Source organism: Pempheris klunzingeri, chromosome 1 (genome assembly GCF_042242105.1).
Source record: "Pempheris klunzingeri isolate RE-2024b chromosome 1, fPemKlu1.hap1, whole genome shotgun sequence".
NCBI classification, from domain to species: Eukaryota; Metazoa; Chordata; class Actinopteri; order Acropomatiformes; family Pempheridae; genus Pempheris; species Pempheris klunzingeri.
In genome coordinates, this window is record NC_092012.1 from 7,743,604 (window position 1) to 8,008,981 (window position 265,378).

General features: G+C 40.1%; 6 protein-coding genes across 6 annotated transcripts; all 6 read right to left on the reverse strand.

The window, feature by feature from the left end:
• Positions 1-53,328: 53,328 nt before the first annotated feature.
• Positions 53,329-92,547, reverse strand: uacab (uveal autoantigen with coiled-coil domains and ankyrin repeats b). The gene is made up of 19 exons (XM_070856037.1): positions 92,388-92,547; positions 72,297-72,427; positions 68,094-68,182; positions 65,571-65,635; positions 64,239-64,296; positions 63,736-63,806; positions 63,385-63,491; positions 62,705-62,886; positions 62,161-62,198; positions 61,600-61,656; positions 61,293-61,400; positions 60,752-60,784; positions 59,158-59,250; positions 58,634-58,664; positions 58,467-58,516; positions 55,460-58,168; positions 55,134-55,286; positions 54,499-54,564; positions 53,329-53,630 (listed from the first exon to the last, which is right to left on the reverse strand). Exons 1-19 carry the CDS (start codon positions 92,433-92,435, stop codon positions 53,559-53,561), a joined length of 4,161 nt encoding a protein of 1,386 aa, XP_070712138.1. The 5' UTR covers positions 92,436-92,547; the 3' UTR covers positions 53,329-53,558.
• Positions 92,548-97,102: 4,555 nt separating this feature from the next.
• LOC139223104 (mortality factor 4-like protein 1) lies at positions 97,103-105,346 on the reverse strand. Its single transcript, XM_070855091.1, has 12 exons — positions 105,189-105,346; positions 104,665-104,711; positions 104,497-104,564; positions 104,228-104,314; positions 104,009-104,089; positions 103,793-103,818; positions 103,486-103,574; positions 102,838-102,939; positions 101,762-101,850; positions 100,848-101,020; positions 98,834-98,918; positions 97,103-97,679 (listed from the first exon to the last, which is right to left on the reverse strand). Exons 1-12 carry the CDS (start codon positions 105,226-105,228, stop codon positions 97,595-97,597), a joined length of 972 nt encoding a protein of 323 aa, XP_070711192.1. The 5' UTR covers positions 105,229-105,346; the 3' UTR covers positions 97,103-97,594.
• Positions 105,347-112,599: 7,253 nt separating this feature from the next.
• Positions 112,600-113,586, reverse strand: rxfp3.3a1 (relaxin family peptide receptor 3.3a1). The gene has a single exon (XM_070834583.1). The coding sequence runs from the start codon at positions 113,584-113,586 to the stop codon at positions 112,600-112,602; it is 987 nt and encodes a 328-aa protein (XP_070690684.1).
• Positions 113,587-118,224: 4,638 nt separating this feature from the next.
• On the reverse strand, positions 118,225-171,375 carry LOC139219389 (E3 SUMO-protein ligase PIAS1-like). Its single transcript, XM_070851255.1, has 13 exons — positions 171,359-171,375; positions 143,574-144,069; positions 129,018-129,102; positions 128,315-128,453; positions 127,801-127,935; positions 126,542-126,647; positions 125,659-125,732; positions 125,219-125,379; positions 124,638-124,774; positions 124,009-124,240; positions 123,287-123,426; positions 122,717-122,757; positions 118,225-120,550 (listed from the first exon to the last, which is right to left on the reverse strand). The coding sequence occupies exons 2-13, from the start codon at positions 144,064-144,066 to the stop codon at positions 120,188-120,190; spliced, it is 2,106 nt and encodes a 701-aa protein (XP_070707356.1). The 5' UTR covers positions 144,067-144,069; positions 171,359-171,375; the 3' UTR covers positions 118,225-120,187.
• An 8,950-nt stretch (positions 171,376-180,325) lies between these two features.
• LOC139204692 (SKI family transcriptional corepressor 1 homolog-B-like) lies at positions 180,326-186,563 on the reverse strand. The gene is made up of 8 exons (XM_070834652.1): positions 184,794-186,563; positions 184,047-184,137; positions 183,877-183,948; positions 183,622-183,684; positions 182,562-182,651; positions 182,297-182,371; positions 181,607-181,672; positions 180,326-180,423 (listed from the first exon to the last, which is right to left on the reverse strand). The coding sequence occupies exons 1-8, from the start codon at positions 186,561-186,563 to the stop codon at positions 180,326-180,328; spliced, it is 2,325 nt and encodes a 774-aa protein (XP_070690753.1).
• A 10,458-nt stretch (positions 186,564-197,021) lies between these two features.
• map2k5 (mitogen-activated protein kinase kinase 5) lies at positions 197,022-254,657 on the reverse strand. The gene is made up of 22 exons (XM_070832819.1): positions 254,243-254,657; positions 253,856-253,904; positions 252,547-252,614; positions 248,473-248,542; positions 247,583-247,623; positions 245,276-245,343; positions 245,104-245,152; positions 242,807-242,871; positions 234,758-234,797; positions 234,594-234,662; positions 233,438-233,519; positions 232,436-232,497; positions 229,955-230,003; positions 229,758-229,831; positions 228,366-228,416; positions 228,145-228,216; positions 226,830-226,859; positions 221,953-221,979; positions 221,625-221,657; positions 212,579-212,640; positions 211,494-211,539; positions 197,022-200,497 (listed from the first exon to the last, which is right to left on the reverse strand). The coding sequence occupies exons 1-22, from the start codon at positions 254,372-254,374 to the stop codon at positions 200,387-200,389; spliced, it is 1,350 nt and encodes a 449-aa protein (XP_070688920.1). The 5' UTR covers positions 254,375-254,657; the 3' UTR covers positions 197,022-200,386.
• Between the last annotated feature and the right edge of the window lie 10,721 nt (positions 254,658-265,378).

Genomic DNA, 265,378 nt, shown 5'->3' on the forward strand with positions numbered 1-265,378 from the left:
GAAACATTATGAAAATGAGCTCTGCCACTATGTAAATGATCTATGCCGTTAATTGCGCTGCACTGTTTCAACTTGGATCGGCAAATGGCAGTGTGATGGGCTGGCACTGAGGTTATATGCCAGGCTGCCGGGGGAATGAAACTGGTAGGCATCACACTGCAGCATGCATGACAATTTATGGGGTGTTCAAATGCCTTCCGCCAGCCCTTCTGTCAAACAGATAATAAACCCTGGCTAGCAGAGGTGGGCCCTGAGGGACTGGCCATGTGTGAAAGAGAGGGGGAGTAAAAGCAATATATGGAAAAAAATACTGTGTGTGTGTGTGTGTGTGTTTCTAGTTTTCATACACACACAATGAGTCCACTCCACATACTCGCAACAACAGCATACATTACACCAAAGATAGTTATTGAGAAAATGCCAAACAGAGCTCGAAAATACCTAACCGTGGTAACTCATACAAATACACCCTATTTTCCATTAACAAATTAGTCTTCACTGCACACGTGCACATGTCCCATGCCATGGCTACACTAACAGGATATCAAGCCATGCTGAGAGGATTTTCTGGCAATCTACTGCTGAATTCACAGCACAACAGCACTAATGACACTCGGGCCCGACATCCATCATGCCAACGTTCATAAAGCCTGTGCCAACATGTAGCTTCCCTTCGGCCCTTGGTGCTAATCTATGCAGTGCAGGCGCGGAGAAGCCATTACAGCTCTGAATACATGATGAGGCTCACAGCTAATACTCCTCTCCACACTGGGGGGAGGTTGGAGGACGAGAGGCAATATAATTGAGGCCAGGAGGCAGATTGTGATCTATTGACATTAAACTAGGGCTCTTAATCTGACAGTTGTCCCCTCAGAGATGTTGACAGACAGCTGGGTGGGCAGCCACAGCCTTTTGTATGGATGTACAACATCTAGCCATGACTGTAATATTCACAACCCCCACCCTCACCCCTACCCCAACCCCCGGTGTTAGGAGTCTTTCTGTGTAACATGAATACATCAGGAGACTGTTGACTGTGCATCTAAGAACAAAAGACAAACTGATGAACAGAAGCTTTCACATATGTATTAACATTGGTACACAGATAAGTAATAAATGTACTGTTGAACTTAAAAATGCACAGAAAACTTCTGCATGGGGTTGTTCTTATTTTTCTGTTGGGATGAGATAAGTACAGGTTAACTGCTTGTCTTTTACATTATACCTAAACAAACCCATAGAAAAGCTGCCACTTTTTATTCAAAATTCAAAAAAAGTTCAATATTTGAGCTGTAAAGCTGTTTGAATTCAAAATGCAGTCTATAAGTGCTGCCCAGTTTTCTAAGTCTTCAATCCTCCTGGTTTTGGACTGCTGGCTGCACAAAAAAGAATAATTTACTAGTTGATCAAGAAAGAAACTATCTGATCTGATTAATCAGCATATTTTGTTAATTAATTAATTGTTGTAGTTATTTTTCAAGAAAAACATGGTGGTTCTAGCTTCTTAAGAATTAATATTTTGCAGCTTTTCTGTGATTTTCTTTTCATCTTTTTTAAATATTCTAGATTGTTTGGGTTTTGGACTGCTGGTCGGACAAAGCATCTGAGCACGTCACCTGGGGCTGTGTGATGGGCATTTTTCACTATTACTGACATTTCATGGAAAAAATTACTCATAAATGGATCAGGCAAATAATCAGCAGTTTAACTGATAATGATAATTACATCCCCAGTCCTCTTGAGCTTGGGGAAATTGCAATGAGCCTTTTTTTCCCCCGTATTTTCTGACATTTTTTGGACAGAGGGATTAATCAAGAAAATATATACTTTAAGTGATAATGAAATTAACTTTGGCTGCAGCCCTACATGTGTACAATACTGTAATGAAATGGCTGAAACATACTCTACATACACACCGGCTACTGATCAGCCACACTTTGCACACACAGATACTGTACTGTATGCACACAGTGTGAAATGCTTTCATTCCTAAATTTCACACACACTGCTCTGTGAAGGAAAAAACACACACACAGATAGACTCTCACACAAACCGCTCTCTTGTCCATGGTGTGCAGCCAATTAGATTACGTCAGTGAGTCACATGCTAAATGGCTTCACCACTTAAGTGTTCCCAAACGGCAGCCATTTTTTCCACTGTCATGGGTGCGCAGGGCAGTGATGTGTGGCCCAATCAGCAGCAACACGGAGCTCTTGTATATTTAAATATGCGTGACAACGGGGCATGTTATTCTCCCCACATGTTTCCTGGTCTGCCTGTAGAGCGTACTGATTTATTGACGCTCAGTGACATGGGGAGGAGATAGCAGATAGCGTAGCGGGAATCCAATGCACCACAACTGATGTGAAAAGCAGCCCGGCGTCTGAAATCATTTGTAGTTGCACTCCCAAGGCCCCTGTGATTTAAAGAGACATACTTCAGAGGGCCTCGTTGCCTGGCAGAGAAATGCAGTCACATCACATTAGAACCAAAGACATGCAAATAAATGCTGGGCCAGTGGAATCAATCCAGACACATCACTGTTTCAAGGTTTCATTTCGGGTCCAAGATACTTCATAGCGGGCTATTGAGTTTCATTTTACGCAGCCCTCGCGCCTACATCACAGCGTGTTTGAACATCATTTAATGGCACAAGTACCTTGAACTGTCAGGCCAAACCAGTTCACGGGAAAAATCCCCCATGTATCCAAAAACAGGCTCATTTGTGACAGCCACATTGACGGAAACTTCGACCTCTCCTTTTAAAATCCTCTACCGTGCAATCAATGTGGAGTTTGAGTAATGCCAGGCCCATTAGAGCCAACCGAATTGCTGCGGGAGGCAGGGAAAGAGTGTCATCTATTGTGGGAAACGATTGCTTAATATAGCAGCAGGAGCTTGAAGGAGTGCTTACCAGAGCACAATCCACTAAAATCAATAGCAACAGTCAGGCTATATTGTTTCAAACGAGGAAAAAGTGCGGCTACGATAAAAAGCACTCAATATTGGTGTCTGGGCTGGTGAGACGCTGAGTCAGGAGTCAGGAGTAAGTAATGCAGTGCTGTAGGGGAAGGTGGAGGGAGGGAGGATGAAGGGATAAAGGGATAAAGGGTGAGATACACGGTGAGCAAGCAACATCAACCCTGAAGGTCAGTAAACTTTTCAGTTACAGAAATTTTACCCATCCCACCCATGTTTTTATTATTAAACTATGTTTGCTTTTTAATTATATTTTTGGTTTAAAAGGGCAAGTTGACATGAAATACTGCGTCATTAAAGGAACAGCCTTTCTCTCAATGACAGGGATAGTATTCAGGCCAATTTTTTCCTAATGTCTTTCATATTGTCTTTCATAGACACTCCGTACAGTTTATTCCGGAAACAAATGCAGACCAGTCTCTCTGGGCTGTCTCTTAACCTTAAAGAGGTACCTCTCCTGTGTTGAACAGTTGTCTGAGATTTTGGAAGTACAATGTGAGACAGAAGCAGTTAACCTCTACTCCTCTCTACGGAAAACCATTCCCAATGTGAAAACATTTCCAAGAAAACCCAGAAAATATGATTAATGTTTCCCACCTATCTCCAGCACTGGTTTGGCCCATAATAGCTACTCTGTATTGAATTTCAGTTTTGGAGTCTCAAAGAATCTAAATAGTTTTAATAGTTAGTTGTAGTTTAATAGACAAGTATTCATATTCAAATGACAAAATAGGTTGCTTGTCAGTGCCTTTCACAACAACACGTGTGAGAATTTTCTAATATGCCAATATGGTCAAAAAATGGTAAAACCTGAATTAGATGTATTAGATTTTTTTTGCCCACTTGAAGGCAGCACAACAAGCTTAACACGACACTGAAATATTAGCACCTCACACAGTTGTTTTGGCACATTTACACACAAAGTAGAGACAGAAAAGCATTACTATTTGGAGACCCTTGGCACATGTGAGTCCAATATTCACTCTCCTTTTAGCTCTGGTTTGCTCTCCACCAACTCCTGAGGGAACTCGGTCGCTCTTTAGATGCCAAACACTCCATTATGCTCCAAGTCTGATTGGTGAGACTGAACTTCATCAGTAAAAACCAAAACAATAAGATGAAAGACATAAAAAGTTCTCATTGATTTTCAAACAAACCACTAATGCAGATGTTTTTTCTGTTGACGACAGCCTTGTTTCTCTAGCAGAAGTCCGTCCAGGATCTTCAGTTTTAAGTAGTAGTCTAATATGTACATGTTATTCCAATATTCCTAAGGTGTGTTTATATGTGACTTTATACGTATATATGTATATATACATGATATATAGGATATAAAGGACATATAGAAACAGCTAAGACACTGTGTGTGTGTGAGAGAGTGTGTGTGTGTGTGTGTGTGTGTGTGCGTGCGTGCCTGCGTTCATGTGTGTGTGTGTGTGTGTGTGTGTGTGCGCGTTCATGTGTGTGTGTGAGTGTGTGTGCGTGCGTGCGTGCGTGCGTGCCTGCGTTCGTGTGTGTGTGGGGGGGTGGGGAGGAGGAGAAGAGGATTTCTTTAAACATGCATACATATATAAACAGACATTTATATACACATATAGATATATAAATAAATAATTGCGTTGATATATGTTGCTTGGTAAAGCTTAGGTAAATTAAAAAAAAAATACTAGCATTCCGCCTTCAAACACAGTTTCATTATGATTCTCTCATCCTCAGCTCACTCAGCCTGGTTTGTGTGTTTTGAATGAAGGAGAGAGGAGAATGTCTCTTTGAGCTCCAGCCTCGAGTCCAGCTCACCTCATCAGTATGTATGTGCCCTCTTCATCCCCCCACAACAACAGAGGCTGCAGGATGAGAGAGAGAGCGAGCGAACAGGATCCCTCAATAAAACAGAGCTGGATGGGGCCTTGTGAAGCCACATTCCCTTCATTCTGGACCTGATATTTGTTGAGCACAGACAGCAGACGCTTCAAAGGCAGGGAACATTCCTGCAGGCCTCCTCAGATCTGAGACTGGGCTGCCCTCACTACACCCACCACACACACACGCACGCACGCACACATGCACACGCACGCACGCGCGCACACACACACACACACACACACACACACACACACACACACTCAGTGCAAGAAGCACACCTTCCTCAGTAACTCTAACCCATTAGGATGACACAATGTGCATTGTAGAAGATTGACTGCAAGAGTGAAGTCACTTTTGTTTTAGAGCTGAAATGATTAGATGATAAAGTGAGTGACATAAAATTAATCAGAAACAATTTTGATAATCCATAGATCGTTTTAATCATTTCTGATTACCAAGTGAATTACCAAATATTACCTTGTAAGACCAACTCATTTTTTTTGAATAAACTGAATGTTTGACTGTCAAACAGAACTGACAAAACTGTCAGAAGCTGTCAGCACATCAAAACCGGAAGTGGTGTCCAAGGGGGGTTAAAAGGTTAAAAATCTGATGTGTAAGCAAAAGTAAAAAATTTACCATGCCTTGGCATGGTAAATAAATGGATTTCATGTGGATCGTGAAAATGATCCATTGTTAGATATTAATAAACAACAATATAATCTGTAACTATATAAACTATACCTGTATCTTTCTCTACAATAAGAAATGCACACAAATTCTCATCAGAAGAAAGTTGTAAGACAGTACTGATTTCCTCACTAGAGGTGCTGGCAGCCTGCGGCCTGCAGCTTCACAATGACTAAATTCATCCCTGTAAAGTTAAGACAGCATTCTTGAATGTCACCTGAGTCATTTTCCACTTTTCATCCACGTTGCATCCACTTCAATCATCACTGAGTAATTAATATTTAACCAGATATTCTCACTGTACAATAACAGTGACAGATGTACATTAATTTTATGAGAGAAAAAAAATCAGTGAATAGCCTGAAGGTACGTGACTATGTGCTGCTCACTGTAAGCAGATTAGCAGTAGCTCTGCCGGGCCATGGAGACGGCACTAACAGCATATTAGCCCTGTTGCTTTGTTTACCTCAGGGCTCAGCTTTCCTGGAGGCTACTAAATTAGCATTAGCCACTGCAGCAATACGCAATTAAGCCCAGTCTGCTCCATGTCACACGCTGATCAACACCATGCAAAGTCATGCTAATTGGCTTAGCACTAAGCCTGTTTGAAGTGTGCTAGGTAGTGGCACTGGCTTATGACTGATACACAAATCTGGCCTCATCAAAGGGATGCCCAGGCAGCCTAACCTTCGCTTCAGGCGTACATCAGTGACTGTTTCATTCAGGAGCTACTCCACTGTTGATTATTGAGCTTTTTCAATGAGGCAGCACAAATGTGGCGGGGAGGGGGGGGGCTGCTGGTTCAAAATCACAGCTGAAGAAATCTGCATGAGGAAAGTGAACAAGAAACACGCTTCCCTCCCTGAACAACAACTGCCAAATTACCTTCAAGCAAGGCGCAAAACCTTCTGATCAACCCAGTGGAGCTACCAACGCTGAGCATCGACAGGGTATACTGAGGTGTGTACTGCACCAACATGAAGCAGTCACTGATTTTATTTTGTTGGCACACATTCCAGCTAACCCCAGGATACAGCATGAAATAAATTCACTACATTGTTCAATTTCAGGCAGCTTGTGGGGTATTTCTCACTTTTTTTTCCTCATCCTGTTATGATATTTCAAGAACACTTTCAAGGACATGAATTTGGATCTGCTTCTGTATGGCTGCCTCTTCGCAGTCTCTTCACCTGCCAAATTTTGGTATTACATTTAGCATTTTTTCAGGGACAGCAATAAATCTGGATTTATTTGAAAGGGATGATGTGTACAGGTGTGAATATGAAGAGAAGAAATGCTTGCTTGATCTCCTCTTGTCTGCCAATACACTGACAGCATCTCCCCTTTCCAGGAACATATTAGCATTCCTGCAGCACACACCGATCCCAATACTCCTTGTCGGGTCAGAGAAATCAAAGTGGTGCACATCTGAGGAATATCAGAGAGGGGACGCATAGATTAGTGCCCACGGGTTATATCGTTAATTAAAGAATAAGAGGGAAAATGATGCTTGGCTGCTCTCTAAGGATATGCTGCTGTCAAGTGATTGGCTTCAGGTAATCAATAAGCTCCCAGGGTGGGAGAGGCTGCTGGATGGGACCCTCATTTATGAATTTTGAATAAAAATAAATTCATTTCACTGTGAAGGAAATTAATTACTGATGTGTACTAAATATTTTGGATACATTTTAAACAAATAATGATTAGAGCCATGCGTTGATAATTCTTCTCTATGGCCAAAGTCATGCAGGATCCTTGACAGTCAGGGATGAGTAAAGTTTTGATTGTACAAAAATGTGACATCTACCACTAGGATGCGTAGATCTGTCCTTACAGCAAAATCTGATTTTAAATACTGTTTGCAAATACAAACTAGAGCCCATCTTCTTTGCAGCAATGCCAAATTGTGCACCATTGCACCTGGCCCACTGGGGCCACTGGGCCGGACTGGCTAATCTTCTTCCTGATTAGCCACTGTGTGCTGGAATATAATATAGGGAACCCCCCTTCTCTGTCTCTGTCTGCTGCTCTCTACTTAGACACAACTGACAAATACATGAAAAAAGTACATACATTACAAATCACAATCATAATCACAAATGGTATTGATACCCTTTCCAGTAATTATTGCAGATGGGCAGATTTGTGAGGGGCCATGTTGCTCTACACCACAGTGCATCCTGTTTAAACAGCCAAGTTGGTTAACATCGGCACTGAAAGGAGGAGGGCAATGCATCAGGGTGCGTCAGGGTGCTTCAGGGTGCTTCTGCCTCCTGTGTGTCCTCTGCGTATGATGTATCATGTTATGTTACAACTTCTTCAGTTACTTGATACAATAAAGGTTTAATGTTATCTAGATTGTGCCAGATCAGCTGGGATACAGTGATCTGTGACTTAAAACGGCTGTGGGGGCAGGGGCGTGCTGCTTATGAATGCAGATTTGGTGGACAGCTTAAACATAAATGTAAGATCACAGAAAAATTAATTCAACATTTAAAAAAAATGATGAGCAGCAGCCTTTTATGTCTTCTGATCTGTATTCTTATTAGAGAAATCACACAGAGAGTTTAATCCCACACAGCAAATACAGACCATTCCCACTTCAAGCAATTTGACAACCTCCCCTCCGGTCAGGGATACAAGTTTCTTAAAATCAGGTGCAACAGGTTCAAGATTTGATTTATCCCATGTGCAATAAACCAGCTTAATGCTATTACACCAAACTACCTCTTGGTTTCTTGCACTGTTGCAGTGTTTCTTGCTTTTATCACATTAAGCATTCATTGTATTCTCTATTGTGTGTATATTGAACACTACTTGTCTTACCGTGTTTTCATGAGGCTTCTGTTTTAAGTTTCAATGGTGACTTGACGCAAAAAGATTTTCTTCTTTGGGTGCAATAACGATTTGGACTAAACTCTGTGAACTGATGTTTTATATGAGCTGTAAATGTTTTTGTAAAGTACTTTGTAACCCTGTTAAGAAAGGTGCTTTATAAATAAAGGATATCATTATAATGGCTTTGTCACAATACCTATCCATCTACTTCCCAAATTAAAATAAACTTCTTGAGGTTTTGTTTTACATGATCTGAATAAATTAGCTAATTTCTTTCTTTGAGAGCATGAAGGCTAATACAAACCATCTATGAGCTTACCTTTCATGCCAGCAGCTGATATGTATAATACTTATAAAGCTGCACCAATCAATATTTTTTTTATTAACAATGGATCAAGTGACTTTGTGTCTTTTGTAGTGGCGAACCCATAAATAATCATCGTCTTTTCCTTCAACTATATGGAGCGTTTAGTATCTTTAAGCTCATTGTTTCCACTCGGATAAACCCAGCAATTAGCTGATGAACATAGAGGAGCGTTTAGCAGCTTAGGAGATATTTCCCTCAGGAGTTGGTGGAGACCAAAAGCAGCTAAAAGGAGAGTGAATGTTAGATTTACAGTGGGGCAAAAAAGTATTTAGTCAGCCACCAATTGTGCAAGTTCTCCCACTTAAAAAGATGAGAGAGGCCTGTAATTTTCATCATAGGTACACTTCAACTATGAGAGACAGAATGGGGGGAAAGAATCCAGGGAATCACATTGTCTGATTTTTAAAGAATTTATTTGCAAATTATGGTGGAAAATAAGTATTTGGTCAATAACAAAAGTTCATCTCAATACTTTGTTATATACCCTTTGTTGGCAATGACAGAGGTCAAATGTTTTCTGTAAGTCTTCACAAGGTTTTCACACACTGTTGCTGGTATTTTGGCCCATTCCTCCATGCAGATCTCCTCTAGAGCAGTGATGTTTTGGGGCTGTCGCTGGGCAACACGGACTTTCAACTCCCTCCAAAGATTTTCTATGGGGTTGAGATCTGGAGACTGGCTAGGCCACTCCAGGACCTTGAAATGCTTCTTACGAAGCCACTCCTTCGTTGCCCGGGCGGTGTGTTTGGGATCATTGTCATGCTGAAAGACCCAGCCACGTTTCATCTTCAATGCCCTTGCTGATGGAAGGAGGTTTTCACTCAAAATCTCACGATGCATGGCCCCATTCATTCTTTCCTTTACACGGATCAGTCGTCCTGGTCCCTTTGCAGATAAACAGCCCCAAAGCATGATGTTTCCACCCCCATGCTTCACAGTAGGTATGGTGTTCTTTGGATGCAACTCAGCATTCTTTCTCCTCCAAACACGACAAGTTGAGTTTTTACCAAAAAGTTCTATTTTGGTTTCATCTGACCGTATGACATTCTCCCAATCCTCTTCTGGATCATCCAAATGCTCTCTAGCAAACTTCAGATGGGCCTGGACATGTACTGGCTTAAGCAGGGGGACACGTCTGGCACTGCAGGATTTGAGTCCCTGGCGGCGTAGTGTGTTGCTGATGGTAGCCTTTGTTACTTTGGTCCCAGCTCTCTGCAGGTCATTCACTAGGTCCCCCCGTGTGGTTCTGGGATTTTTGCTCACCGTTCTTGTGATCATTTTGACCCCACGGGGTGAGATCTTGCGTGGAGCCCCAGATCGAGGGAGATTATCAGTGGTCTTGTATGACTTCCATTTTCTAATAATTGCTCCCACAGTTGACTTCTTCACACCAAGCTGCTTACCTATTGCAGATTCAGTCTTCCCAGCCTGGTGCAGGTCTACAATTTTGTTTCTGGTGTCCTTTGACAGCTCTTTGGTCTTGGCCATAGTGGAGTTTGGAGTGTGACTGTTTGAGGTTGTGGACAGGTGTCTCTTATACTGATAACGAGTTCAAACAGGTGCCATTAATACAGGTAACGAGTGGAGGACAGAGGAGCCTGTGTGAGAGCCAGAAATCTTGCTTGTTTGTAGGTGACCAAATACTTATTTTACCGAGGAATTTACCAATTAATTCATTAAAAATCCTACAATGTGATTTCCTGGATTCTTTCCCCCCATTCTGTCTCTCATAGTTGAAGTGTACCTATGATGAAAATTACAGGCCTCTCTCATCTTTTTAAGTGGGGGAACCTGCACAATTGGTGGCTGACTGAATACTTTTTTGCCCCACTGTATATTCATCAGGTGACCAGAAACACATGACTCCACATGAATGATGACGGAGGTTTTGTGTGCCCCCAACAGGCCGAAATAACTATGCTGTTTAAAGATTTGCATTTTAATAAAAAAATTCAAAGTATTTAATCTAAAAGTCAAGTGAAGTCACCTTTTAATTTGAGTATCTGACTGACGTCTCCAGCAGGCTGCGTAGTTCACCTAAACAAGCTAATTATAGTGATTATGTACTTCAAAATTAGAACAACTGTTCAAATTGTCCAAATGTCAAAACAACATTCATTCATTTTTTGACATTTTCCCACAGCTATTCATCAACCTAAAAATCCAATATGCAGACAATCTCATGGCTGTGAGATGGAAGTAGACCGCTGTGGCAGCCACACGTCTGTGGATGGTGGCAGGATTGTCACAGACCACCTACTGCAACCTTCTCATGTAAGAAATGTCTGAATCCTTTCTGCAGGCATAACAAAGCCCTTCAGACACACAAGCCACTGCAGAGGTAATACGATGGGAGCGGAAAAAGGACTCCTCATAACCTCTCCCCTCTCCTATTTATCCCACAAACCCCTGCTGTGATCAGTGAATGTGTCCTCAGGGACGCCAGCAACAACAGAGCAGGTAATTCTCCTTCACCCCCTCCTGAGTCCATCATGTCCACAGTGCAAAACAAGCCAGTGTCCCAACAGAATTGACCCTGATTTAAACCCAACACTTCAACCTTTTCTATTCTCTGTAGAAAGGCTCTGTTTATTACCTAACATGCTCTTAGGGCTCTGCATGAAGGAGGAAATGCTATGCTAGGCTAGACAGCAGGATTAGAGTGTGGCCAAGGATCGGATACAGCCTTATTTACAACTGACAATGTTTTTCTGTGGAGAAGCCAGCCTTAATTTGCTGCTTAATAACTGACTTACACCACCATGTTCAAATCCCCCCGAGAGGCTTTTGTGGTTTGTTCGCAAGATGTCTCCGCTGTCTGCACTGCAAATTAGCCTTTCAGAAAGGCACCTCACCTTCCGGCCACAGCTTGCAACACACAAGGTCTTTTTTTTTCTTCTTACCCTGTCCCTTTCTACTTCTATCTGCCAGTAATAACCTTCAACTAACCTTTAAAACACTGTGAATAATTTAAATCCTATTTTCATATCAATGGAGGAGTCAAGCCAGGCAATTATCTTTTATCTGTGTACTTTGCTGTCGGAGCAAAGCATAATAAAGTCTTCCCGAGAGAGAGAGAGAGAGAGAGAGAGAGAGAGAGAGAGAGAGAGAGAAGAAAATACAAGGCATAGATAGTGTAGACAAGCCATAGGCCTCATGGTCTTACTGGGGGAAGATAGGGGAGACTGTTGACAAGAACGCAAGAAGGAAAGATAGCAAGACACAAACATAAAGACTACAAACAGCGCGTGGATGCATGTGATGCTATCTGGAGGACTCTAATGAATAGAATGAATAATTCACTAATGAGCAGCAGATCTGTCATGGAAAGAAACATTGCTTACATCTGCACTGGTTTCCGGGAAGAGGATGTGGCGGGTGCCGCATGTGCGGTTTGGTGGCTGGTGGAAGACAGTAAAGATAAACATGACAAATTGGCAGTTCAATTAGGACTTTTGGGTCGCTGTTTTCTTGGTGCGTAGCCGATAGCTTAATTCTGTGACACGCTGCTGTCGAGGCCGGAGCCAGACTGTGTTAAAGCTCATTTGTGTGACAGTGATTTAGAGCCATGTAGTAGATGGGTGCATCCCAGGAAAAAAATGGAAAGGGAGCAAGGAGAAAAAAAATGTGAAGAAGAAATTCCCCCTGGTACTCATTAAAATTCAGCAGTACAGCAACACCACCCTCGCTTTGCTCTTCTTCCCCTCCCTCTCTCTTTTTCTCTCTCCTCCGTCTGTTCCAACAGCCATCGTCTCGCCTTGTTGCCTCCCTGCATGCCTCCCTGGACTGTCCATGATCATTCTGATGAATTCATAAAACTTGCTGCATTCTTGATTGAGATGGAGCAAAGGAGAAAACAGGAGTGATGTAGAGAAGAAAAGCAATATCCACAACCTGAGAGGGGGGGAGGCTGTGGGGGAGGTGAGGACTTAGATGTGTTTGGGAGTGATGGGATGCAGAGATAACAAGAGAAAGAGGAGAGAAGATGAGGGAAACAGCTATGCGCTTTGCAATATTAATCCATGGCGCAGAGATAAAAGACAGGTGAGCGCTGCCGGTGAAGGCAGGATTTCCTTTAGTCGAGAGTGAATGCAGGGCACGTTATTGAAAGAGCTGCCATTTTTGAACCAAGACCAAACTTTTCTCGACTTGCATCTGCCTGCTTCACCAAATCCCTCAAGAGTGGGCCAGAGGCAGAGCTCATAACACCCAGGATCAGATCACACAAGAGTCTTCATTGAAGCCACATGGTGGCGAGACGCAATATTAAACATAGTATCACTTGAAGTTATTCAATGTGTTTACATGCATATTAACAATCCAGTTATGACCAGATTAAGGCAATATTCCTGATATAACACAACTTGACTGGGTTGGTCAGTTTAATATTGATATGACTTCAAGCAAATTAATCAACCTAAATTCATATGGGGAAACAAAGACACTTAAACTGCTCTCAATGAGTTCTTCCATTTTCCCTCATTTAGGATAGAAACACACCAAAAACGGCAGCTCCACTGATTATTATAGAATTATTATAAAATAAAGAGAAAGCCTGCTAGCCATAGAAAAATAACATAACACTTTAATGAAATATAATATAAAGCCTCATAAAAAAATTAGCAGAATGCCACATATCTAATGAGTGGGTGATTTATTAAACCGTCATTGAGTAATTACATTGATAATGAGACGAGATGAGTCACAAGCGCTCTAATTCAGCCCCGGCGACAATGATTTATCAAGCACACCGTACAGTCGCTTCGCAGAAACTGTTGATTGCAGTACACCATAGTGCCAGAAAAAAAACTTTTACAAGTTGGGAACATTCAAGGTAAATGGCTCAATCAGTTCCAGTCGTGTGTGAAGAAAATCAGATGGAAAGTTATTTTCTGTGGCTGAAATCCACTACTCCATGCATGCAAAAACAGCTTTTCTTCCCAGATGCAGTTGGATTGACAACTTGATGGATCCACCCACAGGCAGCCAAGTCTGTGAGGTGTCGGTAGTTCCTGGCATCTTAGCCATGTTCTGTGTGTGTTTATACCCTCATTTTGTGGCACTTGTGAGATATTTCTACATCCCTCTAGATGTTAAACACTTATCAAACACATACATACTGAGAAAATCTGGTTCTTATGTGCCATGTAAACACTTAAATCGTACTATTGCCTTTAACTTATTTACAATAATCTATAGTGTTTATAGAAACATACTGAGTGACAGAAATGCTCTGGGGCACATCTGATTTGTCAATTTCCTCTCTGCTACATCAAGCAGCTGCCATGAGCCCAGAGCAATGGCAAGCAGTTGCTGTCAGGCTTATTTTGTCAGTGTGTGTGTGTGAGTACAGTGTATATGCTCCATCTGTTTGCATCTTTTCTAAGTGTAGGTGCATGAATCTGCTCATGCCATGCTGTGTGATATAGCTACATATGTATAATCATATTCACATGCCCACATATTCATGCTTTCACATGAATCTTTCACACGTCCACACGGAGACACAGGAAGTGTGCGGGTAATCATACAATAAGTCTGTGAGCTCTTTTCTCTATCCAGGTGTATTTCCAGATTTAGAGGGAGATGTATGTCTTCCAGGGCAGGAATTAGGCATAAAATGAACATGAATATAGAGTAGACAATTATATATAATTAATCACGTATTGTTATTGTACCAATGGTTTTGGCCTCAGTGCCTTACATTTTAGCCGTAATGCCCCAATGAATTTGTTTTTTATCAAAGGCCAAAGTGACTTTGCCCTAAAAATGACTTCCAGGCCTGGTCTTCTTCTCAGCTGACATCAGTTAACACCAAAGGTTTACAGTCAAGTAAATGACACCTGAGCCAGAGGTAGGCATTGATTAGGCGCTCAACCCCTGCCATTAAGCAAATGTATGCCAGCTTGATTTGATGGGAGAACAGACACTGACTAAGGGATAAAACTATACAGCTATGCACTATAAATCATAAATGTACAAGTATCAAAGAGAACACTGTTACAGCCAGTCTATGGCTCAATACATTCAGTAACATGATTGTGGAGGATGTTAGCTCCGTGCTTACATAGTTAAACATTAAATGCCTGTCAGACTTTAAAAAAATACTGATCCAAAGTCAATGTTGATGCTAAAAATTGCCATCAATGAGGAATATGAACTTGAATATAATAAAAAACACATAGAGTAATGTTCTTTATCGTATCATGTACAGGATAGTTTCTGGCAGATACACAGTGGATGATTCTGGTGACGGTGTTACTGTTGTCATTCTGTCATTTGGTACCCAGTTGAACTTCAATACAAACATGTTTATGTGTGACAAAAAGACAGCAGAACTTATGCATATTGTTGAGGCCAGATGTATTACCTCAAGGCCAAGCATCCGTTTAGCTCAGTCTTTTTTTTTTTTGCTTCACTTCACCATCACAGGCACCCTCACTCACACAAACACATACACAGAGCGAAAATACATACTTTCCATCTCCCTCTGGTCGTTTCTCAGCCTTTGAATAACACACACTGACTAATTGACCAACAGCCTGGTGTAGAATCTATCCCCAGAGAGACAGCAGCGAGAGAGAGAGAGAGGAGGCTGGTTAGGCACAATCACAATGGGAGCAGACTTAATGATGTGCTGAACATAAAAAAAAGTCCTTAATAAGCTGAGAAATCCTCTCCCTTGCAAACAACTTGTCTTCTAAAACATACTGTATATGTTTCTTTAGAAAAGCACAATTAGACAATTACACCAAAAAGTATAAATATCATTAAGACATATTCAGAGCTAATTAATTTAGGGAATGTAGCGTTCTCATGTGGGGAAAGAGATGGAAAATACAGAAATAATAGAGGCGAATGTTGCATTCCATTTTCTTTTTGTTAATTTGCAGACTTCCCGCTGGGAGAGGTAAAATAACCCCCAGCCAGACTTTTTTCTTTTGCTGTTAATAATAATAGAGTTGCTTTTTCAAGCTAGGCAAATACTGAGCCTGATTTGCATAGCTTAGGATGTGCATCACTGCAGAAAAAGGGCCAAAATGTCCTTAAAAGCCGCAGCAGTTTTTGTTTTTGTTTTGTTATCCCTTTTTTCACTTTAATGTGCTAATACGTTGTCAGAGGAAGTTCTCTGGATTTTGGCACAGGCACCTTCAGTGCACACAATTTCTTGTTATTCCTTTATCGGCACTCCCTTTTCAGTACTCCTCTCTCTCAGTGCCATTCTCACCTGCCTCTCACCCACCGCCCCTCTCGTCTCCCCCCCTCCGTCTCCCATGGGAAAGATGCCCAAGCTTCTCTCATGACAGATCTGTTCCCTGCAGATTTGAACAGCACATCTTGCCTCACTTAAAGGTGACAGACTGTTGTATGCCCAATTCTCCCCTATAGCACACTTAAATGTCTTTCTCACACTCTTCAGCACAAAGCACGCTTCCCACAGATCAAACACCATCTTATCCTATAAACTTTATCAAAGAATAGCTAGGAACAAGTACAAGGGAGACAACTCGAACGAGCTGCCACAGGGCACTGTATAAATTATCATGTAAATGATACAGCTTTGTTTTTTTCTTTTTTTTTGAGAAAAATGTGAACTTCACTTAAATGGGGGGATGTGTTAAAGGCGGGGTCTACGGACTTGGAGTAGTAAGTAAAGTAAACTAGATTTTGAAAGAACCCAACTAAAGAAATCCCACCTCCTCCCTTCGTGCCTCCCTCCAAAACTGCTCCCCCACAACACATGAATGCGCACTGGCTGACTACTGCTGGAGGATGAGTCTACGATGGTGATGACACTACCATCAACACCGCTGACTGACAGCTTTTCAGTCTAACAAATAAACGACTATTAAATGCACAATCACATTAACACAAAATAGCCATCATAAACGTAGCATTACCTTTAGCTCATAGTTACTGCTCACTTCTCAGAGGGTCTGCTTTGTGCTACTGGTTAGCTTACATGGACGTATGGTTAGCTCATTAAATAACAGTCTGTCACGGTACAGTGGGTGTGTGCTTCGTGCTCATAACAGTCTGACAGCAACCCAAGCCTTGGCAACACTTTCTCCGACCAAACTAGCTCTCTAGCTTTAATCGTGTGGAAGACTATGGTCATGTGCAATGAGTACAATAATTTCAGGAAAATACATGGGCACAGGGCTCCAGACTCACTTCACTTTCACTCATACCGCTGGCTACTGAAAATTCAGGAGCACCATTGAAATCAACATGCAACACTTCACTTCTGTTTTGTGAGGTGAGTCATTCAAGTATACAGGTTCCTGGGCTCACCTCTCAGAGTGAAATGTTTAGACAGGCCTGTGTTAGCCACACTTAATCTTATTTTTCAGACTATTTCATTTATTCATTGATGTCAGGCTGCTGTGAGAATTTCAACAAATATATCATATAAATATGTACATAAATGCCTCTAAAGTTGCAGAGCCTGCCGTTAAGGTTAACTTCAAAATTAGTTGGGGTTATGCATGAGTATTCAGAGATGGAAGAGGCTTGAACATACTGTGTTTAGTCTCCTCTACAGCCAATCTAGCAGTTCTATGAGGCTGTACTTGAGCACAGAAGTGCTTTGAGCTGAATGCTAACATGCTCACAATGACAAAGCTAACATGCTGATCATCATCTTAGTTTAGTGCATTTGCCAATTTTTAAACACAAAGTGCTGCTGAAGCTGATGGAAATGTAGATTAATTCCACTTTTAAGTATTTTGTCATAAACCAAAGTATTAAGCCAATATTTTGATCTGATCCTGGCATTGGATGAAAGGTCAGAAGAACAGCAAAGGTATTACTTAACTTCTGTTCACCTAAATGGCAATCCAACCAATGGATATTGAGACTTTTCATTGCAAACAAAAAACGTGAATTCCATGGCAGCGCTAAAAGAAAAGTCAGGGGATCAACAGTTTTATTAGGATTCTTCCCCTTCGGACAATAAATGACATCGATGTCGTGGCAATCCATCCAACAGTTGTTGAGATTATTCATTCTGGACCAAACTGCTGGACTGAATAACCGAGAGAGAGATACTGCCCTCAAACCACACCACTAGCATGACTAAAAATGAGTTTGAAAGAGAACAGTTTGTTACTGCTGTTTCTATCTTGAAAAATGAATTTTTACCTATTGATTGGTTACAATACAACAGTATATTTTGCAAAGACTATTTCAAAATGCTAACTGTTGCATATTTTGTATTCACTGCCATCTATATTTGCAAAATTTGTATTTAGTATACATTTTAAAAAAGATAGTTATGTTGTTTTGTATATTTAGCATCTACGGTGATTTAGTCACACAGCTGATCAACACATCGTATGAAAGAATACCAAAAACACCTCAGACAAGATAGTCGAATTGGTGCATACATCAACGTTGCAGCTAGAGAAGTTTTTTGTTGGAGTAAGTGTTTATAATTAATGATGACAAAGCAATAGAAGACGTTTGACACCAACAAAGACCAAAATAAGTGAATCATCTCAGAAAAATAGTAATGATGAAAGAGGAAGGGCCACAAAGAGAGAGGAAAGGAGACGCCTGATGTCCCATCATCTCCACTTGCATGCATGTACAAGTACACACTTCCAGGAGAATGTCAGACGAGAAAAAGTCCAATTCACCTGCAAATACGACACATTTATGCGCTAAATGAGGCATGGTGATAGAGCACGCTCCTCGGGCTGCACCTGAACGGCGGTACTTCAGGTTTCAGAGGGCTTAACAAGACACATGAAAGTATCCAGACGTCCACTTTTCCTCTCATCCATCGCATCCAATAAAGGCGAAGCAGCAGAAGCTCGAGATGAGACGTTATTTTTCTCTCTTTTCACCTCAAGCTAGTCAGAGTGAGTTAGCGTCTCACCGCGATGTGTTCATAATTCAAATGGCAATGCTGTCTATCACAGTGACATGTCATGCATTATTCAGCACAGTGCTTTCCTCCTGCAAACAGACAAACAGAGCACTATTATGGCAGCACTAAGGCAAAACGTAAACAATCAAAAATGGCAGACATGTATTGTTTAATAAGGAGGCAAAAACAAATGGAAACTCGATGAGGAGGCAGTCATTTTATACTGGCAGCTGCACCTAATTTGAAACTGGCTCAGGTTATTTTACAGGTGCAACAGGTATGTGTCAAGGTTAAACGACTAATGACGTTTCTGCTGTATATGGATGTGTATAATTCCTGACTGCTGAATGAGATTTTGCTTCAAAATGGCAAAGAAGTAAAAATAGTCATAGGGGAGCAACTACTGATTATTTTCGAGAGCTGGGACCGATCCGTGCCAATATCGTTATCAGGTGCCGACACTGATGTAATTCAATTATCGGATATCGTACTGCCGTCATAAATCCACGTAAAGATCCAGATTCCATAGTCAGATGTTTTTATGAATTATACATATGTAATAATGCACTTTTAAGCCCATAGCCAAAATAGTGTAGGACAAATTAATGAATTAACTAGTAATTTGACAAAATCATTCATGCAGGGAAATAAAGCGGCCGAGGACTGCAGCCATGAGAATGGCAACTGAGGGAGCGCCTTGCTTAGGTTGCATGTAGTGTCCGGTACGCCCTTGGGCTATGAATGAGAATGAGTAAATAATTTGCAATTTATTGATCTATCTGGTTAAATTAGGGAAAGATCCTTCACAAGACTGGTTTCTTTAGTGTAGACTCAACCCATTGATCAAATCTGATTTACTGCTTAGAGGTCCACCAAAGATCAAATAATGTAATGGCCTGGGTGTATGCATAGACCTTTGGTTTGATAGTCTGAGTCAATACCAGTAATACGTTCATGGGTAGAGGTATGAGGTGAGGCAGCAGGATGTGGCCTCTGCTCCAGGCTGATTAAAGGTTGACGATAATCCCAGACAGCCTCTGAGAGTCTCAGTGGACAAACTCTCATCACTACTTTTATCAGGTGCCCCGCTTTACTCCACGCTGATCAATCGAGTACTGATCTGAGAGAGTGGTAGGGGATATTATTCTGCTCCCATGAAGCTCCCATGTTTTTCAGCTGAAGTATTGCGTAATTTCCAAAGTGTTGATAAGTCACAACCGCTTAAAAGTCTCTCCTGCAGTTCAAAGCAGCCATCGAAATGACGTGCTCTTAAATTTCACAATGCAAAGTTGAGTAAGAGCTTCCTGTCTGATTAACTGATAAACATGTATCATGCCAGTTCATACCCAATGGTGTGTGTGTGTGTGTGTGTGAACCAAACGACGGGAGAAGATGTTCCACCTGTCACAGCTTTTCCACCCACCCAACAAAATGTTAATTTGGGGAGTTGTTGCTTTGTTTCTCTGAGGAACAGAGCCACCAGGTGGCCACTGAACCTTTCTACTGATGTCTCATCACACAAAACACAGCATTACAGCATCTGCACAAACACACACACACGCACACACACACCTACCAACACACTTAATGCTTTCTCCATCACAGATACATTGTTGTACATGCACATACAGACAAAAACATACACATGCACGCCACACACGGAGTAAAAAAAGCAAAAAGGAGGAGACACTTGTTCTAAAAAGACACTGATTTATATTCCAAAGTGCTCGTGTCAGATCCCGCCATGTAAAAGGGGCTCTATTACTAATAAATGAACATACGATAAAAAAGAAAAAATTCTCTTCAAATCTGCCTGTGTAACGTGAATCTTTTATGCAAATGGAATTTCAAATGAGGTGGAGCTATCTTCAGAGACCTTGACTGTTTTTCCACAGCCCTCTATTAAAATTTATGCCACCGCTGATTTATAAATTTTATTAATAGCTCGCTGCGGAGGAAAGCGAAGCAAAAGTGATGAAACAGCTTCGCTTCTGTCTTTCTTCTCCACGGTCCCTCTTTCCCTTCGCTGGTCCAGCATGTCCCTTGTCACTCTCTCACTCTTTTATGCTTCCTCCTTCTCACTCTCTTTCCTGCTCCTCTGTGGTGTCTCATAGTGATTTTATAATTGGGCTTCGCTCATTGTTATTCAAAACCCTGTAGAACCAATTAGTGGCAGACCTCCCGACCTTCAGTTGCTATGTAATGGTGGTAACTAAAGACTCTGAGTGAGGCAGCTGAGAGCAAAGGTCTGAATTTTCTTTAGTTCCTGATTAATAATTCTGTCAACCCTATCACATGCAGACATTAAACAGAATTGCCGGTTTAAGGCTCCCATCTTTTTTTAGGGCTTTCTCTTTTTTTACTGCCTTTTATTAATCTTTAAAGATGGCCTGGATGCTCCCTCCCTGCTCTCTTGTCAGATAAATGTTGAGATAAACGGATAATGAGACTTTGCAGGGAACCTGGTGCAGTCGGGGAAGGGTGGAAAGTGACCCCTGCCAACCAGTGAACAATCAGAATTTGAGTTGATTTTCAGGGAGAAAATTATTATGGCTGAGATGTCTGTCTTTCATCACTCATGGTGACTTTTATTTAAACCTTTAACAACACACAACTATTGGCAATGACAGATCGTTCTGCTGTTATTGTCAGACAGCTGCGTGGCCATGAAAATGTGACTGGATCCAGGGTCACAGATTGCTGACAGATCAGGGACTATGATGCAATGCAATGACAGATTCCAAAAAATGACAACTGGTCTATAATATGGAGTCCATCTGGTATCAAGATTAACATTTGAACATTTGTGTGTGCAAATTAGTAATCTGTACCATCAAATGAATAATTTCTGGAGGATTTAAAAGCACATGATTGCTTCATAATTCCTCAAATTAGGCTTGTAAATTTTTCTAGTTATAAGAACTGAACTAAGTAGTTATGGCTAGCTGGTTGGAGCAGTCGGAGTGTTAGCAACAGTGTGTGTGAGGCTTTAGAGGAAACGTGCCATTAAAATTACTGAATATATTAAAACCAAGATAATAACAATATCACAGTTATTCCATTTGTCCTTATTGAGCTTTTATACCACATTGGAAGTTTTTAAAGTGCTCATTGGTCACTGTGTTTACCAGATTTGGTTGCTTGGTGTGCATCTGTCACACTGTGTAATGAAGTTCAAAATAAAAGGTTATAGCAGTTATACTTCATATCATTAATTCAGGGTTACCAATAGGCGATCTGAATACCAGGGGGCATTTGAATATTTTTATTACCTTACTAACTCTTCGTGTCAGTAGTAGTGGTATATTTATTAATTTCTTCAATTATAGAATTTATTGCCTGTTCGGCATTTTTTAAATTTCTACTGACATTAGAAATTGATGTGAGTACTCATCAGGGGTGAGTATCTGACGGAACTCTGAAATAATTAAACCTTTGAGATTTCTGCAAGCAATACAGTTACTATTACAATTGTGGGTTTTTAAAGGTCCATACAATAACGACAGTTTGAAGCGGGAAAAATCTGATAGCCGATTAATCACCAACATCATCACACCAATACCAGGGAGCACCCTGCCAAACACATATTAGCACATACACATGCTAACATATACAAAAATGTATTTTAAAAAACACAGTATCTTTATGGGAGTAGTCCAAAGATACTCAGTTTGAGACAAAAAGAAGTGATGCTTCTTGCGGCTAATAAACAAAATTAGCAGTGGACGGTCTGTGTGTCAGGAAGTTTGCTGACATGACCACTGGGGGCTGCACAGCCATCAGCCACTGTGGAAGCCAGGTTCTCCCGATACCGAGGGTTGACAACGTTAGCAGTGTAGTTTTTTTCTCAGCAGTCAACGGCTATAATGATTCAGAATCCTTACTACTTTTTAGAAAGGTTTGTTGTACATGTTTATTTGCAGATCCAATTACAAATTGTCACTCAAAATGCATTCTCATGCCAGATGTGAACTGACGGTCTTAGGGCTATCCACTTGTGATCTGATCATGTCAGCGCCAAGTATGAACTGGGCCAATGAGGGAGGACATAAAAATTCATCTTCACCTTTAACCCTTCGGAGTCTAGGACCGCCACACGGCGTCAAAGTCACATGTCGCACGTTTGAAAACGTAAAGCTGTGACACAAGCACGCAGGTGCTCAATTCAAAGACTGTTGGAAAGCGGACACTTCAAACTTTTTACAAGTGTTTGAATTTTGTCGATCGGCCTATTAAGACTAAATTTATGAAGAGCCGAAGTTGCGCACTACAGCTCTTCTACGAGTTAGAAGATGCTGAATCTGGGGAAGAACGTTCTGATTCTGAGGAAGACTCCTCCACTGGAAGACTCTGACTCCAGTTTCAGAGGATGAAGTGGATGCTGCGCGTGAAGACGAACGAGAGGAGGTGTCCGCGCAGACCCCCGCTCCTCCAAAGATCCAACTAGTTCCTACTCGGATTTCTTTTGCACTTTTACATACAGTGTGTCCATATATTATGTCAAAATAAATAAATACTTGTAGAATCACATAGGTGAGGTTGTGCTGAAAAGAAAGACACAAAGAAAGGCAAGCTAAGCAGTTTTAATGGGAAACACAAGGGTAAAATGAAAAGTAGTAAAAAACGCCGTTTTACCCCAGACTCTGAAGGGTTAAACATCTGAGAAGTTGTCCTTTGACTTCCACAGGAAAATGTCTGTTATCAGCCCGGCTTACAAAGAGACAACCTGCCACAGTCCATTCATTTGTGGCTGAGCCCTGGTCGTACTCCCAACAAACAAACAGAGGATGAACTTCCTGTAACCTTGCCAACACTGAGTCACAGTTGGGAGGAGAAGAGAGGTCTTTGTTCACCTACAACAGTAAATACTGACAAATGTCATCAGACAGTCCACAGTCACAACAGATAACTCAGATGTAGCATTGGGCTCAGCCAGATGTCAACCAGTAACACTTAGGCACCACCTGACAGCACTCTGCATCGTAAGGAAACATTTAACATGCAGAAAGGAAGCCTCATGAAATCTCTATAAATATACCAACAGAGAGACCGACTCACAGATGTAATGTTGACTTATTGATGGACATCCAAACAGACAGAGGCTGACAGACTGAGAGGTATCACGCAGACAAACGGTGTACACAGGCCTTTTGACAGACAGTTTGTCAAACTTTAAAAGATTGTTGTAGGTATCCATCAGATCGAACTATAGTCTTAAATGCCACTTTTGAATATATCTTTGTCAGAAGAAATGACACAAATTGAAAAATATTTACAAACACAGGCAGTCTTGGAAATACTCTCTAACAATCAGGGGGTCGTCTTTGATATTAATTTATATGGGGCTCGTGGTTCATTGGTTCATGCATCTACAGATACATACGACATGATTACGATGTCTTTATTTCAATGCACCTTACCTACAAACACAGCACGCTCAGATCGTGTTCGGTAAGCACACCAGCAGAGCAGCTGCCCCACAGCAAACTCCTTCAGCAGACTACATATGACTGAAGTTGTAACCATCTTAATGTCTTTGTTCATCACCTATGATGTGAAAACACCAGATTTCCACAGTCGGAGAGAGTAAAAGTATTCGTTCTAGTCATAGTTCAGTTATAAAACCCCAGTGCACCACAGAGCGTCTCTCCTGGGGGGCTGCAGACATGTGCAGTCAGCTAAACAGTAAGTGAAAGTCAATTATATGCACATCTCGTAGGTGCATGCCTATCAGTAGGCAGCGGCAATGAAGAAGAGTTAACGCCTCCACACTAGCTCCATGGCAAAAGACTGAAAACGTTTTGATCCTACTTGGGTCTTCATCTGGACAACATGCTTAAAAGACAGAAACCACACCCGTATTTATACATCATGCACACCAATGGGCCAACAAGCTCTATGATGGCAGGTGTGGTTAACTATCTTAAACAACCAGAGAGATAAACATCTAAATAATCATTGGCAATTTAATAAAGTACATGGAAAGAAACAATACCAGAAAGCCATGCTTCAAAACATCAAAAATGCATCTTCAATATACAGAAATAGTATCAGGTACAAACATCCTCTCATGTTACAAAATACATACTACCTACGTTATGAGGAAATAGTACAAAGTTGGAAAAATACAGACAAACACATGAATTAATTTATGTGCAGGGATTGCATCTAAACATCCCACCATCAGAAAAAAGGTTTGGATCAAATAACAAGGGAAAACAAGAACACTTGTGTTTGCAGAAGAAAAACACGCCACTGGTTTTCTTCCTTAAAGTTATCTGTGTGTCGGGGCTCAGAAAAAACACAACACATCCCTACATCGGGAGGACCATCATGTCACTGCTACCATTTTTATTTTCTATTTTAGAGGAAAATGTTTGATCATATTCCTGATTTAGACCTCTAGGTGTAAGAGTCTGGAAAGTGAAAATATAAAAACTCTCTCTCTGGGATAGAGGGGTCTTTAAACCTTCTTTAAATCACCTTCTCTTCTCCGAGTTCTAACAGATTTGATGTATCTAAGATAGGCCACTGGGTGACGTGCCTCTCTGAAATGCACTGCCATCAGGTTACGCCATCCCTGGGTCGAGATGCTGCTCCTATGTTCTGCTCTCCCGGCTACATAAGCTAAACCATGTGGGTTTGGATCTGGACGTACGATTATATTTCTTGTAGGAAACAATAAAGTGCCCCTTACTTTCACTGTTGTTGGATGGGTAGAAGTAGTACACTTGTAAAATTACAAGAGTGCATGAACCACAAAAAGAATCAGAGAAGAATAATCAAGAAACGTGGCGTTCTTTACAGAGGTGAGGTCAAGTTTTACTGGCACTTGTGCCAAATTAGGGGACCTTTTGTACACTACTTAAAGTGAGTCCTTAAATTAATTTTTGAGTAGTGGATCAGAACTCAAAATGTGCCAATGTTTCCGTATGGCTTTTTCAAAATCTTTGATCTTTTGATGTACTGAAGGATGGTTTTCTAGTGTTGTTTCTCTCCATGTATTTGACCAAATGAAGATCCAAGTAGGATCAAAACGTTGTCGTAAAAATGATAAAATCATGTTTGTTACACTGGATGGCGGCAGAGGAGATTTACTGGTTGGTTCAAACGTAGTTTAGCCGAGTTCACATATGACGTTTTTCAAAGTCAAGTTTGAAAAGTTTTAGTCAATTACCTCTTATATACTACTTACCGGTTATAATGCTTGGAGATAAAACTGGCCAGAAGCCACACGGTGCAGCAGCAATAACATCAAAATTAGCACCATTTTCAGAGCTGCTCCTCAGTTTTTAACGTTTCCTCAAGCAAATACATAACACAACTGAAATTCATCCACATATTTTTTTAGAAACCCTGAAGATATTTACATTATATATTACATTTCCTGGGAGTCCTAGGTGTTAACTAGGGTGTCCACACAAACACAGACAGTAATAAGTGAGTGCATCTTTGGAGAAATGCATATCCTGTCAGGAGCAGAGGGTATCTGGGAGTAGTAGTCTTATCAGTGTGACATACCTAGCAAACTCTTGCCTGGTCTATTTGATCTCTCATATGAAATCCTGATCGACAGCCCAACATGGTGTTGACCAGATTGGTCCGAGAACCTGAATTTCAGCAGTGTGTGAGCAGTAAACTGCAGGAGTAATTGGACCACCTCGAGCCAGATGGAAAATAAATGCTTTTATCACCACTGGCATAATGTACAATGATTGACATCGAAAAGCAAGGACTGCCATTTCAATAATCTCACTTTAATAAGAATTCATGAGGGCGGTTTGCCTGATTTCCCCCTCTACGGCTGTGTATGTGTGCCTGTGTGTGTTTCTGAGAAAGACAGAGCGTGTGGGTGCACATTTGTATATGTGCATGATTGAGATACCAGAGTGTGAAAAAAGTGATGGAGGAGTGGGTGCAGGAAAGACAGACAGCAAAACAACATCAAATATCTTGTTCTCACTCGTGGGCTGCCAGACGAAAAAAATAAAAATAATGAAAAGCAGAAAGGGCCTACTTTCAGTACTCCTGCGTACAGACACCAAGGGCTTCTGTAAGAGGAACTAATGACACAGATGAGAAAACAGCCCTCTAGTTAGTCCCATTAGCTTTGCTAATAATGAACTTAGAGACCTTTCACACGGCAGTCTAAAATCCCTTTAGCTCAGGGTGCTAAGGGCCATTTTGCTGTGCATAATGCTAACCCATTAAGGGCCTACAGTTCCCCTTAATCAGCACTGGTTCCCTCTCTTGTGGGTACAAATACTGGATTACTTGAAACTGATGCTTCCAAATTGGCAGTTAGCAAACAAATCAAACCATGGATTAACTGACAATAACTGATTCAACCCATGAATGCATCTATGCACAGGCACAAACATTAACAAACACTCTTCCACACATGTGCACACAAAAAAACACTTCCCCTGCATCAAGACTGGAACTAATGAGTGCCAGACCAACGCTACAAGGCGAGACATGAGATAGACAGAACTCCTCTTAATAGCTCCAGCAGGAAAGCATGTATTGATAACTGGTGGAAGATATTATGTTAATGCACCATCTCTATTTAGAGAGAATTTTACCAAATATGTCGAGACATCCATACTTAAGATGCCAAAAATTCTCTCTCCAAAAGCAGTGTCTGGAGCAGCTCATGCTTGACGCATTCTCAAATAGTTTACTCATATCTTTGCTGATATCAGACCACCCCATCTTCTTTGGCCCTGCTTTTATTGTAACCCCATCTGTCACACAGAGATAGACATCAACAATTCTCCGATTATATATTTCAAAAATGCAGCTGGATTCTTCACATGACAGCCTTGTTTACTCTCTTGTAACATCAGCCTTGTTTCAGTGTCTTCTTAAATCTAAATCTGAGTCCTTGTGAAGATAGGGAGGACGGATGAGCAATTTGTTGGCAGGAAAGGAAATGAAGCTTCCTGCTTTTTATTGGGATGCTGGTGAGATCACATGACACTGCAAGAGATGTGTGGCTTGTGGGAAAAGGAAGTAAATCCTGGTGTTTTCTTCAGACCGCTCTCTCAGACATACATGTTCTCTCAAGGCTGAATGAATTAGAGCTCTCGCACTCGCTCAAATTACTTGGAACAGAGCCTGTGTAGCCTATCCTTAAAGGTTTTCTATGAGACTATGAACATTAATATAGCAGCAAACAACTATTTACCATGTGAAGATGCAGTGGAGTAATGAGTGTTGTAATCTGAGCTTCTCGGCTTTTTGTTTTGATACCGCAAACATATGTGAATACATGTTAGTCCTTCCCATTAGCGGCATTAGCAGGATAGATAGCAAGCTACTAATTACGTTGCATGGATTGAGGTTACTCATTAGATCACACAAATAACTCCTTACCAAGTTACTAATGTACTAAAGTAAATCTATACTGTAAAACTCAATATTCCAACTAACGACCTACTAGCATATATTTACATCCTCTTGTTTGTGTGGTGTACTTATTTCATCATTTGACATTGTTCACAAAAGGGTAACTTCTACCGTTAATATCAAGAAAACGTCTTATTTTATATCATCATAGATTAAATATACATTTTTGTTCCCACATTGGAACAGTACAGTTGTAGTAGTAGATTAAAATCCAAATATAAAAGAAACAGCCCTAGAGCACACACTGAAATACACACACCACCTACAGTTTTTTTGTATTTTGAGTATTTCACATATATGTATATAGAGCTGAAATGATTAGCACCGATTGGATTAGCCAATCAGCAGTCATGTAAGTAATCACCGGCTTTTTTGAAACACATTTGTTTATTTTTAAGTCTTTTCTTTGTTTTATGCAAAAGAAAACTGGATATTTAGGGGTTTTCAACTGTTAAACAGACAAAACAAGACATTTACAAAGGCAACAAACGGTTGTGGGGTGTTAAGATGAGCACTTTACAGTATTTTGTCTGAAAACATTTATGGATTAATCAATGTACACATGTAGACACATAATCAGTGAACATTAACACACACACACACAGTATGGTAGACAATTGCAGTAACTTCAACCACAGAGAAGATTTCAGATCGTTCTTTTCTGTCAAGAGGCGGGATGACAAGCCAGGTCATTAAAAGCTACATTCAGTGTCTTAAAGAAAGTTAAATTTAGATGTTACCAACCCTCCTATTGCACACTGTAACACCAAAATCTGGCAGCCCTCTGAATTCAGCCGCTGCAAAAAGGTTTCTTGAAAACTTCTTTCTTGAGCTATGATAATAGAGAAAATGTTGTTTTTAGGGAGTACGATGTCACTATGACACTATGTGACTTTTACTTTGAAATTACAACTATCTCAGTGTGACACAAGTTTTCTGAGGAAGTGGTGCTGTTGCAATAGGGCCTGGTTATGTTACCCAGAGTTGTACTGGAATGACGCTGGAGTCTGTGAGTCAAAAAAAAAGGAAAAGAGGGAAGCTGAGGTTGCACAGAGACCTCTGGAACTAACTAAAAGTTCAGTGTGAGAATAAGAAATGATGGAGTACGGAAAGAGAGTAGAGATGAGCTGAGGGAGGCAGATGAGAAGGAGAAGTTGATGGAGACAAAAAAGAGACATGAAAAAGGGGAAGCAGACAGACAAGGGGGAAAAAAGTAGGTGTGAAATGCAACATGAAGTAGTCATTATGTTGGGCATTGGTTTAAGCATCATGTGGTTGTGGTGAGTACAGACAGGCATCCGTCCAGCTGAATGGAAAGCAGGTTGTGAAAGACAAATATGCTGACCCAAACCCACGATGTTCCGCAAAAGTTAAGAGCGGTTTCATGTTCACACAAAAAAACATACAAAAGCAAGAGCTGCAAATTCAAGTTGACCAACTGCGACATGTAATGTTCCTCTTTCTTAAGCTCATACAAAAAATGTGTTGTAACCTGTTTATAATTGTTTTCCTACTTTTAGAGTATGTGCATTCCTTTTACGTTCAACTGAGCTGAAAGAATCAGCTCTCAAATTTTGGAGTCATTGTAATGTTCTTGGTGTTGCATAGTTTAAAGTGAGCACATGTTAAGTCACGAGGTCCAAATGCATCAATACATGTTGACTGGATAGACATGACAACCCATTATCCTGGGGTTTTCCTCCAAACCCCTTAAACCACTAAACAGATGGCAATCCACAACACTGTTTTCCTCACAAGAGAGAAAGCAATGTTGCATAGTGAAACTGGCCGACACCACGATGCAACAACTTGACAGGAATATTAAACCCTCCAAACGACACCAGACTTAATTACTTTCACAACAGTGGGGTGTGATGTTTGCATCACTGAATCTTAACAATAATTTCCTTTTCTCAACACCAGCATTGGCCCTTCCAGGAGTATGGAGTCCAACCCCTCCCTAAACTAGGGTTTGAAGAAAGGTTCATAAGCCCCCCTTCTCCATGACCACTTCTGCAGCCCACCATAAATCCTTAACGACAAACTCTATAAACTTCTCTGGGCTTGAATATTTATGGATGCCTGTGGCTCCCCAGAGTGCTGTTTTCTGTCTGGGGCTCAACACACGACAGAAACTTTTCTGGCCTCTAACAGCTCTCATGGTGAAAAGAGCGAATACAGACGTGGTGGTCTGCTTGGCTTGGGTCATAAACAAAATGGCCCCCTGCGGTAAAAGAGGAGCAACATATCAGAGTTTATACAAATCCATAGCACGAGCGTAAACCAACCTCTCCAGCTCAGACCCCCATAGTTTACACCACTTGGGCTTCCTGACTTTAATCAAGCTCAAGTCTTTTAATCAAACAAAGGGTTGACAGGTAGTAAAAATCCCCTCAGGCTGTATTATCTCATCTTCAGATCATATTCGGAAGTCCAACTTCCTGCATGGTTCACTGCCAAAACAGTCATTTAACTTAAATTACTAAGATGAATCTGTGCCAGTGTCTGTCTATACAACTGTTTAAAATGAAAACACTGATCAACATAACCTCCAATATGCTTCTAATCTTTTAAATACTCTCTGCAGTACATGACCTTAAAGTTTAACACTTATTAAAAAGGGCTGAATGGTGAAATCTCAAGTTGCAGATATTGTTACCCATACTGAATACTAACTTTGTTTGCTAAGTGTTGTTGCAACAATAGCCATGATGAAAGAAATAACCCTGTGAACTTGTCTTTGATATTCATATCATATTCACATGGTATTTTTTCTCCTTGAGAAACTTGTTGAGGATGAAGTATGCATAAAAAACCTATTTTCTTTGGATATTATTTTTATTTTTGTTTTAATAGGGAAAATATTTATATAAAGTTCCCCACAAAGCCAAAATTACAGGTGTATGATGATGTCAATGGGCAGAGTGCAAGTCCAAGTTTGCATTAAACTGATTAGGAAATGGGTAGCCATTGAGCATTGTTGTAATGTATCATGTGTAAGCAACAGCGTGTAAGCACTGACAATCAATAAAAAATAACGAATTAATCTCTCAATTTGCTTTAATTGATCATGATTAATTGCATCTTTTTAAAATCACAGAACTAATGTAAAAACAACACAAAGGAAGTACATTTGAATTCAGTTACTATAGTTTAACACAGATTCTCTCCTTTTGAACGACAGATTTCCAATGAAAGCATCAAAGCCATCAAAACTAAGCCACTAGCTTGAAAGGCAGATTCTTTATATGCACTAACCGAAATGATAACCAAACCCAAGTCTATATGTCAAATTGCCTGTTGAATTCCAAAACCATCGATGCCATTCAAATCAGATTTCAGCTTAAAAGGCAATAATTTCTCATATGCTCTAAAAACGCAGCCCTCCATAGCATATGGTATTAACTGTGCAAAGACAGACTGAGACAAACCACCGTAAGATTTACCTATAGGAGAGCAGCTCTATCTACTATCTTTATTCCACAGTTTTCTGAGTATGCAGGTTTCACACGTAGGTTGGATGAACGGAGCGCCACACACACTTCACACACATCAACAAAAACATGGACACACAGGAAACTCAAGAAACACAAGTAGAAACTGGAGTCCTGGCTGTCACTGAGACAGGAGGTTTCACATATTTAAGCAATAAAGCCAAAATGTTTATGTTTGAACAAGCTGCTGCTGCATCGTCTGGCTGTGCCATAGTGTGGTGGTCCGAAAACAGCCGTGCACCAGCTGATGCATTTGTCGTAAACAGTTATTTTTTCAACTTTATCACTGAAACACAAATTAAGTACAATAATAATAATAATACTTTTTATTTATTTACAATAGAATATGTAATGTCTCGTCTAGTTTGTTAAAGTTAGTTCATGTGTTTTATGCACTTCCTGTTTTATTGTGGCGTTCAACTTCTCGTTGTTTTCCCTCTCGTTTCAGGCCCTTTGACTTCCTGCCCTTGTGTGTTTCCCCGCTCCTGCGTTTGTCTGATTGTCTTGATTGTTTCCACCTGTGCTCCCTTCCCTGGCGTACATATTGTCTACGTCTTCCCCCGTCCTGTGCCAGATCGGCTGGTGCCCTTGTCTCGAGCGTTCCGGCAATCTAGTCAATATTAGTATTTTGTTGAGAGTTGTTGAGTCAAGTCAAGTAGTATTTGTAGTAGGTATTTTTTGATCGTGTCTGTTTGTTGGTGCCTTGTCTTTGTTGTTCTGGTACAACAATAAACTGCACCTTTTTACCATCTGTTTGCCTCGCCTCAAGCATTTGAGTCCGTCTTCTTGGGTGTGCTTCTTGGGTGTGCTTCTAATCGTAGACATTGGAAAGTGAAACGTTGGATTTGGATCAAGAGCAGCACACATTGAGATGATCGCTGCCACGAAACAGGAAGTAAACAGAAAACAGCTGCATATTCTTTTTTTTTTTTTTACGTGTTCAATTTTTTTAATTAATTACATAATTCATGTATTAAATTTTGACAGCAATGATCATTACCAGATTTTTCTCCAGCATCAGTTGGGTTTTCTATGTTTATAGGCGATTATTTACTTCTACATTACTACAGTAGTTTAAAAGGTAATTTAAAGGATGTAGTGAGAGAAAAAAGCTTTTCCATGTCTCATATTCTGTCCTTTTTTCTCATGTTATTTTTTTGCCAGAAATAGTTCTGCATCTGTGATTTACTTCTGGGTCACTACAGGGGTCAGGTAAAGTTTAGTCAGGGGCTTCCCCAGGCAATACTCTCTCTGTCTCTCTATACAAGCAGAGACAGGGAGAGAGAGATTAAGTATTACAGCAAATACTACATGTCATACAGAGAACAGCAGACACCCAATAGAGGCTGTTAGATCATACTGTTTATGGCATCTTAATGCTCATCTTTTTTTCCTGACATCTAGGGTTAAGAGTCCACACAGAGGTGATATGTTGTTACCACAGGCATCAGCAATATTGATAAAATCCTCCATCTACAGCCGACAAGTACAGTGAATGATAAAAATCCTGACCCATGACAGATACTACCAACTTAGCGAGACAACCAGAAGAATATAAATTCTGCTGGTGCACTCGTAGGCTGTATATAAGAAGTGGATATAGCAACCGTGACATCACCCATTGGTTTGAGGACTGCCTTTCTGAGACCTGAAGTTTGGCTTCATGGGCATCGCCATCTTGAATTTTTTGGAGCCAAAAGTGACATTCATTCCACAAAGACCGCTTCTGATTGGTTAGTCACAAGGTAGTCCCGCCCTGAAGCATACCCCCCTTTATCATCTATTTTACTCCAAATGGGACCAAAATTTGCTGTGTTGAAGAAGACTTGAGACTAGCACTTGAGACCATAAACTCAATAGGAAAGTAAGTGAGAAGTTGGGTCATCATTTCTCATAGACTTCTATACAATTGTTCCTTTGTTTGGAGCCAGTGAAGTTGCAGATTACTGGCAATTAGAAAGAATGCACTTGGCTTTACTTTTTACAATCGGAAGCTACTAGGGAAGTGCAATTCAAACAAAAATTCTATTCAATATCACTGCTAACTCTTGACGCTTATTCAAATAGTTTGAATATTCAAAAATCGTGGCCCATCCCTAGAAACTACGTCCACTTCTTTTATACAGTCGATGGTCGCACCCAGAAGACAGACTCCTTCTGGGAAAAAAAGCTGGAGTTGTGTGTTACATCCCCTGTGGCAGCTTTGAGGAAACTACTGTGGTGGAACACCCAGTGCCTTTCTGCAGAGACCAGATACAGCTATCTGTTATCACTTGACCGAAGTTTCATACTGTAGCCGACAACTAACCCATTTCCATAACAACTGAGCAACTCCATCCACTGACGAAGGCCTCGAAATGTGGTACAAGTGTGAAACAAGGGCTTCCCCCTAAAAGTCAGGCAAATATTAGTTAATGAGAAGAGTCTCAGTCAAGCATCTTTTCATTGGTTGGTCGCAGGACAAAATAAAAACTCAAACTCAATCAGGAGCTGCATCTTGTCCAAATCAGGTCCAAACCTATATGACAGTGTATGAAACACTAGAGGGCTTTTAATTTGAAAGGTCAGACATTAGTGTTTACCCAGGTGGTTCATGCAGTTAGTGGATACCTTTGAAAAAGAACTAGTAAGTTGTACTGTGTTGAGAGTTTTGTGAATTTGAGACATTACTAAAAGATAAAATGACCAGGCATGAATTTCTGTGTCAAATCAAAGTACTTTATCACACTGATGCAAAAATCATATACAAATCCAACCTAAAACAGGATTACATGAATTCTTTATCCACCCAAGAGAAATCACGGTTTGAACAGTTTACTCAAATCTCTCCCATTGGATGATATGTATGTATATATACATGTGTAAGGTTTATAATAACTGAAAAAGACTAGGGTGATGATGAGTTTCATAAGCAAAATTTTTCTTATAGCATTGTTTATGTACCTTTCAGGAATTACAACTTGTTTGAATCACTATGATACCCATTACTGGTAAAAATGTTGCCAGGAGCCTTGGGGGCTTTCTGTACCTTTTGGATCATTTTCAGCACAGGAAGCAGACACCTTGCCACACCTCATGAAACTCTGACAGAAGACAGAACCTGCACAGAAAAGTCATTGTTCTGTCATGTGTTTGCAGAGGTGTTAACATGTAGTATAGTGGAGGTGGCAAGGCCTGTGCTACTGTCCAAGTTCTGCTGTTAAAAACCTCTGACCTTAGTGAAACAGCTGAATAGTTTTTATAAGTCTCTTAGTGCCCCTTCACAGCGGTAATGTTTTGCTTTTACTTTTTCTAATAACTTTTGCTCTGTCTAATAACAGTAATTCCCCTCTTTTTTTCCCTCTGATTCATGAGTAATACGTCTTTAAGGGGGAAACACTATTCATGGAGGTCTGCCAATGCCCAGCTGAAAGGAAAATAACTTGCAAGTAATTTCCCCTTGGAGTTGGTGGGTGTGTTAAGCCAATCTGACCGAGCTGGAAATGAATGTTTGTTAGATTGTGACAGGAGGGTGGAGGGTGCAGGTGGTGGGAGAGCATGTGAGTGTGGAGGTTGGCGTTAATGTGTTGACATGATTACGATGATCAGCCAGATGCTGACAATACTTCCAAGGAGCATTCCCTCCCTATATGATGCTAATTTTTGTAACTGATTGAGCGTTGAGTGACTGAGCTAAACTGTAATCATTTCCATTTTTTTTTTCTATTCTCCATTGACATTCTTGTGGTAACCACACAGGGTTCATCAACAGGCTGTGTGTCAGCAGGCAATTAGAAAGACCTGCGTCACAAAGCATGTGGTTCCCACTGATGAATCCATCCACAGCCTGCAGTAACCTGCTACTATTTGAATTCAGGCCAGCAGAGACATTAACCTTGTAGCACTTACATCAAAATGTGAATGTTTTGATTGAGTCTGAGTGACAGCACTGACAAGCACTAGGTTTGGGTGCCATTCACATTTGAACTGATCCCACTACTACATGGTATTCAGTTCCAGCGCCCATTGGTACATTTTTTTAAGGGCTTTACTCTCCTTGTAATAACAAAAATGTAATTTCAGCTGTAAAAATAATTTGATTAGAACATTTTAAGCCCCAAAATGTAACCCCTCCCTGCAACGAGCACTGTCTGCATCAAGTTTTGCAAAGTAGAACCACACTTGTGAATGCTTTCAGCTCACCATTGCCCTCTCTGTGTTGGACCTGATCAAGCTGCAGGGGTGACCTGGTCTCGCTCTTCGTCTTTAACGTATACTCTACCCTGCTTTCTCATCCAGACGCTCGCTCAGATACCAAAATTTGGCACAGATTGATTTAACATGGCTTTTGTCTTTTAAAGGGTTAGTTTGAATCCAACAGAGTAGCACACGATAACATAAACTAATCAATCGAGGTAGCCCTAGACCAGCAGCTCCTCTGTTCTGCGAAATTTTTGTCAATGGAGTCTGGTCGCTTTGAAGAGAGTTATAACAGCTGTTTCTGGCATAACAAAGAGGATCTTATAGGTCAATCTCAGTATGGATCCTTACCATAATGTTATCAGACACTTCAAAAAACAATCTGAGCCCATCAGTGGCAAAAAACAAGAATTACCTTTGCTCTGTACTCCACAGCACATTACAAAATGTAATCATTCATTATACACAGCAGCTTGACAGCAAAACCAACAGAAACAAGACCAATTTGTGACTTCACTAAGAATGAATTGTAATGAAGTGTAACACAGAAGCCGACAGAGAGAATAAAGGTGTATTGTTTGACACCTACCTGTATTTGAGGATGAGGAGCGTCAGCGTCGTCTACAGCTGGTCGAGTCACTTCTGCTCAACTTCTTCTGAACAGTCAGAGGTCCAGTTTTAGAGAAGCTACGTCCCAGTCAACCATATGTAAAGTTATCCAGTTATCTGTAATTTTGTGAAGTTTTCATTCACCTCCATCGGCTAGCTAACACCGGGGAGACTAGCTAACGTTAGCTAACGTCAGCTAGCTAGCGTGACTTTCCCGGTTTATTTCTCTGAAGCCTCGGACGTCTTTTCTTCACGGTTTCTGGATATTAAAGTCCTGGATATTAAATGTTGGTGAATACAGTACATAAATACACTTTCCTTTCATTAAAAGGGTGCAAACTTACTTGCCTTCTCTATTCTAGACTTGACCGAAGTAGGTATGTTTTGCTGTGTCTTGGTGCAATACTCCTTTTCACCACACAAACTGGCTGGGAGCTACCGTTAAAATCCAAGGGGGCGCTGTTTCACCGTTTTAAAAGAACTCAACGAAAATAGGACAGAGATGCAGAATAAAAAAAAATAGTATTTGGTGTTAAATCTTTATTAAATAAAAAAAATTGCTTGATAGAGAAATACTTTATATATGAAGTGGGTAGTTATGTATAGTGCATGTATTTATATACGTACAGTATAAACAGGATGCAGTTTTTATAGATGGATGATACATATATGTTTAAGTACTTACAGTTTGTAGGTAAGTGAATGCTTTTGTGGTACAAGGCTATTGACACTCCTTTGCCAATAATGTATTTTTGTTTTATTTTATTTGCCCAAATGATAAATATACAATTACATATATAGATACAATCACAGTTACACAGACCAGCCTCCAGTGATTACTGCATGTGTTTGAGGCAAACCTTACTGACGTCTTTGAAACTTTTAGTGTGATTTTACTGTAAGTATTTGTCGATAGTACCTTTTAGTATTGTAACAAACTTGGCCTTTACAGAACTGATACAGGAAGTAGAAAGATGTAATAGATGTGTAGCATTGTCAGTCATGTAATACACACAAATCAGTAACCAGGATTACACACACATTGTCAAACCTATATATCTATAGTATCACAAAGCTTTATTCATCCATCGCTTATGTCTGAAGGTTTTATTAACACTCCAGCAAGCCAAACATGCACCAGTTGCCTACACATCAATAAATAGGCAGAAAATGAAGCAGCTCCTTTGAAATACAGCTCAGTCACAATCAACTATTTTCAGCACGAAGGTACCGCAGAGATCAAACATCGCAGGAGTTTATTAGCATCCAGTGTATCTCTGCTAACAACCAATGGATAAATAATTTATAGCTTTTACCCAACTGCTGCCTCGCCAAGAACAAGAATGCAAAACAACTTGGCTGGTCTCAGCGAGGCTCTGGAACAGAGAGCTGTTTACAGACTACAAGAGCAAGGAAATGAATTTGTAAGAGCACAGAGACAATTTTAAGCATCTAATAGTCTGCCACTGCGAGGGAAAGACTGTGCATTGTTAACACATTTTTTAAAATCCTGTGCTGGAAAGACTTCCCGATGGCCATTTCAGGAACTTCCAAGGGCAGCGTCATCTCACAGACAGTGTTTACTTCCATCTTGGTCGACATATGGATGCTCTAATCCACAAGGCACTGTGCTGCGTATTTTTCACAATAATCTGAGCAGATGTTGTGAGACATGAAGCTGAGGCATTGTGCACTGATTTTATGGTCATGACACCCTCCTTTGCCAAGACTGATGCAATGCTGTGCTGGTGAATCATCAGTCACCTAGAACCCAAAGCAGTGATTAGTATGTGATACTAAATATTTGATATTATGTTATTCTAAACAAACACAGGTACATGTCTGTCAAAAGAATAGCAAACTTGACTCATGTGATAGCAGGTACATCTCTCTGCTCAAAGATGATTTCTGGTGCGTCTGACTCCTGGTCGATGACCTTTGACCCCTGTCCTGTGACAATTGATGTTGTCTGTTTCTAGTGTTTATTCAGTCTCTTGTCCCGCATCCCTGCCTCCTCATGGATGGTCAAACTACTGTTTCCAAGATCAAGAATAAATAAACAAACAAATAAATATATTTAAAAATAAATAAATAAATAAACTCATATTCAACTCTTGCAGGATTTAACTTTTAATGCTAATTAGCATAAAGAAAGGTAGCTGACGTCAATTTCTGGACAGCAAATATATCAGGCTGTTATGCATGAAGCAGGTGCAACTTAACTTTTTACTGACTTTATATGAAACAAACTATATAAGTAACTTACTTCATTCTTACTTACTTAATAACTAATGTTTTGCCGTTTAGGGACAGCAGAAATTAGCTGTAGACACTGATTTATCACCTTTGAAGCTGATTTGGCAAACTTGCTTGCAAACAGGTGCCTGTGCCATCAGATACGGAGCATCATCAGTTTGTGTCCAGCTGATTAATGTAGGTCCAATATTTACTCTCCTTTTAGTTCGGTTTTGGATTCCACCAACTTTTGAGTCATTGTCTAAACACTGTGTTCCCAGCTAATTGCTAACTTTGCCTGCATGCCAGTTGGTGCTGGGAAGGTACTGTACAGAGTTTATCATAGCCTTTTTTGCAGCTGGGAAAAGGTTTAGAGCTCTGAAAGTGAACCGAAACAGTAAAGTCAAAGCCGGAAAACCAAAGCGATGAGGTGAGCGACGGCGAGATGCTCTATAGTGCTGAGGGGAACTCCGTGTCTGGTGATAATTCTCTGTGGGTTTGACAAAGCGAGTGATCCCTTACACTTACATTTCGCAAATATTGATTATAGCTGCTTTAATAAAAGTTGAAAAGGTAAAAAGTGCAGGTGGTTTAAACAGTAAATAGTAAAGAGTTGATACAGATACAAAAAATACAGAAAAATCCATCGTCTCTCCTAAAATTTTGTTCAGTGAGTGGTTCTGCAGTAATTAGCTGCTTTCCAGCTCTGCACAGAAATCTTTAAACACGGAGGTGTAACTTCAACAGTTAAGAGTTAAAATACAAATGAGGGATTAAAGAGGCTGAGAAACAATGGAGGTGAAAAACGAGAACCAATCTAATTAAGATTTCAATCACTCAATTAGACTTGAGCAGGAGAAACAAATGGCAAATAAATTCTTTCATCATAACAACCGGTTTAATTGCTCCAAGACGGAGCACTGACATCTGGCATGGCCCCTCCAGACTGCTGAGTGTGTGTGTGTCTGTGAAACACACACACACACACACACACACACAGAGCAAGCGAGAGAATTTGATACAACAACATGAAGGGATTGGGAGGGCGGGAGTTCAACGATGAGTGTGCTTTTACTGAGCCCTGACTGCGTTTATGAGCGTGAAACTGCCCGAGTGCAATGGAGCAGCAGCCTGGTTTATCCATCCGCACTTCACCCACATGGCCAGTGGAGAGTGGTTGAATTAATGGGATTGGGGGCCGCTTTTCTCATGAGAGCACAGTTTTCAGGCAGAGAATGAGGCCACTCGCTCTTTGAGACAAAAAAAAAAGACATGTGGTTTAGGTCGACACACAAACATGCGGCCCGCTTGTCGATAGTCAATCTGAGAGAGTTTTGCGAGGCACAGGAACCGTGGTGGTGGCCAAGGGTGCCGTGCCAGAAACAAAGACAAACTCAAAGGGAACATGCACTCCTCTCCCCTCAGCCTTGGTTTCTCAGTACTCAGCTGCACCACGTCTTGTTATGAGTCTGTCTAACCACTTCCTCATGCTGCTGGCAGAGAGGTCAGGGTTCAGTCAGGTCCTCTGACAGCCAGAACAGGCTGCAATAACAAGAGCGCTGGAAACGAGAACACTCTTTTCATTTTCTCTCTTCACCTACTACCTTTTTTTCTTTTACCCACAACCCCTCTCCTCTACTTCCTGTGTCCAGAAATCCTATTTTTCAGTGAATTTGTCTCAGAGGTGGCCTCGTCATGTACACCCTCTGTGCACATCAGTGTCACCCTGATGCTTTCTGATCTTTGTCTAAAGCAAATAAAGGTCAAAAACAGTCCATATCTGACTTTTAGAAATTTGGAAATTAACCAAGCATTGCAGGTTTTGAAACAGAGTTGTTGCAAGAAGCCGGATATGTTGCACAAAAATGACGAAATCTATGAAAAATGCAATAAAAAAATGGTTTCGTGGGTAGGGTTTGGCGCCTACAGCACCACTGATGGTCGGTAGTTCCTTGATCTCGACTCACTCACATCAAAACACAGTCTCTTCTGAGGGTAGTGGCACTCTTAGTAAAGCGAGTCCACACATTTTGTTGCTTTTAAAAGGGCTCTTACCAACAACGAGCACTGAACAGGTGGGGATATGCTGTCCTCTGCTGGTTAAGACTGATACTGCAGCTGTATCACAACATGGCAGAAAAATTTCAAAATCGTATGCATGTTAACTCACTTAAACACTAAAAACACACACATGCAGAGTAAAACTATTTAGATGTTGCTGGATTTTTAGCTTAAGATGTTCAGGGATGCTTACATCTACCTTGGTTGTAGTACTTGCAGCCCTTTTTACCCCGGGGAGGTATAATATACAATTAACAGTCCACATTTCCTACAAGGTTCTTCTAATGTGGCCAAAGACACCCTTAGACTGAGGCTGAAAGTCATCACCCTCTCATAGAAATACAAAACAAAACTGTCCTCACACTATGAGGCTGCACTGTACTGTTTATGCACATAAAAAGTGCAGTAAAAAAAAATCTGACACATTTCTAGTACATTTCACAGTTGAAGAGTTTCCACTGTGCTGTTCTGACAAATAAATACTCTCCTTACAACAGCGCTCAACCATAAACATTACTGAGGGTATTAGATGTGTCATATATATGTGGCCCATAAATTGTTATTGCACATGGAATATTGGGCACCAAACCTCATGTAAAAAAGTCATGTTACACTCAACCCTATTAAAAATAGGTTTCCCCTGTAATGTTTTGACATTGTCCCAAGTAGCTATATTTTGGATCTGCCAGGTTCATGCTTCATGTGGTATTTATGCTGTTTTTATGGCTGGGCTATAACATTAAATGGTTACATCTTTACACTTCTCCTCACAATTCATCCTTCAATCCAAGTATCTTTCAAAACATTTTGATAAGGGATGGAATTTGAAACAAACTAATAATGATGTTAACATTTGCCTTAAAAACTCTAAGACATATTTATGAGTCCTATAAGTTTTCTTTTGCACCAGATGGTTTGAACTGACAATAGTCCTCGAGCTAGCTATGAAAATGTGTTGAGAAGACACACTGCAGAGAACATAGTTTGCCATATTTCACACCATGTGGGCCGATCATCCTTTTCTCTAAACCCGTGCTGGTTGTAGGGTTGAACTACTTTCCCTTTGTTGACCCACATATTGTATTCATGAGTGTAATCACAACAGATTTACATTACTATTCTGATATTGGTGCACTGAGTGCATAGAATTACCACGCAAACAGGTCAAAGTCCACATAGACAGCCACACACCCACGAGCACATAACAATACCTCCCACACATGTCCCACGGCCGAGTCAAGCTGCAGATGTACCATCAGAGAGCCTATTTCTATAAATCAGCAGCATACTATACGTGAAGCACATATGTTTTATTGACTTGCTCAACAACTTCTCTCCAGTACGGCATGTTTCATTCACCTCACCGAATGTTTTCAGGTGGCGTCCGAGGTTGTTTCCAGCTTCTGTATGTGCAGTCTATCGATATTTCATCTGTAGTTCACCGCTGATACCAAGCGTCCAAAACAGCATCATCATTTACAAAATATTTACCGCTCGTGGATACAGAAATTCAAGAGAATATGAAACATAGAATAGTATAATCGTCTTTTCAGAACACTTTGTAATACAATCATACCTGACAATGAATAAAAAGGCAGAATCTCTTATTTTTCAATACAAAGTAACCAATTCTGTGTGCTCTCAATCTGTCTATTTCTATTCTATCAATCTATTTCAAGTCATTCCTCTCTTAAAATTTAGGTAAAATAATGTATTTTTTCAGATTATTATCATTATTAGTATTATTATTGTTGTTTGTCTGTCTGTCTGTCTGTCTATCTGTCTATCTATCACAAATTTAATGCTTCATTAGATAGGACAGCTTAAGAGTGACAGGAAACAGGTGTGTGTGCACAGGCTGGATTCCACCTTAACACACCCACAACCTACATCCATCCTTAACTAAATATGCAGTTCCTGTTCTTTCTGTACAAATGTAATCTAGTGAACTCCACAAAAATAACGTCAAGTCTGGCCCCTAAACTAATACTCCACAGCTCTCCCCCTCATGTTGACAGAAAAAAATACCTACTCAACTCCAATATATATATATGGAGGGAAAAAAAACAACAAAATTACAAATTATTGTTGGGCTGTTGAAACTCAGCAGATTTAGGGAGATAGAAAGCAATGCTGAAAACAATTCATATGGTGACAATCAAATCTAACGGGTCAGACAGCAACAACAAAAAGCAGATGCAGCGTGGTAAAGAAATGCTGCTGAGATCTGATCCTGGAAGTAGTTTCATCGCTGAAGTACCAGATGTTTACATTTGATCTTCCAGCAAGCAGCAGTTCACCATCCCAGAGGGAGCATGTTGGTATTAATAGGTGAAGTCAGTTAAGTGGGTCTGAGATGTGGTTACAGGGATGCTCTGGTGGGTCAGCTGGCAGGCTTGGAGGTGTGTTTGCACATTTCTGGCGAGTGTGTCCCTCGCACGGCTTTGACCTCTCAGGTTGGCTTCAATATTTGTTGTGCGGATGGTTTATAAATATTTCCCTTTGGTCTCGCCAAGGGCAACATATCTTGCCAAGGGATAGCTCTCTCTGAAGTGAGGCCATGAAAGTCAGGTCTGTGAGATGCCTGCACGCTTACACACACACAATCTACTGTAAAACTCTTTCCCTCTTCTCTCTGTCACACACACACACACACACACACACACACACATCTCTCAGCAGCTCGCCAAATAACCCAGATCAGGTGAGTAGGAGCGCTTCCCACGAGACTACAAAGTGGAGTGCCGGAAACCTCCAATTATTGTGAGTTTGTATCAAAGACACAAAGAGGCAGTCATCGCCCAACATGGCTGAGATCACAGAAAGGCAAACACTTTGATACGCACACAATTTACAGACAACTCTGTATTTAAACATCAGCTTATGTCTGATGAGAGAAAAATAAGGGCAGCAATTAAACTGGGTTAGTGCACGGCGGGGGTGGACGCTGTGAAGGTGAAGGGAGGCACATCTTCTTCTGCCTGAATATCAAAAGGTTAGTCAGTGATTAAAAGAGGATGCCATTCACTGTGCGAGTACATCACAACCAATTAGGATTTCATCATTTATTTATCTTTGTATCTTGTCCTCAGGTAGACTTCACAGAAAAGTAGAAAAGCTGATGTTGAATTGGTGGAATTTTTCAATCAAGCCCGAAAGAGCTCATTCATGTTACTCATATGAGGTAACTAAGCACATAATCTCCAACAAAAAGTGTTTTTTCACTTAGCACACAAGTATTTTGATCATTGTATCAACTTTGTATTGAAGTCTGGGCTCCTGTGATCAAAGTTTGAGTTGATCAGGAATAACTGTTTGAATGTGATGAAATGCTGTGAAGTGAGTCTTGTTTTCAGTGTCTGTCAGCAGGGTTTTCAAGAAGTCGACATGTCTAGAATTAAGTTTAGGGTGACTAAAAGTACGTCAGTACGATCTGCAAGATAACCTAAAGTATCAAAAGTAAAAGTACTAATTTTTACAACCTGGCAACTCTAATATACTGTAGTCACTCATAATGATATAGTTCATTTAATGAATATGTATAAAGTCATCAATTACAACTTTTAAGCTTTGTTTACTTCCTATGTGCACTACTGTGAACTACTTAATAGACTTAAGGACAGTTTATTCCATGAAATACACTTTCCACTGCCAAAGTAGATAAAGTCAGCACAAATGCAGACTTATAATTTCTGACGCACACACTGACAACTTGATCCAATCAAAACTTGGCTAATAATAACTTCTTCATTTCAACCTTTACGGCAGATGATTTAAACATTTGTTTGGCAAAATCTACCCTGAAGAGTTCTTGATTCAGAGCCACGTTGACTAAATATTACCAAATGTGGAAGAAAGGGGAAAAAATGAATGCAGATGTCTCCGTTTTATAGCCTGTTTACATGTCATGAACTCCTGCCCAAAGAAAAGTTTCCTTTTATGTGTCTAATTAGACGGTGTGACAATATAGCCTTGAAAACTCATTGAGCTCTTGACCACCAGCTCCATCCTATAAAATTGATTTGAAGTCAGACTGAGTTAATATCTACGATCCAGCATGACAATAACTCAGCACCTGAGAGGCTGAAACAGGAGAGAGGCTTTGAGTGTTTGACCTTCTGACCTCCCTGCTACTGAACGCCCAGCTCTGCTGCGGAAATGAACCCCCTGAACCACTATATCATCATCAACCCACTACAAAGGAAAACTAAAAGCTAATTCATGTTGGTCAAGAGAAACCAAATTAGGCAAAGAGTTGGACGCTCCAAGTTAGTCTCATGGAAAACAATTAGCAACTGTTGTTGGGCTCAAAATCACTAGACTTCTACATTATTTTGTTCATTCTTCATTTACAAATCATCTCTCTAATTACCAGCAATACACGACTGTGCAATTTCCCATGAGCATTTGACAAAAAAGGGACAACTATTCTTAATTATGTATTTCTTAAGCACCTACATTAGCTCATTGAACCTACTGATATGATAAAGTCATAGTTCGATGCTTATTTGCTTCCTTCCTGACATTAAGATGAGAAAATTAATACCACTCTCACATCTTTGTTTAGTACAGAGCTGGAGCCAGAAGGCCTAGGTTAGCATCACTGCTCCCAGCTGTTGTAAGCAAAGAAATAGTCCAGCACATGACCCCCATAAAACTACAATTAATGTTTTTACCTTTCTGTTACTCTATGGATTAAACTAAGAAGATGTGTTGTGTTTATTAATGCACTTTAGAGGTCAGGCTAGCTCTTTCTCCCTGTTTTCAGTCCTAATGCTATGCTAGGCTGCTAGCTATAGCTTCATAGTTATCCTACAGACATGAGGGTGGTATCAATCATCTCATCAACCTCTCAGCTGGAAAATGAATGTACGAATTTCCCAAAATGCTAATCCTATTAGCACCTAGCTCTGTGCGACATGAGGCATACCACTCATGAAACCTGCTGTGCCCCTTTTACTTAACAGCACTTAACTTTTGGGCTACTTACTTAACAGCAAATAGCTTATTTGCTTTTTTCTGAGGAATTAGATGAGCAGATCCAAACCACTTTCATGTCTCTGCTTTTAGCACGGAGCTGAAGCTCTGAGGTGGTTAGCTTAGCTTGGCTTAGCTTGCCTTAGCTTAGCTTAGCTTAACGTGCAGAGGGAAACAGCTAGCCTGGCTCATCGTTCAAAAATATACCAACTGCACCAGCACTTCTAAAGGTCACGGTCATGTTATATCTAGTTTGTTTACTTCATACACAAACAGGAAGATGGTTTTACTGTGAGTTACATTTCCGAATTTGCAGCTGCCACGTGTGTAGGGTCCTGGTCTTCTTACGGGTAACTGATAAACAGTTACAGACAATACTGTAGGAGAAGGTCAAAGCCTAAATATTCACACCACTCAATGCTCTGTTCGTACGATAAGCCTGAGTAATATGTAACAGTCATCCCATTTACATGCAATAAGTCTTCACTGTATCACAGGGGAACCCTTCTTGACAGTGGTCTGTTTCGGCTGAACTGGCTGCCCGACCAGCATGCCATCCCAAGATACCACAATAGAAAATGGAGCGGCCCCCAAATGCCGACATCAAATCAGCATCGTTCCTCCAGACTCACAGCTTTTCATCCAGTCCTCATCATGGAATCGAACACTGCCTTTTCCAACCGCACTAACAAGCCTGAGCTAACACCCTCAGGCCGAACCCAATGTCTTTAAGATGACTGAGGCAGCCAGAGGTGGCCTCAGCCATGTTTCCAAGCACCAAACAGCCCCAAAAGCCTTATCCTATTAAACCACACACACCGTCTCATGTGTTGCGCCACGAGCAGACATTCAAAACTGGGGCGATTTTCCGTTTGAGAGCGAGAGATTATTGTAAAAGAAGTGGTGGGAAGGATGACAGTCAGAAGGGAGACGGAGATGTGGTGGTTTGGGCCCATCTGGTTCTTGCTAAGTCAATGAAGGGAGGAAGAAAAGCTGAGCAGATACACTAAGCATTAGTGGTTAACCAACTACTAATGAGGGAAAAAGAAAAACATTGAACTCAGATGAAACCATTTAGCAGTCAGTGGTGTATAGTGTCCCTACTGGGTTTCAGGGAAAGACGGCCAACGCTCACGTAAGACTCGTGTAATAACCAAAGGGATAAAAAAGAAGAGGAGGTTGGGTCTGTTTCTGACCCATCCTCTGAGTATAGGAATCTGTTTTAACGCATGTATCCAATACATGTACGTCCACAACTTTGATACAGCACATGTCCGTCTCCTGCCGGGGTTTGGGGCTAGAGGGTTTTCATTCCTCTGATCGCCTCTCCTCCCTCATATACCTCCTCTGCCTTCCCCCTCAAAGCTCTGGAATAAATCCTGGGAAATGAGAAGGCCTCCTGCCCCCTCACTGCTACTCATTCCCAGGTGTGCAAATCCCAGGTCAACCCAGGATCAGACAGTTACACTGCCAAAGTGATAGAAAGAAGAATAATAGATAGAGTACAGGGGGGTGTGAGGTGAGGAGCGAGAGAAAGGTGAGAAGTGAGGAAAGAAAAAGAAACAAGATGAAATAAAAGAAAAAGATGGAAGAAACAGCTTGGCTTTGGGAATGTGAGCCAAGCTGAAACCGTTCAACTCAAATCAGCACCATGTGTCCTCCAGAGCCTTATTATCCCATAAATGAACTTTATTGAGGCAACAAAGTGCTTTGGAGCTCTGCAAAAACATTAAAGGGGCCTCGCCTGTCTCGGCCTGGAGCCAAGAGTAGTCTGATTCCTCAGGGGACTAATGAAAAAAAGAGGGGCCCCTGGCCTCGTGTTCACTGCCCCCAGTGCAGCCTCACAGGCTCGCTGGCCGGCACTGCCTGAGTAATGGTCTATTAGAGTCAGAGAAATTGTTAGCAATTACACTAGGGAGACAGATATGGCACGGCCCTCTTGACTGACCTGACCTGTGGAATTAACCAGGAAGGAAGGATGACAGACGAAAGGTAAAACAGCAGGAAGGAAGGAAGCAGTGGGGAGGAGGAAAAGAAAATAGATGCTAGGGCAAAGTAAATATCAAACGAGGAAGGACAAAATCTTGCGAAGAGGGTTCTGACAACTTTATTATTTCAGTTTAAATAGTGCTCATGTGGTGCATTTTCCTAAATAGAATTGTGTAAATTACCACAATCTACCGAACACACAGAAACTCTTCAGCATTAACACTACGGGGGAGTTTCTGTGTGCAAAATATAGTGTAACTGCCATCTATAGTGTGCTGTGTTAAAGTTAAAGGGGAATTCCACTGATTCAGAGTTGGTTTACAGGTCCTGGGCAGAACCACTGCATATGTGGAAAATATATAATAATATATAGAAACTGTGTGAGGCTCCAGAGGGAGCTGTGCGAAATGTGATATATTGTTTTAGGTGATGTCGCTTGTGGCGGCGTCGGTTGAAAATGAAAAAAAGTCTGGTGGTGTTGGGTCAGGAGGATGTGAGCTTATTAGACCTCTGTAGCCCACTCCTCATCTCTTTTTGAGGCTTGCGGCTCGAGGTTACATTAGCCGCTACTAGCATAGCACACGTGAACCTCTGACATGTTGTGTTGGTGGGTGAGTTGCATTGTGGGTAATGAAGGCTCCAGGTTTTGTAGAGAAAAGAGAATGTGTGGAGTCAAAAATGGACAATATTTCATGATCAGCTGCATCAATTTTGAACCTTTTTTTCCCCAAGATGCCCATCGTGAGTCCCACAAAGTTATGTTGGAGTGCTGGAGAGCTCAGCAGTCCAGTTTAATCCTGATACCCACAAACAGATTAGAAAGGAGGTTGAGAAAACTATTTAATGTGTCAGGTAGTCAAAACAGGAAATTGTCACAATCACTGCGCGACAGAAGACGAGGCGTCGGAGTTTCTGTGTGGCTAACAATGTGAAGCAACTCCTCTGGGAATGGGTGCCGCAGATGGGGCGCACTGCTGTTTGAGATAACAAACGTTCGTGACAGCTCGGAGGGTTAGAAGCAAAGATGTGGGCGTGTATCTGATGTGTACATAACCACCCGCCTGCTTCCTCAGCCAGTTTACCACTCATGAGGCATGCGGTGGACGGCCGAGGCTTGTTCCAACATAAATAAAGTCTCTGATCCTTCTTGGGATGACGAATTTTACAAAGATGGGATTCTTTGTGGCCGGGAAAGGGGTTACAATGGTAAACCAAATGGCCGCAAGTAGATGTATGGGACTGATTAGGACCCTGGAAATGAGATTAAAGAGAGATCTACCAACAGATTGAATTGTATTTGCTATAATTGCTGAGAACAGCTTATTCAGTGCAGACCGCAAAAAAAGAGAATCATAAAACCAAGGAAGGAGGAGGAGTAGAGAGGAGGGACGGCTGCCACTTGAAACCAGCAAGGTTTTCTCAAAGAAATCAAACCCAGGACAAGTCTTGTATCAATTAGAGGGTGTGTGTGTGTGTGTGTGTGTGTGTGTGTGTGTGTGAACAGAGGACAGGATAAGGGATGGATTAGCTCTTACGCATTAACGTCCAGTTTTGCTTGAAGCTTGTCTTAATGATTTTTTTTGTTAGCAATCTTGATTACTTTCAAAAGCAAAGGCCAATTCAACCACATTGTTCTTCTTAAATGAAAAATTCCCCCGCGCTCAGCGACTGTACATGCCATGAATTTATCTGAAATGGGATAAGTGAAACAGCCATGACCTCTGTTCTCAGCATCCCGCTGAAAAGAGCTTTAATGAAAAATAAATCTTGTGAAGAGAAAAAGACCAACAGACAAATCAATAGAGTCACGGGCTTGAAGATAAAAGTGAGCGCTGTGCGCCAAATAGCTACTCGCTCTCATTCCTGGGTTGATTGTACTTAAAGTGAAACCACATGAACTGAGTTGTTCCCACAAGGGAAGTAAGAGTGTGTGGAGCTAAAAGCACACATATGAGACTCAGAGCCCCTGGAAACTTTGTCTTTCTCTGCAACATGAAACATTCATGACTGATCGAGCAGCAATCAATAAGAAAGTTCACGAAAACAAACTCAGCTGATCTGCTTCTTCAGATTTTGTGGGTGGTGTTTGGTCAGATTTGATCAACGTTCTGGCAACATAAGGAAACAACCCGACAACTGTCGACCACACTTAATTAAAACACTGTTAAATTTAAAATACTGTTAAATCCTGACTGGGACATTGCTCCACTTCTAACTTTTGGTAAACAGGATTCAAACAGCTTTATAAGAGCAAAATTCAAGCACTTTTCAAGTACTCTCAAGGTGCATAACCCAAAAACGTCCAGACTTTCCAACCAGAGTAGTTACTATAAATGAACTACTACGAAAAATAAAGTTTACAGAATTCCTTTACATCCTCAGAAATCACGGTATATTGTCCCTTTGTGTATTTTACCAGCTGTTGATACCGACTTTGATTGTATGTTTTGTATTTATTATCTGAATATCTGGGATCGTTTAATTTCAAATAGTAAAATATTTTTGATTTACACGAGTGATTGTGTGGATGAAACACCAGGTTGTGTTGAAAATCAGACTTTGAGTTCAAACAGGTTCCTAATGTTGAAAGACATAATGGTTAAAATGAAGCCTTTTCTGAACATTCAAGACTGCTAGTTTAGAAAACGTTCAGTGATCTCGAGCCAAATATCTGATCTCTCACACACACACACACACGCACACACACACGCACACACACAGCTGTGGCTCAGAGGTAGAGTGGGTCGTCCATCAATCGAAAGGTCGGTGGTTTGATCCCCGGCTCCTCCAAGTCAGAATGTCGTGTGAAGCTTCGGTGTGTGAAAGAATAGTCTCCTCCAACTTAAATTCCTCCTCCTGAATTAATGGCTGAATGTCATACAAATGCAGACCATTTACACACAAACAAAAAAGTTGACCTCAAATGTTCCCCAACCTGAGCCACCTTCAAATTTAAGTTAAAAACGTGGGTGTTCTTCGGTGCCCTCGTGTGGTTGGTTTCTCTAGACTTAGACTTAGACTTTCTTTATTTTATCCCCCATAGGGGGAAATTTTCTAAAGGAGCTGCTGCAACTGGCTGCCACTCTCGCGGCGCCATCTTGAAGACTCTACTGCATTAATTTCATTTTATGCATTTGATTTCATCTAATTTTTAAAATGTATTTTGCATTAACAACGATAAGTCTGTTGTATTGCTTATTCTAATGTTTTTCTTATATAAACGTTCCAATGACACATAAAGCACTCTAAAAAAACGCTATATAAATAAAGCTGCCTTGCCTTTTGAAAGCAAGTAAAGAAAAAAACACAAAGGAGAAAACATCCTCTGGGAACCAAATTTCTAAATGTTCTAAATTTCAAAGCAATGCATTCAACAGCTGAAGTAGTACTGAAGTATTTCAGTCTGGAGTGCATAGCTGGAGTGGGTAAAGGCTGTAGAAGGTTCTTTACTGTAGCAGTGACAAAACATACTGAACACAAATGTAGTTTTCTATGTTAGGCACTTTTATTGATTTTGTATTACTGATTCACAAACACAAATATTACTGCCAAAGAAAACAACCAATTTAAACAGATTGATATACAGTATATTTATTGAGAGATTTAACTGGATTCCATGTATAGTCTATGTTAGCAGTAGAGGGAAGATGCCAAGAAATATCTCCTCCCAAAAAATGAGTGTTAATCTCTGACGTCTGCATTACAAAATGAAAGAGGAACTAAACTATCTGCTGGTGTACACAGAGTTTTTGGCCAAAATATAAAAACAGAGAGCCAGAAGGTTGACTTGTTGTGTGTGAAGACAGGAGTGCTTCAGATAACTAACCGCCAAGGGGCTGCTCATCCACATAAATAACAGGATTCTGTCCTATTCTTATCATATGGCATCCTATGGTAAATGTTACCCTGAACGTGTTCTGTGCCGTTCTACTTCCAGACCTGCTGAATATCAGAATTGTCACACTGTAGTACAGTAATTAAAGTAGTACAAAGCTATGAAAAATATCAGTGTAAAGGCATAAGAGACTCGCTCGACAATCACAACACCACTACACTACACCATCAAGAGTCACAAAGAGCTGGCTCAGGGGTACGCAGCCTTGCTCTGGGAGAGCTGCTCTGCATCACTGCTGCAGAAATCAGGGCTCATATTAAGCAGGGATGTTCGCTGTCTTTAAAAGGGGGGGGGGGCTTAAATATAGTAAAACAAAAGCAACAAATACTAGTGGATTAAGCTCTGGCAATTTAGTTTTACTCTCACATGACGGATTCTCTCAACTATCGGTAAGATTTTTTAAAAAGGATTTTAGAAGTCTGAGTGTTGAGCACAAGCATGAAGATTTTACAGCTTCCAAAAACAACTAGTGCCTACCCCTGGGCCACACTGGTTATTACAATTCCTATTAACTTGGCCTGCCAAGTCTCACCACTAGAGGACACTCTGGTTTCAACAAAGGGACTGCAAACTGTAGGACACAGCAAGAGATCTCCACTCCGCACCCCCACGACTCAAATCCAACACAAACCATGTCCAGACTAATGCAACCAGGCTGTGTGAGCGACATAACTGTCAGATCTGTCAGATTACTGTTATAATCCACATATCACAATGGTGAGAAATTTTAGATGTGGATGATTTTACCCTCTTCTGGTCTTTGGTATTTGGATTATTCTGAGAACACGTGTGCTATTTTGGACCTCCAGAGGAAGATAACTGTGCTACAAAGTGAGAACAGCCTCAAGAAAGGAGCTGAGGTGTTTAGGACAAGTTCACATTCTATCTTGTCTGTCTTAACACGATACTCAGATGGCCAAATGTACATTAAAGGAGTTATTGGATGCTGTACTTATTCAATCTCTCCATAAAGGACACAAATGAATCCGTGAATCATGTTTTTACGATGCAAGAGACTATATTAAGTCTTCGTTCTGTGCAAATATGCATTTCAAAGATCAGCTGAAGCTAATATGAGGTTTCACTAGCAAAGTTAGTCAAATCACAAAAATCTCTTTCAAAATTGCAGAAAGTTTTGTGCAAACGTCTGTTCTTTTTGTTAGTGACGTTCCTTCGGCTCAGTATGGAACTACTGTCCAGAAAAAAACCAAATTTCATACTAAAAACACAGAAACCTTGAAAAAAAAAACCCAACAACAAACACTTCATATGATTAATTCATACTGCTGAAGCCTCATGTTCACTATGGTTACACTTGAAATGCGTGTTTGTACAGAACCTCCATCTCTTATCATTGGACTCATGCTGAGATCTCTTCACTGTCAGCAGGGACAGGAGGAACAATGGAAGTGACCTTCAGTGTACATAAGGACATCTGAGTGCTGTATCAAAGGATAAGTTTGTATCTTTTCAAGTCTGTATTAAAGCACCTGATTTCTTTCCGCTAATGACAGAATGTTTACCCATCTTTTATGGTCAACTTGAAAAAAAATGCGAACTTATCCCTTAAATCCCGGCAAACATTGCTGTCAAAGACAAAAACACACTGTATGAGAGCGGACTGTCAGGTGGGAATGTGAAAAGTGGTCTTTGTGTTCATGTCCATTCTACATTTGAGCAGAGCATTTCAAGTGAGAGTGAGTAATCGATACTGCATAAATAGGAGCACTTTTAAGTACATTTAGCTTTCATTTAGTGTGTTTTCTACTGAAGATAAAAGAATACATTTGTATTTAAAATCAATAGTTCTACACTTTTACCCACAACACCAGTATCTAGATATTTGGGAACCAAAGTGCAGCCCTACTACGGCAAAACAAAAAAAAGATTTCAGAGCAGCCTGTTTGGAGAAATGTTGCTGAATGATAAACACACACCCACACACACACGCACACACACACCCACCCACACACACACACACACACACGCATACACTGGGCACCCACAGGGGCCACAGTGGGGGAACTCTGCAGTGGGAGATGTGAGAATGGTGAATTTGAGTCAGCAGGTAGCATTTTGTTTTGTTGGAGGAAGTTTTAACACACAAACTCCTGTCTCATGCGGATGATCTGTAGTAAGGCGGCCTGGACGTCCTCATCCATGTGGCCCTGCGGGAGAAACCCACTCAGTTAATCCATTTCTATCATATTTCTCGCTCTTCTGTTTTCATTCTGCGCTTCAGCATCCTGACAGCTCCTCTGCACTTACGCCTACATATCATTAAATCATTTGTTGCACCAGTTTTGCCTTTCTGAGGATTCCTATTTTGAATGATGAATGTGCAGGAAACTCCAGCAGGATTTCAAACTAATACCGTTTTTTCCCCAAATCCATCTGCAACGGCTGCCTCAAATAATCAGCAGGCTTTCAGGAAACATTTTACAACACATCTTAGTGTAGACGTGGGATGGTAGCAAAGGGCTGATGTTTTTAAAAGCTGATTTGACATAAGCAAAGCCATGATTTGACAAATCACCATGATTCCATCAACATTTTCCCTTGTTTTCTATCTATGATTCAGCGTTTGCAGGGGTGTGATCATTTATTCTTTTGAAGAGTGCTGCCAGTGTGTCATTCAACTCTTCATTGGTCGGTTTCGCCTCTCAAATAGGTTGTGACAGACCTGCTGTGCTTCAGAGCAGTTTTGCGCTCTTGTTTGCATCTCTAAACCAATTTGGACTCAACGCATTTCTCACTGTTACTTTTCCAAATCTCTTTTCCACAAAAAGTTACATTTAAAAGCAATTTAATGAGTCCAATTATTGTGTCCTGAACTCCGCTCTGAAATCTCATCACTGAATATCTGCGTATTGTTGTTCCTAAAGCCTATAAGGTGAACAAAACATTTGCACAACAGAACCTCAATTATCTTCATTAGGAGCATTCGAGGTAATGAGACTAACGTTCTTACAGGACAATGTTTTTAAGGAAGAAAATGGGAAAACACTCGCCCTGAACAGAGATCAGTGTGCTTACCTGTGCTGCACTGAGAAGGTGAGTTCGATAAATTGAAACCACCTCTCTGTGTTGCCTCTCAGCATCCTTGTCGAGCAGAAGGGAGGGAGAAAGACAAAGACATTGTTATAAATCATCCAGGTAACACCTAAATGTTGAGATAAGGGTTCTACAAAAAGGAACAGAGATTTCCTTTGTGTAGTTCTGAGTCGAGATGTTTGCTTGGAAGATTTAACTGAAGTACTGGAGATGGGGAATTCATATTTTCGCCCTCATTCACCAAGTAGGAGGAATACACTGTCTAATCACTATTATGAAGCAGTTGCTTAATGTAGTGTGTGTATGTTTTACTCTATGAATACCCAAAGTGCCAATACACTAAAATACATGACGCATTTGTAATTTAACCCAAGTCAACTCACTCTTTGACTAATGTGAAGAGATTCAGGCCACCATGGTACTGCATTAACTTTGTCAAGAAAAGTACAGAAAACATATGAAACTTATTCTTGGCTCCTATAGTTCTTCTTCAGTCAGTTGCTAACAGAGAGACAGGCACTGTGCAGTAAACTGCATTAACTATGAAGCAGAATATGCATGCCTTTTATATAATCCTTTGTGATACGTATTTCATCATCTGTGATATGTCCACTCACAGCCAGCTGTTGCTGTAGGCTCTTAATCTGTGCCTGGAGTGTGTCGATGTGCTGCGTCTGCCTCTTATTGGGCGCGTTGCTTGTGTATGCCAGCTGGGACAGACCATTCAGTGCCTGCTTCAATCGCTCAACATCCGTCAGCAACTCTGTGATCTGACACACATACAAATATCGATGTTATTGTTCATACATTTTTACCTGCATGTAGTAATTACACTAAGCTATAGTCAAACAAATGCGATCCCTCTACCAAAAGTAGTTTAAATAATAAACTGAGCACTGTAAAATCTATAATTATTTAAATTATAACGTCAAATCCTTACTACCTTCTTATCTTTGGCTTCAGTCTGCTGAGCTGATGTCTGAATCCGCCTCTGAAGGTCACAGATGGTGCTGAGCGACTCATCATATCTCTCTTTCAGCTCCCTAATTTCTCTCTCAATGGCGCGTCCCTTCTCCTGGACCGCCTCCATCTCCGTCCTGGCCCTGCTCTCGCCCCCCTGTGCTCGCGATGATTCCTTGCGGGCCTCTTCACACTCTTCAGCTAAGCTCAACAGCTTGTTGCTCAGATTGGCAGCCTCCTCCTCCAGCTGCTGCTTCTCCTTCTTCAGCTGGTTCATTTGGTCTTCCTTATAGCGAATTTCCTCGAGAGCCTGCGTGGCCTGAAGGAGCTCTGACTGCAGGGCGGACACATCCTCGGCCCGCTGGGTGCTGTTCTCCTCCTCTTCATGCAGAGCCATTCGAAGCTTGGTGACTTCAGTCTCCAAGGCTTCCTTGGCCTTGGCCTGTTGCTGCAGCAGAGAAGCCTGATCCCCGCAGCGTTCCTGCAGTTCTTTCTGTAAGGCAGAAACCCTCTGGGCCTCCTCCTGCTGAGCCTCTCTTGCCTTCTTGCAGTCGGCCTGGGCTTGCTGCATGGCGTCATTGAGGGCTTTCAGCTCAGTGTCATATGTTGCTATCCGAGCCAACTCCGATTTCAAACGCTCCTGGAGATTCTGGATCTGAGTGTTGCAGAGGGAATTCTGGTCTTGAAGATCAGTTTTCTGCAATGATACCTCCTTGTGCTGCTGCTCCAAGGTGACCAACTTCTGGGTCAGTTCCTCCAATTCACCCTTGAACTCTTCCTCCACATCCTTGTGCTTCTCGCTGGTGACTAGAGCAGAGTCTAGTCTCTGTTGAACAGATTTGAGCTCAGCTTTCAGTTTCTCTCTCTCTTGTTTGTCGCTCTCTCCTGCAGACCTCTCTTTGTTGTACTTCTCTTCCATTTCCAACAGCTTGACTGTCAGCTCCTTCACCTGGGCGCTGTAAGAGTGTTCTTTCTCCTCAGCCGCCGTCAGTGGGATGAACCTAGACTGGATAGCCTCCTGTATGGTATCAAGTTCTTTCTTCTGGGCCTCCAGTTCTTGGGTAAGCTTTACCGTTTCCTCTAGACCCAACTCATACATGGCCGACGCTTCATTTGCTCTATTCTCCGCTTCAACCACAGCAGCATTCAACTTGTCTGTGCTAGCTTTGTGGTCTTTTACACATATATAGTCTTTTTTCATCTCAAACAGGACCTTTTCCAACTCTTCTCTCAACTTATCGTTTCCTTCTTTCACATTCTTTAATTCTTCGCTACTTTCTTTTTCCTTGGCCTCCAGTTTCAACATCTCAGCTTTAACCCCCTCTAAGGTGGAATTTAGCTCCATCTTCACTTGCTCATGCTGCTGTCTGGGAACATACTCTCCTTCCAAGCTCTGCTTCAGTGTCTGGCTCTGTGTGGTCAGCTGTACGCACTCTTTATCTCTGTCTTCACATGTCTTCTGCAAAAGTTCAAGTTTTTTCATCAGCTCGGCATTCTGGGACCTCAGAGCATCCATTTCAGCCTGGTGTCTCTCGCTGGTACTTTGGAGACTGCGGATATTCTCCTGCAGTGTGGCCCTGTCGGTTTGAAGCTGCTGGACTTGTGCCTCTGATTTCCCATAACGTTCGCTGGCTTCTACCAGTTTGTCCTCCAGCTCCTCTAAAACTGTTACCATGTTCCTCCGAGCTTCATCGTGGTCTTTTATGGGTATGAAGTCGATCTCAATCCTGCTGTTCAACTCATCCAGCTGCTCTCGGAGTATATCTCTCTCCTCCTCGCTCTCCTCGACCTCCTGAATTAGAGACTGGCTTTTGGCAGTCAAATCCACTAGTTTCCTTTTCAATGAAACGTTCTGTTCCTCGAGCGCGGCCCGGATCCTCTGCTGCTCTTCAGCAGACATCGCCCCTGATGCCCCCTGAGATGAAGGACCGTCGAGCTTTCGATGGAGCTCGGCCACCTCCTCCAGCACACGGTCATAGTCTTCCCTCAGCTCAGCGAGCTGCCTTTCTTTCTCGTCGACTGCGTTGGTCAGCAGGTTTTTCATGTTGTCAAACTTCTCAGCTGGTACTGTGTTGCCATGTTTAGTCTGGGCCTCCTTCAGCTTGGTTTGAATTTCTAAAAGGGTTTTCGCTAGTTCATCTCTTTCTGCAGTCAGAGCTTCCAGGTTTTGGTTCAGCCTTTCAGCCTCAGCTGCTAGCTGGCTCTCGCTGCCCTTGTACTCCTCCAAAGCCTTCTCGCTCTGTTTGAGGCGGTTGCGAACGCGACCCACTTCGGCTGAAGCACCTTCATACTTGGCCTTGATATCCTGGAGCTGGGCACGTAGTTCTTCTGTCGCCTGGCCTCCTAAATGTTCCTTAACAGCGACCACATGGGCTTGCAGCTGTTTGACCTTGCACTCAGAATCAAGCATCCTCTTCTGGACGTCCCCTAAGGCATCCTCGAGTTCTTGAACCTGCTGGTCAGCCTGTTTCTGGATGGTTTCTCGGCTCTGAACCAGCTCTTGGCACTCTCTGTTTTTACGGTTCAGGGCGGACTGAAGCCGTGCCGCCTCTTCCTCCACTGCCTGTTGTCTTCTCTTGACTGCCTCAAGTTCACGTAGGAGTGCATCCATTTCACCAGAGCTGTCCCAGCCTACAGCAGGCTTCTCTAAAGGTCTGGACAGTGAACGCGGCATGGGAGGATTCTGGACCACCTGCAGAAAAAAGCAGAAATTCATAAAAATAAACACTATATATGTCTTTTCCTACAGATGAGTTGTTGACTGCTTTGTAAAACATTCACTGAGGACAGATTTCTTAAGGATGATGAGATAGTAATTACACTTCTGAGGGCAAGAAAGAAACCCAATCAGGATCAGAATGCTGCATTAGCACTATAATATGCAGGCAGGTCCTGCTGTAATACCAGTGGTGACACCCACAACTTATATGCAAATTACCAAGGCTGCATTTTAGACTTGGAAGTCATTTTATCCACAGATATGAACTTACATGATCAGAATCCAGGCTCTGAGTTTGTTTGACCAAAGTGTTTTCTTTGCCTGCAAGACAACAGTGACAAATTTAACATTCAAACCTGCTCATACTTTGCTGCTCAAGCTTGACATACTGGTATCGATTTTTTTTCTTCAGGATTCAAGGAATGGAAGGAAGCTCACCTTTTATAACAGACTGCCCAGAGTAGTCCCCCTGTGAGCACATATAAATACACATATTCATTTTACTTTGTAGACATAATATTTCTAACAGTATATAGATAGTTTCAGCATCACTATATTATTTCAACAACTTACTGCATTTATTCTAAATTTTTTTCTTAAAGCAGAGCTATAACTAATGCGATGTAACAGTCCTGCAATAATTCCTGCATGCATGAAAATGTTCAGTTCCTGTTGTAAGTAGGATTTACTGCATGACTGTTAGACAGCTTTAGTTTTAGCTCTGTGTAACTGAAGAACTGCCAACTGAGTGTCTGTATACTAACAAACAATTTGATTTTAAGACATTGAAACAGATATGAATCCTTAATTCTAGGAGAACAAAATGTAAACCACAGCTTGAGAAGCACTTAATACCAAATATATGCGTTAATTCAAAATACATATGAAAATGTCTTAAATCCACTGGTTTCCCTTGGCATTAAACATCAAAGTATAAATTAGATATGTATTAAATTGCTGACCAAAGTACTCCGGAGCTGGACCTTGACAGTCTCTGGGCCTCGGGCCCCTTCCTCTCTTTCTTTGGCGCTGAGTAACACCTTCAACTGCTCCTTCTGATGCAACAAAAAGAAACACAACAGAAAGAGTTGGTCAAGCAGGAGCAACCAGACACTTACAGATGAATCAATGAGTGGAGGGGGTCTGAGTTCACTTCCAAGAACAGTTTATTCACATAATTTATTTAAAGGAACGCAAAAGCTTTAATAGAACTCATATTTACAATTCAAAACTGAATTCAGATCTTTAATATTGTTCTTGTTTAAAATCAATATTTTTACATCTTTGAGAAAAGCCAATCACACTGTGTATTTCACTGAAATTACACTGTGTGACTGCTTTGGTCTTTCAAGAACTTGCACCAGATTCCTCCTAAATCTTTCAGCGCTCTGTGTGCGTTTTTGTCACTGCTGCAGATGCTTTAAGTGCATTAACAGTTGTAACAGTATTAAAGGGGCTTAGTGCTGCAAACATACCTGACAGCAAACAGCAGCTAATATCAAAGCTTTTAAGGCAGCAAAGTAAAGGATGCAGGGAGATTTTCATGAACCACATTATTTCCATTCAACACAAGACTAGGCAATCCTATACAGAAGACATTTGGTCTATAGGACAGCCGATCTTTATGAGACAGAACAGAATCTGTGTCAAAGATACTAAACCAGATGGACAAATACTGATCCACTCAAGTTAGCTAAAAGGCTAAAAGGTGAATGTAAATATAACCTCTGAAGGGTCTCTTGTGATTGTTTTAACATAACAATCATAACAACATATCATAATCTGCTGCAGTGTCTGTATTATTTATACCCTTAACCAAAAATAAAAAGATTTGATCAAATAAATACAGTATATGTCAAAAGTTTGCACACACCAAAAAAAAAAAGAAAAATAACAACAACTCTAACTGTCAGGTGCAGTTTCTTTAAATATATAATAATAAATACATACTTTTCATTAACAGAAACAAGTTTTGGCTTCATTAATTTGTGCTGTTTAGGCAATAACTGATTATTTGTTTTAGGTTTTGATAAGTTATGAGGAAAAAGGTTCTTCAGTAAAATCAGATTTCCAGATCTCATTGAGCACATTATCACTTAACAATCAGTAACTTTGAGAAGAACGGGCCTCATTCATGAAACATTCACCTGAACTTGTGAATTTAAACATTTGTGGGATTATTCCTGAATGTGTGGACCTGGTAGGAGGTCATCCAGTGCTGCTAAATCACAATCTTCTGGTATTTCAGACTGTGCTACCTTACTTTTCTGTTCACTTCCACATATACAGCTCTATGTTGATACAGCTACCAGCGACATCCTCCCAAGTCTTCCCCAGTTTCACTTTCATTTGCTCTTATTTTTAGTTCTCAAAGATCACCTAGTAACTAAGACGGCCTATAAGCTGCACTCATGAAGGCTACTGCTGTACAATAATGATATGTTGATTATAATCTGCAATCAGTGTGAGATTCATACAAATAAATTAAATAAAGAAAAGGACTGAGAAAATTATGAAGCAGGCCACAATGTCCAAGTAATCATTTTAGTTTCATACCTCTTTTTGAGTGTCTTCCACGATGATCTTTTCCTGGAGAAGGAAACAAAAAACCCACAATATAAACAGTCAACTGAGGGATTAACAATTGATATTTTCCACTCTAAAGTTCATTTGACTTCATTTTCTTGTCCTGTGAATGGATTTTATTCTGGCAGCAGAGGAATCTATGCTCAGTGAATGTAACATTTACATTTACTACAAAAGCAGTCTTAAAAGCCTGCTCTGCCTCCTCTGAAACGATTATTTTCTAAACACAGGTGTGGTTAGAAAATGGCACATTTTCTAAATCGTCTATTACCTTTATTATCTGAGTGGAACCCACGGTTACGGTAGAAGGCCGAGTGAGCATGACTCAGCTCGGCTTTTGTTATTACATTTGCTCATATTTGTCACTCAAACCTCTAGTCGGCATCCGTCGGTCACGAGTGGCCAGTGAAAAAACACAAAGCAGTGGTAAGGGACAAGCATGCTTGGAGGGTTTTACTAAACTGTACTATTTTATCCTGCTCAGTAGATCTAGTGTTGTTATACTGTTTACCTGAGTGAGCTGCTGCTGTAGCATGTTGACCTTATCTAACAGGCCTCTCTGCTCCTGGTGGTACTTCCTAAGACTTTCCTGCAGAGTCTCGTTCTGCCTCTCCAAGTCCTAAAACACAAACATCCCCACATAAAACCCCAAAATGTACAAACTTAAAGCGATCAAAATCCAATTACTGAAGGCTGACAAATAATTCATCAGTACGTTATGGATATAGATTTAGTGATGATTGACTTTGAATGGCTGAGGAGTTGCTAAGGAGTTAATGAAGAGAATATGTGTTTGTGTGGAGTTATACAGCCCTTACATGTATGATCTGATCTCTTCTGTTAGCCTCAGCTGCTTCTGATCTCTCCACTGAATGCTGCGGATAAGACACAATCTGTTTTTACAACCATGTTTTGTAGGTATAATGTAACCATGGGCTAGAAGAGCGTTTGGAACAACTCTCAACTGTAATCACTAGATGGCAGTCATGTACACCTGAGGACTTTATAGAAATATACATGGGTTGTTGCTAAATGGCACCAAGTGCAATTAAATTATTTGAAATGCAGAAAATCTGAAAGAAAATGCAGATTATCTTTAGGGTGTACAACACAAAGTGTCTTAGCATTTGAATGCTGGACAAAAAGGATTATGACTCATTAATATCAATAATGGCTCTGAAATGCAAGCATCCCTGACCTTTGAAATCTTTTAACAAAAAGGTATTGTGGAAACAAAATGGCCACACAAATGACAGTTCATTGCCATTTCATGACACATATACATGTGAAGGACCTCTTAAAGATGTAAAGAATAAAAGCTGCACCTTGAATGGATGAATGGATGATGAGAGCCACTAAATTGAATGCTGCAGAATTACCTGTCGCTTCCATTGTTCTATCTTTGCAGCCTCTTTATCTGTAACAAAAGTAGAATATGGTAAGTTCAGATTCGTTTTTTTGGCAAAACAGTTTACAGAACAGTGTTTCTTGAAAGCATGTTGAAGAAAGAATGCACATAATACAGATAAAAAGGAAATAAAAATATATCAGAAACCTGGAATCAGAGAATAATTGTGAAAGTTAAAAATTACGATATTAAAACTGGGAAGTGTTGACTGAGATTAGAAAAAAAAAAATCCCTAAAGAATGGAGCCACATTATTTACATTCTGCCGATATATTATTTCTAGGCTCTGAGGCAAATCAACAATCTATGTTTTTTTCAAAATCAATACAATTAAAAGGAAAACAGCATGAGGAGATCAGGATATTTGAGTCTGCAAGCTTAAATGTCAGAGACTATCCTTCCTTCTTTATTGGTCTGATCAGTCATCATGCTAATTATGCTCTTTTTTATTTATTCCAACCCAACAGATACAGGAATCTTTTATGTTCTGTCCCTGGAGGTGTTTTGCCATCTGACCTCTGGTGGCTTTCTCGAGGTAACTTTTCACCAATGCCACAAGCTCTGGGTTCTTGCTAAGGCGGGTGTAGTGAAATGCATCGTGACCCAAGCCGTCGACTGCCTTCACGTCAGCGCCACTCTTCAGCAGCACCTCCACTGCATCCTTACAGCCATACTCACAGCCCAGAATAAGCGCCGTCCTGGGGGGTCAGCAAAGAGAGTTTATGAGGAAGAAAGCTCAGAAGCGAGTTATAACTGTGATGCTCTTAAACCAACAAAAACGCTGTGCCTTTTGTTCAACTACTGCTGAAGAATTCATTGCTGTGGTAGCTGAGCTGAGTTGATTTGTCCAGTTTTTGCCACCACGTGTTGTTGTTATTACATTGTAAAGGTGTTATAAGTAAATGCTACAGAGAAACCACAGTAAATAAATAAGGCAAAACTTAATTATACTGTTATAACATTAAAAGTTCAGTATGTCTCAGTATGGCAGGCATGCAGACTGAAAAAAAAAAAAACATACAAATGTACTGTGGTGAGTATATTTCTGCTAAATGTTTATAGCTAGTACAGAATTTACAGTATTTTCAGTGACTTGATGTGAACCTTCAACATCTGTCAAAAGCTGCCTTTTATGGGCAAGACGGTTTTAGAAATATTAAAAGTGATATTTGTCCATGAGCACTGATGTCTCTTACTTGTTTTGTTTGTCCCGGATGGTGATGTCAGCTCCTCGCTCCAGCAGTAGCTGACAGATGCGTGGATGACACATTTGGGTTGCCAGCACCAGAGGTGTCCTGCCATCCTGTAGAAAAACCAAAGACATGCACATGAACACAAACAAGTACATCCATCAACAGAAATCACACAGCTGTAACACAATACAGAGCATACAGAGTACTCATTCAAGTGGACGAAGAGGGTAACTGCCTGTCAAGAGCAAGCAGACCAATATACTTTACAATAATAACAACTAAACACCTGTAACATGAAAACAAATTTCTTAGAAGGGACGATTGTGTGAAATGAGGTGAAATATCGATTCTCACAAAATCACTGGCATTCACAGAAGCCCCGCTGTCACAGAGAAGTTTGACACTGGAGGCGCAGCCTGCCATGACTGTGGAGGGAAAAACAAGAAACATTAGCAATCAGTTCATGCAAAAACACATGTACCCAAGTCAGCTCAAAACACAGCATGGACCCCCGTTTACACACTGATAAAAAGGTGCGGTAAACCAGTACTCTGCTTTAAATTAAGGCAGCTCCTTTTCATTATTATACTGGATTGTTTTCATTTAACTTGTGTGATGAGACTGACATTAACATTCATGTGAGTGAGTGGATGCTCTGTGCATGCGGTGAAAAACAGAGTACTAGAATACTAGAATAGTACTAGAATAGAGTCAGTACTAGAATAGAGTGACCAGAGAAAAGGACACATTCAATACTACAGTAGAGTAGAACAGAGTGGGTTTTGGAGTAGAGTAAGCACAATATTACTGCACTAGATTAGAATGAACTCAGTAGAGTAGAGTAGAGTAAATCTTACCAGCGTCGTGTAGTGCTGTTCTTCCTTGTAGGTCCACATTTCCAACTGGGCAGTTGTGCTGTAAAATAACAGAAATGCAGGTTGAAACAACAGAATCTTGTGAAGCAACTTATTCTACTAGTGTGCCTGGATCCTTGTATTATAAAAGATATCTGTATAATAACAAAATACAACATTTATTATACATTGTAGGACCCAACTCTCACTAGCAATAACCATCTATGGTAGTCTTTAAACAATGATTATCAATCTAATTTGAATTGAGAATTAAAATCTAACAACTCAATCAAGTTGATGATGGGGAGCAGATAGTTTAAGTACACTTAATTATACCAACAGAGGAAAGACCACTGGTCGCCTTGCCTCAAATCTACCCCTGAGTGTGAGTAATTCTTTTAAATAATTGTTTAATTTTTGGTTGAATAATGTAGTTGTTTCAAAACCATTAATTTCCACTTGTTGGTATTGGAACCTGAGAGGCAACAGAAGGTAGGTCATATTGGGCTAAGTGGCGCTGTGCTGATATGCTTGTGACATCTCTACAGTCAGTCAGCTGGTTGGACACCAGTGACCGTACCACTGTGGTGATGAGGGTCTGCTATGAAGCCTTGAGGACTCAATGCTAACAGGGGCCTGATGTTGCTGGGTAAGCTTGCCAGCGAGCTCTGGCCCCCCACTATAAAAACCCAACTCTCTCTAGCAACAAGGGCCAAAAATTAGCAGCACGGTCGAATGACAAAACCAAGGAGGGGGGCAGAGCGGCAATGGGAGCTGACGGTAGAGCGTGGAGGGGGGATATCCTATACCTTGAGGGTTCTGGCTGACGGAGGGAGATAGTGGAAGTGGTGGGGGTTGGTGGGTGTTGGCGTCCAGCTGCTATGTCTGGCGTGATGACGGCACCAAGAATGGACGGCAGGTTTGCAGGAGGGTAAGCTTGTCAACACCACTGACAACCCCCTGCCAACAGCCACGACCTGCGTTAGATCACTGCAGGGGCAATGGGATGGGCTACAACGCTGTGAGAGCACAATATTGCAGAGATAGCCCCCTCATTGTAAACACATAAATCCTCCAGTAGGTCATGGTGACTCAACAGAGCCTACTGTTGACCAATACGGAGCGGGCTCAGCTGCCAGAGCTGTTTGGCAATAATTATTTAAAGGAGCTGAAAGGGAAACTGCTCTTACTGGCCAGTGACTGCATAGTCAAAAAAAAAAAAAAAAAAGACCTAGTAAGAGATGCTATAAAATAGACATTAGAATAGACAATAAACATTTTCTCACAGGAATAAGGTATAAATAGTGTTCGAGGAGCAGGACAACAGAACTTTACCTGTAAGAGTTTCTGCACACACAGAGAGTGTCCATTTCTTGAAGCCAGATGAAGAGCATTTTTACCTGAAAGCAATAAAAGCAGCAATCAGAAAACGTCTCTGAAATACATGCACAATCCGAAAAATGATAATAGTAATTGTCCACTTCAAGTTATAATAGCATAGGAAAAATACAGGTGCAATGTTTACTCTGTGCAGGTACAGATGGTATGATAAAATGTAAAAGTAAGAGCTAGACAGGAGGGCTGAGCACCGCTGGGTAAATGAACCTCAGCTGTCGTTTAGTGAAGATGGATTTTTATTGACACACAGCATGAAACATATTTACATAAATTATACTTGCAAAATATACATGTTTGTCTGAGATATCCCATGTTTAGATGTTTTACAAAATTCTAAAAACACAAAAACAGTAATGAAATTTTGAACAATTAGGGGGTAATCTTTCCTTCACAATATAATTAAAGATATGCACATACAAAATCGGGTCTACGGGGCGCAACGTAATTACCCAGTCTACCCAGCGTGACAAAAATAGTTCCAGTTTATGGTTATTATAAGCTGTTATCTTCTGCATTTTGTAAATGTCCATTGTGATGCCCATCCATGCATTTAAAGTCGGCCTCTCCCGTGACAACCATTTCTTTGTAAGAGCCTTTTTACCAGCGACCAACAGTATATTTAGTAAATATTTGTATCTTTTCCATAAAGTCCAAAGAATAACGTCCTACTATTCAAAATAACACAGGATTTGAAAAATGTCCTGCAAGGCCCCATGTATGTCTCCAAAAATCTGCAATAACAGGGCAGTTCCAGAAAATATGGTAGTGGTTTGCATTTAGATTTCCACAATTTCTCCAGTATACTACAACATAACCATCAGGATTTTTGGATTCTTAATGAGTAAGTCATTTGCTCTATCTGATAAAAGGTCTCTTGTATTGTATGTGGGAGGTCTGGTTTGAGCGAACTGAAAAGGTTGTGGGAATGCATATATTAAAAAAACACATTTCATGGCCCTTAGAAATTCCTTGCAGAATATCATGTAGGAAAACATCTTTGAGGGCATCAAATCTCCAGAATAAATTTTATTTAAATTTAAATGTGTGTTCCACAGGTCATTCAACTTGAGCTAAGATATATTGAGCCGATCTTGGATATCATTTCTGCAGTTCTGAGGAATTTATTGATTATTTTCCGTTTGAATTTTCTCCATGTGTTTGTAATATGACCACTATTTAATAACCGGTGCAGATGAACCAGTCTATCATCTGCCCATTTTCTAAAGCCAATATCTAAATTGTTAGGTGTAAAGGTCATCATAAATCCAGTGCTTATTGTGAAGTGATGAGCTTCTCTAGCCGCAAAAGCTCCCTGTATTTTATTCCACATTTAAAGAGTGATCTTAGTCCAGTCTGACAGTTCTTTTATTGGGTATCTAGAAAAGACAGGATTTGCAGGGGCCATATTAAGCTAGTGTGTATGTGCTATTCTAAATTCACATGATCAAAGGCTTCATTGGTGCAGCCCAAAAATAATATTTAAAGTTTGGAGGTTTAAGGCCCCCATGTGGTTTAAATAGCTATAACGTTTTATTCTCTTAGTTTTGAATGAGAAATTCCCCTTACAGTCCTTGTCACTGCAGTCTGACAATGATATTTCTCAGGAGTGGCCCAACCAACCCTCACTAGATTCCCATTTTGAAATACATCCAGTTGACTTTGCTGTGGCACCCTACAACACTGGAACAAATGAATACTTGTGTACATTTCTAACATGTTATCTGAAAGGGTGGAATAAGTATTAAAATATTCTACCTTGGCAGTGATTCTCTTTTGTTGAAGTTGAAATTTCAATTTCTTAAGCCAAGTCTTAATCTTCTCTTTGCTGGCTAATTCAGATTTTTTGACCAATAGGCTGCACATAATTAGTCATGAAGTCCTTATAGAGAACCGACAGTATTTGTACTATGAAAAGCACAAGATTTAAAATGTGGCAAATGTGCAAAACTGGTCCAATTAGACCAGAAGGCTACATCATTATTACAACAGGGGTAATAATAATTTTTGCTCCCATCTTTGCTGTGCTGCTTGGGATGGATAAGTTCTCATCTGTTGCTCATTACTCAGGCTAATTTCACATGCCAATTTATGCCATCATAATAAATCAAAAGAATACTGTGTGTAGTAGAAAAAAGAAACAGACCACTAAGACCAATTTTCTGTCGAACACATCCTCATCTTCTTGCACAAAACAGGAAATGTGTTCTGGCACTGAGTACCTTAGCTTGCCATCATAATGTGATAATGGGATATTACACCTACTGTTTTGAGACCAAAGTGCACAATGTGGTTTACTTTTAATCATTGCAAAAGCAATACATCAACTCTTGCCAAAGACATTGCAGGTGGTCTATAGCAAACAGCCAGAGAACCACTTTCTGTGGTGGATAAAATATTAGAAACACATCAAAACACACAAATACAGCGAGAATCTGCTGCCTCCATCCAACCTGAACTCACCAGTGGCATCAGTCGCAGTGATGTCAACATTGTGTCCGAGGATGAGATTCAGACAGTCTAAGTGTCCGCGTGTTGCAGCCAAATGAAACCTGGGATACGAGAAAAGAGAAAAATTGAAGCAGGAAAAGAGACGGCATGAGAGATGGAGGGAGACGGCAAAGGGTAAACGGCACACAGTAGAGAGAGGCAAGTGAAAAAGTGATAGGGTGTAAAGAGAAGGGGGGTGAGGGTGAAACTTAAGGACAAGAGGGGGACTGCAGACGGACGCCTGGCTCCTTGATATCAGCAAGATCTGCATTCTTTAAGCAAACAACAAGAAACCTCGAGTCTGTAATGGCAACAAGTAGCTACACAAAGTGTTTTCCTTTTGTAGCTGCTTCACTGTTGTGTACGTGAGCTTTATCAACTACCTGCAAATAATACCATAGCTTCTCTTTGTCATTTTTTGCTTTGTATCCCCAACTCTCGTCTGTCAAGGCACCACCTCAGAACCTATTCAAACTGAGGGACTATTATGTTGGTACTTGAAAAGAGTTCACCTTTAAGAATATTCTTACTATTACACAATGATAATATATATGTCAGTTTTACCTCTGCTTTCACACACACTGTTTGGCTATTGTGCTAAAACGGTTTCTGTGGTAACAAACAATATGAGCTTGGAAACAGTAGTTGAAACTCTGACTATTAACATTTAAGCCATTATGGGCAAGTCCTTAAAATGTTCGGGAAAAAAAGACAGTTTGAATACCTACAATCCAATAACACCTGGGCAAACTCCATCTGCTAATGAGGATCATCATGTGATTTGATTAAATGTGCAGCTAAGGCAACTACTAAATGAACCTTGAAATACATTTTTTTTTTGTCAAGGGTTAGGGTTAGGGTTAGGGTTAGGGCAATTTTGCATATTCCCTTGTTACCTGCCTACTCTATTAAGCAGTCTCCCATTTCATGTTTGCCAATGTGTCTTTAATCATCACTTTTGACTGGAAACATTCCTGGTCCTTAACCCATAGCAGCACTGCCGCCACTGGCCATGAAGGCCTGCAAAGCACTTGTGTGTAAACCAATCTCAGTCTGTCACCCATCGGGCCACATGAACCCGTTTATACACTAACCCCGAGGTATCTGCCAAGGAGACAGCTAGGCTGTCACCTCAACACTGGCGCGGGTATTAAAAGCCGTGTTGATGGCCAAGAGATGGTGGTTCTCTGGGGAGCAGTGGAGGGTCCTGACCTCTTGGGGCAAACAGGAGACAGGAAGCAGACCAACTAAGTGATGTGACTCGCCAACCTCATGAGCCACAGCATTTTCCAGAGGGTAACTGAAGGAATACTAACTTGAGCCGGGGTAGTGGATTTCCTCGTGACTTTGGGATGAGTAAGGAATGACGAGCCGCCTGTCAGTGAGGCACCAACAGCTAAAACAGGGTGATTTAGACTAAAAATTATTTATTTGAAACTACATTATGATAATAGAACAGATCAAACACACATACAGATTTTGTTTGAGGAGATTTAAATCCATCAAAATAATCTTCCAGAAAAAGTTAGCGGTGTGGTGAGAACAGCTAACTGAAAACTGAGAAACCATCAAAACAGCCAAATGTCTGACACTGACCAAACACAAAGACTTGACTCTGTGGACATGTGTACTGCTTACCCACCTGGAGGTCTTAGTAATTAATGGGCCTGACTCTAAGAGAGCACATTCAGCTATGTCATTTCATCTTCACACCTGCTCCTCAGGCAGCTTTCAGGTTGACAGCATACAGAATATGACTGCTATTTTTAGAACAGAAAACCAGTGAGTGTATGCTGGTCTCCAGGCAGTCAAACAGTTAAAATAATGTGGCTGCTGCTGCTGCTTCAAAGATTTCAAATGGTGTTCTATACAAGTCTATGTCAGTTGATTTTGTATAACAACAAAATGAATGGCAAGGGTTGTCTAGAAGTCAGGAAAAACACATTCAAATTCAAGACAATTAAGACTTAAGTTTGCAATGTTATAAAAGCAGTCAACCATAATGGTCAACAAAAACTGCACATCCTCAGTCTGTACTCAATCCGCCCAACTCAACACGCAGATTCGACTGTGAAACTCACAGCTTGTTATTGTTATTCTTAAAAGACACTTGAGCAGAAAATTCATTAATACTAATCCTGACAAACAATGGGCACGCAGCAGTATCTTTAGTCAGTGCTGGTTTCATTAAGCAAGTTTCATAAGCAAGAGCTGTTATGTGGGCTTCTTTTGCTGGTCAGCTAGCTATCACAACTGCACAGAATGAGCAGATGTAATGGGTGGGCGTAGCTCACTGGGATCCAGCTAATGCCATGGCAGAGATGTAAACTGTTTACTCAGCTGGAGGCCGCAATAGAACAGTTAGAGCCGAATTAATTAGCTGAACACAGTGAGGCTAATCCAGGGCACACCAAATTATATATCAGGGGCAACAGTTTGTAATTAGTTTCCCCACAGACGTCCTTGATTACAAGGGATCGCCATTCGACATTCCTTTGTCAGCTTTGGCAGAGGCCAGAAAGCCATAGACACGCGTGGGTCTGTGTGTGGCCCACTGAACTATAAGCAGACTTGCTGAGTTGTGACTGTGGTTCACTTTTGTTTTGGGTAGGCAAAAGCACGACCTCTTTCCATAAATGTTCAGCTATGGTGCTGTGTTGATATCATAGTTAACTAGTTGTGGCCTGCCCACCCTGCAGGGGAACATTAAATCATGAACGTGACTGTGTTTGTGTACAACAACCTCTATGGTCTGTCACTGCAAAACTGGCAGCCATCGTTCTGGATTTAGCTCTGATAAATTCTAGCACCTTATTATGAGACCAAGTATTTATCAGGTTGTGTGTATAATTCACATGCATGCATGTATACAATTCTGCTACGGTGCCACAAGAGAATTCCACACACTGCTGAAAATACTCGGCACCTTTGCTTCTGGGATCTGGTGCTTTAACAAAGCCTTTGTCAAAATAAACCTGAAGCACAGGCCAGAGACCAGTGACGACTTCTTATATCTAGGATTACACTGAGGGCGCCAGGCCTCCCAAAATGCTGCTGTTGGAATCTGGTTTCATTTAGGAAGAAAACTAAGTATCTGCTTTTTACTGTTCAATGCATTGTTTTCCAAGGTTGGACCATTATGATCATTTATAGGACCAAAATAAAAGGTCTGAATGAGATACCGGTAACATCTGTGGCCTTGGATAGTCAAGATACAACCTCAGAGAATCCCTTGAAAATATTTCAGTCAGTCTGACTGTTTTCCCCTATAGCTCCCATTTCTTCCAATCTTTCGGTTTACCCACTTCCTCTACTGAAACCATGGGTGTAAAGCTCTTTGCCTTTGAAAAATCCTACTATATAAAAACAGGGTCCTTTCAAATTTCAACTGATCCTCATAATAGCCTGCAGCTGGGCTTAAATGTATTACTTGGTGTTGCAAGCACCACAGTGGATCTAATCTGAATTTGCAGGGAGTCATTTCCTGCGCGGACTACATAAACAGCCTCTGGTCAATCTGGTCGAGCCTTCAGTGGCCACAAACATTCTTTATACCAACTCCCACACTGACCTCCCCTAAGACGGACAGTTACTGGGAAATTTCTGAATATAAAAATGGACACATAATAATATGCAACTGCAACGCCTTTCATATGCAGGGCAGCTGGACGGTGAACGGTGTAATGTGTAACAGGGTCACCATAGCCACAGGAAGGGGGAAGGATTGTTTTTTTCCCCTTTTTTTTTTTGAGGATTGTAAAGGACAATTTGGAATTGATGACATAAAAGGAGTTAAGAAGTAAAACTATTTTGGAGTTAGACTGACCTGATTGTAAAAGAATTCCCACCCATGCATGCTTTATCTGGGAAACAAGGTCAGGAATGTGGGAGATCACTACAGTGTTTGGAATTTGAGATGCTCAGCATTTTTAGATATGCTTTTAGATAATATTCTAAAAGCTGTGGAAGATGTCAACAGAAAAGCAACAAAAGTGTTTAAGTGTATGTAAACAATGAAAAGGCTTACTGTACATTTTAAATTCAATATACAGTTCATGTTTGTTTCACTGTTTTGACGGTGTGTTGTAGAAATGCACATCTGTGACTTTGAATGTCAATACTGGACGTGTGTGTGTGTGTGTGTGTGTGTGTGTAGGGGTGGGGGTGGTTACTCACGCAGAGCGTCCCTCCACATCGAGCTTGGTGGGGATGATGCCCTTTTTGCTGAGAACAGCAGCTACCTTGTCCACCTCGCCACGCTCCACCGCCTTCATCAGCCGATCATCATACTTGTTCCAGTCTGTGTTCTGAATGATGACAGTGAATTGTCAGATATACAGTATTTTCCCCACACGGAATAGTTAAGCGAATATTTTACTAAAAATATACTTACAACAACAGTAGAGCGCAATACCTATAATATGGTTTACAGTTTTTTTGCTGGCTACTAAATACAACAGTGACATATGAATATTAGCCACTTCTGACACAAAAAACAACAGGCATAATGACATTGTAATTTTTCCTTTTGTAGTGCAAAAATAGACTTCAGTTAATGCAGAATGTGCCAAGAATGTGCTGTACTGCAGTTTCACTAACCCCCCTGCCCAATGAGTGATGGCTACAAAGCATGGGAACAGAGTACTCAAGGCTTCTGGGAAGCACATTTAAGTGGTGAGCTTTATACTAAAGGTCAAAAATGAAGAGCGAAGACAAGCACAAATCTTAACTGAGATTCTAACACAAACAATATGCATGTATACACGTATCATGCATGCATCACTTTGACAACATGTGCGGTATATTGTAGTTATAAAGCAAGTAATGACTCACCAAACTGATTTACCAATGGTATTATATCCCAAATTATTTGCCTCAGGAAGAATTCCCTCAATGAATTTCTACTTTGTTAAAGCTTTCAAGTTACTTCGTTTGTAGATAAAAGCATCAGAACAAAAGCAACACTAACCACAAAAATAGTTTTTGGTGACAAACAGAAATTACTGACAATGAATACCTACAAAGTGCATAGAGGTGCATTTCAGCCAGCGGCTCATCTTGGGAGAGTGGAGCTGATCCTTGCACCGTGCTACTGAAAAGGTTGCCACGGTTCCGGTTTACAAAAGCAAAAATGGAGAAAAACAAAGTGTATAAAAAAACCCTAGTCTCTCAGTGCACTCAACCAGTGAGTGCAACAAAAAATGGATGAGAAGACAGTTTATACTGCAGTGGAGGTCCTCTTATGGAAGGCTCAGCCTCTGGAGTTTCCCTCACTTGAGGCTTAGAAAATCCGTTTGGCAGGATTTTCTAAGCATTCCTGTGTTGCTCATGGGCTCTGTCTGCAAGTTCATCACTGCACAAGAGTTTGGTTGATGGTTAAAGGGAGGAGAAGGAGGAGTAAGAGGAGGAATGGAGGTGGAGAAGCAGTAGGGCCAGCCCTGCCAGCACTGGGACCTGCCCTGGCCGGCAACTGCAACTCCTCCTCTGGAGGAAAAGTCAGCTCAGCCTGGCTACCTCTCACCTCCCCCAAGTGTCTTTACCCTCAAACCTTCCGTTCAACTCAGTCTTCTTTTGCTTTGATACCCTTCCTCTTCTCCTCTGGATTGTTTTCTATGTGTGAAAGCTGCAATCTGCTTGCTTATCAGGTAGTAACTAAAGAGCTTCTCTCTTTGCCTCTTCTGTCCTCTATCAGTGGTCTCCAGTGTCTTCACCCCACCAAATGGCAAATCAGTCGGGCTCTGTGGGGTAAATATGTGAGCTCTCCCGGGTTTAAAATATCACCCCCTCCCTGGTAAACAGCAGTGGTGCAGACAGCCCTGTAGACTGGTTACCTCTTTATTTTTTGACCCTCCAACCTTTCTGTAGTGACTGATAGGAAGACAGGGGCTAAGAATACATTCTGGACATGCCTATGCCATGAGTAATGGCTTTAGTGTCTATCACCACTGCCAGCATGAAACAAGGCCAGCCAAAAAGACCTTGCTTACACTGCCACCCCCCCCCAGCAAGCTCCCTGCTCGCCTCCATCTGAAAATATTAATGTCAGGGGGGATTATGGTTTGCACATTTGAAGTGGTCTTGGCACTGACCCTCACAGGACACCACTGGGCCAAGAGCTGCTGTTAACCCATCCATCTAAAGAGAGTGGTGTGGCTCCAAAGCCCCATGATCCTATATGCACAGTAGCAAGGTTAGATGTCAACCTTTTTACAACCAGCTGTAGGACACTGCAGCCCTACCAAAAACTACAATTACACTGCGTCCTCACTTATTCTAATACACATATAGTAAAAACTAGGCAAAACATCACAGTAAAAAAAGGGTATAGAGACAGCAATCTAAGGACCCGTTTAATTTACACACTGCATCAGCTCCTGGTGGCCTCGTGTTACTGTCCGCTGCCAGACTGGCGTTAAAAGAGCGGTACTGATATCCACAAACATGCATAAAGACCTCCTCCACATGACATGTCATATGAAGAAGTAGGTGTCAACTTACGAAAGCTGCTCACGCTAGCATGGAGACAAAGGCGCCAAAATGGCACCTAGCCACGGAGCATACTGTACATTGGTGACGTAAATATCTCACATGGGTGTGCTGGTGTGTGTGTATTTGTTTGGGAATCTGTTAATGTATTAGTTAATGATAGGGCTGTTAGCAAGCAAGAGTTGGCCACTGTAGCGGTGGCTCACTTTCAAGGAGAGCTGGTCGATACTGACACAATGAAATATCGTAATATGTTTTAAAGTATAACTTCATGTTATAAAGTGATATTGATTATTGGGGCCCTTGCAAAATATTTTGGTTAAACTAAGTGTGGGTTGTATGGCTGCTGAGAAATTTTTTTTTTAGGATATGATGTGCCTTACTCGAGGCAGCCAAATGACCTAAAAATGAATCACTTCACTGTATTGCCTTTCAAACCGTAAAAGATGATGACGCAAATACATGATGAGATTAAGTTCCATATCATGACGTCAATATGATGTCAATGTATCTCCCTGCCTTACTTTTGTGTTGGAATAGGACCCTGCTGAAATAGCAACCAAATTCACATGCATTAATTGTGTAGAGTTTATTTTAAATCACTGAACTCAACAACAGGTGAGTGTAGGGCTAAAATATCTGCTTATCTGTCAGTCCATTGTCATGACATTTTGAAATGATTGCAATATTCCTAATCTCTAAAGTGGTGGACTGACCGACAAATCTTGCCATCCCTTGAGCCATGGTGCTAATGTAGCAACAAAAAGGAGAGGGGCCAAAAACATATTTTTAATATGCTCAATTTGTGCATAAATGCAGGCTTCTCCTGATTACACTGCATCCTCTGCAGTGTGACTATTGAACATATGCACATTGTGATGTTGATGCTGACACGTCATTCAACCCTAGTGGCAGCAAGAAGAGTTTTAGCCCATTACCTAAAGTTTCTATTTTAACGCGATAACCTTGGAGACAAATCATCACCTGACACTGGATGAGACAGGTTAGGCCTCTACCTGTTTACACAGATTATTCTGGGTGTCTGGTAATACTTCAGTTAGAGACACTTGTCATCTTCAGGCTGCAACACTTTCCAACACCTCAGTTTCCTGCCTCTCAGCCCTTGGCCAGACTAATGGTTCTCTAATGTCCTCACTTATGAAATCACCTGCAGGAAATATCTAACTGGTCATCTGATAACAGACTAAAGGCAAGATGAAAACATAAAGCTATATGCCAATATGTTAAGTGATAGTCGTGTCCAATGCCAGACTGCAGTCAATGATGTGGTTTCATAAGATTATGACTATGGGGATGATCATGATCGTCTGAGACATCTGTGGAGAGACATTATGTCATGAAATTTAAACCTCTGACATTTTATTAGTGGCAGCAAATATAATGTTTAACATGTCCACCACCTTAGTTAAATGTTATTAGCACTAAACACAAACTACAGCCTAGGCTGATGTTAATGTCATTAGTTTTGCAAGATGGTGGTTATAATGGTAGTGGTGCTACGTGAAAAGTCAGACATGAATCTGCAGAACAAATTCCATGCCAATCCATGCAATAGTTCATATATTTTAATCAAAATCCAAATACTTAAATGGAATTCTTTGCCATTGAAATATTGAGATATAGTGGTGGACCAACTGAGAGGTTGACATTACCATCCCTACAGCCAATTTACCATGTCTATGTAAAAGAGTTGGAGCATTTTCACACCTGCCTTGTTTAGTTCAGTTGAATTTAACCTTTAACGAGTTTTTCCCCCCGTTTTACGTTTGGTTTGGGTGCAGTCATCACACTTCTGTGTGGATCAAAACAAGCGGACTGTGACCTTGTTGAAGAGGTGGTCTCGGTCCAGTTACTAACAACCTTATCTGCGGTTTGATTGTGCTGAGAACATGAACTGAGCTAACTGCTAGAAACATTGCGTCTTTTAGAATTAAACCAGCTCCCGTAGCCAACTCTATGCATTCTCCATTCATTCCTGAGCTGTCATGATATGCACCTTTGGCAACTCCTGAACATCAACACTTTATTTTCCCACTTTTTATTAACCCACATAGTTGTCCCTCCATTGTGAAGTTGGAAAGTGGTGTGTTCACCTATTTCTAGAACAGAAAACAGGAGTCTGCTTTTCTTACACTCCCTTAACTTCCAGGAGTTTTCCCACGTGAAAATGATGACCTTTTGGAGAGCAATATGTAGCATTGTAACAAATTGGTCCCTGATTTGGACTATAGCAAAAGAACTATAGGTGTGTCCTTTGTCAAACAGAGAAGAGCAAGAACACTGTGTTATTATAGGCCAAGAAGGGTCAGAGTAAAGTGCATTTGCTGTAATTAAAGGCACAAAGTAGGATAATGACCAAGGGCACCATTTAACAGTTAAATGGTGCCCTTGGTCATTATCCTACTTTCATCACTTACTACTACTACTTACTACTATCAGTTAAATTTTGACTGATCAGATCACAACAAACAATAGTAAACCTACTTGTTTTTGAAATGCTCCCACAATGTCCCAGTCAAAATATTTTTCACATCTTGTCTTTACAACAGAATTTGATTTGATATTATTCTGTTTGTACAGCTTGTTGTAAGGATTATGCTTTGCATAATAAACTCTTTATCTCAATAATTATGTTTAATTATGATGTACAGCCTGGTTTATCTGCCAACTGGAATGACGTAAATATACCAATACCACACAATTAATCGCAACCACCTCAAACACCACAGGTGAAAAAATGACCTCAGAGATGTGATGCTCTGATGACTCATATCACTTTTCAATACTAAGTACAAAAACTTTACTCAACACCAATGATCTATTTTTATCATTTATCCTTAGAGATACCGGTTTGTGACATCAACATAGCAACAAGTCAATGAATATCTCAGTGACATGTTGATTAATTGGTGGAATATACCCTGGCAGGGAAAAGGTAAAACCCTAGCTGCATCAGTGTTAAGGAAAACTTTAAGAGCAAGCTCAAGTACTAGAAACTGTACCACAGAAATCTCTAGAAATTATAGCTGCTAGCCAAGAAGTCAATGCTTGACAGACTTGTTATCCATTAAGAAACAGGTGAGCATGAAAAAGAGAAGGATTGCCTTGATTAAAAAAAAAACATTTTAATTAGTATATTTTAATTTTACGCTATTGCTAATGCAGTCGGAAATAGCTTTTTTGTGGTAAAAGTTCTCCATTTTTACATGCAATACATTTACGCTTTGTACTACTGTCACCAGGGTCTGTCTGGCACACCCACCTATAACAATAACCCCCCCATCTCCCTCTAATCTGTGGCTATAGACTTGTGCATGAAGTGGTGAACTGTGCAACTGTCTGGGCATGTAGAGTGTAAATGAAACCCCTGGGGGGCAGAGATAGAAAGGGGGGGTGGGGGTGGGGGGGTATGTGAGGTGAGCAAATGTGTAAAAGAACAAGTGGAGAGGTGAGAGAGTGACAAGATACAGCATGCTTGTGGTCAATCGGTCATTATGAAACAGGTCAGTTGATGCTTTGGAGTGAAAGTCCCTCTTGGATCGGGCCGAGCGCTCAGTGATGGTTCAGGCCAGGTGTTCGGAGGAAAGAGGCACTCTGTTTTTGGTATGTACATGAGGCACTCACTGCATATCTGGGTAGGTTGCTAAACACAGGACCACTCTTGCTGGGCAGAGTGTGGACTGGCTGCATGGGGACAGATAGACAGACACACCCTCTGGTGGTGAACAGAAAAATGACCCATTTTTCAAAAATCAACCCAATCTCTGGGAGAGGAAAGGGTGACCAGTGGTTGGCTTAAATGCTGATTCTTTGCATCTCGTCAATACTTCAGTAGTCAAACTACTATGTGCAGTCTGGAGAGTTTGAGGCAATATGAGCCAAGCTATGCACCATCGTCTCTGCAGTTTTGTCTGCCCTGTCAGTCACAATTATTGTGTAAATACTTGCAGGAGTCGCGCTTTCATCCTTGGAAAGACGAAATTGCTCTTTGACACTGTAGTGGGAGGTGTTGAACACTGTGTTTAGGAGTGAGGCAGAAGAAGTAGTAATTGGGTGAAAATTTCAAAATAATTCAGTAATTTCATAATTAGGCAAATAATTGTCACCATACTGAGCGGCTATGGGTGCTTTCATACAATATGTAATCTAAATACTGGAACCCAGATCCCACATTACATTGTGGAAAAAATATACACTAGCAATGTGGCTTTCAGGGCCTTGTAGTTATTAAATATCATTGATTTCCCTCTGTAAGAAGAATCAAATTGGATCAGTGACAATGTTTTTCATGGAACAAACTTACAAGAACCCACAATTTCAAGGCACTTATTATCGTAATATGTTGCTATAATACAAGAAGGAAATTTCAAAGAGAATAGACAAAAAACATGCTTGTGTGTAAATCTGCATAGAGTAGATTACCCTCAAAAACTGATACCATAGGTCTGTTTTATGATACTTGAGTTAAGCCCGTCCATGTTGAAACTAGGCCAAAATCCATGTGGTAAAGTGGATAACAGGGAGTTTCCTGGAGACCCTCTTAAGATATCCTCACATGTGTTGCCCATAGATCCAAACTGGAGACTTGTCTGTCCAGCAGCTGGGTCACACAATTTTAGACGACTTATGACCCAGAGGCCAAAGCTTTTCCTTGCTATTTTCTTCTACTTCCGACACCCGCTGCCAAGGCAGGATATCAGCTCTCCAGTTGCCCAAACCCTGTGAACTTTGCCCCTGCCAACTCCCCAGTAAAGGCAATCTCTGCAGGGTCATGAACAACTGGGACGCCATTATATAGTTACTGAAAGACAGTTTTAGAAAGACTAGAAAGAAATGGTGTAATTCACAAGAGATATGCCAAGTTGTTCATACCTGAAAAACTGCATTATTGAATCTGGACATGACCTCCATTTCATCCATCCATTATGCTAGGATTATACTGTACCCTCAATGTGAGTTCCTAAAAATGACTCATCTCAAAAGAGAAAAAACCTGAAAATGAGCTTCCAATTTCAGAACAATAACAATCAGCCATTTGAATGAAGCAGGCCTGCTCCTAATGTAGTGGAAATGTAAGTTATATAAAGACACAAAAGAAAAACACACATATGGTGCCATTAAAAGACCAAAAATGTATCTTTGAGTGAAAGTTATTAGACATTAGACCCTCCAAACATTAGCATGTCAGCATTGCTCCTGTAAGCTAGCATCCTGACATTAGTATTTAGCTGGAGAAATTTTAAAAGGAAATGAATCAATTCAAAAACAATTTAGAGCATAAATTACTGGAATTATTATGAAGGTACCAGTTCTGTAGCTTTTCTATGAGGTTAAAACACCTTTTTTCCTGTAAAATGTCAGCAGCTTTGCCGACACATTTTAATAGCTATCATTGAAATAACAATGTCCCAGAGCAGGGGAATTAAAAACAAGGAGGGATATGGGCTTTGACTGATGCCTGCTGGTATGGCTGATATTATTCCAGCTGGTCTGATGATGTGGAGATAAAAGAGGAACAGGGCAGACGGAGAGCCGCAGGGCTATGAAGTGGTTCCCATTCAGCTAGAAAGGAAACTTTTTAGAACAATACTGCAGAAACACTCAACGAAATCAATAAAAAGAGGGATTTTCTTTAAGACCTATGTTTAAAAAAAAAAGACATACCATTAAAATAAGCATATTGCCATGAGAAACAAAAAGGAAATATATGCTGGGGAGAAGGAGAAACGAGACACAGACAGGAAAATTAGAGCCTCTACCACCCTTGTTCGTACATGTTTTAGTGGTACTTTAATGTTATGGGGCTGAAGGGAGTATCGTGAAGAATGAAGACTGTTGTTTTAATCTCACCTCAAGAAAATGATGAGGCAATATTAGGAGAAACACCACAGGAGTCATTTGTCTTGCATGCCCATATTTGGATAAACAAGGGACTCTTGAGGCATGCTGGTACTTGGGCACAAATACTGATGATGATGCTTGTTTGGCCAGCAAGTCCACACACACACACACACACACACACACACAAACACGGAGGGTGAGGAATGTGACTAGAGGGATGGTCAAATGGACGTGGTTTTGTAATAACATGCTTATACTGACATACTATTTTCTCATAGTGTTATGGAATGTATTAAACAATGGTTGCACAATAATGGCATAATACTTTCAATTGCTATGTGGTAACAAATCATTGTAGTGAAAGGTTAAAAAATTTTCAGAGCCTCTATAGAGTATGCGAGCAGTTATGCAACATAACACATTCAGTAAACATATAATCACATCTGCCACATCCTTTATGCAAAGGCCTCTGAAGAGCAAACTAAAACTATGTGAAGAAATAAATGACATTTGAGTCAGTGGTGAGAATCTAAGAAAGGAATCCAACTCCAGAAAAAGAAAACACAAGCACGCTACTCCCATGTGTGCAAGATAAAGATCAGGTAGATACAGAGCAGGTAGTAACTTGCCCCTAACAAGTCATATGCTCCACCCGTCCTTTACTGTGACTAAGTTCTGGGTAAGCAGGACTTCCTGGAAAAATCTCTAATGTATTCAGCATATGTGGACAGTAGTATTGACCAATCATGTTTGAGTGGGCTTTGTTTGCATCCAGGTAAACAGTCTATGTGGAGGGAAAAAGAGGAATACAGCCTCGAAATGAAACCACGGAACTGGTCTGCTATCGTCTGACGACAATTACACTTTTTAAAATGTAAAAACCTGCATTCAAATGGGTTATTGATGAATGTATGGAAATGGAAGTCTTGCATTTGATATCCGCTGGCTACACCGGAAGCCCTGAAACACTGGCTCTTGCCCCCAGAGGCTAAATCGTCAATAGCCACTGGGCTCTGAGATTGTGCTGAAGCCAGAGGTGGAAACTGGCTCCACTACTTTCTGTCTCATGCTGCGTTTTTCTGTACAACAGAGGGCACTGTGAGGTTCGCAAAGTCAAATCTGGCAAAAGGTATGATAAAGTGTCTGATAAACTAGATACACGTCTAATCTGCAGAGAGACAGAAACATACAAACACACACAGAGCACAGATTGAAGAGGCTTAGTCTGAGCCATTTCACAGCAGTTTGTCCCTCATCAGCAGAATCTTTGTGCTCCTGTTGCTCAGCATGCCAGACTGTAAGTGTGTGTGTGTGTGTGTGTGTGTGTGCTGATGTCAGCTGTAGCCCACCCAAGTACAGCCCCCTCTCACATGCTAACCTCCCCCAACAATGATGATTTCCAAAGCAAATTATATGGTCCCCCAAACTCACACATGACAAACAAACAAGATACAAGCACACACAGACACATTGCCATCACACACGCACAAACGCACACGCACACACACAGAGTTGTGTTCCCTGGTGGCTTTTCCAAAGTGAGTTCTCGGCCATCGCTGGTGCTGCATGGGAACAGACGGATAACACTGCTGAGATGACCTCATGGCTGCCCCCATGGAGCCAGACAGTAATCCTAAAAACACAGCCCGTCACGCTCCCACCTACTCGACAGCCAACACAACATCCAGCCTAAAGCAAACTTCTGCTGATCCAGTCTGAGAGATTGCCTCCTAGAGAGATTACAGTAAAATGTCTATGTGAACAAATACAGTAAGATCCACCATAATATAGGAAAACCTACTGAATTGTTTTTTTTAGATAACACCAACAGGGACAGAATGGAGATTACACTCGGCCTTTTGGTCCATGCAGGGTATCCGAACTACTTGACATATTGCCATGACATTTAATATTCATGGTCTCCTAATGACTTTGCTGACCCCCAGTCTTCCAAAGTGGCACCATCTGGCCAAGATTTCCACTTGCACCCAAGAAACAATCAAAAACTACTGTGACAGACAGACTGCTGTGACATTAAAGCTGCTTTCATACATCAGTGTAGGTTCCATAGGCTCCTAGTAATTGGTCTCAGCTTCTCAACAACCATTCATCTGATCTATGAATGATGTGTGAATGAGAATGTCATGTAAAAGCGCTTTGAGTAGTTGAAATAACTAGAAAGGTGCTATACAAATACAGCCCATTTACCATTTATCTACTATACACTTTGCAGGTGTATAGTTGGGGGACCAAGGACATGCAGTGTAGTGGATGTGATTGTTATTGATATTAAAAGAAAACATTTACAGAATGTTGATGGCAACAGTAAATATCTCCTCTCTCCCGAGTTGTGTGTGTCCGTGCCGCTCTACTTGGGATGCGTGTGCATGTCTCGAGAACTGTTCATCCGTTCAAGTTTACACTTAGTGGGTGTATTACTGAGGACCCAAGGGAGTGCAGCATCAAGCATGAAGTTGATTGGATGAGTGGTTCTAGACAACGCTGCAAGCAGCAATACCGGGAGCCAAGCAATCTGCCTATCTGAAACGGCACGAACAGCCATGCCCCAAACGGACACTGTATCAGTGTTCAGTAATGAAACAAGGTTGAAGCCTCCCAGTAATTGAAAGACTATCAACACAGTCATTATGAGGAATATCATTAAAGTACGATAAAAGCCTGATCATGTTGAACCATCAAAAACTATGCTAATGAAAGCTATGGCTGGACTCCATTTGATTTATTTATATTTTGGACACTTATTTCCTCTAGAAGTACCATTTGTGAACTTTGCAAACAAGATATAAACCTTTTTAATGTTAACATGGCTTTACTATACATGATTGTGGATTAAATAATGTTGCACTCTCTATGAGCAACTAGCGGACCTTTAAACCATTAGTCCCATACCAAGACATATCATTTACCATCTCAGCTCATTTGCAAGCCAGTAATTCCTCATACTTCAAGTGTTTGGTTCACTAGTTTTGATGAAGTGACTGCTGTCCTTTCAGTCGATTTAATTCATATGCTCATCTGAAAGCACAGATTGAATTTTATCTTTGTTCAAGTTAAAATAAGTTGGTACAATAACTAAAAGGACAATGTGAATGGGTGAATCATTCTGAATAATCACATTTCAGAAATGAAATCTTTTGATTCTGTGTGTGCCACGAAGTGAGGGACAACAAAGCAATTTTCTAACTGTACAGTTCACTATTGGATGAATGGATTTGTGTGTTTGAATGACAAATTGAAACAGATGACTATCTGATCCCTTGTATTCATGTGTGACAGCAATCTTTGCTCCATTGTTCAGCATGAACATCTTCCTGACAGGCCTGCAAGCAGACCAGTAATTTAGTCTGACAGAGAGAGCTTCGTCGTCTGACCAAGGATTAACACAAATGAAACAGTCAGTCTATACCAACTCAAATCCAAGGAGCAAACAATATGCAATATTTGAAAATTAGGGAAGGAGAGGGAGGGAAAGAGGATTTTATTTTATTTTTTTTCAAATCCCACCCCTACCAGGAGAGGGGTAAAAACACCTGCTGGGTGTCTCCAAGTAGAAGCTTAAACTTGCTGAGGGAAGCTTCTACTTAGAAAGTTTAGTAGGTACTCAGGGCCTAAAAGGCTGTTCAGCAGCTTGAGAGAGATTCCTCAGGGTTTTAGGAGGCTGCAAAACATACAAGTTCCCACACCAGGGTAATGTTTATTATTATACATCAACAAACTTCTCATCTTTCTTTAGCACTGCAGTTTTTAAAATTCTACTTCAGTAGACATTTTGTTCGTATGTGTGAAAGCAATCTTAAATGTAGCAGAAAGTTGTAACTACAGCCATGTTACAATACCCATGATTATATTTAAATGTAGTATAACTCAAACATTTGTACTTGGTAATAGATATATACACACTATTTATCCTTTACTGTTTTGTAATTTATAGGAAAAGTGGTAGCAAGCCATGTACAGCAGTCAACCATTACAGAACTCTCCAAAGAGCTGCAATGGCCCACACATTTTAAGAGCCTCAGCATGTGATAGCAGGAAGGTGGGTGATGGAACAAAATCTTTTGTTTTCATAATGATCTCAGTTCTGATGAGACCCACACAAAAAAAACAAACATGTTAAGGGTTTGGGTTGGGTCAACTCTGTCCTCCCCAAATCTTGAATCCTTGGTACATTGTCTTAGAAGGCAAATATTTCCAAATGGATTCAGGCTTTAGATTGAAAATCAATTGAGGAATCATTTAAAGAAAAAAAGCGATACTTCAGTGAATCATGTGAGTGAATTCAAGTGGATTGTTTTCTTGTCCCACTCCTACCACCTAAGCTGTAAATTTGTTAAAGAAGTCAAAACTTATGGGTCCTTCTCCAGAGAAGGAGATGCTAAATGAATCATTTGACAAAGACATCTTACCTGGATCCCTAACCGAGGCCAACATTAGAATCATACTTAAAATACTATATAAAACACTAACACCTTGACAAGGTCCAGAAAAGGCCTTCGACAGAGTTGAATGGCATATTTTTCCCCTTTCTGCTCTAAGCACTATTGAGATGGAGACACATTGTGTACTTGGGAACAGACCACTTGCTGCTGTTCATTTTCAATGGCCAATCCTTGTACTTCAGGCAGCGGAAGCAGGCAAGGGTGCCATTATCCCCTTGCTGATTGTAATAGTCATCAAGCCCCTCATGGAAGCTATAAGAAACAGTCCAGATATCACCTGAATCTCAGCTGGCGAAAGAAATCACAAAATATCCTTACATGCCAATGATATCTTGCTTTTTATAACCAAACCAAAGATATCCAAGACAAAGACACACATACCAGGTGATTCTTTGGAAGTGTTGCAGCCCTAGAGCCTGTTGCCTCATGACTGTGTACTGTCTGCTGCAACGCCGGTCCATTTTCATTTTCATATTGCAGTCTTTTGTTTTTATACCGCATGTATACAGCATGTACTACATATCCACCACTGCATTCACACATCCACATGCACCACTGGATTTACACGCCTCAATGTACATTTGGGTTGTAATTTACTTTAATAAATTTAAGTTGAAAATTGTCAAATTTGAGTGCATCTCCCCTCCTTTGTTCCGATCGTAACAGTAAGTAATAACTCAACTCAGTGAATATTCAAAGTATAGAATCATCATTCTAAAGTCTGAAGCCATGCCATTAGGCAATTCATATCAATCAAACCCATCTCCATTCAAGTGGTAACCTCTTATAAAATACATTTATGATGACTTAGATGAATGCCTCTACCTGAATTGGTAGAATCTTAAGTAAGGCAATCCTACCCAAGAGTTCTTTATCATTTTCATATGGTCCCTACTCTATATGATAAAAAAAACACTTACCTTCATTCTAAAAAGCCTTTTTTCTCTTCAGATATTTAGTCGTCGCACTTCTGTCGACTGTAATGAGCTGAGCGTTTCCTTATTCATATACATACATAGATGCTATGACATTTTCACAGTTTACACTTCTACAACAATCACCTCTTCAAACATTATATATATCAGGTGTCAGGGATCTAAGTCTGTTTCTGTTCCTTTCTGTTCAGTTCTTGTGGTGTTAATTGTTAGATTTGTCAAACCTCTAACAACAACAACATTAAAATCTGAGTTTTAACCTCCAAACAATACAGTCCAGCTCCATCTGGCTCCTCTATCCACCATGCCATTATCAACACATCCCAGCCCAGCACTGCATTGTAAAATAACACCACTTCAAGGGTAATGGAGGCTCTTAGATTTCACCCTTAGGGTGCATGCCCACTGGGCTAGAAGGCTGAAGAAAAGGTGTGATCAAGAGCACAAAGAAGCAGGAAGTGCAATATTTTGATTTTGAGTCACACCTGCTTAAAGCTGTAATGTAATCAATGGTCAAGCACAAGGCTCATCTATAGAAAGGAGGGGTAGACATAAGAGGCAGCTAATACCTCGATAAATGCTCTATCCTATATTGTAGGAACATGCAATGGTTAAAAAATAAGAAGCAAAAAAGTACCGACACTGTAAACCAAAATGGAGTTACAGCAACTAGCTGACCAAGTGCAGCTCAATACCTAAAAATACCGGCAAATACCACTGACACAACTAACCTCACTGCCAATTCATGAAAGGTAGCACGGCTGTGGACACTTTTCTGTTACAGGAAGGAGAAATGAAACCAGCAGTTTCATGGTTATGGATCAACTGTTACTAATAATTATTTTCATTATGAATTAATCTGCAGATTACTTCCTTGATTAGTCTATGAAATGTCATTAAACGGTCAAACATTTCCTTAATTCCAATCTTTGAAATCTTCAAGTGTTTCTTGTTCTGTAGGACACAAAAGACTAGAGAGTCGGACATTTCAGTGTCTCCCGCTTTAATAATTTAAAGTTGTTATGACTGATATTTTATGGTAGATGTTTATCAAATGACAATGTGGTTGCTTGTAGTGATTACCCCACAGAGAATTATCACCTAGATCTGCAGCTCCCCTGCACTTTATGGAGCTTTATGACAAGTTTAAGCTTATTGCTGGGTGTCTGGTCTGTAACTTTACTTTTCCGGTTCATGCTCACAGCTCTTATAGTGTGTTTTTCATTATTTATGTGACTAGCTGGTGAACATTTAGCAGCTACAGAGGCAGCCATATCCCTCAGGAGTGTGTAGAGACTGAGCAAAAAACAGAGTGAAAATTCAACTTAATTCATCCGGGTGACACAAATGTGACTCAAATGAATGATAGTTTTGCTCTGTAAGTTCTGAATGTGTAATAAGCAACAACATATCACAACCTAAAAGGTGAGGATATGTCAATGTTATGTGCGTAACTTGTTTCCGCTGCTGATTGATTTTAGGAGATAAAAAACAGTATATAACATCACACAGACAAAGTGTAAGGGAGAAACCGAGGGGAAGGCAATTCACCTCCTTTAAACCAACTATTACTAAATAGACTGAACTGAACAGTCCTTCACCTGGAGGATCCAGGTCCAAACAATCCTCCTGTGTTCCTGAGCAAGAAATTAGATCCCTATTTACTTCAGAGGTAGTGTCAGCACTGCCATTCTCCAGTAATGCTAATCCTTCACTGTGAACTTCCTGGACGTGTGCGACAAAAGAAATGTACAATAAAAACTCTGGTTAAGGAAATAGAGATGCCTGATTATACTCCCACATTAGCTATGTTACATATACACTCATAATTCAACCGTAATGTAGTAAAAGGCAGAAATATAAATAAGCTGTAACCATGGAAACCATTCTTTTTTATGAAGTTAATGCAATGTTGCGAATTATGACTCTATTAGAGTTTCCATTCTTGTGACACAAAGGAATTCAAACCCAGATCTTACCATGCAATTCAACTACTGCACAAGCCAAAGATATTCTGCTGTTAAGACTTCTGCTGTTCACCGTTGAAAACTGACACTGTTACATAACCTGGAGACACATATTCAGCTACAAATCTCAATAAACACAGGAATATTAATGGTGCAGTCCATCAAGGAACTCATCATCATCTTATTCAGAATAATGCCATTCTCCATCTGTTGGCCATAACCAGATCATTATGTGTCTGGAAACGTAGTCAGTGAACAGAGATCTTTAGAGTCAGCTGGTGTGTAAGGGCACGCACCACAGGGAGAGCTGCACACAATCCAACATCTTTGATGATTAACCCAAATGCCAGCGGTTCATATGGGGTGTGGCACATTCATTCCTTTTAAGACCTCTTCAACCACTAATAATCCCTACCACACACACACAGATAAACACACACACACCAACAGTCCAGCTCATTGATTTGTAACATTGCCCACAATAATCTTATACAACCAGAAACATTAAGCTGCAAAGCTACCACGACATAAATAGTATGAAAATTTATCCTGACAAATGTCTCATTGTATTTCACCACCCCTACTGGCTAACATGACACATGAACGACCTTTTGCAATTTTCTACCTAAGCAAAACAAAACTTTGAAAACATCGTCTTGTATTCACTGTAGTTTCTCCAGCAGAATATGTTGTTGATGATATGTTGCAGCTTATGAGAGGACACCACAGGAGGAGTATCACAGCTGAACAGACAATTACTCAGAGCCTATTACCCTGAACATCCACCAGGCACAGCAAATCAATACAGCACAGAGAATTGATGCCGAACGTTTCATGACAGAACTGCTTGTTCATGTTCCAGTGAGAATGATGTGACTAAAGCCCTTGAGAGTTGGATCTCAGGAACAAGATAAATACTCCGAAATGGCGAAACGAATGCCTTGCAAAGCCAGACAACAGTCTTGCTTCTCATTGTGGTCTGCCAAGAATCGTGAAAGAATCTGCCTCAGAAAGACCTCACTTCATGAGGGCTGCAGAACAGATGACTGACAGGTACAGTATTCCCAAGCATGAACCAGTATATTTGTCCGACAGAGTGTCTTTTGGCCGCGCACACAAAACACAGCCATGTTCCCCAACTGACAGAGCAGATGTTTGCTGTGACAACAAGCTGCGATTGCGTGTGACAGCTCAGACTAATCTCAAAACCAACCAGGAAATCCAGTTTCTCTTACTTTCCTCCCAAAGCTCTCCTGTCTGCTCCTGTCTCTGTAGATACAAACTCTGAACCGCCAATTTTTGCTCAAGATGGAATATTTTCCAACACATTTGCTTTGGAAATCTGGATTTGTGGCCAATCAAGATGTTTGGAAAGTGTTCGTCCTACCAGCTTCCGACATTTGCTGAAGACATTCCTATCAAGTCATTTGGTTTATCTATGTTGATAAGAAATAATGATTATACTGTTTGAATTTATTACATGCTCTACTGCTTGGAGCTGCAATGACTAAATGATTAGTTGACCAACAATTTATCAGCAACTATTTTGATAATCATCTTTTGAAAACATAAAAATGATGTGGTTATAGCTTCTCTAATGTTTTATATCATTCTAAATGGGTTTTGGACAGTTGGTTGGAGAAACCAAGACATCTGAAGATGTTTCTGAAGTTTTGTACGTGACATACGATTGATTGATTAATCAAAATAAATTAGAGATTACTCTATAAAGTTGCAGCTCTTGTTATTCATTTTCTCTGTCAAAATGTTAAAAATATCATAAATCCTTGTTTTCTTTCCATTGAGAGCACAGGACAATTATGAATGACAATGCTTTTCATGAGAAGCCTTGTAATTAATCACTCTTAACAGAAATATAGTCCTCTACACAAGAGAATAATAGAAACTGGAGCCCTGGGTGGTGCAAACTTGAGCCCAAATTACAGACCTCATCCTGTCTTTAATCTACAGCTTGGATTGAGGGAATGCCTTGGCATTATGAATCCTGGTCACGTTTTAAGTTTTCAGTTACCTTGGAAGTTTGGCAGCCTAGTTAGCATTCCTTGGCTGAAATAACTTGTTGACAATACTTGATAGGCAAACCTGTTTGGGGAATAATGGCAGAATACAGTAAAGTAGAGGAATTACCATGTATAACATAAAAGTCCAGTCTGAAAAGGCAATTTACGACATCTTTGTTTAAGGAATTCAAATTAAATCCATAAATTCTTACTTGAAACCACTAGAAAAGAGAATAACTGTGCACTGTGCCAAAAGTGGAGGAGCAACTGATTTGTTCTCTCTAGCCAATTTCTTTTTGTTCACATATTAAAAGTGAGTTTCCTCCTGCGCCTCTCCCACATGGAAAATGCTGATGTGTTTCTCTGAATTATTAGTCACCCCACCAGGAAAGAGTGAGAGAGTGAGTTCACCTCTCAGGCATTGTGCACCAATGAGTGAAGCATGCATCAAAAACATTTGAAATAAGACTCACTGCTGTCAGTCTAACGCTGTGCGGACTATGATTAATTTCTTTTTCGTTTAAAAACATCAAAAGGTCTCAGGATTGAACTGGAACATGTGGTGATGATTCACAATGAATGATAACTACGCCTTTATGCTTGGCAGCACACAAATCAGAACTAAGGTGCAGTATGCCTTTAAATACATTTAAAAGGGAGCTTAGATGTACAGTGATGTCTGTAAAGGTACAAAGGCATCGGCCTGTTTTTCCCTTTGGTATCTGCCTGCACAGAGAAGTGTGATAGGATTGTCATGAAAACATCAATCAGACTTGTTTAAATGTCTGTTTCCTCAACACAGCTAACCCCGAGCTTTTCCCAGGGTAGTTTTTAAACCAACAGAACGGAGAATGCTACAGGGCAATGGAGGCTTTTTTTTAGTTTGCATTTTAAATGAATGTCTCTGCTCCTGACTGAAGGGTTGAGACAACTATCAACGCAGATACAATACCATTTCATTCCTGAAAGGCTTTTTCCCCTCCCTTTAAAAAAAGGGGCCAGATAGTTTACCACACACAGCTCCTCTGGCTTTGTGCCTTTCTCATGGTAATTGGTGGGAGCTGAATACGGAGGGCAGTGCCAAACACACACACTGCATGTTCAACTGTGCAGAATTATAATGACTGTTGATTAAGCAAAGTTCAGAGGCAATTTCTGGATTATGAAGAATTAATTCGACACTATGGCCTAGAATGTGGTTATTCAATAAAGCTGAAAAGCACAGACGTGATGGATACTCTACACTGTGTTATTCATTCAGGACTTTTGGCTGAAACACATGCAGACTTCGCCTGAGAACAAAATCACTGTAACATTCCTGGAGGCACCTACAGTGTATCCACAGTGTCATGGAGCCGCGATGGCTAACTGCAACAAAGTTTGAGAAAATGTGAGGTTTTGAGGTAATATTAGTCTGTATAGTCTGTATTTTGTTGCAGGATTGCACACTTTGGTTATACTAACGCACACAACTGCTACGAAACAAATCCAACCTTCATGGAGTCTATAATGTTCCGTTTTTGTACAGTTGAAAGAGAGGTATTGATTCAACTTTTGGTCATTTTTGAGGCTGTGGTTTGTGGTACAGCTGAGAGGATTAGTTCATTAATCAATTCGGAGTGTGGCAGAAAACATATTAGCAAGTATTTCGATAATCTATCTATTGTTTTGGTCATTTTTCAAGCACATATGCCACACATTCTCACATGTTTCAGCTTCTCAAATGTGAGGATTGACTACTTTTCTCTGTCACATGAGATAGTACAGTGCATATCAAGCGGAAAGCTAATGAAAATAATCACTGATAGTTTGTGGTGGTGTCATGTCACAACAAATACTCAAACAAATCCTTAAACATGGTAATAAAAACTGGTTTAACACCTTGTCTGAATCAGATTCAACATAAAGGGAACATAATAACCTCCACTTACTGCAGAACTGCATTAGTTTTAACTGGGTGTACTTTATCAACTTGAATTTATTTGGGCCGAGCATTCACCCTAAACCCTGCTGCATTCAAGACAAGTCAAAATTTGAAACCTCAGCTTTTAGGGGTCGTGATTATTCCCAGTGTGGAGAGGCAGGGGAGACCACGAGTGTCTACCAGTGATATCAACCAGGAGAACAGGCACCTCGTTTGCACTGATTTGGGGAGCTTTCCTCCTGACCGCGCTTTGTGATGAACAACAGCAAAGTCAGCTGCATTAGATTAAGACCGGGCCATTAAAAAAAAACCTGAACCTGAGTGCATGCAGTGTATTAAAACCGTGTGAGGCCACTTCCAGCAGTAGCGCAGAGGTGCAGGTGCTCAAAGTGTGGTGGTGTGTTTTCCAACCAGCCCACAGCCGCCGTGGGAACATGACCGCGGTTAACGTGGTTGTTTAGGACAGGAGGTCAGGGTTTGAGACAATAAGCCGCCCCGCTGCTGAAACACAGCGTGTAGCATTAGCATCATAGCTAATTCAGTATTAGCAGACGGGGATATTAGCAAAACTTAACTAGTCAACACAGAAAAAAACAACAGTAGTCAACTTACTGTGATGGTAACTTCGTGCTTTTTCAATCGATACTTGAGGCTCTTCATCTTGTAACGTGTTGGTTCCTGGTGTTAAAACTTTCCTTTGGTGAATAAGTTCATAAATAGTACAAAAACTCCGCAGAAAAGTCCAGACGAAGTTAGTTTTTATCTGTCCCCCTTTTCTTTACGAGAGCCAGTTTCACCTGACGCCTAACCGCAAACGGCTCGCACTTTGATTGACAAGCGGCAGAGCCAATCGAAATGAAATATGCGCGGGCCTGTTGACGCTTCATCCAATTGGCAACGTCGGAGGGCGGGACTTCCTTGTGAACGGTCGTTGGGAGAAGTTGGAGACATCCTGGGACAGGGCAGGAAAAACCTGGCATGACGTCAGGCTTACCTGCAGACCGTAACACCTGGAAGAAGTTTCTATAAATCTATAAAAACCTGTAATAAAAATAAGTATTACCTATTTGTCAAACTAAAGACTTCAACAGAAACTGTTTACCTTACTGTCCGCCACCTGGAAATAACACCTGCCATGAAAATGACATAATGATAACCACCCAAACACTCTGTTACCCAGTAACCTGTCTGTTATATTGATCATACTGTACTTTGGCCACCTTGTAGTTAAGAACCAACACACACTTAAAAACACATGCTAGTCTAGTCCAGATTTAAGCAGAAAATATTCCTTTTACCCCACCATTTAGGTCTATTTGATAGCTAATGTTATTGATTATTGTACACACAAAACATGTAAACCCATAAAATGATATCAGCTGATAAAAACTTACACAGTCATGTACAATGGAATCACGCATACTTTACTTTCACTTAGATCTCAGTGCTGCCACTGAGATTCTTTCTGTTTGTGTTTCTTTGTGACTCTTGTCTGCTTCTTGCTGACAGCAATCTACTGTAAGTAATGCACTAAGTTTGGATAAGTATCTCACGCAGCTCCACTTCAAGTAATCCAAACTATCACTTTAATGATGTGCTTTTTTACAATGAGTTACTGCTACTATCACTTCAGCTGAATTATTTATTCACCATTACTTGGAAGAGACAAGGAGAATGGAATCTGTCTACAGCCTCCAATAAACCCCAAGAATAAATGAACCGTCCTTCCTTTCTGCATTTCTTACCTGATATAAACAGTTATATGTATCTGCGGCTAAATATAAATATAATACTGGTGATTAAACTAGTTTACCTAACTATACAAACAGTATTATGAGTTATCTATTACATGGAATAAAATACAGTCCATTTCCAGATTTAAATAAACATCTAAAATATCTCTATCTCAGCAATCTACTTCCTAAAGCAAACACCTGACTATGTATCTATACTGCCAGTTCTTAGAGGGTTACAGGGTGCCAATCCCAGCTGACATTGGGCGAGAGGTGGTCTACACCCTGGACTGGTCACCAGTCAACCACGGGACCAACACACAGACAACCATACACACTTACACTCACACCTACGGGCAGTTTAGAGCCACCAGTTAACCTAACCTGTGTGTCTTTGGATTGCGGGAGGAAGCCGGAGTACCCAGCAAGAGCCCAGGCAAGCAGGGGGAGAACATGCAAACTCCAAACAGAACCCCCCCTCCCCCCGACTGTCTGTTATCTTCAATAAAGTATCCATATGTGGGAAAATTGCTTGAAATGTAGGCTAGAAATGGTGTGGTGTTATTGCGACTGTGTTAGTCACTGTACAGAGAATACATCTATTTACCATGAAGTGTATGAAGTGTACCTAGACCAGTGCATAAAATGTGCGTAGGCAGCACCTGAGTGATTGGCTTAGGGACTCAAGGACAGGACACTTAACAGTGTTGTCTGTCCTCAACAGCTCCATCTTGCCATTTTTCATCAATATGGAATAGGAAAGAATAGCATAGGATGATAATCTGCCATTGCACATTATGTATAAGAGCATTTACAACAGAAAATCATATTTGAGCCTGAGCCAGTAAAGACATTGTTACTTCATCCGCTGATGTAAGATGCTCTGAAGATTCTTTAAAAATAGTTAAAATATTTATATCAAACTAAATTTGTGTCATCAGATCAAAATGTCATGTTAATGACAATATCTAAGTTTGGTTTAGACTTATTTATTATATTTGGTAGGCTTTTGTGACAAGCCCATCTCAAAATGGTTAATAGCAGTGGGTGATGCATTTATAGTGATTCAGATTAACTACTACACCTCTGTAATAAAAACCCAGGGAACTATTATCTATTGAATAATTTAAAGGCAAGGAGAGGCCAGTTAATTTTCTAGCATGTAGGAGAGCCATATGGCACCGTGTTGCGTTCTCTCCCCTAGAAGGGCACCCTAGGGGGCACTGCATCATGTTGTTTTCCACTGAAGAATACCCTGAAGGGCAAAATATTGCATTTTTTGCATGAGAAGGGCACCCCAGAGGGCATAGCATCATATTATGTCCATGGAAAAAGCACCCTAAAGGGCACATAACTACATTGTGTGCACTGGAATGGCACCCTATTGGTCACTTTATTATGTTTTCTCCACTAGAGGGGCATCCTAGAGGGCACTGCATCACATTTTTTGGACTGGAGGGGCACTCTGGGGACCATTTTATCACATTTTTTCCTTGTGCATAGGGCCACCATAGAGGGAAATTTATCATGTTTTTTTCTACCATTGGGGCATCCAGCTGGGCACATTTGTGATGTCATTAGGGGGGGGCAACAACCGTAACAGTGGCATTCAAAGGAGCAAATTAAATTCTAATAGACCAGAGTTTAGACACAGAAATGCAGAAATTACAGTGTGTGAATGCTAAAATACCATGGTAGGAAATATTAAGCCACTGGACATATCAACAGGGAAGTAGGTGACACAACAGGTGGACATGCAGTTTTTGAGAGCGAATCAAAAGAAGGGGGAAATGCTGCCCCCCTATGGTGTCTAATGATCCCTTGTTAAGAGCTTGAACTCAGACTAACCACAGAATAACAGTTAACAGATATTTAACTATCATTATCACTGTTTTTTGTTTCCTACTACTCAGTCTCCTACTGTCCTGTCTTGTGTGGCATTCTTTACTTTTAGGAAATATTTAACTAAATGTTACGTCTACCTGCCATTAAACATGTCTCTTTGTTTATGACTCCATGACAACAGCGTTACTATGGACACATCGCTGCCTTTGCTGTTCTGTCTGTCTCAGCTGGAGGGGCAGAGATGCACTGACCTGGAGATACTGGAGGGACTGTACAGTCTATCAGAGGCTCTGCAGCCCAGACGTGGTCCAAACAATCAGTTTGGACGGATTCAGATGTTTTGCTTCAGAGGTACTTGAGTATAGACAAATATTGTCTTTTTATATCACTTCATTTATTTCATACCTTTTGCTACAAGCTGCTTTGCAGACTCAGTTGAATAACACAAAATATAATCAACAAATATATTATAATATAATATTGTAAATTAAGAATGCACCAGCATTAAAGTGATGTTCACATTAATGCATAAGTAATTGTGATTCAATTTTGAAATGGCCCATTCTGCATGATGACTATTGTCAAAATAGTTTGCAATTAATTATATGCAATTCAACTTTCTAAATAGTTGATATTGTGTTTTTTACTCCACTTTTTTTTAGATCACAAACTCACTTACAAAATGTGGTCATCTTTTAAAAATGTGTTATAAACTATGCAATAATAGTTCAAATGAGCACCACCTCAACAGTAAAATACTACTGCACATGAAAGCATCAGCAGTTATCCAGTAATATAATGTATAACATTAACATTATAATTGTTACGTACTTTTACATGAGCAAAACTATAAATCCAGGGCTTTTACTTGTAATGGAATAACTTGTCAGTGTGATCAAGTATCTGGATTCTTCTTTTGCTGCAGTAAAATGGGGCCTTAAGATAAGGTAATAGCAGGACTCCCCTTAACGCCTGAATCCAGTCAGTTGCATTTATTCCTTAGTTTTGCATATTCCAAAACAAATGTTCAATTAAATTACCAAAAACCTGTCGTCACATAGTACATCTGGAGGTCTGGGGCACTGGACTACCTCGATCTATATAATAATATTACATATCATTGAGTCTCATTCTAAAACATAGTTTTTATGCTTCCCTCCCAGATTATAATAGTCTACACAGCTCATTACTGACCTGTGCAAGAGACTATGTATACAGCATGCTGCTACTGCAGTGACTTCAAATTACAAACACTGGTCTTTCTAAGAGAATTAAGACATTTATATATTAGAAATTGGATTTCTATTGCTGACTGTATTTGTTTTTTTAACAATCTATTCATAATCATTTATTCATATCACACTTGCAATATGTATTTTGTAGTCTGTCATGTGCAACTCTACAAAACTGTAACCCATACTATCAGTGTCTTCGGCATGAAAGTCTTTAAAAGACTGACATTTTAAAATCACAATTTAATCCCAGTGCTATTTCCCGTTGTTTAATGCGGGGAAAAATATATGACTTTTGGATTTTTTACATTTGCAACATCAGTATAAAAACTTGTATTGATTGATGCCCTTTGTGCCATATTCTCCAGTGTCAGTCTTTGATGTCTTCCTCACCAATTGCTTTTCAGCTTATTTCATCAATGAGTGACACTTTGTAAAATGCATTGTGAAAGAACATTGATGACACTAAATCATTTACAAGATATGAACAAGAAAACACTGTAAAGAATGTAGAGACTGTGTGTAGAAACATTTTTTTTTTTACAAATTGATACAAATACACGAGATAGATACAAAAACATCAACTGCTGAGTGCTGACCGTGTTGTCCAGCATTGAATTGCACCTCATGTGGCAGAAGAAACACTAATAAATACACACATGCAACAGTAACAAATATCTATCAGGTGGAATGCACAAATACCCCAAAGAGCTGCTCGTGGAAACAGTTACTTGTCGACAGAAAACAAATTTTTTTTCTTGTGTCTTTTCAAAGTGAGAGAGAGAAAGAAAAAGGGATAGAAAAAAAAACAAAGACTTGGCTTAAAAAATGTTTCCTAAAAGCTTCTATTTCTTTACTGTGACAAGCTCCTGAGAACTTTGTGGAAGAAGCGAATCAGTTCAAGTGAAAAATTTCATCCAAGTCTGCACTCTGAAGGGTGGAAATGGTGGTTTTACACGTGGTCTGGGAGATGACGTGCCTCTGGAGGAGCGCTGTGTGCAGAGAGCTCTCACACAGCCTTTCGGTGGTACTCCGGGGGCGCGACTTCGTAGTCAGTGGCACTGAAGAGGGTGGATGAATTCTTTACCAGGTACCTGAGGAAAAATGCAAACGCGATTGTAACTGTGAAGTTATCCAATTACCAACGAATATCTAAAATATACAGAATGATTTTTATATCAAGTGTGGAGGCTGCCTGCCTCCAGAGGGGATTTGCACAACAGGTTTTAAAAGAAAATGATCACTCCCACACAGTCCCAGTAGAAGGCTTCTCCAGTTAGACATTAAATAAGGTCTGTCTGGATAAACAGACGATGTGACAAGATAAGAAAACGCTCGTCACAGGAAATTCAGTATCAGTTTGCAGGACTCACACAAAGTAATCTACTCAGGAGGGGACACAAAACAAAACAGATAAAGCCTGCTTTCTTTGTAATTTAAAATGCAATAACAAACCTGTAGAAAATCATGGAAATGAGTATGCTGTAGCTAGATGAAAGCAAGGTAGAAATATCATATCTCAAGGTTCAGGGCAGTGAACAAGTTATATAAGTGAGTCATATTAAGTGAGTTTATATGGATCTCTATAAATGTTTATTATCACAGCTCATCTACAGCTAATGTGGTGTCACTGCTTTATCAACAGTATGGAGCCGTGCTGGGGAACATACATGGAGCGCTGTAATTACTCAAGAATAGAAACCTTCTATGTGCTCACCAACAATTTTGGTGGTCCAGCTGAAAAGACATTAGCTCCATCAGAAAAAAACAGAATCTTAGCGCTGCAAATCATTTTTTTTCTCCTTCAGAGCATTTGGTCACAATCACTGTGCTTCAGCAATCATAATCACAGCATAAGCCGTGTCAGACAGCCTGAGTAGTAATTTCTGGAAATGTACTGTAAAATCCCTACTGTTCCTAGATGTAATGTGTTGTGTGACTGTTCGGGGAAATCTTGTTTGCTGCAGCCAGTTTGTATGTGCAGGTATGTGCAGTGCTGTTTGGATTGGGCCAGAGACAGGTTCTTTGTTTGTTTTATACCATTTATCAAAAAGAATCAAACATTAACCCATTTCAAATACGAATTCTACTCAAAGTACCCTAATGTTACATCTATCTACATCAAAAGTCTTTTCCAGATCAGAAAACTGATTTCATGGCATTCATGGCCATAATGTGGATGCAACATGACATTTGAGAATCAGCCAAACGTTGAGTCTTTGGTGGTGAGGTGGGAGTTTATCCTTACTTGAGGAAATCTTGGAGGTAACTGAGCAGCAAGGCCAGACTCTTCTCATCCAGTGGAGTGTAGGCCAGCATCGCTCCTATACGAACTGCCAGAGGGGGACAATAAATGTGAGGATCAATGCAGAGGGAGACTGCAGGCTGAAGGGGATTCAGGACTGATTAAAAAAAAACATACTGTGTGAATATAAAAATGCTTCATAAATGGAAAATGCCTATGCTTGTCAGATCAATCATTTGGAAACTCAAATTGTTAATAACTGAATAAAAATAACTAAACAGACTTTCTAGATGACATAAGATACTTACAACAGAGGCCCCCTGATAACACTGCAATAATACAGTAAATCTACTGATTTTGCGTTATGAAAATGCACTTAAAGTTAGAATAACAGTGATCAGGGTGGTCAATATGGATAAATCATTTAGTATTTCAATATTGCAATAGCAATATGTATCATTTAATAATACATTTTCTGGAAATTAAAATGAAAAATTACTTATAGATTAAGTAACAAAAGGCAAATACCTTGGCTAATACAGTAAATTGAATTAAATACCTGACAAGTAAAAGCACTCATGCAGTGACCCACAAATTTTGTATGGAAGTGTTTCCCAATCCTGGTCCTGAGAAATGATCAGCTGATCATCAAGCTTTGCAGAAGCCTGACCCATTCATTTGAATCAGCAGTTGGAGCAGGGAAACAGCTAATAAATGCAGGGGATTTATTAGCCCCAGGACCAGGAGAGGGAATCATTCTGTAGAGCGGCCCTTCTCGTTGATTTACAACATTTCTGTATGTGTCAAATACAACCACAGGTTAGGTCACAGATCAATAGATAACTCAGTAGAAACCATAAAGCGAAATCGCTGACCAATCTCTATTGTTACTGTATATGTTGTTAAAACTGCCCGTACTTGGATTTGATATCAGCCACTATAATAACATCTATCACTTCATAGACAGAAGGCATGCAGAGCAGCCATTACAATCTAACCCATTTGTTGTGTTATTTTTGACTATTGTTATATCACTGAGATCAATAATCAAATGCAATTAGTCCCCCTATTGTGCTACATTCAATTTCACCTAATCAAAAACCAGTGATTGCAATTATCAATAATTTCACCTGAACGGTAATACCAGAATGACACAGTTAATGACACACTGACTAGCTGATCTGATTGTAACAGCAGGTAATATTATTTCTACACAAAAAAGAGCTGCTGCACTACATTACTTTAGAGTGTGGGGGAGGAATATCTGAAAGCGAAACGATATTGGTATGATATCATAGTCTAGGATTAATTTGCTGCTGCTGCAATGCGGCTTATCTTGGATAAAGAGCTTATTTAGTGAAACAAAATAGTGGCAACACTGAAATGTTACTTAAAATGTGAACTTGAAGTGCTTAAGCCTCGAGACACGAATTCAACTTAGACATGTCGTGTGACAATGAAAACAAGTTGATTCTTCGATGAGTTGTGAACAGCGATGTCTCCTTTTAGACTCACAGTATTTAAACTTCTGTAGAGTACATTTCACATTTCTTTCACACAGACAAGAACATTTAAAAAAATGCAGCACTTAAATTAGGGTTGGACAATAACCAGAAAGAAACATTGTGATGGACGATGATAGTATGTTGGAGATGGAATTGTTTCTCCATAGCAGTGCGTCTAGGTGCTCAGTGAGCACACAGCTCGCCAAACAACATCACTGACATCACCGGGAAATACAGAAGTGCCTGCAAAAACGTAGCAGTGACTCACAGCAGGAGAAAGGGGAAAAACAGACTTGGCCTTAGGCAGCTTCCTGTCAGTATAAACCAGCCATTGTTACTCCCACAGCCAATGTACCCGTATGAGAAGAATTTTCTACAAATCAAATTCAGTTGTTTGAAAGCACTTATAATAGTACAGATGGGCATCAGATGGTTTAGTGTTAGCCTGTGTGTGAGAGCTGCATGCAGGCTGAGGGTCTAATGTACGGATGTGTGTGTTTCAGGATCCGTACCAAATAGGCGGAGCAAGTGTGGAGCTCCGTACACCTGAGACATCGGCATGTCTGGGTGTTCAGCCAGGATCTCAGCGTACTGCGGCCTCTCGAACTTGTAAAGCAGTTGAGTGCCCAGCATGACGTTGAAGTACTCCCGGATCCCTGCAACCACTTCGTTTACAGCATACTCCCTGCGTGGAGGGAAGAGAGAAAAGTCTGACTTTTTTTTTTGGACCAGGCTTCCACAGAGACTCTGGAGATAGCAGCTTTAAAGAACCATTAATTTTTCAGATTTGAAAACATCACAACAAGATTTGACATAGGAAATCGTTCAAAAAATAACATCATGCTTGGGTTTACTCATGTCAAAGTTTTCATTAAGCTGTGATGTAATTTGAAAGTTGGCCGATCTGGTGTGTTCACCTGCTGGTGAAGAAATTTAGAGATGTGAAACTGAAATTGATCATCTGATCTGTAAGAGAGCACGTGGACCAGTCTAACTAACATTTTCAACTCTGTCTGTGATTTCGACTGCATTACCAAACAACAACACAACTTAGATTAAACTGAGTTTGTGTTTCATTGCATGCTCCTGTATTTAAAGCAAGTGTCCAATTTTACCTAGATAAAATGAATAAAATCAAATGGTAGTCTAATCTACATATATGTGGCTTGTTTAGGAAAATGGCAGGGAGCATATACAATTTGCTGTAAATGTTTTTTGAAATACTTGGTGCATAATTTCACAATGCTGGGTAAAGTGTACACGATTGAGTTAAGCACACTGATGGGGAAGAATGCATGAAGACTACTTGGCAGGTGCTATTATAAGGTGAACACATGCAATGATGCTGAACAGATCACCACATCAATGTTTCTGTACTTTACATCATTTGAAGGGCGTTTCTTACAGTGGTTATTCTTATTCTTACTTATTGTCTGAGTTTCCTTTAGATTTCTTATAGTTTGCATAGTCCTCCAAGACAGTCTCTATGTTCTTCTTGGCAGGCAGATGAAATAACTGCAAGTAACAGAAAACAACAGAAAAAGCAGGATGCCCATATGAATTTTGAATATTCGGAAATTTTCTTTACAGTCGAGTCAAATTTCTGACGACGCTGGTATCTTTAAACATGGTCCTCATTTTTACATATTTTGGGTTCAAAATGATTGATAGATACTAAAACTCTACTACATCACCTTAGCCTGCAGCCGAGAGCAGGCGCTGAATAGGCTGTAATGTAATCCTTCAGGCAATTACGCCAAATCAACGTACGTCCACTAAAAGTGCTTGTTTTTGCTATTGACCGACCCAGATTGTTATTTGAAATATCTGACAAATTTACAGAATGGATCTCTACAGACACAGTACTGTAAGATGTTTGTGTTTAACCAGAACCAGCTGTTGTATAACGCTATTTAAATCGGCCAGACTCCACTGACAAAAACAGCAATTTTATCTCAAAGAACGTGGGAGTGGCTCTATTCTCCTGCTGCCTCGTTCTGTTAGTTTGTTTGTGTTAATGTGTGTTATAAAGTATTGTGCTGGACCCGAACTAACCTTTTAAAACACCAAGATCAATCAGCAACACAAATTAACTGACTGAGACAGCAGTAGACCAGCAACTATGAAGAAAAATCACTGTTTTTATCAATGCAGTCTGGTGGCTTTAACAACTGTTTCTGATTAAACCAAATGCATCATAGAGGTCTTTTCTATACTGTCGTCAGACAGGTTGAATGACAGTGTGAGCCTGTCAGTGGCAAAAACAAGTTCTTTTAGTGAATGTACTTTGATTGGGTGCTATTACACTGATTACATTACAGCCATTGTAGCTCATCTGCCACTCGCTCTCTGCTGCTGGCTGATGCGATCTACTTGGTGCAATTCAAAAAGTTTTTGTATCTCTCAGTGATTTCCAACTCAAAAAAAGTCCTGGTTTAAAAATACAGGAGTAAAAGTAAATATACAGCCAACACATGAGTTTTGTACGGTTTGTGTTTCCACCTGTTTCTGTCGGGTGATGAGGTCCCAGTCGTCCACCAGCCAGGGTTTCAGCTCCTCAGGGATCTTCACCTTCACCTCCACACGGTTGGTGAACATCTCCTCCTAGACACCAACACAAACACATACAAATTCTACTTTTTTTCTTACAGTTTAGTTTCAATGGGTGTATGGGAGCAACAAAGTCTCTTCTTCTCCTCTTCGGTGTTCAAGACTCGCATTTCTCTGTGTCTCTTAACAAAGACCCAAACAAGAACATACAAAACTGCAAGACTTTTACTATTGTACCTGCATGGCAAAAATAATAACAATATAAGTTTTGTTTGCTGTGTTTGCTTTGCAACAAAACCATTTTTCACCCCACAAAGAACTCTGTGGTTGAAATGAAAAGTCCCAGCAATCACCTACTGTGAGGACTACAGAGGACTACATAACTGGATCCTCAAATAACTTTGTGAACAGAATGAAAAGAGAAAGGAGAGTTATATTGCCATTTGGACTTTAAGGGCATTTTCACACTTACGTCTTAATATTTTTCCCTTTTGGCTTAAATAATCAATTGCGGTTTCAATCTATGGCTGTACAGAAGCCTAGTGATCAAAATGGCCGGTATGTTAACACAAATGTCCACCAATAACTGATGATACATACACTCTCCACAGTGGGATCTACCCGAGCCCTCTTCTTCCGTGGTCCCTGGGGCGTCTCCCCGCTGCTGGTACCTTCTCCCGGCCCTGGGGCTAAACAGGACACCCATTACAGCTTAATGATAATGATGTGGAAATGAAGGTTAGTGGTTTTAATGAAAGTCAATGCCTGAATGTCCAAAATGGTAACTACAAATATTATCTAACATCATTAACTGATTAACTAAAATGTTTCATTTTGGATTATATAAATAAAATGTACTTGTCCTAAAGCTGCTGATAACATTAACATTTAATAAAATGTTACTTACTCTTCTGCTTTGCCTTTTTCACTTTCCTAGGGGGCATAAAAAAAGACAATATGATATTACAGAAGAATCCTGTGTGGTCACCCTGCACTCTTGACTACATTCAGCACATACATGCATACATTACTCCATTAAATATATATTGCCTGGCCAACATTTACATGATGTGTTTAGAGTATGATGAATTATTAGAGGTGGGAAAATAAAGTGGTTACTTACAGATCAACATTTTTCTGCTGCACAGCAGCAATCTTCTTGCTTGGTGCTAAACCCCTCATCTTTCCCTCAACATAATGGTCCCTGGGGAAGAAAAAACGAGTTCAGATCATATAAAAAATCACCTTAAAAGGTTTTTACTTTGGCAAAGCACAAATGATGTTTTTTGCCTTGAAACTATCTGGAGAAAGACTGACTAACGTATACGACAAGGGAACTTACTGATTGGCCTTTTGAAGCTCTTTTTGTTTCGCAAGGTTGCTGTCCACATATTTGAGAACTCTGCTTTCAGGAACCCATTCATCCCAGCTGCAGAAGAAAAATATCTCAAACCTTGAGCCTCCATCAGAATGAAAATAAAATGCACAAAAAGTTTTTCTTCAGACCACAAACGCAGACTATTGACAGTGATCACTGCCAGAGATCTGTGGTAAGCAGTCAAAAAGAAAAACAGACAGGACACCAAACTGTACGGAAACCAAGCTGCTCACTTTTTGTTCCATCCGCTGTAATGAATGAAGTATTTAATCTGCTTATCTTTTATGTTGATCTTTACACACTGTAAAACACAAAAAAACACACACAGGTCTGCCTCAGTCGTTGGCTGACATTTGTTATGCAGCTAATAACACACACAAAACTTTAGTACTGAAACAAACCTTTGCCTCATAAAGCAATGGCCCATGAAAGCACAGGACTCTTTCACCTGCGAGGAGAAAAACAAACGTGAGAAGAAAATAAACACAAAATGGCCATAATATATTCACGTTAGACCACTATGAAGGTCCTCAGCTTGATTTTGAGCCAATATAATTTGGACTGACATGGTTTTAGCGACTCTTTTGTGTGTCAGTGTCTCATAAATCAAGGTTTAGCTCACACACACACACCATAAATAACAAGCTAGCTAACGTTGGCTAACCGTTAGCATGGTCTGTTTTTCACCTTTAGCTTCATTTGAAGATGATAAGCTTTAATATACGTTAATTTTGTGTATGTTTTAACTAAATTTCCCACATATTTGGGCTGTAATTAAGGCTGTGAAGCTTCGTCTCCATCCCTGGAGATCACTATTGTGAAGCTAGAGCAGCGGGAGCATCAACACCACCACCAACAACAACAACAAACCCGCCCCCTTCCAGGCGTTAACAGGGTTTCATTCCTGTTATTCTTCGGCACCAACCTTCTTGAAATTTAGGTTTAGGGTCCTGTTTTGGCGCCATTCACAGACTCAACGGATCGGATCTCTGAACGATCAAATTCGTGCATTGCCAGAGTCCATTTCTTCCAGGCACAAACACCTCCGACATTGGAGCCACAGAGAAGGAGACGCTGCCCGCTGCCGGGTCACCTGACCACCGCGGAGACCCGGAGCCGTGCCGCGTTCACTTGCTCCTTCTGAAACTCGTAAAAACAATGATCTCTCACAAAGACCTCACACTCTTAGCTGCCACTGAAGTATCTTTAGCACAGTTTGTGTTGATGTCATGGTTCACATGTGAATTTAAAGGTCCCATATTCTGCAAAATTACTTTTTAATGTCCTGGTATTGTATGATGAATAATAAAACCTTAAATCCTTCTTTTTAAAGTTCTTAGAAACAATAGTTTTAGTCAGGTTAAATTTCCACACATGGACAATAAAGTTTTTTTTTTGTATTGTTGTATTTTGAAATACAGTCTTCCTGTCTGCTAGACCAGTGTTGCCAAATAACAACCTTAAAACCACATTCCCTCCGGTGCTGTTTATGTCAGCAGTATATTATTACATGAGCTGTATTATTTTATCATTTTACCATTTTTGACTGTGAAAAAGAATCTATTATTGGCCAAGTTGTGGAGTCAGTGGAAAAGTCAATGATCCAGTCAATGATTGCTAAGGAGTGGGCTTTAAAGCTGCATTGAAATATTTTGGCCGCAGCAGCCTGGACTTAATATCACCTTCTAAATATGTCATGCTAAACATTTAGTTAACCAGTTTACTGTAAACCATGCTGTACATGGACTAACTTCGCCTCTGCAAGCAAATCCGCTGATTGTGCCAACTCCAAAAGTCCCTGTGGTGTCTTAGTATTCATTTTAAATGAGGTTTTTTCCAAACATCAGGCCCTGCAGGGAGTATCAGGATCTCTGAGCCTGAATCATGACTCTTGATCTTAGCAGAGAAAAAATGGTTTCATTATGAAGTTTTGTGTGAGTTTGAGTCTGTGTTTCCATAGATTTCTACAAATTCACACCAGCCCTGTAGCTTTAGTAAACTCAGCTAAGTTGCTTGGCAACAGACTAAAAAAAGATGACATTTTTGTGGAGTCATTACAACAGGGTTTCTCAGCCTTTTCTGGCCTGTGACCATGTTTTTTAGGTCACAAATTTCTCATGAACTCCGATCTAAGCGAGCTGTCACATTGTCATGTGAGTTTGATGATGGCATACATTTGTGTCGATCAAATGGTCATTTATCAGCATGTTGTTTTTCTCTCTCATGAGCTCATCTGCATGCCAGTGGAGCACATGCACAGTCTTAAACCGTTTGTGGATTAGTCTCTGCACTACAGAATGGCAGGTACAATTAAGTCAATCCTCGTACAAATGACATTTTCTCTTTTTTCCCTCCATGTTTTGCTGTTATAAGACAAATTAAAAGGCGCGTGGGGATGATGTGAAATACCAAGATGTGAAAACCACTGCATCAACAAGGAGATATTGGGTAAATCTCTTGTGATGGACTGTAATTGCGCAAGATACTGAAAACTGAATCCCTACCAGCTGCAAATGCCCACTAATGTCACCAGAGCAACAGGCAGTTCATAGCATCATAATGAATTACCCTTCAAAGACCAACAAACATCTTTTCAACCACTCAAATGATGTTTATATGTTGCTGGGGAAAACATACACTTAATGTAATTATACTGTAGAGACAACTGTAGGACTGCATTAGAAAATAATCACCATGCAATGTCAAAAAGACTCAAGGGAGGCAGAGCAATCAGCTTCGAGGCATTTCTTGAACTGACAGAACTGTCAAGTAAAGCATATGAGAAACACATGATTCTTTGTCAGTGATCCTTTTTTTTACATTATGTTGTGTTTGTTTGTTTCTGCTTCTTTCAAGCGTTTTTGACAATATTGTAAAGAATGCAGTTCACAGATTCTGTGCATTTGGCATTGCACAGAGAGGAATGTAAAAAAAAAACCCCAATATAAACAAACATATAGACATTTTATATATCATATGCAGTAAATTGTGAATAGTAGAAGTAATGGAAATAAAAATACATTTGAAATATTTAATAATAATTGTAAAATATTAATCAAATAAACAATAAGTACAGGGAAATGAATAAAAGTTAGAATCACCAAACTGCTTATTTTGTTTGTGGTTATTCTTAAAGAGTCAACACAGTAGTTAAATTCTATTTATTGAAGAGTTGTGCACTAAATTCCCAGTTTCATTGGAAGTAAATTCCTCCACATCTGTCCAAATCTAATTGATGACGGGCAATCATAAAGCAAGTGAGAACTGAACCTGGCTCAGCGTGACACAGTGCACATTTATCGTCAACATCACAAAGTGGGAGCAGTTTAGACTGAATGTCTGGTTGTTCTCTGAGCGGCTTGATGAGCCACATCAACAGCTCACACAGCGACTGACTCATCTGCTGTGACATCATTCAGTGACGAGACGGCTCTCCAAAATAAACCTAATTTCTACTTCACCAAATAAACTAATTTCTGATGCTACTACTACTACTACTACTACTACTACTACTAATAATAATAATAATGATAATAATAATAATAATGATGATGATAATAACAACAATAATAATAACAACAATAATAATAAAAACACAAGTATAATACATAATACTGTTACAGCAGCTCAAGAGGACAGACAAAAGCACACAGTTAAAGAAATAGAAAATTAAATAACAATAATATAATATATACTTTAGACTTTAGACTTTAGACTTTAGACTTCTTTATTTTATCCCCCATAGGGGGAAATTTTCTTGTTACAGCAGCAACAATATAAACAGGGACAGTGAAAGAAACAAAGCAATAGAAAAAGACAAAAAATAGCAAATATAAATATAAATATAAATATAAATATAAATATAAATATAAATATAAATATAAATATAAATATAAATATAAATATAAATATAAATATAAATATAAATATAAATATATGGATTGTGATGAAATGAAATAAATATTTACACCATAGGATATTTAACACTTTAGACAGGAATGGAATGGCATGGATGGTAGGCAGTATATTAACATCAGCCAGTGATGCTGGTGTTATAGAGTCTGATGGCTGATGGGAGAAATGACCTGCGGTAGCGTTCCTTCTTGCAGGGGTGAGGTGGAATGGGATGTGAATTATTGCACAGTTTATGTAATAATAATAGTAATAAAGTGCATAGGTGGTGGTTGTGATTGGTGCAGCAGACTATAATGCAGCATTATACAGTCTGATTGCAGTCGGGATGAAGGACCTGCGGAAGCGCTCCTTCTTAGATTTAAGGTGTATCAGTCTTTCACTAAAGGAGCTGCTTAAGGCCCCCACAGTCTGACGCAGAGGGTGGGAGGTGTTGTCCATGATATGTTCCATCTACTTTGTCATTTATATGTTCAAGTCATTGCCTTTGATTTTAGTCTTGTGCAGTTCTGTTGTAGTAGGACCTCCAAATACACTCTCTCTCTCTCTCTATATATATGTATGTGTATATATATATATATATATATATATGTATATGAATATATGTATATTCTTGTCTTCCACTCTGAAGGTACACGTTGTTATATATTATTATTATTGGTAGTGGTAGTGGTAGTAGTGGTAGTATTATTAGTATTATATAATACATCTTCTCACTCTGAGTGTACATGTTGTTATATGTTATTGTTGGTAGTAGTAGTAGTGGTAGTAGTATTATTGGTATTATATAGTACAGCACCTTACTATGATTGTACACGTTGTTATGTTATTATTATTAGTAGTGGTATTATTATTATAATAGGACTCTGGACTCACCTGGTGCAGTAATTTACCTCTGTGTAATAATTTGTAATAATCATTTTTAATACATCTTTTTTTTATTCATACTTTTATATATTTATATTTTACTTTGTGTTTGAAGTGTATTCTTATTCTTTTGGAGCTGTGTGTAACAAAAAGCAATATCCCCCTGGGGATTATTAAAGTGATTCTGATTCTTGTTGTTGTTAGAAACAACAGTTTTAGTCTAGGTTAGTTTAGGTTAAATTGATTAACACTGCTGTCATGAGTTTCTGTTTTTTCCTTCAGCATGTTCCTTGTTGTTTTTTCCTGGTTCAGGTTAGCAATAACAGTAGGAAGGTATAATGATGGGACACATTAACAATATGTCATGCAGGACTCATTATATTTATGCATCTTGAACAAGGTGCAAATGACTGTGGTTGATTAGAGAGCTGTTTTTTCAGCAATGGGCTCTGCCTTTTTTCTCTCTGATGTTTTTCTTCATTTGAATTTCTAAAGTACATGATGAGCAAAGACTCAATGTCATGTCCTGTGAAGAGAATAAGTGGTTCATTGGTGCTTTTAGCAGCTGTGTTTTCTTCAAAATGTTACAATATGACACCAAAATGGCAAAAGGTCACATTATTAAGCTTTTACTCAGCACTTCATTAGCTCAAGGTGTCGACTCTTAGTAGTGGAAGGAGTACAAATATATTTCACTTAAGTAGATTTACCAACACAACAATCTTAAAATAATCTACTGCAAATGAGAGGTTTTGCATGACATTATTGGATGGTAACCAGGGCATTAATGTGTAAGCACCATTTTAGTGCTACAGCTGGTTGAAGTGGGGCTCATTTAAATTAGTTTATACACAGTTAGGTATGTCAGCCCAGTGGCTCCTGACCTAGAGTCGTAAGGAGACTATCTATAAGTAGAATTTTATTAAAAGAGTTTTATATCAGGGGAATACTTGGCTTTAGTACTTTTGCTCTGTCTATGTGAAATTTACCCACTCACAGTGTGAGATTTCCGATAAAACAAGGAGATAATATTGCATTCAACCACTTTTGCTGAAAATAAATCCTCCAAATCTGTCCTACACTCCCATGATAAAGAGCAATCATAATACAAATGCAGCGCTGATTCTGGCTCAGTGTTAGAAAATTTACATTTATCGTCAACAACAAATCTGTTTCAAATTTTTGATTTTTATTTGAGTAATATTGTACAATTTAACCTCTTGGGCCTCTAACAATAAGTAAAAGCACCTGAAAACGTTAAGGGGGAAATATCTGTTCATCTATTATGAACAGAACTATTATATTATCTTTTATTTCTATTAGCTTTTAGATAAAAATAGTGAAGTAAAACATCAAATACTTGCCTCTGAAATGTAACGGATTACAAATATGCAGTAGCAGGAAATTATAGCATACAATTTTTTAGTACATTAGGTAAAGTACTATCTGGATCAAAGATAGAACGGATCGTCCAGCAATCAGGGAATTACCAAGGAAATGGGCTCAAAGTGTCGCTGGCCAAGACGCTGAACCCCAAACTGTACAAGTGTGAATGATTACTTTTGCCTTCCTGATGGAAGATTGGCAACCTGCCTTCAGTGTGTGGATGTAGTATAAAAGTACTGTTGTGAATGGTCCAAAAAGACTACGAAGGCTCTATACAAGTGAAATCATTCTACCATTAACTGTGCTATGCTTTCCACCCACTTTACTGTGAGGTGAAGGTCAAAAGATACGTGTTCTTTTTGTGAAAATCCAGTCACAGCTAGTGAATTTGGGATGATTCATATTTCCCAGGTGCCAAGTCTGTGTGTATTATTATGTGTGTGTGTGTGTGTGTGTGTGTGTGATGTCAGCTCAGGAGTCATGCACGTCATGATGAATTTAATCTTAAAAACATAAATTACATCAATACAGACTTCATGTCAGTACAGTTAGACACACCAAAAACAGATTGATGGCTCCTTTAAATGCTTCTGAAAAGAAATTGAATAAAATTTCGTTAAAATCGTCTGTTGTATTCAATGCAACATTTTACATTCATTTTAATTCAATTCAATCCACAAGTGCTGCCAGGGCACATCCTGTCAGACAACAATAGATCCTAGTATCTTATATAAATGTGTTCACATGACACCTAGCTCAGTGTGCACGTGCGCTGCTGCTTGAAAACCCATTCAGCGTGGCCTTGGTGCATGTGTTGGTACTGAAGAGCCCTCAGTGTTCAGCATGAAAATCCATTTTAAAGTCTGTTTCTTTTTTTTTTTTGATCACTTTGCATGCAGATGATAATTGAGCCCATTAACTTCAGTGTGCAGGTCAGTGAGTCATTTCTGTTTTGGTTCATATCCTCCACAGTCAGATTCAGTCATAACTCAAACATGATCCGCTATGAGGAAGACTAACCTAAGTGAAACTGACATACATTTTCATCATCACACATAATACACAGATTTTTTTTGCGTATTTACAACAATCATAGCACGGTGGTACAGTTTTTACCACTGTTGCCCCTCAGTAAGAAGGTTCCCTGTTGGAATCTGCTTGCTGGCAGGTTTGTGGTTTGAACCTTGACTCTTTCTGTGTGGAGTTTGTGGCTTCCTCCACAGTCCAAAGACATGCAGGTTTATTGGTGACTCTAAATGTGAGCGTGAATACTTGTCAGCCCTGTGATTGGCTGACACATAGAGACAGTGTACCAGGGTGGACTCTGCCTCTCGCCCAATGTCAACTGGGATTGGCTCCTGCGACCCTATGCGGTTTAGACAACGGATGGATGGACAACAATCATATTTCATACATTCTGTTGTCTTTTGTGTCCAAACTAGTGATTATGGCTGTACAACAACTTATACATATCTTAAAAACACGACCCTCCCTCCTTTTCTTCATGTGATGAGGTAATGCTTGAATCCATGATTGTCCTATAAACACACTGACTGTACACTGGACAGACTATATGCTCAGATATTCACAGATGGACGTTAAATTAAGAAAAATAGCTCAGTTACTTCTCACCTATTCAGTTATAACAGGAACACATCGATGCGTGGTACATTGGCACGCGTAATTACGCACACAGTCACGCAGACTGAAGGCTAGAGACACATAATTGTTTTCTCACAAGCGATGCATGAGGCGTAATTGTCACGTTGTGACACAAAATTAGCAATCACCAAACTGTTCTCTATAGAAATCAACTACATTACGCAAGGTTTTTAAGACAAAAAGCGCCAATGAAAGCTACATTTTCCATAAACAGAATCGAGTGAACAGCCTTCACGTGACGTAGTTTGCCCTCGCTGGGCTTTCTGAAAGGTCTCCTCTCTCACTCTATGTCATTTCAATTAAATCCTGCTCCCGGAGGCACACTGCATGTTTTACATGTTTCTCTGCTTCAACACACCTGATTCAAATGAATGGGTCGTTACTGGCTTGGTGAGCATCAGGGAGCAAGACTGGGAAATATTTGTGCCATTTTGGCCGTGCGCACTCGGTGCGTCTGGGTTACTGTTTGTAAAGGCATCTGTCAGATTATTCTTACTATTCAGTAAACACTACCCTCTGTGTATCATATCCCTCAGTTTATTCCTGAACTCCGTCCTCATGAGGCAGTAAATAATCGGGTTCATGCAGCTGTTGGTGTGCGCCAAACAGACGGTCAGCGGGAACACATATGTGTGCACTATGTAGTACGCTTTATCCCAGTTTGCAGCGTTCAGTTTGACCAGCACACTCCACAAGGTGATGGCATGGTTTGGCATCCAGCACAGGAAGAAGGACAACACGACGATGGTGATGGATTTTGTGACTCTGGATCTCCGTTTGGGGTTGCTTGTTTTCATACTCCGGTTGTGGATGAAGCGCAGCAGCATGATGTAGCTGATGGACACGGTAGACATCGGCAACACAAAACCTACAAGTATTTTCTGTATATGATAAACTGCCAGCCAGTACTGTCCACCAGGAAACCTCAGCAAACAAAGTTTCTCCCCTGTCACGTTGGTGACAGTTGAAAAAATCGGCGTTGGCGCAGTCGCCAGAGTCGCCAGTGTCCAAATAATTGCGCTGATCCATTTGGCGGAACATGATTTCCGCACAGTTCTGTTGTTCAGAGCCGAGGCGACCGACCAGTAGCGGGTCACACTCATGGCGGTGAGGAAAAACACGCTGGCGTACATGTTCATCACGGTGACCGAGAGGATGATTTTGCACATGGCGTCTCCAAACGGCCAGCTGAAGTCCAGCGCGGTGTCCACTGCCCAGAAGGGCAGAGTGAGCACGAACTGCAGGTCTGTCACTGCCAAGTTGAGCACGAAAAAGTTCACTATGGACTTCTTCCTCTCTTGTTTGACCCTGATGAAGAAGAGGACCAACAGGTTGCCGATCAGACCCACAGCGCAGACCACAGAATAAACAAGACAGATGAGGAATCTCAGAACTGGGCTCCCGTCAGCTGTCACGTCGATGTCCTCCAGGTTGCTGAAGGAGTCCATCTCCATCAGTGACCCGTTTAAACAAACGCTCTGATTCTCTTCATTCATGATGTCAGCAGCTTACAGACACTTCAAGATGAAAAAAACAAAAACATGTCGTTACATAGTTGGATACTGGACGCCACCTTAGTGAAAATAAGTAAATGATGCCATCAAGTCAAACTCCTCCGTCTGAATCCACCCCACCCTCCTGTCCTGCAGCTTCCCCTCCTCTCCTCTCAGTGTCATCCAACACGACTGCTCTCCGCCCTGACAGTGTGAAAGGGGATGGTGGGCAGGGGGTGTTAATTGGCGAATATGATAGATGGGTCAGTCAGTCTTGTGCGTAATGGTGCCTCCTCGGTACGTTATGATGCGACTGATGCTTCCCCATCACCTTCAATCCAAAAATAAACATTTCATTAATATTTCCAGATGTTCATGTTAAGTACAGAGGGCGTCACCCGCAGGAAGGCACCGACTAGAGATGACAAGGCGTGCTTAATTGGTTTTGTGCCATCACAGCGAGGGAAACGTTGATCAAAACGATTCTCTGCTGCCACCTGGTGTTCATGTCTAAGCGCAACAGGCTGGTAAAATGTCACAACAACCCCATGTTTTAAAATAAGGAAAACACACCCAGAAATAACAGAATGCTTTTAATTACATCTAAACTTTTCTACATAAACAGGTAACATTCAATAAGTAAACAATTTCTTCCAATGCAGGTAATAAATATTTTTTTTCACTTGGTATATTTGTACAAACTGACAAGGGTCTACTGTACACCGTCTTCTCCTTTCCCTCCTTGAAAAGCCTTTTTATGATTTTTCTCGGATTGGAGCCATGAAACAGAACCTGTGAATGTTTTAAGGCAGTGAGTGCAGATGTCGACTCGAGTCTGACTTTGAGATTATTTCAGTTGTGTAAGACTCTTTATTGGCCACAGTCCTTTTTTTTAATAATAGTACAGCTTTCATTTTCTAAAAAATATATAAATTAATTTATTCTCTCGCTCTGGATTGACACACAAAAAGCATACAAACGGACATCAAACACCCACGTTTGGATCTGAACTTTCAGTTTTCAGGTTTCCATACAGACTTAATATACACATTGTTGACTTTTCCCTTTTATCTAAGCTGAGACATCATGACAACCAAAGAGTTGAGCTGCTTTGTCACGGTTGCCTGTGGAGAGTTTGAAAACACACTTGGGAGTAACTACTGATTATAGTGGCCTCGTTCCATTCACTTTACTCTGTGTGAACGCTGGGTTTGGCCCCGTGTCCTCGCACAGAGTTCAAACCAGCAAACACAAAAAGCTGCTGCAGAAATGCTGTGTATGTACTACACATGTTCACGTCTGTGTGTGAGCGTGAGGGATGGGCCTGTGCTTAACCGACCCCCACATGCAGTCTGACTTTTAGTTACAAAAGAAGTGTTGTTAGAGTAGCCGAAAGAAAATCCAGCTCAATGATGACTCACTCAGAAAAGAAACAATTGGGAAGCACAGGATGAGGCTGTGGACACTGAACATTATGAAACAAGGTAGAGGGGAAGAGGATGTGACTTTTCAGGTGATCCCACGCAGACCCCAGTAAGTAGAGCACTTTAAAAGAAACACATTCAACACGGTCTGCTCTCTCACTTCATGTGCATAACCGTAATCTGCTGCACCGCCTCGTGACAAGCGTGAGGAAAGAAGAAGTCGTTTAAATAAATTAAATCAAAAGCATTCATTAACTGTGACCACGTTATCAAGTATCCAAATACTGGTGATTAATATCCAAACTAACACGATGGTAACTAAAGGATCAACATCTTCATCAGTATAACAAGTTGGGGTGACACTTTATGATAAAGGTACAGACGCACAGGCACATAGCTAGTGCACAAGTCGTCTAGCTTTTACGCATGAATTAATGAAGGATGTGTCGAGAGCTGTTGTTCATCAGATTACTGTGAGTCTTTGAGATCATATTACACTTAATGGATCATCAGTTCATGACTCAAAGTTACTTCATACAAGAATTCATACATTTCTGAAAACCATATATCTCCAAAATGCATTTTAACTGATCCAAAGGGGGGTTTGAGTGACTTACTGAGCTTAAGATTTTTCTCAACCCCTAAAGTTCTTAGAAATATTCACGATTGCAAAATTTGGATACATGGCTCTCTGTGATAGGGATGATAAGAAAAGGACATTTCATAAAGCATAACAGGACAAGTTCTAACAGAAACAAAAAGCTGCTTTTATCCAACTCTTATCTGCACGTCGCTGAGTGACTCAGTGGTTTTTATTGGATCGCATTTACCAGCTAGTCAGCTGGTCTTTTTAAAGCGTGTGTCAATACTTTTTTTGTCGTCTTTGCTAAAAGGAGTTGAGTGGAGCATGAATGAGAACAGTGCATTAAAACCAAAAGCATCCAGCAGGTGGCAGCTGGAAATGCAGGAGGGGAGGTGGTGGACGGACATGTTTAAGCGTAAATCAGTTTACTATGGAAGCCCGTTTCCGCCAGTGAAAAAAAAAAAAAGATGAGATAAAAAGTCATAATTACAAGATAAAAAGTCAAAATTACGAGATGAAACGTCGAAATTACGAGATAAGAAAGTCATAATTACGAGATAAAAAGTCATAATTACGAGATAAAAAGTCAAAATTACGAGATAAAAAGTCGAAATTACGAGAAAGGAAATGTGCATGCGCTTCAGTTGTACCGACAGAGAAAGGGGTCCATGAACGCCTCGCTTGTCCAGCTACAGCAATGATGCTATCCTGTGGTTGAAAGGTTGCTATTACAAGTGACTTCATGACTGCATAATATAGCTTTGAAATATTAAGTTAGTTCATTGTTGCAGGGAGCAAAACAAGTAGCGAGAATTTCTTTAATGTGGCTTTGAAATGATCTTCTAATGTCTAACTCTGTGGTCTTCCTTACAGTGCGTCTTATTCTTTCTACGCCAAAGGTTCTTCTTGCTTAAAATCCTTTCTAGAGTGCGTTTGCTCAGTATAATCCCATGCAAATCAGAGAGTAAATGAAGTATTTCATCCGTTGTAAAGCCCTGTTTAAAGTAGTCCTCAATGTACTGGCAGTCCATTTCTGTGTCAAACTATACAGGATTCATACAAAGAACTGCTGCTCTGTCGGTACAACTGAAGCGCATTCGCATTTCCTTTCTCGTAATTTCGACTTTTTATCTCGTAATTATGACTTTTTATCTTGTAATCATGACTTTTTATCTCATCTTTTTTTTTTTCCACTGGCGGAAACGGGCTTCCATAGTTTACGATGTAATGAAGTGAGAAAGAACAAAATTAAAGAGTCTACAGCCATGCCAGCGGCTCCTGTACTCAGGGACAAGTTTGAGCTTAAGCTATAAACAATTTATGAACAGAGTTCTAGCATCTATTTAATATTTCTGGAACTCAACTTCTGTTAATTTATTTCACCTCTGTAAAAGTTGTAAATATGGATATTTAATGTGTCTAATTCTTTTAAAAAAATAACATTATGCTGTTATTACTGCTGCTTTCTGGTGCTGATTTTACTTCTTTAATTATTTCTTTTATTTTGAGAGAGAAGCCATGTGAAATTTCACATTCAAAAGGATGCTAACATGCAGCTGTTAAGCAGGTATAATGTTTACCACGTTTACCATCTTAGTTTAGCATGCTAGCATGCAAACACTTGCTAACCGGCCTAAACACGAGGTACGGCTGAGGCTGATGGGAATCTGATTAGTTTTGCAGGTGTTTAGTCATCAGGTGTTGGACAAGCTGAAGTTTTGACCTGATGGTGGCGCTAGAGGAAAAATCAGAGGCTCTCCTACGTCTGTAGGATTCAGCATGAACGTCTGAACAGAATTTAATTGTAATATATCTGATAGTGGTTGAGATATTTCAGTCTGGACCAAAGTGATGGACTAACGGGCTGATATTTCCGTCCCTGGAGCCAAATGTGACCTGCCAACTTTACTAGAGATTATTTCTGTTGACCGTTGGCACATGCAGCCATACGTCCATGTTTGAATCTCACCACCAGTAGCAGCTTAAATATTAGCACTGTCCCTTTTTTCTGTGTAACAGGATTCCAGACAATTTGGCAACATGTAAATTAATGTACAAACTAACTGTGAGTTTATCATTAAATGATCATCCATTAAGTGTTACCTAAACACATAAAGTCACGATTATTTCTGGAGCAAAAGGAATTCATAATACATCCTATATTCATAAATACATTAAATCATCATGAGTCACACACATATTAATTAAAGATGTGTTTGGTGCCCTTATTATCAAGAGTTACCCATATCTGTGTCAAGAAAATACACACAAGTGTTTTCCATGACGAATAACTAAACGGTACCTTTTCTCGCTGCTGGCAAAGAATAATAAAATGCATATTAAATAAAATCATATCACAACAGCTCCCGAGTGACAGTGCCTCTCACACTCACCCAAGGAAATCAGACAATTTGTAAAAAATATAACATATTGAAATAAGAATACAAAATAAATAAAATACTGCACAACATAGGAAATAACTCGAGACTTGTTCCGGCAAATGGCCGCGTCCGCTTGAGAGCTGGGGGTTGGTTTCCGTGAGAGGAACGAGGGATAAAGATGCCAAGAGAGAGAGGGAGGGAGGGAGAGAGGGAGGGAGGGAGGGGTGGGGGTGATTTCAGGTCTAATTCTCCCAGTTAAGTTGCTGAAGGACAGGACAGGGGATGTCAGGTGATGGGGTTTGCTGTCAGAAGCGATTACCTCATCGTGGAGGGGATAATTAGGCGTTGAAGTGAGCTGCCCGTCTTGGACGTCTGGAAGTGGAACATCGAGGGGAGGCTGATAAAAGTGGACGCTGGGAAAGTTTCAAGGACACGCAGGCTGGAGGAGGGGCGGGCTGACTGAGCGGGACAGGAGGGGCACCAGGTCTGCTCAGTGTCACTAGTAATGTGACCAGATTCTCTACAACGCTCTTTACTGTTAAAAACTAAAATGGAAGCCAAGACCAGAAGTGTGTCCTCTCTTGAAAATGTACAATACATTCAGGAGCAAACTCTGCCTTTACAGCTGAATGGCGACAACATCGAGGTATTTTCTGAAACCTCCATCTTGCTTTGACACTTCCACATCTTACGCCGACAGCTCGTAGGGTTTATAAGTTACAGACATGTCATGTATTCTTAAAGCGGCAGCATGTTGAGATCTCCATCTTTCACTGTGGCACAAAACTGTCCGCTCACACTTTTCTATCCTTTTCCACAAGCAGTTTCCCCAAAGATGACTCCCTAGACTGTCAGTGATATCAGTCACAAGCTTTGAAGCATGCACACAAACAGGCACTAGTTTAAACTTGGTCACATGTCGTGGACGCCTGTCTCTTCAAAAGGCCCGACGCTGCTACAACAGCTTGACTTTCTTTGTAATTCCTTTTTTAACAGTCAAGCACAAAACGATGAAACTGAGAAGACAAGAGACAACAGGACACAGTTCAAGTGTCTGAATAATCACCAGCTGAAACCGAAGAAGTGGACACTTGACTGAATACACTGTGGCACACAGATTCAACTCCACTCTGATTACTGTCGTAATTTTCATAGGTACCGTGTGTTATTTTTGGCATTGTGCAATACAAGGAGAAGACAAAAAAAAATTCTGTCCAGCCTGAAACTCCAAATTGGCAAATATAAATAGTCCAGAAGTCTTTTCTAAATGCTGTACTGTATGCCGGGAGAAACTCTGTAAGGAATGAAAATGAAAACCAGAAATGGCTAATTTCCACCTACACACTCCCAACAGTGTTAACCTGAAGGTCGGAGGGAATGCATATATATATTCATAACTGTTTAAATATTGTACATAACTTAAAAGCATTATAAAATTATTAGTACATGAATAAACTGTGAATTCAGTGTCTGAAAAGTTCTTGGTTAGAGAAATAATACACCATGAATTAAAAGAAAGAACTTGAGGAAAAGAGAAAGAGAAAGGGAGAGAGAATTGAAGGTTATATTGGAAAAAATGCAGATGGTAAATTTAAGCAGCACGGAGCTAAAAAAGAAGAAGAGGATAACCACATGGCAACAGGCGTATGTATAAGCTTTTGTGAGAAAAAACAAAAACAAAAAAAAAAAAACAACCTCAGTCCTCCACTTAAAAACAGCGATTGAAGCAGCTCACTAGACTGAAAATGTCCCGATTCAACATACAAAAGTAAAAGAGGAAAATATATTTTGTTCTCTGTACACGGTGCCACTCCTCGTTTTTGTAAAAAAGAGCTTTCCTCCTTTGTGTTTTTGCTCAGGTAGCGTCTTTGCTGTTTGTGCCGGGTTGGTACCAGTAACGTGGGTTCACATGCTGGACAAGTTTCTGATCTGGACTCAGTAGACCAACACAATAGCCACAGCTGACCCCTTTAAGTGATGACTCAGTACTGTTCTCAGGTCAGTCTAGTGAAGGGGACCCTCAGGCCTGTTACCTGCTCATGTTATTAATGCTCTTCTTGAGGCAGTCTTGTCATTAGGATTCCACTAATGCAGTGAGTTTGATGACTTGGGGCCAGTCTAGTTTCTGGATCAAAACCCTGCAGTCAAAAAGTTTGCGAGTGGGTTCGGTACTGGATTATAGCTGGACCCGAAGTGTAGTCTCGACTCTTCTTGAGTCAGTCCAACGATATAACGTCAGGTATCCCACCGTAAATAGCTGCCACGGCTGCTTCAGTGCTGCTCCGGCTCGCCACCACCCCGGGGTGTGTGTGCGAGGAGTGTGAGCCCGAGTGTGAAGACGAGTGTGTGGAGTGAGTGTCACGGAGGCTGCTGGACGAGACCAGGCTGCTGGTGCTGCCCGAGTTGCTCGCCCCGTTGGTCGGCGCGGTCAGCGAACTGGCTGAGGAGGCTCCCGACTGGTCGAGGAACAGCTGGGAGGAAGAGGAGGAGGTGCTGTAGGGCAGGAAGCGGTTGAGAAGCAGCTCGTGGTCGTCTGAAGCTGAAGCGGCGGCCGCTGCTGCCATCACCATGTTGTAATGCTGCAGCAGGGAGAAGCACAAGACAGGAGAAGGTGTTAGTCATGAGTACGGCGTGTGTGTTTTTAGTCTGGTTCATTTGGCATTTCGGCTATAAAAACCAATCTGGGAAGAGTTAGATGTAATCTAGTGGTCACAATCAGTCTGCTGCTGCAGGTAAAGAGCCAAATATTCTTTACTCTTTCTTATCGACCCAAAAGTGAAATATTCAGACTCCAAGTTGTTCATTAAATTTACATTAAAAACTCACTGACAGCTATAATTGAATAAATAAATAAAATCTGATGTCTATCGCTGAATTACCAGATAAAATTGCAGCTACATTTAGAATTACTCCACATCTTTTTATTTTCTAAATATATACTATCAACCTGCCAGATGAAAATTAGCCCGTATGGTTAAATCTGGCACATTTACATGATGTTAACATGTTAATCAATGTGCATTCTTAAATAAAAAAAAGACCACAGTGCCAACATTAGGGTAATGTGCTTAACAAGTCTGTATTTTACTTTGCTACATGAACACAACTGTTAATGTTTTTAGACAGAATGTTAATGTTATCTGAGTTTATTCTTCGTGCAAAGATGAATATAGGATGAGCTGTATAGATAAGGGATGAATGTCACAGGCCGTCTGTCAATCACTGTGTTAAAATAGTAAACAAATTGGCTCATGAGCATTGATGTCATCCACAGCAATGTGATCAACTCCGTCGCGTCTCTTATCTTAAGAGTTCTCTTAGTAAAAGTTGCTCTCAGCAGCTTTGTGAACAGGAAACAAGGAGGAAACGGGGATAAGAATATTACTGTTAGTAGTTAGACCACAACTCGCAGGAATACACCTTCTTTATACAAGTAGACATCTACTGTTAGCATCTCTGACAAGTAATTTATGTGTTGTTGATGGACACAAGAAGGTCTCTTTGCTGTGTGAATAATGAATGCCATTTTGAGTATGTGAGGCAGCTTCTTTACTTCAATCAGACTGTCTCATGCATTCCTCAGCTGAAGAATAAACTCAGCCAAATTGAAGCTCAACCTTTTGTCTGTGTCCGTCTGTGTGTTCAACTTCTCATCTCAGCCCTGAAAACTCTCCTGAACAATTGCCGACGTTTTCTAAACACATAGCATGAGGAACATGAAGAAACCGGCAACAGTCCGGCTATTAATTCCTGATTGGACCCAATGAATGACAGTATAGGACAATGTTAACATTCACTTTCAGATAAAACACACTCTGTTTGCACCAAAAACACATATTACTAATCTGTAATGGTTTCCAGCTGATCAGTAGTTTTGGTTTTATTTATCTGCCTGAGATCTCTGCCCCGACTCTTTAGTGGTGCACTGCTCACGGCATTAAAAAAAAATTACATTTGAAAAATTCAGGAGCAGCGCCTTTCCAGAAGGAACATCCCTGGTTATCTATAGAAAAGGCCTGCAGTCTTCATAGAGGCCATTTCTTCAGGAGAAAGAAGACTGCTCACAGTGAGGACTAAGAAGGGTTTTGATGCTGAAATGTAGTTGCTATTGAATTTTTTAAACGTAATTTTTCAATACTGTCTGAGCCTCATATGAATTAAATTCAACCTCGCTGTATCCGCAGGCAGCAGAAATCTCAAAACTGAATCTTCACAGCTAGGCGCTGCAACAACAGTAAGTGAGAAAAAAGTTCTTTTTTGTGATTCGGGAGAACCAACCCTTTAAAATGTTAATTTCAAATAACCCAGGAGTGCGGCGTGAAAAATGATGCTATTAGAAATCGAGAGATGTCTGTATTTATGTTTGATTGCTTCAGAAAGTTCAACCCACCAGTAACTGGAAGCTGACAACCATCATTAGTCAAATGTCACGCTCACGTGGCTCCTTAAATTGACCGTAGAGACAGAAAGTGACAGCAAGGATGATATTTAGCGCTCACTGGTAGACATCGAAACAGGTACACTATGTACCAGCAGGTTCTGTGACATTTAATGAGAAATTCTCCTAAACACCAAGTTTCATATAAAAGTGTTTCAGAGTGTTTGACTCTGCGTGGGGGATCTTTCATCACTGCTCTGGTAATTGCAGACAGGACATTTGTTATCCAGAGCTTTTGCGTTCTGTTTTTTTCTAGGAAGCACAAGAAGAATTTATGGTTCTTCACATGATGCACTGTTGTACGTACCTGATGATTGTCGCCTTGAAGAAAAGAGAAGAAGTTCAACTCTGGAAATCAAGTACAGGCAAAGTCAATGGTGAATATCAATAAAAATCAATTTCACCAACATAAATACATGTGTTTTAAACATGTTTATATTATACTGTGAGAAAGATGTAATGGTGTTCAGAAAAATCAGAATTAGACTTGTTATAGTAAAAGTAAAGTGACAGTAAAAGTCAGTTGCCATTCGACTTCTTAAACTTTTCCTTTTCCTTTTAAAATTCCCCTGGAGTTCATTAATAACTAAACCTTTTCCACAATGACTGACATTTTGTCTTCTGCTCGTTCCGACTCTTTATGAAGCCCTTGTAATAATTGTTTATGGCTACATAAGAACACTCAATAAAAAAAGACAATTTCTCACATATTCTATGATATTCCATATATTAGGAAAATTTGGATCTAAAATATGATTTGAAATTAAAAGTTAGAGTTTTTACACAAGTAAATACAAAACCATGTATTGTGTGTTTAAATTCAAAGTTGCTTCTACTTTGTCATTTTGAGAAACACATTTGCTGTGTTTGTCATTACCTGACAGGTCGTTGGGGGTGTGGTAGTAAGGTCTATAGTCCTGAATAAGTGGGGGGACAGGAGGGATGTAGCTGGTGTCCACGGCCGGCATGCTGGGAGTGCGGCTCACAGGAGAGGCCTGGTGGTGCAGGTTCAACACCCTGAAGTCAGATACAGAGGAAGAGGTTCAGAGTCGAAGAGGAAAAGAAGCAACTCACTTTATAATTAGGCTTTTATTTCATGTCATATTTAGCAGGTGAGTAAGGGCGTGCTGTCTCCTCCCGACCTCGAAACACAAGCCTCTGAACAATAACAGTCGCAGGAGTCATTAAAGTCAAATGAAGCAGCAGCAGTTTCCACACATGATGAATTTTAATTTGACTGAAAATGCTGCTATTAAAGTTTCAGAGCCTGAATTGAAATCTTCAGTAGAGTTGCGAAGTGGAAGGAGCTGATAGTTCCAGATTTTTTCACCCATTTCTTTATCTATGATCCAACTTAACGCTCAAATAGGAGTGCAGACAGAAAGCTTTCTCAGCCAGCACTCCTGGTTACTTACTGTGAGCGCTGTTGTTGTGAACTGGTAAAAGATACTTGCACCTTCAAGTGCAAAACTCATGTATCATTTAACATCTAGATACGTAACCACCCGTGTGAGCAGCTACAATGAGCCTCATTTCCACATTTAATGAAATACAAACTGCTTATGGAGATGAGATCACAGTCTTGGCTGTGTGTCTGACCCTTTGTTGATGACAGGTGGCGAGGTGGGGGACATAGACGGACACGGCCTTTTGGGTGGAGGTGGCAGCGGTGGCGGCGGCGGAGGCGGCGAATCCTGCCCTTCGTCGTCTGAGGAGCTGTCCAGTGTCAAGTCGATCACCTCCACTTTCTTGCTGTTGCTGCTGTCGCTGCCGCCGTGGCTGGACGACGAAGAGCTCCGCTGGTCTGAGGCTGCAGACGTCCGACATGAACCTGGAGGGCGGCAGGGACGTGTTAGTTTTGCACGGCTGAGCTCACGTTTTGTGATTTTCTGGCGCTGTAAAGTAAAAAAAGAAGCACTGCTGGATGCTGTGAGCGTGCTCAAATGTACACGCACACACTTCCACTCCCTCACACGAGATACAGTGAGTTTGTTACTATGGAGACAGGCAGTTTACTCAGTGGCATTATGATTGATGCCTTTCCAAATTAAAACTGACAATGCATCAACAAAGAGGGGAGGGGATATAACTGCACCGTCTCTCTTTTCTTACCACCTCGCTTTAATCCTAATTTAATTACTTCCAGCTTTCTTTGCCTCCACGTAGAAGTGACCTTTCTGTTTCTTACCCCACCCTGAACCCCATTCATCCCTCACAACATGTCTCACCATCCAGCCCGTTGTTATAGGAAGCTGAGGAGACCTCCTGCACTTCCTTCTTAGACCTCATGGGGGCCCAGCTGCCATCCTCCTTGAACTGGATCTCGTCACAGTCCATGCAGCTGTTGAGGATCTCCACGAAAAGCCTGAGAACAAACATACACGTCATGCGCAAACCCATCCAAGAGAATGTACACAAACAGACAGACACACACACAAATTGGCACTTTTTTAAACAAAAGCTGAGCATAATGGAGAAGACCCATTTTAAATGAATTCTTAAAACTACTCTAGACAGGCCAACATTAACACTGTGCTGTGAAGGTCTCTCTGTATAGAACACTTCAGTGAATTAAAGAAACACTTTATCAAAACATCCATCTTTTGATATTACTCACCACCTATATGCTTTAAAGGTGGCTGGGTGAGTGAGTGTTTATTCTGTACATAAACATTAAAAAATATACAAAACGGAGAGTTTGTTTTTCAAGTTAAAGGTCGTTGTTTAGTTTGAACATCTTTTGCACTATTTTCTGACAGGTCAAACAGGGAATCTGCCGGATGGGGAGCTGGGGGGTTGGCTGACTTACCCGTCGATGATGAGGTGTTCATAGGGGGCCTTCTTGTCACAGACAGGACACACCCAGGTGGGCTTCTTCTCGTTCATCTGGATGTAGAGTGTGGCGTCAAAACACTGCAGGTGGGAGCATGTCAGCGCTCGGCATGGGATCATCAGCCGCATCTTCCCCAGCTGCACAGTGTGCACACATATGTAGTCAGGGCATTAAGAGGACAAACACAGCAGGAATGGAGAGAATGCGGGATGCATAAATGTCACAAACATGCCAAACCTTCATGGAAAATGTGCATGATAGGGGTTAAGAAGACAATTTGACAGTTGGACAGGCGTGTTGAGACTCATACAATGATGAGAAAAAAAAAGAAAAGAATGGACAGACACGTCTTGGCATGACTGAATCTCTGAACAGTGGCTTAAACTCATGAGATGAGGGGCAGAGAGCACACTTACCGGGCAGAGCAGCGACACTCGAAGGCTGGTTGTGGCTATTTCACTGTCTGGGTCTGCTGTTAGCTTCTCTTTGACTGCAGAAGAGATGTAAAACACACACACACACACACACACACACACACACACACACTCATTTCAGGCTGCAACTCCTTTTCCACTTGTTTCTAACCAAGGTCACGAATGAAGTAGCACTCTAAATATATTCAAGAGCTCCTCAAGCTGTGTGGGGCTGACTGAGTCTGCACCTGGATCTTCTCCTATCACAAACAGTACAGTAAAAAATATATCTGACTGAATAACTGACTGTGTGTTGAGCAACTAAAGCAAGACTCCCTTGCTTAGAAATTAGTTTTAAACCCTGCTGCACATAATATAACCAGAAAGTATTATTTGTTTCTACCTTAGTTAAGTTTTGGATCAAAAACATGTCACCACCAGCTTCTTGACTTTTGCTAATCAAACAGACAAGATATCACATTCAATATACACCCTTTATGCAAAATCATGAAACTCACATAATTATTGCACAATACTGTCCTTCTAAAACCTTATATTGGTAAGCTAGTATCTGAGTTAGTATCTACAAGGCCATAAACACACAGATAAGTAATCCTCACAGGCAGAAATACACAACTATTTCCCTCCCAATATCATCAACTGATCCAATACCGGTACTCCCTTTTCCCACATTTAGAATCTGTGTACATCAGCGTGTTCAACAAATTACGTTAAAGTGAAAACATTGGTTTTTGTGATGAAACTGTATTTAATGTGGACCAGTCATGCCTGGCCAATTTACCATCTGCGTAATAAGACCTTAATTTCGGCCCTGATACCGATCTGGCATATTAGAGCTGTACAAAGAGAGGCTGACGGTCCTTACTGAGAGCTCTGGAGTGGTCTGGGTTTCTGATGCCTTTTGCCCGTAGTCTTTGTAGCAGCACTGTGGATGACTGCTGCTTCACCAAGTACACTGCCATGGAGTAACTCTGTGGACAAACATGAATATATACAATAGAAACAAAGGGAAGGAAGAACTTGTGCTCAGTATGTTGTGAGATGGTTCCTTTACTGACCTCTACAGCCTGTCTGCAGAACGTCAACCTGCACCCGGCTCAATGTAAGTCAGCATATGAGGTAATAGACTATTTTGGCTGAAACTAACAGATTTATTTGGTCTGAAATGTTTCATCAAAAGATAATTTTGGATTGTCTTGATCAGCTTTCACCCACTGTGCATTTTCACAATTCAAGGTCATGCAGGGCCTTTCCCTATAAGTCCTTCTTACTCCGCTCCACCTTTTGATGCTCATGAGAAAGATTTTTGAGCTGTAAGAACTCAAAACAGTTACAGCCACTTACAAGGCTTCAAACTGCTGCCCACACACATGCATGTGATGCCCACACACAACCGTTTGATCACACAAGTGCTGTAGGCACGGTATGCTGAATTTAAAGCCACTGTATATAACTGAAGTCTGTAAGCCTTTAAATCTCCATTCATTTCAGACTGTTTTCTGTTCCATCCCACGTTTGTAGAATATATATATACAATTTTGTGCTGGTGACGTCTGTCTGCCTTGTCCATGCGAACATAACAAGCCGAGAAAAAGCTGTGATGATTTTCCATAGACAGTACCCGATCCAATCAGGTTTTTTCAGCAACTTGTTGCATAAATTTGCATATTAATCACAATTAACAAGGATTTTTATCAGCTCTCCAACAGCTTATAAAAGATATAGTTCATATTAGTATTACCCATGCATTATATAAAGGTGGAGGTGTGCAGACAGAAATGTGCATACACTCTTTATTAAGTAATATATTATTTTTTGTCTAATTTGCATGATTGGAGAGATTAAAGAATACACCATGGTAATTAGTGATGCTAATATGTATTTTTTTGATCAATTATTCTTCAGACATGCAGTCTATAAAATGACAAAAAAGTCCATCATAAGCCCTCAAAGCCCAAAGTGACATCTTTTAGTTTAGAAGGACAAGAAACGGCAAAAAGCAGGCAAATATTTACATTTCAGAAGCTTTCATCAGCAGTTTTTTTAGTAAAAAAGTTAGTAGTTTAGTTCACACTGCCACTTTTTATCAGTTCAAGAGTCCCGTATAAGAAACTTAACACTTACCCTTCCAATCTCAGCGGTCCACGACACCACGATGGTATTGGGAACTGTGGTGGACAATCTGACCAGTGAGGTAATGTTGATGGGCCGGCTGGGCCGCTTGGGCTCTACGCCGTTTTTGGTTGGAGGAAGATAACCCTATATGAGAGACATGAATATTAGAAGAAAAGGAGAAAATGAGCTTGTTTTGCTGTGAACATCATGAAGTTAAATTCTAATACTAAGCATGAAAAAGAGTTGAACACCAGCATGAGGTACAGGTTTCAGACATTTATTTATCTATCTTTATATATGTATATATTTATATTGTGCTTCTACTTGTTTCACTTTGTGTGTTATTTTATTTTATTATTGTTTCAGTCTGGAACAGGCACTAAAAACATTTCACTGCACATTATGCTGTGTATAACTGTGTATGTGACAAATAAAGGTCTTGAATCTTGAGGTACAAGGCAAAAAAAGTCACTCTTCAGGTAGAGTTGTTGGTTGTTTATGTGGTGAATTCGGAGCTCCTCACCGGCAGGTTACATGGCTTCCCGTTGACTTTCACACACAGATTGGGTGGAAAATGGTCTTCCTGAGGACAGCTGGTCTCCGACAGGCAAAACCGCAACTGAACTTGAACTGAGAAATCACATTTGGTCCCCGAGATGTCCCTTTGAACACAGAAACAAATTTATCACCACACACACACACACACACACTCATTTCAGGCTGCAACTCCTTTCCTACTTGTTTCTAACCAAGGTCACGATTGAAGCAGCACTCTAAATATATTCAAGAGCTCCTCAAGCTGTGTGGGGCTGACTGAGTCTGCACCTGGATCTTCTCCTATCACATTCCAGTATAAAATATATCTGACTGAATAACAGTTTTATCAAAAACTGAACAGGGGATGTGTGTTGAGCAACTAAAGCAAGACTCCCTTGCTTAGAAATGAGTTTCAAACCCTCCTGCACATAATATCACCAGAAAGTATTATTTGTTTCTACCTTAGTTAAGCTATGGATCAAAAACATGCCACCACCAGCTTCTTGACTTTTGCTAATCAAACAGACAAGATATCACATTCATTTTACACCCTTCATGCAAATCACATTTGGTCCCCGAGATGTCCCTTTGAACACAGAAACAAATCACCACACATGTACATTTATGAATTATTCAGATATTATTCAACGATTCAGCATCCTGCATTGACAAAGTGGCGTTCATCTTACATTGAGCTGCTGATCTGCTGGACTTGCTGCGGCGTTAATGCAAAGGCAAAACACGTCTCCTGAAATCGCTGGCTGTTGTCGGATGCTGCAGAGAGCAGGACAGAGAGGAGGGAGAGGAATTTTTAAAAACCAGGAAAATGACATACAAGCAAGTTTTTAACAGTGTCAAATTGTGAGAAATCAGTGAGATGAGTCCAAAACCTCTACAAGTACAACCAAGATTAAAAGCACACAGTAAGGTACAGTAAACCACTGTTTAAATGGCCTGACAAGCAGAAAACTAAGAAAAAAGTCAGTAATGTGTGCACAGCAGTGTATCAGTAACCTTGCAGGAGTGAAGTTAGTAAAAATGAAGGAACACCTGGGCGTCAAAACCAGACCTCCTCACACAGAGGTGAAGAAGAAGAAAAGTGTGCGTGTGTGTGTGCTCTATTTATAGGCCCACTGAGAGGTGCTGGAAATAACTGGTGCTACTAACCCAGCCTTCATTAAAGAGACAGCGAGTCCGCAAAGACAAGAAAAGTTTGTGAGTATATGTTAGAAGCAGGTTAGCATGAGACAAGGAGCTATGAGGGTTCAAACCAAATTGTGTTCTGTGTTTGTACTTTGATGAATAGTTGAACATCTGGTAAATACTCTGACTCAGTTTCTTTGTATGAGTTTTATAAAAAAAAAAAGATCGATACTGTCATGTCTGTGTCCAATAGGAAGCTAGAGGCTGGAGGTGGTTAGCTTAGCTTAGCATAAAGACTGGACTCAAGGGGAAACAGCTTGCCTGCCTCTGTATATACTCACCAGCACTGTTAAAACTCACGTACTAACATGTTATACTTTTCTGCACACAAACAGACATGTAAAAATGTATTTCTTTATGAGCAACAATTTAACAAAAAAGAATCTTACCGAGATCGTTAATGAACTTCCAAACTCAACAGTTAATCAATAATTTATCATTTCATACAGACCTGTTTACTACAGTATTTATCACGGATTTTTTGAGTTTTGAGACCTCCTTATAGTAAAACAAATTATGCAGGAGTATATAATGAAAATAAAGTTCACCCCTGTAATAATCTGTATTTTAATGGTGTTTAATGTTTATTTAAAGAATGTCATCATTTAAAAGTCAAACAGCAGAAGACAAAGCTGACAAGTTGGCAGTTTGGAATCTCCAAAGAAAAAGGTAAAACGGATTTTACAAGTGTGACAATACATTTATTTTTTATTCCAACAGGACAGATGACTAAACTCTCTGCAGGAAACTACAATCTTCACCACAAGAGTGCTCCGTACACCAGTGAGAGAGCATTACAGACCAGCTTAACTATTTTTAAAATACTGGAGTACCCTCTTTGCGTGTGTGTGCGTGCCGTATTTTGTGAAACATAATTGCTGAATCTCATTGGGAATCTTTTGGCCTGTAGGCTGTGTAAGTGAAGGAGAAGGTGAGTTACAGAATTACCTGTCATGAATCATAAATGTTGCTTTAATTACCGAAAAATAACATTGAACTGTCAGTGAGTGACACCTTCACACACATGAAGCATGTGTCTATTTATGGTCATGCACACAAAGACACACACTCTCAGCAGGATAAAGCACATAGAGGTAATTTCTGCTCATGTAGGGTGTTGAGGGGGGTGAAGTGTACAGCTCCTGTGGATGATTACTGGACCAATCATGTTCCTCCTCTCATCAGCCTTTCAAACACCCATTAATTTCCCCCCTAATGGCCCATCTCACCACCCAAATAGTATATAATTTGTATGGCATGTATTTATTGTATGTTTCTCTTCTTGCTGCATCTTTTGAGCTGCAGTCTGTGTACTGCAGAACAAAATCATACGCACCGAGTGTGCTTTCGAACAACAGTCTTCCTCCTCTCCGGGCACACAGGCTATAAATAGAAAGTGCTCTCTCACTCTCTCTCACTCTGTCCTCTCTCTCTCTCGCCCCCCCACCCGCCCTCATCTCTCCATCGCTCTATAACTCACTCTGTCTCTGGCAGTGGATTTGTTTCTGGTGTTTCAGTGTGTGTGGTTAGGAGAGATATGAGAGGGGTTGAAATAGGCTTTGATTGATGCCTTCCTCTCTCCCTCTCCCTCTCTCTCTCTCTCCCTCTCTCTGTCTCACACATATATACTAACTTACTTTTACCCTAACAAACACACAATTCCCCATAATGGCTTCTTTAACTCTACTCAGTCTGGAGTGTCGAAAACTGTGAAGTACTGAAACCTGGCAACTAATGCTCAGATTTATCCTCGTGTTTACTGATTCATGATCAGTCAGGGTTTTATATTAATCATAACTCTGTACTTTTTGTATTTATACTGCATTTCATTCAAGCAAAGTTCTCGACTGTCTACTTATGTAAGATAACATTAAAAGGAATAGTTGGACATTTTGGGAAATGCGCAAGACCACTAATACTCTTATATTTGTCAGTTAAATATGAAGCAGCGGTCAATATGAAGCAGCGGTCAGAAACAGTATCAGTATTAAAGAATTTGAAGCCAGAACAAGCTTTAGTTTAAAATATAAAATACTGTAAACCTGGATGGATGTTTGAAACAAACTCCCAGAAAACTGCAGGTCTGCTGCAACTCTCCACTATTTTAAATCCGGGCTTAAAGCTTTACCGTTTGCTGCAGCCTTTCATTAAATCATATACTTTATTCATTTCTTGCACTATACTGTAACTTTCACTTTTGTAATTCTATACCTAACTTATTCTATTTTAGCTTGTCTTTATTTTCTCTTGTCTCTACTTTGTATTGTATTTAATTCCTTTTACAGTACAATTCTTTTGCACTTTGTCACAATGCTTTTAATGTTTTTATGTAAAGCACTTTGAATTACCTTGTTGCTACAATGTGCTATGCGAATAAACATGCCTTGCCTTGCCTAATATGTATAATATATAAAATATATATTACATAATATAATATATAAAAATTTTATGTCTGAATCTAACTTGTAAATACAGAGTAACTTTTCAAAGACACGAGTGTACAGAGAACTGGAAACAGAAATATGATATTCTAATTGACTTCATAGCATTCATCATTCAAAATATCAGGACAGCCCTCATTAGTTCAACCAATCACAGTCATTCTGTTTTAGAAAATCCATCGTCTGTTAAATTCACCTGATCAAGATTAAGTGAGTAAAAACAGGTTTCAAATATATTGAATATATTCTGATGTGTCTCCTCCCCTTCAGTTTTGAAAGTGTTGCACAAAGCAAAATTTTACTTAACCTTTTTATTTTAACTGTGACAATCTAATTTTCTTCCTAATGTGCGTGATGCGCTTTGGAGAGTAGAGAGATCAAGAGCAGCATTTTTTGTTATCATGATATTAGTGCAGGTTTTTATATTCCAAAACACTTGATAATTATTGACCTGATAAAGGCTGCATCCTTGTCTGATATATACACAGTATATATATAAAGTGTGTGTATATATATACACACATATATATACATATATATACACATATATATATAGACTGACGTGATTTGATTTTATCTCATGTAGTTGAAGCAGAGCTTCACTGGTTGAGGAATTAAGTCATTAGAAAGAATGAAGTTGACTCCATCATGTACAGAATGTAATTTCAATAAATGAAGCCTCTATTTAACATCACTGAGAGAAGACGCAAAATTAATTACGCAATGAGCAGAATTGTAATCACTGTTATTAAGCACATTTCTACTACTGCATGTAATCTTAATTCTGCTTGGTGGTGCTTATTAGAAAATGAACATAATAAATCAATGAGACATTAATTTTGAGACACGTGTGTAATCACAATAAACAAATAAATAAGAGCTTCTAACAGGGCAGATCAAAACATGAAGTCAAACGGCTGTGTTGAGGAGAATGGACTTGACATGAAAATACGCACACACGTTTCTTTGCAGTTTGTGAAGGATCATGTGCTTGACGTCAAGCTTTAAAATTAATACGACTTTTTTGAAATCATGCATGAAAGTCAGGAATCATGTTATGTTTTCGTGGACGTAAGAGTGCATGATGAAAAGGAGTCAGGGTCTAGTGACTGTATAGCCTGAAAAGCTGTAGACTCTCCATCCTTCATGGTGCTTGTTTAGAGACTGGCCCCTATGTTGCATTTCACATTGTTTTATGATGTGAAATGTACAGTATGTGTTGGACAGATGGTGGGAAGAGAGACAGATGGGAAAATGACCTCCAAAGGGTTGCTGTTTACATAGAAGAGGACATAAAACAAGGAGGGCCAAAAAGATACAGTCAGATAGCATTTCATGGATATTTTTGGGCAGATATGTTATATAAAACTATACTGAGAGAAAAAAAATCATCAGGTTGATCAATATTAAAAATAAACACTAGCTGCAGCTCTGGTTTGTAATACTGTTTAGTGGTAGTAGGTTATTCTGAGAAGTGTTTCTGATATTTATTCAACCCTCACTGATTTTAATGGGGTGGACAAAATAATAGAAACACCGGTCAGGACAGCACCACAAACTACAGCATCTAAAATGATCATAAAGTTGAATAAACACCTCTCTCAAGCTGCCTTGACAAAGATGGAACATAAAAAACGTCATGAAGGTAGGATTTATTGCATTAGACTCCATTAGCTTTAACTAACATTTGTCAAAGATAGACTGTGTAACATTTACACACTTTTATAAATTTCACAAACTTCAGGAAAGTAAGAAAAGGCTTTATCACTGCAAGCATACTGCAGGCTTTATAACTTTACCACGTTACCAATCTCAATGAGCACAAGACAGAGCAAGGGAACAAATACAAATAATGATACTCATGAGATGGATGAAGGTAACCTGAAAAACACCATTATTGGTCACACTGGGAAGAAGGAAACTACATGCTTGTCATTTACACTTCGAGGTCTGACAAAAAACTCTCTACAGTAAAAAGCCCGTGAGATAGGACAGAGACTTTGTACCCTGCACATTATAGTTTGAACTAGATTTATGTTCCAGCTTGGTCTCAAAGCACATGTTACATTACTGTGTACACAATGCCGTGTATTTCACAGTGAAACCATCAACAAGCTCGCATGTGGCTACTAGTGCTTACTAGTATAGAAAGTATGAATATCCCTGCAATGCTGATTTTGACCCTGCACTGAGTGAAAACCTAGAAAACTCTTGTTTCTGGGTTTAATTCTGGTTTGAAGAGTAGATGTGTGAGCTAAGCTACAGAGAATGTGGCCCGCTCTATAGCCTGTCTTCAGCACAACAAAGCCCAGCTGGAGTTTATTAACTTGTTAGTGGCTTTGCTACTTTTTCTCTGTTTGGTAGACCGCAGGCACATACACACACACACACACACACACACACACACCGAAACACAAAGACAGCCACACATTTATACACAAGCACAACCCACAGCGACACACAGCGACGTGCACAAGCAGAACAAAGACAAAAATCCTTTCAGCGTCACTCAAATTCAAAACTACAGTGCTAGAAGGATCCACAACAAAAGGTCAGATCTGGATGTGGATACACCCACACTCACACACACACTGACAATTAAAAACGTTCCAGAAGTGTTCCTTCCTCTCGCTCTAACAGCAGTGATTACCCTTTATAATCTGCATTAGGGTGTTGTACAGTTATATATTGACAGGGCTCATTAAGGCATTCCAGTGTGCTTAAAGGAATGCTAAGGCTGGCATTATATTTTCTCAGTCTGGCAGCTGGCCCCGCTATCCCAATCAATGTATATACTGAGGCAGCCATTTCACAGTGTCTTAAGAGCTTGGCTTCATGCATTATATGCCTTGCCCAAGCCAGGAAATGCTCTAAGAGCAATTTCGAATGTCTAACAATGGTGGAAAGAACAGTGTTCCTTATGTTTGAGATCAGCTAAAAGAGCGACAAATGTTTAACATGACAATCAGGACTCAGGTTTTGTCTAATCAGTTAACTCGGGGGAAAGATGATGCACCGACTCCGGCCTACGAGGAAAGAATGCTTGTTTTATAGATTCTGGGAGAGGGAAGCCATTTTGTGAAGAGTGTTTATAGTCCAGAGCAGCCAGGGCTCCTTTTGTTGATGTTCATTTGTTGTGAGAAGGCCGAGTTGTTTACAGTGAGATAAAGATTTTGCTCTGTATTATGCAGGGGAGTATGAGCTGGTAAATCTCAGGTTGTGTTTTACTGTTGAGAGCGGGGGTGTTTTATTGGTCTCTGTGCTGTCGATGTTTGGGAACATCACCACCACGACCTGCTGTATATAGCTGATAATGCCTGTGATATGCTATCTTTACTGATTCTCTGAGGAGACATGTGTTTGCTTGCCAATCCAAGGGTGAAACAGCACGTACGGAACAACCCATTGGTGCTGATTAAGAGTGCTTGCTCAAGGGCACTTCAGCAGGTTGGATTATTCTCGATGACATGACTATGAAAAAAAAAACAGACTGATGTGCAAATTCTGACATCCTGCAGCTGTTAGTCTGCCGCTTTGCAAACCACAAAGACATCACCGAATCAAAACAAAAGTATGTTCGTCAGTGATTGGCCTGATGTTTACTGTTGTCTAGTTACTCTTGGGCAGGACAGGTGACATGGTTGATCAATTTAGTGAAATACAGAAAAATCTCACATAAAGGCCGGATCTCATCACTCAGAGATGTATTCATCTATAATTGACTGTACTTTGTCATTTTGATATTAGGCTGATGTTCATCTTGAGATGTTTCACAAGAAAATCCTTAATTGAAATTGAAATTGGGAATTGAAGGAGTTACTGCCTCTGAACCACAGAAAATAAAATACAATCAAATATACTTCATTAAAAATAAAAGCCTACAGTGAACTACTACTAGCTTTGGTTAAATAAATAAATACAGGCCATCCATACCATGCTATATAGGGCAACATATAATGGTTTGTTTTGGTTTGGTTTATTGACAACATCATAATATATATACATCATATCAGATTTTGTCTAGGCTAGAGTGATAAAGTCCTTATTCCCAGTCCTGCAACCTTTATCACAACAGAGACAGGCTTCCAATGTCTGACAATAAGAAACATGAGAAAACAGGAACTAAAATGAAATAGAAAAAGCTGAGGTCCATGAAATCCTCAGCCACAATCTGAGACTTTATGGTAGTTGCTCTCCACAGTTTACAGGTTGGCACAAAACCTTTTGAGGCAATTGCCACATTATGCATGCCAGTTATTTTGGAGGGAGGAGGCAGACGTGTGCTGGACTGTATTAGAAAGAGTCAAAGTTAACATACATCTAAACTGTACCGTAAGTGAGAGTGTGACAATGATTACAGCTGCTTGTTTAATATGAAACAGGTGCCTTGTGTGCAGTGTATTATTGGACGGACGTTGGTGTGATATACATGTAGCGGTTCTGCATTCATTTTCACCCCAAATGTTTTGCGGACTTTGCAAATGTGGTTAGAACATTTTGCCAACTTGTGGTGACATAATGATGCATGTGTGTGTTAGAGCAGGGTTAAGATGTTCATCGTCTAATTACAAAAAAAATGTGATTATGTAACTTCTTAATCTTTCCCTGTTTTATTTTAACACATATTGTTTCATACACTTTACAAATCAATGACAATTACCACGAATCACAAACCAAACTCAGCCAACGGTGCCAAACCTGTACATTAAGAAAGGGACGAATAAACTAAAGTAATATTACTGATAGTTATACATAGAAAAAACAAAGACCATTTATAAATACAGTTCGTGCAACAAGGTTGAGTTCAGTTTTCACAATTTAAGAGTTGTTAAAAACACTAAAAATCAAGTGTTTATAATCATTTCATTCACTGATTTTGTGGCTGCTCTAGAGGCACCTGTTTAATATGTAGGTGCTCTTAATGTGACCTTTATATCAAAAGAACTGTGGAGTTTCTGACAGAAAGTCAATCTAGGCAACTATTTTGACAATTGTATAATCGTTAATATTTCAAGTAAACATTTTCTGATTTCTGCCTCTGGTAGTAAATGTAATATGTTTTTGGTTTTAGACCATTAGATGGATAAAACAATCAATGTGAATGCAAAATCAATCAATGAATCATGAAAATAATCGGAAGATTAATCAATAATGAAAATATTTGGTAGTTGCTTCTTACTCCAAAGCTTCATCAAATCATCCAGTGTAGAGAGGAAACCTGTTTTGTAAGTATGAAGTCTGTGTTAGTTATTGAGATTTTATATGTTATCATGTTTGCAGTGTAACTGGCAGGCAGACGGCACCATGCTGACACAATTTATGTCCTGGCACCAAAGCAATCTTTATGTAGACCTGAAGAAAGAACTTTTTTTCCCCTGGGCCTTTGAAAATATACTGTAGGCAAATATGAATGTGACCTACTGACCTAAATAAGCAGTAAAAAAATTCTTAACAATGAAACATGTCTAGTTTTGAAAGAAGTTTCCGAGATTCGATATGTAAAAATAGAATCACAGATTAACTCGTCTTTGAGGGAAGTGAGGTTCCGAACTCTTGATTAGACTGACATTTTTTACCACATGATTTTCCTCCATTGTTTGAATATCACAGCAATCTTCCCATGTAACAAGCCATTATGCATGAAATGCTCATCAAATGCGAAATGGGCTTGCATCCTTTTCTTGAAGATATGGTGATTAAATCATGTATAATGCATGTGCACCACAATGGTATCCATAATGAGTACAGAGGCATAGTTCTCTGTGGAGGACCGACAATGATGGAGATGAGACTGGAGTTCAACCAGTGAGGTCGCCATGGTAATGACGGAGAAGCTCTTGCAGCCCAGACTGTTGACCAGTTTAGACTGGAAGGGCTAAACTGTGGGCCGGCTAACCTTTATCCCACAAACTGATCAGACTCAGCAGAGAGCACAAGGCTGCAAGGGAGGGAGGGGAGGGGAGATAATGACAGGGAGAGAGAGGGAAAGAGAGAGAGAGAGAGAGAGAGAGGGAGGGAGGGATTGGGGGAGGATAGTACGAGAGAGATCATAACTACGTTTACTTGCACAGATGAAACCAGGCTACTGTGAAAATTCAGGTTAAGACAGGAAATCTGTAAACACGTTGACATGAACTGCAATTTTTTGGTTGCTGTAAACCTGAATGTACATACAGCTGGTCGGAAACCGTATTTCTTCCCGACCCCTTTACCTTATTTGTGAACCAAGGCTGACATATTATAAGTTTATGATGGTGATACACGCTGCTTGTTGAGTTTTTAGCATTTGGACTGATGTCACAGTGGGAGGACTGGCTTTGTAATGAGACAGCACATCATTTCTCTCCTCTATATTTTACACCTGATATTGTTCTCTTACATACCTCCATACACCACTAACTGTGTAAGGAGTTGGGAAAAGCATATACATGAAAGAGAGCCAAGCGAATTGCAGACAAAACTACTTATCAAGAACCAACAAACCCACTGCTTATTACATTAAAGGCTCTAAAATGTAGGGACTTGTTAAGTCCTAAAATAGTGCATCATGTTCGTGTACAAAGTCAAAAATAAACGAATGGCTGAAAGCATCAAAAAGTTGTTTAGAATATGGGGAAACCACCGTGAGAATAACTATGCATGATGAAGAAGGTAAAGGTGAGAACTATTGTACAAAATTATATTTCAGCTGCACAGAAAATGTGCACAACACAATCTTTATAAAGAATTTAATGAGCATATATAAACATTCATGATGAGACTGTCAGCATTAGTATAGTATATAGTACATTGGATATAGTGAAATTTAGCCTGATGTTACTGTCTGATCAAATGACATCCAATGGGTTTTGTATTCTAAAAACGGAAGGTGCAATAAGCTTCAGCCTACACCTTTTCCATCTATAGAAAATCTTTAAGCTGCCAGTATCTTATGGGCTTTGGCTTTGGTGTCAAAATAATTTTTGTAGTTTAAACACTGCTATTTCATTATTTGCGCAGCCTTTTCTGTGATTTTAGTGTGCAGAGATGAGTGCAACGCAATGAATGTCTTCTGGGTGAGACGGTTGGAAAAACTCTCGTATTTAAACAATTATGGCGTCTTGCTCTTCTTTGTGACAACTGACATAACCTGACCCTTATGCTATATTCTATTGTTTTCCAATGTATTGTCATTTCCTTTGTTGTTAATTGTATGGCATTATTTTGCCTAATTCCTTACAGACCAAAACAAATTTCTATTTTACAAACGTCAAACTTTCACAGATAACAATGTATTGCAGTTCATTTGTGGGAAGCTACTTCATCAGACTTATCGATTCCAATTTCAGATGCAAAGACGCAACAAGTTATAATCCTTTCACTGCACTGTCTTAAGTCTTTTATGCACATGCGCTCTTTAAAAGCCCCGGTAGAATCCTGGTTAAGCACAGACATGGCCGACAAATCAGCTTTCTCCTGCAACAAAAAAAAATCTAACAAACCTGGAGAGCAAGCGAGCATGTGGGGGAAGGGAGTCAGAAAAAATGAGAGTGAGGGAGAGAGAGACGGGATGCAAGGCAACAGGAGAAGCAACAACAATAGGGGGGAGAAAAAGAGAGGGACACAGAGGGAGAGACGGATTGAGCCATAATCAGAGGATCAGAGAGAAATAAACAGGCAGAGAAGAGCATGTGAAAGAGTGCGATCGGGGACTGAGGATACCACAGCCGCCTTAGAGCAAGAGAAAGTCTGCCGATGAGTGGGGAATTATAATTAATCAAGTGGTTTCATTACTGCCCTCCATTATTATTAGAATAAAGAGGGTCATCACCTCCAAGCTGCAGCTGAGCTCCATTTTTTAAACGAATTTAAATTCTCAGTTTTGTGAAACAGTGCGCACCATCTTCCCCTGGCTTTTTCCTCCTCTAAGCCGTTCTTTCGCTCTCTGCTTCTCTGACAAAAATACGATCAACATGCATTATTTATTGGAAAGTATGTTTGTGTTGTGAAAGGACTGTACATGCAGCCGCGCGCGCGCGTGTGTGTGTGTGTGCGCGCGCATGCACCAGTGTGCATGAGAATGACGTGAACGTGCGATTCAGATTCAAATGAGGGGAGGGTGTGTTCTGCAGGCACAGGTGTACGCCTGTGTGATTTCATCACTTTGCATGCAAATTTTAACCGTGCGAGAGAGAGAGAAACAGAGAGGGAGGGAGGATGGAAGATGGAAGGAAAGAGAGAGGAGGCAGAGCGGGATGGAATGTGTACAGGAGATGGATAGAGTGAGAGAGGGAAAGGGAAGAGGAGAAAGATGGTGTGATGACAGAGCTGCAGGCAGTGTGTTTGTACATGCATCTGCAGGCAAATTAATCACGAGATGGTCTCTTACTCCATTAAAATGCTAATGTAGGAAAATCTAGACATTTCCATATATTTGCAATATATCCCAGAGCCCAAAGAGTGTTATTATGCTAAATGCAGGCTGGGTCCTTGATGCACACCTAATATAACGACAAATCAGACCAAGATAAAGCCAAGATTAAAAGTCTCTTAAGTAGTGAATTAAAGGGCAGAGTGGATAGAAGACATGGTGCTTAGTGTTGGGCCGTCATGAAATCAGAAGAGTCTGCATATTTAGACTTAAAAAGTGTTTTCCCAGTCAGCGTCTTACTCTGAGTGATGAGCTCGTATATGAACACTATTGTCTGCCAAAGATGGTTTTAGTTATTTTACATGGAAGATTTGTGTGATTGTGCTTTTGTCTGCATTCATCTCATTGGTTTGAAGAGAGTGGGGCCCAGCTGGCAATACGTGATGTCACATACACCCATACACCAATCAGGATTTTGCCATTTTTGAATCAAAATCTGAAGACAGATTGTTTCTTGATGATGGCATTATCCATGAAATCTCATGAAACCTCTCCCACGCAGTCCTGATGAAGCAGATTATTTGAATTTTCTGGTTCTGGTTGGGTTTTGATTATGGTGGGATGGTTTATGTGGCACTATTGTGCAGCATTTTGTTCTTCATGTGCAAAACATTACTCTCTTTGAAAACCCCTCACATAAAATAGCATTTATTTGTAAAGAGGACCTCCTTCAACCTGAAAGTATGACAAAAATGCTACTGACTTTGGTTCGAATCCCAAACCTGGTGTAACACCTACATCTGGTGTGGACGCTTATAGCTGTCATTTTTATAAAAATACACCATTAGTATAAGAATGTTTTTGAGAATATTTTTGTACACAGAATCGAGTGCTGTGTGAAACAGCAGAGACAAAATCCAATTTAAAAGCTGTAATATGAAACTTACTTACAGTCCCGTTAAAAGTTTCGAATGGCCTGCCACAAAAACTTAATTTGATACAGTCAGATGGCTGAGAGACTCTATACTTTTGGTCTTTTGAGCTTTTAGGTTGTAGACAGTCCTCTTTGCAAATAGATTATTAGTTTATTTTGTATGAAGGGTTGGCAAAAGAAGTAATGTTTTGCACATGTAAAACAAAACGCTGTACAAAGGTTCGTCCAAACTGACTCGAAAGGGCAGAAAGCGACACATATGAGCAACAGTTAAATCTATTCTTATAAATATAAGAATATAAGAAATCACCAGTCTTTGGTAAATGAAATTAGAAGCTTAACATCAAAATCTACAGATTTAAATAGCAACAGGTTCCTGTTTCAGTGTCAAAGCTATTCTTAGTTGTGGGTTTGCACTATTGGAATTGGATCACGAAATATCAGCTTGACATACGATGGACAAACAAATCATAGTTTAAACCTACTCTAACTACTGAGTAGACTAGGGTAGACACAGGGGCCCAAAGAAAATCTGGTTTCCAAAATATTTAGAGCTCAACTGCAGCACTGTTGTGATTCAATAATGATCTAGGAACATGTTATGAGAATTGTGCTTTTGTGAACTGGAAAACAAACTCAAAATCGAAGGGTATGTGGGGGGAAACATGGTTTAAACAGTATTCTCCCCTGACATGCAGCACTGTGGGAACGCTGACTAAATGGAAGCTTTAATCATTTAATTACTCTTCTTTTGAGGGCAATACTATTTAAAATGTAATTAATACATTTAGTGTCTGAATAACACCCTTTTCATGTATGTTAAAATAGCCATTATTGAAAGACAGAGGCAAAAACATCAATATAATGGATTGATTATAATATACAATATAATTGAGTGATTCCAAACATTTGCACTGCGGTGCACAAATTAAGGATCTTGTGTCGCCCCATGGGAGCAAAGTTGAGTTTTGTTCAGGAAGTTAAGATGTGATAGTATTATGCAGAGCTGTTTTCTCGGCAGTGCTGCAGAGTGACAGCTCAACTACTGTACACATAAATGTCTGCGCCCTCATTGCTGGCTAGATGTGGTATCCTAGGAGACACGTGACTTTGTGTAGATAAATGCAGCACTGTCAACATATATTGTTGATGGTCCACATGCAGCGATTCATTCATATTCAGTGGCTCCACACAGATGTAAAATTGGTCTCACAGCTAGAAATATATTGGCACAATGAAAATATAATGATAATTTATCATGTGGCAGCACTACACGTCCCACCCAAAGCAAATTCAAGCATAGCAGTCCATATGCAACAATATAAATATCCAAGTAAGAGCCATTATTCACCAATAGTGAATTTTGCGACTGATCGAGGGGCTGAATGTCACTCTCCAAGAGAGAACCATTCATGTGATTCGTCTTTATGTGTTGTTTTCAAGCCCGTGACTGAATGCTCATTAATGGAAATGAACACCTGAGCAAGTATCACAGCTATTAGGCAAGGCCTTTGAAGTAGTACAAGAGAATCTGAGTAGGCAAATTCTCCACCTTTTACTTTTTTAGATAAAGGATGGATAAGGGACCTAATTATTAGTTTCCCTTACGCCTCATGTGAGCAAACTGTGTCTACTCTTGTGGAAATTCTGAAAATGATATCTTTGCAGTAACATATCTGTGCCCTGTCAACACATTAGCAGGCAGCACAACACCAGCACTGGCAAGCAGCCGCTCCACAACAGAGGGAAACACAAATGTCAATGTTTTCTGTGACTGCTGCCATGATTACTACGGGAATTATATACTGATATAAATATCCCCGACCTTGCAGATGATTTTTTTTCTGCATTTTAAAATTAATTGGATACTTTCACAGCGAAGATATAGACTGGAAACATATGGAGAAATAGAGGGATGATACACTAAAGTTCCCTGTTGACTTGCAGTTAATGCACATGGTGTGTCCTAACCACTAGGCTAACCTTCAATTTTACAGTGTATTCTTATATTTCTAGACATATAATTCTGGCATACTGCAACTGTGTAAATTCTGGTTTTGTGAAGCTACAAAAAACAAACTTAGTCGTACAATTTGTTTTAACACCAAACCGCAAATAAAAAATGGTGCTATACTGTTGAAAACTGAAACCAAATTTGACTCAATGAATTATTACTCACAGGGAAATTCTTGCTGCCAGCTAATCTGACATTGTGAAAATATTTGGCTATCTACCATCATCACCTATCTACCATCATTCCACTTAAATCCAACAGACAGTATTCTCTCACAGGGAACACACTCACACATGCCCTCACCTAGACTGGTTGGCTTGATGAGCTCGTCCAGCATGTCGTAGAAGGGCAGCCTCTGGAGTTTGACATCAGGGTGGACCGGGTGCAGTGTGGCTGAGGTGGACAGGTGGTGCGTCAGCCCAGTCAACTCGTGTTTCCCTGGTCCAAGCAGTGAGAGGGGCAGTAAGGCAGCAGGCGATGGGGCTCCACCGTGTCCAGCGTGACCCTCATACGCCAGCTGTGTCAGGCCAGCGGGCAGCGCGGCACCACCTCCTCCAACGACTCCAGCTGTCGCCGGGTGGTGCGGTCCGGGCATGGCCAGCTCTGAGTGGGATATCATTTTGGCTGGGAAGCGTCGTCGGTAGAGCTCTTTGATCTTCATGTGCACGGCGGGGCTGCAGCCAGCCTTCAGCAGATGCAGCGCCTTGGTGAGCAGCTCATGCTTGCGTCCGTGCTTGTTGCGCCCAGCGTAGCCCAGAAGCACCTGCAGCTCTGACACCCGCAGGCTCATCACCATTTGCTGTGATAGGGAACGGAAGAAAAAAAGAGACTGAAAAATCCGCTCTTCAGATGCAATGCTAATGCCCATACCAATTTCTCATGAATTTCTCGCGCAAATAATTGGTTGCAGCATATTTTCATTTATGACATTGCTTTTTGTGAATGTGACAGTAACGAATTTAACAGGTGGAATTTAAAGAGAGGGGAGCAGCTGCCCCATGAGGAGATCAGGTGTCTTGGAATAAGAAAAATACATTGGAATATTACAAACCACTGTTAGCTTCGTAAGCCTTAAATTTCAAGTCTGTTGTTCAAACTGGAATTCCTTGATTGATTCATTGTCTCACTGGTGCCTGAGGCACAGCCCCTTGCAACTTTCTTTATTTTAAATGCAGTGTTGTTCAATCTTTTAGTGATGAGGAAGTGAAGTTTTCAGTTTACATGTTAGTCTTCACTTCAACCTTCACCCCCAACGCATAGACAGTTACTAAAAGAGTGAGACTGCATGGAAACGATTTCACCACAAGGTGCAACTCTATGGGACTGAATGAAGAGTGCAGCAATCTGAATCAGGCCTTTGCCAGATGAGGTGATCTGAACAATTCGTAAAGATGCATTGTAGAGGAGGTGATCCAGGTCAGATCGATTGTGTGAAGACCCCAGGGAAGAGCCAGGACACAAAGGTGGGTTTACTTTGTGGGCACTTCACACACACTGACTCAAAAGCTGAGACAGCGTTAGGCTGCTATTCATTATGAATGGGACCTGGTGTTGCAGCCCTGTGTCACCCGCTGAGCTACAAAAGATCTAAACACCGCCAAGCGGCACTACAGGGGAAACTTAATGCAAATGTCCTCTGACGCAATTCCAGCAACAACAAGGTGAGAGCAAATCATGCTAGCTATGATTTCCACAGAAATGGGAGCACATTTCTGCTCCCCTAGTGGAGTGGAGGGAGGGGGGGGGTATTTCAAGTACAGATACAGGACTGCAACGCCATTCAGTCTTCCCTCCTTGGATGGTTTTGTTGCATTCAAACAATTTCAACAACACATATTGTGTGAAAAAAAACAGAAACGGTGCAAAAGGAAATAAGCTTCCACCTGTGTAGCCGAGTCAGTACATCGAAACACAACTGTCCAATGGCAGCAGAGAATATAAACTGTGTGCTCAGTGCTACAGATTTAGACAGGACAGACTGCCTACAACTTTGTGTGAATTCAGTGTTACCTTAAAGCATATGAGGATTCCCAAGAAACAAGCAGCGCGAAGTTACTACCTAAGAGGACATTTGGCTGCTCTGCTGGCCCCTTTGTCACCATCAACCCGACCAGTAATGAAAATAAATGGATGTATTGATTTTTAAATGCATGATTAGTTTGTATATTGATCTGCATCAATACTCTGTCCTTATCTGACTCGATGCTGGTGTGTTGCCTCTCAGCAATGCCAAAAACTACGTTCAGTCTCTCCTTACATCAAGACACCTCAGCTTGGCACAGCTGGCAGTTTGCCTCACAGATGTTTTACACTATAGAGTTTTCCCCCGAGCAGAAAAGCATTTCATGGTACTCCAGCACCATAACAGTGCTATAAAAGTCTCAGTATTAGAATAGTTTAATTTCCTAACCTGTGTATGAGCCTGTCAGCTGGATCAGAACCCAACCAAATAATACAGACACCACTGATAGTGGGAAGCAGGGCATTCGATGCAGGAAGTGTTGGTGTAAGAAACATTTCACCAACAAAGGATTTTCCCAGGCTCAATTTAAGGCTGAGGCAGTACCTCTCCAGGGGGGGTGGGATGAACTAGCTGAGGCAAGAGTATGGGAAAAACTGACTGCAGGTTTAGCTTCAGGTTGGCCCAAACCATAGTAAGCACAAGCAACAACTTCCTTGAGAAATAGGTGAGGTTGTATTTTAGTAGAATCAACTCAGAGGCATGGTGATTGCTAATAATCAGTAACCTGATTATTTCTAGTCTTAGTATGTTTGAGGCTTCAATATTGTATAACATATAAGAAAAATAAACCAGTACTTTCTTTTGTAATAGCTTTTTTCCCGTTGTTGTTTGATCGAAATAAAGACGCAGAGCTGAGCAGATGAAAACAGCACAGGACAAAATACAAAGAGAAGCTCTTTATCTCAAAGTGTAGGTGGGGGTTTAAACGAAACCATAGCTCATTAAAGAGGCCTTTCACCGCTGGGAAGATTGTTATTTTATAAAACTTAGCTGTCTGTGCAGTAGAAGAATTTTTGAAATTGGTCCATCATGACCAGAAAAAACCGAGGAAAAATAGCTGCAGCATTCCCTTTTGCTCAAAGGGTAGAAAACCTACAACCTGAATGCACCTGCATCGAGGTGCTTGAATCTCTGCTCCACACTGTATTCTGACTGAAAGAAGTAACCCTGATTGTCTGCCTCCAGCATTAAACTATTAAAACTGTTTCCTTACTAGGGGCAAAAGTACAATCTGTAGTCCGAGCAACAGCCCTAGAGCCAGCAAAAGTCTGCCAGATGATGCGTTTCACCTCAGCTGACAGACTTTAGCTGGCAAATGAGCGGGGAGCTCTGAGTGCAGGCAACATAGAGTAAAGCTGCACATTGTTCATTTGCATATACTACCCACATTGTAATGATACGAAGCAGGTAAAGAATCTGCAAAGTGTCCCTTTAATTAGCATCTATTACTGGCATCCATTAACCACGTGCACAGGGTATGGGAAACTATTGTGAGAAAGACCTTAAAGAAAGCGCGCACACACACACACACACACACACACACACACACACACACACTTGTAAGAATGTCTTGGAAAAACCTCCTCCCTTCATCTCCTTTAATGACAGAGCAGAGAAAAAAAAAAGCACAGACGCACACAAACACTTCCCATTTAAATGACAAAGCACACAGTGCTGTTAGTACCTATTGTGTCAGTTTCCTAATCAATTATACACACACAGTTCCTACTGTTAGGTACATAATATGTGTGCTGTGGTGTCCATACAAAGGATTAAACCTTTAAGCCTTCAACATCTTATTTTCGTTTCTTATAATGAGACACATTCTTCTTGGGTTATTCTGGGGTTTTGCATTTCATTGACATTTAAAATGACATATATGTGAGCTGTAGGCTATGTTTTGTGAACTAACCATAGCAGCGACATTTTAGGCTCAGGGAAAAAGAAAATCCACTAGGATGCACCAATATCACTTTTTCAACGCTGGAACAGATTTCATGTAAATAACTACTCAACACTGATCCAACAAAGTCTAATTTGTCTCTTTGAATAACTGCTCAACTGCATGGAAACATTTAAACAATAAAGTGAAAGCATAATGATCCAAATCGTCATATCAAATTTAACACACATCACGTTGGACATAAATCACCCTTAAGTCACTCATTAGCTTTTGTTTTACTTGATCCAACAGCTCTTTTTAAATACAGGAATACAGCCAAGACTCTATGTTAGTTGTAATGTTGAAGAGGACAGAACTAAAGCTTATTGCAGCCCTAGTCGACTACACCTATCACCTTTATGTAAAAAATAACCAAAACATCTTACGACCACTTTTATTTTTAACATCGCTCTGGTCCAACAACAGAGCTGTACTGTATCATTAAAACTGGTGCATTGGCAGTATTTAACAAAGGAACTGAAACCCCCAAAGTGTTGCAGCTTTCAGTAAAAACCAGCTCCACTTTTGCATGCTGTGTCTGCAAGTGCAGCAAACCAATATGTGCTTCACAAAACAGAAAACACACAAAACACTTGTTGGGCAATATTCTATTAGACAAATAGTGAATTTAGAGAGAAGAATTACCAACAGGCATGATTAGATAAAAAATAAAATCTTATTATTTTTTTATCTAGTGAGAAACTATTTGTCACACTATTTGTCTCTTACACTTAATCAGCCAATTGTCTTAAAATTACAAAAGCATATTTCAGCCAGAGCATGCTGTTCTGTGGTGAGCAAAGTTGAGAGAAAATCTTCTTTCTCTCTTTTATTTTCTTGAGAGAAAAAAAAGTGACAGCCTTAGTGTTCTTTTTACCACGTTTCCACTACAGGAACTTAACAAAACGTATTGTAACATGCAGCTATCGTCATTTGGCTTTTGTGTCCGCTGTTCTCCCCTCACTTTGGGAATGAACTAAATTTTGGCGCTGCTCAGGAGGTCAAATTAAAAGCAAGCTCTAGGTACTCTTAGCAGATGTGTTGCATCACAATAAGGACGACTACAACACGAGCATATAGCAGAAATAAGGTTGGAGCTGAAGCAAAAATGCCAAAACATTCCCTTCCTGCTTGCCTTGGTCTTCTGTGCTAATAAATTGAATATCTTTAGGTTTTGGACTGCTGTTTTTGCAGTATCTGGACTACTGACCAGCAGATTAATTGAGATAATAATTGTCAGATTAACTTGTGATGAAAATAATTCATTGCATATTGTTGGTTACAACCCTAGATACAACACACAGGCCGACAGTGCAGGGAAATGACAGAGAGACACAGGATCACAAACAAACTGAACAACTATGAGATGGTTTTGTGCACTGGATGCCATTTGTACCACCTGATTCTCCATCAGCATATTAACCTGTATCTCATTTTCAAATTAATGCAAATAAAAATCAGTAACAAATATCAGCACCACTTCTTCCATTGTTGTCTGTTCTACAACCAGTTAATGCACTTCACTTTCCCATCAAACACATTAAAGTAATGAGGTTGGTTCTGCTGTATCCCTTTTTATACAGAAATTCCCCTCCACAAAAGCCACATAAATATGCACATTATTACCTGCAACTAATAAGAATATGTTCTTACTTATTATTTTCATGATCAATCTACCAATCATCTGGTTAATAATATATCTGAGAATGGAAAAAAATGCCCATCACACCCTCCCAGAGACCAAGGTGTGTGGTGAAGTTCCTGCGTGGAGAGGACCACTTCAGAACACCTGGGCCCCAAACAAGCTCTACACTGCTCAAAGTGACAGAGCAGAGGCTGCTGTTTACAGACCAAACACTGCATCCTGTGTACAGCTGCCACATATGCAGAGCTGCACACACACACACACACACACACAGATACTAACAAAGTGCCTGATGTATACAACATCCAGACACAATTACCAGTAAAGGCACAGACCTGTCCTTGTCCTTTGTCAGTACAGACATATGGCAAAGGCGCACTCATGGAGGGAAAAAAAAAGTCAGGAGGCAGAGCCCCACTTGTGAATGTGATTCTTTTCTTTGGTCTGAACGTTGTTGCAGTTAAAAAAAACACATCAGTCAAACGCAGACAAGGAAGCTCAATCACAGGTGCAGCATGCAGGCAGCAACTCTCTCTGACTGTGGATTTTCGACATTTAGTGGCATTTTTTAACAGACCAGTAATTTTAAAAATTCAACAATATTCTGTTTAGTGTCCATAGTCTTGGCCAGCACACATCCAATCCGAGACACATCCAATAATACACATACACACACAGCATATTGGTTCGTCCAAAAAAGTGTCCTGCGGGAGACATAAATGACCAGTTCCATTAAATATGCATGTGGTAGAGGAGAGAGTTGTGTGAAAAAATGATGACACTGGCTGCCCACCATTTCTCTCTCTTTCACTCTTTCTCTCTCTCGCACACGCACACACACACACACACACACCTTAACACAAACACATACACGAAGCCCCCCACCCACTCTCTCTACAAAGCAAACACGCACAAAAGAGAGACCGATACGCACAAGCATAAACACTGGCACACATAAACACACGTAAAACACACACACAAACTCTTCCACCACACTGCGGATGTGTAACATTCCTCTGGCTCCAAAAAAAGAAAAAGAAAAAAAAAAAAAGAGGGAAAACAAATGGAGGAGAGAAACAGTGGAACGGATGGTGTTGGAGCAGAGATAGATGAACAGCTCACAGTTCTCACTATCTCCTCTTTCCTTTCCATCAGTCAATCATTCTCCTTCCCTGGACAGGTGGCTCCTAAACTCCTCCATCTTCTCAGCCAACAGAGGGGGGGGGGGGGGGGTCTCTGAAGCTATTCAACCAACAAATAAGCATTTCTGTCTAAGTTAGCTCACAGTTTAACCAAGAGATCTTCAGTTTACCATCATATAAGAGACAAAGAATGACAAATGGATTAAGTGACTAATTGTTTGAGTTCTACCACACATAGAAACACGAACAGCTTATGAACAGCTATGAGCTGGGCACTATCTGCCATAGTTGCAGCAGACTTCTACTTCAACAAATCCTACAGCATTTTATAACGAAGAAGTGGCCCGATGAAACAATTAACCTGTACCTGAATCTGTGGCTGCTTTAGTCATGACACTGATCAAAGCCACTGAAAATCAATTAAATGCTTCAGAGTAGTATCAAAGAGGATTTTTGACATTATAGTGTCACAATACAAATAGCCAGTGAGGCGGATGTTGCGTATTGATCTACTAAAGGAATAACAGTGGAAATTATTTCAACTCATTTACTGAATTCTAAAACACAAAAATCAGCACCATGCTATCAGTTTCCACCGCACAGAAACGTGAAAAGCAAATCAGTAGAAAAAAGGTTTAAACAAAGTGTGTTTGTGAGAGAATGTGCTCTATTGTATTGTTTCACTGAAACAACTTGACATGTAGGTGCAAAAGGAAGCTGCAACAAAGGAAGCAGGGTGAAAGAGGGAGAGAGAATACGACACAGAGAATATGTAGTGGTGACAGGGGAGTTCTAACACACACACACACACACACACACACACACACACACACACACACACACACACCACACACCACACACAGACACACACACACACAGACACACACACACACACACACACCACACACACACACAGGACGCAGACCAGTGTGGGTTTTTACAGCAGAAGAGGAACTTTTTGCCTTAAATTTACCAGCCTGTGACAAGTTGTGCCAATAAACAATAAATCTTAAAGTGACAATTCTGGTGCTTAAGAAAAGATGAGGAACCACTGTGTCCACCAGGGCGATATTTTTGTCAGACTGGAAAGCCCCTGAAATAACATTTTGACCACAAAGTGAAAACCACTGGAAGCAGAATGAATAAATACATATGGTTGTCATTTAGCAGTAGTGACAATATCAGATGACACAAACTAGTAGGGTCAACCCCTAACTGTTGCCCAAATGTTAGTCAATAAGAAGAGTCTTAGTTAACCAAGTTTTCATTGGTCATTGATTGGGTGTAGGTTGGTTGGGTGTTGTGCTTTGTCAAAATGAGGTCAAAACCCATTTGGCTGGACCATGTATAAAACACTTTTAATTTGAAAGGAGGGCAACAGGTAGTGGCAACACTCTGCCAGACACAGACAGTCTTTAGTGTTTACATGGCTGGTCGCTGCAGTTATTGGTTAGTTATTTACAGACAGTCATATGTCGGGCACATAGACTGTATAAAAGCAGATATGCTCGTGCCAAAATCAAGGCTTCAAAATGGCAGTCCACAAACAGATGGATGACGCAGCGATGTTGGATAATATCCAGAGGGTAAAAGACGAGATCAACAAGGTGACCATCTCCTTGCTGGTTTTTCCCGACACATCCAGAATCATTTTTAGTGTTGCTAACTTTAATCATTCGTAATTAGTAATAAATGTGTACATTTCTCTGAAATACTGGATTTGTATTTCTATATAATGTAGCACAATGTTAGCTAGTTTATTCAGAATTTTATTTCTCAGCCCTGGAAATCAAACCATTTTCTGATGACCAAAAATGTTTATTTAAATAATCAAATAAATATCATAAATGTGCAACGACAAGTCGACTAATGGCTTAAAGATACAACTACTAGTTGATTCGGAAAATCTTCTACCAGTTCTTCAAACTGGACGATATCTGATACCAAAATCAGCTTCTGACGTTGAATATCACCCAAGACAAACATATCTGGATGACTGGAAAGTAATTAAAACATGAACAGTTAGCACCGAACAAAGATTACTACAGTCTATACAGCATGTATGCTAATGTTGGATGATTATATAATGATAATTTTTCATTTAATAGCAACTCTGTAACTACCATAACTACTCTTTAATGAGCTGTATACACCAGATTCTATTTAAATTTAACATGAAGCCTGTTGTGTCTCGGCAGTATTGCTTCTAATGAGCAGTTCTAAAATTAGACTGAATTCATTTTGGAATTTAAACTGAAAAAGAAAGAAACAATAATCACTTAAGCCCTCTTTAACTTTCAGTATTGGTTTTTTTCTCTGTAACCTTTTAAAGAACTCAGGAATTTTATTTGCACAGTTTCAGTTTTGGTCCCAGGTCAGTTTTACTCTCTCCAAAAAGTCCTTCTTGCAATTTTACTGATGGCTCATCAGCACCATCCAGGAGCTTGACCACTTACTGACTGGTATAATGCAAGCGTCATGACTGCTACAAGCTCTGCACAGCAGGCATTCAGACTGCAAGCGAGCACCTGTCAACACTACTGTAGTCTGAATATTAGGTCTTGGGATGGGAATATCTTGCCCTTACCAGACACAGACAACAGGGAATGATGGAGAGAACAACAAAGAATTTGAACGGGAGACGTTACAGTTCGTATTCGGCATAACTCCTTAGTCACACAGTTGCTTTGTTATTTAACTTTTAAGACAGTTTGCTAATCGTCATTTACCAAACAAACTTCCTGCATACATTTGACAAAAGATTAAGATTCAGTAATATTATATGAAACTTGCACTAGCAGGACTCTGGAAGAGCTAGACCGATAAATCATCAGACCAGGGGTGTCAAAATCATTTTAGTTCAGGGGCCACATACAGCCCAATTTGATCTCAAGTGGGCCGGACCAGTAAAATCATAGCTAACAACTCTGAATTTTCCCCTTTGTTTTAGTGCAAAAAAGTACATTCTGACAATGTTCACATTTAATGATCTTTTTACAAAACATTATGAACAACCTGACATTTGTCTTCTCTGTAATTTCTACACTTGACACTCCTGATCTAGACTAATACGTCGGCTGGTTTTAGCTCAATGTAGATATATCGGTAACAGTGTGCATGTCAAATCTAAAGGATCTGTATCAAAATGGTTTATGTACTTTGTTCATTAATATATGTCATAATTTGATATTGTTTAAAAACTCAAATATAGATAAAATATTATTTTGCTTTTGGCTGCAGCCCCTCATTCTGATCTTTAGTCCACTCTGATTTGTCTAAGAGTACATCTGTTCTGTTGTTTCTCAAAATGCTTTATTCCTCAATTGTAGTCTTAGTAACATGTGCTTTTCTATCTTCTATCTTTTCCAATCTTTCACTGACTTTATCAAAACATCTAGACATGTGTATGAATAACAAAAGATTATTAGTTCTGGTGTGCATCCTGCTGAAAAAAAAATGACATGGCATTCAGTGGAGCAGGTGTCTCCTCCGACGCTTTGCAGCTGTGAAGGTATGACAGCTCCAAATATTGGCTTTTTACCAAAGTCAGCACAACTAACCTTTCCAAAAAGTTCTGAGCAAATCCTGTTAACTGACAGAGGGATGAACAGATGGAACTGGATGGAAATAAAACTCCTGTTCGACTCCACTGGCAGAGCAGTAATCATTTAAACGTGCAGCCGTCCTTGCGAACCACCGTTTTTCAAGAAGACAAAAGACATGCTTGGAAGAAAATGACTGAACATAAACGTCTGTGGTCAACCCTGTGCTGACTTAAAGATGGCAAATTATTTGTTCATAAAAGTGCTGCTCTACGTCTGCTCTGATTTCTGCATAGTTCATTTAAATTCAGTATTCTTTCCATCTCATGCTGTTTCTTTCTTATGCTTGCTGAGACATGTTGCTTCATTTTTCCACTTTTTTTGGAGCTGACTAACTGGCCTAAAATTTGGAGAAGACAGTGATGGGCCAGTGGCACGAAGTCATGAACTAACAAACCCTGATATCAGCTCTAACTTCCACATTACAACTGCAACACTTAACAGGAAACAGCTACTGGTGATGCAGACCTACTTAGACCTACTTGGACCTACAGATCTGTATGGCAGTAAATTTAGGAACCACTCATTTTAAAACTCAACATAGCTGATCACATGATGCAGTAATGTGTTGTGATCAAATCGCTGTTTAATACTGGTGTCGTTGTCTGACAATAGAGAAAAAAAAACAGTGGGTAAGATCAGCTAAATTGGGAGTTTTCAGCTATATTGAACTGAGAATGGAGGTTTAATGAGCTGACACTCAGCAGAGTAACCGTGCTGTGTCTATCCCACACTGTGTCTGTCATGCACAGTTTTGTTGTTTGCCGACCACTGTTTTTGTCTTTGTTTTGGCGTCTCAATGTGGACGAAATGACCAAAAATTGTAGTGTTTAAAGAACACCTTTTTTTTTTTTGTTTTATAATTAGATGGTTTACTGTGGACATCTTCTTTGTGTTCATTTTGAGACTGACTGAGATGATGGTAACTACAGTCTCATCTCTTCTCAGTATGTTTGGTAGATTCTTGTAAGACTGCAGAGTGGTGTGTAGGGTAATAATTCGCTGTATCCAGAGCTGGTGAGAATGACTGATGGAGGGGTGAAGGGAAGGGGGATGGGGAGAGACAGAGAGAGCAGCTGAGCCTCCAAACCAAATGAAATTCTCCACAGCTCCACTGAAAACACAGGAGGGAGGGGCAGCAATAGTTTTTACCACTTTATATTCCCATTACAGTTTTCTTTTAATAATGTAACATAATGTCCCCTAACATAGAAACACCTGGATAATTTAAAGACATTATATCTTTATGTCAAGTTTTTACCGTCAGCTTGGTATGGCCGGTGATGTTACTGTAAATAAGATACCCATGAGCCTCATCCACCGTTGCTATGGAGAAGAACCCAGTCAGAGGCACAAATTGGAGCTGTGGCAAATTCAAAACGCTTCGTCATTGTAGTCGGGACCAAAGCACCTCACTGTAGTCACCAAAAATCATCATCTGCAATCCAATCCTGCTTAAGCTGTCCATTATTTTCTTGCTTAATTATTTCACAAATGAAAAGTTAAAAAAGTGAAAAATGCCCAAGAGACCAAGGTACAATCTTCCAACGCTTCACATACTTGACAGCCAAAAACCGAAAGATATTCAGTTTAAAATGTTATACAACAGATAAAAGCAGCAAACCTTCACATTTAAGAAGCTACAACTGGATAATGTTTTTATGTTTCTGTTAATCCTGATCTATTAATTGACTATTAATCTTCAGCTTTTTTAAGTGTTGTAACTGAATTCTTTCTTCTTTTTTTTTTTTTTTTTTACATATACAGGCTTGTACCTTTTACATTTACCAAATACATTTTAATATGGTTGCTCATATTTCCTACTGATGACTCAACTAGGAGGGTGTCATTCCCATCCAAGTCTTGGAGGTGCACCAGATGTCAGTCATCTAATATTGTAGAAAATTAACAGGACTTTTACTTCCTGGATCCCTGAAATAACCTCTCTCCCATCTCAACTCTTTTACAGTAATATTTAAAAGAAAAAGAGCACTAAACTGAAGATAACTTACTTCCATGCATATGTGTTAGCACAGAGAGAGAGAGAGAAAGATATTGAGAGTGACACTACTACATCTGTCAGAGGCTTAGATGCTATTAAAACGCACACAGCTTAATGAAACATGCAAACCAACTCTTGCACGTTTGGTTGGCCTGTGCCAATTGTTTCAATGCCGATATTAAACTACATTGTTAAAGAAAAGAAAGTCTAAACCTGCACCCCGCTGTGCAGATTTACAGTAAATGTTTCCTGCTGGAGTGGCATGTCTGCGCATGGTGATGATGATCACTGTTAATCACAAGTGACTCTGCTCCTTGATTTAAAGCAACCGATCCCTTTTCCATGTGCCAGCGCTGAAAAAGACCCGCATCTCCACTCTACATGTGCCTGCTCACCAAAGCTTTGCTCTGCACACCACTGTCCATAACATTTATTATGCATTTCTTCTGTTACTATATATTAACACATCTATAGCAGAAAAAGAGAGAGAGAGAGAGAGAAAGAGAGAGGCTAAGAGGAGAGAAGAAGAGGGTCTGTTCTCAGTCCTCACGTTTTAATGCAGGCGATCACAATATTGTTCTCGTTCTTCTACATATTTTTCAGTTTCTGTTGGCAAATGCCAAAAGTATGCATGGAATCTGATCACCATTCATAAATACTACCTCAACCAGCAGACATTACCAAGCTGCAGATAGAATCATTATTGTTTCTCTATACTGTCTGACATCAACTGTTTGGACATTTAAAATGAGCGATCACAGAGAAAGTTAGATATAATGAAAGGAAGCAGGCAGCACGGAGGCCTGCTTGATGAGGAGAGACAGGTTGGAACTGGCCAGTGGCCGAGCCGCCTTCAATGGGCTGTTTTATCTGTCAGGAGGAAAACCGGCCTCCGAAACTGCAGACTGGCTGGCAATGAGCTCTAGTTTCTGAGAAAGTCCTGATCAGTACAGGTTACCCGCTCCACTCACTCTCTCACTTCTGCTGTGATTTATTTTCCAGTATTCATCTCTTATTTCCCTTGTTATTTTAGGTACAGCAGCCAAGATCTGCTTTCTGTTCTTTACTGCAGTCGAGTCTTTGCTTGTCAGCTTGACTTTTTTGAGATGTTTATTAGCTTTTTTTTTTTTGTTTTGCTGCCTTACCAGAAAAGATTAGGCTACTGGCTAGAGCCCAAACAATACACGAGCTTGGCAAATATAAGAAGATCATTTTTGGTTTAACTCGGATGTATCAGTACTAGGGCTTCAATTAACAAAGAAAGTTATTGGTTGACTATTTTCTTGATTTGAACCTTTCTTGATCTATAAAATGTTAGTAAAAGGGGGAAAATGTCTATTACAATTTCTGAAAGCTCAAGCTGACGTATTCAAATGTCTCGTTTTGTTCAACCAACTGTCAAAACTCAAAGCTACTAAGTTTATCATAGAAGACTAAGAAAATTAGAAAATATTCACATTTGATAATCTAACACCAGAGAATCTGGGCATTTTGTTTTGAATAATAACCCAAAATGACAATTATGATTGTCAGATTAATTTTGTTGCTCAACTAATTATTTAATTCACTGACTGTTGCAGTTCTAATCAGTGCTGGCCTATATGCACGCCAATAACGAAGAATTGGACAGAAATGCTAAAGATATGTATTCAAAAGCCATTCTTAATTCAACAGTCTGTTTGTTTGCTATCTAAACTAAATATTTTAGTTGTACTGTTCATAGTTATTAGCATGCACAATACAAGGAGCCTGAAACTGCAGGTACAAGGATTTCAACCTTGTATCATTTTACTATTCATACCTGTGCTTTCCCTACTGTGAAATGTCAAAATGTCTTAAGTGAAAAAGGTTTTTTTCTTAAATTTGATCACACACAATCAGCAAGCACAATTTAAAAAAGGAGAAATGACCACAAACAAGTGCCAACAGGAAATTCATAAATATGTAACGCACACACACACACACACACAAGCAGACCGAATATTTCACAGTTATCATGCGAGGTGATTTAGTTTAATTGAGCACACACGCAGAGGCACAAAGACGGTGCATGCATGCCACAGATCTGGCAGACAAAGAGTTACCATGCAAGGGGGAACATGCTCTCCCTCACACACACACACACACACACACACACACACACACACACATACACACACTCACAAAGCAGCATGCCCCACGCACAACATGAGAGATCATTAAGCTCGCAGTGATCGCATGTGCTGGCCAAATGGTTGGCTGGTGTGTGTGTGTGTGTGTGTGTGCAAAGCCTCAAATGCAATATTCAGTCACATGACCATCATATGACATGCTAAGAATGACACTTTCAGCATGTGTATATGAATAAATCTGCAAAGAAGTCACAACTCAAACCTTCCTTTTAACATGACTTACACAGACACAAGATAAAAAACGATTTTTAATGATGATTAACACTTCATCTTATTAAAAAGAAAATGCAGGATTGAAATGGCCTGGTATAAATTTAGCCTGCATTGGAGGACAACTTTAGCTAGCTTTTTTTTTTTCCATTGCCTGAGGCGACACAGTACACCATAAATATTTTCCTACCCTCATGACGATACTGAAAAGTAATGCGATGAAAGAGGAGTCTCTAGACCACACCTTGATTCTGACTCTAATTTACAGCCTCTAGCAATATCTTGATTTTACACTTATAACCTTCACAAATTAGTTGGAAAACATTAGCTGTCATCTTAAGGTGCACTTAAAAACCTCAATGTTTCCATCACTGTGTTGCCTGTGTTTATTGATTGAGGATGCTGATGGTTTTTTAGGGGTCAAATTGCAATCAATCACCAGTGACAATGTTTTTAGTTCATGTTCTTTATTCCCTAGTCTTTAGGGAGTCTTTATTGAATTCTTAGTTTTGTTTTGTTTTCATCTTACTGTCTGAAAAGCGTCCTTGAGAATTCTGAAAATCCTCATGTAAGTCTGATGCATGATTATTATTCTTATAACAAACATCCAACAATAACTTCACGAGACAATCTCTAGGGATTAAGAGCTACCAGCTAATATAATTGGTGAAAACACACGTTTGGTGATACAGGTGGAACAGTTTCGTAATGTAAAAAATGTAAATGGAGATCAGTGGAAGCACAATCAACCTCAAACAAGAAGGCAGCGTGTTAGCTGATTGTAAAGGATATTCTTTAAATGGACGAGATGACATAATGCTATGTATATGCTGTAGTTTCATAGAGAAGAATGGGTATTGTTTGACATGACATTGGTGCAGACGTGATGATACCTGTTCTAAGGAACCAAAACTGAAACGTGTGGTACCATAATTTGCCAACATGTAAACATGTTTTAATGAAGACAAAAAAGAAGCCAAACTTCTCAAATAAAAAGTGTTGACTCAGTACAAGTTGCTATGCACAAGGTTTACCGGAATAAAATAGTCTAAATTCAACAAAATCAGAAACTGGTCAATTGATTTGATGCCAGCAATACTTGGAAAAGTATTGATATTCAATACCAAGTCCAATTCACAGGTTTTATTGAGAACAATGAGTGTTCTTTAGTAAAATACTACAAATGCTCCCCAGTTTTATGATTTAATTATGGCTTCCTTTTATACATCTTGGTTTTAGGGTTTTTATATAAGTTATTAAAGGCTGAAGAAGAACAGCAGGAAATGTTTGCAGTGAACTTAACTGGCACAGCTCCATAGCTGTACAGACAGGGACAGTCATGTGATCAGTCCTGCTACCTGCTACACTCAAGAGTTGGCTTGTCGGGAAAGTGGACACACTCCCTCGTTTTTTTGTAGTGCTGCATGATGAGTATGATCCTCAGTTTGTCATAACACTAAATGATGTTCCTCCTCTTTCTTCTTTTATCATCTTCCAACCAGTGCATTTGCATCACCAAATTCAAGTTGCCACTTCATTGTAAAGAAGCGAAAGGCCCTGATTTATCTTCTGGGCTACTGCAGAAACATGGCAGTGCAACATGACAGACTCACAGGAAGAGGACCTGCTCTTTAAGTAGATATTAAGGGGTCACTCTAAGCTAACCAAAAAACAACAATTCTTATTTTCAACTGGTTATAAACTATTGGAAACATAGTTATGAATACTACATTCCATTTCTGCTAATAGAGCCCCCTAACTCTGACACTACACTCAAATTAAATTTCCATCCCAACAAAGACTTCCCTGTTCACTGAAGCCTGGTAGTTTCTGACCCGAGTTCAATCCAGGTTGGAGACAGAGTCACAAACAAAGGTCAGCTGACAAGTACTGACCCATTCAAATCAGCTGGTAAAGTGTGTTTAACCCGTCCCAGCGTCGGCCTGGATAGTGTTTAGTAGAAGTCTAAAACCTCTGCTAATGTGCCCTAGAGGCTTTGCAGGTCGTTACAGCTAACCAGACCAAAGCAGCAGCTTTAAGGAACCAAAATCATTTCGCTTTGAGCTCCATGAGTTTGTTAGCTGAGCTAAAAAAAAATTCTGCAGCACTTTACTTGGTTTTGAGGAGGTGAACAGTAATGCAGTTCTTTTGAGTCCCAGGAGACTGGGAGATGGTGAGGCTAATAATGTTGTGCCAAGCAGTTTCTGCAAAGGTTCTGCAGAATGTGTGTGTTTGTGTGTGGGTGTGCGGAGGTTGTGTAGGCAGATTGGGGGGGGCTTGCACACTACCTGGCCATTATATAAAGCTCCCACTCTCGGCTAGAGGTCTCTGTAGTGAGAGCCAGCTCCCTCCCGATCCTCCTCCCCTCTCTGTCCTCCCATCCCCCCACCTCTTAGCCTTCCAGCTACTCTGACTCAGGCTTAACTCTCGCCTGTTGTTTTCTCTCCCTCCTGCCTCTGTGGTATCAAAATCACAGTGCGCATAGAGGATCAAACAAAAGACGGAGTTTGGGACTAAAATATGGATCAGGGAGTTTCTTCCACAAGCAGGGTCACTTCCTGCAGCCCAACTGGACTCAGTTCAGAATGATTTCTCTTTTAAAGTCATTAGCGCGTTAAATGCGGTGCCACCACACCTGAGGCTACAGAGGTCTAGTCCCGACTTGCCACAGGCAGACAGTGAACCTGAAACCCATCCCCTGCTGTACGGTACAAAGCTGTGATGACAACGAGGTTTGTAAGGTGGTACCAAACAGTGCAGGTCCATACTGTGCGTAGACAAAGACACTTGGCTCTGATGAGGAAGCGTGATGTCAAAACACCTGTTACATTATTACCGACCGCACCCCTGTGTTGAAGCAAGAAGGAAGAAATGGAAACTAGAGGGCTGAGAACGACATTAGACACTAAAATTGCATTGCACTGGGATGGTGAGAAAATGACAAAGAGTAGGAAGATATCAATGAGTTGCACCCGCCCTCTGCACCCTTTTAATCCTGCAGAGTTGGCGGAGGTCTGCAGACATCGAGATGAAGGGGAATTGTAGAGGCAGCAGCCAGAGACTAAAGGCTGTGCAGCATACATGTTGCTGCTAGAGCAGAGAGAACCGATGACTTTTTATCATTAGAGTAGCCTCTCTGATGTTGGGCTCAGGACCACCTGGGAAGTGCAATTGCATTACTATGGTCTAGTCCTGAGGTTCATTCAGAGAAAGAAGTCGGCCTAGATGGTCTGCGCTGAATGAAGTCTCCCAATTCAATTTCTACTCTGCGTCACATCTCACTACAGCTGCATGATGGGGGAAAAAACATGCTGCAATTTGTTTTTGCTGAAATCAAAGCGATGATACACAGTGCACAAAAAGCTACTTCAAATCTATTTTCTAAATTTAAACATACAAGGGGGGCCGAAAGATGCACATGATACATCACACCTCAGCACTCTGTTTAGCGGCTTTTCCCATTATGTTAACTTACAATTCATTTCTCATTACTCTTGTTTGTTATGAATGAAATATGAATTTAATATCTAATTTCTAATTTAATCTACTTATTGATACTTGATTGTTAGGCCTACATCAGGATCAGGTTTTTTGGGCTTGATCATCAATCGCTGGAAGCATTATTGGCCAATACCGATCACTGGTCATGGGGTGTGTTTGAAGCGTTGTATTTATTGTCTAGCATTCTTTCTTTATTTAGCTATTCTTAACACTATTGTATATCAAGTGTTTACATTAAGAGATGAGAAAGTATCATGAATTGACAACTGTACATTTATTGGCAGCAAACATATGCAACATATTCCACTTTCTCCCATAGTGAACTTAAATCACAGCAGCTGACGCTTCGTTACTGGAAGCAGCTTAGAGCTTATCAAATAAAACTTTCCTGTCTAATAAAATAAATACAATTTTATTGAATAAAACTTTGAATAAAAGCTAATATGCACATCATGATTGAACAATAAATCACATATACTAAGGTAACAAAAATCCAGCCCAGTAGATGGAAAAAACAGCATTTATCAATTTACTCCAACTTTGGAGTCTATAAAAACAGGTTATAAAAATCAGTCAGCCCTCAGTGATGTATCATGTTTTTATTTCTTGTGTTCGTTTTTACTTTTGTGTGTTCACATCAAAATAAATATTAAATGTTAAACTTTAGAATTCAGAAGAAAGATGAAATTTGTCTGCTTGTTGAAATCTGCCCATCTTACAGGACCAGACTTTAGATGCTGTATATACACACGACACACGCTAGCCCTGCTGCGTTAGCCTCTGAGAATCAATATTGGCTGATACTGATTGGTTCTGGTTCTCTGATTCCAGCTTCTTAAAAGTGAATATTTTCTGATTTCTCTCCTCTTCTATGACAATAAACTGAATATCTTTGGGTTGTGGACAAAACAAGGCATTTGCAGACGTCATCTTGGGCTTTGGAAAACCCTGATCCACGTTTTTCACCATTTTCTGACATTTCATAGACCTAGACACAGCAAATCAATTAATTGAGACAATGACAAGTGACAGATTAATTGACAGTGAAAATAATCTCAAGTGGCAGCCTTACAAAGTGACACATCTTTTTTAACATTACAGCACTGGTCGTACCAAACTGTAATGTAGATGACAGGCTGCTGCAGAGCAACAGTTTTAAAAGATCTTTTGAAAACTGCAAAAGTAATTTCTGGAAATAATTTGCCTCTGAGGCAATGCTGGGGATGGGGTTGGACAGCATTTTATCAAATCTGAATCCAGTTGAGCTTATTGATCCTTCTTTTTTCTTTTAATCTTATTAGGTGCTTTGTTTGGTGGGGAATGACAACACCCTTCAAGCATAGCATACAAAGCTGTTCTCTAAAAAATGCAGAGGGATTTTCCGCTCACAGCAGGCTACTTCCTAAGAATGAGCAGTGTTTGGAGAAACAGCGTCTTAAGTTGCCGTCCCTGAGGTTACAGGTCACTGGAGAGGCTACGATGTGCGCTCACTTCTATTATTAGCCATGAACCCTTCAGGTGTCAACAGAAACATCTTCGGCAGACCAAAGGCCACGGGGCTGCAGGTGGCATGATCTGACATTAAACAGACATGAGAGAGGAAAGCATTTGCCACACAAGACAAACACCTGGACACATGCAGAGCACAAGTCTTTTCATTTGATGACACAGCCTGGTATTAAATGTAATTCTGAAATGTTAGAGCAGCCATCAAAAGGTGTGATGTGTGTGTCTCTAAAAATTAAGCAGCATTTCTCTTTAATCCTTGTTTTGCGCTCCTTTTAAATGCAGGAAGGCAGTTACATACGGACAAACACCGTAGAATACACACGTGACACAATATCTTACATCAGTGTCTCATCATGTTTCATTCACACTGTCACACTCTCCATGATATGATTAACATTAACCCATAAGGAAAGACAATTAATCGAGTTACTTCATCTGTAAATTAACAAATGTTTCCATGTTTATCTTCACATAGTGTACAACAACTATAAATATGAAGACCTAAAATTATCCCCATTATCCTACAAATGTATTCTGCTAAGTTTTTTTTAGTTTTTATTTAGGTAACATGTGGTGTAGGCGCTATCAGGTGTTGTTGGCAACTTGATGTCTGCCCAAAGCTAGCGGGCCATAAAGCTCAAGACAAGAAAAGACTCAAGATTTAATGGAGAACAGCAGTTAAACTTAATGCATGTCGTACACAAGAACGTGCCGCAAATCATAAGTGAATTATGAGACACAGATTACTAAAGTGACAGTAAAACTAAACCCAACAAAGCTGCGTGCCTTGAGTGGAGAGATTTATGAACTTTAAGGCGAGAGTCTGACAAGCATACCAGACAGCAAAAGCCTGCAACGGGATAAAGAAATATTCAGTGATGACAGGATTTACATGAGACACATTTTATTCATTTATCCCCCTTGACTCACACCAAAATCTCTCTGATATTCCAACATTTAAAAAAAAAATCTGCCTGTCTTTCTCTTCCAGTTGGAAAAACACAATGGAGCTCCAAACGGCTACCTACCCATGTCTATCTAAAATGTGACATGTTTCCACGGCAACAGGACTGTGTAACAAAATCACCACAGGACAGGAGTTGAGAAAAGCTCCATCTCGCCAAAGCCTATCAGAAGTCGATGGCTGCAGACACCCCGCGCTCTCACAGGGCAAAAAAGACGGACTATAATGCAGCTTAAATGCTGGTCTGTCTGGGCTGGACGTACAGAATATACACTGTTTGTCATGCAGCCTCAAGTGACAAGGCATGTTGGTTATTTTTAACTGGCAGCTTCACTGATAAACTTCACTAAATGCTGGGAGCAAAGGAAAAGGCAATAAAGTCTCTACAACACTTTGTTCCAGCCGGTTCAACACTGAACAGCTCTGACAGCAGATGAGACATGCAACATCTGTATCACGTTTCACTCTGTGAGCTTTATTCCCTCTGCTGTTCTCTGCCATACATCTTAAATCAACCTACCAATCTTATATTTGCATTTCCAGTACTTTTGCGTCTGAGATGACGCCGGGAAATGCCACAAAATCTACATACCTAAACTAGTACGAGCGCAAAACTAACACCAACATCTGCACATGCACGTAAGCTATAAATACACCAAAAGATGACAACAGTTATCACCCACCCTGGTGATTTCCTGGTGAACGTCTAATTCTCTTCAAACAACAATGGCAATTAACTGCAGTGATAATGACAATGACAATAAGAGAAATAGGCAGGTGTTGAAAGGATGTAGGGGAGCGCAGAAGAGGGCCTGTATCATTAGGGATTAACCTAGCCACAGGCTCTACAAATAGACTGTCTCCACCTATAAGCCGCCAGCGCACAGACAGTTATTTGTATTGCCAGGTTGCTGCTGCAGCAGCTCTGGAGAAGAGAGAAGACAGTTCAAAGACGCCGAGGCAGATCGGGGCTCCTGTGAAACAAAATGCAATGCAACAGGACACATTTGGGGGCCTGGCAACATCAGAGGCTTTCACAGGCACAGATTTTGTCTGAGGCGGCTGCATCAGAGGTTTATGCACCAATTCACTATATCAGCTGTAATAATATACAGCCTGAAGGCAACCATGAACAAAACGTGCAGCAGCGCAAACCAATACATTAGAGCTGAAGCGATCAGTCAAATTATTGATTAGTCAGTCGTTATGAAAATTACTCAGAAACTATATTGATTTCCTGCTTTTCTCAGTGAACTGAGTATCTTTGGGCTTTTGAGTGTTAGATGAAACGAGCATGGCGGCATGGTGGTGCAGTGGTCAGCATTGTTGCCTCACAGCAAGAAGGTTCAGGTTTGAATCCGCTGTGGTTTGTACCTTGAACCTTTCTGTGTGAAGTTTGCCTGCTTGCGTAGGTTTTCTCCAGGTACTCTGGCTTCCTCCCACAGACAAAAGACATGCAGGTTAGGTTAACTGGAGACTCTAAATTGCCCGTAGGTGTGAGTGTGAACGTGAGTGGTTGTCTGTCTATGTATGTTGGCCCTGTGATTGGCTGGCAGCCAGTCCAGGGTGTACCCCGCCTCTCGCCCAATGTCTGCTGGGATTGGCTCCAGCCCCCCGGCGACCCTTAAAGATAAGCGATACATAGATAATGGATGGATGGATGAAACAAGCATTTTGAAGATGTCACCTTGGGCTTAAGCCAACTGTGATGGGTATTTTATGACTATGTTATGACATTTTATAGACCAAACCACTAATCAAAGTTTTTGTCAGATTAATCACTTTAATAACGAAAATAAACATTAATCCTGCAAAACCGGTGCACCACAGCACGTGACAGGTGTTTTTTTTTGAATATGTGCTAACCGCCACTCTATAGGACCAACATTTTTCACTGAAATCAAAACAATGAAGCAGGTACAGCCAAACTACGATGCTAATAGAGCTTAAGTGATTAGTTTCTTCTTCATCTATTGAAAATTCAAATAATTTTTCACACAAAAACACCAAACGTATTCTAGCAATTTGAAGGCATCCCTTCTCATCTGGAAACTTTTCACAATTTGCAGACAATTTATAGAAAAAATGATTAATCTATTCTGTGATTCATCAATGAATAGTAGGCTGCAGCCCTGTACTGTATGTTGAGCAAATAGGAGCTATCTTTATATACAGTATAGAGAACTGTCATGTTGTTGGAAAACTCTCCATTGTTTAACTTCCCTTTTCATTAAAATTCTCTGTAACCAAGGCCTCTGAGCTTTCTCTATCTGGTGGTCTGATGACTCCTGCCACACTGTCACTGTTGTATGTTAGTAGGGTCATTTTAGTGCTTCCTCTGCTCCTCCGGTGGCAGACAAATAAATAACACAAGTTTTTATCTCAGGGATGAACAGCAGTAAAATGGATTGATGCACCAGAGTTACAGGGGAGAAAGAGAAAGAGGGGAGAGAGAGAATAGATCATTACGATTCCTGTAACATTACGACATGAACATGTGTTTCACAATAGAAAGAGGTGATCGTGACACAGTGTATCCCAGTGAAAAACTCTGACTATCTCAATCTGAGCTGAAAAATTAATACAAACGAAGTCTGATCAGCTATGACTCCAAAGAAGTCAACATTTGTGCTTGAACATATTACTAAACGTAGCTAAACACAATCCATCAGCACTGTCAAAGGTCTCGACTGCTGCCTGAAAAAGTTGACAAGCTCAAAGTCTTTTACAATGTCCTTGTCCTACTCTAGAAATCTAAAAATAGTTTGTGTCAAGGTTTAAATTGGGGTTCGTCAAACTGAATTCAACCATGTTCAGATGTTTGCTCTTTAACTGACAAAAACTCTCATCTAGACAATTTATTTTTTCTTTTGGAGCAACAGTTCTTAAATTTTTCACCAAAATCTATAAGATGAACTATTTTAAAAAAGTGAGCAAGTGAGGAAAAAAAATAAAGATAAAATAACCCAGACTTTGTTCTTATTTTCAGTTGTGTTACAAATTCAACATATACAACTGTGAGCTGACTGTATTTTTACACACCAAACCAGCTGTGCATGAAGTGGAGAGTAAAATAAGTGACAGCGTGTGTATTCGTCGGTATCAGCAAATCATTAAGTATTACACAGTGAATAAAAGATACTAGAAGATAATCCTAAAGGGGGGAAACCATTTCAATTATTAGAGCAAAAATAACACTATAATATACACCGATCAAGTATAACATTATGACCATTGACAGGTGAAGTGAATAACATCGATTATCTCTTCATCATGGCACCTGTTAGTGGGTGGGATACATGAGGCAACAAGTGAACATTTTCTCCTCAAAGCTGATGTGTTAGAAGCAGGAAAAATGGGCAAGCGTAAGGATTTGAGCGAGTTTGACAAGGGCCAAATTGTGATGGCTAGACGACTGGGTCGCCAAAACTGCAGCTCTTGTGGGGTGTTCTCTGTCTGCAGTGGTCAGTATCTATCAAAAGTGGTCCAAGGCAGGAACAGTGGTGAACCGGTGACAGGGTCATGGGCGGCCAAGGCTCATTGATGCACGTGGGGAGCGAAGGCTGGCCCGTGTGGTCCGATCCAACAGACGAGCTACTGCAGCTCAAATTGCTGAAGAAGTTAATGCTGGTTCAGACAGAAAGGTGTCAGAATACACAGTGCATCGCAGTTTGTTGCGTATGGGGCAGACCAGTCAGGGTGCCCATGCTGACCCCTGTCCACCGCCGAAAGCGCCAACAATGGGCACGTGAGCATCAGAACTGGACCAAGGAGCAATGGAAGAAGGTGGCCTGGTCTGATGAATCACGGGGTTGGCCGAGTGCATGTGCGTCGCTTACCTGGGGAACACATGGCACCAGGATGCACTATGGGAAGAAGGCGAGCCAGCGGAGGCAGTGTGAGGCTTTGGGCAATGCTCTGCTGGGAAACCTTGGGTCCTGTCATCTATGTGGATGTTACTTTGACACGTAGCACCTACCTAAGCATTGTTGCAGACCATGTATGCCTTTTCAAGGAAACGGTATTCCCTGATGGCTGTGGCCTCTTTCTGCAGGATAATGCGCCCTGCCACAAAGTAAAAGTGGTTCAGGAATGGTTTGAGGAGCACAACAACGAGTTTCAGGTGTTGACTTGGCCTCCAAATTCCCCAGATCTCAATCCAATCGAGCATCTGTGGGATGTGCTGGACAAACAAGTCCGATCCATGGAGGCCCCACCTCGCAACTTACAGGACTTAAAGGATTTGCTGCTAACATCTTGGTGCCAGATACCCCAGCACACCTTCTAGTGGAGTCTAGTGGAGTCCATGCCTCGATGGGTCAGGGCTGCTTTGGCAGCAAAAGGGGGATCAACACAATATTAGGCAGGTGGTCATAATGTTATGCCTGATCGGTGTATACTACTGTATCATAATAGACTAATGATAAATAATAGCGCTAACGTTAGCTAGCGTTTAGTGCTGGATGAGCATTTGACTTGTTAAGTTTTGTTTCATGACTCTGTTTGTGTTCTTTGAGCCCTTTTGGAGGCAGCCCAACATTACTGTAAGGTTAATGTAACTTTACTTAGACTAGCAGCCAACAGAGAAAAGCAGGCACGACATAGAGTGAATAGGTGAGCATCACGTAGTGCACCCGGGGTAATGTAGTTTAACTTGGGCCATTATGAATCGCCATACAAGCGGATGTGGAGAGGGCAGAGAGGTGTACGGGCAGTGCCGCTGTGCCAGAAAAACTTTAATATGTAATATACTGTAATATGGTGCTGGTGAGTGATGGACACTGTGCTCAGTAAATGTGAAATGTCCTGCACCATTAATGCTTAAAATATCATTGGTGTTCTCATAGCCAGGATGGACAGCAAGGCGTCACCAGTGGGTGGTTTGATAGTGGTAACACTGGTTATTTCATTGAGGCTCTGGGCGACAATACAGACACTAGAGAGAGTCTCTGCTGTTGAACAAAAAGTGGTATCAATGACATGCACAGTGGTCATCACCTCTTGTCTGGTTACAACGAACTGAGCAAAGCTGGAATCATTTTCCATTTATACAAAAAGCTTTACAAAGCACACACTGGGAAAACATACAAGGGTGTTTGAATCTATATTCACATGCTTGTTATGTTCTTTTTAGAGACAAAATATAAAATTTGGCACAGAGTTGTTTGTTTTCAAAGCAGAACTCTTCTGAAATACTTGAATAATTTCAAACATGTTGCTGTTGACTCGTTAGATTCCTGTGAAGAGAAAATCTCACACTTTAACTAATAGGCTACACTCATTTGGGACAGAAAGCAAGTGTGGATTTCAAAAAACTACAACAAAGCAATAATTATATGAGAGAAAAAAATCATTACACCAAATCAATTACCAACAAAGTTCAGTGCTTTGTCTCTTTTTATAGACCCACACGGTTTTCCCAGGTTATGAAATTCCACTCCTGAATCAAAAACGGTCCAGATAATGCCTCTCGCTCTTTGCTACCTTCATTATTTCATTCATTCAGTCTACTTTGTCCACAGCAATTCATGAGTGATTGACCTGTGTGATAACATGTAAAGCGGGTTAGCAAGAGCCAAACCAGCCACTGATCCTGCCCCGGTATCTTCTGCAGCGGTTGTATGATACTATGAGTCTAACACTGAAACTATTTATGAGTGTATGAAAGCTTCCTCAAAGTGGGAGTATGAAGTGTCATTAGAGGTTCATCATTACTGTACAGTCAACAGCAGGGCGTGAGGTGACCACTTATGTACTCATGTATGCAGCCTAAAAGCAGAGCAGCCTGATGACTCCCTTAATGTCTGTGCTGACCAGAAACATCCACCATTTGTTCCATTTAAACAAGAGCAGCACCCCATAAAAAAAACCCACTTCTATCCTCAATCAAATTGTTGATTAAGCTTTTAGTATTTTCTATCAGTCAATTCATTTATTGGTTGTTAGAAAACATATTTAAAAAAAACGCCCATCAGACCTTGGACACAGCTCAAAAGCATATTTTTTTTGTTCAACCTACAGTCCAAAAGCTCACAGGTAGAGATTAAACTATTATGCGACTAATGGACTGACAGAAAATCAATTGGCATTGATTCTGATTATCAATTAATTATCAAAGCCTCACAAAAATATCAAATGTAAGGATTTACCTCTATTCTTTTATTTTCTCTTTGGGTTTCAGACAAAGCATGAAAAGTGTAGCCATTTATCACTATTTTCTGATATTTTAAATACAACTAAATTAATTTTCTGATTTACTGACAATAATAAATAATCAACAGTTGCAGCTCTACCTCAAATTATTCAACTTACATTGTGAAAATGAGAAAAAAAAAAGCTAGCAAAGTAGTGACTGCATTACACCATCATTAATCAGAGGAAGCCTATAATATACAGGCACTGGTGGGCTGCATAGTAGGACCACATCTGGCTTTTCAAAGGAAGCAGAGGGTGTAGCTGAAAACCTGTTCATTATGATCTGTACAGCAGAACAGCAGCTGGCACAAAGCAGCACGTATAGATCCACACATCCTGGGCAGGCGGTGGGAACACACCGGGGAAAAGTCTAAAAATAGCCCAAGACTCAAATCAATACCTGCTAGATATGATCCAGCTGTGCTTTACATAGTTAAATTATCACAGAGCTTCAGCAGCAAACACAGCAACATTAAGGCAAGGTGCGTTAATGAGGAGTGTGAGTGAGGAGACCACCTGAGCCTCCAGTCTGCTGATAAAGCAGTGAATCGCCGCATGTGCACCGCTGTGTGTTTATCATGCAGGTATCAACAGGTAAAGTGAGTCACAGGTATTAATGACCAGGTAACGTTACTTCAGCTGCAGACACACGCTGCTGGGACACGACGTGGGGCACCGATACCAACTTTATAATCACTCAAATGAGAGGAACAGCTCCCGTGTTTCCAAACATCGGAGCCTCTCGCAGGATGCAGCTGTCACATTCACACCGTCTGACAGTCTGCAGGACATCGGCGCGACTACCGCCCGAGAGCCGGCGTTATTTTTTAATGAAAATATCCCCTGACAAACCCCGTACAGAGGCGGGTATCATGCCGCGAAGAGGGACGCGAGGCTGGTGTAGAAACGGGACCCAGAGGATGGTTACAAAGTGGAGCTGGTGCTGCTGAAAGAAAACGGTCCGTTCAGCCAAACCAGCGCGTCTCTATATCAACATAAACATGCTCGCGCAAGCTTTGGCGCTGGCGGATTCAATAAACTTCCTGCTGTGTTTGAGCGATAAACACCGAATCTGACAACATCTCAGCCCCCGGAGGCTAAAATCACGGACGCGCCGTGTCACTTGACAATCAAACGCTCGGTAACCGAGTAAATTTGTGATGATTTCAGGCTGCGACTTACCTTCAGTTCCGCACTCTCCGCCATCTTGTATTTGTTTGCGCAGGCGTGTTGAGGTGGTGTCACATGACTGGGACGCGCAGAGCGTCGCGTGAACGCGCACAAAGCTACAGGGGTGCGTTCAGGGACACAAATAAGGAGGAAAAACAGCCACTTCTGATATACACACTCCCGATCAAAATCTTAAGACCGGGGGGAAAATTACAAGAATTCGCATTTCGCACTGCTGGATCGTAAGCAGGTTGCAAGTAGAGCTTCAAAATGCAAAAAGAAGAAACAGGAGCAAGAGACAAAAAATAGAGAACAAGCAATTTATTGAAAACTGCATTCAAACTCAAACAGGCTGTTCATCAGCTGATCAAAAGTTTAAGACCATAGCCCCAAAAAAACCCAAAACAGAACGAAAAGTGTCAAAAAAAGGACTCAGTAGTGAGTAGCCCCACCGTTCTTGTTGATCACTTCAAAAATTTGTTTAGGCATGCTTGATGTGAGTGTTTCCAGGAGGCTGGTGGGAACATTCCTCCATGTGGTGAAGATGGCTTCACGAAGGGCATCCATGGTCTGGAACTGACATCCGTTTTTGTAAACTTCCCTTGCCATCCATCCCCAAACGTTCTCAATGGGATTCAAATCAGGGGAACACGCAGGATGGTCCAAAAGAGCGACGTTATTCTCCTGGAAGAAGTCCTTCATCAGGCAGGCGTTGTGAACTGCAGCATTGTCCTGTTGAAAGACCCAGTCATTACTGCACAGACGAGGGCCCTCAGTCAAGAGGGATGCCCGCTGCAACATCTCCACATAGCCAGCCGCCGTTTGACACCCCTGCACAACCTGAAGCTCCATTGTTCCATTGAAGGAAAAAGCACCCCAGATCACGATGGAGCCTCCTCCACTGTGCCGTGTAGAAAACATCTCCAGTGGCATCTCCTTGTCATGCCAGTAACATTGGAAGCCATCAGGACCATCCAGGTTACATTGTTTCTCGTCGGAGAATAAAACTTTCTTCCACCTTTCAGTGTCCCATGTTTGGTGCTCCCTTGCAAAGTCCAAACGGGCAAGTTTGTGGCGTGGGAGGAGACGTGGCCTTTGAAGACCTTTTTTGTTCTTTAAACTTTCTTTTTTGTCCCATAACCCTCAGGATCTTTTAAGAAATTTAAAATGACTGTCTTACTGCGTCCAACCTCGGCAGCGATGACGCATTGCGAGAGGCCTTGCTTGTGCAGCTCAATAATCCTGCCACGTTCAAAAGCAGAAAGCCCTTTTGCCTTTGCCATCAGAAGGTCATGACAGTGTGAATGCCTGAATGAAAATGACATGAAAGCCAGATTCTTGCGCAGATTTGGACTTTTAAAGGCTGTGGTCTTAAACTTTTATCAGCTGATGAACAGCCTGTTTGAGTTTAAACGCAGTTTTCAATAAACTGCCTACTCTCTATTTTTTGTCTCTTGCCCTTGTTTCTTCTTTTTGCATTTTGAACAAGAATCTAAGATATGATACACATTAAATACTGCAGCAGCTAAAATATAAGAATACAATATAATAAAATATAAAATACAACACAATAAAATAAAACATGAAATATGAATTACAATGCTTTGTTAGTTATGTGACTCATGTGGTAGTCAGGTGAGTAACAGTAAGATGTGCAAACTGTACAGTAGAGTAGAGTAGAGTAAAAAGTAAAAGTGTATACATCATGAAATTGATTATAGACATAAGCACAAATGAATATACATATATATATATATATATATATATATATATGGATCAAATATACAGAGATGAAAATATATATACTGTGATGGGTAAACAGCTCATCAAAATCTTAGCGTCCATTCAGTACAGTATCTTCATTTTATAGATCGGTCAATCAGATCTCATAATCTTCACGATGGATGAGCAAATTCCCTCAAGTGATGAAGATCAGTGCAGTTGAAAGCTCCAGACAGTAAGGGGGCCACAAGTTAATATTGTTGTCAAAATACTACTTTCACAAGTCACGTATTAACTTTCATGTTTCTCCACACAACTTAGCTCAGGGCTCAGTTTGCACCGATTAGCAAAAGTAAATGGCCACGAACTTGCCTGTACTTTAGCTTTAGCTGTTGAAATGATTTTCAAACTTTCAAACATGAGTATTGAAGTGAAATGTAACATTATTACTTAAAAATGCAGGTAATCTCTGGCCGGACAGCTTAATATCGTCTCGGTCTCAAATATCAACAAACTATCCACATCTTGTTTGCCATCTTAAAAACGGTGCCATCGGTGCCACACCTCAAACTGCACGGCTCATGTTGGTGCCAACTTGATATCACATCTGGTCCAGGTGAGTCTGCTGTGTGTGCTGAATCATTCCTCACCAACAATGAATGATAATGAATCTATTCTTCCATCCAGTCGGTAACCTGTAACTACTGGTTATCTCAAATGATTACTGTCTGGAAGATGAGAATGGATTAGAATAATAATAACAGAATAAGTCTGACACGTTGCATTGGAAAAGCCCTGCATAGATAACACACATGCAAAAAGGCATGTCTGTGTTTGTTTGTGTTTGTATTAGATGTAAAAACTTACCTGCAGCTGTAACCCATAATTTACATGAATCACTGGTACTGAACTTGAGTCCCACTGTGATAAAATATTGTCCCTAGAACGACTGGTTGCAGTTGAATTGTATATTTATTTCAGTGCTGTGATCTCAAACAAAATCTCTAATCACATCATTTGTATGAGATGGAGACAGAAATCTCACAGAGCAAATAAAACTAAAAGTATCTAAATGGCTAAATCTCCTTAAGTGATACGTTTTGTTTTGTTGTGATTTGGGCGAACTGACCCTTTAATAGACCTGTTGCACCATATTGCTGTATGTGTTTCATCCAAATTGACATAATGGAAAGTTTGATGCTACGTGTCGATCACATTCTTTTATTTCATCAACAAAAAATAAAATAAAACGAATGATACTTGGACCTGTTATATTATTGCTGTTTTCATAGCTACAGTATATTAAGTGACATATTCTCACACACACACGCCAAAGTCAGAAAAACAAGTACTGTGCATCTCTATCATCTATTTGAGGTGGATCACTGGTTGAATCCCTCCTGCTCTATATGTTCTCTGTTGATAGAGTTTTAAATTCACTGTATTGTATTTTACTGTGGTCTAAAAACTAAATGAGTGCCCATTGATTCTGAGCAGGATAAGGAGGAATATGAGAATTAATAAACATTTTCATGGTGTTCAAGATACAATTAACACACTCAATCTCAAGTATTTTGTATCTCAGCAATTCAAGCATCTAAAGGCACCAACATTTCTTCATGAAATATTCAAATTTTGTTCGCATTCAGTGGATTAAACTCAAGTATACTGTTTGCTATTCTCACACTTCTGAGGAGAACAACTTTCAAACTATAGAGTTGGATGGTAGCAGACCTGCTAAAGTGTCCTAATACATTATGAGAATCACCATTAGTTTCAAAACCGCTGTACAACCAGAGTATCACCCACACAAGCATGTTTTACGTTCCTCAGTGGACCTGTCTCTACTGTGCTCTTAACTTGAATTATAATTGTTTATATTAGTTTACTTTTAAATCTTCCAAATGCAAAAACTGTGTTTAAACTGAGGATGTAAATCAGCTCATCGTACTCAGTCACGATGACTCAGATTTCCAAGCTGGTTATAACTTACAAATACAATGTTTGAATTTATGTTTTCATATCTTTGGTGCTATTTTTTCAAAGACAAGTTGACAGAAAGGCAGAGGCATGCACATGAAAGCTCTGGTATCACCCAGATTATCATGATAAATACATGAAAAGGAATGACTGCCCAAATACTTGTGCTGAGCTGAAATGTCTGCTGTGCTCCTGATAAAAAGGGATTTCTCAAAACTGCATGTGACAATAAAAACCTGGGCTCAGGGAGGATTCTGACCCCCAAAATGTGTTCTTCCTACCAAAATTTAGAGAGAAAGATGATGAAAACTTTGCATTCAATCAGTCTGTACTCAGAGGGGCACTGAGTGCACTTCCTAAGGAGGTTTTTCTTTTTCTATGATAACTTGAACTACCCTGTGGAAACAGTTGTATAATGCTGTTGTCCCATAAAGTCTGACAAAAAAATCACCTTCGGTTTGAGACATTTGTCACAAACAGGGTGCTTAATGTGCCCAGTAGCATCAAACAAAAAGATGCTACTACCATAAATTGCATCATGGGAAGTGCAGGATCCAGTGTTTCTGGAGTGTGACCCACTTTAGGGACTAAAAATCAGGATATCTCCGCCTCTGCTGGATGATTTCAACTAATCTTTTTTAATCTGCCTCCCACAAGTCCACCAACTTTTTTGCAGTACTACAGCTCATGTTAGAGCAGACTCTACAGTAATAAAAACAAAATGTCCTTTGGTTATGTGCCCTTTTCTCAAGAACTGAACATTAATACATCCCATTTTCTTCTATGTAGCTCTTTTGCTCTTCTATTCCAGTGGGTAAAGTATAAAATGAAAAATAGCAGGATGCCAAACAAAATCAGGACAGTGACTATGACTCGGGATACTGAGATTGGAAAAAAAACAAGCTGATTTCAGCTGTGAATATTTTCTGGTTTCTTCCCTATAAACTAAAATGTGGTTGTGGATAAAAAAGACACTTGAGGATGTAACCTCGGCCTTTGGGAAACACTGGTGGACCTTTATTACCATTTTCTCACATTTCTTGACACCAAACAATCAAGAGATCAAGAAAATAACTGACAAATTCATCGACAGTGAAAATGATTATCAACTGCTGCCCTATTTGAAACAACATCTAGATATTCATGATGGGAAGTGAAATATACCGTAAATATGAATGAACGCGTGAAATCTGAAAACTCCAAATCATCCAGAAAATGTAAAAGCTTTCTTTTAATTGTCGGGATTGGAGGGTCGAGAAGTGGTGGGAAGTTAAATTTAAAGTTTTAAAGTTTATAAAGCCAAAAAAAAATTAAGACATCTGTCACTTGGTTATCAAGCAGCAGTCATTTGTAATAATTTAATGCCACTGCCTTTTATGCAAAACTAGTTTTAAGTACAGTCAGAATAAAGGTCTGAATGAGGCACAAGGAAGCTGTCCAAAGTACAAGACTGACAGAAGGATTGAGTGCTTGTAAAGCCAGTAGGTGGCGCCCTATCATTTCAAATGAGGATCCTGATCCAGCTCCTCAGCCTGATAATCTGTTTCTTAGCAATGGTATCTTTGCTTAGTAGAAAGGTTTTATGCCTCCATGTTGAACAAAAAAAAAATTCACTATTACATGAAACACATTTGGCTTTATGTCCAGATCCATTATCTGAAAATGCTCCTCATCTCCCTTGAGGTTCATACAAAGAATCTATTGACAAACTAGTTCTGCAGCTTGTTTCATACAGAGAGAATCACAGAGGTTTTATTATATCATTATATATCGATGCCATCTGTTGTATTGTTGATGGCCTCTGATGGGACAGGTGTCCACTGACCACACATGTTCATACAAACAAATAAAGAATCAGTAGTGCAGACTGCAAATACTGTGAGACAATATGTCCAGCAGGAAGATAATTATTCTCCTTTTAAAATGATCCACATTACGGTGTATGGATTTAATGTAAGCTTGTGTAAATGCACTCAGTGTGTTTTTTTTCTTGAGCGCAGCAGAAAAACGAGCTGCTTAGTGTAAGAACATGTAAACAATACTGGGAGGGAGCAATGTGGATAAAATCCTCTGTTACAGTTATGAACTTTATATTGTGATATCAATATATCTACATACAATTTGTGTCAACATACATATGTCATGATGTAGAAAATCCATCAGGAGACTGTTTATGGATAAAATATTTGAGTAAAAAGTAGGAAACCTCATTGATGGAAAAGGAACCAAAGGTTACTTGATTACTAAGCGTTACCAGATGAGATTGTGTGTATTTATAACTTGTGTATTTCTATTTTCTGCTACTCTCACCGCTTCATTTCATGTAGCATTACTGCATGTTTTATGCACTTTTTACTTTTATTTCTTCATTACTTTCAAACCATACGATCAGTTTATAAAATAGGAAGCATTGCTATAGATTAAATTACTCAAACAATTATTATTATTATTATTATTTGTATAGACATGCACTTCTTCCAGCAATTAAAATGTACTGATTCATCTAAATGAAGCAGTCGTGCTTAATGACTGGCATGTATATCATTTTACCATGAACTCTCTGATGGTGGACACAATGATATTTTCAAATTGATATTTTATATATTTGAATACTACAACCTGTTTGCTTTGGGGGTGGGAGGTTACGTGATAAGAGATAACGTACATGGCAGGAAATATACATATATGATATATAGTTCATTGTTTTGTTTGTTACTTGTTTGAAATATTACTTTCCTCAGCACCTCCTCTTTAATGTATATTTTTTCATATTTGTTCATTTTTAATTGCTTATTTACTTTGTCGGTTATCTTTCTTTTTCTTATATGTATTAAATAAACATATTCACCAAGTAAAATAATAATATATCATTAAGTTGTGGTACTGTACAAACTGCGTATTTTACTTGCTCTCACACTGTTTATTGTATGTATGTAGTTTATTACCAATGCGTCATAAACATGCACCATAGAGCAAAGTGGGAACACGGGCACATTTTGAATGAGCGCCCTAAGTCCTACTTTAAATTTGTTGCATAATTATGTAATTATCATTAAATAATTTATCATGCCAGTAGCCAGCAGCTTTCAAGCCTTAACTCACAACACACTCAGTTCAACTTAGGAGGGGTTTAAAAAAGTCTGAAATCACTTTGTTAAGGCAACGTTATTTTCTATACTTCATCATGGATTGATCCCTGAACGGGCTCACCGAGCACAGGCCCAGGGACCCAAAGGGTTAAGAGATAAGACGGGTCACAAAAAGATGCAAAGCCACCACAAAGATAAGCAAAACCACAATTAAAAGAAGCAAAACCACCACAATGAGACACAAAACGACTACAGGGAGGCACAAAGAACTAAAATGAGTCACAAAATTACCCCAAAGAGATGCAGAAATAGCACAAATGAACACAAAGAGACCACAAAGAGATACAAATCAGCTTCAGAGAGGTGCAAAATAACCGACAACCACAAAGCGACGCACAACTTTTCATGCAGCTCTGTCATTTGTAGTTGTTTAGTGTCCCCTTTAATCTGTTGATCTCTCCTGTATGTACGAGGAATGGGGGCATTTAACATGTCTGTGCCCGGGCCCCGCCGTCACATAATCCATCCGTGCTTGTCACCACATATCAACCTTAACCAGGCTTTTCTTAATGCTAAGCAGCTAAATAAAAACACAGTAAAGCAGCCAATCATTCCCACAGTAGTTCACATCTGTTCAGCTTTGCAGGCCTTGTTAGTATTCAAAGGGAACCGTCTTTGCCATTGAGGGCAATTACGTTCACAGAAAATTAACATTCATTGTGTGTCAGTGACATTATGCGAGTATCTGTCTCAGTATGAAACATCCAGGGACCGAGAGCCATGTAATCAATATCTATTAGTCCTCCCATCAGAAGAATTAGATTTCACTATTAGATCAGCCTGCTCCCCTGACTCGACGTCAAACATTATAAGTTGACTGGACATGTCATGCACTGATGTAGCCGCCTAATGAAAGAGATCATGTTGAACTCAAATACAATAAGAGGAAATATGATCCATCTCATGAGGAGTTATTCAGTGTGGAGGCCAGTAGGTGTCAGGCTCACACCAGTGAAGGAAACAAGACAGCGAGGCAGAGGGTGGCTTTCACATTTTATTAATATTGACATGGGTACATACATAAATGGGGAAACTTATGGGTAGATTGTGTCAGAAACAAGGATTTCTTTCAGAACTGCTCTGTGTGTGTGTGTGTGTGTGTGTGTGTGTGTGTGTGTGTGTTTTTATACAAAGCAAATTCAACAAATGAGAGAAAAAGAAATGCAGCTGTGTGAATGACAGATTACACATATTTCATACAGTGTCTTCTTCTTATAAAAAGACCATCAGATGATAGGAAAAAGTTTTGGTTTTGTCTGTTGTGACTGACAGATGCATGGAATGATAGAAAAACCCTGAAACAGAGAAAATCATGGGATCAAAATTGCGTTAAAATAGTCTAAACTGTACACAATATCTATAAATGGCTCCAGACTGGTTTTTAAATCATCACTTGAAAAGAAAGAAAATCTTTTATTGTTTGATGTCACACCTGAACGGCTGTTGAAGTAAGTGCTCATAATAATGTGCTCTATTTTAAACCTAAAGATCCTCGTATTTTTGATAGAAGAATTTGGTATAGGACGGCATAATCAAATTCAGAAATGGTGTCCATTTAAAGTGCTTGACAACATATACATACGGTGTTACAAATAATCTAAACAATAAATTAAACCAAAGACAGATAAATAACAAATATATGTAAAAACTCAAGATATTCAAACACGCAACAAAAGCTAAATAATGAGATACATTTCGAACTCAATATCACAATTATACAAGCCATTGCACATCGTCACATGATATATATATGCATATGTATATAGAGTTGTTTTTTTTTCTTTTCAGAACAGCTAAAGAGCAGACGGCTTTGATTTAGAGGGACTCCTTGGTTTGAGCTTTGCAGCTTCAGATCAACAATCCTTTGATTCACAACATAAAATGAACATCGTGTTTGAGTACATCTCGATCTCTTTTACCCAAGAGTTCAGTTTTTGGAGGGAGAGGTCGCTGCCAAAACCTTCTCCGAGTGTATTCACTCAAGTGCTAAAATCAGTTGTGTATCTATACAGCAGGATGGTAATCCTTGGGTTTCAGGTGGAAGGTCGAAGCGGACCTGTGTGTGTTTTTATTTTCATTTCTTCTTTTTCTTTTTTTGGCTGTGCTGGGGTCAGGTGCGGGTCCGTCACTAGGGAGGCAGCAGCGGGGGTTTGAAGGTGCAGGCTCCGGTGCACTGACGAGGGGTGAGCATCTTGCAGGAGAAATGGTGAAGGGCGTCATGAGCTTCTGGGGAGGAACAGATCCATCAGTGAGAACATGCAGACAAACACAGACAACAAATTATTGGTCAATTTACACATTTATTTGTCTTTTCTTTACCTAATGTTGTTGTTAAAGGATAGGCCGACATTTTCTCAAGTCAGCCTTAAAACAATACTGTTTTTGGTTGTTGTAATAGTTCCACCTGCCCATAAAATAATCTGTTCTTTCAGATTTCAGTGGAAGTGATGGGGGAACAAGTCCACAGGCCTTGTTTGTCCTGATCAGCTAATTTGAGGCTTCAGCAGTCGCACATATCAAGTGGTTGGTCTCCCAGATTTTTTAGTCTTTGTAAGACAACATTCCCCTCTGTATTCACAATTGCAGCGAGAATTTTAACCGAATCTTCAGAAAAATGGTAAAAGAAAATGAGAATTACGGCATGTTTCCATCCACTGCTGCTATGCGAATGTTAGGAGTTGCTTCGCTGAGACAAACAGCAGGTGACGGGTACCATTAAACCGTTTCATAGGAGGCAGGAGGGCACAGCCAGATGACGTAATTAAAAGAGCGCCAGTCAAACCTCAAACGGTGGAAACATGACGAAAATATGGCATTGCTGTTTGTTTCATGTATCGATCAGAGGAGGGTTATAATCTCCTCATCGCTCCACACTGATCTACTCAGTCTGCTTTTCCTTGATGCACCAACGATTCCACCTCAGCCAAGTGTAAAATCTAAAAAGCGTCTACGCGCAAATTGAAAATGTGCATAAAAACATTTGGATGGAAACACTTATAGGCAGCGTTTCCTTGCTGAGCTGTGGTGGAAGGTTGGTAAAAAAAAGAAAGAAAGATTTGTACTAAAAAGACGTAACTGGAAGACAAACTCTTAATTAGACTAATTCAGATTGCTGAAGCCTCAAATTAGCTTTGTTTTTTCCCCAAAGTACAACAACTGAGGATTTCTCATCCCTTACATTAAAGAAGCTTTAAGAGGAGATATCCATTGTACATATGGGCATGCGAGTACTGTTTTCAGACAGACTTGAGCCAACGTGAGCCTATCCACTAATGGTGTCTTACAGTAAACAGCGATCACACTGATCACAGGAGATGTTTAATAAAAAAAAGTAGCACTTGCATATTTATGTTTGTAGGCAGTAAATGACAGGTGCTCATGTTCCTTTTGTTGGACCAGATAAAATTACCTTTTAGCTTCTGCTGTATTGCATAACGAGCCTTTCTCTCTTGGTCCAACTCGCTGCACAAAGTGTCTATCCAAAAATAAAATGAATAAAAAAATAAAAAATATTGGTCAAAAAAGGAGCAAAAAGAAAAAAGAAAATGTGAGTTGCTGCGTAGCATCTGAAGTGGAGGAGTGTAATGTATGCCGTTTGCCCCTATGGTATTTAGAGTGACCCCTCTGTGTACTTGAACCCTGTATTTAAACTACTGTAACATTAAACCAATCCTTTAACGGGTGGCATTAGTTGCTGTCTACTGCATGTAACCGATATAGCACTACATAATGGTCTGTCTATTCAATTTTCCAGAGCATGATTTAGGAGAAAATAACCTTTGCAAACAAAACAACGTGGTTTCAGTTTCACCTTTTGATATCTAATAATTTACTCAACTGCAGGAGAAAAAATAAGGAGTTTACAGGAAAAAGGCTGGACACAAATCATTAATATTTCAATATGCAAGTGTCACTTTTCCTTTCTTTTTTAGTTTAGAGGCTAGTCGGTTCAGTTTGATTGATATAACCTATGTTACTTGAAGGTTTGTCTTTTTTTGTGGTTCATTTTTTCCCCCCATAAACTTAAAGAGCATTGATCTACATCCGCTTTACACAGTCATAATCTATGGAGGCACACAAAGTACAGAGAGAGACCAACCTCGCACAATCTGCAGCTGCTGGACCATTTCCTCTCTGTAGGATAGCTCACGCTTCATTTGATCCTGAAAATTATCTGAAGAGTACCGAAGGCCACATCAGATGGAAACTCTCTGACATTGTGGAGATACATTTTAAAGACACATTCCCAGATTCACAAAAATAGCTCGCCTAACATCTAGGGCTGCAAGCACAGGGTTTAAGATCCAAACAGCGATGCAAAATACATCTCCCTGTGGCTTTGACTCGACAAAACACAACCACACTCGTGCTTGTCCTACCTTTTAAATGCTGAAATTCTCTCTCCAACTTTTTCCTCAGCTCAACTTGTTCCACAAGCTGCTTCTGTAATTCCTCTGCAAAGACAAAAACCAAAGATGTGCCATTTTCAACACCAACTTATTTTCATCTGCAGCAAGGGAATGTCATTGTTCACCCTAAAATACCGAACACACACTTACAGTACTTCTGAATAACAAGCAGGCATGTGCTGCAAAAGGAAATCATGCACCATAATGCAAATAACCACCAACAACAATAGAAATAGCTTCAAAAATCATAAAGAAATAATCATTTTTTTCCTTCCTGGCATCAATCTGACTCCACTTAATATGAGATAGTTTGGATTTCTGCACATGAAGATTTATGTCAGCCCAGTAAACCGACTTCTGGTGCGTTTACATCCCTGATAACAACCATTTCACCGCTTTCCTCTCGCTCGCTGCCACAGTAATTGCCATGCATTGCCTGGAGGTTGAGACGATAATAATGGAGTCCCAGGGTTTTTCCAAGCGTTGTAAAATAATTAGCTGCCGTGCCTCGGGGTTATGGCTCTGTTCGTTAAAATATTAATAGCCTCTAAACGATTTCCTCTTACAATAATAAGTCAAAACTCCCACATCTCGTGATTAAGTGGTTAACAACTATGGAAACACTTTAGGCCCACAAAAATGTAAATTCACATTTAGATTTTGGCACGTCATCTTTAGCAGGCCTTGGGCTTTTAGCTGCATTTAAAATAGAGAAAGTAGAATTGTTTAATATTAATATAATTCACTGTAATACAATAATACACTGCTTTGATAATTAACAACCGTGGACAAACAGTCGATTTAAATGTGGGTTTATAAAATCAGAAATTCAACCTAATTAGCACATAAGTGGTCATAATTAATAAGAATTAAATACTTGCATTTAGAAATAACAATTCATTTAATTAAAGGTGGTGGTCAGGCCCTGCCAGCCGTTGCTGATAATAGTTAATATGACCTGCTACACGTTTTCTCTCTCTTTTGTTCCCTTTTGATGCAGAAAACAGCCTCTTACCTTTGGCCATGTTCTCCAGATCTCTTTCATGCACGCTGATATCGATGCGTAAAGCTCCATCGGCTGCACAAAAACAATAAAACACGTTGTTTAACCTTCAAATAAGTCTTTTATGTGACTAAGATGTTGTAAAAAAAAAAAAAAAAAAAAAGCGACTGAGGAGATACAGTTAAGCAGCTAAAATAGACAGAATGGGCTGATTTTTTTTTAAAAATTAAATAGAATAAAATAGAATAAATCAGAATAATTAAAGACCTTGTCTGTCCTTTTGCTCCTGGCAGGACGCTGCGCTGCGGTGGTTCTGTATTTCACACACATGATGGACACCTGAACAGAAACATGAGACACATTTTCAGCTAAAAAAAAAAGACAAAAACGACCATTTCTGCTTTAATAACCAGAGCGTCAGTGAGTGAAACACACACCGTTGGGTCTGCGGGGGCTGCTCGATTGTTTCGACCCAAACGACTGAGGCTCGTTCAGGAGCACGTGGCCGTCCTTTTCATGAGCGTACACCTGTAAAATGAAGCACACACTCGGGTTTTAATGACGCGCACCAATTATTTGTCATTTGCTGCCGTTCTTCACATAATTGGGGCCTTTTTCCCTCCTAAAACCAGGAGCCCTTCAATTTGTTAAGATGCTCAACTGATGCCTGAAAGAAGTTTTTGCATCGAAAAACCCTAATTTGATGGTAAAATGTCTTATAATTGAAGCATTTTAATATGAATGCATTTTAAAAAAATTAATCAGGATAAATTAGGGTTTTATACTTAAATGACCCCTGATTGAAAATCATAATCAGCAATGCATTAGTAGGCCTACAAATGAAGATGGCTCCTTATTGAGCTTTTCTGGGATATTATTCTCTTGTATTTCACTTAAAGTAAACCTCGGGCCTGCTGCCTTGCTCAACAGCACATCAGCAGGGCAGTTTAGGATCATTTCTCTGAATATTTGGGCGCCTTATTAGCTTTTGTTCTCGTCACTGTCTGGAAAACGTGCCGATCAAACATCCACATCTGGATTTTTGGAATTCCAGGCCAATTGACCTTGATGACATTTTTATCGGCCTCCTCTCTCTCTTATCGTGTTCTCCACCATATTCTCCACTGAGACAATTCAAATTCTCCCCACGGGGATCATTAAAGTTTCATTTAATCTAATCTTACTTCATGAAGAGGAGAGCCATTACGCATCCGTCTGTCCTCATCTGGTGACCCAGTGTGCACGGAGTCCTCCGGTGATGATGCTGCTGCTGATGCTCCGGGGCTGGAGACGTCAGGCGGCTCTTGGCTCTCCTCAGCACCCGGGGACACCCTGTCCGGCGCAGGGGAGTCATGGCGGTCCCCTTCCGATGAGATCTGGATCGGCGCGTCCTCGTCTTGTCCCCGGTTGGACTCCACATCCACGTCCGGGTCGTCATCGTCGTCGTCCGCCACGCTGTCCCTGTCCGGTGATATCGATCGATAACTGGAGCTCTCGCTGATAAAATCCGGGGACAGGTAGCCAGGGCGCACGCCGTAGCTGTCCCGGTTGCCGTAGAGTTTGGCAATAGTCTCCGCGTCTTTGACCACGGGTCTGAAGGCCGAAATGTAGCTGATTTTCCTCTGGGAGGTCTCGTCCCCGGACTTGTCCTCGTCGTTCCTGGTGGAGGAGGACTGGGAGCTGGAGCAGCGCTCTCCACCGTCCTGCTGATGGTGAGGGTGGTGGCTGGTGTCTTTGGGTGTGCTTGAGCCCCGGTCGCTTTGGTCAGATAAGTCGAGCTCACTCTGCCGGACGCCTGGCAGCTCTGGGAGAGGTTTAGGTGGAGACCCCGGGTAGGGCGGAATGGAAAGGCCGCCTGCTGTGGGCCAAAACATGGGGAAAGCAGGGTAGAGGGTGTCCTTAGCGCCAGGCCAGAACACACCAGAGACGTCAGTTTTGGTCGCATCAGGCACACCGTCGCTCTTTTTCGGACACAGCCCATAGCCGGGGAAGCCATAAGGGTGGTGGGGGAACAGAGGTGGGGGGATTTTCTGGAGCATGCCAAAGCTCTTGCTGGGCACTGGGATGACTGGGTAGGTCCGTGCGCCGGTCGCCAAACTCAGGTTATTACTCCCCTGCTCCTCGTCGCACCGTAAAGTTTTGTGACGGATCTCGGGGGGAGAGGACTGGGCCAGACTGGACGAGGCCTGTGATTTCATCGACGAGGACATTCCCGACCCGCTCATGGGCAGAGTCCTCTTTCTACTCCCCCCGTTGAACATGGCCTTAACATCCTCCCACGCGTGGTGAATGTCCTCAGACATTGATTTGTCCGTCAGTTTCAGGTGGCGTCTCCACGAATTGAAGTTGGCCGCGTCTGGCTGCAGATACTTGGACTCTGCGGTGCGATGAGAGTGGAAAATGAATTTATTTGGAGAGAAATACATGTTGCAAAAGCTGCACTTGATGCACTTTGCTCTGGAGCTGTTATATCTGGCGGGTATGAAGCTGCCCCTGGAGCCCCAGGCGCATTCGTGAGACACATCAAATGCGAAGTTTTCTGGCAGCTTTGGGGGGCTGTGCGCCCCCAGGAAGGACTTGCAGAGCCTCTCGGCCTCCCGTTTGGTGATCATGCCGCAGCGCCTGGAGGAGATGGGCATGGCCCCGGCGCGCCGCAGGAGCTCCAGCTGGACCGGTGTGCACTGCACACAGGTGATGCCCAAAGCGACCCGGCGGTTGTGTATCTCGTTGTAGCTGTAGTTTTTCAGCAGGGTGTTAGAAATCTGCGCCAGACAGAGTCTCTCCTTCCCATCTATGACCAGACATACGATGGGCACCCCATACAGGGAGGTCTCACTCACTTGGTTTGGTTTGAGGGAGCTGGGGCTGGGGAAGCTCTGAGCGCCCTGCTTTGAGCTGGGGGAAGAGCTGGCGTCTGGTCCCGCGTCTCGAAGCTGTCCGGGCATCGACGCCATCCCTGGAAGCCTGTCAATCAAAGAGGAAAGTGGAGTGAGCCTTGGGGCTGTTTGACAGCATGCAACACCACAGTTTTTCCACTACGTCATCTTGAAATTATTTGGCTTATGAATAAAAAAATAAAAAAATAAAAAAAAGGCACCAAAAACACAAACCCCTAAATATGTTAATTAAATAGAAATATTCTAAAATGTAAATTAAATAATGGTGATATGAGGAAAGTATCATGTTTCTGTCCACATGGTATCTAGTATTATTATAATTATTACTAGCCTACCATAATGTTGATATTTATGAAGCATCATGATATTAATAATAATGATAATAAAACTTTTTTTAATTTTTTTTTTTTTTTTAAAGATGACCAAATGTAACTAACACCAGGCTTTTGCAGGAGGTAATATTGAAAACTGAAATCAATCAGACGCCTTGTTAATTATTTCTCGTATCGGTTAATTCCTCCGTGAATTCGGCCTCCTCTCTCAGGTTATCCGGGTTCCTGCGCGGAGGTGGATCCGCTGCTCCTCTTATCTTCAAATCGGCTCAGCACTTATGGGGCAACTACTTAAGAGTCACATAAGATCCTTATACGCGGATAAGGACAGAAGGAAAATGCAGCCTGAGCTGCGCCAATGCGCTTAGCAGAGAGGAAAAGAACAACTATAAGCTGCTTTCCTGGTAATTACACAGATCCAGGAGCGCGTCTTCGCATTGTTAATAAAAGACTAGCCCCATATATAATTAAAGCTTCTGCGCAGATTAGCCTCAGCCAGTTGCTCGAAATTAGGTTGAAGCAGGCCTATCTCACGTTCACCTGCGCATACTTACTTTTTACATCTCGTCATTGGCTTTACTGAGGCCGCTAGAATACATGTAAACAACCCACAGCGCCTTTGTAATGATTTTTGAAACAGCTGATATGAACACAGCTATTTCAGAGTGACTGATCAGCCGACATTTGACCAAGTTCTAACACAACTCTGCATGCTAAATAAAAGGACACCATTTTTAAAGAGTGACCGCAAAATCATTTCTAAAAAAAAAGAAAATAGGATCAAATAAAATAAAAATCATACCTTTCTCTCCTAAAAAGACGACGTACTCCAACAGGGGCTTGTGGTGGGAAAATGATAATTAATATGAATAGATAGATGGAGGTGCGGGCCCGGTGAGTCCAGAGATGGAGGACGCCACAGACGAGGCGGTCAGACAGTAGAAACTCTGAGCTGGAGTCTTTATTTCAGTTTATTTCGGCGCAGGCGGCAGCAGACAGGACCTCCATCCTGTAGTATACCGGGGAGGTGAATGGCGTGTAGACAGGAAGCACATGGCACCTCTCTCTCTCTCTCTCTCCCTCTCTCTCTCCATCTCCCTCCCTCCCTCTGACACACACTCTCTCTCTCTTCTGTCAAGCTGAAGTGTAATAGCTCTCTCTCTCTCTCTCTCTCTCTCTCTCTCTCTCCCTCTCTCTCTCTCTCTGACGTGCTGAGCTACTACACACCACTTTTGATAATTCACAATTTTTGCAGCTCTGACGCACAAACATAATTAGAAACAAACAAACAAAAAATATCACACACAATTAGGCCCCCGCTGACCCCCACTGGGAACACGTTTTGGCCTTAACACTCGTGTTTATGAATATATGTGTTATTACTTATAATTAAGACAAGAAACAATAGAACACAGGCTTGGAAACATCTGCGTAAAGACGCCAAAATAGAGCGAAATGATAGCAGACCCCCTGGACCCCGTCAAGGACCCTCTAGGGGGCCCCCGGACCCCACATTGGAAACCACTGCCGGCCTAGCAGATCACGCACGGAGTGTTTTAAAGCATCAGTTCAGCTGTAATCATTCACATCCTGTATTATTTCCGCCGCAGCAGGAGCGAGCTGACAAACAGAGGCAGCGCGAGTGGCACTTTGGAGGGCAACAGGAACGACAAAAGGCCCGGGCTCATTTATCAAGTTACAAGACCATCTGTTAGGCTTCCACGGCGGCCACGCAAATCAATCTGAGGCCCGAGCGATGAAAGAGAAGTAAGAAAGGAGGAAATGAAGGACAAAAAAAAATAAAGACAAAAAAAAAAAAAAAAAAAACCCAGCTTGGATCTGGAGGCTTTTGTACGCGGGTCAAATCATCTGGAGGCGTTTTGAAATGTTTTCTGTGAAAATGGGATGAGCTGATGATGATGATGGTGATGATGATGATGCCTCAGGCCAGACTCTCTCTCTCTCTCTCTCTCTGTCTCACACACACACACACACACACACACACACACACACACACACACACACACACACACACACACACACACAGAGTCCAATTATCGGTGAATACACAGTATACATAAATGTCAACGATGTAAATGGTGACAGTCAAACCAATTGGCTGCCTTTAAGACCTTAATTTATTATTAATAACCCGGCTGATCGTTTATCCGAGCTGATGTCCCGTCTGGCCCGATATCTGCGGCAGGTGGACGACCAGAGAGGCGGAGAGAGCGTGTGGAAAGCAACCGAAGGAAATCTGAGAAGTAATCAGTGAAAGGAAATGCATCATGGATGGAGGACCCCACTTTCTACCCATCCACCTCATCACTTGGCTGCATTGGTCTTTATGAGACCAGCTTCTCCATAAAAATAGACCCCAAAAAGAAGTCCTGTCCCTCTCCTCCATCCTGTGACTGAGAGCAGACTAGAGCTGCACCGATAAATCAGCCAGGCCGATATTGGAGTATTGCTGATGTATTGGTGTCAGCCAAAATGCAAAGACAGCTTTATTTTTCATCTGTTTAAGTCCCACTAAATACATCTTGCTAACAATACTAAAAAAAAAAAAATGAAGAAAAAAAACAATACTTAAGGGATTATCATTATCAGCAGTGTTTATTAGGCTTTATGTAAAAAAAAGAAAAGACAAAAGAAGAAACGGGAGCAGATGATCTGGATCTTATTACATCTAACATTCATGGGTGTCATTTTATAGAACAGGCACATTTAAAAAGTTTAAAGCAGTGTTTCAGTCATAGGCAATATGAAATAATGAGGTCATCATCTTCGGAAAAAAAAGTTCTGCTTTTAGCGCTTAAAGTTTGTCGGAGTTCACAAATATTCTTTTTTATTATTTTAATCACCTAAGTACCTGTGTTTAAGGTGCTTTGTGGTTCAGTATCTAAAAATTTGAGGATCAGGCTGGCGAACCTCTAACAAGTATTTTCTGTGCAGCCAATGCCTCTATATTCATCAAAAACTATTAAACATGTCACACTGCTGCACTAGTTGGTGCTGTAGTTTATTATGAATCAGTGTCACAAGCTTGTGTGTTAATCCACTGCTGAAAGTAGTTCCTGATAACTGTACCATTTCCTCCTGTTTGGGTATTGTGTGCTAAAAACTACAGTGCCCAGCTGTTTCAGGAAATTAGAAAATATCAAACTATATGTTTGTGACCTGTTTATAAAGCTTTACATCTCCAATAGGAAGCAGTGGGCTTCGAGCTGAAGGTCACAGAAAGTCATCAGAGTTGGTTTTGGTCTTTTTATCAGATTTGTTAATAACAAAATATAAAATATCGACTAGGGTGGGAAGCTTTTAAAGGGGAAATAACTGAGTGGTTACAGTTGGTGTTTTTGATGTGGACCTGGAGGGTGGGGGCGTGTGTGTGTGTGTGTGTGTGTGTGTGTGGTGGGAACCAGAGAGCCACATTTCATTGTGGACCCCCAAAAGTCTCAGACCAGCCCTGCACATTCATTTTACAGATTATGTAGAAACACAAATAGATTATGCTGCTAATGGAAACTAAATGACTATTTAAACACATAAAAACAAAATATCATATTGGTAAGTGTCCCAGAAGGAAGCCAGCAGTCTGTTTTTGGTCAGTTTATTATAAATAAAGTGGCACCACAGCAGATAAACTGTGTGTGTGTGTGTGTGTGTGTGTGTGTGTGTGTGTGAGGAGCGCGTATGAAGTGTGTGTGAAGAGTGTGAGACGAGTGTGTATGAAGCCTCATCATCAGCCTGTGTGCAGCCTGAGCTCGCCAGTTTTACCTCCCTGCAATATTGATGCTGAACCCGATCCTAAGCGCATCCTCTCCCCTTTCACCATCAAGAGGCTTCCCCTGCAGCCCCCGCCAATAATTACAATTTTATACTGTAATTATTCCTCTCTTTTTAATTATTTAGACCGCCGACTTGAATGCAGCCATTGTCGCTGCTTATTCCGGGGGAAACGTGAGCTGACGTGGCTGGATCAGCAGCGAGGAGTTTTTAATTAGACATTTCAGCGGTAATTTTAGGCAGGCTCTTTATTATTACTGTTGGATACAAATTACCCGGGCCTCATTGATATGCGCTCAATTGTTTAAACAAACCTTTAACCTGAAACATTAATGCGTTTCAGGTTGAAGTCATTAGGAGTCCCAGCTCACCAGGTGAACCCAGACCTGATGGATTATTTAACACGGCGGTGGATGTGACACCTCTGTATGTTTGTGGTCCGAATTATTGCAAAATATGACTCAAACTTTAACATTCAGTTCACCAAACATCACAGGTGGGATGTCCCTGATGATATTTTTTTTATTTTGGGATATACTCCACTGTATATGGCTCCACTGTTCTCTTAACTCCTTTATTTCCCTTTTTTTGTTTTGTTTTATGTGTTGTTCTAATTCATCATTTCGCTTTAAACCAAACCCTTTGTATTACACCTTTAAAACACTGTGGCCACTCAAATATATTTGCCTTGTATTAACATTTTGCTAAATTCTAATTATAAAAGTCAACAAACATGACAGATATGTTTTTTGGTGTTTTAAGGGGAAATTAATACCAGTGTTTCCTTAATATGTTGGTTTATTTATCAACTTGAAATTCAGTTCAACCCTCTTATTTAATCGACTGTCACACCACTAACTGTGTTATAATCCAATGCAGACATGCAGTCTGCAGAATAAAAGTGTCTATGAGCTTTACTCAAAACATAAAAGGCCCTCTGGAAGAAACAAAAGGTGTCAGAAACTGTATCCATGTAAGACAAAAAGGGGATTTAAGACGCAAAATAACACCTCTACCAGTAAAACAACCAACAGGAGTGCGTTTAAACGCATCATTGATCTGAGTCAAAAGCCTGCGTGGGATTGCAGCTGAAGCGTGGACACATTTTCCTGCAGGACGTGTTTCATCCTGCACTTAAAAGCTCATTTCTCCACACATTTTTATAATACGGTGTAAAAAGATAAATCAAGCGCGCCTCAATCAGGACAGGTTTAATAACAGCAGCAATTGAGGATAAAAGTTTTATAATTAACAGTTGTATCAGCACCCTATAAAACCATGACCCCTATAAATCCCATTTTAGAGACCAATCAATCCTCCTCTTGGACTAAAGGGCCTATTGATCCCTCACAGCTCGGCTCACCTAAACGCTTTCTCCGTATCCTTTTTTTGTTTCCAGTGAAAAGAGCATTTCGATTGCACTTTTTATTGGAGGAAAGATTCCGCCGAGGGGAAAGCGATGGCTTGAAAATTAAACGGTGACATTTTAATTACAGGACATTGATAAAGGGATCTGGGTAATGGCTGTGTACAGGGCGGCCACTCATTGTCCCGCCTGATGTGCTAATCAAGGCGGACTGCTCTGGAAAAAGGTCATCGGCCGATACAAAGCGGAGACGCAGCTCGGTGGGAATTTGGGAATATGAAGGTCCCGGACTGGCAGAAATGAAGACGCATCTCCAAACAAAGCGCGGTCAATATCCCGGAGAGAGAGCCGCCAGATGAGATCATGGAGCATCCAAATTTTCATTCCAGACATATTATCACTATAGGTCACACGGAGCGCAGCCATAGATCATCTGATGCCACAATTTACATGCCACAGAAAACATTTGTGTCAGGAGGAGCTGTCACAGCCCCGCTGATCGTTATCGCTGCTCCCAGCAGGCTGCGGGTTGGTGAGACCAGCCCGTCTGATCTGCAGGTAACAGTCAAGTTATCGTGTCGGCTTTATGTTGTAATGCAACGTTATGAGCTGAATGAGGAGCGATGCTTTAGCAAGGCACACAGTTATGTTTTATAATAACTGTGGTGGTCAGTTAGTTTCTCTGGATTGTGGTCTAATGGAGCCTTTTGCAAACTGGATTCAGATTTAGTGGGGGAAATATTTAGTACTTCTACTCTACTCTTTGATCCATCAGTACAAAGAGGATAAACAAACTAATACATGGAAGTGGTTATCAGCCTTTGCTGCAAACTGTGTGCAATGATCAGTTGTAAAATATAATCTGCACCTCAGGCGTGAGGCCCCATCAGAGGTCAGATTCCCATTTGCCAAGTCTTAAAACAACACCGGCATGCGAGTAGAGGTTACTGCTCCTCCTGTTCACACTGCCGGGAAGAAATCCTAAATTAATCTGAGGCCACGAGGCTTCAGCAGTCTGAGGAGGTCATTTCGGGTGAGTATCTTCACAAGTGTCAGTCTGCTCAGTACAGACAGCCGTGGTGCTTCCTAGTCGAGCTGCAGCGGAGGGACAGCAGTCAGGGGGGAAGTAGGGACATCACCACAGTTTAAGAAGATCACGAAAGTCTGAATCAGTTTTCATGGCGATCCAACCGACAGTTGTCGACACATTTCACTCTGAAATGGGAACTTGCTGGTGGCACTGGAGAGTGGAAACCACAAAAGTCAGCAGGATTCATCTGCTGAGGACCATGAAGGTCTGAATTTGGCGATTCATCCGACAGTTGTTGAGATATTTAATCTTGGTCCGAACTGGTGGACCGACTAAGAACGTGACACTGCCCTCCCTACAGCCATGCCCTAAAACGAAGAACTCTCTCTGTTAAAATGAATCAAACAGGTAGGATACTCACGGTTTTGTGATCGCTCTTCCTTGCTTGTTGGAGCTGCCATGACATCCACTCTTCATTCAACCTAAATGGATTCAAAAAGATCTGTTAGCTTGGAGTTGCATATAACTGAAGACAATGTGTGGGATGACTTATGCGCTGGCAGCCGCAAAGGAATTAATAGTCATGGAGGGAATTTGATTGGAAGTTAAAAAAATAGATATTTCAATATGCCTACTATAAATTCCATGAATATTCAAGAACCCCTGGCTGCATTTTGTTGGCGGAAATGTGGAAAAATAGGAGATCACAAGTCTTCTGGGATTGCCCAACAACTCAAGGGTCTTGGAAAACATTCTGGAAGTGTTGTTCCTGTTGGGAGTAGTACCTAAAGAGACACATGGATCAGAGGTACATATTACTGATACTTTTATTGATTGCCAAGAAGAGGATTACTGTAAACTGGAAAGATGTAAAACCACCATCAGTAACTCAAAAATGACCACAAGTCTACAAATGAAAACTGATATTTTTGCTCAAAGGTGGAATTGTGTTAAAAGATATCTGTTTGCCTGACATGGTGAAAATGGTTGTTGTAGATGAACTGTACTATTACTGAATATTGTGGAAATTGTATGTATTGGGTATGTATGTATGTATATATTGTGGAAAATGAACATAAAAAGTAAAAAGAAAAGATGTTAGCTACGTTTGTTAGCTACGCTAGCTGAGAGAATGTTGGTCAGTCGGTGAGTTGATCCATCACTGAAATATGTCAACTATTGGACGGACCGTGACAAACTATTATGCAGATGTTCATGGCCCTCAGAGGATGAACCCTAACAACTTAATGATCGCATGACTTTTCTCCTAGCGCCATGACGAGGTTCACATTTGAGGCGTTGAGTGAAAAGTCTCATCAACCACTGGATGGATTGCCACGACATTTGGTTCAGACATTCATGTCCTGCTCAGGATTAAATTGACTTTTCTTCAACCAGTTTCAGTTTGTCCAATTCTTTGGTTTATGACCAAATACCTGCAGAACTAACAACACTCCCGCCATCGTCCTCAGCTGTAGTTCTCTTTAGCAAAATACAATACACTTTTACAATACGATTTTTTTGAAGCTGGTAGCAGTCAAACAGTTAGCGCAGAGGATGTGAGGCGGATTAACAGAACAGTCTTGCTCATTTTAAGATGAACGGCTGTGGAAAGTGCAGCGTTAATACAAAAATGTACATACAAATATGTATGAAAATATACAGATGGTCTCTGTCGAATCCATATCCATACTCCGATACTTGAGGACAACTCTGTTATTGATCCTGCAGCAGGTGTCCAAACATTGTCTTTTTTTAAACAAGATACTACAGTAAATGTGACCAAAGCAAAACGATTTCCTGCTTCGCTGGAAGCTCAGTGAAGGGTTTCGACAGATGCTGTTCTGTGCACTATAGAGTTGACCCTGCACTTTTCAACCTCTAATCAACGTTCTCAAACATGAACACTTCTCTGGGACGTTGGTGGCACCGACTTCATACAGTATAGAAGCAGCTCTCTTTCCCACTGGAGATTTTTGTCATTAAGAAAAAAAAAAAAAGAAATACAAGGACGAGTAGTATTCTGGCACATAGTAAGTATTTGTTGCATTTCTGTCTTCGGTGTCCCTTAGAAGAATAATTGGTGCTTACATTGCAGCGTAAAAGGGGTCAAATAGCATGTAAAGTATCTGTCACAACAGGAGGATCAGTGAAGGTAACCTCGATCATAAAATCATTTTGCTCGACCTAGCTTTCATTTAAAGGATACAGTGAATTTCTGCATGATCAAGTACAGACGAGCTTTGAAATCACACCGTTTGTCCTTCTGCTTTCTGGGGCTCCTTTTAAAAAGTTGATAATACACACAATACAACACAGCGCTGACTGACTACATGCTGCTTTAGTGTGTGTCAGGGTCCTGAAATGCCTTCATGGCTCTGCTGTGTTACACACAGCTGCATAATTATCAAATCAGGCTGCCTGTCAATACATGTGTGGCTTCATTCAGACAGAAACTTGTATAAATAACATTGTACAAGGTCTCTGACTGAAGAACAAAGTATGAATAACAGTGGCACAATAAAGCCGTGAAGGCCACAAGTCTGTATGGGAGCTTGTGTACGACATGGGTCACTTTAAAATATTTAATTTCAAATATATTACATTTAAATATATAAATACAATTTTTGACTGCAAGAATCTTATTTGGTGACTTTGACACATTTTCTTGAGATCAAAACAACTTGATGCTCAAGTCTAAAGGGAGATCTGAGAAAACTGCAGTAATTAAAGACAAGAGCTATTTAGCCTTTTGCATATTATATTAATTGTTTTTCATACTGTTGTGATTAGCTTACAGGCTTGTAAAAGGTGAAGATGCCAAACATATAAGCCAGAAAAGTAATCAGCTATTGTTTTACACCTGAATATGATGGAGTTAAACACATTTCCTATTCAAGTGCATTAACCCGAGGAAAAACAAACCTCGGGACGTCAGTGGCGCCTTAAGAGACAAAACAACACAATGCAAACACAATCTTCTTATTGGACTAGATTTATACACTTGAACTACCTTCCACAGGTTAATGTACAAATTAATACCCAAGAATAAATCTGACGTTAATTAAAGGTTAACTAAGATTAATTATGAAATGTAAATTGTAACTGAACTTAAGATGGCGAGGTGCTTACAGGTTTGGGTCATTCTGCGCCAATTCGTGCAAATGTCAAACTGTTAATGAGGAGACCATCATTTTTCTGTTGACTTTAAGTCACGAGAAGAGTCGAGGACTTGTCCCACAGGTGACCCAAGACTTGTTGTAATATTAATGAAAACACCATCAAGCTTTAAACTCAGTTACCAGTTTATTAGGTACACTATTCGGTCCACGTTGTTAGAATTAACGCAGTGTAATGCAACAGTCCTGCAATGAATCCTACTTTCATGAAGGTGATAATGTTGCTGAAACTGTTTTAAAGTGGTGTTGATTTAACTTTAAGGTTATTTTAGAAGTTGCAGTTTTTTGTGTTGCATTATACTGGAATATTTTACCAGTCTACCCCATTAACATCAATGAGTGTAGACTGAATATCAGAATACGATATTAATTTGATGTTTCTGGTGCTGTCCCGCCACCAACTTCAATCAATTCTGATTAGTCCATGCACACCATTGTGGGACAACACCACACTGAAAAAAACAAAAATACTGAATTGAATTATTTTTAAATGCTTTATATACTTACATCCTTTTCTTCTTTTCTTCTTTAGTTGCAGTCTGACTTCAAAAGATCCAGAAGGGGCTGCACACAAAACATCAAGTTGAAAACCGAGCAGGTTCCCAAAATTTCAGCTGTGAAAAATGAATGTTAGAATAAGTCAGCCAGATGTTCAGTGATGTAGTGTGAATTATTCAGCAATGAATAATGAAGCCGGTGTTCCTTTCAAAATAAAATCACTCTGGACAGAGAAAGACACTTGTTTTTACTCAGTGATGTGTATGAGTTTGTTTTTCTAATGTTAGGTGAACAAGAAAACCCTCAAACAAATTATCATGTTTAAATACTTTTTATTCTATTTGTGCATTATGGTTGGAATATGTGCCAACGCAGATAATTACAGAAAAGGCCATAATCAGACAGTAATATCACAGCACTGATATTTCTGCTGCGTCCCATCACTTAACGCTTTGTGGTTTAGGCAAAAAACAGGGAAATTAACAAAGTAAGAGCCACAAGCCGTGATCTCTGCTGTAAGGATGAAAAGTAAAAATAAAAAAATAAGGGGCATTTCCACTGATACTGCAGATTCATACTTGTGAATCACAATCAATGAGTACACTGCTCAACCACAGCGGTGTGTCAGAGCTTCTGGAGGCGAGAGTCCGTCTGTTCAGAGACATGAAATATTTTTCTTTTTGGTTTCATTCGAGTTGCAAGAATACATAAATATTTGCAGGGTGTTCCTCAGTAGCCAGTGGCCACTACATACTCACCATATTTCATACTCAGTTTTACCAGACTGCTCAGTATTTATAGCTTCAGTTTCATTTAGGGCCAACTTAATGTGAAGTGGATGTCTCACAGAATTTGACTCACCTAAAGTGCCAGATGAATATACTTAACAATATATGTGGTATAATGCAGAATATATATTCTGTTTATTGTGCATATTTTGGAAAATCCATGTTGACGTGTTTCAGTCACGGAATCATCTTCAAATTTTGACTATAACAAAAACAAAAAAATCAGTATGACATAAATTTCTTGCTGAAAATGAATGCAATGCATCTTGCACACATCTTTCCCAAAGTTAAGGTACAAAGTATACAGTATTTATGTACATAAAAGTAAAAAGGCAGTGTGTTATTTTCAGTTTTCTGAGGCAAACAATGACACTAATGACATGTCTATAAAAATCTATTTCATGTAGTTGGGATGATGCATCAAATTCTTTGAGAGATCTTGAGTCAAATTCTGCACTATGAGAAGTTTCGCTTCCACGTCGTAACTCGCTACACTACTCTGACCAATCACACTGCAATAACGAGCGGTTTCCACCGGACTATGGTTCTGTGTCCAAACTCCATCCTACAGACCATAGTGATGCTGAGCAGTATGCAACTTTCAAGGGAAACTGTTATTCTATGCATTTCTGTATTATAGGAAATGGTACAAAACGCATGCAGAGAGACGTTAATTGAACTGTGAAGCCTCCAGCCAATGTAACATTGTTGTTGGGCCACTCGTCACTCTTGAACTTGGAAACAGTAGTTTCCCCTAACCAGCTTTCTGAAAAAAAAGAGCATGGTGGCCTTTGTTTAATTTCTTTTTCTTCAAATAAGACTTTTAAAGATGCTTCTGGAGCTGCCACGCCACGGTCATCTATGTGCTTTCCATGCATTTCTTTGTGGGACAAGAGTTTCCATCAACACCACCAAAATGAAAACAAACTCTGTCATTTAATTTAATTTGCACACCTGAATTTTTTAGTTAACTACATTTTGTTTGCGAACTACACACTCAAAATTAGTATGTAGTATGGAGCTGGGACACAGCTTCAGATTTCCTCACACACAGTGTTTCCTCCATGTCCTGGCCAGACTGGGGTCGCCTCTATAGGAAAGTAAACATGCTAAATAAACAGCCCACTCTGGACAGAAGATATTTGATCAAAATGATAAAAAAAAAGCCACTGTGACCCACTACTCATGTAAAAATATGACACATCTTGATGAATTTCCAAATAGTGACGTGATGGAGCTTGGTTTGATTGTTCTTAAAACAACAAATGGTTTCTCTGTTTACGGATGATTTAAAGTCAAAGGCCAGTGATTAAAACCTGCCCTCCACGTGTCTCTTTGTCGTTAAAGAGGACAAAAGCAAATCAAAAGTCTCATGCATAATAAACTGGGGCTTTATGTATTTTCAGTTGCAATGATGTACTACCTTTACATTCGTTTCCAGCCTTGCTCACACTGTACACATCATGCGGTTGGCTGTCTTTACCGTGCCTTTGTGGAACTAAAGGCATCTAATTGCACTTGAGCACTGCAGACTTCAACAACTGCACATAGAAACCTTGTCAAAGCTGTTCATTTTCAATTAAACTATTACGTTTGCCTCAGTGATGACAAATCCATATAATTCACCATTTGGGTCATCAGTGGTCTTTGGTGTTAAGTGCATTGCATTCATGCTTTCCTTATGCAGTACTGTATATCGACCGATCTCATTAGGCAATGCAATAAAAAAAAAGAATAATTCTATTTAGTACATGACATATCTTAGTAAAGTACTCACTGGCGGAAAAGTGGATATAGAAATAACTTAAAATGAAAAAAACCTTGGTTTATGAGGGCAAGAAGAGTTATGGGTTCTTTTTCTAAGAAACAAATAGCTGCTGAAGGAAAGTGGAGCCCTGCTTCAGCACAATTTCCTCTCTAACAGTTCGTTCAGTGGCATTCAACGTCAGGCATGTCTGTGCAAACGGAAATAAAAAGATGTGCAATCGAGTTCAAAACTAGTTTAAATGGAAAGAAACCCTGGTTCCTCCCGATGAGTTCAAACAATACATTGTTTGGTCAGTAAGCTTGAGAAGCAAGAAGAGACGCATGTCAATATGTCATTCCACTGCAGAGCTGCTTCAGACTCATTGATACGATACTGCAGGCTTGTTGTTCTCTTATACACCCCTTGAAGACAGCGACAGAGCTTTGTATCCAGTTAGCACCTTAACCCTCGCAAGATTAGGGAATAACTGGATATAAATGTTCGAGGCCAGGTATTAAAAAACAGGTACTTTTAAGAGGGAGGGGTGGGGGGGGTTGCTATTACAGTGACAACCTATGTTTGCTGAGGTAATAAATTACACCACTGGAAAAACAGGCACACACATGGGCAGTTACTCACAGGCAAAAACCTTAACATTCACTAGAGGGCTTTCAACAATAAAGCACAAGATGGTTATTTGAGATACCATCCAAGACACAGAGCACAACTCCGCTGGCATTTTGCAGTCTTATGCTATGAAGTTGTTTATTGTCACTGATCCTTTAAATCAGGACCGTTTATCTCCGTTCACCAGACTGTGATGTTCACTGCATTTCTGTATATTCCCGTGAAACGAGGTGATGAAGCTGCGGATGGAGACCAAAGCTGGAAAGAAGGTGCAGATCTGCACTTTTTTGGCTGCAGAGATTCAGATGCGAAGTTCAAACGGTGTGAGCTCCTCAACGTCACGGCGCACGACACATAAATACTTTATGTGAGAATTACTCACATAATGTATTTAACATCTAGTGATTTTTGTCCATGCACATAAAGTCAGACGTGCAGTGCGTATGGACATACTTGACCCTGACAAGTGTTCAAGGTTTGGGATCAAACGTCCTGGTCCATCATGGGCGGACAGCCGCAGGACGTCAGACGTGTCCCTGAGCCTGCTGAGCTCGTCTCTCCTCCAGACAACGACAAACCCACATGGACACCACCTCTGTGTTACCGTCGTTGTACTGCATGATGAAGGAATGATCCTGAAAAATAAAGAGAAAGACAGAAGTGTTAAATCGTTTTTATTTGGAAAAAACTGACCAATCTAAGTTTGGGTTTATCTTCTTTCATATAGAAAAATTTACAAACTTAGTACATTTAAGGTTTTTTTTTTTAAACAAACAATTCATGAATCTAAAAATGGGACTGACAATTCAAATTAGGTTTTAGTAATAAATAAATTCAGACTTTTTTTAATGAATTTTTTACTTTAAGTGCATTGAGAAACCAATTTAGAAACACTACTGAAAATTTTCTTCTTTTTGAATTTTTGGATTCAATCGCAAATTGTGCAGGAAAGAATCTAACTTTTGAATTTCTTTTTTGAAACAGCTTCTGTTTGCAGTTAAATTGTATGTCTCAGTTTCCATATTTTTGCACTTGAATAGCTGCTGTCACTAATCCTCCTCTGTACGTAAGACCTTCAGAATAATTGCCATCAAAGGCAAAAACAGACTAAAGTGGCCGTAAAAACACAAGTAATAAGCTTTCTCATAAAAGCAGAAAAAATTATATTCCAACAGTTATCAAAAATAGCTGCAATATTATTTTTATTATCAAACAGATTGGAGCCACAAACATTATTGCAGCTTTATGTGAAGCTTATGGTTCAGTTCCACTTGTATGTTAATCCAAATCACGATTCACGAAATAATAATAAAATACATTAAACTCAACATGGACATCAATAAATCCTCTTAAAAATTTATGTCCAACAGATTTCTTTTTAAATGCAAAACTTTTAAATAATGGCTTGAAAGGGAATTTTTAAGAAATATCTTTGACGTTTAATGATCAACATGAATCATCACGTTGTAAAATGGGCTCTGTAGTAAAAAGTAGCAGTGGCAGTAACACAAACCATCTTTGTCAAACATTTAAAAACAACTGAAGAAATGCTTTTCAATATATTTCTATTATGGATTTTCACCAAGGAATATAGTTTTAATCTGGACTGATTTTCATCAACAGTGCTGATATATATGAGCTCCTGAAAACCAACCAACACTCGATCGGTCTCTGTTGATTGGTGGCTCATCCAGTCTGTTAAACGCTGGCGGTTTTCACTTGTTACTGCTGCACGACTGAACAGTGACGTTACATGTGATGTCTCAATGACAACGGCCCCAATCACCAGCCTCATCTGGGGGTCTTTCCAGACCAGAGCCGGGGGGGGGTCAGAGGTCGCAGAGGGGTCAGAGGTAAGAGGCGAGGAGATTGTAAATGAGACACTTCAACTGAGGCTGACCATGAATTTTATTTGTGGTGTCTCGATGTCCAATTAGATAAACAACGTTGTTGCCGGCCCCGTCCAAATGAACTTGTCAACACTGATTTCAACGATATCTGTCCTTAACAACGAGAGACTGGCACAGCTGACAGGAGGTCAGTTCTAACGCTCCTTACGCTGAGCGGACTCTGTGCATTTTTAAATTAATCTTGAACATTGTTTTATGGTTTACTTGGTCTTTCAGCACAGCAACAACCTGCAACTTTTATGCTCACACTGTACTGTACTGTTATGAGAGCATTTTTTCCACTGTCCCACTCTGTCATCTAAAAAAAAAAAAGCTTAAGGAATCCTTATTACAAATGTTTATGTCATGCGTTTATGTGAAAAAAATGTGACATTCTTTGACAAACCCTCCATACAAGTGCAGAAGTAAAAAGGCTAATGAATTACCATGTTTCAACCATTGATACACACCTGGATGTGTCTTGTGACATTTCAGACTTGGGTATGCTGCTTCTACTTAATTTGCCATTATAATTGAAATGTTTTTCATTTCTCAATTTCATTTTACATCACCCATTTCGGCTTGTATTGACTATGGTATTTCACTGTCTACACTCCCTTGTACATTCTCTTATGAAGCGGAGCAAGTTTAAGGTCATTGAGCGACAGTAGAGGGCAGAGTGTGTTCGTTGTGGGGTAGCAACGAGATTCTTTTTCTAAGTGATTTTAAGTGTGAAATTCAATAAAATGAATTGTAAAAAAAGAAAGTTTTTTTAAATTGTCAAATATTAGTCTTGGTCACAGCATAATGTTCAAAGTGGAACAATACTGTATCCCACTGTAACAACGAGATTACTGGTTTGACTCAGGTTTGATGCAGAAAGTGATCTCAAAGTGAGTGGTGGTGTTGTCAGCTGTTTTTTCTGGGATGCTGCAACGTTAAATACCCCCCAGCAACACCCAAACTAGTGCAGACGATGCAGGATTAGTTACAAAGTAGGACAGACTGGTAGTGACGGTCCACTTTCTCCCTCCTGGGATCTCTCTTGTCTATTTGTGGTTACACTGTAAAAATATGTTAAACTGAAGAGTACAGTAGATAAAAATAAAGTCACATGAAGGGTGAATACATTTGTTTGGCTAGGATTCTCTCTTTGCCCTTTCTTTGTTACTTTTGACTGCACACATTCAACCACCACATCTTTAGTCTGGTGTAGTTTTGTATTTAAAAGGAAAACGATTACGCACTCCTACGTGTTCTAATCCTGCACAAACTGTAGAGATGTGAAGGACTGGGGGGAGCCCCATCAATCCTGTTGTCCTTCTAATGGGCAGCTGGGGTTAACACAGTCTGAGGTTAATTACTCTCATATCAGTATGAGAGCGTGTGTGTGTGTGTGTGTATCACTATGAGACGGGTGGAGTGGACGCTCCTGGGTGCCCCTATGTGCTGAATACCCATCTCATCAATCATTCTTCCTTGCCTCAGTACAGAGGGAGCGATACAGAAATAAAGAAGGAAGTCCTGGGTGATGTTTTTAAAATCCACCTCTGCTCCAGAAATTAACCCTGACAGGCCAGAGACATCTGCTGGAATCTGACCTGGATGAAGGTGTGTGGCTCGTCATACCACGCTCACATGCACCACACATGCACACGTGCTAAAATTCTGCAGGAGCCCGACATTAACTTGGGCAAAACACACACACACACATTTGATCTTTCTCTGTCTGTATCCTTCCATCCCTCCATTGGTATCTGACTGTGAATTACATTCTGAATTGAAGAAACAGAGAAAGCTAGAGAATGCAAACAAGCTAAGATAGCAGGAAAGGCAGAAAAGTGAAACTTGATGAAGTTCGACTACATTTACTAGATGGTGAAATTTGATGGAAATCTCCAGAACAGAACAGCCACAAAAAAGAAGTTGTGTTGAGATTGTTTAGTCACTTTTTCTACGGGGATGAATGAACTTTCAATCTAAACTTTTAAGACAACATGTATGAGAAGTTGACAAAAAATTCCTTGCTGTGCTCAGGAAAGTGGAAATTTAAGAATCTACAATTCCATGACAACTGGACAGACTCCATCTGGCTGCGTTATGACCAAAAGCTCCAGAATAGCTACTAAATGGGCCTTGTTGTGACATTGTTTAGTCAAAGTTAAATTCAATTCTTCTTGGTCCTCATTTTATTGATGACCAATATTGATTTATTGGTTACTGAATAAATTAAAAATAGCGACAGATAAAACTCTCAGCAGGATATGAGGTGGTGAACACACTCAGATTTTATGCAACATTCACTGCTGTAATTGTATATAGTGGCACAATCGGCAACATATGACAAATATCAAGCCCGTCCACGAACGTTAGGGTGCTGATCTTCACACAGCACATGGCGTCATGCAGATGCAGATGCTCTGCTGCATATCTCCTTAGTAACGGGTGGTTATTTGAGTTACTGTTGCCTTTCTATCTCCTCTGACCTCTGAGAACTGCCCCTCGCTTGATCTCACTTGAGATGGTAGTCTATGAAAATCCCAGAAGATGAGCTCAAATAGGCTTGTCTCGCACGAACAACGATGCCACGCTCAATGTCACTTAAATCTGACGCTCGGCTTGAACTTCAGCAGGTCATCTTGACCACATCTATGTGCCTAAATGTGTTGAGTTGTGGCCACATGATTGGCTGATTAGACATTTGCATTCACGAGCAGGTGTACCTAATAAAATGGCCGATAAGTGTGTATTTTATTTATTGGTTTTTAGTTTTAACAAGGAGACACTATCAAGTACTTCAACAGAAAAACTTTTAAAAAATCCAAAAAGATGAACAACTTTTTGTACTTTTTTCCTAATTTGTTGACCTTCATATGATCCCACAGGTTTCTCTTGCGACTCAAAATCCATCATACAAGACCCCCAGGTTTGGAAAAACTGCTTTAGACTGCAGACTCATCATCGTATTAAGACGTAAGCTGACTTAAGAGTCTTGCTTTTATGCCGACACATCTAGGTGCAAACACACCTCTGTATTGAGTACATTAGGAATACATCCTATGTCTGTCACAGAAGCATGCATGCAATATCACAGAATAATTAATTTACCTGCAACTTAAATTAAGTAAGAAACCTGTAAGGGAAGAGTTATAAATACAGAGTGAATAACCACTCCTTAGTTAGGTCATTGAAGGTGTTCTGGCTCTCTGCTGTAGCAGAGTGTGGACGGAGGTGAGATGGGGGAAGGACTCATTTAAGAGTAACATTAATCACCGTCTGGCCACATCAAAATGGGATAATCACCTGCAACTACTCTACTCAAATAGAAATGGCCTAAACCCAGGGGAAATTCTACCTAACTCTTTAATTGTTTGAAGCCTTTGAAGGGTCTGTTTAATCTAAAATTAATTTATGCGATTTTAAATAACTCTATGTATGATTAATACGCTCAGAAGAAATTAAAAGGAGTTTGAGGCAATTATAACACAAGACTGGTCATCACCTCATTAGAATAGAGTTGGAGGAGACATGGTGTGTTTGTCAGTGTGTGCATGTGAGACAGAGAGAAGGGTGAAGAGGTAGATAGAATAACTAGGTCTTTACAGATTTGCATGCTAATCACCAGCTCCCTCTGGAAACTGGCTGGCTTTGGTTGGTGCGTGTAAGAGTGAACAACACGTGTGTGTACTTTAGTGGATCTTAGTGCACAGGGAATGTAAAGAAACTTCTCTAAGGAGTGTTACAGCTTCCCCTCCAAACTTAATGATCCAAGCACCTAATGCTACTTTCAAACCTATCTGCTGCTTTCAAAACTGTTTGTATAGTGAGGCAGCACTTTCAACAGATATCTGCCTACCAATGGGCCGCACCACTAAATGTGAGCCACCGAAATGGAAAGAAGTAGAAGACAGTAAAACAGGAGAGCCACGACTAAAAGCGCCATCATTCCCATGCCCCAGTTTAGTTCCCAACCAAGTATACAAAAGAGCTAAATGCCCACTACAGCAGCAGCCAGGATTCACTCTCAAAGCTGGGGAGCTTCTGGCCCCCAGCGTCTGGCAGATCAAATCAGAAGTCTGTTTGACAAATGTGGCCCAAAGACCATAGCATATGTGGATTTTGTCTTTGTAAACTGGAATAAAAATGGATGAAGTAACAAGAAAAGGAAAAGTAACAAGAAATTATTAACTGTTGTCAGAGCTTGATTCCAAGGCACCTTATGGGAAAACAATCTATTGCTGTCTAACCATCATTTGACTGATAAACTGTAACCTGAACAACTTGGTTTGGTTTTGGCTCTGGTTTATGTGTAATTTTGAGTGCGGTGATCTAGCAGTTGTGCAGCAGTGCCATACTGGAGCCTCAGTATGTGTGAATGGAGTTTATGTCAATGAAGACCCAAGGGTGAAAAGTGAAAACATCTGGTAGCGAAAGTGCTGACAGAAAAGTTTAGGAAGGAGACACCAGTGATTTGGCACAAGTCTGAAAAGAGACCACAGGAACCATGAAGAGGGACACTGATACAAAAGCAGACATGTGAAAATCCTTTTTGCACATATGTGGAAACATTTCTCATACAACACACCATCCAGGTAAAACCATACAGATTATTAGATGTGTAATAGTCAATGCACTCATACACTTAATATGATTTTTTTATGCCCAGAAATTTCACATCTTTAAAAGTATAAAGACTTCTCATCTCCTCTTCAGCAGTACGACACAATAAACAGCCTTGGAAACCAAGAAGGCCCATAAACTGGAAAGAAGGCTAAATTAGTGATGCGCAATGCAGCATTTTCTTAATCCAAAATAAATATTCTGAGAACGTCTGCTATATTCTAGGGATGTCCAGGACAATGTGTGACACCTTGTGGTCTTCAGTGTGCTGCTTCTACCTATCTGTCTCAACAACCGGGCCTAACAAAATCAGTCAACAACAAACAAACACAAAACTACAGAAACCACAAGCATTTCACTGTTTTTGTAAAACAACATCTAAAACTATAGTTAAAAAGAGACAATTTAGTCCTCATCGTAAGTTGACATATTCATTTTGTCTAATATGATGAATGAATAAAAATGAATGGAATTAATAAATGAAGGTGCCATCTAATAAAACTGTGTGGATGGTAAAGATCAGTGGTTACTGTGTTTACATTGTTTATGTCAGATATGGTATGGTTTAATATTAACTAGTCTGGAGTTTCTTTGTTTTAATAACAAACATCCAGTTTTTGATACTGTCATAGGAAGAGGTCAGAACTTGATGCTACTCACCCTTTATTCGTGTGTGTGTGTGTGTGTGTGTGTGTGTGTGTGTGTGTGTGTGTATGTGTGTGTGTGCGTGGTGTAAGCCGAAAACTAGATTTGGGGACAGTCAGAGACGGAGGGGGGTGTTCCTTTGTGAAAAACCAAGGGGCTCATCTGGTGTCTCCGGGGTTGAAAGGGGGCTACAGAATTTGTGTGTGTGTGTGTGTGTGTGTGTGCCCATGAATAGAAAAGCAGAATAGAACGGTTGCATTGACAAGGGTGCTAAAAGGCTGTGTGAAGGCTGCTGGCTGGGGAACGGGGGACAACAAGGGGGAGGGGGGAGAGGGAGAAATGAAATGTCCATCAAATTACAATCAAAGAATATAAGGGTGTGGGATCATGACTTGTTTTTTCCCCCTCTCATACACACAAAACAACACATACAAAAACATGCACACAGATACACAAAATAATGTTACTTGTACTGGGTTCTACAAATGAACTAATATGAGGCTAAATGAAATGGATCACAAACACTATATTTTCTGTCTTTCTTGCCCTAAAGCTTTATAAATAAGCCAATGGCTGCTGCACACTAACCAGGCCTAAAGAACCAAAAACAAGAAACCTCAGACAGGACAGGTCATCAGCAAGTACCTGCAGCTAACGTCCTGGGAGCGGGCCAATGGAAAGTCTCCTCAACTAACCAACGTCATTAGCTTATGATGACAGGATAGGGTGTCCACAATGAAAGATGCATTAGTATAAGGAGAGAAAAACACACTCACTTTCCTCTCTGACGGCTCATCATGTAATTCTTTACAAATGAAGCAACTTGGAAGACAAGGATGGGAAAGAATGAAGATCTCTTACTGATATAAATGCAGTATTAAGCTCAGTACAGCCAGGCAGAGCTCAGTTAGGTATTTCTTCTTGACAAAGTAGCGTCCAACAAAATGACAAATGGGTTATGAGTCATGGTGTGAACGATCTGGGCTCACATCAACTCAAAGTTTCCTTTGGTATTAAAGCTTTTTGGTTAGGCTATAAACTATCACACAGTTTATGCCACTATAAACTCACAGGGCGCACAGTTATGCAGTTTTCTGCTGTTTAACATGCACAGAAACATGGCAGTTTGCCAACAAAGGCAGTAAAGAAAAAGAAAGCCAGTTAAAATATCTGTAAACAAAAAACTAAAATCTCCAAAAAGGAAAATGTGGATGTTTTACTAGAGAGGAAATGCGTTGCAAACATTCATCAAGCCTCAGGGACACACAAAATGTGTTTTGGTGAGTGAACACTGAATGTCAACATAACTTTTGTGTGTTTACAAGAAAACTCCACAGGGAACCTTTAATATACAACGGGTATGAAACTGGCTTGATTTTAGATACATTAGAGAACCAACATGGCTGTTTTTCTGGAGGTTAGAGCAGCAATTCAAAAGTACAAATTAACAAGTGCTTTATGAAGTTTTCTAAGGTTAACCTTCACATTCCTCTGTTGGAGAGTAAAGAACTACAGAGAAAATTATATAATTTATGTCAGAGAAAACTATGTCATTCTTCATGATAGCAAAGTGCAAATCCATGTACCTTTTCTGTTACCACTATTCTGTCTCCCTTTATTCATGCTGGGCACATAGCGTTAAGTGAAAAAGGGTTTTCCTTTCACTGTGCACATTTGTCTGATATATGACAAAAGCGTTGAACTGAATAGTGTAAGATATTAATAGTATGAGCAAAGCATCCGGTACAAGTAGTTATAGCACACTGTTTAAAGCTTCAGGGACAGAAGCCATCAAGAGCAGGCATGCAATCAAACAGCAGCCCTTTGAAGAACGTCTAATAGGATAAAGTCCCTGTGAAAATAACATCAATAAAAGCTAAACCAGTGATTAGAGAATCCACATGCTGAAACCTGATGAACAAACCAGAGCTACTCTGTGAGTGTGTATGGTCATAAAACAGCATTATTTGCTCAGTGTCTACACTATTGTGTGATTTCCCGCATTACCATCCAGGAGAAATGAGTTGCAGAGATAAAAACCGAGAGCAAATGGTAGCACTTGCTGTACAGGAGAGGGAGAGGAGAAAAGGGGAGCTGTGGCTAGGTGCATTATCATACAGATAGAATAGGTAAAGAGTTTTAATGTACTCAGGAGGCTGGGGGAATGGGGAGGCAGAGGGAGAGGTGGGGAGGAAAGACAATCAGCAGGCTGGTGCCACAAAGGCAGGCATCCATGACCTTATATCTCACTTCATCTTGGGCAGAGGAAGAAATGAAAGGCCTACAGCAGGACAAAAATGTAGGTAAAGGTAAAACGACAGGGGCGGGGAGAAAATGGGGGTAGAAAATAAAGAGAAAGGAGTGAAAATTTGAAGAAGAGCACAGGGATCCCAAAGTGGGCCAGAGTAGGACTGTGTAGGAGGGGGGGGGAAAGGAAACACTGACAGGAGAGTGAGCTACAATGACCTGAAGCATTTGAAAACCAGAAGGGAAAGTAGAGTAAGTTTGAGGGAGGAAGCGAAGTACAACGATGAAGTCAAGCCAAGTTATGGTCCCGAAGAAAAATCAGCAAGAATGCATGTGTGTCCTGTATGATAGTAAATAAAATGGGTACGCCCTCCTAAAAACATCGCTCCATAAAGCCACTATACTGGGGGATAAACTGCATATTGTTCACTGGAGGTCTAACATTGTCTGATGAATACTGGCAAATGACATTCGGTGTAACTCTTGTCCTCATTAAGAGCTCATTATTGTTTAGTCTAGTCAAGTATTCATATTCTTTCTCATGATATGAATGCAAAAACAGTCAAGAAGATGTGTGAATTGGAGAAAACAGTATGTAGAACTGGTTTTTCAATCAAATAATAACAGCATCCTGTCCCCTAGAGCAATTATATAGTTGGATATAGAAGTAGTAATAATAATGGAGTCACAGGTGTCACTCAACAAAAACAATAGAAGTTGTGTTCAAAGTAGTGCACCACAAACACAACGAGCCGAACTCCCCCGCCCCCCAAAAGGAGCAGTGCGTGGTCTCTCCCTCAAGAGAAACACTTCTGTCTGGAGGCAAGAAATCCCAATGAGTCTAGACAACATTTCCCTTTACTCCTCCTTTCTGGTGTGAGACTGAGAACATACAATCTGTTAGCAGCTCTGCATTTACACCCTCCAGCCCTCCGTCCCCACAACTCAAACCTTCACTCCTCCTCTCTCTGCGGACCTAACTGTTGCTGTCCTTGGTCCTAACACAGAAACCAGAGCGTGTTGCGACTCTTAAAAGGCAGTTTGTGCAAACTGCCGTTTGCCAACGCCAAAAGAAAGGAAATCATCAAGTGCACACAGGGAGAGAGGCACACGGCTTGGCTTCTATACCACTCAGACAACCTCATCGGTAAAACTCTACTGTACCAGAGTGACAAAGCACAGTGGCTTTGGAATACAAATATTAATTAACTTAATAGGCCTGTTAGTACAATGACAAAACCAAATCACAGCAACCTTATTCTAAGCCAGCAAGTCTAAACCAGTGAGAATCAACATTATCAAACTTCTTTATAGAAACTTCAACACACACACGTATTAAGCCAGTTACAGATGGTATAACAGACACATTGCCATCGAGTTTTAGACTATGTTTTGCTTTTGTTAATACCTAGTTATAATTTTATCCTTATTAATAGCATCTTTTATGTTGTCCTAAAGCTATTAAACAGAACAAACTTAGGGCTTCAGCTCCTCATATTTTAGAATTCTGACCATTAGAAATGTCAATATTTCAGAGAGGACATATAGATTAATCCTGCCAAAGGCTGTTTAATGACAAAATAGTAACTATGCATGTAAATGACCAAAAGGGAAAGGTAATGTATTATGAATTGTAAAACAAGCCTAGTGGTTTAAATCATGAATAAAAAGAAAACTGCCTCTAATTTACAGATGAAACACGAGGTCACGTTAGTGACGGTAAACTTTTATACATGTACAAAGACAGGCAGACACACACACACACACACACACTTAGAAATAATTTCCTTTTGTCACTTGCTCCAATTTTCATTAGGCTATAAAACTTAATTTTTGTAAACTAGAATTATTTGACTCTGGTACAACAGCTAGGCCTGGTTCATTCAGGTTCACTCCAATGCAGTGAATTGAACAAATTATCGCTGAAGTAGGTTTCAATCCTACCTCAAGGTTTCTCACTGACCTCTCTCTGACATCTTTCATTGGTAGCAAAAAGTTCATTACTGTTGTTTCCACACAGCAATGCCAACTTCAAGGGTCCTTGACCTAAAACACCTCAATCATTGCGAAAAATACAATTGTATACTCCAAAAACTACAGAGATAATAAAATTATGTTTAATTGAATTTTTATTGGAATGCATGAATATGATCACCCTGTATACACAGTTATTCAAAGTTATAGTTTGTGGTCCTTGGAACTGTTTAATGGAAGGCTTGGTTTAACTTACCATGAGGTTATTAGGGGCAGGTCTCTCTTTGGGTTGCCGCCGCATACTGAAAAAAGAGATACAACCAGTCTATATCCAGCCACTATTCAAACTGTGTTTGTGTGCAAGAAATGTTTTTGTTCCAACTTTCATTTCAACGGCATAATTCTAATCTTTAAATGAATACTCAAGAGGAGACTTGAAACAAAACCTTTCATGCCACATCAACCGAAAGAGAAGGCTTGATAGACAAACACTATAGCCTAACAACACAGCACGTTTATTTCAATTAGAATCATTTAATTAATATTTCTTGTTACTAAGAGCACATTAAAAAAAAAATGTCAAAACGACCTACAATGGAGACTTTGAAGAATTAGTGCAGGGGTCTGTCTGCAGTTAGTCAGTCACATAACTGGTTTATGTATCACAATGAATGGGCCATGATCCTCTGAGAATAGCCTGTCTACACTAATGCAGGGCAGGGAACCAGTATCTCAGTCTGTCCTGAGAGAGGTGCCCTGTTTGAGTAAATAAAGCAGGCACGGGGGATAAACAACAGACGGTATAGCCAGCTAGTGCGTGCTGCACACACACACTGTGTGCTTGTGGTTTGGGTGTGTACGTAGATGTTTGTGCAACTGTAAAGGTTACAAGAGGCTAATGAATCAGAGGCAAATGCAGGGCAAACATTGTCCTTATCCCGTTGCATTAGATAAATCAATCATTCCTAATAAAGACAGCTTTTTATTCAGTGCTGAAGCACTGACAATCATTGTTAAAACTATTACAACCACAATGCATTAACACACAGGCAAATACACTTTAATCCCATTATACCTTTGATTCATCTACAATAATTTGCTCCATCTATGTTAAATGCAGCTTGTGGTCTTTGTGATTGTTCAGTCTGGCTCTGTGGGGCTCAGATGGTTGACTGTGCCAAACATATTAAGCTAGGACAAACTAGAACCACAAACATGCACTACATAGACAACAGCTGTTGAAAACAGAGAAATTCCATTTAAAATCGGAGGGTGTTAATTAAAATAATTTCTGTATCTCTCTAGAAATACACAAAGTGTATTAAACTGTAACTGACTCACCACTGAGTGATGAAGTGAACAAACTTCTCACTGAATTGGCCGACAGGAAAAACTGGAGGATCCTGTGAAGAGGAACAAAACAATTTAGACAACAGGTAACATTTTAATCTGGGGTGATAATAACTCACTGCACTGACTGAGGCGTCCTTACACTCAACTCTGCATGACTTATATGGAAAAATAGATTAAGAGTTTGAATATATTAAACCCAATACGCATTTAATCCTGTCTGTGTTGTGCAATTTAATTAAACATTAAAATAACAAAACTCAGTTTAATGATTTAAACAAAAGTTAAAATCCACCATAAAATAGAGGCACAAAATGAGAAAGCTCAGAATCTCATAAATAGGACCATCTTGAATGGATACATTTTTAAGGTCTCTTTTAAGGTCTTTTTTGCTGTTTCTGATGAAAGTTGAGAATTGTCAGAGAGTAAAAACTTTACTCAAAACACTCTTTTGTAAACCAAAGAGAGCAAGTGGCAAAATTCTGGCAGTGTCTGAAATTTAAGACCACAGTGCGACTGCTGCTTTGACTCACATCTACACACTACAATTTTTAAGTGGCATTTTTGAACCAAGGTCAGGGTAACAAAATCAAAACAATGGAAGCAAAATGAAAAGAAGTTTATGGACTCTCAACAGTCAGCAAAATAGAGAAAGTTTCAAAACATAAGAGTGGTGTAGATGAATGGATGTAAGCTGATGACATGGCTCTGCTCTTATATACGTTTTTCTATGTACGGTCCATTGTAGGGCTACTGCTCACTGTGCATTCATCACACACGACTCTAATTGATATCACACAAACTACCAAAGATTACGACTAATGTTTTCTTAGACCAATCTCACACGATGTGGCACACAATTAATTTATATCATTAGCTATTCCTTATTTAACCGAGTAAAACTCTCACTGAGATCAAAATCTCTTTTTCAAGACTGCCCTGGTCAAGACAGCAGCATAAACAATGCTACAATAAAAACAAACAAAAAAAGCAGGCAAATATAACTGTGATACTACAAATGAGTGAGCGTAATATCCAGTTAATATATAATACGAGCTCAAGGGTAAAAGTCCAGTTATGGTGCAATTTTCTAAACGATTTAACTGAAAATTTAGGAGCAATCATTGACCAAGTGTACCATTTTCTCTATCCTTTGAAATAAACTTAAACTCCCTGATATTAATCAGCTCTGAAAATTTCAGGTCCTTCTCTCCATTACTCCGGGAAGAGGGGGCAGCATATTTAAGAGCTTTTTTAACATCTGCGGAATATTGTGAGAGTGCAGGCCATACTGATTTTGGTTTTTACACATGTGTACACAGATAAGGAGGAACCAACTCAAGAAGAGATTTATATATAGAAAAGCTGCTGTACATTAAGGCTGTCAACAGCATTACATGCTTTTTAATAAAAGCATTTATTCTCTGGCTGTGATGACACAGATATATACATGTAAATATCACATAGCCCACCAGTGTTGATTGCAGTGATGCGTCATCATACTGGTCCAGTGAAGCTGAACCTCCTAATGTATATAACACTGTGGAGGCAGGAGGCCTATACACAATTAAAACCATCATAACTTGCAAAAGTGGTTTGATTTGTTACAAAAGCTAAGCACTGTGTTTATGATACAGGACATATACAGGAAATGTAGAGGTTTATTCCAAAATGCTCTCTGTTTTGTAAATAATAACAGTAACATTTCTAGATTAACTTTCCCGTCGTAATAACTTTCTAAGTATATTCTTTTTTTCTTACTGCATGTAAAATGCCTGAAATTATGTAAAAAGACTAAATTCATATAAAAAGAAATAATTAAAATCAATGTTAAGTTTCTGACAGGCTTCACAGTGCACATCATGTATAAAGACTATATATACAGTGTATCAGCAGGGTTGTGCAGAGATGCAGTGATACAGCGGAGTTATATTTGTAGGTACAACTCATTTTTTCACCATGTATCAGTGTTGAAATACGAAAAAAGATCATTTATGTCTCAATTCTTTATATTTTTGCAAAATGCTTTTTTTTTTTAACAGAAACTATAAAACCTAGTCATTGTTGAATGCTGATGGCATAACGATATGTTGAATTCTGATGCAATGCACATTTTGAACTCAATATTTATTTGCATATGGTGGTGAAGAAAACGTAGAAATGATTGATTTGACACACTGTGGAGAGCTGCGATTCCAACATCTGAACCCTTGCACTTGAACAATCACTGATTAGTTTCACCCTTGGTGTTAAATGCCTAAATTTTTTGATAAAGATCTTTGAGGCTCTCTGCCTGCATGCTCCTAACACTGCATTTGTAACAAAGAGGAAATGAAAAGGGTTGTTTTTAACAGATTGTTATCCTCTGTTTTGCCATTGTCACTGTACGGCCTTGTGGGTTTGTAAGGTAGTGTTTTGTTGATGAAAAGTATGCTGAAATATATTCTTTAACAACTAAATTGTGACAAAATCTTGTCTAAGCACTCAAAACCCAAAATGATACAAGGTAAAATCCATTTACTCTTAAAAGACGGACTGAAGTAATAACAACTGAATGATTAATAAAAACAGATTTTGCAGTCATGTTCATTTAAACATCCTTGACACAAAGGCTTTATTCTCTCTTCCTGCTTTCCACCTGACTCGCTTTCCCTATGACTCTTGCAGCACTAACTTCATACTGATATAGTGTGTTTTCAGAGTTTGACTAACATGACAGGACGGTGGGTAAAATACATGATAGCAACAAGAATTGTAGGAAAAAGGTGGATGTTTGGATCCGTCTTACTTACAGTATAATGCTGTGGAGGGAAAATATGAGTGTGTTATGGTGTTTTAAAATGCTACGAATCTCAAGAGATACCTGAAGGTGCACCCTGGATACAGAGACTGGAGTAAGTGAGGATATTATAAGTTATATTGAGCCCTTTTGATGAAGACTACATATCTGAATGGTGGTGATTTGTGTATGACATATTTCTTGAATAAGATTGCTTTTATTTGACATTGTGCAATCTGCCTCGCTGTGTCAAAGAAACAACTTCTTTCAGACAAAGAGTGGCGTTTCCTCCATTAATACAGGTTTTTGCTGTGTTCCCAAAGTGTGTTCTTTTATTGATAGTTTATTGGCAGTTTATTGAACTGGCTACTTTACCTTTAACAATTTCTTTTACAGCAGGTCAGACCGCCTTCAAGCACTTTTGAAAAAGCAGCATTTTTATTCATACATTACGGCTCTTGAAGCTAGAACCAACCTGTTCAAACTAGGCAAAATATTTATGGTTGTTTTTAACTTTTAAAGACAAAAACTGACCCAAAATCAGGGGTAAAGTGAGACCTAATACTACGTATGTAAATTGCTGCGTAGATGAATAACAGTAAGGTAGGTGTGTGTGTGTGTGTGTGTGTGTGTGTGTGTGTGTGTGTGTGTGTCAGGCTTGCTACATGTCGTCAGTGGACGTTCGATGATCCGTGTCATGTAGAACAGATGGGCCAGACTGACCCTCTATCAATGCTCCTCATATTATCACTCCATCCATTTATCCTACCTTTGGCCATCGGCATAAAAAGTACTTAATATTTACGTTCATTCTATTATTTGCCTTGATATCCTTGGACAAAAAATGTTGACGAGTGCATGGTGATAACATCTGTATCCTCTCTTTGTCTCAGTCCCAATAAACGCCTAAAAAGAGCCTAATATGAAAGCAACAGAATGAGCATTTTCTGCTTTATAGGGTTGAAATTTGTGTTTGATTGATTTTCTCAAAAAAGCATAAATTAATATAGAAATTAAAATAAAACAACAGGTAGAATTCAGTAATGTCAGTTACACATTAATTCAAAAGAAAAAAAATCATGGCGCTTACAAAATATTGTGGTGTATTGTGGTGTCTATATGAATATTTTTAAGTTGCTTTAAGTATATAGCATTCATATACAGTATGTTGCACAGTATATGCTAATGTTCCAACACACAGGCTTCTTATAAATGAGAAAGCTGGCATTAAGTAAAACACCAACAAATCGGGATTACTAAAATCCAAGGGGATGTTTACAATAAGTACATATCAAAAACTGACTAGTAGGTGGAAGTCCAACACGATATACAAAATATGCACAACAGTGACATCCAATGACATGAACAAAAATACACGAACTACTCAGATGTGCACAAAAATATAAAGCCTGGATCCACAACCAGGCATTTATTCAAATGCAGAGAATTAAACCTCTTTACATCAGGAGCCCTGCTGTGCCATTAAAAACACCTCTGGGCAGTGTTCGCCATTCCTTAATGCTCTGATCGGCAGGCTCCCGCAAAGCATGATGCATGAACCCATTTAAATTAACAAAGGAATGGGTTCCCCTCTAATCTCACAGCACTTCATAGTGCTGCCGCCGCTTGGATGAGCAATATATCATAGCATATGCACATACACACACAGGCATGCACAAACAAATGCCCTTGAGCACTTCACACCACAAGCCTGAGTTTACACTCTGTTTAGAAGAAGAGTACCAAATAATTTGCAACTACTGTACTATAGTGTATACACAAATACACACACACACACACACACACACAGGCAAACGGGATCAATTGGACCCACAGTTTGTGCAAAGTGTTGACTACACAATTCATTTATGTGTTGTGTAGGCTAAGTCTGATAGAAAATCTCTCTCTGCACTTTTCCCACATATTTGCATGCACATGTGCCTTTTTGCAAACACAAACACAAACACACACATTTATGCATGTATTCATGTCTCCAGCTGAGAGGAACACCGCTGCAGCTTTGATGTGGCAGCAGGCGACGGCACAAAAGACAAGCAGGCTGATGAAAGTGGCTAGTCCGCGTGAATTATTCCTTGCGCTCCACTATGAGACAGAACACACACTACGAGGGTACAAGGGTACGAGTAAATATACATGTCATTGCCATGAAGCAATTATTAGGCAAAATTAGATCCGTAATTACAGGCTTGAAAATAAAGTGGGAGTTCTTTATTAGTGGAGCCACATGCTATTCAACAAACAGGGGTGAGAGGTACATTAATGAGGGTGGACGGATGGAAGGAACAACTACAGAGAAGTTCTTGTTTGAGATCTAGGCTCAATAAGGTGAGCATGTTTCTCTGCCGTTCACTAATACCAACTAACATTTTAAAAGATCCACTGGATAATTTCTAATGGTACAAGTGCACTTGCTTACAAGTGAAATTATACACACAAGGGTTATGGTTCTTTAGCCTCAACATAACTTAAGTTATACTTGAATTGCTGACATACTGTATATGGCTTGATAATGCATGGCCATTATACAGCTGTGGGGGGTTGTGGTTAAGCCTGTTTTTCTCCAAAAACTCATCCAAATGAGCAAAAGCTTATCAAATATGACTCTAATGTTCCCCTCTTCATTCAGGGCTCCTGGGTTTGTTCTCCTTAAACATGATTCTGTGTCTTTTTGGTCTGGCCATGCGTAAAATCTGTTTCTTCAAAGGCACCCATATATATTGCTTTTGTCAAGCCCACAATATAACTTATGACTCCATTCTAGTGTTCAAATGTTTTAACTCCAACTACTTTCTACCAGAGAAAGTAGCAACGAGAAAATATGTTTCTTGTAACTTGGGTGAACCGACTCCTTCAGTGTCCCATCTATCAGGTAAACTGAGAAGCACTTTTTCTCCTCTCTATTACAGTGTATCTATGTTCAAGCCATGATTTTCAAGGCCACTCTCCATGCTACATAAAAATGACAATAGAATCTTTGAGACCTCTGTTCCTCTATGGAGCCACTTTTGTGTTTGAGATTGAAAAGTACAATCCTTTGTGTCTAACATCCAATGTTTAAATCTTTATTTCAGCCTCTCAGCCGTGCCTCACTGTGTTTGTGTGATAGAAAGAGAAAGAAAGAGGCAGACAGTCATACCTTTCCCCCCACCAGATGTGTACCTCTAGCTACAATAATATTAATGATCCACTCACAGGAGCCCATTAGTCATTCAGCCATTAAAGCAACTTTTAAATCCCTAGTAGATAAGTCATACATAATATCAAAGCATCACAGCTATAGAAAATAAAAACTATTTGGATTACATCTACTATATACACTGATGAGCAATACTTACTAAATGTCAGTAAGTCAGGTACAATTTATCACAACTGCCATGATGTTGAAGTCAGGTGTGTCCGGCCCAATTACAAATACCTTAAGCTTTAACTTAATTAACTACTCTACGGAATCATTGTTAGTCCATTCATACAAGTTTGTTTATGAAGGTACAGATAAAAAGGCAGCTTATAGAGCTCACCGGTGCCTCTATATTCAACAAATTGCACTATAACAAAAATTAATAAATAAATAATAATAAAACGGAAGCACTCTTCCAAAACAAATTTAAAAAGTCCTTTACGTGTTTGGACCAAGATTTTTTAGAAGAGTAGAAGAAGTTCTAAAATTCGAAGAAATTCTACAAAGTGATTTCTGTAAGTCTCAGACAGAAGTCAGGCAGGGTGCTCCAGAGTTTGAATAATATTTGATCTGAGTGAAATGTATCAAAGATATTATGGTTATTGATAAAAGAAATGAATTTAAGTAATTATTTAAGCATTTAGTATAAATATTAACATAGAAATGGATAATACTGAAAGGGTCGAGGCCAGGTTTCTTGAGAAGTGGGTGCACTACTGTGTGCTTAAGGAAGGAGGGACCACAGCCAGTGGACAGACCCAATTACAGTGGATAAAATTATGGGATCAACACTATTAGAAATCTCCTTCAGAAATGTGACAGGCGTAACAATATTGTCCTTTAAAGTGCTGAGAGGTGATTAAAATGGTCGAGCAATGCAGAGGGGCTGCACTGTATTAGAGCGGACCTGAACTGGCTACAAACTGGGACCACTAAGACTGAGCTCTCTGGGTATTCTACTGCCCAGTGGTGTGAATGCACTTCCTCACCCTAGCATAGGCCTCAGCCTTTACATTCTCTCAGAGGGACTTTCAAAGTGTGCTTATGCTCTTGTCTCTTCCTCCAAAGCACTGTATTAGCTGGGACAGTAAAGCAGCGCTGGCTCGCTAGGGACAGCAGAGAAAGTTCTCTCGCCTCAAGGGAGGGGGGGACAGCAAAAGGCACAGGGAAAATAGTTTGAATGATGCCTCTGTCTAGCTGACTAATGAACAGTTCAGACCGGGTCAATCCACTACAACCAAAAGCATTTAATTATTAATTACGGCCAATCCATAGGCAGTTAAGGACAAGTGACATTGTATGTTTAATGTGTTATATGGCTGGCGATAGAGTTTGGGGGGGGGGTGGTTTAGGTTTGATAGGTGTTGTGATATTTTTGCAATTTCTTTGCGTCAGCAAAGGACTGACGAGACGGGGAAAAAGAGAGAGGATGGAAAGGTTGTGATTGCTGCCTTTGAAGAAAATGTAGGCAGTGTGAGCTTAAACCTTTATGTATACACCAACAATAAAACAGCATGACTATACACGAAGAAACTGAAAATTCTTTGTGGTAGGTAGTACGGTGATGGTGCCTGGTTTTTGAAGTCTTTAACTGATAAACTGAGTGTATGTTAGAAAAAAATTCAGTTTCACAGGTAAATTCAATATAAAGAGGGTGATAAATGTGCTACATATCACTATCATGATATACATCAGTAACATGCCACTGCTCTTAGTATTTATATTATCTCCACTAGGAGCACGCTTTGAGGGGAAGATGTGTTGGGTGTGTTCATCTGTCTGTCCGTGGCTAATACTTCATGCTACTGGACTAACATATTTTGTGCACATTTATGTGTATATGCTGAACATCCACTTGTGGTTTCTCACTCCTTTGAACTGCCCGGTAGGCACCACAAGTGATCAATAACTGCTTCAGTTTGAAATCACATAGCAAAAAGCATTTCCAGCTTGGCTAAAAACAAGCCTTACAGAGTCTGTTGCAGAACACATTTTTGGCCTTCGTCAAAAACTGACATTCATATAAAAGTTGGGTTTGGTTTTTTCAACTGGAGCATCTGCCGCCATTTTATCATCAACAAAAGTTATGCACTATACGACATGAATAAATTGATGTTTCTGTTATCTTTGCTGTGATCTTGCCCGACTTTTGATTGGGAGCTGGTGTTATCAGCTGTTGTGTTGTCATCTGTTCCCCAATCAGATAGTGTTTCCTGTCGTGGAGCCCTCCACAGTTGGGTTAGGTTTAGGTTAGGTTATGATTAGCCGTAGCAGAGATCACCTGGTGGAGATCTGCACTCTATTAAGTGCACTTTTCTTGTTTATTATGAAAATTGTTAAAGTTTGGGTTATCTACAGTGTTCAAATGAATCACAGTGAACTGTAAAATCATGGAAAGTGGAAGACACTGAGTATAAGATGGAGTGTCTGTCTTAAACCTGCTTTTAAAAAGCAGATGGATATATTGGTTAAAATAACATCTTATGAAATTATGTTTGTCAACTTTTTTATTTGTCTGTTCATCTTTGCTTTCATTTTTAAATTAGTTTTTGTTTTTGTGTGGTCTGTATGTTGCTGTTCCACACATTTATGTTTACACGTACATGTATATGCATGTTTGTATGTTGTAAAATAAAACAAGATGCTACTTAGTAGATGGCTAAGTACTCACAGTGGTCCTCAGTGCTCATGTGTCATCACTTTTTAGTTGTGTGTTTGTGTGTGTGTTATGCCTTTTTATATAGAAACATGAACAGCCAGTGCAGTTAAGAGATGAGCCCCAGTTAAACAAATTTTTGTCAGCTTTGGTCTCTGTAGTATACAAAATTCAGAGCTGTGTTGCTGTGTGTATGTGTGTGTGTCACTCATGACAGGACCAACCTCTACAGTAATGTGCGTGTGCATATGTGTATTGCCTGAGGCAGTTGCATAGGGTGAAGGGTTGAGTGAGTGGGGAGCAAAGCCGCCTGAGTGGTTTGCTTCATTAGGAAACAAAATATAAGCTTTCCGGGCCATTAGGACTGACTTTAGATGCAAAAGCACATAAGACGACGACTCACCTCATCAACGATGCATTGCAGTAACTGGAGAGGCTGGAAGAGGAGACACACAGAAAATAACATGTTAGCCTACATGGAATAAAAAAAAGTATCTACTTAGATTAATCAAATGCAGCCAGATCAAGCAAAGCCATCCTTCAGCTACTAAGTGTTTTTATTATTCCATAATGGCACCTAATGTAATACCAGCAGTTTAAGCATGATCTAATATTTCATTGCAAAAATGCAATTTGAGTGTTTTTTCAAATGAGAGAGCCAACCAAGAGTAACAGACTAGTGTGGGAGACTTGTATTTCCTCTCCTCCTATTCTAATGCAATAAAACTTACCATTAAAGATCCTTGGTTTTTCTGAATCTGTAGGGCAAGACAGAGAAGAGGGGACGAGGCAATATGTAATTAGTGTGTCATAATCAAGATGATGCACTTGGACACATTATGATCACTAGGAGAAAATTATTGCTTTCCTGTTGGCAATTTGTGAGTATGCGTTAACACCATTTACATAATGAAAACACACAAATGTTAATGGCCTCACTCTCATTTGTGGAAAATGGGGGTAAAAGATCCACTAATGCTAATTTTTAGAGTAGTACTTTATGCCTTCCCTCCAGGTTATCTAGATGTGCTGGCATGTAGAGTAACTGTTATAAACAGTGTGTGCAATCTTTGTAACTGAGAATGTACAATGTGTAAATTTGTTGCAACACTAAACTAAACAGGCCGAGACGTGGTAAGCTACCTACATAAATGATGGCAACGGCATTACAGCGATCATCTTTTGGGCTTTGCAAAACAGGAAAAAGGGATTTCAGAGCAGATCTTCGAGGGTGTGAAAAAACAACAACAAGCAACTTGTTGGCCTTGTAAATCAGGGTAAATTAAAGATAGAAAAATGTATCTAAGATAAACACTTTTCTGACTCACTGTACTGCACTTTCTACAGTTACAATCAAAACATATGAAAGGACTCGATGCTTGAAAAATAGAAGCTAGAAAAGGAACTTTTAATATGGAAGATCTAGACACTACCTGAGATAATGTCTTAAAATGACACTGCGGTGTCATTTTAAGACATTAAGAGAAAGCATTTAGGTTTCTTATTTAAAGCCCCTAAGAATGAATTCACCAGGACTATCCATTTTAATTTCTAAAAACCCAAATTTATAACTTCAAGGCCTGAAACCCAAGATCAGCTAAAAGTCTAATAATGTTTGGTAAATAAATTGCTCATTTCTCCAGGTCTTTTGACAGTGCATTAGAGCACTTATTGATTCACTCAATTAAATACAGGTTTTCACACTCTGCAAATACCAAGAGACTCCTAAACTGCCTCTATATCCAGTTTTGCCTGATTCAGACACATTAAAGGCAACTATGGAAAACTAATTTGTTCAGAAATAATTACTAGGACAAAATTGCATGCTGCTCCGGGGGTTGAAATTGGATAGTGGGAGACTTAACTTATTCAAGCACAATTGAGCACTTATTCTTCTTGTACTAGGTAGCTTGACCACATATCAAAAGGGGAGGTGTAATAATCCATCCCTACCTCTCCCTCTTCACTCAGTCTCACTGAGTCTCACTGTGGACTGATTATCTGGTAGACATATTATTATCCTCATGTTGGTCCTGAGGGTAAACATTACTTAATATCACATTTATAACTAAAAAAAAGACTTTCCTATAATACATTTCTTCACATTTTCTTCTGATACCTGATCGAAGAAGAACAAATAAATTGGTGTTTGACAGCAAGGCTGCAGAAGGTGAGAAGGAGCCAAGGTGCTTCACTGCCTGTATGGAGTCTGTGTAGGATTGTACATGAGGTGGATATAACTGTGTGTGTTTTTGTGTGTCTCAAAATGACAACTAGTTGAGGAGAACATGTGCCTTTTGTTCCTCTAAACCGGACAGGACTGTTACAAGCCGGTTTGTAAACCACGTCGGTCTTCTTTTTGTTATTTGAAAATAATCCCAGCGTGAAAGTAAGAAGTCACAAAATCAATTTTTAGATGTCAAATGCTGTCTGTTCCTTTCAAGAGCAACTCAATAAAGACGTCTAAACGATCAGATGGCTGTTTCCCTCCTTAGGAATTTTCAAAGATATTTCTTCAAGGGTAAGAAATCAGAAAACTCTTACAATTCTCTCCCTTTTTGATAAAAACTGTCACTTTAAACAAGGGTTTCCAAGACATTTTGAGGCCAGTCCCTCTCTGGCACCATGGGGATTCCACTATAAGAAGTAGGAAAATGGTGAGAGTTTCTTTGCTCTGTTCTTTTCTTTATTGTCAGGTCAACGACAACTAAGTGTTAGTCAACAACAATACTGTTAGCCTGAGATGTGTTAAAACATTAAAATTATAGGCTGTTGAAATTCATCCAACGAGTGCAGCTCTAATCTTCTCCAAACTGATCACCTTTTCTTGGCCAGAGGCTTCAGTGCTGCTCATCTTAGATCCACTGAGCGTTTGAATTTAGATTTACTAATCAAATTGTTTGACAGAGTTCACTCTATCATGGCAAAATGTTACATTTAAAAATCATTTATCATTTATCAGCTGCAAAGGGAAGCCAAATACAGGGTTGTGCACACAAGGTGCATTATTCAGAAGTGTTTGGGTAATAAAAGTTAGCGTAATAATAAACAGTATTGTAGGTTTACATAATTAGGATGGAGAGGGAAGAGTCAATATTTTTAGTAATCTAAAACCTAAAAGAGAGCCTCGTACACTGAAATAAAAAATGTAACCAATTTCTAAAAGGACATCTGACCATGCAAAATATGAAATAGTTTAAGAATGGTGCAGGGTACTGAAAAATGGCTGCAAACATTGTTTACAACACACATACAGTACAGACTGTAGTACTGGAATACAATTTCCATTTTCTTTTCATTTGAGAAGGGAAAAAAACAAAGTAACAAAGGAAAAGCTGCTATGCTGTTTGATGGATGCAGTGATGTGTAATGGAAGCTCCAGAAACATACACACAAAAAAACTGACATAATATTTCATCCAGAAATTCATTCAAATTTGAGAAAATATGACAAAATAAAGAGAAACAAAAGCAACCATAGAGGGAACAAAAAGACAACAAATCAATCAGGAGCAATAGTGCTGGCGGCTGTATACACATCACATCAGGTCTGGTGTCTTCAAAGACTTTCAGAGCGAGCCGAGCAAAAACTCCATTAACTCCTGACAAAGGACGCAAATGAATCCCGACATGTGGTGAAGTGGATTTAAAGAGACCATCTCTAATCATGACAAACATGAGGTGATGATTCCGTGCATACACACACACAAAAAGCTGAATGAGATGATGCATCGACTAAACATCCACGAGCAAAAGCAATTGGCAAGCACACATGTAAAGTGTGAACATAAGACCCCAAACAATGCTACAACTGGCTTTTTAAAAGTGCAAATCATGAACTGCTCAAAGCCAAACTCAACTTTAGCAACTCATGCTGCATCTCCCACAAGTCTATGGTGGAAACTCAGATGCCACTGATTCTCTTCCAATCCCTCTCTCTTTCATCGTCTCCAACTTCTCCCTCAGTCTGTACTAAAATGTTCTCTGTGAAGTGTAGCAGGGGGTTTTGCACAGACAGCTGTGCCAGCGTCTGCAAAAATGACAGCTTAGGCCCGAGGACTTTGGCTGGCTGCGCCTGACGAGCTGGATCTGAGCACGCTCGCCACACCACTCTGCTACAGCCTGCAGGTGAACTGTCTGCAGTGCCATATGGAGTTAGGGGAAAATTAACACTGAGATGAAGAAAGCTGACAGTGGAAAGCCTAAACTATAAACCGAGAGGTGTTTCTAATATTTTGTCTACCCCATTTATATCAATGAGGGTAGATTATTCATTTGCAACCATAGACTAACAATTAACATGATAATGGAGGCATTAAATGAAGGAGGGAACAGCTCTCTAAAATCAGACGTGCCCTGAGCTGTAGTCAGAAACACTCTCCACACATGTAGACACAGTGATTGATCACTGTGTGACATTTACATCACTATACAATTTAAATGCTGTATAAACACACCTTTGGTCCCCTCCACAAACGTTTGCATTTGCTTTTCAGAAGAACGAACGATCAGCACAGAAAATAAGTTGCTCCATCCAAAGTGCAGTCTGTCTCACAGATGGCTGTTGACAGCGGAAGGACACAACTAGGTGCTGAATTAATTCTTGTGAAATCACATGTGGGTACCTCTCAGCACATAATAGATAACATTAATAGGATAACATGTTCAAACTCAAGTAACCAACATTAATATCCAAAACACCTATGGCCTAAAATACATTTTAATGCATCGATGCAGAGATTTTTCATATGAAATCCAACTTCAGTGTCTAGTGAATCGGTTCCCTCTTTCCCAGGATAGTTTGCATACTGAAAGAAAAGCAGTCACTTAGGCTATATCACAGATAGCGCAGTGGTTACATCACGCTCTGCTTTTTTAATCAACCACAATCAAGTTTCATTTGACTGACGGAGCAGTTCAAGTGGGATATACATCAAGCCCGCAGGAAAATTACATAGAAGATCATCAAATGTGCCAATAAGCAGAACACTGTCAAGACTTTTTCTTTTTTCTTTGTTAATCAAACCACACATAAAGTGAAGAGTAGTATTAGTAGTAGAGTAGTATTAAAAACCACAAGGTTTCTGTAATATAAATAAGGTTTTCAGAGCACAACTTTCACACAATCATGATGTAGTCCTAATAACAAACTCTTCGTTAGATAAAACCTGTCTTCACATTTCGTGAGGGCGGGCGGGCGGCCAGGAGGTAACCTGAGGTAACCAGATTTAGATTGCTCAACTAGGGATTAGAGAGATAAACCCATCTTAAAGGGCTAATTAAGACTTGATGGGATTGTGAAGTCACTTCTGTGGTCGGCAATTACATTTGAGCAGGATTTTAACTTAGTGTAATGAGGGGAAAAAATTAAACCAAACAGTAGATTTAAAGACATTTAAATATGTATATCAGTGCTGAACAACTAATCTAGAAAGTGACACTAAATTATTATTACAAACATCTACTTTAAAAATCGAATAATGCAAATATTTTTTAAGAAAATCTGATTTGAAAAAAAAAAAAAAAGATCCCTTTTTAAAAAATCTGGATATTTTCAGGAAAAGATCCAGCATACAATACAAAAAAATCAAACAACAAAAGAAACTCACCTGTGGATAGGGGAACATGCCTAGCGCCAACTGTGTAGAGAAGACAGCAATAATAAGCGCTAAAAGATATTCTTGGATTCTTCCAGAGACATATGAAATAATAGAAAATACTGGAAAAGGTTCAGTAAGTCCTGGGCATATGGCAATATCAGAGTGTGTATGTACGTACAGTATATATCCTTGACAATATAATAGAGTACATGATATAACCACAAGAAATTATGGCCTTAAAAAGGAACCTTCACCTAAGTAGAATTTCTTGTATGGCTGCTAGATTGGACGCCATTAGACTATACCTGCGCTTATAAAAATGCCTTGTATAAATGCACACACACATTAATGTATAAATGCCTTTCCATTCCCAGTGTCCTCATAGCATCAAATTCAAGTGTAGACACAGAGAGAAAAAGCTGCTAAAGCCACTGAAGCGTGCAGAACTCGAGACTTTCTGTCTTTGAGGTAAGCTTAGTGCCCACCTGCTGATAACACTTCCTCATCAAACAACCTCAGCTATTAGTTAATAACCCCCCACGATTACCACCTGTGGAGAACAAAATAGAGGGATAAAGACAAGGAGGACAGGATTGTGAGACAGTTGTATGTGGTGAGTGTATGTGTGTGTTATTTTGGTTGGGGGGTTGGGTGACAGCTCTCCCTAACATTTGGCAATTCACTTGGGGTGGGCATTTTTCATCTTGGTCAAGGGCGGCTTATTGGCAACATTACGTTATTAAAACGTCAAAACGCTCCCAGTCTTTCCTTGAACTTAAATAGACCAACTAGTAGGCTGAAGATCAATCCAAATTGAGTGGGACTGCCAGTCATTTCATTTAGCTTAATGCACACATAAAGAGTAAAGGGCCAGGGGCTGCACCGCTGTAAAACTTCATCTTAATCACAGAGATCATGTCAATAATTTAACATGGCTCCTTCCCTGTCAACTCATCCATTACTGTTATAATTTTAATGATATTGAGCATTATTGACAAACAATGGTGAGGCAGAGGCCCAAATCATTTGTTATACTGCACAGGGAGAGCTGTGGACATAAACAGATGAAGAATCAATAGCGTCAATGGGAGGACAAGAGACCAGGGAAGTGTAATACTGAAATTAAAACGTTATTTGAAGAGAGAAACACTGATGCCAAAGCACATGGAGACACAAACATATATGCCTCCTCTCCTCTCACTGATTAATAGCCAGTTTAAAAAATATAATAATATCTATTCAATTTGATACCAAACGTCCTGCACTTCTCTCTGTGTAAGTGAAATGCCAGGTACAGCATTAAGCCATTTATACATTGTCATACCTCCATGAAAGAGATTCCCACACTCCAGACATCTGCATGGATCCCATACTGCTCTCCTGATATCCTCTCCGGCTATGGAGCAAAAACAAACATCAAAAACTGTAATGAAAAAAATGGAGGCTCTGATTCTAATTCCTGTGCTCGCTCATGTGCTCAGTAGTACGATGTGAAAATTAATCAATGACAGAGTCTTATGACTGAGAACTTAAAGGGTTACTCACCGCCATGTATGCGTTGGTTCCCACATACGTTTTGGCAATAGAATTCACCAACTGCAAAAAAGGAAATCAATGAAAAGTGAATAACCAAATAATAATGCTGAGTGTCAATATAAAGCCAGGCTATTCAACTGACTGTAATAAGGTACCTTAAGTCATATGAATAACTTTCAGGGAGTCATTGCTTCATTGTCCTATATTAGGGAATAAAAAAAAAAAGACAGAAGCTGGACCTAACTTACATTATCTAAATCTATTGACATGTCAGGTTGATATTTTGGGCTGCTCTCAACCTTTGCACAGGGGAACAGGAGTAAGAGAAGGAGACATTAGTAAGCCTGTGTGTGTGTGTGTGTGTGTGTGTGTGTGTGTGTGTGTGTGTGTGTGTGTGTGTGTGTGTGTGTGTGTGTGGGGGGGGGGGGGGGGGGGGGGGGGGGGTACAATGCCACATGGCATCAATGACAGGACTGTGATAATGAGTGTCTGTTCCCTTATGGCTGTTTTATTTATTTATTTTTTTTGTTTTGAGCGTGTCCTACAGTGTGAGGTGAGTGGAGGGGGGAGAGTATATGTGCGACAGAGAGAGAGATCAACAGAAAACTAGAGTTAAAAAGACAGAGGACAAGTGTGCTAGTGGTACACATGCAGCGTGTAAAATTCACCTTGGAGCTTCCAAGAAGTGGAGGTTAAAAATGAATAACAATTTGCCACAGAAAGGATGGTGTGTGTGTGTGTGTGTGTGTATGTGGAAAAGGGAGACACAGTCCTCAGGGTTGATGTTTTGGGGAACATTGAAGGTTTGTCCCTGATGATTACATTACAGAACACACACACACACACACACACACACACACACACACACACACACACACACACACACACACACACACACACACACACACACACACACACACACACACACACACACACACACACACACACACACACACACACACACACACACACACACACACACACACACAATGACTCGGCTATTGTCTGCTGCCCACGCTTTCCCCACATCTACTGAATACATATCAATGAGGCTTTGCCGTCGTGTGTGTGTGTGTGCGGGTCATAATTATAACAAGTGATTTTTTTGGAGGCTACAGAACAATGGACGTGGGGGGGGGGGGCGGGAGTTAATGTGAGAGGAAGACCCTTGGGACAGCGCTGATGTTTTGAGTTGAAAATGAATGCAGTGATTGACAGGTTGACCATATGCACACAGATCTGCCAGCACATACACCTACACACACAGATTGCACAGGACTGTGGTGATGCAGCTATAGACAATTGTTTCTCTTCTTCTCTCTTCCATCCTTTCTTGCTCTCTCTCTCTCTCTCTCTCTCTCTCACTCTCTCTCTAGTGCTCATACAAACAAATCAGTGTACCTGCGTGCTGACACCAAAGTCACAGAGCTTGACTTGTCCCCGGGTGTTCACCAGCATATTGGAAGGTTTGACATCTGCGGAGACAAAGTGCTTGATAGAACTACAACATCAGCACTTCGTAGCTTGTCTTTATCAACCCTGCTCTTTTTTTAATAACACACACACACATATATACACACACACACTACCTTACTCACCTCTGTGAAGTATCTTCAGGCTCCACAGATATGTCAGGCCTTTCACTACCTACAAATGAAGACAAAAATTATATTAAGTTCAACATCATTCAATGTGACTTAATGTGGAGTGGTTACCTCCAGTTGTGTGTATACAAATTGAACTTATCTGTAGAGAGAAAATGGCAATGACCCTTGTTTACACCCCAAAACCTGGCTGTCATGACACATGTCACAGAGCTGGTGAGTAAACTCCTAAGAGACAAAGAGGTTAGACAAGATTCACCCTGAATCACTGAAAGGTTTGGATACTGCTGTGCTGTTCTCACATCTCTAATGTTGTATCGATGTTGCCCTTGTAATCAGGAGCGGTGCTGTCTGTTTCATAAATGAAGACCAGAGGGCGTGTTCATACTGATTGGCTTTCTTATGAAATCCTGTGCAATAGAAAGGATTGTTCACTGTTGACGCATGGCATTAAAATGTCTCTCCACATATGTCTTGACTGACCCCTCGTGATCGGCTCACGCTTCCCAGCTCTGTATGCAAATAAACATGTACACCATTTGAACACATTTATCAAAGTGTTCACGTTCTATTTAAAATATTTAAACATACGTAATGATAATAGCAATGTCTTTATGTATTTTATATATTAATGTATTTAGACAATGGCTCCCTTTTAAAAGTCTGTGCTTGGTGCAGCAACATCATGTCTACCGTTAATGTTGTGTGTTATCTTTAATATCATAATCTAAAACATGTGCATAGTGTTTAATACTCTGGTGGAGCTCAACTCTGAATGTGATGTCAGTGATCAAACCTCAATGCATCCTCTATGTGTCATCTTGACCTGTGTGTACTTGGAGCTGTCCAGTTTGGATTCCAACAATGGTGTGACCTGTTTTTTGTATACTTCTGATCATGATTTCATGGACAGGATATCTATAATAATAATAATATAGCAACATAATTTAGCAGAGACCCAGACAAGTTCAAGGTGTTATTCAGTTTTTGTCATGCGATTTTAAGTAGCTGTTTATCTCCAACCCCCACGGTAACAGAAGGGATGTTTGTGTCATTTCACCAGGGAACTAGAAAAGATATCTGCCATCCATTGACTGCGCTTCATTGGCATAAAACTCAGGGAAACCTGCATTCACCCATCATTCTGCCTGTTTAGTCCACACTACAATGGAGTTAGTTGGACAATGTTCCACCATCAAACATCTCAGCCCAAAGAGGAAATAAACTAACTGGTGCTACCTATACATGCCTTATTTTCCTTTGACATACTGGACATTATTTTCAAGTCTCTTCTATACATAAGAAGCAAAAATGAGTTGAATATTTCATTTTGTTGTTTTCCATACTGTGAAGGAACCCTGTGTGATGTCTTCCAATTTTGACAAAATAATTCTCTCTACCCAGAATTCCTCTGCTTGGGAAGATGCCTCTTTGTCCCTCTCTACAGGATCAGATGAGGAGCTAAGCAATCAGGAGGGACTTCTGCAATGAGACGTTTCTCATTCGCGTTGAAAGAAATGCACTGAGGTTGTTGGGGCACATAGTAAGGATGTCTCCTTGCTGCCTCTCTTTGGAGGTGTTATGTGTACAACTGACTGGGGGGAGACACCAGAGTAAAAGACACACTGGCAGGAGAAAGATTTTTTTGTGAAGAGAGTAGGAGAGGCACTTTTTTTGGCTCTATGCAGCACTCGCAAGGGCATTGTTGGTTGCAGTCATACGACTGTCTGCCTGGCTAGATTCATACAACAGCCATATAAACATTATATTTTGTTAAAGTATTACTCATCTCCCAATGTGTATTAATGCTTTGTTGTGATTTCTTTTCCCCATTTATGGGATGTAAAAGAGGATTCTAGCCTCTAGGCTCCTGTCATCCATCTCTGATGCATGACAACCTCTGAAATAAATTAAGGGAACGCAAAAGCTCTCTGAAGTCCTGCTGCCTCAAAAGGTGGTGCTGTGAGTTCAACAACTGCAGTGTGCTGTTTCACTCACACCCTCATGGGTGCTTTTCCTTCTGTGATAATTAACAACGGTGACAGTGCAAAGGAGGGAAAGCTGTGAATTAGAATTAACACTGACTAAATAGCTGTCATTGTTTGATTACGGACAAAGTTAAGGGGGGGAGGCAGAAAAGAAGAGGTGGAGACAGGGGAATGATAATGAGTGTGGAAAAGAGAAATGCATTTATCAACATCAAGGCCATTGCTATCGAAATGCAAGTTTTAACTGAGAGTCGAAAGGGAGGGAGAAAAGAGGAAAACAACACTGACTTTTTCTGTCCCTTCACCAAATAGAAGCTAATTGAAAAATTCACACCTGTGGTTCTCCTTTCTCTCATTTCATTTTCAAGATGAGAGGGCTATCACACTCTAATAGACTACATACTTAAATAAATGTTTCCAAAAACTCAATTTAAGTGCATTTTACTCACTAATCAAACTACTGACATGAAGATATTGAGTAACTTACTGACACTGCAATCCTTCCCAGCACATGCTCTGGAATTCTTTTGTACACGTCCAGAGAACCACCTGCAAAAGACAAATTCTACAAATTTCAAATTCTTCTTCTCTCTATAAGACAGTGATATAGTATGACACATTTTGTGCAATGTCTTAACTAATTTCCTTTTGGCCTTTTTGGCACAACATAAAGCCAAGTTCATATTGGCCATGCAGGGCGTTACACTCCATCTCTTTCCAAACAACTGACAAAACAGTCGCTGCTTGCAATTCCCTCCTGGATCCAGATTTATATTCGGTCAAACAATTTTTCGCAATGCTTTGTAGCCAAACAGGCACCCTTGCCAAGAAAACTGTTGACCCGTTTACATTGACAATTCACACAAAGTAAATATTGAAATATATTTCATAGTTAGAAGTAAAAAAAAAAAGAGCACTACTAAAAGCAGTAGCAGAACTTCTACCAACAGCTATATTTTAGAAATGTACTCTACACAGTCATATTCAATGTATTCATCATTTTCTAAAGCACTTGTAAAGACATTTATTTGTCATATCAATAAAACAAGACAATAAATTCACTGATGTTGCAATCCAATTTTCATAACATTGTAATGACTAATCAAGCACAACTGGAAATGACTGATCAGAGAAAAGTTTCATGAAGTAAAGAGTGCTAAGGTTAGACAGACTTTGCTGACAAGCTGGCAAATGTGTGAAACAGGGGAATCACTGCATTAACACACACTTGAACACACACACACACACACACCCCCACCCAAAAACATAGACAGTCCCTCATCTCACACCAACCTAGACACTTACAAACGCACCTACAAATGCACTTAAGTCAAGATTTATCACACCCTTGTAGCTTTTAGCGCACAGGCATGCTAAGCAGCTCACAGCGATAAGACGTTCTCTTGATCTGTAGAAGTGTAAATGGATACACAGCAGAGAAGCACAGGACAGCTCTCCTAAGTCCTATAGTTTTGGCAAACAAACTCACCGTCCATAAATTCTGTGCATATGGATATCCTGTTCTCTACAAAAAAGGCACTGAAGAAAGTGATGATGTACGGTGAATCACACTGCAATCAGGAGAAGAGACAATGTGATCATTAATGAGCATGCCAACATATTTATTTGTGATACAAAAAAAAATTCGTTAATAATTTATCCTCATATTGAATTTGACCCGAAAAGTGATTTCAAAAGGGGCAGTGAATTGTATAAAATCAAAAGTTTCTCATGATCACTCATGCAGAAGTGATTGTCGCTGGTTCAAAAGCATCACTGAAGAGCATCAGTTCAGAAGTGTTTAACTGTTTTTGTTTGGAAAGAAACGATTTTATCCATGGTTTAATTCCACACACACACACACACACACACACACACACACACACACACACACACACACACACACACACACACACACACACACACACACACACACACACACACACACACACACACACACACACACACACACACACACACACACACACACACACACACACTGCATATGAGGTGAGCAAAATGGGGCCATGGAAAAAAACTTCAATATAAGGAACTCAGGTTGGTGAATGTTGCCTGTTTCATGCTAAACCACAACTCCACCCAACACGGACCCCGAGAGAAAGACACCCACCTCTGAGCCTGGTTCTGTTCGAGGTTTCTTCCTGTTAAAGGGGTTTTTTCCTGCCACCGTTGCCTAATATAATACCTGATGCTTGCTCATGTGGGGATTCTTGAATCCCTAATTTTGAATTCCTGAATCGTTGGGTCTCTTAATTAAAGATTTTGGTCTTGACCTGCTCTTTATGGAAAGCGTCTTGAGATAATGTTGTTATGAATTGGCGCTATATAAATAAAGATTGATTGCACTCATTTCATCATGTTAAATGTTTACACACTTTGCATTCAAGCTTAGTTTAAGTGAGTTTCCATGCTCACATGTCATGCCTAGCCCATGTGTGCAGCATGTTTCACATGTGTCCGTGTATCACAGATCCCTGCCTTACACTGTAAGAACCAGAGGCGATAAATGACACTACAGACTTGTGGTTTATTAACAGTGTATATCTGGTAGAACAGCAATATTCAGTGGAGAAAAGAGAAGTTGTTTTGGTAGAGAGGAATGGATGAAATCAGTCACAACGAACCTTGTAAAGGATTTCTAATTCTGACATAATCTGCTTCTGTAATTCCACTGTGATGTCCAGGGGAATGACCTGTAATCAAACATGGGACAAAAAGCCTTAAATAAACACAACATTGACAACAATAAGCGAGAGTCACTTATTAAAGAGTAAGTATTAGTTCTCACCTTGACAGCTAAAACCCGCTTGCCAATAAGATGGTATGCTCTAGGTGGACAAAACAGAACATAATATTAAACATAACAGTAGAAACAGGTTTGTTGATATTATTTATAAGTTAACCAGAATTTTTGTGTTTTGATTTTCAAACACAAATGATTGATGATTTCTTTTTTAGCTTTCTTCTGAGTTTGGAGCTCTGATCATAGCGTTCATTTACACCTTTCAGGTATGGTCCTGTTACACCCATTACACACTGTTTAGATGTGGTTAATAAATTAATATTAATTGGTCAATCACTTTGTAAATGTTGTAATTGTAAATGTGATGTACTAATAATGCACTAAACATGGTAATGAAGTGACATAAATGACAGTGAACTAAGGACTCTACAGGTATCTCAGTAGTAGAGTTAGCATGACAAAATGCCTGTGTCATTTCTCTTAAAGGTCAGAGGTCACCACCCAAAACCAGATCCAGTCAGCCCTATCACTAGTTGTTCCAGACAGAGTTTTGAGTTGCAAGTAAAGCAGCAGCCACAGACCGGCCCCGTAATGATTTAATTATCAAACTCCTTAATGCCAAACATCGGCTTTAGTTACAGCCCTTGAAGGTTAGTTTACGGCACCAGTGACAATACCTCTGGACCTCTCAACATACAATCCTCAAGGACGAATACTGTCCAACAGCTGTCAGGTGACGGAGATGAGGTGGGGGCAGTGTACGTCACTAAGGCTGGTTGGCTTGCAAGCAGGCTTAGTAAATGTGATACCTGGCTACTCACCTGTCAGTGGGTCTCCCAGAGAGAATGTGTATGGTGCAAGGTGTGATTAATGCGTCTTAGATTGGAGTATCACATTGCTCTTCGGCCAGACACCTTAAAAACTGGCCCAGGCCTTTAATTAAAGGCCTCTATTAGTGCCATGTCAGGTATTTACCCACAGTTAGAGCTAACACTGTTCTGTGACTGTAGCTACACCATGTTGTATGTGAGCTTTGATAAGAGTCTCATCACTGCTGAAGTCCAAAACAAACTATACTTTTCCGAGATTGTTGAAAGAAAACAAATAAGCTTAAAGGGATATTTACATCTAAAGGCTATACAGAGAATTTTTTTCTGATTTAAAGGGGAGTTTCACCACTTTTTATGTGAATAGCCGATCAGTGATAATAGTAAATGTAATAAAAAGCTATCTTATTACACGTCATTAGTAGCCTTTTGAATTGAATTGAATGATGAAGAGGATTTTGCGGGGTTGGGCATCAGAGGCTCAAGCGCAATGCATCCTGGTTCATGTAGGCACTACTGGAACAGCTCCACAAACAGGATAACTCACCTTTCTTGGTCAAAATAGCACAAACTGAGGTACTTATAGCTTTAATAGAGCAGATAGACATAGACATCCACATAAAACATGGTGAAATTTCCCTTTAAGTGGACAGTGCCCAAGTCTTTTTGCCCTATGAGTGTTAGTGAGTGCTTTTGATCTTAAACACCATTTTACACATAAGGCTGATGGCTTTGTTTCCATTTTGACGTCTTAATCTTCCTTTAAGCTACAATCAATGTCAGTTAAGCATGACTGCTGCCTCTTAATTAAGATGAAGATGTTAATGGAGGCACGATCGCAGGGGTAGACGTGTTAAATACCCAGGTTGTGTGTGTAAAGCAGCCTGAAAGGAGATTAAACCAGGTCTTCACCATGCTAAACAACTTGTAGTTCTCAATGAGAAGTCTAGACATGCTGAAAGACAGACCCAGCCTGTGGCTGAATTTCGTCGAGTGTTTGTGTGCTTACAAGTTTTCTGTATGTACTTTCATTTAAAGTCTCATGCCTGCTTATTGAAGCTTATGTTTGTATTTATATTATTTTGTGTTTTATTTGGTTTCCATAGTTGGACCAAAGTAAACAAACACTGAGTCATCCATATACTTCCATGTACTTCTTCACAGGATGGTTTCTTATGCTTTTTATATTAAAAGATAAGAAATTCCAAAGTTTTAACAAATGTGTTTTAAGGGCATGTTTTAGGGCTTGGGATATGGTGCGAGTGCTGCTTGTTTAAAGCTTTACTCTCAGACTGTCCTTGACCACCTCAGGGCCGAGCATCCCTGTATGAGTTACAGTGACAGGCATGTGACAGCGGGAGACATGGGGACAAGGTTACATAGCCACCCCCCGCCACTTCCCCCTGATCTGACCCCAGTAAACGTGCCCCATTGCCTGGATCTTATTTACACTCCAGCTCGCTCTGTAATAAAAGCTCCATCATGCAGTATTCATGGGGCCTCTCGCTGTCTCTGAAGTTGGGGCTGTGGGTTAGAGAGACTGGCCTCCTGGATCAGGGCTAACGTGGTACTTTTACACTGCCACATGGATGACGGCTGCCTTTCTTTCTCCCTGACTCTCTCACCTGACACGGCTATAACGGGCCTCCTAACTGACAGACAGACAGAAACCTATTGTAACCACAGACACTCACAGACAGACATGCTTGTACATGCAAACTTACACCAAATAAGTTGAATGGTTTGTTTTGTTTATAACCTACCATGCTAAAAAAAAAGTGAAAATCAATATTCCTTAACTCCTTGAACGGACTTTGACATCACTTTTGAGAGCAGGCCTCTTGTGGCTGAGAGAAAAATTACAACACCACAACTGCTGGTTTACTGTACAATTGCCCTGCACTCACTCTACTCTTCAAACAGCAGATAGCTGCTTCTAAAGGGATGATGTACCAGTCAGCAACTGTTTGGCATTATGTTTAATTTCATAGAGAAAAGTATTGCTGCTGATTTGTGTTATTAGAGGTCATCCAATGACATTCGCTCACTATCAAACCAGTTCAACACGTCACATCACAGGCCTGCCTGCCACCTACAGGCAAGGACAGTAAAAAAAGAAAAGTAAAAAAGTAAAATTCTAAGTCTTGCAACACCTACAGACAAAAGGTGTTAGAGCAGATGTTTGTTCTATGTATACTCACTGTCTCTTATGTCTGTATTGTGGGTTTTATAGTTTGCACTATGTCCCATTTACGATTCATATAAATTGGAACATCATTGGGTCGCAGTAACCTCCAGTGGATACCAAACACTCCAACAATCATTTTGTATCACAGTAATTTCATAATTATTTAGCTTGAGGCTGTAAAACATTAAATGGTGTTTTTTTTGAAGATTTTGTTAGTGAATGTATTTTTGTTTTATTTCACACAGGATTCAGATTGTGCTTTTTTAGGCTCTTCACCATTAGATAATTTAGCCTAATTATTTGGAAAAATAATTTAAGAGCCACAAGGTCCATGGATAAACAACATAAATAATTATTTCAAAATCAAGTTTGTAATTGAAATATTACAAATGAAAATAGACAAAACCTTATCCTTTTATAGGTTTTACTCAATATTTTCGATATCTGTGTTATGACAGTTATATTACCCTTTGAGGTGTTCTGATACAGAAAAAAATTATCCAAATAAAAGTAGAAGGAATTCATAGTTTGGATAATGGAAAACATCAGCTGTGTCTAAAGAACAATTGTTCTATATCAGGACATCTCATAATGCATTATTGCAAATTTTACAAGCAAGTTATCTCTGTATAAAAACCAAATGCCATTCTCTGTGAACTCAACTAATGCTAACTTTATGTATCGGTCAATCACTCGTAATTTGTAGAGAATAAATGGGAATCAAAATTATAACCCCTCAGGTAGGATAGGAGACAGGATTTAGTGCAGAAATGTTGTATTGGAGGAGTGCCTAGTCAGCTTTATAGTTTATAGTTTATCCAACCAAATAAAATCAAATGTGAAAACAGGAAGGCACATGAAAACCAACCAAGAGTTCATTTGAGAGGCAACGTGACACTGAGCGTAAACTACAATCCCAGTTAACTGGTTCTAATACAAACTGACCATATCTGGATAGAAGACACTAGGTTACCACCGATTAACCAAAGAGGTTTGGTCATTCAATATACATTCTAATCAATGAGGTGAACAAAACAAAATCAATGGAGAAAATGGGCTCTGAGACTACAGGACCAGCCGTGGGGTGTCTAAGTAGATGTCACCACAGTTGCAGCCAGGCAAATGTGCTTGTTTTAATTGTGCTGCTGGATCCATGAGTCACGAGAATAGCGTGTTTGTCCTTGTTATTGTATTTATAAGCCATAGAGTCAGTTAGATTGGTGGACAAGATGGACCTCTGAGAGAGTGTGTAATAAAAAACAAAGGCCGACATTGATGGATGGCTAGGTCAGCGTGTGGCTATACAGAGCTGAGGTGCTGGTAACATCCAATTGAGTCTAAATGGCTCTGGGTCATAAATGGGCTAAGAGGTTAAAAGGTGGGTGGTAGTGCTTTTCACATGTGATAAGCCTAATATAAGCTGGACCAAAGGGTAGAAGCTGAAGAGAACAGAGAATTGGTTTGTCTGGAAGAAACCTGTCCAGGCCTTTGGTGCGCATGTTTACAGTATTTCATAAAGCAACATTTGTTGGAGCTGACCAAAATCACTAAAGTACTCATTTTCATTTTGCTTTATAAAAAAAGGCTTTCCTAATCAGAACAATAATGTAGAAAAGCAGTCAGACCAAAACAAAAGTGCATATTTCCCCACAAAAATGTGCTTGCTAAAATAAAAACTGTCCCTTGAAATTGGTCAAAAGAAAAAAAATAGACGTCAACACACATCAGTGGAGCTTGATGTGTCAAAACACATTGTTTTCTATGCAAGGTCGCACATCAGTGGAATTTGACAATCAATGCAATCAAAGCATGTTGTGGCCACAGAAACCTTCCGACTATTTCTTCTGTCTGCATGCATTAGCAGCTGACTTTATGGTTTCTTCAGTTCATGTTTGAAAGCTAGACTGGTGTAATGATATGTAATCAATGCATCTTTTGAACCAAAATAAGGAAATTGGCAAAATAGTAAAAACAAAACATAGCAAAAACTCCCATCTTTTCCCATGAAAATATCAGCTATATGACAATGATGCATTACCATAAAGAACAACTTGTTTTATATCCTGTCATTTTACTCAAAGGAATTCTACTGTAAACACAGGTGACTCATACGGATGTAAACATTGTGACTAATTAAGACAATTAAATATGTTGGAGACAATTAGACTAACTCATTCGATTGTAATGCCCTTTTCTGTTGCCTATGTACACAAACAAAAACAAAGTTTTGGGTCCACAGTGATTGGGACAGACAGTAGATTAAGGTGATCCTTCCAACTTCGACTATTCAAGTTTATCCCTTTAGACACCAAACTGGATAATCTCAGCTTCCTGTCAAGACCCTTAAAAAAATCCCACCATGATAAAGCTTTTGTGAAGACAGAGTGCAGATTTCTTTTGATGTACTTACTGTGCGTGTTTTAAAATAATTTGCTTTTGGCATTAACTTTGTAAAGAGAAATTTATAGAGGAGAGAAGAGGACTTGATACAAGTTGTAATAATTGAGGGAAATTGTTAAAGTGAAAAATCCAACCAAACTGAAAACAAGGTGACACCAAGGGAAGGGCGGTATTGAATGTTTTGAGCTTTTTTTCTTAACTGTGACAACATAATTAAAATAAAAAACAGGAGAGCAATTAACAGTTACTGATGAAAGTTTCTAGCAGCTGATGTCAAGGCCACCAACACAATTAACACCAATTTTGTTACAAATTCATGATTTTGAATTTCCTCTTGCTTTAATGAGCAAGTTGAAGCAGGAAGGCACCCGAACCCCGGCTTATAATAGGCCTTTTCTGTTTAAGAAATAAAAACACTAACAGATTATATTCATTAATTTTTCATGGCAGAAGGTGATTAGTGAAGGTGTTCTTTAGATACCTTATTAACATTAGCCATGCCTGCACACCATAGGTGGATTTTCAGAGAATGCGTCTAATGACAGCTAGTACTACTACAGGTTTGCTGGCAGTGCATGTCTGAAAGCTTTATTCAGAATTATGTGTTATGCTGGAGATGGGGCACATGGAGTCAGAATGGACCTTCTTCCAAAGTTTGTAGAGGAAGAGCCTACGCAGAACATGACTGGTGCTGATGAAGCTCCTGCTGACACAGCAGAGAGGGACAGGCAGGCCAGGGAGGATGCAGCTGTGGTAGTTTTGGAAGCTTAAGTCCAGTTGTAGGGTGTGGACATATGAGAGGCTTGGACAATGACTTATAAGCACTCTTGAAATGTCTGAAAAAACGTTTGTTGATGTATAGAAACAGAGGCCATTGCCCTAACTATCATCGGCAGGGAGAGGAAAGGTTGACCTAAACTAGGACATTTCTGGAAGGATGAGGGAGTAAATGAAGTAGTTCCTAAACTGGATACATTTCTGTCCTTTGTTCTTTGGAGGCTCTACAAAATTGATACAGTTGGACAAGAAGAAGATTAATGACAAGACTGACTGGAAATTCAATTTTGATTCAGATTTGACACGATTTAAACATTAAACACATTAAACATTTATTACTAAATGTAAATAAATCTAGTCATCTTAATTTCCAATACCAAAATAAACAGAACATAACAGCAGAAACCAATTAACAATAATACACGGCACAACTTTTTGGCAAGTCCACAAGGATGCATTTTTCACAGAAATGCTGCCAACTGGGTATTATGCGACTTAGCCTCCATGATCAGATTTATTTGTCTACATGTAGCATTTAAAAACGCTATCTAAAGCTTTTTATGAGATGTCTGTTTGCATGAGCTAGCCTCACTCTCTCTGATACAATACGAGTTAAGATAATCTCAGAAAATGGTATCAATCCACTGTAGTGCAGTGGATTGTGCCTTTCAACAGCACGCTAATATTTTTTGCAAACATACTGAGTAGATTTTGCCACTTTTACAGTGTGAGTACACTACATACTCCAAACCTGATTAAAATTAGTGTGTGCTATGAATTTGGGACACGGCATGTGTTCAGGGACATGCTCATGTATGTTTGATCTGAAATTACATGACATGACATTAAACAATCTGCAACACCAAAACAGCATAAATAAGTGGGCTCATTTTCTTTAACTGTATTTTCTAATCTTTTCCATTAAAAATTCAGCACCAAAGCATATGGATTTCTTTGCAGGGCTAAATTGACTGAGAAGTTGTTGCGCTTGCAATATTGGCTTTCCCCAGTGCAGTGTAACCAGTTCTAGTGCCAAACTCATTGGCAGTCTTACTCTCCTACAACTATGAGAGATTGGCTCTTGAATCTATCTCTAAATCATAAAACAGTGAAAGGCGTTTGGAAAGAAAAGGGTGAAAAAAAAAAAAAAAAAAAAAAAGAGTGTTGAGGATTTGTGAGATAGGAAATTTACTGGATTTGCTGGGGACTCTGTGAGGCAGACCACTCTGTCAAGTCAAGGTTAGTCTGAGCAGTGATCAATACTTCAATCTCAATAAAACAGCTCAATAGCAAAAGGATTGATGACAAGGAGGAAACACAAGGTGGGGAGAAGAAGAATACAAGGAGCAACACAAATGCCAACCTTGTCATAGCGATAGCAGGGCAGTAACACATTTATCTAGCAAGAGAGGATGGAGCTGTTCCATGGTGGCAGGTAATGTGCTGTACTATAGACAGATTAAGTCAATTGCTGTCATACCTTACAGCCCCAAATCAATATCATATATGTTTGCAACCTTCAAGCCAGAATAAATAAATGCAGGTGCAGACACCAACCAGCCTGATGGATGTCACACCAAACACAGAGATAAATGGACAGATGAAGGAACAGAAGAAGGCTGGTAAACAGTGGAGTACCCTTCAGAGAACCCTACTGAGTGATGTGTTTAATTAGCGGCAAAAAAACATGAAAAGTCAAGAATCGCATCACAGTCATCAGTCTAAAACTGGACAATAATTGAGACATTCTTCCTTGATATTTGCACAGACTCCAACATTACTGAATAAATCTTTCAGGCTAACTCACGTGCTTCAGCAGGTATCTCTTCAGTGTCGCTATCAGTTATTGTGCTGTGGCCTTGTAATGTTGGTGTCTGAATGTGAGAGCCAGCAAACACTTACTTGTAAACTGTGCCTCCGTTTCCATGGCCTAGCTGCTCTTGATAGTGGATATCTTGGGCATTTATCTGCAGGACAACACACACACATACAGGTATACAACAATGGTACTTAGATGTTATAACATGAGAAGACATGCAACCAGTGGATGATATGTGTAACTACACAGGTGCGAAAGAGAGAGACAGCGAGAGGTGGGGGGGGCTACATTGTCACTGGAGGCTATAAACAAGACGAGCATTCAGGTCACTCCAAGTTCAGCAACATAAGCAGTGAAAACACGGGGACAGAAGGAGGAGGAGAGATCAATACAACATTTGCTGTCCAATTTATAAAAGGACACTGTGCTTGGGTGAGTGGGGGGGGGTGACTGATGTAAAGTTTAATGACAATTTGTTTGCTGTCGCTGTTCCACTCTACTTTGATAAAAAAAAGTGTCACAGACGGGTAATATAATGTAGCCTGAGCTAACATGGCTGGCCTGAGCAAAGGTCTCGTCCTCTTGTCCATTTTGAAATTACCAGTCAAAATGTTCCTGTAGATCAGTGAATGTCCTAATAAACACAGCAACTAATCTTGTAGTTTAGTAGACTTAGTTAGAACTAGTGATGAAGAATTACTTATTTAAAACAACAATTAAAAAAATAGAATTGAAACCGCACTATAGCTAAGTTCATCTATCAATCCATTATCTATACCGCTTATCCTTCAGGGTTGCGGGGGGACTGCAGTCAATCCCAGCTGACTTTGGGCGAGAAGTGGGGTACACTGTCAGTCAATCACAGGGCCAACCAATAGAAACAGACAACCATTCACACTCACTCCTACAGGCAATTTAAAGCCAGGAGGAAGCCGGGGCGCCCGGAGAGAACCCACACATGCACAGGGACAACATGCCAACTCCACACAGAAAGACCACAGGTTCAAACCTGGATTCAACCGTCTTGCTTTGAGGCAACAGCAACAGTGCTAACTGTGAGGCAACAGAGCTAACCACTGCACCACCATGCTGCCAATGTTTTAGTATACTGCTCAGTCATAGTTTGAGCGCATGTGAAGACAGCATTAGATCTGTGTATATTTCTAAAGGTGGAGTAGGGTAATGCTCTGCCTGTGTGATGATACCATGTGGACAACAGGGAGGAAAAAACCTACTCCTCAAGTTCAGTAGATATAAAATTACACATCCTCATGTAAATGTGGAGTATTTCATAAATAAACTGGACAGCCATTAAACATTAATTTCAAAAATATAATTTCACAGTTATATTTATTGTTGGTCCCGGTCTTGAATTTTTGAGTTGAGAATAATTATATTTCAAATGTCTTCTGTTAATAACTCAATTCTAAAAAGTACATCATGTTAATATATTTTTTCCATATTTTACATACTTAAATACATTATAAACTTTTTTACATAGCCATAACCAGAGGCCCAACACCTTAATTCTAAAGCTAAAAAGTCATAATATATATTCCTGTTTAAGTCATGTATGTCATATAAGTGATATAATGTGCAACTGCAAAATGTTGGTAAAAACATCCCCAGAAAATCAAAAATCATCCAAAATGGCCAGAATTTTGTGTCCAAAGAAAAGTTCTCTAATTGATTACCTCCCCAGTACATGCTGCATTGGAACACAAACTGTTTGTGTGTGTGTTGCTCCGTGAGGTTGCGGACTTACAGTGCCCTGTCAATAAGCCAGTTTGTGTGTACAGATGTCCATTTGTACTGTGGCTGATATGATATCAATGTGGGGCTGCCAAAACTAATTTTGTGCGGGCTAAAAAAGAGGCAGGCATCACCACATAGAAGGAAGCATGTATGCACACAACTCGCACCCTCCCGTTCACCTCAATTGATTAGATAACACAGTGAGTGTAGGGAGTAAAGGAGAATGAGAGAAGATGGATGAAGGCATGGAGGAGAAGGGAGAGAACAGTTCTATTAGTTCACTGTGTTACAGCAGAAACCTGAGAGGCTGCTGGTTTAATTGTCTCCCTGACACGCTAGCCACTGTGTGTGTGTGTGTGTCTATGAGAGAGAGAGAGAGAGAGAGAGAGATGACTGTAGCAGGCTTGATCCTAGGAACCCATAGACCTTTTTCTCCCAGAGCAGCACAGTGAAGAGATAATAACAAATACACACCCTGTACCACATGCCCACAGTTGGCATCACAGAAATAGGGGAGCCAACCACTATGTGACAATGTGCTCTAGCGAGTGGAAATTAGGTGCGAGAGCAGGGGCAGTGAGATAACAGCGGTCAAATTCTACTTAAACCTAAAACACAGGCTCACCTGTCCATTTGTCAGGATCCTCTTCAGCTCAGCAGATGATTTTTTTAAGCTGGAGGAAGGAACAGTTGCACTGACGTAAGTATCACAGACATCTTTCTACTCATCTATTAACCAACCAACTGAAGTTTATTCCAGGTAGCGTAACATGCTCCTCGTGCCCCAGCAGACTCACCTGTTGTTGGCCATGGAGTCTGGGACAGCATGAGTGCAGTCATTGGCTGGGTTAGGTCTTGTATTAACCTGAAAGTGCGCAAACACATACACACAAATGTGAAAGGAAAAACACACACGCGCACACACACACACACACACACAGACTTAGTGGTCAAGGCCACAAGACAGGCAGACAGACAGACAGACAGACATATGGCCAGACCCCCTAATGAACAAGAACAAAACACATGCTCTCAGTTCAGCCTGAAGGTTAATTGCCTTTTGTAGGAGAGAAGGGAGGCAGGCAAGAAGAAAGGAAGAAGTGCCCACATAGAGGAGGGAAAGGATGTCAGACAGAAGAGGGAAAAAGAGAACAGAGAAGAGGAGAGGAAAAAATATGTTTTCAACATGCAGCAATTTGTGTTTGTTATGTGCAAACAGTCAGATTGCTCTCTGATCTTGAGGCTGGTTTTCTATCTAATCAAATCTGTGGAATCCTGTTCTGAAGTTAAAATGAGTCTCACCAACTCTCTAGTATCTTGTGGAGGTTCCTGGCTTTGGGCCTAGTAAGCCTTGAAGGCAGATGACTGAACCCCACCACCCAAAGCTTCTGACAACACTACTGAGGAATGTGTCACCGAGGTTCAAGTGCTTAAATTGTTGGACCAGTAAAAAGACTTCTACAGAACTTTGCTTAAACAACATGAAATAAGCTTCAAAACTTGGTTACAGATCACAGATGATTCTTCAAACAGGGGGGACTTTAATAGGAATTCAATAGGAATTTGATGATTTTCATCATGATTTGGGGGGTTAGTCCTCGTGTCACAACAAACTATCTCCTTACTCTTTAATACAGTCTAAGTCATTGTTATGTTTCATGTTGTAATATGGTTTGGGCGAGATAACTCCTACTACTCTCCACAAACTTTTGGTCGAATGTAAGGATTGTAACTTAATATATCTTCATCCTCTTTAATTTCTCACATGCAGTGGTTAATATTCAATAAGATTTAGTGGTACCAAATCATAGAATGACTTTCCCCACCTGGCAAACACTGTTCCTCTATAAAATGTTACAAAAGCTGCTTAAAAGTGGAGGCTTCAAATAAGACCATGGGGTTTTGTGCCTCTCCCTATACTGTATATTAATTGTTATCTTTGTCATTTGTGTGTATTTTTTTTTTTAATTATACAAGGACATAAAAATGGCTTAAGGCTAGAGAAAATGAGGCAGATGAAGCAGATTTGGGCAAAGGCAAAAGGAAAATAAAGTTGCGACATAAAAAAAAAAACTTCATGCCTCACTAGGGACATTCGTTCGTTTTATCTATTCATCTGCATCTATGTTTACTCCAAAGACCTCAACCCAGATAACGTACACAAAAGAAGAGACAAGACCCTGAAAAGGGGATACTAAAAATAACTCTTTAATTGAGGTCAAAAGGCCGGTGTGTTGGGTCCTCAAAAGCACAGGGATTGTCTCTTTAATTAGTGCCCAGGAAGACCTAATTTAAGCAGTGCACAAGACTCCCCTCAGCCAATTACTTTTACATTAAAACAGGAGAAAAGAGGAGAAAGATTACCAAAGGACGAAAGGTTTTTGGAAAACATCATCTTCTCAAAACAGACCCTTGACCTTAAAAAAAAAACTGATATAGTTCAGTAGTTGTTATCAAAGCTCCTCAGAGGATACATTAAATAAAGCACTTTTAGTATTGGGGGGGTTGGGCAGGGGGCATTTTACTATTGAAATGGAGATGGATATAATATGGATCATCTGGAGAGATGGAGGACGTGTCAAGTCATTTAACCCATGGTAATTAGCAATGAGTTTCAATAGCAACATATGCCTAACATAAAGATGGGAAAGTCTGTGGAAGGCCATTTGTAAATGGCAGAGGGGGGCTTGTAATGACAATTTCATGGTTGAACAAAGGCATCTTCTTACTGACTTAGATTTTGCTCTAACCAACGCTGATGCTCCTCTGATCATATGGAATGAGAGGATCATAATACTCTGGAGGGGGATGAAGGTTTCGGCGTAACACCTTTCTCTTACATGACTATTCCAGCATAAGAAACAAGAAGGCAGGCAGACAGAGACGGAGAGAGACAAGCCCTGCGACGGCCACAGCCAGCCATCCCAATACATATAGATACATGAGGGGAGCACGAAAATGAGTGAAAGAAAAGGAGAGCCTTGACTTCAATTGACATTTCAATAAGTGGAACACAGCGTTACCAATCCATTTGCCTCAACTTCCCTCCCTCCCTCCCCTCGTTCTCTGTGTAAGGCAGCTGAAACAATTATTGAGATAGGTACCTTCAGGCCATGTATGTTCCGGATCCCTGGAGTCTTGCCGGCTGAAACAGTAATTGACTAGATTGTAGAACACATCACTGGGCCATTTACAAATGTGCTGAAAAGGAATCAGTTCTTTATAAAAAGGAAAAAAAAAAGATGAAATGAAATGAGGGTTACTTTGAAATTAGTTGTAGACAAGAGAGTGATTGAGATGTTGGGCTCTTGAGACAGCTGGTGGTAGGTAGGCAGGAATAACAGAATCATACAGTTGGAGAAAAGAGAAAGAAAGAAAAAACAGACAGAATGAGAGAGAAAGACAGATACAGAGTAAAGGAGAGAGAGAGACAATGAAATGTTTCATCACTTTGCCCTCGGGGCCTGTTAGAGGTTTATGTATGACTTTGAGTGGTGAGAATATTATATATATATATATATATATATATATATATATATATATATATATATATATATATATATGAATAAAAGGTATGTATAGAAAAAGCACTCATAGTGAAAACCAGTTCAGGAAGAAACCACATAATGTCAGAGATCTTGGCAAGGCTTAGTCTGAACACAAGCTTGCAGTTCCAATGTCCTTGGAGTAAGAGAAATGCAGATTTATAAATGACTGTCAACACAATAATAGAATGAGCTGCTGAATTTTAATGTTGTCCAGAGGCTACATTGTTCCTTCTAGCCACCAAACGCTCCCATTTTGTGACTGTCTGAACACAGCACAAGTGATTTACCTAAATTTCAGTTCAAGTGTTTGACATTTTGTGTAGTAGTACGCATGAATATACATTTAAATTTAGCTTGCGATCAGTTGTCAACACATTAATTATAAAGATACATTGAGCCTTTCAGCATTACCAATACATGATAAACTGTGACAAGTCACTCCGTACCTCGTGGAAAAATCTGTAGAGGGTCCGGCAGCAGTCCATTCATGCGTTGCTCATTCATTGTGTTGCAGTACTAAAGAGAAAAAAAAGACAAATAGTTGAGAGAAATAGTGGTCTGAAGTGATAATTACACATACGCGAACTTATACATCGTTTAGACAGCCTTCAAAGCTTCATCTATATAGCAGAATAAAAGTCAAACTTAACAATGTAAAACTGATGAAGAAAAGCCATGGTAAATTTGAACAACACTGACAAATTTAGAACGTCACACACACAAAAACGTTTATTTAAATGGCATCAGAATTAATCCACAATGTTCCCAAAAATGTGAGCATGCTGTGCTGAAATCTGTTGCTGATGAGGACCAATGCCCTGTGGGCTTGTTCTGAAGGAGTGTAGCATTAACCCTTTTCTCCTCCAGGTCAACAGCTCACCAAACACTCATATCCTACAGGACCAGCACATGCACATACACTCTGGAGCCTCTCACACGCTTGCCAAGGCAACGCAATAATTGATGTTTCAGTTAACCAAACCATCTGTTAAACTGTGAACATGAGCGTGTGTGTGTCAGTGTCTGTGTGTGTTTGTGTGTTTTGTTTATGCCCCCTCCTTTTTAAGGCTTCAAACCAACAGAAATGAACAGAAAGACCTTACTGAAGACGCTGTTAGAGCAAGTGTGTCCTTATGTAGTCCAAATGTACATGTGTTCATTGTGTTTAATTTGCAACCTGGTATGAACTACCAAGTCATCACTGCGATATGTAAATTTGCTCTCTCATTGTGGGAGAGGGAGGGAGGGAGGACGATGGGACCGGCTTGGATGGGAACGGATCAGAATGGCTACCCAAGTGGCACAGCTGTTATTAAAAGGCCTATTTATCACTGTCAGGTCCCTCCTCGCTCCTAGCCCTCTGCTTTCGCCCTCCAGCGTTCTCACTAGGCCACATCTGAACAATGGGCCTAATACCGAAAAACATGTTGTGTGTTGAGGATGTGGGGGGTTCGGGCTTCACGTACCTTTAATTTTCCGCTCAGATAGCTTATTGATTAAGGCTGCAATTACCAACTAATCTGTAGTAGGTGTGTTATTAAAAGACATTCTCCATTGTTGGCCAATAACTAAACAGTGTCCGATCCCAAATACCATCGCTCAGCCTTGAGGGACAAGTGGGAGAGCGAGAGCAGAGAGCGGGGCTCATCATCATTAGCAGACTAAGGGGAAATGGGAGTAAGAACGGTGGAATTAGAGCCACTACCTCCAGGGGGAGCTGAGCGAGGAACGGATGAGGTCACATGTTTTTTTAGCACCTGACACAGGCCAGTCTTTAACTTTGAACCGGGGCGTCTGTCTTTCAAGGTGTCGAACAATGATTAGAGATGCCTTGAAGACTAGTGGGTCTCACAGGAGCATGTAGCAATCAATGTTTTCACTGATGGGGGGATACTTTTCACTATAAACGCCCTCTGCAGACTGATGTTAATTAAGTGCTGAATTTGAGCATTAATTTTGCTTTGCAACAAGGAGCAGGACTTTTGGCTAGGCAATGTTAAAACTTTAGAGACTTAACAATAAGAAAAAACACTGTAGAGAAGTGACAGCATATTTAAAAGTCTGTTTAGAAATGTATCATCACAAACATCCACATACACAGAAACACAGGCACACACAAGGCAGCCATGAGAGGCTCTAATGAATTATCCCACCTTTCACCTAACATGCTGGTTTCCCTTTATTCCTATTAATTTCACATAATGGCTGTCTGCTCACCTGGAATTAACAGCACTGAGGCAAAAATCCACTGGGGTCTCTATGGAGGCCAAATGGCAACCACAGCAAACAACCACAACAAGAAAAAAATCCTCTATATGCAAATGCAAATGCCTGCTGAGATGCATAAACCTTGCATAAGACATTTAAAGTACTCAGCTAGTGTAAATTATGTTTTAGTGAGCCCAGTATTTTCCAGGTGATCAGCAGCTTTTTGTGGGCTTGGCTGTCCCACAAGGAGCAGAAAGCCATTACAAGGCCCCGAGATTCGTTTGCCAAAAATTCATTGTATAAATAGCTTTTGAAATTTGTGGACGAAGCAGTGCAGCGTTGTGGATACTACATATTTGTGCTGGGCAGAGTGAGGTGCAGGTCAGGGTCATAAATTAATATGCTGCCACAACACATGTCACATCATCTGAATAAAGAATGCTAGGACAATAAGCTGCCATTATGCAGTACAGATGGAAATAATATTGGTTATTGTATATGTACTGAATAATGTGATAAAGATCAAGTTAATTGACATTTTATTGTAAAATATTTGACAAGATAAACTGATGGCACATACAAAAACAATGATGGCTCTAATTGTAGCTTCGCCACTATTTAAAAATACACATGTACACTTGCAGCTATTGTTGATATTTGGTTGATCATGCATCAACGATGAAAGTACCACAACCTTTTCTTCAAAAATCCTGAATTATTCAGGAATAATTAAGTTGTTAAACCATATAAAGATGTAATTTTAGCATAAAATACATAAAATAATAATGGTGATATAAAAGCACCCAGGACAGAAAGTTCCTGAAACCTTATTGATACAAAAATACTTTTCACAAAAGCTACTCCCATTCAAACAGGACATGCAGCACAGACGGACAGAATCGCAGAACAGCCCCAAAACATGTCAGCTGGATTTGTGAATAATAAAGCTGGCTGAGGTCAATACTTTTTCCATCCCTGTTTCACAACGCTCATCAGCACAACAGCTGTCTCTTTTTGCTTAATCACCCTGCTACCCTATGCTACTTAATGATTAAAAAGCAACCACAAGTGAATGCATGATAAAAATGGACAAAAAACAAGGAGTGTAAATTGTGCCTGTGGCTCTAGCAGCATCATTGTGAGCTGATGGGGGGTAAAAGACATCCACAGATGAAAGTAGATTTTGAACAATTCTGCAGCCCAGGGGGCCCGCTCTTTAATGAGGCAAAACTTTAAGTACTGAATAATAAATAATAAAAATTGACAGTTCATTTAGCTTTCAGTGTACCTCGTAGAGAAACACATTACACGCCATTACTCTTACTGTCCATGGCATGAACAGTAAGTATGGTGGAATATGAAAATACAACACTAGGTGGGGGAGCTGAACGAATAGTGGAAGTACGTGTGTGTATGTGTGTTGCTGAAAGCTACCAATAAGCTGGGTTTTACCTTAGGTTAAATACAACTGGATGAGGCTCTATGGCTTCAAAGATCTTTATACTGTAGTTTGCTGAGTGGCAGATAAAGACAATGTCAATGTAGAGGTGGAAGCAAGAAGTCAAAATCTTTCTTGTCATCAGCGTGTACCTCTGTCTTCTTTCATTTTTTAACAGATCACTGCTGCCCCATACACAACGTCACAGTGTGTTTTTTCTTAACTGTTAAAATTCTTCTTTTTAAAAATACAGTATCTGATAAATAGCCCTGAGGTGGCCACTTAGAGAAAAGGGTTTTGGTGTCCATGGAAGTGATCCTGTTATTTTGAGATCAGCCACTGCAGTAAAAACATGTGCAATGTTAAACATTTTTCAAACTGTTCTTGAAATACCTATAAACTGATAAACACTGACTCAAGCTGACAGTTTGAGTTTTATGTGCCAAGATTATGAGAGATCTCTCTTTAAGATTTCAGCCCAATGAAAAGGGAGATGTTCCAGTTACTCTTTCCAGCCAAGTAAAGTTTATTTTATTTGTACACCCCCCAAAATCAAAAAAACTTTCCCCTCCCCTTAGAGGGCTTTACAATCTCTACAACAAAGAACACTTTATATTCATAGACTTGATTTGGATCAGAAAATCTGCATGCGCAAACATAAAAAAGAACTTTACCAAAAAAACATGTGAGAAACCTTCGAAGGAATAACATGATGTCCAGACATGCAGTGAATGTCGTATATACACTGTAGACAGAAGTGACAACAGTGAGGTCTGTCCCTAGGAAACTGCTACAACACAAAATACAATCCTATTATGCAATCTGCGCGATGGATGTGCGACATGATCATCAGTTTATTAATTTATATACTCACATATGACAACATGGCTTTGAGCTCTTCATCACTTCTCACAGTGATTCTGTCCCCCACCTCATCTTCATCTACAAAAAGACAAAAGCATCTTAAAATTTGGATCGTAAAACTTTTTAACTGGATTCATTTAGGGTTGGAAGATGCAATTAGTCTACTGTACTTGTGGTATACAAAACAAACACAGTTAAAACAAAGTGTAACACAGTGAATCAGTGTGTAACTGAATTTAGAATTATATCAACAACCAATACTTTAAATGTTTTTACAAAACTTTTGATGCAACTTATTCCATATTAAACGAAACTTAAAGGCAAAGTAATCTTTGTCAGTGACTCCTTTGGAAACTGTACAGATCATTTTGAGATGTAAAATGAAAGAAAAGCATCTGTATGGTTGCAAAATATTGGGAGAAATGAATGCAAAGAGATCAGAGATAAAAGTTTATGTATGTTGTAGAAGTATCAAAATCTTCACACTCACCTGTTATATCCAAATTATTAACATAACAAATACTACGATATAATACATAAGCATCACTTCTGATTACTTTATCTGCACATAAAAATATAGTTGTATATTTTTAGTAGAATACAGAGCAAGAGAACAAAGTAAGTAAATCTTATTCAGTAGGATATACAACAATCTAAACAAATTGTATCAACCACACTAATTTGATTCACATTGATGAGCAGGATGCACCTAACTGCTTTTTCAAGCCGTCTACACATAAAGTAACTATATACTGCACATCTAAACAGATGATACCTTATACAGGACCCCCATACAATAACATGGGGAGTTTTGACTAATAGTATTTTAACTAGGACGTGACTTTGGGTTGTATAAATAATCGTGGCCAATGAGGAACACAGCATAAGTCACTCAGAGGGTTCACATTACTGTGATCGTTCAGATTTTGAGGTCGTCAATAACTTGGATTATTAGGCTGTGACTGCAGAGTCCCTGTTTTAGCAGTAAAACAATACAAAGGGCTGAGGGTGAGGGGCAGCTCCTTCCCACATGCTGTGACCATGATGAATTCTGCATCTCACTGAACAAACTGCTGTTATTATTACTATTACTCTATATTAGGGCATGGCTGTCCCATTTCTTTTTTTTATTTATTCATTTTAAATCGGCTCACTTTCTATTTATTCCACCAAATTTGTTCTATTTATGGTGTCTTGTGCATTTTCTTCCTGGTCTTTACTGTGGTTATTATGGGTTCCGGGAAATGTTATGTACAACCTGTACAGGAATAACAACAATACATCCTGATACTTTATACAAAAGTGAAACAGACACTTACATTCAAAGGCCGTGACAGTGGCTTCAGGCATCACATCTCTGATGGCGACCTGAAATGTGTTGGCAGAGTGAATTTTAACAACAGAGGCAATAATAAAGCACAGAGTTAAAAAGTGGACACACATGCAGAGAGCTTAGACTTAAAACTGAGCTAGAAAGACTGTAAACATTCACAGATATGTATAGGTGGGGTCACAGTGCTGTGAAACTGAACTGTTCAGAGTACATTAATAAGGCTCAGACATGTTCACTGAGGAACCAAAACTGTCCAATTCAAACTGTGTGTGTCGATTCACTGTACAGCTATTTTTAAATGAAAACTGCTGACATGCAGCTGAACCAGGAGTGACATTTAGCTAGTTAGCTGTGTAGCATTTTACAGACTCACCAATAAGTCATTGAAGTTCAAAAGAGATGGACAGTCGACGGATGAGTCCATGTCCCCAGACGGCGTTTTTATGCGGATAACTATCGTCTCAGGGTCCATCGCGCAGATGTTATTTAAACCGAGTACGAGCATAAAGAGGAGCGATGAAGCCTCATAATAACACTTGGCTGGCTGGCTAAGCTAACGAGCTAATTTCCTGCACTGGTTCGCTAACGACACAAGCTAGCATCCTGCTCAGTTCAGACACTTCTGTCAACTGATGAAGGGATTTAAAAACGTTTAAAAAACAGTTGAGCTCATAACTGCTTGAAAGTTTGAGTTTCCGCTGTAAACTTTTGCCAGCCTGCTCTCTGGGGCAGAGTTTAACACTGTGTTATCGCGGATTTTTAGCCATGTAGCTAGTTTTAAGGAAATCACAACTGCTCCAACAGCGTTTCCGAATCAACATCCGCTCGGGGCTTTTCAAAATAAAAGCCAAAACATTGCACCTTTTGTTATGAAGCAGGTAACCTCGCAGGTACAGCAGGTGCTAAAGATATTGTGTTACAACGAAGAAACTGCACTTCTAACATAAGAACGACTTATGAATATGCGTAATATGTTATCAAATCAAATAGTCGACATCATTATAGAAGGGGGATTTAAAATATTTAAAGCTTTTTTGTGTCATTGTTTTCCTCATTCACTGCAAAGTCAAAATGTCATCCTTGTGCTTTGGACTAGAAAATGTTAGACTGAAAAACTATGTAAAGAAAAGAGCATACAGGCAGCACTGGGTGGCACACTATGTATGTGTACAACTCAACTTTCAAACTCAAAAAGAGATTGTTAGACCGCTTTTGCTGTATCTTACTTGACATTGATGTGAGAGTGAGTTTGATTGGAGTACAATTTTGGGCATTCAACATCTTTCTGGGGGTATAAAAGGCAAGTGTCTAAGGGTTAATATTCTTTTGACCTTAGATCACAATTGTAAATGTTCAATACAATTTAGGATATGGCATGAATGGTCCTGACTTACAGCTGTAGAGGTAAAAAAATTGACAAGGCTCCTCATCCACATCGACAATTCACCTACTCTTATTTTTCAACTCTTTCTAACAAAATGGGAGGTTAACAGAGGAGGATGTGCCCTCATGACCACTGCTATTCAAGTATTCAAAGAAGTTTTTTACATTAATGCAGTAATAGTATTTAAATGTTTTCACTTGGCATTAGTCATTAGTGTATAATTGAATGTCTTTTGAAGGCTGACCTTCTCTATCAGTTACCATCTCATTTAAAGGGTTAGGGAAGCATTCAAAGGGGAAAGGTAAAATACTGAATCTATCAATCAAGCATTTACTTAAGTAAGTAAGTACAGTGTTGAAGTATTATCATCAAAATACACTTAAAGTATACCTTAAGTGTTATTATATGTATTGTAGATTCCTTTCATGTTTGCAAAGCTTGTGAGCAGCTTTTAAATGTTGCAGCTCATCAAGGTGTATCCTAATTTTAAGTACTTTACATTCTGTTGGGTTGCTTAATCCATAAATTCCATCATATATTCTTTGCAACACATGTTAAATCTTAACCTGCAGAGTATTCGTCTACTAAAGGTGTTAAATGGATGTAGTGAAGTGGAGCTGAACTATAAAGTAGCAGAAAAATGGAAACACTCAAGTAAAGTACAGAGGTTAAATGTTCATTGCCTGCATCTGCATCTAATACACATAAACCAACAATGGGTGAAAGACCCAATGGTTTCCATGTCATGCCTGAAATTATTATTTTACCTACTTGTTTCCAAAGAGTAAAGGGGAAAACAAAGCTGGGCTATCAAGCATTCTGAGAAATGCCTCCACCTGCACTGCCCTCTGATGAAAGCAGAGGATCTATATGGCACTTCGTCAAACATGCTCTCCCAGGGCTTGACGTTAGGGCCTTCTGCTTTAGGGGCAACTGGGTTGAAGCCCAGTCAGCAATCCACATTATCAGAAATCAAACTCCTGACTTAGCTGGGAGGAGAAAGTGGAAAAGGAAGGCCAGCATTCACTGTCTGGTAATTAAAAGCCATTTTATCAGACCTCCTCTCCTGCCCCGTACCTCTTTTCTTGCTATTGACAAGCTGCTTAGCGCAAAGAGAGCTCAGTTTGACTCTAAATATATGAGGCACACTTATTTAACTTTCTCAGCAAAGAGGGAAAAAAGCAAGCAAACGAGACAGAAACAAAATTGTTAGGCAAGATCGCCCATTATTTATTTACTATAGTTTTATTTTCATTTATGGCTGTTTTTTTGTGTTTAACGCAGTGTTTGTGTCTTCTTCCTCCCCCGCCTCCTCCTCCTCTGATGATTATTATTTCATTAGTCTATGTCAAATGTATTGGTTGGCTTGTTGTGTTTATTGATTAATGAGCCAAAGTCAGCACTGTCTTCCTTCACTATAATGCTGATATAGAAGGTCTTGAAATACTATTTGTCTACTGCTTAAGCATCGATTGTTCTCACAGATATTGACTGTTACTTGGTAGCTTTCTATTTGCTATGCCCCTTAACATTAATGGTAATTATTCAAAGAAGAAATGTGTGCACTTGTGGTTTTAAGGCCTTATTTACCTTGATAGAACCAACAGTAGGAAAGATATCTCTGATTTCGGTCTCACAAAGACAGCGGACCTGCTGTGAGTTCAGCAAGAAAAACGTGTCCCACCATCTGTCCAGGGCCACATCCAAACTCAGGTATCCAGATGCGAACCCTCCGGCTGAAATAGAGATGTGTCTCCTCAGCCTTGAAGCCTGAAGCCTGTTGTTTATTGATGCTGCCAGAGTCCCTGCTCAGATCGATACCATCTCCCCTCAGATGGGCCTTCAGCACGCAGACTCCAAATTGAGGTCAGGATATGTAGAGGGTTATGGTGTCTCAGCAGATATGAATTGCCCGAGAGGCTACGATCATTTGTTACGTCTTCCTTTAAAGTTCATATCCAAGTTGACCTGTGATGAAGCATGGAGAGTTTGTGAGTCGCTGGTGTGAGAGTTATGAGGAAATGCACCAATATGTGGACAAGCAGGTTGAAAGAAATGGATTGTGTGACTACCTCTCAGCTCTCGGAGCAGCATGCTTTCGCTGCCGTTTCAGATTCACCTCTGAGGTCCCCTTTGTGGCTGCATGTTCTCTCTGTTGTTTCTAATAAAGAGGAAATATTGGTGCCTTCATGACCTGCTCATAGGGGCCACAGAAAAATTTATGGGGGGTGTCCTCTCCATAGAGGCTGCTTTTGAACTGAGGCCGACATAAATAAGACATCACCCGTTCACCAGGTCTCTATTGGCTCTTCTTTCATGCTGTGGTCAAGTGACTTTATTGAATGCAAGATGTGACTACACGCTGTTGTTTTTCACATCAAAGCCATCAAATATTTCGCTTTACTTGAACTATTTCCCTTTCAAATAACTTTGTTTTTTTCCCCATGTGCACCCATTAGTGACCTCAGCATTCTGCACGTTACAGTCCCATAGTGTGGAAACCTTGGGGTAAAAGTTAAAATGTTATTTTATTTTCCTCTGCCCTCTGCACACGATGATAAAATGTTTTCCTGGGGCAGAGCCAACTTTTAAATCCAATGCTTGCACAGGCTGCACCATTCTACGCTGCTCCTCTTCGTCGGCGGCAGTGGCTGCGTAAATATTAGATTTAAACACTGGTTTGCTGTGTGTCGATATTTTATCTTTCTATGCAGACAGACCCACTGCTGGATGATGCAAAAAAACAATAATGCTTTGACCTTTTCCCTGTGGTCTGCACAGGGAACAATGTGACGACATATGGAGTGCTGAGGTCACAAATGGATCAAGTTGAGATCATAAATAAGTAACTAAATAAGTTTTAAGATTATTTAGGACGTTTAAAAGTCTTTGTTAAAAACAAAATGCTAAAGCAGCTCATGCCACCCTGCAGCTACTTTAAAGATGATGGTGAGGAATAGTTTTATCAAATACCTACTGTAAAACATTCAAAATCTTACTCTAGAAGAAGTACAGAAGCATTAAAATCAAAAGTAAACATACTTCCTATTCAGCAGAATGGTTCTTGTGTGATACTAAAGCATGATATCTGATTTTAATATTGTAGCTGGTGGAGGTGGAGCTAATTTCAACTATTACTGTTGGATAGTTTTTTTCTATAACAATTATTATTATTATATTTGATGATGATGATCATTGCTAGTTTTGCATGTTTAGTCTTCATATGAAAAGTAAGTGGTGCCTATACTGTAGCTACCAGATGGATGTAGTGGATTAAAAACTACAATATTGTCCTCTGAAATGTAGGGGTCTAAAATACTCAAGTGAAGCACAAGTCTTGTGTTTTCATTTGGTTGTAATCAAAAGGTGATGAACACACAATCCAGGGGGAAATCATTCATCAGTAAATAAACAGTAGGCAAGACATTTAGCACAGAAAAGTAAAAACAACAACAACAACAGTGTAACTGTATATACATGTGCATGCATATGTGCATGACTGCGGCCAAGATGAGCGACCTCTCACTAACCACACATTGCTTTGGAGCAGAGTGTCAGGTGGCCTGTTTGTCAGCTGAAATATTCATCAAACAGATCAACGGAAAGTCTAGCTGGCTTTTCAACTGACAACTGCATGTCAATAATTGATAGGGAATGAGGTAAATGACTTAGTGACTGTTTGGGGGGGGGGTCCTTCTCTCTCTGTAAGTGATGCCGCTGACCTTTGGTGTGTGAAAGAACTCATCATGGTCAGTGCGCACATGTCATATATAGCTGCACACAAAGAACCAAACAGTGAAAGTAATAAAGAGAAAGAATAATATAATACTAAAATACTTTCTTTTTGTGCATTTATTTTCTGTGAATCAGTGTTGTTAAATTGTGCAATACGGAAAACATTTTGATGCTGTAGTTGTGAATTACAATACAGTATTTGATTCAATTTTGATTAAACTTACAAAAAAAGTCTTAAATAAGTCATGTAAACCTGGAATTCTTTAGGTACATTTTAACAATGAACAATAATTGAGATATTATTGAATGGTTACACTCACACATTGCTTAAAACCTGGTAATTATTCTTTAAGGTGTGGTCTAAAGTAATCTAAGTCATTCATTTGTTAGCACCATATAATTGGTGCATCCTTCTATATGTGCTCAATATTAAGTTTCCAACAAAACATCCATCATTTTATTCTCTTGTCCTTCAAATAAGCTCTTCCTATACGCTACAAGGAAACAGTGATGTCACTGAACCGACCTTTGACCTCCCCGGAGGGAACAATGCAGTTTTATATTATTATTATGCTTTGGTGATCAGTATTTGTCACGGATAACAAATTATTTACAGGTTGTGGTTAACCAAGAAGGCCTTTGGCACCTACATTTGTTTGGTCTAATTTATGGCAGACAACATACCTGATACTGTGGTGAGTCAGTGGAAAGTTGTAGTGGGGCTGGTGTATGTTGGTGCTTCCTGTCAGATTAGATTCTCCCGACTGCCGATGCGCTCAAATCTTTATCCCTCTGCCTAGTGCGTGACCTTCTGCTCACAATAACCAATAGTGACCGCGCAGCATTTTTATGCTTCTAATTCCCTCTGTAGCGCCTGCAGAACAAAATGTATTTAAGCTACACTGTCAGCATCAAGTGATACACTTGCCTGGGCAGACTTCAGAACACAGATCAGATTCTTCTGTAATATTTGTAAAAAAGTTACCAAAAGCTCTTACATATGTTAACACTGGATGTCACTTCTGCAATGTAGGAATGCCACTTATGTGTGACGTTATTTAGATAGAGAAAAAAGAATGCTTATTGTTTAAAGTGTTATGAGAGGTATACAACCTTTCTCTTGTGTTGAGATCCTTGTTTGTGTGTCCAGCAGAGTAATAAACAGCTGGTTGGAGACAAGAATACAGATTTGAGCTTCAACAGGTTTATGTAGACGCTCTGAGCAGACCATTTCATGCTGTCACGATGTCAGAGTCGATGGGTGGCACAGTAAAGTTTCTGAACTGCTGAGCAAACACTTTCAACACGGGATGGTCACTGTCCTATTTTGAGATTAACGATGTGATAACGAAATTATTGGGCGACATGCTGTTGGCAAACAATAAACCATAGTGTCAGTGAAGAGCCAGGCATGAAGTGCAGAGTGGGTTTCACCTGTGTTTCTGGAGCACCACAGCTGACTCACAAAATTCAAAGGTGCCCACTTATCACTGCTGATGAAAACCATACAGAGATCAGCCTTTCATGTTAAATACAAGCTAACTCAGATGTCAGGACAGAGTATAATAGAAGTAGGTGCAGGTTTTAGAGCATGAATGCAGAAAATGACTGATAACTGTTTACAGTGCCACTTAGAGGCTTTTTCTTTGCATCTTTTGGTGAATCTATTACATCTCCGTGAACAATCATATATGCGGGTGTGTTTCTTTTGGGTGATTTTTAAAAAATTAATTTTCACCATTTATTGTGTTCTACATTACTAATAAAATCCAAAAATCTCTTGTAAAATGTGCTGTGAGAATAATCTGTTCTGTCAGCACGTAGCTTTACTGAAGGCCGTCATTCGCTGCTGATACAAAACTAGTCACAAATGATGGGGGGAAAAAGACTAGCTGGTAAGAAAATACAGTATTTTGTGGCATTTTAACTAATAGTAATATGGCTGCAGAAGTCTGGCCTTGATCCTCACAATAAGCCCACAAAGAACTCCAAACTGTCTGGCTGCCTGTTATATTATTCCCAAAACTACTAAGATTGTCTTCCACTTCCAAAGTTGTATTTGGTAGACATTTCAAACCTCAGATGTCTCTTGATGAAAGTTTTGAGACATTAAATATCTAGTGCCTGTTTGAGATATCAAAGATATGCCAACATTTGCTTTTGCCAGGGAAATACATGTGTGTATTATCAGCCACTACTGTAGCTATCAATGTCTGTGCGTGTGTGTGTGTCTGTGTGTGCAGGCCTGTGTGTGTCCACACTGCCTCATTGTGGGATATAACAAAGCCCTGGAAATGCAACCTCCAGGGGTCTTACCTGGATGTGGCAGCCCCCACTTTTTCATTAAAAACTGCAATCCTGCAGCTGAGGCTCCGTTACACCACAATGTGACAGAGCTATACAAGGGCAAACATATGCGACCTGGACCCAACCTTCAAATATGCCCCAATAGATAGATCTCTTGCTCTTCTCTATTTTACCACAAGTTTGAATGCAAATTGATGCAGACCATTTTCAAAGAATGTGTCGGGCATTGTTGTTGGCCTTGCTGTGCTGTTTTCTCGAGCTTCCCTTGTTTAAGTATTGAAATGTCTGCATATAAAAATAGGTACAAGATTTTAGAAGCATGTCTATGGGGATGCGTGAGGGATCTGGTCTTATTTATTTTTTTATGTCAAATATGTAAATTATACGATAAGAATGACACTTCTCAGAAAAACATTAGGTTTAAGCTGTAAGGTGTAAAACTGTTGTTTTCTTGTAACATTTTTTTCCTCTTTAATGACTTTTCTCAGCAAAAAATTGCTGTGGCACATGTAGTAAAATTTGTAGCAGTCCCTGGACTATCATTATGATTTTGCTGGGCATCTGAGAGCAGCAGAGGTATTGGAGTGAGGTAATTGAAGTGTCCGCGACCAACCTGCTCCGGTGAGATGTGAGAACAAAGTAGCAATGTAATTACAGGTCATAAGTTGACCACCTCAGAACTACAGCAGGCGCAGGGGATGCTGAGCCTGTCAAGCAGTCTGACATGCGTGTGCGCGCACACACACACACAACAACAACACACACACACACACACACACACACACACACAAACAGCAATCATTTTTGCCATTAATCCTCAGAATCAAGTGTCATTACACTGAACTTCGCACTCTATGTATTTGCCAAAAAAAACATATTTGATTTTAGCTGAATAGCCCTGTGCCATGAAGTCAGAGTATCTCCTTGACAGCAATCAAGTCCATCCATATAATACTACCCCCTAGTGGTAAAACAAGAAGCTACTAAGGCTGGGAGTGTAATGCTGTTAAAATCAGAGGGAGCTAGTGTGAGACCTAAAATGGCAATTATGTAAAATTCTTTAATATTCAGATAAACTTTTGAATTTAATAGTTCATAGATGTATTGAAATTTTAATAAAATGAAGTCAAATACCGGTAGTAAGATAAACAATTGATTCTGGGAGTGTGGGCTGTTTGTAATTGATTTGGACACATCCTTTACCTGGTGAAGTGGTGTGAGTCTGGCGTAGCACCCTCCCCCCTCAGTTGAGTCATTTGTTATCACCTCATGGCTCCTCCGCTGCTCTGTGCAATTGGCCGAGCTCCTCCGGGGTCAGGGGTCAAGCCTTTAAAAGGGAATTACTTCACTGACACAATAAGAGATGACAGTTTATTTGACGTCTTACCACCACTTCACTCGCCTCCTACATCCAGCCCTGCCCTGCATCCTAACTGCTCCCCAGGGAGCACTGGATCTGTGTGTGTGTGTGTGTGTGTGTGTGTTGCAAATGTATGTCTTTATATGCTTTTCTGTCTTTACTTTTTTTTTTTAGAAAAGCCTCAGTACATGAAGATATTGTGACTTAATTGTGATTTTATACTGATATGGTCTGATCAGAAAAAATCAAGACGATATTAGGAGGTACTATAGATGTAAATAGATGTATTAAAATTAAATGAAAGCATATTTGTATTTCTCCAGTGCAGCAGCACCAGTTTGTACCTGCATATCCAGTGCTCCCAGTGTATTCTGTTGTGTGTGTGTGTGTGAGTGTATTTATTACTGCATCACTGTCAGGTGTATTTAGAATGAATACACTACAGATGTTACTTCGGATTCAAGCGCAGTCCTGGGGCCTCTGTGTGCATGTGTGTGTGTGTGTGTGTGTGTGTGTGTGTGTATGAATGAGAGAGACAGAGAGTGAGTGAGTGATTGACACCAGACATGTGTGTCACACTTCAGGGGGATTGGGAGAGGCCAAGCAGCAAGTCTGGCAGGTCATTATCAGTGTGTCACACAGCTGCGTGACGGCTACTTCCTCTACAACAGAACGCACCACACACAGACATACACGCACGCACAGACACAAACACACACACGCCAACTCCTTCCCTGAGTCATTGAGGAATGCCTATCCAAGCCAATCAATTGGGCGATCAATTGGGGACCAACTGGCAATCCCCTGCAATCAATATGCCCCTTGTTGCATGGCTCCAGAAGTGCCACAATGGCTGTGGCACTTAATTAAGTTGTTAATTGCTGCTTTAAGCTTTCTCAGGTACCCTCCCTAGACGGTAATTGAGAGTGGCTGGACAATTCAGCTATCGGCAGCACTTTGCTAAATTTAATCACAAATCCAAGTAATGGCAAAGCCTGTAATACAACGAGCCAAACAACAACGACCATGTCAGATTACGTGGAGTAGATACGAGTAGATATAATGCAGAACTGCATCAGCCTGTTTGTCATAGACATCTGGATGAAATCATGCAGCTGTGTCAGCCAATCACAAATTTCAGTCTGCACTATTTAGCATTTAATGAGGTTTGTTTTGGGCAAAAGGCTCATCTTAGGTTACTGCTGATGCTTTAAAACTCAACTTTAAAATGTATTAAGCTTCAAAACATCAGCTGTGAATGGTGGGGGGGGGGGTTCTCACATATAGTACTGCTGCCATAACAAACTTTACTTTGCAACATTTCTTTTTCCACTTCGCATTGTCTACACACATTTCCAAAAATGACTTTCTACTGTGGCTATGGTGGAAATGTCTTGCAATGTGACAATTATCAGTTATCAAAGCAATAAAAAAAATGTTTTTTTTAAAAATTCATCAAACTAGAAACGCACACCGCATTTCTACCGGCTTGTCATTAAACAGAAATCATGTGTTAATTCTATAATCTCAGTCTGGTGTGTTCAGAGTTTACTTAAATTATGAGCCCATGTGCCCATAAAGTTTCAGGTGAAGTACAGTTTTTTTAATGGCTTATGCCTCATCTGGATAGAAGAGGTTTGAAAAATATTAAAATCAGACTCTATTTGATATCGTTAGATAAAATCATTAGATAGTCAGTGTGGTGTGACCTAATTTATCTCACGTATGCGATAACTTCATTGCAAACAACGTGAATCTGAATTGGTATGAATGTGCCTGTTATAGTAAGTATATGTGTGTACCATTAAATGTAAGCCATACAGTATAGCACTTTACTGTCTGATTGCTGTTGTGTTGCTACTTATCTAAGATGTTGTCCATGCAATGAATTTAAAACAGCAGGTCTTCCATTTCAAACAGGCAGATGTACCCATATTTCTGTTCTTAAGAAAATGGGTCTAATTTAATGAAATATTGATGTTCCTCAAAGAGTTCTGTGATAAAATCAAACACTCAACCTCCGACACAGCCAGGGCCTTATTCCCTGCTCCTCAACATGATGCTTGGTCAGAGGGGGGTGAGTGCCAGAACTGCCTCCAACCAGGGTGGGGTTACGAGGGAGTCAGACCACTGCTGGCTGTCACTTTTATGGTGTTATTAGCACACGTTCCGGTGTTAACACGCCTTTTGTAGCCTAATCCCATTACTTTCAACACTCAAATGGAATTCAGATGAAATGGTGTCCTCCATTTTAAGAAATGACTCCAAACACAGCAGGCGTCTACGTTTTTATCCCTGCTTTGCTGGGAAATTAGAACAGTGCGGGCAGGAGCCAAAAGCGTATCAAATCATCATTACAAAATAGGAGCTTTTACCTCACACACAGCGCAAACATTTTCACCGCAGCATATCCACTTCTCCGGCTTCCGGAGAGGCCTGAAAGTGCTGCACAGCTCTTCGGAGATTTGGTAAGAAGTGTTGGCGTGTAGTGGAGCAGGAAAAGTGGAAGTAGCAGTGAGACAATGAGAAACAACCACTTCTGCTCCAGGGTCTGTGAACAGGCTTGCCATTGATTAAAACAGCAAGGTGTGCAATAAAGCGCAAGGCAAAGTGTTGCCTTCCATATGGACCCCCGGACCCTTAGGCTCTGGCCACCAATTGGGCCTTTCTGTCTGCCACTGTTCCCCCTTACTCCTTTCTGCTTCCCCTTCTCTCTGCCCCGG

What these genes read in the sequence shown, in the direction of transcription:
- rxfp3.3a1 (XM_070834583.1), bottom strand. Translation starts at nt 113,586, where the DNA reads ATGAATGAAGAGAATCAGAGCGTTTGTTTAAACGGGTCACTGATGGAG.
- map2k5 (XM_070832819.1), bottom strand. Translation starts at nt 254,374, where the DNA reads ATGCTCGTACTCGGTTTAAATAACATCTGCGCGATGGACCCTGAGACG. An exon ending in CACTGTCACGGCCTTTGAAT is followed by an intron (nt 252,615 to 253,855) that starts GTAAGTGTCTGT and finishes GTCTTTTTGTAG; the next exon opens with ATGAAGATGAGGTGGGGGAC. An exon ending in CTGCCCCTAATAACCTCATG is followed by an intron (nt 200,498 to 211,493) that starts GTAAGTTAAACC and finishes TTTATTTTTCAG; the next exon opens with GATCATTCCTTCATCATGCA.
- LOC139219389 (XM_070851255.1), bottom strand. Translation starts at nt 144,066, where the DNA reads ATGGTGATGAGCCTGCGGGTGTCAGAGCTGCAGGTGCTTCTGGGCTAC. An exon ending in GAGTGTCGCTGCTCTGCCCG is followed by an intron (nt 125,380 to 125,658) that starts GTAAGTGTGCTC and finishes CACACTGTGCAG; the next exon opens with CTGGGGAAGATGCGGCTGAT. An exon ending in CTATAACAACGGGCTGGATG is followed by an intron (nt 124,241 to 124,637) that starts GTGAGACATGTT and finishes GCCGCCCTCCAG; the next exon opens with GTTCATGTCGGACGTCTGCA.
- uacab (XM_070856037.1), bottom strand. Translation starts at nt 92,435, where the DNA reads ATGAAGAGCCTCAAGTATCGATTGAAAAAGCACGAAGTTACCATCACA. An exon ending in GATGTGGAGGGACGCTCTGC is followed by an intron (nt 68,183 to 72,296) that starts GTGAGTAACCAC and finishes CTCGTATCCCAG; the next exon opens with GTTTCATTTGGCTGCAACAC. An exon ending in GTGTGCAGAAACTCTTACAG is followed by an intron (nt 64,297 to 65,570) that starts GTAAAGTTCTGT and finishes GTTATTTTACAG; the next exon opens with CACAACTGCCCAGTTGGAAA.
- LOC139204692 (XM_070834652.1), bottom strand. Translation starts at nt 186,563, where the DNA reads ATGGCGTCGATGCCCGGACAGCTTCGAGACGCGGGACCAGACGCCAGC. An exon ending in TCTGGAGAACATGGCCAAAG is followed by an intron (nt 182,652 to 183,621) that starts GTAAGAGGCTGT and finishes TTGTCTTTGCAG; the next exon opens with AGGAATTACAGAAGCAGCTT. An exon ending in GCAGCTGCAGATTGTGCGAG is followed by an intron (nt 181,673 to 182,296) that starts GTTGGTCTCTCT and finishes ATTTTTGGATAG; the next exon opens with ACACTTTGTGCAGCGAGTTG.
- LOC139223104 (XM_070855091.1), bottom strand. Translation starts at nt 105,228, where the DNA reads ATGGCGCCAAAACAGGACCCTAAACCTAAATTTCAAGAAG. An exon ending in CATTGCTTTATGAGGCAAAG is followed by an intron (nt 104,565 to 104,664) that starts GTTTGTTTCAGT and finishes TGTGTTTTACAG; the next exon opens with TGTGTAAAGATCAACATAAA. An exon ending in TACAGCGGATGGAACAAAAA is followed by an intron (nt 104,315 to 104,496) that starts GTGAGCAGCTTG and finishes TTTCTTCTGCAG; the next exon opens with CTGGGATGAATGGGTTCCTG.